General features: G+C 43.6%; 1 protein-coding gene, 1 long non-coding RNA gene and 1 pseudogene across 11 annotated transcripts; 2 read left to right on the top strand and 1 right to left on the bottom strand.

Moving 5' to 3' along the window:
• Window positions 1-80,596: 80,596 nt before the first annotated feature.
• On the bottom strand, window positions 80,597-272,638 carry FOXN3 (forkhead box N3). 8 transcript variants are annotated; one of them, XR_013980174.1, is made up of 8 exons: window positions 227,604-227,836; window positions 222,484-223,040; window positions 182,522-182,658; window positions 152,067-152,131; window positions 111,044-111,109; window positions 101,439-101,547; window positions 82,209-89,789; window positions 80,597-82,177 (listed from the first exon to the last, which is right to left on the bottom strand). XR_013980174.1 is itself a non-coding variant. In XM_080984504.1 (7 exons), exons 2-7 carry the CDS (start codon window positions 223,024-223,026, stop codon window positions 89,222-89,224), a joined length of 1,488 nt encoding a protein of 495 aa, XP_080840630.1. In that variant the 5' UTR covers window positions 223,027-223,040; window positions 272,583-272,638; the 3' UTR covers window positions 80,597-89,221. The 8 variants fall into 8 exon arrangements, 7 of the variants coding, with proteins under 7 accessions (XP_080840630.1, XP_080840628.1, XP_080840629.1 ...); XM_080984504.1 differs by lacking the exon at window positions 227,604-227,836 and adding an exon at window positions 272,583-272,638 and having other exon boundaries at window positions 80,597-89,789; XM_080984502.1 differs by lacking the exon at window positions 227,604-227,836 and adding an exon at window positions 244,719-245,899 and having other exon boundaries at window positions 80,597-89,789.
• On the top strand, window positions 181,736-214,240 carry LOC308469956 (lysosomal enzyme trafficking factor pseudogene; annotated as a pseudogene). 2 transcript variants are annotated; one of them, XR_013991479.1, is made up of 3 exons: window positions 181,736-181,943; window positions 189,232-189,265; window positions 212,754-214,240. The product of XR_013991479.1 is annotated as a lysosomal enzyme trafficking factor pseudogene (transcript). The 2 variants fall into 2 exon arrangements; XR_013991468.1 differs by lacking the exon at window positions 189,232-189,265.
• On the top strand, window positions 241,602-260,233 carry LOC308470405. Its single transcript, XR_013982410.1, has 3 exons — window positions 241,602-243,316; window positions 256,315-256,476; window positions 259,719-260,233. It is a non-coding gene; the product is annotated as an uncharacterized lncRNA (long non-coding RNA).
• Window positions 272,639-286,164: the final 13,526 nt, after the last annotated feature.

Below are 286,164 nucleotides of genomic sequence, written 5' to 3'. Positions count from 1 at the left end.
AGGCCCCATCAGCTAAAGTGGTGCTTCAGGTTAAGAACAGTTTCAGGTTAAGAACGGACCTCCGGAACGAATTAAGTACTTAACCCGAGGTACCACTGTACGTGAAACCTAGTAAGCCAATTATCACTTGTGCCTTGCTCTCCTTCTCACCCTGCAGTCTTGTGTCAACACTGAAATAAGGCTCGTTGAGTTCAATGGGCTTACTCTCCGGTAAATTGAGCTAGAATTGCAGCTGCAGGCCAGTAAACTATTTGCCAACGTATGACTCATGTCGTATGTGTACTATAGGGGTTTGCTTGTTTTGTTTTGCAGACGCTGGGTTTTTTTTTCAAATAAATTTGATTTAACTGCAGAATGCCATCGCTGACTTTCAGTTGTTTTTCCATTGGCTGGGTGGGGGGAGGGGAGCCATCTGTTGGCTGTGAAGCCTTTTCAGGCACAATTTCTGCAAGGAGAAGGAGAACATATGCAAGTGCTAAACTCGGACCAAGAGGAAGCACCAAATGGGGATCAAATATTATTAATAGGTAATCTTAATAAAAATATTTTGTAAATGCCACGCTATATTTTCATAGGCAAACATGCCCCACTGCAGCAAATCGCAGACCACTTGATCTGCGCTTAAACCTATGCTAATTCACTCCTGTGCTGTGCTACAAAATGGTACCTCTTTGATGGAAAGGGGCCTTCCAGCGCAATAGTATTCAAGTTATTTACTCCAGAATGATAAAGCTGACAACCATAGGGCTGAGCTGGTTTTATGTAGATTGAGGATTTATGAGATGTGTTCAGGCTGTGAATGTCAACTGGTAGTTTATTTAGCTTAATGTAAAGCTAGATGTCTGCTTTGGCACTCTAAAGGATACATCATGGACATCAAAAACATCCCACCAGACCTCAGGCCATTTTCCAGATTCCTGTCTGCACAGCAGACAGGAATTCAACAGGTGAAGCACCCCTTAACTACATCCTCATCCTGCACCTGCTAATATTGTCAAGTCAGTGTCTGGTATTTGGGGTGAGGGTGGGGTGTGCAGCCGCTGACAACCCCACAGAACTGTTCTAGAGATAACAGTATCAATAGGGGTCTGAAAAATCAAAGAAAGTGATGAGGTAATAAGATTTAATTGGATAAGCTTCATATATGGAACAAAACACCATGTTATTTGTCATTTCCATGAGTGGATAAATAGGGATTTTCTGCGTATTAAAAGGCAAAGCCACATTCTTTACAAATTTCTGTCAAGAGTACAGCTGCTCTGTAGTTTTTAATTTGGAGTGCACATTTTAAAAGGAACAGAGCCATAACTAGGACATTAACAGCTGCTTCATATGCTGATATTTTATTTAGAAGGTTAGCCATGCTTTCCCTTCCTCCTTTCCCCCCATTTATTCCTCCTTTCCCCCCATTTATTTTGTTCTATTCAACACAGGTTTCTATTCATCACAAACACACCAAGCAAAATTCCTGATAGTTGGGGCAATAAATAAATAAGTAGATATTGGATGTGTTGAATGAAAACCATGTAGCTATGCATACAAAAAGTATAGAAAGGAAGGAAGGAAGGAAGGAAGGAAGGAAGGAAGGAAGGAAGGAAGGAAGGTGAAAGTCATGTTAGGGTTATACATTGAATTAGGCCAATCAAATTGCCACAAAATAATGTTCAAGCTTTCAAGTTCTCCAGAGTTCTTCATCAGGATAGATACGCCTTTGCCAACCCGCTGTTACAGAACCTGCTGCTATTTCAGAACCTACCCAGCTGCGCTTTATTACAATGGAAATGGCTGTTGGGCTGAATCCATCTGCAGTAAAACAAAACTTGTTTTAGGGAGAATCAGCGTGGCATCATTTCAACCGCAGACAGAAAGCAGTCGCTTTTCTGAGGGCATTTCCACCCCTCCCCCCTCCCCAGCTTCTTTCTGTTTCTTCTCTTCCAAAGCTTCTGTTTTTCTGCTTCCTGCTTTGCTTTCCTCCAAAGCAGGGATTAGCTAGCAGCTCAGCCAAGGTTACAGTGCGCTACTGCAGCCTTTCATAATAGATTCCAAGCCGGGAAGACACAGACAAATAAAGAATAGCTCCGAAAGGAATAACAATAAAGGCCAGAGAAGAGAAAAGCAGCTAGAAGACAAATGCAAACAAATTAAAAAGCAGAAGCAATAACTGGTTATATTAGTTCCTAAATTGCATATTGACAGCAATAATGGGCTTTGCTGAATGGCCCTTTCTGGCTAGGGCAACTGTTCATATGGTGCAGGGTTAATTGTTTCTATCAACATGGCCCATGATACAGCACAGGGAGGTCAAAAGTTTACGCCCAGCTGTAGTGGTGCTGCCAGCACAGGCAGCCAGACACAGAGCCTGCTAACACGCATTTGCAAGGGAGCTTAGGCAAAGAATAGAAAAGGGAAGGTAGACAGGACAGGTTGCTGTAAGCAGAACCATGCGCTTGGTGGATATACCCAGCCAAAAATGGAGGTGGGTTGTAGATTTGTTCAGCGAAAGGAACCGGCTGGAGAAACTTGCCTCTTGGAAAAAGGTAATCGAGAAGAGAAAAGAAGATAATTCCAGCTGATAAGCAGACTGATCCAGATGGAGTTGGATCAGATGTTGACTGGGTAGATAAAGTGATGATTGATCACTCAGGCAGCCAGAGAATTAAAAGGCCTGATTTTGTTTCATCGAGACTGGAAAACACCAACAAGATACATACATACATACATACATTGTTTGATTCTTTCTGTAAACTACCCTGGGAATATGATTGAAGTAAAAATTAATGCCTACTGTATAAAAATCAATTTATAAAGTGTGGTCAATTAGAGGGGTGGGGTTTGTAAAAGGTTATGGGTGACACCCAGCTAAGTCAGATTAACTTAAATCAATGGGACTATTATGAGGGTGACTCAGTTCAGTGGTTCCCAAAAATTTTTTTCCTGTGGAACATTTGAAAATTGCTGAAAGTCTTGATGGACCAATTAATGATTTTTCTGCTTGCTGTAGTAATTGTCATGTGCTGGCTAGTTGCTGTGTGGTTTTAATTGTGTTTGGTTGCTTCTTATATTGTGTTTGGTTGTTTCTTATATTGTATTTTATTGCAGTCCATAGAAATCAAAATGCACAGACCCACTGAATGAAGGTTGTGGACCTGTGGTGGTCTAAGGATCACCGTTTGGGAACCCCTAACTTAGTTGGAGATCACCCTGCATGTTTTAGTGATGTAGACTGGTGCACAAGGTTGAGGGAAAGAGCACCTCAATAAAACCAAGCAGAAAAAAGGGGGGAAATTCCGGTGCTCACTGTTGTAAGAAATCTTAAGTGTAGGTTTACATGTCTGGCGGGTATAACAACTCACTGAAGAACTATCTAGTTCTACAAATTCTGAAAGTAAACGATTCTTCAAACTCAACCAACTGCAGAAATAGCTGGACAAACCAAATTCATTTCTCGAGAGCCAGTGTGGTGTAGTGGTTAAGAGCGGTAGACTCCTAATCTGGGGAACTGGGTTCGCGTCTCCGCTCCTCCACATGCAGCTGCTGGGTGACCTTGGGCCAGTCACACTTCTTTGAAGTCTCTCAGCCCCACTCACCTCACAGAGTGTTTGTTGTGGGGGAGGAAGGGAAAGGAGAATGTTAGCCGCTTTGAGATTCCTTAAAGGGAGTGAAAGGCGGGATATCAAATCCAAACTCTTCTTCTTCTTCTTCTCTCTCCGCATCTAAATAAAATAAAAATTAAAGCAGGCAGGTGAGAGGAAAAGCTGAGTAGTCTCTTTCTGAGCTGCTGTGCAAAAGAAATTACTGCCAAATAGAAATTGTTTTAACAGCTCTTTATCCTGGCCAGGGCTTCTAATTATTTTCTCTTAAGCTTTAATGTCAAGAAGCACTACCCTTGATTAACCTGCAATCAGTTTAAGATGAGATGAACAACTCACCCAATACTTGCCCTTGAAAACAAAAGGACAATTTAATGTGTCATTTGCAAAAAGTGCAGGTGGGGTGAGGATGCATTGTACCCACATCTCAGAAATGTTTCTGTCAGTGCCATACTACTGGAAACTTCTCCTGAACATTCAATCTGCCAGTAATACAAACCGTGCCTACGCATTAACAGCAAACTTTTACCATTCTGAGGCAGGCTGTGGTGTTGACAGAACAGATGGTTATTGTGCCCTGGAGTGAGAATTTGCTATATGGAAGCTGCTGGGGTTACTACTGTGAGGGTGGATGAACAAATTCATACCCGCTTCAATATTTTATTTTATTTTTTTAAAAAAGGAAAACAGGACAGAAATCCAATAAAGGAATAAATAAGTGGCAACAGAAAAGCCCAATCAATTCTGTCCACAAGCACCCTGCATTGTTGGTGGCAGGATTATACTATGTATACTTGTTTTACATAATCCAGCAAACAGGCGCTGGATTATGGAGAAAACTAGAGAGTTCCAGAAAGACATCTATTTCTGCTTCATTGACTATGCAAAAGCCTTTGACTGTGTCGACCACAGCAAACTATGGCAAGTTCTTAAAGAAATGGGAGTGCCTGATCACCTCATCTGTCTCCTGAGAAATCTCTATGTGGGACAAGAAGCTACAGTTAGAACTGGATATGGAACAACTGATTGGTTCAAAATTGGGAAAGGAGTACGGCAAGGCTGTATATTGTCTCCCTGCTTATTTAACTTATATGCAGAATTCATCATGTGAAAGGCTGGGCTGGATGAATCCCAAACCGGAATTAAGATTGCCGGAAGTAATATCAACAACCTCAGATATGCAGATGACACAACCTTGATGGCAGAAAGTGAGGAGGAATTAAAGAACCTTTTAATGAGGGTGAAAGAGGAGAGCGCAAAATATGGTCTGAAGCTCAACATCAAAAAAATGAAGATCATGGTCAATGGGCCCATCACCTCCTGGCAAATAGAAGGGGAAGAAATGGAGGCAGTGAGAGATTTTACTTTCTTGGGCTCCATGATCACTGCAGATGGTGACAGCAGTCACGAAATTAAAAGACGCCTGCTCCTTGGGAGAAAGGTAATGACAAACCTAGACAGCATCTTAAAAAGCAGAAACATCACCTTGCCAACAAAGGTCCGTATAGTTAAAGCCATGGTTTTCGCAGTAGTGAGGTATGGAAGTGAGAGCTGGACCATCAAGAAGGCCGAATAATTGATGCTTTTGAATTATGGTGCTAGAGGAGACTCTTGAGAGTCCCATGGACTGCAAGAAGATCAACCTATCCATTCTGAAGGAAATCAGCCCTGAGTGCTCACTGGAAGGACAGACCGTGAAGCTGAGGCTCCAATACTTTGGCCACCTCATGAGAAGAGAAGACTCCCTGGAAAAGACCCTGATGCTGGGAAAGATGGAGGGCACAAGGAGAAGGGGACGACAGAGGGCGAGATGGTTGGACAGTGTTCTCAAAGCTACAAACATGAGTTTGACCAAACTGCGGGAGGCAGTGGAAGACAGGAGTGCCTGGCGTGCTCTGGTCCATGGGGTCACGAAGAGTTGGACACAACTAAATGACTAAACAACAACAATACTTGTTTTACAACAGGGTACTTATAAGCCGGCCCAGCATTTGGGTCAGCGTGAGCATGCCAGGGACTATGTGAACCGATGCTGGTACCACAGCATCCATCCTCCTCTGTTGTGCTTTTGGCGAAATAAGCATACCTGTTCCATGTGTTGTTTTTATAGTGATTTTACAGTTTTGTTCTTATTATGAATGTCCTATTCATGGCCGTATCAACCTCCAGACTAGCAGGACTATAGCCTAAAGTAGGTGTGAGGAACCTTTTGGCCCTGCAGATGTTGCTGAACTACAGATTCCATCAGCCACAGCAAACATGGCCCATGGCCAGGGGTGATGGGAGTTGTGGTTTAGCAACATGTGGCGGACCAAAGCTTCCCCACATTTGGGTGAATGTAATATTCTTAAGTGGGTCTTTTGTGCATCTGTTCACAGTTGCACACCCTTGTGTTAACCATGCAGCACCGCAGTGACTTCAAGAGAACAACAGAACAGTTGCTTTGTTAAGCAGAGGGTAAAAAAGACTAGGTCTGAGGCCAGCTTACCCAGAAGTGAACTGGAAGAGGGCTGAAATGCCCACACAATATAAAGCTCACCCACTGAGTCATAGGAGGAGCTTTAGCTGCACTTCCTGTTAACCCTTTACACCATATACCACAGCTTTGGCTTCAATTTTTTTATGTCCTCAGTTTCTCTGCTCAGCCTGATAGTTTATCCATGTATATCCTTGAGCCTATTAGAGGAATGGCATCATTTGCGTGTCGAGGTCCCCAAGCCACCCCCCAAATAACTCACAACGCACACTTAATTTTTGTTTAAGGTTTTTGGCATAATTTTGGCCACAACTTTATTTAAATACAAAACCGTGAGTGGTTGTTTAGGCATTGGTTAAGACTATCTGTCCCCCCGCCTGGGGACAGAACTGACTTCCGGGCACCACCGAAAGACAGTGCGGGGGAAAGCAAGTCGGGGAGAAATGGAGCTGAGTCACAGACCCTCAATTCTCATCCGCATGCTCCCCGAAGGCTTGCCGGCCCTAGCCCCATTCCAGGGATTGGACGAAAAGATGGCAAGCCCCAGGATTCCTTTAACGGAATTCCCTTTCCGCAGCAACCATGGAGGGGCAGGCCCAGCCTATCCTAACCCCTCCTCCACCAATTTATAACCAATGCCTAACCGCAACCTTACAAGTTGTGATGATTTGCTACGCAGTAGGCAAAAACCACCCAGCCGGCCAATTTGCCAGGTGGAAAAATTCCTACCAGGCCCCTGCTCAAAGGCAGACGACCCCATGACAGGCATAGCAAGGTCAATGCAACAACCCCTTACTCAAGGGCGGGTGGGCGGGTGATCCGTTGCACGCAGCAAAGAGAAAGCTCCAGGCTGCGTGCAGAGTATTTAAACATTTTACCCCTCCCACCAAAATTGCAACATAACTTTTACCCCAGCAACCCAGTGAACCAATCACTGCCCCAGGCCATCTTTAGAGACCCTGCCTGGTAACAGAGGGGTGGCTCAGCAGACCCCACCGCAACACGTGCTCTCCATGAAGGAGAACACGCTTTATGAACTTTACTCACCACAAGCAGGAAAATGTTTTAAAATGTGTTGGAAGAAATGCACGCAATGAACGATTTATTATTTGATTTGAATACATTTTTAACTGTAGATAATTTGTTTGATGACTTCATGATATCTATATGATATATATGTAGTACACACTTCTTAGTTCTTTTCCTCTTGTTAAGCTCCTCATACCAGCCTGATTTTAGTGCATTTTATCGTGGTATTCTGTATTTTGAATACTGCTTCTGGCCTTTTGCTAATTGATAAAATTATGATTACGTGGTTACCTTTTCCCAGAAAGTGCCAGGGAGGGTTACAGCAATATAAACATGGCTTTAAAAACAGTTTAATCAGCTTTAACCTACCAGTTGTGATAAAATGGAGGAGAATCATTCATCCTTGCTTTGCCAGAGACAGCCTTCAGGAGCCGCCAGTCTTTATTTTTCAGGAGACAGCAAGAGCTTTTAAGACTGATTGACCATAATGAGCAATATTCAAACCAAACAAGAGTACAGATGTACCAGAATCATGTAAATGAATTAGCATTTTCACTGAATTACTAGCACACTTCAGATTGTCTTATGAGACGGCTCAAACTAGACAAGATGGTAAGCGTAGTTCACGGGAACCTGCAGTTGGCTGTACCAGAATTGAGGAAAAGGGATAAATCTGTCAATTCTTTCAGTGTCTGACAGATTGAGACCTCTTCCAGCTCATCAGGATCCTTCTCTTGAGGCAGCTGGTGGTTGAGGTCCTCTGTTGAGAGGAAAGAAAAAGTCCAGCTGGATCAGGCCCCAATGTCGTCTCCTATTGTTTCCATGGGCCCCACATTTCCCTCATGATGTTTAACAAATCTCAACCTAGGTCTATTTGTTTAATCTTGATAATGTATACTTGATAGTTTAGGTTACACAGAGAATCTGTGTTAATTTTTAGATGAACTAGTGATTATAAGGTTGATTGTAGAAAGGGCAATTAACTTCAAATGTGCTAGAGTTTGCACTAAAACCAATTCTGGTGAGCCCTGAAATCATTTTCCAGAGCAATTCTGTGATTGATAACAAAAATTGTGTATCAGATGGGAAGTAGTCCTGCCCTAAAAGGGACAATAGTTGGAAAGAGGTTGGTTGAGCCTCACTTGGATGACACATCACATTTGTCCCAAGTCTAAATACACAACAGATGAGGTAGAACTTGGACTCTTACGTCTTCTGGTTGCAGGAATAACATGGGTGAATGCTGCTCCTATATAAATCGCTGCCAAAAGAAAACCAGATGCCAGGACTCTAGTCTAAATTCCTCACTGATATGCTAGTATTTCCCCAAATTAGGGAATAATTTAATGGACAACCATATTCAACAAAATACCATATTCAACTGTGGTTTCGGGTGCTTTTGCTTGTTTCAGTCCAGAAACAGCTTTGTCATGTGTGTAAACTGGAATGCATGGTGTAAATTACAGGTGTAGCTTAAGGGATTTCTAAAACAAAAACACAGAACAGTACAAAGATTCAATAAATACCTGAAGCGATGCAAGTTGGCAACCCATCTATCTAGTTAATAAAGTGTTTGCCGTCTCAGTCTTGGCATTAATGCAAACCTGATAAATATTGATTAGTGGACTTCACTGCAGAAGCAAATTAATGAGGCAATGAAAGGCTCCCTTGTTATAAAACTTTGCAGAAATAAATGAAGTTGAACCCACTCACATCAATGGGAATTCTCTCCTCCACGTCTATGCTTTCCCCCAAGATACTGATACTATATATGCGGCACAGACTCCTCCTGTCAGTGACAGATAGACTTAGAAATCAAAGTGGATTTTATTCAGCTAACTAACTCTCACTTACTGTGCAGAAATGTGAGCCAAGAAATAAGTTAATTAATGCATCAAAGCTGTGGTTTGCTGAGATATGGGATCCCCACAAGAAAGAGAAGTGTGAGTTACCCAAAATCACGCCTGCATTGTCAGCTCGTGTCAGAACTAACCCCAATATATTTTGGCATCTGAGGTGTAAAACCCATAGATTCCCACCAACAATAAAATAAAGAAATAAAAATACTGCTGAAAATATGAGGGCTCATACAACACCTTCCATGTGTGAAGGGCGGGGGGGGGTCATGGAGTCATGTGAATAAGCTCCGCCCTTCACTGCCACAAGCAACTGCCATGCTCCCTTGCTCCCACATGTTCACAGTACATCAGAAAGTTCTACAAATGTAGCAATGTACATGCATAGAGTTGGCTGAGGGGAGATTTGAACCCTAGTCTCCCAGGTCCAAGTCAAAGACTCTAACCACAACACCACTCTCACAATTTTAATCCCTCATGGAATTATTCTAATTTTAGTCTCGAGAGTGCCCCAAACAGTGCAGATGGGATCATTCCATCTGGCAAGTTGAAATAAATGCCTGCGCTGACAGAACTATTGCCACAGCACTATTTTGAATTCCTCCCATTTTAAAAAAAGTACATAAAGACATGTATTGCATGTCATTCATGATTTTGCTGCACCAACTATAAGCCAATGACATATATAACTTTAGGAAATTTTGCCTGGTTATTTTAGATCACTTCGCACCTGCAGCTTACACTGACTATTCCTAAGGGGGGAAATCAGTTTTATGCATTGTTGTAAAAGCTGGATATATATTATTATGGTATGCAGACCTGTCCAAATCTTCCAGTGTATTTTATCTGTGATGAAATACAACATTCATAATGAAACGACAAATCTCTAAATTAAAAGAACAAAGTATTCCAACCAATGAATAGACAAAAAGCGATTGTTTCCTTTGAGCTGGGGCATGTCAGAGCACATTTACAATGCATGGCTCCGTCCTGAAAGTAATAATCTCTGCTCATGTGCAGAGTTCATCACACCAGGGTAATCATAATCAACCTTTATTAAGTCTGAGATTTGGGATTCTATCTTCCAGGTTTGGGGAAGGATGTGCAATAACAGTGAGACAACCATAGAGCCCAAATTTTTCATTTGAGAAATTCAATGAAAAGGTCACATATGGCTGCTGAGAATTCCATTCCTCCTGTGCTGCAGATGTGTGGGGTTGTTACATGTCCCATGTCTGTTTACATCCCAGCACTGATTATTGGAGTCTTGTGAGTGGAAAGGGAGATACACTGTTTCCGCTCTGTATAGCTATTGTTTTTGCAGTTCTCTCTCCGAGAAAGAAAGACACAGAGAGAAGCCATGTTCTTCTTTGCTCTTTGTTCTGTTACGTTTGATTTAATTTGCAATAAATTAGGCTTAGGTGTTACTTCTCAAGGCTGAGCGTCCGTTTGGACTCTGCTTTTTTTTTAAAAAAAATAATATTTATTAAGATTTGAAAGGTTACAAAAAGGAAAAAGGAAAAATAGAAAACAGCATATTAAGCAAAAACAGAACATCACATCACAATACAGAAAAGAAGAAAAAAAAGTAAGAAAAAAACAACAAAAAAATAACAACAACAAAAAAATTAAAAAATGCAATTAATCTTCCCATAACTTATCTTTCATTTACTTATTTCCTTGACCTCCTCACACCTCCCTTTTTTGTATTCTAGTTCAGTTAGCTATTTCAGCAAATCCTTTCCATCTTTTCCAGTTTTTGTCCTATATTTTATCTTAATATAATGTAACTTTCCCTCCTTTCACCATTTAAGAATCTGTTTTTTCTTAATCCTCTATAGCATTTCTGCTAAAACCACATTACTTCATTCCAACAGCCATCTAACATTCCTTAATTTTACAATGTTTCTGTAAATAAACTTTAAATTTCTTCCAATCTTCTCCCACCGACTCTTCTCCCTGGTCTCGGATTCTGCCAGTCATTTCCACCAGTTCCATGTAGCGTTTGGACTCTGCTAGTTGTGTGTTCATGTCCTTGGATGTGGGTCACATCAGTTTGATGGGAGACCAGAGGGATGAATCCCGGACAATGCTGCATTGGGGGGTGGGAGTGGCACCGGCCTTGGCGTTATCACCCAACAGTTACCCAATAATGATCATATTTTCTACCCTTCCTGTGTATATGAGATATATCCCTTATTAGGAGAGCACCTTGTTGGAAGCAGATCCACACACCTTTTCTGGAGAATATCTTGCATGTGGCCCAAATCTACCTTCCCTGGCCTGTGGAAACAGGAAGCTGAACAGGAAGATGGGCCTTTGGTCTGATCCAGCTGGGCTTTTAATGGGAAAGAAACTAACTAATACAAAATCAAACCATTGGACTCTCTCACTCAGTGTTGTTTTCAATGACTGGAAGTGGCTCTCCAGGGCTCACACAGATTCCTTTTCCTGAGGATTGAATTCTGCATGCAACGCTACTTAACCGACTTACAATACTTTCAGACTATAAGAGGAAGATTCTGCCACCTACCCGAGGAGCTCAAACCTGTAGCTTCGATGTTATCGGCATGATGCTCTGATCGACTGAATTAGCTGGCCAGCTTGGATATTTGCTAGCAGCAGCACCCCAAGGTCTCGGGACTGAGATCTTGCTCGTCCCTGTTACCCAAAACTCTTCAGTTGAAGATGCTAAAGATTAAATCTGCTCTGCCACTTTTCTACAGCTCCTTTGAGGTTCTTCCTTGGTGATTCGGAATAAATGAATTTGCTTTCCATACTCCTGTTCCTGCTGTGCCTCACCAAGCTTAAAGAAACCATTCCTGCCTCCAAATGGTACCATGAGCTTTGAGGTCTATTTTGGTAAAAATAACTAACTGCTTACCAAACAAATGAAGGAATGAATTAATGACCATCCATGATAGATATCACAATAGTTTTTTTTAATGAATTGGTCCAACCTTAATCTTAAAAAACACCTAATTTACAGCTTAAAGCTAATAAACAAAAATACAGATCTTTCACCTAGGAATGTGTGAGAAATACTTCTTTGCAACGCATCCTTCTGTTTATATGGCACTCAGGGTGCCTTATAATTATCGTACAGTCTGGCGTATTATTCACCTCATTTCACTGATCGTAAAAGGTAATTAGGGACTAAACTGTTTGTGCCTTCCTGTTTGTGCCTGCAGATGTTCAAAAGAATGATGCTTTTTTATTATTCCTAAAGAAGTGCCACTTATCATTAGGGCCATCTTTACCCGCGGGTGGAAGGGGTGTGGGGCACCCGGGCACAGAATTCTTGGGGGCACCAGGCGCCCACTGCTGAAGCTGCCTAGGCTGTTAACTATCTACCTGTTATGAAATAATAAATAATTTTGATCAAGCTAGAAAAACAAAATACATATATACCTAGGTATTACCGAAATGTATACCTACTGTTTTACTAAAGGACGTTCGACATTGTGCGCTCATTTACCAGCGGCAGCACGGCGCTTGTCCTTCACAATGGCGGCACTTGTCAGACTCAACAATGGCGCTTGTCATTCACAATAGTGCCGTGCACACGAAATTAACTCTAACATTAAAATATTATGTTACGTTTTGTATTGAGCTGCTATGCGGCAGCAGGGTCAGAGGCACCTTTGACACAACTGAAGTTTCTCTTAAGTAGGTGCCTAAACAATACTTATAAGTTTAAGTGTGGTGGTGTTGTATTCTTAAGTATAAGTGTATTGTAAATAAATGAGCAAATAAAAAAGTTTGTTTCTTTTACATAAAGAGATAAGGCGTAAGTGTGGTGTCTGACATAAGCATAATAAAAGTTTATTTGGGCGCTAAACTAAGTTTGGGGACACTGGGCGGATCTTTGCACCCCGGCGGCGCATATGCTAAAGACAGCGCTGCTTATAATCTAGATTGGTTATGCAACTTAATGGAAAAGAAAGAAGTCCTATGATTAAAGGTCTTAAGAGAATAGAACAGCGTATCAGAGGGCTATTGGCTGGCCTTAGTTCAATACTGTCTACATCTACAGATAGTTATTCTTCTGGGGTCTTTCCCAGTCCAGCTTGGAAGATTCTGGGATTTTATGCATGCCTTTCCCCATATATGTTAAATTCTGTCATGATGAGTAAACTGTCTTGCTGTATAAAGGAGAAACAAAGGAGAGTAAAAACAAAATAAAAAATTCCTTCCAGTAGCACCTTAGAGACCAACTAAGTTTATTATTGGTATGAGCTTTCGTGTGCATGCACGCTTCTTCAGATACAAGTCCACTGAATACACTGTTTCAGATACACTGAAACAGAAGTCCACTGAAACTTCTGTTTCAGAGTATCTGAAGAAGTGTGCATGCACACGAAAGCTCATACCAATAACAAACTTAGTTGGTCTCTAAGGTGCTACTATGGGACGCGGGTGGCGCTGTGGGTAAAACCTCAGTGCCTAGGACTTGCCGATTGTATGGTCGGCGGTTCGAATCCCCGCGGCGGGGTGAGCTCCCGTCGTTCGGTCCCAGCTCCTGCCCACCTAGCAGTTCGAAAGCACTCTTAAGTGCAAGTAGATAAATAGGGACCGCTTTATAATGGGAAGGTAAATGGCGTTTCCGTGTGCTGCGCTGGTGCTGGCTTTCCAGCTGCAGCTTCGTCACGCTGGCCACATGACCCGGAAGTGTCTTCGGACGGCGCTGGCTCACGGCCTCTAGAGCGAGATGAGCACGCAACCCTAGAGTCGGACACGACTGGCCCGTACGGGCAGGGGTACCTTTACCTTTACCTTTAAGGTGCTACTGGAAGGAATTTTTTTAAATTTTGTTTCGACTATGGCAGACCAACACAGCTACCTACCTGAAAGGAGAGTTAGTGCAATTTTTATCTTTTTTCTAAAATTTAGTGCGAATGAATCTTGTGTGACAATTGAGAACTTTTGAATATTTTTCAACATTAAACAGAGCTCTTCTGAGGTCATCCTTTCCTCTGCTAAAACTGAAGCTTCTTGAAAGAGTCTCATGGCACCTTAAAGACTGGGAAGACTGTTGTTTCTGCTGAAACAGACAAATATAGCTACAAATCTGGAAATTATATTTCTTATTATTCATTTAATGATATGTGTGTGCGCATGTGTTTTTAAGAACTAGAGGTCATGTTGAAGACCTCATGAGACCTTTGTCGCGGCTTCCAGTTTCTACCAGAAGTCGCTTCCGAGGCTTCGCAGAGCCTCAGACTCTGGTGCAACTTTTTTTGGTAGAAACCAGTAGTTGTGTCAGAGACCCATGGTGCAGCTGCTGAGCACCCACAAAAAATAAACAAATTGTGGGTGCCCTGGCACCCAGGGCCCCCTAGAGTTAGCAGCACTGTCAGAGGAAAAGCAAAAATTGCTGCTTCCCTTCCATGAACAGGAGGTTCTTTTAATTGAACTCTGCTGTGATTCGGCTGGTACACACCTGTAGGCTCATTTTTACTGGCTTTTAATTATTTTATTGTTGTACTGTACTGTAGTTGTCCATTAACTTGGGAGGGGTTGCCTCCCCTTAAGAATAGTATTAACATATTTTAAATACATAAAATAAATCAAGTTGCTGGCATGTGTTTTTTGTGTCCTATTTCATTCGTCTTTGTAAGCTACTTTGTTTCCACAGAAAAGCAGAATATCAAACCACACAATAGAGCCAATTGCGGCTAAGTGGTATATTGCTAATTTAATAAATAAGAAACAGAGTATTTGTTGAGCAAGGAGACCAGTTCTCTCTCTCTCTCTTTCCTTTGATTAGAGTTAGGTGTAACATTTGGTGTAACACATGAAAAATTATAGTGACCTCTCTAGGGATAAGCCATGAAACGCAAACTCTTCTTTTGACAATTTATCTCTTTACTCTAAAACAAATATATACTGGTAAATGGGAGTGGGAAAGAACGATTTTTCGCTTTCTTCTGACTGTGCAGGGCGGAATCCTGCCATCCGGTGACATCAATGGGAGTAATTATTGACTTCAGATGGAGGGGATTACGACTTTTAGTGCAGCCTTGTTTTTATTTATCTGTCCCATCCGCCGCGCACCTAGCACTTTCTTTCAATGTTGTTACACCGAGGGAGTTCTGCAGTAATTTGACCTTCGCAACAACCACTAATCAGCACAGCTCCAGTTTAAGCAGCAAACAGACTTAAATATGACTCTGTGCTGGATGACAACTCTCTAATTCAACGGGAAGGACTTGGCAAGCTGCAACTAGACTAGAGCCTGCTTTGTTGCGCTTTCGCATTCACCACTGCATTTTTCCAGCCTTATTGCTTACTTATTAATTGAATGATCTAATTGAATTATTTGCCTTCTTCAAGTGGATCAGCTTAGTTTGTATTTTAGCCACACAGCCAAAGACGTTTTTCAGTGGAAAGCCAGCAAAAGGCTCCCCAAAACAAGAGAGTTTATTCTGGGGCAGGTTTGAAGCGGAGCAGAATTCCTCCTAAATACGAGCATTTTCATATGGAGGCTGGAGGAACTAGGCAAACCTCAGGTAATGGGATATTTTAGTTACTGCAGCAGTTCCTAACATGCTAATAATATACATCTCCCCAGTGTATCGAAGTGACATTGTGTCAGATTCAGTTAGGTTGCCTCCCATCATGTCATGCAATGCCTACTGATGTGTCCTAGTACGGTCACATGGCAGACCTGTGCCAAGCCACCAAATGAAAGGGAATAGGCCTTTTTTGCTTAAAAGGGGAAGGGTTTTCTTTAATGTTTTAAAATTTTAGTGACAGCCATTATTATATTGCACGCACAGTTTCAGAAGGACTTCCGCAGGCCTCTTTTAAGTTCTCCTTTCCACCACTGTGTACACCAAGGCCAAAAAGGACAGCAGATTGTGAGCCCAAAGAAACAGGGACTGGAAGCATGTTTCTGGCATGCTTGGTTTTGAGTTGGATTTTAAAACTTGCTGCATGTTTTGTGCAGGGAGCAATTTAGTGGCAGAATGGTGGGGGGGGATGGGATAGTAGTAAGGAATATGAAAATGCCCAGAAATAAAAACAGACAAATGAGGGGAAGGGCAAAACTCCCCCCTCCCCATTTTTCCTGGTTTGCTCCCGGACCTTTTTATCTCTAAAAGTATGGAAGCAATACGTAAAGGCCAAGGGAGTGAAACAGATTTTATTCGTATCCTACCTTTTCTTTGCAGTCCTCTAGGTGACGCACATCAGGGGACGTGGGTGGCGCTGTGTATTAAACCACAGAGCCTAGGACTTGCCGATCAGAAGGTCGGCGGTTTGAATCCCCACGAACGGAGTGAGCTCCCATTGTTCGGTCCCTGCTCCTGCCAACCTAGCAATTCGAAAGCACGTCAAAGTGCAAGTAGATAAATAGGTACCACTCCGGCAGGAAGGTAAACGGCGTTTCCGTGCGCTGCTCTGGTTTCGCCAGAAGTGGCTTAGTCATGCTGGCCACATGACCCTGAAGCTGTACACCGGCTCCCTCGGCCAATAAAGCAAGATGAGCGCCGCAACCCCAGAGTCGGTCACGACTGGACCTAATGGTCAGGGGTCCCTTTACCTTTTTAGGTGACACACATAATCTCACATCCAAGCACTTCCCAAAGCCAGACCTACTTAGCTTCAGCAAGGTTGCTGCATTATAGAATCATAGGACTGTAGAATTGGAAGGGACCACGAGGGTCATCTAGTCCAACCCCCTGCAATGCAGGAATCCTTTGCCCATCATGGGGCTCAAACTCATGACCCTGAATTAAGCATCTAATACTCTACCAACTGAACTATGTGCCTTCACAGCATGCCCTTGGCCTGTAGTGCACAGCACAGCATCTTTCCCAAGACTCTTCCTACAACCTGTGTTTCTCAGCAATCACCACTACCCATTTGTATTACTTTTATCTACATTCTGTGTTCTTAAAATCAGCCTAGACTTTACATGTCAATTAAAAAGACATATAAATCCAGATTGAAAAGCAATGGACTTGAGTAAATATTTGTTTTAAGAGAAATCAAATCAACTGCATTTGCATGGGGAGAGATGGCAGGTCGTTATCCCCTTGAGAGCGCTGTGAAGTCATTATGTAATTGCAAAAGGAGGCAAATCTCCCTGCCAGAAAAAAGAAAAGAAAAACAGAAGTCAGCTACATCTTCTAGCCTAAAGCTCCAGCTGCCTGTAAGCTTCTGTGTGACTCAAGAACCATAGCATCTACAATTACACTTTGCTGTTAACACAACAGTTAGCAGTATAAGTTACAATTGCTGGAAGGGAATCCGGAGGGTACGGGAAGAACAGGATCCGCAGCTATCTGTAACTGAGACTTCGATGCAGCTAGCAAAGCTGATGTCAACAATATGACCTGTGTTTCCCTGTAAAGGGCAGGATGGGCAAAAGTGAAGAATGCTCACACAGAGAGCTGGCAGACATCCTCTGCTCCCTTTAAGCTTCATGGGAGAATCATTGCAATTATATAACAAGGGCAGCTTTGTGCTCAAAGATGCCTAATAGTCCAGTCCTATGAGCCACTGTTTTGAAAACTAAGCATTTTTAGGTACAGCGCTGCACGGATGCTACGCTGGGAGATGGTCGTGTTTGTGCAGCTTCACTGGGCTGACTCTGGGTTTCTATGGCGCCCAAGTGAGAAGACTGGTGTGGCCCTTTCCAGGCAAGAATCATAGAATTGTAGAGGTGGAAGGGACCGCGAGGGTTATCTAGTCCAACCTTCTGCAACACAGGATTCTTTTGCCCTCCGTGGGGCTCAAACCCACAACCCTGAGATTAAGAGTCTCATGCCCTACTTACTGAGCTATCAAAGAGACTGACTGAAATATACTCGGAGTCGAGTGTGGATTTCATGCTCTTTATTCAGCTCATAGTATCGAGGAATGAAGGTTCCCCCACAATATCTGCTTTATATACATTATTTACACAATGGGCCACACGTGATTGGCTAATTCCGGGATTCTCCTGTAGGCCAATCAGGTTGCGGATTCACTTCCACCTGGAGCTGGATTGGGTGGTTCCTGCAGACCAATCATGCTGCTGCATTGTTCTAGGACCAATCAGGCTGCTGCATTCTGAATCCTATTGTTCTAGGACCAATCAGACTGCTGCATTTTGGATCCTATTCAACTCAGTACATAACACTGACAAATGATCCCACCTCACCCTCATATTCATTGCACATCTGGATGGGGGCCGCCTAAGCCAGAGGTCGGCAAGGTTTACCTCGCCTGGGCCAGTTCACTCCAGCAGAGATCCCTCAGTGGGCCAGATCATGCGCCCGCCTGTGATTTCTGGCATCTGTGCCTGCGCAGACGTGATTTCTGGCGCCACAGAAGCGAGTTCCCGCACCGCGCTGTGCCAGTTTAGCGCAGTGCGTGGGGATACGCCGAGCGGGCGGCTTGGTTTGGGGGCGGCTTGTGGGCCGGTTAAACAACCCCTATGGGCTGCTTGTGGCCCATGGGCCTTAGGTTGCCGACCCCTGGCCTAAGCGCTGAAAGAGTGGTTGACTGGTTTGCTTTTCTTCCTTTCCCAGGAATGTTTGGACTGAACAGCTGCTACAAATGCATCAAATCAGGTGAAAAGGGAAGGTGGCCACTTTGTCCTCTCTCTGTTTTGGCTTGAAGAAGCAGCTACTTGAGGAAATGATTTCACAGGGGATCTGCTGACTCAGTGAGCTGTTAAGCATATCTAGGCAGCTGTGGCCAATTCCTTTAGTTATTCTGCTGGGAGCTGTTGCTTTTATCACTCTGATTATGGCCTCCATTTGTTCAGATAGTACACAGAAAACATACTTGTTTTTTTTCAAACAGTCCCCACTTCCTTTCTTATGATTAGAGATCTGTGAAAAAACATTTCATTGTTCATTCTGAATATTTCAGCTAGAGTGGTATCTCTAGTTACGAACTTAATTCGTTCCGGAGGTCTGTTCTTAACCTGAAACTGTTCTTAACTAGAGGTGTGCTTTCACTAATGGGGCCTCTTGCTACTGCTGCACTGCCAGCACACGATTTCCCTTCTCATCCTGGGGCAAAGTTCTCAACTCAAGGTAACTATTCCAGGTTAGCAGAGTTTGTAACCTGAAGCATTTGTAACCTGAGACGTTTGTAACTCGAGGTACCACTGTATATCCCTTTGTGCTTTCTTTCACTTTCCCTAAGCCCTGTGTGAGGATTTCCCCATTTGCCCCTCCTGGATCACAGGACCCCATATTTTGTAATTTCTCATAGTGCATTATGTGTTCTTTGGATAAGATTTTCTGTAAATTGGCTGCTGTTATCAAGAGGATGTTGTTACCTGTCTTTTTGTTGGCAAAAGAAACTTTTTTTTTGGTCATATACATCTTGGTGCAAAGCACTGTTAACATCCCAAGTTCCAACTGAGAAATGTATCTTTCAAGTCTATAAAGAACCCATTACGAATACCAGAAATTATAAAAACAAATGACTCCTCGTCTTTTTACTCCCAGTAAATCTTGACTGGAGAGTGGTACATTGTACGTAAGTATGACAAGATGTTCAATAATGCACTTAATACTTTCAAATAGTATTTGGCAAGAACGCAAGGCTTGATTGGTGAAGTCTGTTCAATCTTACACATTTCATTTTTAAAATTTATGGTATGTGATCATTCCTGCCTGCCTTGGAAAGTTGTGCTTCTGCCAGAGGCCCTGGTTTAAGTTTGTTGTATTATTCATCCATAATGTCAGTTGACACTAAGCTCCAGACAGGGGAATGGAACATGAGATACCACTGGAAAATGAGGACAAAATGTTGTTGGGGTTTTTTTATGGCAGAGGGGAAGAGAATATTTCAATGCAGAATGACAGGAGGCAGAATGAGATCAGGAGTCCTAGAGCAGAAAGGTTCTAAGACTTGGAGCAAGGCAGTGACAGAATGGTGTGTACGACTCAGTATCTAACCCCGTTTATATCTATTCAAATTCCAGTACCGCAGAAAGCAGCCCTATTGCAGGAGGAAGGAAAATGGCTCTTATGCCTAACCTGGAAGTGGCAGGGGCTCCTGAGGGATCATCAAAGTATAAACTCATACAAGGATTCCCTTTACAAATAACTACATATAAAATGGATTTAAAGGGGCCTGGGTGAAGTAAAAAGGTGCCAACAAGACATTAGAGTACAAAGTTTTATTTGCAAATAAAAATTGCACTTAAATCATAGCTGCTGCAACAACAATGCACCAGACAAGCCTCCCTGAAGGATGATTCCCATACATTGGGCATCACCAAAAAGATGCCATCTTTTTCTTGGGGCACCAGAAGAAGAGCCTCGAATTAAGATCTCAGTGTGAGCAGACTCCACTTGGAGAAGATGGTGCTACAGAGACCAAGCAAGGAGCTGCATAATTCATATCTTGCCTATCTTGTGTGAAATCTGAAGTAGCCTATAAAGGCTTCCGGTGGGGGGGGGATGTCTTCCATCCAGAGGTAAAGGTAAAGGGACTCCTGACCATTAGGTCCAGTCGTGACCGACTCTGGGGTTGCGGCGCTCATCTCGCTTTATTGGCCGAGGGAGCTGGCGTACAGCTTCCGGGTCATGTGGCCAGCATGACTAAGCCGCTTCTGGCGAAACCAGAGCAGCGCACGGAAACGCCGTTTTATCTTCCCGCCAGAGCAGTACCTATTTATCTACTTGCACTTTGACAAGCTTTCGAACTGCTAGGTTGGCAGGAGCAGGGACCGAGCAACGGGAGCTCACCCCGTCGCGGGGATTCGAACCGCCGATCTTCTGATCGGCAAGTCCTAGGCTCTGTGGTTTAATCCACAGCGCCACCTGCGTCCCTTTCCATCCAGAGAGATCAATCTAAATCAGCAAAGTTGCTGTGTCCTGTGCATTGCCACCATATAATGAGGCTGCATTTTAATGTTTTAATGTTGTATTTTAATCTTGTTTTTTTAAATTGTATTTCGATCAACTTGTTTTTATTATTGGTTGTTAGCCGCCCTGAGCCTGGCCTTGGCTGGGGAGGGCGGGGTATAAATAAAATTTATTATTATTATTATTATTATTATTATTATTATTATTTAATAAAGCACCACAAAAGATTTGTTTTAACAGAGTGATCAAGCAAGAATAAAAATGCCAGTCAGCCCCAAAGCCTGCCTAAGATAGATAGATAGATAGATAAAACTTTATTCGCATTAGCCAATGGCCATAGCAACAATAAAACGTTACCGTATACGCAGAAAGGGAAATTTGATATAAGAGCACAATTTAAAGTCCTGAATCAACAGTCAGTTAGTGGCCCTTATTCTGATTGCCCCTGCTATGAACCTAGCAACCTTTGCTAGGTTCTGCTCATTTTGATCTGATAGAAGAAAGGACATTGTGGCAGTGGTTGAGCACCCTGGGATGGTTAGTACGAGTGGGGTGATTATCTTGTTCCTCAGGTCTTTGTAGAGAGTGCAAGACAGGAGGACGTGTGCCACTGTTTCGATGCTACCGTCTCCAAAGAGGCAAAGACATTTCTCAGGCGGGATCTTTTGGAATTGACCCTCAAGTACCTCGGATGGCAAAACATCCAGTCTTGCAAGTGTAAAAGCACATCTGTATTTTGGGATAATAAGTTTGTGCAGATATGGGGCCAGAGAATCAAAATGGAAAGGTGGAAAATGAACATACCAAGGGCAGAAGACTTTATCTGCCTAAGACTTTATCTGCTTGCTAAGAAGGGCAAAAACTGGTTTAGGCATGTATTGGTTGGAAGAAAAGTCCAGAATAAGTGCTACCATGGAGAAAGCATGCGATAAGCATCTTTTAAATGGGATGTCAAGCATCCTTGTTGAGTAGCAGTATAGAGTGTAGTCCTCAGACCTAGCTACCACTGATAATGTTTAGAGCTTTCATAATGTGTGAACCCAGAATCTATCAAACCAGACAAATTTGCTTGAAGATAAACTGGGTCCTTGAAAACTGCCAGCTTAACAGATCAGGCGGACTAGTCCTTGTTTCATAAGTGATCTTGCATGGGGTGGGATTTAAGGGAATATCAGGGTTATGGCTGAGATTTGGAATTGAGCCATATTCCCAGCAATGCTCCATGACTTGTTAGTAGATCATAAGTGGTAGACCATTTTGTAGAAGCAGGAGATTTTGGAAGTGCTGATCTCCAAAGAAACGGGAATGAAATAGTCTCCCTCTGAGATTATCACTTGTTATTTTGCAATGGGAAAGTGTCATAATGTATATTTTAAAGATTGTCAGGAAAGAGCCATCAATCAAAAATACATGTCATGGCACGCTGCCAAAATCAATGCACTAAATTTCTTCACTAGAGAAAAGAAAGCATTCTATTATTCAAGCTGCCCTGAAGAGTTGTGGCTTCCCACAATCAAATGGTAGTATTCTGGTAACTGGGTCTAAACTGCAGAAAAATATATGCAGCTAAAGATTAACTGCAGATTTTGGCACATATTGAAGAGGCCAAGTAACTAAATACATACACTTCAGGTTACATACGCTTTGGGTTACATACACTTCAGGTTACATATGCTTCAGGTTCCAGACTCCGCTAACCCAGAAATAGTACCTCGGGTTAAGAACTTTGCTTCAGGATGAGAACAGAAATCGTGCTCTGGTGGCGCGGCGGCAGCAGAAGGCCCCATTAGCTAAAGTGGTGCTTCAGGTTAAGAACAGTTTCAGGTTAAGTACGGACCTCCTGAACGAATTAAGTACTTAACTCGAGGTACCACTGTACTTGGTTCTCATGGCCGGCATTAGGGTTGAGGAGCAAATGTGTAGACCTTGTGAGCCCCAGACCAGCAGCAGACAGAGGTGCTGACAATGCAAATTTCCCACAACTCTCCAATATAGTGTTGCTTGGGGGCATTATCAAAAAAGTTAAATGGTGGGTAGGTTGCAGCTGCTTGCCACAAGGGAAAATTGGGTTGGGGAAGATGGGCAAGCAGGGAAGCAGAAAGAAAGGCAGTAATGGACCCTGAAAACGTCTCAAGGATGCTGGGTGTTGATGCTCACCCTGTTGTTTCTGCCTAGGACAGGGGTGCCCAAACTTTTTTCAAAGAGGGCCAGATTTGATGAAGTGAACATGCGTGAGGGCCGACCAATACTACCACAGGGGCCAGATTAAATCGGCGGGCCGAATTAGGCCCTCGAATTGGACTTTGGACATGTCTAGCCTAGGAGATACACACATTTAGACTGTCAAAAATTCAGAGGGCAATAGAAAAATTGCTAAGTGTGCAGTGTGCATTTCCTGGTCTACTGCGAAGCACCTGTTCTAAACCAAGTCTCAGCAACCTGACAAGTGTTCCTTTGCTTTGCACTCTTGTAACCAACATGTTTCCATTCCGAGCGTAGATCTCATATGACAAATTTCAGCCAATCGCACGTTTTCACGCCTGAGTTGGAAAACCTCGAGAAGTGCTGACACAATCTTTCCTAAGCAGGAGGGTGGATGCTGCCAATAGCAATCCGTTTACGAAGAAGACAGACCTTCCTCATGCGTTCTCCTATTACCTGGCAACTTGAAACGAAGGAAGGAACCCGCTTAACAAGCTTCTGCAGTGTCTGCGTGCCTTTCATACTTTACACGTAGCAGGGAAGATTTTTAGTATGAAAAGAAACAGTTCTGAGAAGTTGGGTCAGAATGTTTTGAAAAAGGCTGGGCTGGCGCAGCTACACAGACAGACCCAACAGTTTCTGTGTGCATGTGTTCGTGCAGGATACTATTTTGAGGTGAATCCATATGATATTCAAGAATACAGTCCTTTTCCATTAGGGATGTGGGAGGAATTCAGTTCAGTCCACATTTAAAGGCATAACTATGCAAAGTGAAACAGAGCCATCCTTTGAAATTAACATTCCTCTGAATTTTGCAATGCAGTTCGCCAGCCAAGTGGTGTCTGTATAAATGAATATAGTAAAATGAAAGGTACATTAATGAAAACAGCATGCAAGCATGCATTATATTGGGGGAAACTGCTTTGCAAAATTGAGCATATTGGGCCGATTGCATACAAAAATGTGTATTATTAGGAGAAATCCACACTCAAGTGCTAATGAATTGCATAAGGACTTTAAAAAATAAATAACTCCCAAGCCGCTTAAGAAATGTGGAGAACTGGACTTAACCATTTTCAGTGGAACCCAAGCAATACCTTTTACAGATCATTGTGTTATTATGTTGCAACAAAAGCAAGAAAGTGTCTTGTAAGCACCTTAAAGACTATATTTTATTGTGGCATGAGCTTTCATAGGCAAGTATCTGCTTCATTGGGTGTATGATGAATGTGCCCTGCACTATAGCTTTAAAAGATGTTTAATTTCAATTGTAGTTAAAATTAATACGACAGGATCTTTTGCCAGTTTTTTTTAAAAAACACCAGTACAGCTTTATAAGTGATAGAAGAGACTGGAATCTATTGATTCAAGAGGCACACAGAAAAGAATTGATCCCCATCGTTAAAAGCTAGGGTTTAAAATTATGCTTAAAAGCAGTGATTCAGCAATTCAAACATGCATTTCCTTAAATCTAATCAAAGCTTAAGTAAAAGGATTGTGCCTGCAGGAAAGGGCTTGATTTTTATTTATTTATTTGAATGACAAGCCAAAATTAGTCACTTCACAGCATCTGGCATCCATTATACGGACCCTTTTTATATTAAATTAATGTTACAGTTTATTCAGGAAGTCTACACTTTGAGTGTACAGTGATCAAAAGGCAAATTTTAATTTTTCTTGGGTTTCTAAGGCTTTCAAGTACTAAAATGGCTGCTCTAGTGTACTTCATGCGATGTATGAAACATAATATAGCTAATTATCAAAAGCTGCACATCTTGTCAGAGAAATAAAGAGAAATGTCATTGAAACCAAAAACCACAACAGACAGAGAGCAAACTGGCTCGATTCTACCTGATAAGATATCCTTTAATTAATGTGTTGGTGGATAACAAGCAGTGCCCGCTGAATAACTCAATGGGAACCCTATAAATACATTACTGAAAACATAAAGCGTCATAATGACTTGCTAAATGTGCAAAGGTTAAAAAAGGTGCTTACTACTACTACCACTACTACTACTACTAATTTATTTATACCCCGCCCATCTGACTGGGTTTCCCCAGCCACTCTGGGCAGCTCCCAACAGAATATTATTATTAATAATAATAGCGATAAAAGATCAAACATTAAAAACTTCCCTAAACAGGGCTGCCTTCGGATGTCTTCTAAAGGTCAGATAGTTGCTTATTTCCTTGACATCTGATGGGAGGACATTCCACACGGTGGGCACCACTGTAACCTCACTTCTTGCAGTGAGGGAACCGCCAGAAGGCACGAAAACGCCATTTACCTAACTGCCAGAGCAGTACCTATTTATCTACTTGTACTTTGACGTGCTTTCGAACTACTAGGTTGGCAGGAGCAGGGACCGAGCAACGGGAGCTCACCCCGTCACAGGGATTCGAACCGCCAACCTTCTGATCAGCAAGTCCTAGGCTCTGTGGTTTAACCCACAGCGCCACCCATGTCCCCAAAAACCAAGAATACTCTACTACTAAAGGACATGGAGACAACATCAAGAGGGTTGCAATCCTATGCGTGTTTACTTTTGATGCACTTCCCCCTGATCAAAGTGGGACTGACAGTATGCACAAGGTCTGTCTGTCTTTCATTCATTTTGCACATTTTTTCCATTAAATGTTTGAGGTGATGAACAAAATAAGGCCGATAATATCACAATAAACATACAACAATCAATTAAAACAAGACATTAATAAGACTAAAACACAGTGGGGATAGTTTCATATATATCCACAGCAGAGAGAAAGCCAAAGGACAGAACAAAATTGAGACAACCCTGTCCTCTGCAAACTTGCCCAACTCCCATCATTATGGTGGGGGCTGATGGGAGCTGGAGTCCAAGAACAGTTTGGAGGGCCACAGGTTCCCTGCTCCTGGAACCTATTTTTCCTGGTTATACTACAGACTTGCGCTCAGTTCTATTTTTAAAAGAGGATAGATGCATCAGAGGATCAGTATTTGAAAGCAGAAGGGAAAAGGGAGAGAATGTCCAACGTGGTTCTTAATAAATTAACTATTATGAGCACTGCGGAGTTTACTAAGCTGCAAACAGAGGCGTCTGCTGTTTTATTTTCCTCTGTATAAATGGCCTCTAATCAGAGTCCTCATTTCCAGTCCTGCTGTGCTGCAGTTCCATCTGGCTTTCTGGAACAAACATAGGTCACTCAGATTAGTGCTAAAGGATGTGTTGTTTCTGGTTACCATGGACATCCCTGCGTCATGGTAACTAAGGATAAATGACTTCTTGCTTTTGCTTTGTGGTGCATTTAATCGATAATGGAGCTGGCTTGGTGGGATTCTGCACCACTGATTCCCATTCCTACTATCATGGTCTAATAGAAGAGACTGTGGCAGTTTCTTGCTTAAGCAACCTTTAAAAAATATCCTCAATTCCAGAGAAGAAATCATGGTCTCTCAAGCATACCTTCAGAAGTATAGTAATCTCTAGTGGTCTGTCTATGACTCAGGTTTTGGGCCGGCCCTATCATTAGGCAACATGAGGCAGCTGCCTCCGGCACCAGATGGGGCAGGAAGCAGACAGAGCCATGGGTTTCATGTGACCTTCCTTGTGCCCTGGATGCAGTCAGGTGCAGTAGAGGACAGTGACCCATTACCAGTGCTGAAGTAACATTCAGCTGTGGTCTTCTTGAGTTTTGTACATGTGGTGTGGGGAGACGACATTTTGTCGTTTGCCTCAGGCGCTAAAATGCATTGAGCTGGTCCTCTTCAGGCTCACTGGTTCCCAGAGTGTTAGAAAAGAGCCCAAATGGGAATGTATGATGAGCTATGTGCTTTGATGGGATAGCAAGGTCCCGTGGTACAACAGTTTATTGAAACCGCCCCCTAATCATTGACCTGTTCTTGAAATCCCATCACTTGCTCCACATTAATCACTGGCCAAACTGCTTTGACTTCATTGTGGTCAAAGGCTTAGTTCTACACTCTGACAGAAACTTTATCCAGGCATCTTGATGTGACTTACGTTACAGGCACTATAACTACACAAGGCTATCACACCATCCCATTTTGTAATCTTTTTGTGGGATGGATGGGCATTTCTTTCTGCAAAGCAATGAGAGGATGGTTCCCAATTACCTGTTTGGCACCACTTTGCAACCACCCAACTCGGTTCGAGTTATTGTTTTATTAATTCATGGTAATGAGATAACGGAGGATCACATAAAAGGAAGCTACTTTTAGCACCTCACATACTTGCATCTCTCCTGGAGGTAACTGAGACAGACATGGCAGTCCCTTTAAATACAGTAACATTTGTTCAGGTTACAAGTGTATCCTGAAAACTGTGTCCCGGTGAGACCTACTGGCCCCTTAGTTTGTTGCTTGTTGTACAAATATGAAAACATTTATTTATAGGTTACAGAAGTCTGATACTATTTCCACACTGCCACCTCTACCTGGCAAGGGACGACAGAACTAATCTTTCTTTATTTCTCACCAAATACTTTTAAAAGCGCCTATAATGTATTAAGCACTGTACATTCATACAGACGTTATTGATTCCCAGAAAACACAGTATAAAATGGATTATGATGGATTATTATAAAATAATAATTACTACAACCAGCTTCCTGCCCACAGGCTAATTTACTTCTCTCTCTCTGTGTTATATAACCCTCCCCTACCTCTCATTCTCAGTTAAAGTGGTAATAAAAAACCCTATTTTTTCTGACCCACAAGGGGGGAAGCTACTGAGGATCACACAAAAGTATTAATCAGTTGGATTAATTAAGTAAAAAAAAATTATTATGAGCAATTAGGGTGGGGTGTTTCTCTTCTTTGACATCTTTGGTCCTGAACTGCAGTGAATGGTTTCTGGAAATATCCAAAAGGCAGACAAAATTATAAGGTGGGGGGGGGACACTGCATCTGCTCCCCCCCCCCATGCCACAGGTTCCCCACATCTGCTTTAAGGTTTAACCTTGAGGGTTAAACCTTCTACATAGAATATATTGCTCTGGTGGATCCCCCTTTTTCCTCTGCCTTTAGATATTCTGAGGAGTCAAAGCTGCCTCAGGCCTTGTTTCCCAACTGAATATTGTTAGTGATCAATGTCATTGCCCTTTCTTCTCATTTACTAAGATTGATGTTATGGTGCTTTATATTCAAAATATATTGTTTCTATTTAAATTCATGATCAAAAGTGTGAATATATTAGGAGAAACGTGCTGAAAAAAATTCATTCGGACTTCTTTCCCCCCCCCACAAACCGATGCAGAAATGTTGCAAAGTGAATTTAAGATGGCGAGCGGGGTGAGAAACTAAAATTGACAGGCTTGTCCATCTTTGATGAGGATTGAGTCTGTGGCCACAGACTCCTGAGTGTCTGCTGGGAGGGAGGAATGGAAAACTGGGGATAAGGTGAAAACAGTATGGCTTATCGTGGAGCATGTCATGGCTGACTGGAACACTGAATAACATTCAGTTGCAGGTCCTACCGGTATCACAACTACTTACTCCGCCTCTCGGTCTGTGCCAGTATACATCTATGCATGCTTATGTAGACATGGTATTAATTTAGTTAGTTATATCTGGCTTTTCACTACAAAGTCATTCAAAACATCTTGCAAAGTAAAATCAAGTCATACAGTAGAACTTACAAGATTATGATTCTAGCTGGAATGGCAGTTATTGCTTTGGGATGGAAAGAAAAGGCCAAATGGAATATGGAAAAATGGAATGATTATGTTTTTGAATACGTAGAATCAGAAATATTCGCACAGATAGTGGTAGAGGATAGATGGGAAAATAAATTTCAAAGAATCACAAATAAATGGGCATTTTACAGGAACTGGATAGAAAGAGGGGAAGCCAACCCTAACATACAAGCTCAAATGAACAGACTGTGTACATGGATAAAGATATGAAGAAGGAAGGCCTGACTGGGGGCGGGGAGGGCTGGAGTGGGGAGGGAAGGGGGGAGGGAAGTAAACTGGATGGTATTTTGAATTGATTTTGTTATGTAAGCCTTTTTTCCAGAAACCATATATATTAATGTTATGTTGTTAGGCGTTGTAGTATGAATGAATTTTGTTCTGTATTCTTTGTTTTATAGAATATATATAATAATGTTACGTTAGACCAATTGACAGATGAGAAGGATGAATTGTATGTATACTCCTTGTTAAGAGATAAATATGAATTACCTTAAAAAAAAAAGTCATACAGTAGAACTGCTGTTTCAGAATAAACCACCAAATGACTTGACGCTGCTTACGTGATTGTTGCGCATACCACAACACATAGATAGGTGCATTTAAGGCATGTAATGGCTACTGGAGAGGTAGCCTTCCAAAGTTCCATACTGTCTTGGCACAGCTTAAGAGGACTCCTGGTGAGAGATTTTCTGAAGCGAGCCCATCCAGCTGAGAACCCATCTGCTTAAAGCAGAAAATGGTGCCTTATAAAACCACTGGAACATAAACAGAGGAGTGACTTCCCAAGCAGCTTAAAATTGAAGTTTTATTCCTCTGTGCAAAAATACAAAACAAAAAACAAAAAAACACCCCAAAAACATCTCCCTGAGATTCATTAATTAAAAAGGAAGAGCAGCAAATTGTTTTGAAGAAAAAGCAGATAATTCAGGGCTTTTTGTTGTTGCTGCTGTTAAGCTAAATCCAATCCAAATGAATTTTGCCCCCTGTGGAAAGCTGAAACTGGGGTGTTTTCTGTCGTCGAACTGGTTTAAAAATTGAATTAAAGTTTGGGCAACTCTCATTTTCCATCACCATATTTCATCCAAGGCTTAATCACACAGAATAGATTACATTTTTTAATACATGACCTTGAACAAATAGTGAAATTGCTTTCCATTGAGGGTAATACATTTACAGCATTCTCTCTCCCTCTCTGTCTTCACATCTATATTTATATATCTATATATATCTATCTATCCGGAGGGAAGGGGAGAAGGAGAGATTGAATCTATACAGCTGGATGTTTATATATACACACAGGGTCTTACATCAATTATCTGCCTGATGATCCATTCTGTTTCTTGGCATGCTCTTCTTAAATATCTCAGCATCAAAAGAAGAATCCTATTGGATCAGATCAAGTGTCAATCTTCTAGTGAAGCAACTCGTTTCCCATAGCGACCAAGCGGATAACTCAGGGTAACCCACAATATACAGTCATGAAGGCAACAGTTATTTCACAGCATGGGGTATTCATAGGTATATTACTTTTGAACATCATCCATTCCTTACAGTTTTCTTATTGATAGATACCCATGTTATTGTAATTATCTGACACAGTCTGGTGCAGTAGTGTTTATGTGGATTTAATTTTTTTTAATCCTCTGATTTAAAAATTAACTGAGTTTTGGATGATGATATATATCCTATTAGCTTGATTCCTTTGGGGGGGGTGGAATGCCTGCAACAGCTGCATCTGCTATTTCATTTTGCCTTAATACCCTTGTGTCCTAGAATCCAGAATAAAGCAAATGTCAGTGTCTTGTTCAGTGCACATTATAGCATTATGCTATAGGTACCATACAGCCATGCATAATTCTCCCGATAAGACACTGTTAGCAAATTTCAAAGGAAAGCCATTAGAAGAGTAGTCTGCGTCTCCATAATCCACCCTAGAAATAATGAAAACTCTGCATTGACTACTGACAAATGATCTAAGAAGATCTTCTAAGCCTTCTTAATGCTGAACTGCATAATATTAAAGCCCTGCAGAAGCTATGACAGCTGATGTATGGAACCATTACGGGAAAACTGTATGAAAATCCCACAAGCAATTACTCTAAATCAATGGTGGCATGCATAAAATGCAGGTCTATATGTGTGTGCACTCATGAGGACAAAAACTGGAAGGGAGCACTTACATACTTAATTATCTGTATTAATTGAAAGCCAGTTTACAAGTTGCACAGAACAAGGTGGAGTGCCAACGTGACAGAATTTTGGACATCTCAAGGAAAAAGGCCTCCTGCGTGTAATACCGCTGCAGATCAGGGAGAGAGCTACATTAAACCTTTCCCCCCGGTGCGCTCGTTTTCTTTTTATTAAGATATTCATGGGTTTTTCAAAATGGGAACAATACTACAAACTACGGGTTGGACTCGATGGCCCTTGTGGTCTCTTCCAACTCTATGGTTCTATGATTCTATGATTCTATGATACTGTAAATACAAAAACATGCTCCCCCTAAAGAGCAAAAAAGAAACACACACACCTGACACGTTGCAACTATTGCATGTATCGCAGCTAAAAGAGCCATAGGAGAAAACCTGGTTTGAATTAAAAGTACAAGTGAGACCGTGTATGCTCCAGCTACAGCTCCTAAAGGACAAATACAATGTGAAATAAGATGATGTAATGCAAAAACTGTAAGTTTCAAACAGCAGCACAATGAGAAATTATTATTATTAATTAAATTTGTATACTGCCTTATACATACAGGGCTCAGGGCAGTTCACAACATAAAATGCATCCAAAAGAAAGGAAATCATTTTCTCCATCTTTTCAGGTCTCACTTGACCCCTTTCCAAGCTGAACCACAGTTAGCTTTTTTTGGGGGGGGGGAGAAGCGTCACCCAGAGATTCCCAGTTAGCTACAAAAAGTTTATTCAGATTTTTATACATACATACATACATACATACATACATAATTTTATTTGTATGCCACCTTTCTGCAGTTGAAACCATGGTCAAATTGGCTTGCAACCTAAGTAGTCATAAACAATAAATAAAACATTTAAGAAATACACAGCCAAACTGAACAATTTCCACATAAATCACAAGATCTAAAATAAAGATACAGAAAACCAACATCAACAGCAGCAACAAAACTCCTCAACAAAAAAACCCCCAAACAACACTCCTAGATATCTCAGTTGCTTAGGGAATACAGTATCCTTAACTCGCTGGATCATCACCTTGTCGTGGTGAGTGGGTTTGCACGTTGCTATGACCCTTGTGAGCAAAGCCATCGGAAGTCTCGTACTCCCAGTAGGGTCACCCAAGGAGGTAAGGTCAAAGGGGAGGAGATAGACAAAGAATGATCCAAGAAGTCCTCAACGGCAGAACAGGTGGACGATAACAAGCAGTATGTTACAATGGCTGTGAAGGCGGATGAAAGCTACAGCAAGTAAGAATCTACTAGTCATTGTGATACTCATGCCATCAGAATAGAGCGTTACTGCGAAGACTGTGTGTTAGTCAATCTTACAGACATAAAACAAATTCACACATAGGTGTCTTCCAAAATCCCATCCCAAACACAAACCTAAAAAAGTCCCATGGCGATCGGCAAATGGTAACGGGGGCAGGACCGTGAAATCTGGAAGCCCCTAGTCATGAACCGGCACATGGGCGGTGGATACAGATTCATTTGTTCTGGCTCAAGGAATGAGGCAGTTGAGTAGCTCAACAGCTGTATCCATGAGTTAGCAGTCCTATTTAGGATCCACTCTGCTCACCCTGAAGAGGGGGAGGGGCTAGAAAAGGTGCCCTAAACATAGCATGCCTCCCTTTTTCCCTGACTGGATTACTGGGCCCAGTGAGGTCAACACCCAGCAGTCCTAATAGACCATTGAACTTTGGAACACGGAATATACAGACTTTGTTGGATAACACAGATAACGAGCGTCCCAAACGCAGGACTGCCATCATTGCAAGAGAGTTGCAAAGTTTTAACATCGATATTGCAGCGCTTCAAGAAACTTGAAGAGCAGGAGAGGGACAACTGAAGGAAGAAAAAAGGAGGTTACACATTCTTCTGGAAAGGTCTATCTGAACAAAAACATTGAATACATGGAGTAGGCTTTGCTATCAAAAACGATCTCGTGAAGCTTTTGTCAGAAGTCCCTACTGGCATAAATGAGCGACTTTCAATCCTTTGACTAAAACTCACCAAAAACTATTCTAAGCGCTTAAGCACCAACACTGGATGCCAATGAAGGCATTAAAAAATTACTCTCAGCTAGATGCCATCATATCAGAGCCGCCTAAGGAGGATAAAATTATCTTCCTGGGTGATTTTAATATGAGAGTTGGGCATGATTTCAATCTGTGGCCTGGAACTATTGGGAAAGAAGGAACTGGCAACAGCAACCAGAATGGAATCTTCATTTTTACTATACATGCAGCACACAACCTTGTTATTACCAACACATTCTTTCAACAACAACAACAACAAAATTTAAAAATATCATGGAGGCACGCTCGGTTGAACCACTGGCACCTCTCAGACTATGTAATTGTCCAAGCTGAAGATTTCTGTGATGTGCTCCTTACCAGAGCCACGACGAGTGCTGACGACTGCAGATCACAGATTAATATGTTCCTCTATGGCTATCAAGATTATACCTCAACGCAGGCTTCAAGGAAGGAAACCAAGGTGCAAAATGAACACTCAAGCCCTGCAAAATCCTATTAAGCGGGATTGCTTCCAAATGACTCTTAAGGACTATCTGCTTTCAGAGTTCCCTGACAACACGAAGGAACACCGGGCCAAGCTAAAAACATCCATTATTGCAGCCTGTGAACAAACTATTGGATACTAAACCAAGAAACACCAGGACTGGTTTGATGTGCTGGCAGAGGAACGGGGGTGTGGAGGGAGCGGACCACCCCTGGCACCACTATTCTGGTAGGGTGCCATCGTGGCGTCCGCCCTGGACACTCACCACGCATCCCCGCATGCTCCGGGCGCCACACCCCCACAGGTGGCGCGTCACGCCCCCAGAACGCACATCACGCCCCCGCGGGCAGTGTGCCACGCCCCTGTGGGTGGTGTGCCACGCCCCTGGGATGCGCGCCATGCCATCCGGTGTCACCAGCCACGCTCCTGCCTGCTCTCCGCCCCCGGTAGCGGAGCATGCAGCTTCGTCACTGGTTTGATGAGAATGACAGTGAGACTGAACACATCATTGACAAGAAAAGGAAGGCCTTTCAGATCTGGCCAAGAGATAGAAACTGCACCACTAAGAAAAAAAGCGATAATGATAATAATAATAATAATAATAATAATAATAATAATAATACCCCACCCATCTGGCAGGGTTTTCCAAGCCACTCTGGGTGGCTCCCAACAGAATATTAAAAACAGAAGAAAACATCAAACATTAAAAGCTTCCCTAACTAACGCTAAGGCTGAGGTTCAAAGACAAATTAGAGAACTAAAGAACACCTGGTGGGTAAAAAAAGCTCAAGAAATCCATCACTTAGCTGACACTAATGATGCACAGAGTTTCTTTAAAGCCACAAAGAGCATCTATTGGCCAATAAATCATGGCATATGCCCCCTACGCTCAGCAGACGGTATCACACTTCTAAAAGATAAAGAAGCTATTGCACTGTGCTGGAAAGAACATTACCAACATCTCCTTAACCGCAACTCCCCTGTAGCTGCTGAGGTCCTCTCACAAATTCCACAAAAACAAATTAGAGATGTATCTCCAAATCTGAGAGAGTTGTGTACAGCTATTAACCAAATGAAAAACAACAAAGCCAGTATACCTGATGGGATACCTGACGAAGTCTTCAAAGTGGGTGGAATTGAACTTACAAACTACTTCACATGCTCATCGGAAAAATCTGGGAAAGAGAAGAGATCCCAGCAGAGTTTAGGGATGCTAAAATTATCAATCTCCTTTAAAAAGACGATAGAACGGATTACAGAAGCTATTGAGGTATCTCTTTATTAAGCTGCGGCTGGCAAAATTCTTGCAAGGATCTTAGCAAACCGTCTCTTAAAAATATCTGAGGTGACCCTTCCTAGCATTCTGGTACATAAGGGAAGCTGCGGTAAATGACTTTCTGAATCTTGTTAAAGGAACCAGGAATTTCTGCAACAAAAAATGTGGCAAACCTGATAATGAACTGTGCATTGTTCCTGTCAACTCTTTTAAGAATCTACCAGTTTCTAATAGCCTAATCCTTCTTTCATACCTGAAGCAAAAAAAAGAAAAGAACAACAGTATTTTGCCCTTGTGGGTTTGTTAGATCTCTGACAGAGATTGAATCAGGGTGAGTTCAATTGCTGCAGCCCTCTCCCCGCCCCCCGCTATTAAAAATAATAATACTGAAAGCCCCTATCACTTCTTTGCATTAATTGCACTCTGTGAACACTTGAATTCTGGTTTGCTGCAAAGCATTAATGCCTTTATTTAACATGTTTCAGTTTAACATTTCTTATCCACATGCTCTAGAGCCATGTATCGTATCAAAAGCAGCAGGGCTCTTATTTAACCTAAAAAAGTCTTAACGGTAATACTGTGTTTGTTATACATATTCAATCTCTTTGCCACTTCTCTCCTGCAGCCTTTTGCGTACAGCTGTAATTATTATATTCACTTCTTTCTGCTGCGCTTTCAGAGTTACCGAAAACAGCCAATTTAAATGCACAAGCCACCTGCTGGCAGAACAATTTGGTTTTGTGTTCTGCCCTTGCAAGATTAAAGTACTTTTCATGCTTGATCCTCAAAGCCAGCACTTGAGCAACTCACATGGACTTCAGTGAGGTTCAAAATAATGAGGCACAAATTAATATACTAAACTGAACTAAATTTAATATACTAAAAAGAACTAAAATAAAAGGTACTCTTTAAGAGGCTGTAATCCACACCTATGCAAGTTTACTCAGAAGTAAATTCCACTAGGTTTGGTAGGGCTTACTCCCAGGTAAGTGTGTACCAGGATTACCCTTGATTACAAACTGTCCAGCCATGCTGCCAGACCCTCCAAGTGCCCCTGTTTTCCAGGGATGGTCCCGGATTTAAAGAAGCAGTCCCATTTTCTGGTTTGATCCTAGAATGTCCTGATTTTCCTTAGGATGTCCCTATTTTCATTGGAGAAATGCTGGAGGGTATGGAGTTATCCAGCCCCCAAGCCATCTGAAGATAACCCTGTCTAGGGAAGGTTTTTATTTAATGTTTAATGTTTTATTATATTTTTAAATATGTTGGAAGCTGCCCAGAGTGGCTGGGACAACCCAGTCAGATGGGTGGGGTATAAATAGTTAAATTATTGTTATGGAATGGGACATCCCTATTTTCATTGGAGAAATGTTGGAGGGTATGTGCTGCTGTGCACATAATAACCTCATTTCTCAAAGGGGAGGCCGCCCTGCCCACCCTTGGTGCCTTTACCCACATCCCAAAATGTCTGGGATTTTTATTTGGCACATTCTCAGATACACCCTCTCGTTTAATTAAATGCACTTTTCATTTTAAATCTATCTGAATTTCATTTTACAGGTGCTCTTTTTCTTCTCTGCTGACTAATGTGGTTTATTTTATTTTATTATTTTATGTTGCTGGCTTTGAAGACCGGTAGTGATAGCTAAATTGATATTGTTATGCTTGCAGTTTGAAATTAAGTTCTTCGTTGTGAAGTTCACATTTGGTTATAATCCTGTCAATAGTATTATGGAGATGAATTGTTATTGATTTGTTTTTCACTTGCTATATTATGCTCTGACTGAATTGGCAACAGGAACCTGCAATTAAAATGTTACGGTCACTGGAGTTCCAGCCACTCTATTCCACTGGAGTACAAAGGGGGGGGGGAGCGTGGGAGTGTGCCGCACCAGGTACCATTCGGGGAAAGGGTGCCATCGCGGCCACACCCCCCCCTCCAGGATGCGCAACCCCGGGACACGTGCCAGCCACGCCCGCGCCTGTTCTCCGCTCTGAGGGCTGCAGCTTGTTGCTCCGCCACCCCCAAAATCCTAGTGTTATGTGCTAAGCTTGGATCCTAGAAGAATAGGCAAGTAGGATCCTAGAATGCAACAACTGATTGGCTTGCAGGAAAAGACCAATCAGGCTCCAGGAGGAAGCTAATCAGCCTAGAGGCTGGTAGGATCGTCGAATGCAACAACTGATTGGCCTGCAGGAAAGGACCAATCAGTTTCCAGAAGGGAAGCAGACTCAGCCAATCAGATGGGACGCATTGTGTAAATAATGTATATAAAAACCTGAGGTTTTTTTTGGGGGGGGGGCAATTCAATCACTGTTTTACAAGCTGCAATAAAGAGCATGAAATCACTACAGGACTCCGAGTATATTTCACCTAGGAACCACAACTTATGCTTCACAGTGCTAGTTTCCAGCACCTTTAACAAACTACAGTTCCTAGGATTTTTTGGGGGAGGGGGAAGCCATGTGCTTTTGCTTTAAATGCATGAGCCTGGGCCTCCCCTATTGGGTTTTCCTTTCCCCACAACAGTCAGTCAGCAGTCCATGGCCACTGAGCATGCTCAGTCCTCAGTGGTAGTAGGGTCCCCCCCTCCCATTTTAACTGTTTCCCCTAAAGCCTTTTTGTACTTGGGTCTCCTTGTGTGCATGGCTGGTAATGTTTTGGCTGCTATTATTACTATTATTATTATTATTATTATTATTATTAATTTATGAAATTTGTAAAGGTAAAAGGTAAAGGACCCCTGGACGGTTAAGTCCAGACAAAGGCTACTATGGGGTTGTGGCGCTCATCTCACTTTAAGGCCGAGGGAGCCAGCGTTTGTCCACAGACAGCTTTCCGGGTCATGTGGCCAGCATGACTAAACCGCTTCTGGCACAAAGGGGCACCGTGACAGAAACCAGAGCGCACAGAAACGCCGTTTACCTTCCCGCTGCAGCGGTACCTGTTTATCTACTTGCACTGGTGTGCTTTCAAGCTGCTAGGTTGGCAGGAGCTGGGACAGAACAACGGGAGCTCACCCCATTGTGGGGATTCGAACTGCCAACCTTCTGATCGGCAAGCTCAAGAGGCTCACCGGTTTAGACACAGCGCCACCCACATCCCTTAATTAAATTTGTATACCCCCTATACCCACAGTTCTCAGGGCAGTTCACAAGATGGCTATGTATACAATGGCTCTCGGAGCCTTTGGGACATTGGGAAGAGACAGTAGAAAGTGAAATTGCAGAGGAAGTATTCTTCACCCCTTCACTGGCCACATTTAGAAGGATGTAGAAAACGGAGTTCTTTCAGTGAGCACCCTTGAACTAAGGGTTTCTCAATATGCCTTACCTTGCAGCGGCTTATGCTATTGCTTTAAACGGCGTGTCTGAACACTGGCTTTTCTTTTTCTTTCGATCAGTTGTTTTCTCTCGATCTGTTCCTTATATAAAACACGTAAGCCATTTTAAGTACATATAAATGTAGAAAAGCAGGGCAGGGTGTAGACGATATAAAACAAAGAAATAAATTGTAATTATGCTTTCATATGCAGTGCTTTTTGGGTGAGCTTCTTGGGCACTCCAGTGTGGAAAAATAGCACCCAGGTGAAGGTTATCCATTGTTGTTGTTTTATGCCATTTTCTGCCAACCTTCGATACAAGCTCCAGGTGGCAACCAGTGAGTTCTGGTTCAAACTGAAGCTTTTCCTTTTCTCTTTCCGTGCCCCTTTCCCTTGCTACAGAAGGGTCGGTGCAGGCCCATGCAGAAGTTGTCTGACACCAGGGGCAGGAGTCATGTTAGAATAAAGTTATAAACTCAAACAAAAAAGCAGCCGGTTGCTGATGGGGTCGCCCAGCCAGCTTAGCCCCTCCAAGGCTCAGGGCTGCCCCCCACCGCATGGGCCTGGACTGATGTCAGACCCATGGTCCACCTAGCTTGGGCCTCAAATTTAGACACATGGGTTTTTTGTGGGGGCGGTTACAGTTAATAAGTTCCGCAACTTGTTTTTATGTGCAGCAAATCATGACACACTTCCTCACCTTAGAAGAAGTTTGGAAGTTCCTTGCAAATGTCCTGGGTGTACTTGATGGAGATGACTTCATATATGAAGAATCGGTCAAAGGAGGAGGAGGAGGAGGAGTTTGGATTTGATATCCCGCCTTTCACTCCCCTTAAGGAGTCTCAAAGCGACTCATAATCTCCTTTCCTTTCCTCCCTCACAACAAACACTCTGTGAGGTGAGTGGGGCTGAGAGACTTCAGAGAAGTGTGATTCGCCCAAGGTCACCCAGCAGCTGCATGTGGAGGAGCGGAGACGCGAACCCGGTTCACCAGATTACGAGTCCACTGCTCTTAACCACTACACCACTCTGGCTGTAAATTTAAGCAAACAAGAGGATGTGATATTGTAAAAGACATAATCGTTACTGATATAGGTTTTGCCAAAAGCTTAATAAAGTTCTGCTGGTGAAATTGGAAAGGACTTATCCAATATAGGAGCAGGAATAATAATAATAATAATAATAATAATAATAATAATCTGAAGCTGCAGTTTGAACTCAGTTGAAGTGGTCTGCTCAAAGATTACAGAATAGTTGAGAATGTCTGAATTTGGTCCTGCACTTGATTTTCACACACCTCAGCAATGGAGAGCTGAACCAAGGGCCTGTGATTTTCAGCACTGGAGAAGCCTATTAGGCAATTTTTCTTTTTAACATTGCCCATTAAACGAGACCTTCTAAACCTCTAAACAAACATAAACAGGACCTTCTAAACAGCTTGGACTAAGGCCTGTGATTTTCATAATAAATCACTGGTTTGGATTGTGATGGTGGCACTGAAGAAAATAACATTTATCTAGTGATCTATGGCTACACCCCAGAATTTTAAAGTTGTCTGTGAAACGGTGGTGTCTGAGAACCACTGTTATGTCGTGAAGAGCAATGCACTCCAAGACAACTAAAAGAGAGAGCAAGCAAGAGAGAGATAAAAGCAATAATTTTCTACAACAGGGCCAAGCAAATTAACTTATTACCTCTTCATTCATATTAGGTTGTTTAAAGTGGCCCTTGCCAAGGCATGAATTTAGATAAAAGGATTTGAATTAGTAATTTTTTGCGGTGGTGGTGGGGGGAACCTGTCTAACTGTAACTGAGAAGTGTTTTTTAAACTTGTGAGCCAAAAGTAATAACAAAATCCCACTAATATAAATGGAACTGCTTGCCTGACTAAAGATGAAATCACATTGCACACTTTATTTGGAAGGTCTGTGGAATTTTCCTCTGAACAAACAAACAGGATTTGTTGACTTGCAGTTCTTGGCACCTTTGCTTCATTGTAAGTAGAGCAAGTCCTGTCAGTTCTCCTCCCCCCCCTTCCCCCCCCTTTGACAGTTAAATCCAGTTCTCCATATTTGTTCAGCATTTCAGTGAAAATTTCTCCTAATGAACACATTTTTGCAGCGGTGGAAATTTGGGCTCTCAAATCTCAGAAGTGCTATGTGTGACCCTAAAATCTGCCTCTCGCTACAATGTTCTACAGCATTTTTTTGGCGACCCTGCAGTGCAGCGCCCAATGCGTCCAGTTGCTCCACCCTAAAATTGCCTCTGATTTTGTATGCAGTTTTAACAAATAGATACATTTTGCTAGTGATTTCCCCTAATATAATGTATATTTGTAAGTTATTTTCATAACATCTGCATTTATACACAAACTTTGTTTTAATACATGCATTTTTGCACAGATGGCTTGGCTGGGGAAGTGTATTGCAAAATTCAGAAACAATCAAATTTCAAAGGGTGGCTTTGTTTTTGTTCATATATGGTTTTAGAAACTGCAAATTTGTTCAGATCACCCTTAAGTGTGCAGTGAATTGAATTTGTCCCCATCTCTCGTTATAAGCCCCACTGATGTTAGTGGGATTTCCTTCTGAGTAAACATGCAAACATCTGGTCTACATACCTGTGAAATAAGCCCTTTCTGGGAATTTGATTTTTGTTGTGTTTTTTTAAAAAAAAACAACAAGGAAAGGAGAGCAGAGATGCCCTCTCAAACTCCACTCCTTCTGATGTTTTGCCTTTGACCAGCCTTCCACAAGTTCGAGGGCAAAGTGGGAGACTTCCTCTAATCATGTGATTTAGAGCCGTGAGTCTGCAACGTTCTAAAACTGTTTCAGGTCTTTGCGCTCAAACTCTTGTAGGGCTGAAAACTGGGTGAAGGTAATGTGTGCTTATTTACCCGCAATTAAATTGAATGTTCAAATACTTATATCCCACCTTTTTGCTTCAATGCAACACTGGTGTTAGAAGTGGTGTTCTATTGGTGGTGAAGTTTCAGAGATGCAGGTGCTACCATAGGTTTGGTTTCCTTTGAAGGAAGTCACTGGAGACTGATGATGTTTTGCAATACTTGCATTTATATAAGAACATACAGGTTGAGCATACATAGAGGTTCACAGCAGTAACACCCCAACAGACCTTGCTCTGCCAACAGATTTGTAGCAGGGACACCTAGCATCTTCAGATCTCCAAAGGAATCCCCAACCCTGATCTTTCCTCATACTGACTTCAGCTGCAACAATGTCATTTTCAAATTCACACACAGCCCGCCTAGGTCATGGAAACAATCTCTGGCAGTTCTACTAATTCAACCACTTTAGTAACCCCACCCTTACCATCAAGAACCATGGGGCTGGAAGGGTTCCAAGAGGACATCTGGCCCAACTCCTTAACAATAAAATCTATTTTCTGTAAAGTCCAGTACTCAATCGCATAATTTCATTCCTCTAAAAAAATACTAAATTGTCCACACAGCAGAGGATGTGCTTCTAATATATTATTTGCTAATGAAATATGTATCTAACCTGACCTTTCTCTTCTTATTTGCCACAGGAAATAGATTATCTGTTTTGCACAGGCAGCCTTGTCACTGTGCCTCAGGGTTAGGGCTTTGTGCAGGAATCTTTGCAGAATAATTATGGGAAGTTAGTAGGGTAGAAGGAAATGTTCTCAACCATTTCTCTTGCTTCAGAGGATGCAGAGAAAATGGAAATGAGCTTCGACATTGCTGCAAGCTAGGCAGTTAAAGTATTCCAGATTTTCACAAGTTTAGTAGTCCACTTCACAGTATCCAATAGGACTATAGGGCTTTAAGATACAAGAAGGTAATCAAATCAGCTTGGTCCAGGAGAAATCTCTCTCTCCCCTCTCATTCTGTCTGTCTGTCTGTCTGTCTGTGAGTCAGTCACAAATATACACAAACAATTCACTTGCACAGTCCAAACCACTATGTGTTACTAAAATGCAGGTGGATTTTCATGATTACTTTTTAAAAATTGCATATTGCTGCCAAAATGTGGAGAACTATATTTGAGCCGAAGAATTAATGCTTTTGATTTATGGTGCTGGAGGAGACTCTTGAGAGTCCCATGGACTGCAAGAAGATCAAACCTATCCATTCTTAAGGAAATCAGCCCTGAGTGCTCACTGGAAGGACAGATCGTGAAGCTGAGGCTCCAATACTTTGGCCACCTCATGAGAAGAGAAGACTCCCTGGAAAAGACCCTGATGTTGGGAAAGATGGAGGGCACAAGGAGAAGGGGATGACAGAGGACGAGATTGGTGGGACAGTGTTCTCGAAGCGACCAGCATGAGTTTGACCAAACTGCGGGAGGCAGTGGAAGACAGGAGTGCCTGGCATGCTCTGGTCCATGGGGTCTTGAAGAGTCGGACACGACTAAACGACTAAACAACAACAACAACATATTTGAGTTTGGGGAAATTAGAAACAGATAGAATCTGAAATTGACAGATCCAGTCATTCCTAACCACAAGTCCCATTATTCCTGCCAAGCTGATGAACGGCACCATGTTGGCTACCCTGACTCATGCTACATTAGTAAAGAAACAGCATTTTGAACGCGTCATAAACTTGCAACACCAGATGGTGCTGCAGAGTAAAAAGAAATTCTACGCGATTTTCCATAGCATTTCCCCCCTTTTGTTATAACAATTTAATTTCTGACTTATTTTTAGTGTTTTCCCCTGTGTGTGCATCCATCCCAGGATTCATCCTAAGTATTAGAGAAATGACTTTGCTTTCTCTCTGCCATCCTAGGCAAGGCACAGCTTATTATTCTATTTCTGGTACACACACTGGGAAAGCTTATACTTAAAAAGAAGAATACTTACAAATTAAAACATCTTTAAAATTGTAGTACAGTTCTCTGCCAAAGTTATTTCAAAGGATACACCAGCTGTTATAAGGAAGTAAGTACTGTAATACCCCTTCTGGCTTGGAGAATAACACAGCTGGATATTCTCAGCTGCTTGGAGCTGCAAGCTAAGAGTCACAGCTGGCTTGAACTCATGAACTAAAACACAGCAGGTCAGGAACCGTAATATATGCCAGCCTGACCCAGGCTGCAGATGGAAAGCATGAGGCAATACTTGGTGTCCAAAATTATAAAACACACCTCCTGAAAATGAAAATGCTGTGCCCAACAGGTGACCTAAAGCAACGGAAGAATTCAAAATGATCACTATTCATTTTAAAGGAATCACACATTAGAAATTTATTCTGGATAAATTTAATCAATATATCAAACAAGCACCTCAAAAGATCCTAATAATTCCATTAAAAATTTCTTTATTTGTGTTGCAGCCTTGCAATATTATCACACACTAGTGAATTCCAGAACTCCTCTAGGCACACTTGTGGGTGGGTGGGTGTGGGTGTATTCTTAGATGTAAATCCCAGTTTATTCCGTAGGACAGAGGTTTTCAGCCTTTTTGAGTCCACGGCTCCCTTGACCAACTACATTCTTTCTGCAGCACCCCTGTGGGGCTCAGGAACCCAGTTGTGTCACCCCTTGCCTGCAGAGCTGGCAGCCTCTCACCCTTTGAGAAACACCCTTCTGTGTGGAGTGTTTCCTCAGCCTCTTCTCCCCTCTCCTTGGGAGTCCTCCAGGCAGCTGCTACCACCACCCCTGGTCTCTCAGCTGCCCCCAAAGAGAGCTGCCTCCTCACACTGCCCCACAGAGTCCTGGGACTTGTCTGTCCATTCCCAACAGCAAGGGCTGGCGGACTGGCTGGCTGGGCTCCCTCACCTGCTTACCTGCTTAGTCCGAGGCCGCCTCAGCTCCTGACAACCAGCACCCCCATATTCTGAAGTCGTATTTATAGAAGGTTTTGGAAAATGCGCACACTCATTATTTGTGCAAAGCCAGATGCTAGCAGCTTACCAGCCAAATATTCTTATCTCCCCCCACCCCAAATCTAGCATCTTTGGTGATTTTCAATCTATTCTCCTATACAAATCTTCAAAGTTGAATTCTGGCTTTAGTGGCAAAACAAATTCACCTTGTGGATTTGGGACACAACCACTCTTATTTAAGACCCATAAAATTTTAACAGATTTGCTTAGTAACCATCCCTAATGGATTGCACTATTATCTGGGTAATTAATCTGAAAATTGTGAGATGTTTCTCATTTTGGCAATATTGCAGCGGCAGCGGCAATGTCTTATTGCTGTTTTCATTTTAATACAATAATGTCTTTTATTTGCTCTTTCAGGGTTCAGTCCTAATGTTTTTACCATCCTTCTCACAACTGCCCAGGGAGCCACTCATTTAATTCCCATTCTATAGACTGGGAAACTGAGACTGATATGATACCTAATGACTTTCTCAAGGCCATCCAAATAAAAAACCTGCCCACCCCACCCAGCTACAGTCCTCTCCATCACCTCATTCTGCTGCATATGGAAACCAAGCAATGTGCTAAGGACATTGTCAGGCATCTCCCAGCAACTGGCTGCTGTCCCCCTTTCCAGGTTACAGCTCGGGACAAATGTCACAGTGGCCCCCTGGGCAGCTTGGCCTCTTGCTGTAGTGGGACAAAAGATGAAAAGTCAAAGGGGAATGTTATTTAATTGTGATACGTACAGAAGCCCGAAGCAGGAGATGTACTTGGACACAGAAGCAAAGGTGGGAAGGGCAGTGTTGGGAGGAAAAAGCAACTGGCTTGCAGTGTTCCTCAGCAATCAAGCGTTGGAAAGGCCTGTGTGACAGCTTCCATGGTGATCTAAAGCTACAGAGAGTTTAACGGGTTGTTGTTATGGTGCTAAGGTAAAAGGTAAAAGACCCCTGGGTGGTTAAATCCAGTCAAAGGTGACTATGGGGTGTGGCGCTTATCTTGCTTCAGGCCAAGGGAGCTTTCCGGGTCATGTGGCCAGCATGACTAAACTGCTTCTGGTGCAACAGAACACCATGACGGAAGGCAGAGCACACGAAACACCATTTACCTTCCCACCACAGTGGTCCCTATTTATCTACTTGCGCTGGTATGCTTTCGAACTGCTAGGTTGGCAGGAGCTGGGACAGAGCAATGGGGGCTCACCCTGTCACGGGGATTCGAATTGCCAACCTTCTGATCAGCAAGCCCAAGAGGCTCAGTGGGTAATAATAATAATAATAATAATAATAATAATGTTTATATTTCTTCTCTCCATTTTATCCACATCCTTTGAGGTAAGATAGGCTGCGAGTTGTTGACCAGCTTAAGGTCACCCAGTTTGCTTCATGGCTGAGGGGGAAATTGAACCCTTGCCTCATACCCTGATGAAAATAGCGAAACCCTATTTAATAATAATAATAATAATAATAATAATAATACCCCACCCATCTGACTGGATTTACCCAGCCATTCTGGGCGGCTTCCAACATATATAAAAACATAATAAAACTTTAAACATTTTTTTAAAAAAACAACTTCCCTATTCAGGGCTGCCTTCAGAAGTCTTCTAAAGGTTGTATAGTTACTTATCTCAGGGGTTGCATAACTCTGAACCCTCCAGCATTTCTCTGATGAAAACAGAGACATCCTAAGGAAAAGCAGGACATTCAGGGATCAAATCAGAAATTGGGGCGGCTTCTGTAAATCTGGGACTGTTCCTGGAAGATAGGGAGACTTGGAGGGTCTGTGGTCTTCTCCCAGGCCCTGGTCCAACGCTTGCATCCTGTTTGCACAGCATCCTGAGCATGGAAGGCCTGTGTGTGCTCTGATGTCACTGGATCAAAGCACTTTTATGATACAAGATGATAATATAAGAGACAGACCTGGGAGGGACACTTATGAAAAGCAGAGATGAATATCAATAAGCCCGGCGAGATGGAGCCATCCAAAGAAATCTTCCGCAGCAGCCTGTCATATATTTAAATCAGAGGGAACATTGTGTTTGGGCACCCAAGCAGGGAGCCATGTAGCAGCCAGCCAGCCAGAGAGCGAAACACAGTCTCATTGTTACATATTATCGGTTTATCCTTTCAAATCTCTTGACCTGCATTTTTATGAGCAAAGTGCCTTTTTAAAAATAAAAACCTAACTCTGCTGTGCCACCTAGAGCCGCAAGATAACATTGCTATATATTGGCATTTCTGGAGATATGAAAAACACTGGGGCCATTCAGTGTAATATCAACCCATCATTTGGCTGTTACAAGAACGAGCGCACAGGAATCTCTGGCTTGCATGCTCTCCTCACAGACCACATTCAGTATTATCTTATCCTGGTTTCCCAATTTATCCAATTGCCTACAAGCAAGGACTGGCAAGTGCTGGGCATTCCTGGATTATAGAGCACTATAGACCCCCTTGTGCATTAGTCACATGATTACTGTGAGTAGCAATGGGTGAATAAGTCCATTTCCATTTCCCTCAGTTTCCTATTTTGCCAAACTTAAGTTCAGTTCTTCACATTTTTATAACAGTTTTGTGCCAATTTCTCCCACTAAACACATCTTTGTATGCAATCTTCCCTAATATAATGCATTTTTGTATGCAATTTCCCCTAATATAATGCATTTTTGTATGTTATTTTCACAAATATATGCATACTTCACACTAGCCTATGTTTTTTGATACCCTGAATTCCTGTTCTATTTCTTTTTATATGATTTTATCTTTTACTGAATTTAGGCTTGTTGCTGGTGGCATCCATCTGTCTCAGGACACAATGCAGGATAGCGCCTTTGGGGGGTGAAGTCAAATGGTTGGAAGGTTGCAGTCCCTGCTGTTGCGGCAGAATATTTCTGTTTTAATGCATATTGCAGATAATGTACACTGCTTAAATACTTTTTTTAAAAAAATATGCAGTTTAGAAATGCCTTTCATTGAATACCTAATTAAAGAAACACAACCCATCCTTGAAACACGGTTCTATACATATTAGTCTTTGCATCAAAGTGGTTACGTACATTCCCTCATGTATGTCCATCTTTCTATTTTCCTGTGCGTTGCTGTGTGCATATTCAACCGCAAAAGCGCACTCTTCCATCACCTCTCAAGACAGACAGATGCCATCCAGTTTGGTCCTTGTTTCTTTATATCCACTTTTCTCACAGTTTGCCACAAATTTATGGATGCAAATGCCATGGTCTGTGAGATAGCTGCGGCAGGAAAATGACTGGTGTTGGAGAAGAGCCCTAGCTCAGCGGTCGAGCACCTGCTCTGCATGCAGAAGGAGCCCAGGATTGCCAGGCAGGGCTGGGAGAGACCTCAGTCTGAAACCCTGGAGAGTCAGTGTAGATAGATAGGCCAATACTCTGACTCAGTAGCAGTCCTATGTCCCTTTGTTCTATTACTCTGTTACCCTGGGACTCTGGAGATGAAGGGAAATGTTATTTGTCCCTGGCCAGGAGAATGGGAGACTGTACTCCCTGCCTCTCAGTTGAGTATCCTGCCAAGTTGCAGACCAAGCTGGCTCCATCCATCAGCCCATAAAAGTGCAGCTGCTTCAATGGTTGTTTCCTCTTCCCTCCCTGTTCCTTATTCCTTTTGTATCATGTCTATTAGATTGTGAGCCTACTAGTAGGATCTGTCTTCTTAGCTTCTGATATCTTAGAAAAGGTTAAGTGCTTTATAAGTATTATGTATCATTATATATTGTTTCATAGATTATAGTTTTATAGATGACAAATTGTTAATCATATAATATGACTTGCGGTATTTAGTTGCTGCTTTGTTAATAATGTTTTATAGATTTTAACTGTTTTATTGGTGATTTGTTCATTACTTTACATGAGTTATGTTACATTTGTGAGGTTCTATTATGTTATTATTATTTATTGTTTGTTAGCCGCTCTGGGATTCCTTTGTATGAAAAGCAGCATAGAAATGAATAATCAACCAACCTTTATTTAAATATAATGATTATAAATTTGAGGGCAATTAGATACATGCATAGAATTATAATCCTCTATCATCTCCAATCTTACTTAACTTTTTCTGCATTTCCTGCATTTCCCCCTCTTTTGAGCCAGCCTTAGGAGTAAGAATACAGAAGGAAACCTTCCTCCCCTACAACGTGGCTCCTTAAACAGACGACAAAAAAAGAAGGGGGGAAATCTTCCCATATTATTCTGTTGTCCAATTTAGGTTTCTGCGAGGATCGAACTCTCGATTCCTAAGCACTCCAAGCGCTGCTTGTGCTGCAGCCTCTCTAAAATGTGCAAGGTTGTCGTGCAACGCGAGAAACCAGGCACAGAGCAGCTCCACGTCCCGAGGCGCCTTGCAAAAGGGCTTTTTGCCCGCTGCAACAAAAGAGCTTAAAAGCAGCAGCGGCATCCTGGGTTAGCGTCGCTCGAGGGGCGGACGCTGAGGCCAGAAAGGAGCGCAAACTGCAGGCGCAACTGCCGGAGCTGCTTCCAGGTTCCGCGCCGGGATCCGAAGCCAATCCACCCTGCCCGGGAATGCAATGCCATCCGCGCAGCAGCAGCCTGTATTCCTAAGAATTTCCCCTTCCTCTGCCCGATGTGGCTGCGGCACAATGACTATGCCAAGGAAGCCTCGAGAGCCCGCAGGAAGGATGCAGCGGTGCAACTCCACCCGCCGACCCCGTTTGCTGTTTGCTCTGCTTTAGAAGACTACCGCGGAGGAGACGATCAAAAGGACGCAGTTAAGGTCGTTTTCAAAAACAGCACAAAACCAACCTCGGGTTCCTCCTGTTGCACTAGCGGCTTTTGGACGCTGGAGGGCGCAGCGGCACCACATCAAAGCAGAGGAAAGGCAGTCAAGAGCGGGCGGCCGCTTTCCTGCCTTTCCTAAAGGGCTGGTGGACTGATGTGACCGACGTAATTCTGCAAGACAGTGGCTCATCCGGAAGAGGAATAGACTTCTCATTGGGGCTTTATACTAACAACACTCGCTGTGTAGTGTGGCTGAAGGCCAAGGCACCTTTTGCAGCAGAAGGCATCAGGGCACGGGCACCCCCCATCCCCAGTGCAGTGCAGCTCCCCCCATTTCGAAGTAAATGATGTGAAACACACACGCCAGGTGTTGGCAGAACAGGGAGAAGCTCCTCTCTCTGATCTGCGCATCTATGCAGGTTCATACAAGAGGAGGCAGTCCTTCAGTTAGGTCACAAGTTGTTTGGGGTTTTATAAGTCATAACCATAATTGTGCCTAGAAAGAGACCAGAAGACAGTGTAACTGCTGTAGCCTAGGAGCCATGTTATCCCTATACAGTGGTACCTTGGGTTACAGATGCTTCAGGTTACATACACGTCAGGTTACAGACTCCCAGAAATAGTACCTCGGGTTAAGAACTTTGCTTCAGGATGAAAACAGAAATCGCACGACGGCTGCATGGCAGCAGCAGGAGGCTCCATTAGCTAAAGCAGTACCTCAGGTTAAGAACAGTTTCAGGTTAAGAATGGACCTCCAGAACGAATTAAGTTCTTAACCCGAGGTACCACTGTAAATGGCTTCAGTCAACCTTCTAGCTGCAACGTTCTCGAGCTGCTGAAGTTTCCAAACAGTCTTCAAAGGCAGCCCCATGTAGAGCACGTTGTAGAAATCAATTTTAAGTGCAACTCAGGTTTGCAGAAGTATCTATCTTTTTTAAAGTCCCTATTTTGCAGGGAACAGGACAAAACAGCTCACTGGTGGCTAAGCAGACTCTGGGAGCGCTGAATGCTTAGTGATTGTTTTTATAGACGTTATATAAGCAATGAAGTGATTTTATATAGTTATCAAAACATAAATGAACAGAGAATATAAACGTAATAAGGATAAAAAACAAAATATCAGTTATCAGCAAAAATAAGAACATTACATCAAGCGGGTTCAAAGGCTTATCACAAGAGTAAGGTCTCAACTTGGTTCCTGAAGGAACAGTGTGTTGACACCTGTCAGGCTTTCTTCCGAAGGCATCCCTTAGAAGTTGACTTGGGCTGCAACAAAACTGAAGCAATTGTACAACTTTGCCTGTGGTTTATTACTTTTTTAATTACAAGCAACATTCCCCTCCCGCTCTGAAAGGTGACCAGCCTGCAGGTCAAGTTCAAGTTATAAAATCTAGTTTGTGTCATCACTAATGCTGCACCTCAGACATTGAGCTCAGACATATTCTTGGTTTCCTCAGTACATTAGTATTGACAAGGCAAGTCTCTCAAATGTATTTTTAATGACCTTTTCATATGGTGTAATATCTCTGAGAATCCACTGCATTTATTTTTGTCAGTTTGTAATGGTTGTTGGCCTTACGTGCAAGAACTTAAAAGATGGCTTTCCTTCCTCCTATTAGAGTATTTCTTTTATTTTTTATTTTTTAAAAGGGGGCCTCAAAAACATTAACACTGGGAATATTAATAACCCAGCCTGCTGGAAGAGTAATCTGGCTCTGCACATATTGGACAAAGATTGCAGCATGGCTAATAGAAAAGTAGCTTTACAGATCAGGACCCAAGCCAAAACTGCAGGCATCTCGCTCCACAACTGATGATTTATCAGCTGGTGTTGACCTTTCATGTCACTGCATTAGTACAGAGATTGTGCAGGCTGCTTAAATATTTAGCCCAAAGTTATCAAACCATTTGCCTTAGGAACATAGGAAGCTGCTCTGTACTGAGTTAGAACATTGGTCTATTAGTTGACTGGCAATAGCTCTCCAGCTTCAGACAGGGGGATCTTCCAGCCCTACTCTAGAGACACCGAGGACTGAACCTGGGACCTTTCTCATGCACCAATGAGCCTTCTCCAAGCCAGTATTGGCCTGCTCATCCACTCTCACCACCAGATTCTCTGCTTGCCCATCCTCACAACCCAGGAAAACACAACCAACTAAAGAACTTTGGGGTGAGCTCTGCACTCCAGGCTCTTCATCTGATGATCCTATATGGATGTAAGAAGGCATTGATGCCAATCCTGACCCATTTTCATCACAGGCAGTGCTGCTTCCATTCAGCTGCAGTTTGGCTTCTAAAAAACGACATGTCTCGCTGTCTGCTGTGATGGAATTGTACATATAGAAAAAGCCACCCATTACATATTGTTTGTGGACTGAAAACATAAACAGCAGCAAATACTGATCGTAGTCACTGGACTGATTACCATTCTGGTCATGGGATGAATAAACAAACACTGGCAATTTCCACTCCAGTTTCTCCGTATATTCCAAACTATCCCCTTTCCCCCAGGGACAGGCTGAATTTCTATTCTTCTTTCCTGGTGAATACAGCCTTCCTGTTTGCCTTTGGGCACGCTTGCTTATAGTGAATTGCTTAGGTTATGAAGGATGCTATATGTCTGCAAATCGGCAGCTCTCACATGCAACCTCTTCCTTTTTGGGATCTTTTGACCCTGAATCTAGGCTGACTCACCGAGGGAGGGATTTTATAGAGGTGGTCTTGCCTATGGGCTCTTCAGAACCTGAAGACGACACAGGGGTGGCTGAATGCCAGAAAGCTTAGCTTGTCCAAAGCCACCTGATGAGTTCCTCTAATTCGGAGTCCAGAATTTTATGTTGGTAACATATTTCTTACCATTTCCCCTCATTAAAGACTTCAAAAGATGCCTCTCCCCCGCATCCCTGGCCATTTCTGAACTATTCCAGTTCCAATGCTTGTTAGCTGTGTCCCTAGGGTTGCAAACTAAAATGCACTTACCAGAGAGTATGTTTCATTTAATTCAGTGGGACTGACTTTTGGGTAGATATTGCATAGGCTTGTGTTGTAACCCATCCTGCATTATCTTCCTAGAGGGATCGAGACAAGAAGTACATCAATTCATCCCATGTCCATGGAAGGAAAAGGAAAAACCAGCAATACATTGCACTATCCCCACTGGCAATTGACTGTGTTTTAATTAACACCCAGTATCAGCAAAATACTAGGCTAAAGGCAGAGTCCTATGCATGTCTATTCAGAAGGAAGTCCCAGCAGAGCTCATTCCACGTATGTAGGTATAGGATTGTATCGTAAATCAGCCATTTACCATCTGGACTATTCAGAATGTTGTTTCTTCAAGATCAAATGAAACCTCCATTTTGATCCTTTGAAACAGTAACAGCTTCTAACACCAGCAAATGCCTTTCATGGGCTGGGATTCATTTCCTCTCAAGTCCAATATATCTGACCATCCAAAGGGACACGTTTTACTTCTCTTGCAGTTTATAAGACCATGCAGCCGGCACCACCTGTGTCTTGATTGTGGCAGATTTTCCCCTGACGGTTTTGCCTCCTTCCAGGGGGCATTGGTCAATCTCACTGCTTTCGTTTATAGAGCAATAAAACCACCTCATCACATTTCTAACTCTCCGCACCCCCCCCCCAGACTTTCTGTGTTTCCTTTCGTATTGTCTTTCATTGGAGGCCCATGTTTTCATTAGGGAGTTGGGGGGGGGGCAGGAACAAGGCTCAGCAGGTATTCACTTGGTGCCTATGAAATAATATCCTCTCAAATGAAAATGCCAAAACCAGTTGTTCTTTATAGGCCTGCTGATAAGGAGTGAGTCCCTTACGGGACAAGGGGTGTTTCAAATGAGATTTTCCACGCCATTTCTTAGCTATCCTGTTAAGAACAGGAACCGCGCTTTATCTTAGCGGTCAACAGGTAATTTTCTTTGACACAGACAGTCTGCTGTTCTCTCCATTAAAGTATGTCAAAGGTAATGCACTGAATATTAACTTGGTCTTGCCAAACACTGCCTTTGCCATAATGCCTGTCTTTCCAGGAGGGGGGGGGGAAGTCTGGTGGATCAAAAGTCAACCGAGATGTTGCAATCAATAGTAGCATCTTCTCTAAAGGCTTTTTTAACAGTGGTAAAAGTTATTGTTTTCATTTATATTAATTTATTGCTTTATTTTTTAAAAAAAATTAAAAAAGATTTTCTTGGTTTACCAAAGTACATGCCTTATCTCTGTTTTCAAGTTGTACAGTATTTTCTACAGTTTGAAGATTGGGGTGGCATGCGACAACATAAAGAAGGGAAATTTGAATTAAGCACTATGAGGTGTTGAGCAATTTGGGGACCACACCAGTTTCAAAATGCTAACATCACTGGGGACATACTGCAAGAGACATTAAACACCTCAATGCGTTTAACAGTGGTTTGTTTGTTCCGAAAAAGATGCAGATAGCATCAGGATGCGAGAGGCAGATGATTATTGAGATTACAGCAGGCATGGAGAGGGAATCCTGCTACCATCCTCAGGAAAATCACTCAGAAGCTGGGTATTTGCATTGGCCCAACTGACACCAATTCCCTCTCCACACCTCATGTGATTATGACACTGATTATAGTTAAAGCTTCAACTGTAGCACTATAGAAGAGCACATGGAACTAAATACACACACCTCAGCCAACAGGCTACATGACAATTATTTATTTTGGTGGTGGTTTTCAGAGCAGAAAAGTTGAAAAGACCCACGAAATCTATTCAGGGTAAGTCATTTTGTCGCGCATCGAAAACAGCAGCTGTAAGGCAGAAGAAAACAGTGACATTTTTGGAGTGGTAGAGGTACGCTTGGTCGTTGGTATCCATCTGTGGAGACAATGGAGAAGTGCACCTTTGAGGGTAAAGTCAAATAGTTGGAGACTTACAGCACCTGCTGTGGCTGTAGAGACTGATACGGGAGAGACATGTTTTGTTGCAGCTTCGACAGATGAAGGCATCCAGTTTCACTGTTACAGATGCTCCATGGCACTTCTCTCTGTGCTCCTCCCAGCGGTCAATCCTCCTCTGGTCACTACTGTAGCTATATGACCTGACCGATGGTCTCCAGGCACTGTGATCGTCTGTGAGGGATTCCCATACTGTGGGGTTTATTTTATTTATTAAATTTGTATATCACCCTCCCCCTGTAGACCTCAGGGTGGTTCACAACATAAAAATATGAAGCGAGAACACAAACTACACAATAAAAACAAGAACAGACCAATAACCCCCTCCCCCAAACTACAACACATTTAAAAGCATTTATTTATTATTTTAAAAAATTGATGTTGCTGTGGCCAGCTTTCATGTCTTGTTTGCAGACCTATTTGGGAGCCACCAGTTACCTCCTCCCAACTCTACAGGAAGTCATTAATTGTTCCTGTCTGGGGACATGGTTCACAGCAAGCTGAATCTCTCCCATTATTTCCACAGCAATGCTAATATCTGTGCAGGCACATCATCTCATTCATTTTACAGACCTCCCTTTTCCCAGCAGGGCAAAAAAATTCACCAGAGGCAGAACTGCATGTACCACCAAACTTGAGGCAACTCACCTCTTTGGGGGGAGGGCAGCAAACACTGGATACCTGAGGTTGGGGCTCAAAGTTCCAGAGAAAGATAGAATCCTGGGGCAGGTGGGAACCTCCTCCTCCTCCATCCTCCTCCTCCTCCTCCTCCTCCTGATCCACCTCCAAGCCAAGTTCCAGGCTGGAGTGGATTTCTGATGGTGCCTGCATCCTCAGCTCCCCTGTTGTCCTATTTTTATTTGTGAAGGAGGAGCTTCAGAAAGAGCAGCTGCTCCTTTGTTCCACTCACTGTTCCCAGATGATCTACCCAGGGTCTAACCAGAAGCAATCCAGTTTAGTTTCAGCAAGCTTACTCTACCAGGTGCCTTCAGATCTCTGTCTATCCTAATATATCCTAATTATCTTCCAATGCCACTGTTGGGTAAGTATGCAAAATTCGTAGATTATCATGTGCAGAAGTAGGAGGCTGCACACCTATTAAGCAGAATATAGCTGTTGATTTGGAGGGGGCGTTCCAGGTACAAAGCGTACAGAAGAAGGATCCAATCTCAACAATGTTGAGATTCACTGTTTTGCAAAGGAGACATGGGTCATGGTATGTTCCCTCTCCTCCAGAGCATCAAGAATCACTTACAAAATCTAATACTAACAACATATTGGGAACAGGCTACCTGCAAGATCACCTTCTCCTGTATAGACTTGTAAGATTGCTTAGACATCTGGGGAAGATTACTTGTAGCACCAGAATATCAGAGGATGGTGACCCAAACATGGGCTTCCATCATTGCTCCTGTATACATAAAACAACATCCATCTGTTGCTTCGGATGTCTTGTGAATACAGACCTTTTTGCCCAGACTTTTCCTTTTCCGTAAGAATGGGCCCTATTATTACTGAATTCCTTTTTATGCTACTGTTTTAATGTTGCATATCAATTATTATGATGCTGCCTTAATTGTTTTTATGTTGCATTTATTTTATTTAAAAAAAATATTTTAAATAAAGCAAATAATCACGTTATGCATTTTCCCATTGCCACTCTGACTACCCCTTGTGAGGACAGGGAAGAATTATATTATAAAGGAGGGGAAACTCAACGATTTTGATTACAGCTCCACATCTCCATCGCATACGATTCTGTCCTAATAATGAGGGACCTTAGGAGAAGAATCTAACCTTCCTTTCAAGGCAGAGAACACATTTTATCATTCAGCCTCTCTTAGGAAGGTGAGCGTGAAAAGGTAAAGATCTTTAGCAAATAATTATGACTTTCTAGACACGTGGTCGGTGAGCTTGGCCTTGCAAATCTCGCTCCATCAATCATATCATGCTCCCCTTTGCTATCAGGTCATCATATTTCCATAACCATTAATCATGTTGCCCAATAAATTCTTGTGCAATTATTTAAACTGCTCTCTTATCAGCAGCCCACTCTGCATACTGCCACCTTGACAGCACATTTCCCTGGGATCCTTTGATTCGGGAGGCTGTTCAATCAGATCAACGGAACGTATGCGAATCAGGGAGGGTGGGCCGGGGGAGAGGGTGCAATGGGCTTCAAACGCAAACAAGGCATTACTTTCATGTGAAATCTCTTGTTCGGAATAGCCTTTCAACTCTGAAGCTAAAAGTTTTATTTCTTTCTCTGTAAAGAAAGGGGGGGGAGGGAGCAGCTGCTGATAAAGGGCTCTACCAAACGTCAAATAGGCGACGTCGTATGTATGTGGTGTGTTTGGAAACGAGAGAAAAGCAGCGAACGGGATATGAAAAATAGCAGCTGGGGGAAAGAGATGTAGCCAGCTTAGCTTAATTTGTAGCTGCCAAGTTGCAGTTGCCTGTGAGGGGTGTTTTATTTAAATTATATAATTAGCTAATCTGCATGTTTGAAAATTATTTGCATATACATAGGACTAAAAAAAACCCACCCGACTTGAGTTTTTCGTGTTGGGTAACATCAGCACAGAGGATAATATGAATGAATGAATGAAAACCACGGGAGGGGAGCATACTTTTCCCTTTATAACATCCCCTTGTTTCCAAGACCCCGGAACAATTTTACGTCTCTGAGCCGTTTTTGGCACCAAACTTTAATTACATATTTACTAACTGAATTTGTGAGTAGACACACCGTGAAACTTCCACATCTGCTTGATTCACTATTCAGGAACATAGTCAGACAACATTGGTCCATCTGGTTCATTATTGTCTGCACTGACTGGTAGCAGCTTTTTGGGGTTTCAGACAGGTAGTCTCTGCCAGTCAGTGCTACCCACAAAGGGCTGCCATGTTTTGCTGTTTGTGCACTCAGTGTTCACACTGTAGCAGCCATGAATGCCTGGACCTTCCAAGCACAGAGTTAGACCCCTGCCTTCAGCTGAAGCTAGATAGATCCTAGAAGCCAGCAAAATTCTGGCATAATGTGTTTCTGAATAGACTTACCCATCAGAGGAAGGCTTCCACATTGCGCAGCTTTTGAAGTGCCTGAGCAGTTAAGAAAGACATTATAGTGGGCTTACTTTGGAGTAGCCATGGTTAGAATGGCAGCCTTAGTGCATACAGGCTGTGTCTAGCAACGAACAACTTACACAAAGTCAACAAACACCATTTCAGAAAAAAGAAACACAATGTGGCAGTGGCAATTATACATTAATTAATATGTAAATAATGTACACTGCAAAGCAATTCACATATCTATTTACATAGGTGTGCCTGATTTTTTTTTTTTTTAATTGTTGGCAAAATAAAGTAAAAATCATTTGTAACAAGAGTCCATGCTGTGGTGGGCGGTGAACAGGTGCGCAGGAGCCCACTCCCAGGGACTGAGGTCCCTTAGCCCCCCACAAAATATTAGAAGGGGACAGCCCCCCCCCAAGTTGATGGGCATTGCCATGAAAATGGTGTGTGTGTGTGCGTGCGTGCGGTGTCATGTGATCAGTTATGTGGGCTGGAGCCTACCTGTGCCCTCCCAATATTTTATTCAAGTTGGCACCCCTGAAAAGGTGGACAGAAGGAAATGTACCAGATTTGCAACAGAATCCTTCAACTTCCCTATGTGTGTGTGAGACAGTGGTGGGCCTACATGTTGGGGGGCCCTGAAGCTTGAACTGTTATGGGGGCCCTTGCAACCAGCAACAAGGTCTGGGTAACCACTGTTAACTTCTTCAAGGGGGTTGTTCCATGGCAGATCACCACAGTTGTTGTTGTTTAAATTACTACTACATCTCAGATTTTGAATAAAATTGCTGTACAGTGGTACCTCGGGTTACAGACGCTTCAGGTTATAGACTCTGCTAACCCAGAAATAGTACCTCTGGTTAAGAACTTTGCTTCAGGATGAGAATAGAAATTGCACGGCGGCAGTGGGAGGCCCCATTAGCTAAAGTGGTGCTTCAGGTTAAGAACAGTTTCGGGTTAAGAACAGACCTCTGGAACGAATTATGTTCTTAACCTGAGGTACCACTGTACTGGTTTAACTCACATGTCAAAGTCACTGGTGTGAACAACAATTTCCTATGTCTTATAGTTTTATTTCCTATGCCTTACAGTTTTCAAGTTTTCAAGGGAAAATTAGGAAAATGCATCACAGAAAGATTTGAGTCTTGCAACTCAAATTGGGTCTACTAGGCCCCCAAAATTTAAGCAATGTGGACTGAAGTCGCTTCTGGGGTCCCTCTGGGATTAAGGGCCCTGAAACTTAAACTGCATTAATTTCATGGTAGATCCAACCCTGGTGTGTGACCTTCTGTAGATGTTTCTTCTGAAATGTATGGATCATCTGTGCAGCAAGTTAAGAAAAACAAAATGTATCAATTTTTGAATTTTCAAGGACCAACATAGAATCTAGGCCAGAATGGGGACTCACGAAAAGGAGGAAAGCTAAATTTCACCAGTGCTGCAACCTCAGTCTTCCTCCAATTCACAAAGGCCTAGATGAGCAGCTTGCAACAGAGGAACATATATGCAGTCGTGCCAGTAAGGAATGTACATCCACAGCCAGAAAATTGCAAATTTCGACTGGCAATAACTATTCCATTGTCCAGAATCCAATTTCCAAGTTTATTACTGAATGCTAAACTGCAGATTAACTTCCGGTAGTTGGGTGCATGTCAAATGAGTTGCCTTATATTCGCCATGATCTTCCTGTAAGGGAACCTGGCCATATGTGTATCAGGGTGGAAATTATTTTTAATAGACTAGACAGGTTTTAGGTTTTAGGCTAATAGGTGTTCATTTCACACCTAATGTGGTGTTGCATGGGGCCTTTTTAGCTTTTTATGCCAACTCCTCACAAAGCACTGATAAAATAGCAAGCTATCTGACTAGTAAAGCGCCAATATTTCAAACCACACGACATGCTATCTATATTCCACATTGTAAATAACTGTGGCTGTAATTTTCTTTCAAATCCCCTGCTCTATAGCCTCCAGCCTCTCTGGTAGTGTAATGCAAGTCATTAATTTTTCCATTCACTGCTCAGCCAATTCTTCTTTTATTCTGTCCCTGAAAAATATCTAAATTTAAAATACATCTCACATAATTGGATCCCAACCAGACATCACTAAGCAATCATATTTTTCATTGATACTGCAGATTTGCTGCAAACATTAGTAAGAAGCTTCTTCTGTCCGTATTCTGATAGAATTTAATGCCATCAAGTACAAGTTATTAAACATCTGATTTTTCACTCTGTGACTACTTTACATATCTTTGCAGAAGCTTACGAAGAGCTTGGCCTATCGCTCAACATCCAAAAAACCCAAAGTGTTGCACCAAAAAGCACAAAACAACCCCTCTGCTGTGCCACAAATCCAACTCAATGGTGTAATATTGGAAAATGTCAATCACTTTTCCTTTTTTTATTTTTTTATAAATAATTTTTATTAATTTACAACAAAAACAAAAACACACAATAATTTCACATCCAATTTTTCACAAAGTTTTTTCTTTTCTGGACTTCCTTCAGCTTTTCTGTGAATCATCCATAGTCATTATTTAAGTTACGCATTCCTTAAGTTTGTATTGTCATTATTTAAACCTTTTCTTTTCTATTCCCTTTTAACAATACTTCTCAAATTTCACAGTGCTTCTTTAAATCCCTCTAGCGTTATCTGTCCCTCACTTATACTTTTCAGATATTCCACAAATTTTCCCCAGTCCTCGATGAACTTTTGGTCTCTTAAGTATCTAATCTTCCTGTAATGGATTTAGGGGTTGCTCATGCGTAAGTTGCCGCCACTGCTGGCGAGGTTACCTGGTGAAACCCTTTCTGACTGAACAGCCTCCAGCATCGTGACTGTCTCAGTTGCTGGCAGAATCCGTCAGTGGGCGTTTCTTAAACCTTTTCCAGCATAAAAGTTGTTTGACGCCAAGTCTCCTACTACTCTCCCTGCACGGAAGTCTTCTGCGCAGGGAGGGTGTGGGCAGCGGAGTACCCGTACTCTCTCCGCTGGTCTCCGGCGAAGAGTCTTGGAGCCTCCTCTCCGATTCCCCCATCTGCCCCCCTTCTCCACTGGTGTTACACTGATTTCCTTCCCCAGCAGATGGGCTGCCTCTCTCCCTACTGGGACCCTCTCCTGCATCCCTTTGGAGCCTTCCCTCCGCCTCTAGCTCTGATGGCAGTTCCCTGACATCCACCTCCCCCCCAGGACCCCCTCCGCCCCCGGCCCGACCTTCAGATCCAACCTCGTCCCTTTCCTCGGCCGACGATGCGGGGAAGCCCCTGAAGGAGCTGTCGCTATCCTCTGAGGATTCAAAACCTGCTTCCCACCCGCTCCGATATCTTGCTGCGGGGTGGCCCTCCCAGTCTGATTCTTCTCCCTCTGACATCTCCCCTCCTTCCTCTTCGGAGGCAGGAAAACCCACAAATTCCTCCTCGTCGTCTGTGGTTCCAAATTCTTCCTCCCAGAATCTCGCTAGTCGTTTTGGTTTGTTTGGGAACAGGCTGTGGAATTCTTCCACTAGATACCCATCATTGACCGCCTCAGTGGGGACCCAAGTGTTTTCTGACTCAGGTTCTCCTTTCCAAGCCACTAAGTACTCCACCTGGCGCCCTCGCCACCTTGAATCGAGTATTTCCGTGGCTTGGTGGTGGAGTTCCCTCTCCTCTACCCGCGGGTGGGCGGTGACTCCTCCCTCCCGCCCCGGAAATTCCCGCCCCTCCCTGTACGGTGAGAGTAGGGACCTATGGAGCACCAGATGTATCTTCATGCTGTCAGGCAACTTGAGCTTGAATGCCACAGGGTTCACCTGCTGTGTTACCTCAAAGGGTCCCAGCCACCTTGGCTGCAACTTCTTGCACCCTCCCTTTAGGGGCAACCCTTGGGTTGACAACCACACTCGGTCTCCCACCCGTATGGCATCCCCCTCCCGATGGTGCTTGTCTGCCTGCCTCTTATAAACTTCCTTGGTCCGCTCCAAGTTCATCTTGAGTTGCTGGTGCAATGCCTCCATTTCTTCCACAAACTGCTCGGCCGCAGGTACACTCCCCCCTTCCTCCCCCCTCCCCGGGAAGGCCCTGGGGTGACACCCATAATTGGCCATGAACGGGCTCATGCCCGTGGACACATGTTCAGCGTTATTGTACGCAAACTCAGCCAGCGCTAGTTTCTCTACCCAATCGTTCTGTCTCTCGCTGACGTAGCAGCGTAGGTATTGCTGGAGTATACTGTTCGCTCTTTCTGCTTGCCCATTGGTTTCCGGGTGTCGCGCCGTCGAGAAGCCCACCTCTACCTGCAACAAGCTCATGAGCTTCCTCCAGAATCGTGAAGTAAATTGTTTTCCGTGATCTGAGACGACCCTCGACGGAGTCCCATGCAACCTGAAGATGTGATCCACAAACAACTTGGCTGTCTCCTCTGCCGTCACCGCATGTGAGCAAGCTATGAAATGGCACATTTTCATCAGTAGATCGACTACTACCATGACTGCTGTCTTCCCCCTGGACTTGGGCAAATCTGTCATAAAATCAATGGACACCACCTCCCAGGGTCTTCCCGGCATGGGTAAGGGTTCCAGTAATCCTGCGGGGGCAGCCCTCTCCCCATTTGCCCTTTGGCAGCGGTCGCACCCCCGTACATATTCCCGTACATCCTCCCTCACCCTTGGCCACCAGAACTGCCTGGTGACGAGCAGCATGGTTTTGTGCTGTCCAAAGTGCCCAGCTGTGGGGTTGTCGTGGAGTTGTTTGAGTACCTTCCCCCTCAGGGTCTCCCCCGGTACATACAGCGCCCCCTTATAGTACAGCACCCCTTCCTTTTCCTCAACCCCCCCATGGTTTTCTCTTCCGCCTTGGAGTTCCCTGATTTTTGTTTGGGCGAACATGTCGTTTCTAGTAAGCCCGGCCAGTTCTCGTTTCCCAACCAAGGCTCCCCCACACACCCATCGGTCCTCAGGGATCACGTGTCGTATCTCCGGCGGTCCCTCTCTTTCCATGTACTCCGGCTTCCGGGAGAGAGCATCTGCTCTTACGTTTTCCTCTCCCGGCACGTATCGGATCTCGAAGGAAAACTTGGAGAACTCCTGTGCCCATCGAATCTGTCTCTGGTTGAGTACTCGCGCGGTCCTCCAGTATTCCAAATTCTTGTGATCAGTACAAACCTGGATCTTGTGCTGCGCCCCTATTAACATGTCTCCATCGGCGAAACACCGCATAGATTGCAAGCAGTTCGCGGTCATACACCGTATAGTTTTGCTCCGACTTGCTCAGCTTCCTCGAGAAAAAGGCACACGGTCTCCATTCCTGCTTGCTCCTCCCTGGCTGCAAAAGTACCGCCCCAATGGCTCTGTCGGACGCGTCGGTCTCTAGCCTCATGGGTTTCTCCAGATCAACGTGCAGGAGCTGCTCTTCCGAAGCGAACGCCTTCTTCAGTCTTTCAAAGGATTGCTGGGCACTTTCTGTCCAGGCGAACTTCCTTTTGCTACTGAGACAATCTGTGATGGGCGCCGTTAAGTGGGCGAAGTTCTTGATGAACTTCCTGTAGAAGTTGCTGAACCCTAGGAACCTCTGCACATCCTTCCGGGTTTTGGGGGCTTTCCATTCCAGCACTGCCTGCACCTTGCTTGGGTCCATAGCCAGTCCCTTGTCTGACAACTTGTACCCCAGAAACTCGACCTCTCTGGTGTGAAATTGGCATTTTTCCAGCTTGACCCACAACTGGTGCTTCTGCAGCCTCTTTAGCACTTCCCTGACGTCTCTGACATGTTGCTTCTCATTGTCTGAATAGATTAAGACGTCGTCCAAGAAAGCTACGCAGTTCTTGTACAGCAGGGGCCCCAACACGTGGTGCATGAATGCTTGAAAGCAGGCGGAGTCCGATTGTAATCCAAATGGCATGACTAAGTACTCAAAAGCCCCCAGGGGGGTGCACATGGTGGTCTTCCATTCGTCCCCCTTCCTCACCCGGATCAAATTGTACGCTCCCCTGAGGTCCAGCTTGGTGAAAATTTTTCCCTGCCTCACCCATGTTAAAATGTCGTCAATCCTGGGCATTGGGAAGGTCACGGGTTCCGATACCAGGTTTAGGGCCCGGTAGTCCACGACCAGTCTGGGCTGATTAGTTCCTTTTTTGTCCACAAAGAACACCGGACTGCCCCCCACCGCCTTTGATTCCCTTATGAACCCCCTCTTCAGGTTCTTGTCAATAAACTGCTGTAACTCCTGCATCTCCCGGTCCGACATGGCATACAGCTTACCCACAGGCAGCTGAGCCCCTGGGATTAAGTTGATATGGCAGTCAAAGGGCCTATGGGGGGGTAGTCTGCCCGCCTCCTTCTCGCTGAAGACTTCCTTTAGGTCAGCGTATGGTGGTGGCACCTCGCCCTTTGTTTCCACCGCCAGCCCAGCCACCCTGGCCACTGTCATTCTTGGGGTTCCCCCCCCCCCAGACAGTGTTCCAAACAGTAAGATGACCCAAAGGTGACTGACCGCTGATGCCATGACATTACTGGATCATGCAGTGCCAGCCAGCTCATTCCCAGTATTATTGGGGGCCCTGCCAGTGTGGCCACGTGAAAGGCAATGGTCTCCGTGTGCCTGGAAACCCTCATTCGCATTGGCGGGGTCTGGTGTGTCACTTCCCCTCCCAGAAGTTCCCTGCCATCGATGGTGGTCACTTGCAAGGGAAAATCCAGGGGTAGCAAGTGTATTTGGTGCTCCAAAGCGAAGTCCCTGCTAAAGAAATTGCAGGAGCTGCCCGAATCCAGCATCCCCTCAACCTTGACTGGGTGCCCATTCGGGAGTTCTAGCACCACTGCTATGGATATCGCTGCCCTGGGGGGGTCAGGCTGGGGCACTTCTATTGGTTGCTGGCCTGGCTGCTGGCCCCTTTGGTTGGCAGCCAGGCGCTGTCGTTTCCCTGCACCTGCCCTTCGTCCCCCTTCTCCTCACAGCCAGCAGCCCCCACCATCCCTTGCCAGGCCTTTCTTTGAGGGCAGACCATTGCAAAATGTCCCGGCCGTTGGCAGAGGAAACACTTCTTGGTGGTTTTCCAATCCTTCCCCTCCCTCTTGCGACCTTCACTGGAGTTTGAAACCTCTCTCTCTCGCGCGCGCACCATCTATTTCCATTGGCTCAGCCGCCTGGGAAACTGTCTTGGTATTTCAGGAATGCGGTAGTCATGGCAACGTTCCCCTCTCCCTTCGCGTTTCTCCTGAGCCTGTGCTTCCTGCCTCACTCCAATCGCAAGCACAGCCTTGGTCAGCTGATCCATCGACTGCGGGCGGGGCGCACGGGACAGCTCGTCCTTCACCGTTGGGGACAACCCCTCCTCAAACAACATTTGAATAGGTTCAGAGTCCAAATCCCACCCGAGACGGTGGATCAACATTGCAAAGCGTGACCAGTAGTCTCTAACTGACTGGCTCCCCTGCTTGCACCCCATCAGTTCCCGCCGAGTCACACTTTGCTGGACTTCACTGGAATACATCGCATCCATCGCCTGAAAGAATTTCTTAAGGTCCTTCAAGGCATGATTTTGCGTCGCCATAAGGGGCCTGATCCATTCTCTTGCCCCATGCTCCAGATGCCCCACAATGTAGGCTACCCGTTGCTCATCGTTAACAAAGTCATCATGCTGCAGTTCCAAAGCGTACTCTATTTCCGTTCGGAATGCATTGTAGTCCTGGGGTTCCCCCCCAAACTTGTGTACCAGCCCCGGCACCTTCCTTGCAATGGGGGTGGGTCTGACCTGAGCATCCTGAGCTCGTCTTTCGTCCAGCCGTGCCATCAGGAGAGCTACATGCTGTTCCAAATCTCGGTTTCTCTCTACCAGCCCTTGCACTGCAGCTGCTTGCTCCGTCTCTCCGGCTCCTCTGGTCTGGCTCATGGTGCTGCCTCCCTGGAGCTGCGCACAAGCAACGTCAGTGACTGACGGATTGCTGTAATGGATTTAGGGGTTGCTCGTGCGTAAGTTGCCGCCACTGCTGGTGAGGTTACCTGGTGAAACCCTTTCTGACTGAACAGCCTCCAGCATCGTGACTGTCTCAGTCGCTGGCAGAATCCGTCAGTGGGCGTTTCTTAAACCTTTTCCAGCATAAAAGTTGTTTGACGCCAAGTCTCCTCTTACTCTCCCTGCGCAGAAGTCTTCTGCGCAGGGAGGGTGTGGGCAGCGGAGTACCCATACTCTCTCCGCTGGTCTCCGGCGAAGAGTCTTGGAGCCTCCTCTCCGATTCCCCCATCTGCCCCCCTTCTCCACTGGTGTTCCGCTGATTTCCTTCCCCAGCAGATGGGCTGCCTCTCTCCCTACTGAGACCCTCTCTTGCATCCCTTTGGAGCCTTCCCTCACCCTCTAGCTCCGATGGCAGTTCCCTGACACTTCCCAGTCAATTTATCCAACTCAGCATAGTCTAACAGCTTCATTCTCCATTCTTCCATCGTCGGTATTTCCTGTTGTTTCCATTTCTGAGCCAGTAACACTCTTGCAGCTGTCACTGCATATTGAAAAAATTTACTGTCCTTTCTCTTTATCTCATTTCCTAAAATTCCTAATAGAAAGGCCTCTGGTTTCTTTATAAATGTGTATTTTAGTATCTTCTTCAATTCATTATATATCATTTCCCAGAAGCCTTTCACTTTCTTACATTCCCACCACATATGGTAAAAAGAGCCTTCTTTATCTTTACATTTCCAACACTTATTACATGTCTTATACATTGAAAATGTCAATCACTTTTCCAACCTGGGCAGTTATCTTTCCACAAGGGCCAACATTGATGCCAAAATCCAGCATCACCCGAGCTCTGCAAGCACAGCTTTCTCCTGTTTGAAGCGCTGAGAGTTTGAGGACTGGGACATTTGAAGGGAAACCAAAATGCTTGCTTACAAAGCTATTGTACTACCAACCTTACTGTATGCTTGTGAAACATGGACCACTTATAAACTCCACTTTCCAACTCCTCGAAAGATTCCATCAACGGTGTCTCAATTTTTTTTTTTTTTTTTACATATCACTTGGGAAGACAGGTGAACTAATACCAGTGTACTGGAAGAAGCAAAGATCACCAGTGTTGAAGCAATGATTCTTCAACATCAACTTCGTTGGACTGGTCATGTTGTGTGGATGCCTGATTATCATCTTCCAAAACAACTACTCTATTCCAAACTTAAAAATGGAAAATGCTGGTGGTCAGCAAAATAGGTTTAAAGACTCTCTCAAGGCAAATCTTAAAAAAAAAATAGTAGTATAAACACCAACAATTGGGAAACACTGTCCTGCAAGTGCTCCAATTGGAGTACAGCCTTTACCAAAGTTGTCATGGACTTTGAAGACACTCGAACTCAGGACGCAAGGGAGAAATGTGCTAGGAGGAAGGCACGCTTGGCAAACCCTCACCATGATCAACTCCCACCCAGAAACCTATGTCTCCACTGTGGAAGGATGTGTGGATCCAGAATTGGCCTCCGCAGTCACTTACGGACTCATTGTTAAGCCCATGTTCATGGAAGACAATCTTACTCGGCTATGAGTGATCGCCAAATAAGAAGAAGAAGACCGTATATATGAACTGCTGTTGGACTTTATTATCTTATATTTTATATTATACTGCTATTGCATAATACTATAAGACTTTGTGTTCACAGCAAGGCTTTTCAACAGCACTACCCCACAAACACACACACATTCAAAACTACTTTTGAAGAAGAAGTGTTTGGATTTGATATTCCGCTTTATCACTACCTGAAGGAGTCTCAAAGCGGCTAACATTCTCCTTTCCCTTCCTCCCCCACAACAAACACTCTGTGAGGTGAGTGGGGCTGAGAGACTTCAAAGAAGTGTGACTGGCCCAAGGTCACCCAGCAGCTGCATGTGGAGGAGCGGAGACGTGAACCCGGTTCACCAGATTATGAGTCTACCGCTCTTAACCACCACATCACGCTGGCTCTCAGTATGGAGAGTTTCAAAAGTTGCTTATGGTGTGGTACAGAGGTATGTTGCTCAAACAAAACCATATATCAAATTATCTGAGAAAATTCTGCTGAAAATTCTCTATGAGTGAGGGATATAGAAAGTTACTAAACTAACAAACAACCAAGAACAAAACACCAATGAGGGAAAAGAGAACCCTGATACCCTGATATACCAATTTTATATGCGTGGGTGATGTATTTGATGGAAGAGCATTTAATCATGTGAGACCCCATTTGGTACCTGAACTAGTACAGTCCAGACACAAGTTTACCACCTCAATGAGAACTTTTAAACAACTTTCCCAAGGCTCAAGTCCTCTAATCACATATGCAAAGATGTATGTGTGCCCCACTATCATACCAGAAAAACCAGGACATCTTGTTTTTTTCTTGCGGCCATTTTGGTGATCCCTCACAATTTTGCACCATGATTCCCCCCAAGTGCATTTTGGTGGCCTTGATCTCACATAGCACCCCAAAACACACATTTTTGGGTTTCATGGCCCCCAAAAGTGTTTTTTTCAGGGGGAATCACAGCATGAAATCACACAAGATCACAGCACCCAAAATGGCTGCCATGCTCTCATGAGAAAAAGCAGGAAGATGGCATCCCAAAAGATGGTGCCCAGCTTTCTTCTTTCAACATTTTGAAGGATATGCAGTATGCTTCGAACCATACTCCTTTAAACTGCAATCTTGCATCCAGTTACATTTACTCGTTATTTGTTTGTTTGTTTGTCTGCTTGTTTAGAGCACTTACATTTTGCATAACATTCCCAAAGTAGAAACTCCCAAAGTGGAATTTATAAAACTGGATGAGAAGAAACCTCCAGAAGCAGATATAAATGTTTTTGAGGATGGATGGTACTTTTAAGAAACACATACCTCAGAGTAAGATCACAGCTGGAATGTCTAGTAAGAATGGTTTTTTTAAGCTGGTTGAAACACCACAGGCAGTTGGAGCAGATTCTGAAGTAGTTTCATATTTGCTTTTCATACTGCTAGGAGATTTCAAAGGGGAGATTTTAACTCAAGAGAAAGGTGAACAAAAGTAAAAGATTGGACAGGCAAATAAATCTGAGGACTTCTGAAAAATCAGCCTGAGTCATGAACGGCAGTGTACATTTTAATAAGCACCAGCAAATCTGTTTTCCTGGCACCCAACTCCTTTCTTTGTAGAAGAATTTAAACACCACTTTCATTTCTCAGAGAAAAGCATGTCAGGAAAAGCATAATTTTCACATTCCATCTGATGTGTTAAGCACCCCACCGTGTTATGACTTTTCGGATTTCATCCAGTCACATTAATTTACATTTGCCCAGGCTCTCTCAGTGGAATGTGCACTCTGGGTCAATTTCCTATCGTAGCTCGATCACTTTGGCATAGTTGTATTGCAGGGTATTTGGGCCCTGTAAACTGATCTCCACATACCCCATACTTGCAATTCATTAGCAATCATTTCTCTTCCCCGCATGAAAGAATATGAAAAGGAAAGACACAGCAAGAAAGAAGCAAACAAAATTAGCTCACAGTCTGGAATATGGCCTTTTTACCACTCGGCTCGGTTATGTTAGAAAATGTGCACTTAAGTAAGTGAATTGATTTAAAATGGATGTACTGATCCAGCAATAATGTCACTCCCAGCCTATGTAGACATTCCAGTTTACTCTGCATCCAGTGTACTCCCACAGCTGGTTTAACCACAACCCATATCTGCCCTGTATCTATACAGTGGTACCTCAGGTTAAGTACTTAATTCATTCCGGAGGTCCGTTCTTAACCTGAAACTGTTCTTAACCTGAAGCACCACTTTAGCTAATGGGGCCTCCCGCTGCCGCCACACCGTCGGAGCACAATTTCTGTTCTCATCCTGAAGCAAAGTTCTTAACCCAAGGTACTATTTCTGGGTTAGTGGAGTCTGTAACCTGAAGTGTATGTAACCCAAGGTACCACTGTATTGTTGTTTCTTGGGAAATACTGTATTTTGATGTGGTTTTCCTGAAGCCAGCTTCAGCCAAAACTGATAAAAAGAGCAACCTAGCTGCATTTTAAGCTGGTAGTATGTACACCACCCCAGTCCCTCCATTTTTGATTCAGCTTACATTAGGGGACTCAACAAGTGACAAAAATCCTTACTGGAAGCATCCGAACTCCCCATTCCTGCCTGCCATGCCTTTCAAATGGCACTTGACAAGGGGAAAGCCCTCCAGAGTTCATATCTGCCTTGATTGGTGGAAACCATTAATGTGTGTCTGTGTGGAGCCTGCAGGAGTGGCCCATCCTGTTTTGCCACCTGAGGCAAAATGGAAATGCCGCCATTTCCCCTGCTGGAATGCGCCGGCTGTCACTGAACTAAGTGGGAACTGCGGTGTTCCACAAAGTGTTGCCACTAGGCTTCTCTGCCAGTGAAGCGGGGGCATTCTTCTGGTGGCGGAAGTGTTGGGGAGTACGGAAAGTTGCCTCTTGTACTTCCATTGCCTCAGACGGGTGCTTCATGGGCTCTTGTGGCCTGTCTTGCCTAGTATATAATAGAATTCCCACATTCCCATTTCCCCTCCTTAGTTAACTGGGAACTAGTTGGAACCTTAGTCTTGCCCATGGGTAGGCAAACTAAGGCCTGGGGGCTGGATGCAGCCCAATCGCCTTCTAAATCCGGCCTGCGGACGGTCCAGGAATCAGCGTGTTTTTACATGAGTAGAATGTGTCTTTTTATTTTAAATGCACCTCTGGGTTATTTGCGGGGCATAGGAATTCGTTCATCACCCCCCCCCCCCACCAAAATATAGTCTGGCCCCCCACAAGGTCTGAGGGACAGTGGACCAGCCCCCTGCTGAAAAAGTTTGCTGACCCCTGGTCTTGCCTGTGCAGCAAGTCCTATCTGATATACAGAGCTGCTGTTTTGTTGTTCACGAATAAACACAACTATTGAAGCTCTCCTGCTTCTTGGTATTAGGGCAGGTCTGTTGCAAGGTTTTCCCACACCCTGCGTACCCTTTCCAAACCCATGGGATACTACAGGACTGGTTCTGAAGATATACCAGCCGCATAATGTGCAGGGCAGAGATGGGACACTTACAGCGCTGCAGAATTTATTGGACTCCAACCCATCAGTCCTAGCCATCATGGCCAATGGTCAGGGAGAAGGAGAGGAGCAATCCAACAGCAGCAAGGAGGACAAAGGTTCTGTTAAGTTGTGGGTGAACATATCAGATGACACAGTGATTCTTCAAACAGCTCTTGTTTATTTACAGGCCCAGAACAGAACTGGGCTGAAGGGTTCAGCCAACCTGCTTATATAGAGCTCAACTACAAAGCAACAGTAACAACTTTCTGTAACTAGCCAATCACTGAACGTCACTTTCAATTCCTTATTTGCATATGTGGACCTGAGTGAAAACTATCTACAGTATCTCCCTGCTGGCCCAGGGTGAGAACTTCAGTACGTAACAGGTTCCCCATTCCTACCTCAAAAAATCAAAATCAATCAAAAGCAGCACTCTGAATTGATCACAGAAACAAAGTGGTAACCACCAGTTCAGTAACTGGTGCAAGCTCCAATCATGTCCTTTCTGAACCCAGTTTGTCACAACTGCAGAAGACAGCTCATTACATGAGTTGCATGGAGAGACAGACCGACTGGTGGTAGATACAACTTGTTTTAATTTGCCGATACGAAAAGGAAAGAGCAGTTACAGAGGAGGGAAGAAGGAGACACTCAGAAAATGAAATGCTTGATGCCTGAATAAAACCATTATTGAACAAGGGACTAAATTAGCTCCTAATAAGATCCCGTACCAAAGGGAGTGATGCAAGTGATGGAGTGAATGAATCAGTCTTGCTCAATAAAAATCAAAGCCCTTTGTTTTCTTCCAAGCAGTTCTCACTCTCTGCCTTTACATGATAATCAATAGAGGCTGAATTTAGGGAATAGTGTCAGAGCCACGACTGCAGCCTCTAACATTAAAATCCATAGGGTTGCTGAGAGCATTAAAGCATCCAGAATGAAGTAAGTAAGAGCTTTTGAAGCTCGCAGAATCACCAGGCTTTTGAAGCTTAAGCCCTGTTTAGATTACTTTAGATTAAAGTGGGTCCAAAAGCTTCACCAATCAATACTATTTTTTTCTTCTTCTTAAAAGCACAGTTGATACAGAAGCAGATTTAATTAGATCTGCAAGACCCTGCCTGGAAGAGAGTCCTTTAGCATATAATGAGACAACTTGAAGCCAGAGGAGAGAATTTGGGAGAAGGCCTGGGGAAGCAGGGAGGCCAGCTTGTCAGGTTAGCTTTTTAAGAGTGTGCTTGCAGGAACTGCATAAAAATAATCCATTCATTTGGGAAGGTGGTGGGGAAAAACTAAAGAGCAAGGCAGAGAGAGCTGGTGCAGAAGGCAGTGGCTAGGTTGCTGAGCAGAGCATCCCTTCACCATCGCGTAACACCTCTGCCCAAATATCTGCACTGACTGCCAATATGCCAGTGGTTCAAGTTGAAGGCTTTATTATTAGTATTTAAAGCCCTAAACAAAGGGACGCGGGTGGTGCTGTGGGTTAAACCACAGAGCCTAGGACCTGCCGATCAGAAGGTCGGCAGTTCGAATCCCCGCAACGGGGTGAGCTCCCATTGCTCGGTCCCTGCTCCTGCCAACCTAGCAGTTTGAAAGCACGTCAAAGTGCAAGTAGATAAATAGGTACCGCTCCGGCGGGAAGGTAAATGGCGTTTCTGTGTGCTGCTCTGGTTTACCAGAAGCGGCTTAGTCATGCTGGCAACACGACACAGAAGCTGTACGCCGGCTCCCTCGGCCAATAAAGCGAGATGAGCGCTGCAACCCCAGAGTCGTTCATGACTGGACCTAATGGTCAGGGTCCCTTTACCTTTTAAAGCCCTAAACAACTTGGAAGTAGGTTACCTGAGACTGCCTTCTCCCTTATAGGCCTGCCCTGTCACCAAAATCATATGAAGAGGCCCCTGTGGCTAGCTGGGTAAGCAGAACCTTTAGCCTGGTGGCACCTGGCACCTGGAACACTTGCCCCTTGGAAATAAGGCATGCATTAACTCTGTTTTCAATGTATGCTGAAATCTGTTTCGCTCACCTAAGGATTTTCAGGTTAGTGATATTGGTTAGGACCACAGGAAGCTGCTTTGTTCTCCTTTAGACCATTGGTCCATCTAGCTCAGTAATGCTTGTTCTGACTGGCTGCAACTGTCACCGTGCTGTTAGGCAAGAAATGTCCTGAGTGAGGAATTGACTATTGTCTAAAGTACACACACAAGTTAGGAAAAGGCATGTCTATCAGTCCATGACCTCTCAGCTGCTCCTAGGTGTGTACCTGATGAGGCAGTTGCTGAAACAGAGAGGCCATGCCCCCGACCACGACTTATGTATCTCCCCTATCTGAGCTGCATGCAATAATAATAAATAAAAATAAATTTTTATTTATATCCCGCCCTCCCCGGCCAATGCCGGGCTCAGAGCAGCTAACAACAGTAAAAATAGCACAATTTACATAAATTCACGGTCAGTTAATTAAAATACATTCTAAAATCAATTCAGAATCAAATTAATGTCAACCATCGGGCTAGAGTTCTATGAGGATTACAGAAGGAGAGAAGGGACCAGACTGTGCCTTGGCCAAAGGCCTGGTGGAACAGCTCCGTCTTGCAGGCCCTGCGGAAAGATGTCAGGGCCCTAGTCTCTTGTGACAGAGCGTTCCACCAGATCGGGGCCATGGCCGAAAAAGCCCTGGCTCTGGTTGAGGCCTGGGATCTCCAAGATGTTTTTGTTTGTAGACCGTAAGTTCCTCTGTGGGACATACCAGGAGAGACGGTCCCATAGGTACGAGGGTCCTAGGCCATATAGGGCTTTAAAGGTTAAAACCAGCACCTTAAACCTGATCCTGTACTGCACCGGGAGCCAGTTCAGCTGGTATAGAAAGTTTTTCTTGATGTTTAGTTGGAATCTCCTTTCTTGTAACTTGAAGCCATTGGTTCGAGTTCAACTCCCCAGAGCAGAAGAAAACAAGCTTGCTCCATCCTCCATGTGATGGATGCCCTTTAGATATTTGAAGATGGCTATCATATCTCCTCTCACTCTCCTATTTTCCAGGCTAGATATACCCAGCTCCTTCAACCGTTCCTCATAAGGCTTGATTTCCAGACCTTTTGTCATCTTGGTCGCATATATAACAACGGCATGCATGAAAACTGTTAAAACAATTACAGATTAAAAAACCAGATTCAAATCCAGGACAGATACTGACTTTGCTTTTTTAAAACCAACCAACCAACCAACCTCCACTTACAAGGTATGTTGAAAGAGAAAATTCTACAACATATGCTGCAAAAACCAGAGAGTACCCCATCTTATGGGTACCGGGAGGGAGTTGCATAGGGTAGATGCTGCCACACTAATACAGAATCACATCCTTTTTATTCTTTTGTGCAGTGCTTTGGGAGTTTTAATATTAAAGCACTTTATAAGTATTTAAAATAAAATAAAAGTAATTCATAATCTACTGCCATACATTTTCAAAAATTCACTGTTTGTCTGTTCTTTATGGCACCTGAAGATATCATAACCAGATATTGCATGATGGTTCCTGAGATCTTGCATTCCAATACCGCACAGAGGAGGGATGGGTAATTAATTCTCAAAGCACTTTTGCACACATTAGTTCTAAAACATTTGTTAAAAATACTCAAAGACCTGATTGCTGATGCCAGGTTATCAATTTGTCCTTTTGTCACAGCACTTATTTTTTTTCATTTAACAGGATTTATATCCCACTTAATCATCAAAACCTCTAAATGGTTTACTTAGGGACTTTCAATGCTGGCAGCCCGGCATGCTGCCTTTTTAATGTGAACCCATATTTTGTGTGGTTGGTTGTATACTTGCAAAGAGACTGTGGGTGGAATTCAGCAATTTACTCGATGCGTTGTTGTCACAGCACATGAATTTCACTGCAGCCGGATTTGAAGGGAGGAGCACGACAGTGCAAATTCTGCCTGCCCAGGAGAGTTAAATGTCTGAGCGATTAGCTGCTTCATTCACGGGAACATCATCAAAAGCCTAACCTTTCCCCATTTGTTTACTTTTCTGGTTGAACAAAGACACAGAACAGGACTTTAAGAGGGTCTGGCATTTCAAGGGGTTAGACTCCAACTTCTTGAGGTTATGTAAGGCAATTCGCCTCTCAGATAAGCATATGGTGGGAATATATCCACAATTCAGAGCAGGCAGTAGGAACCGAGAGCAGCTGTGAATGCATGTGAAATGCACGAGAGAGCAGTGCGCTTATAATGCCAAAGCAATGGTGGGTGTGGACATGTTGTTGTTGTTTAGTCGTTTAGTCGTGTCCGACTCTTCGTGACCCCATGGACCAGAGCACACCAGGCATTCCTGTCTTCCACTGCCTCCCGCAGTTTGGTCAAACTCATGTTTGTAGCCTCGAGAACACTGTCCAACCATCTCACCCTCTGTCGTCCCCTTCTCCTTGTGCCCTCCATCTTTCCCAACATCAGGGTCTTTTCCAGGGAGTCTTCTCTTCTCATGAGGTGGCCAAAGTATTGGAGTCTCAGCTTCAGGATCTGTCCTTCCAGTGAGCACTCAGGGCTGATTTCCTTCAGGATGGATAGGTTTGATCTTCTTGAAGTCCATGGGACTCTCAAGAGTCTCCTCCAGCACCATAATTCAAAAGCATCCATTCTTCGGTGATCAGCCTTCTTTATGGTCCAGCTCTCACTTCCATACATCACTACTGGGAAAACCATAGCTTTAACTATATGGACCTTTGTTGGCAAGGTGATGTCTCTGCTTTTTAAGATGCTGGGGTGTGGACATAGGAACTCCACAAGTCAGGATCTGGATACCTCTTTAGCCTTTTGTTCAGCTGTTTTATTTATTGCATTTTTATCCCCCTCCCTTTTCTCCAAGGTGGTCACATGGTTCTCCGTCTCCTCATTTACAACGACCGTGTGAGGTAGGTTGAGTCAGTGACCAGCCCAAGTTCACCCAGTGAGCTTCATGGCTGAGTGGGGATTTGAACTCAGATCTCCCAGGTCCTAGTCTGGCACATGTAACAACTACACCACGCTGGCTCTCATGCAATAAATACCCATATATGTTTGCTCAAACAACACGGAAGGCCACTAGTACTGATTTCAGTGGCTTTTGATGGCCGGAGGCTATTGATCACACCTTTTAAACAGTGAAGGAGCTAATACAAGTTCGCTGCCTACGTTCATGCAGCTGTAGAGGAACAACCTCAAGTTGAAATGAAGCCAGTAGAGAAAGAAAAAAGAAAGAAAGCTATTGCAGCTGATTCAAGCCTCTAAGAATATGCAGTTTACTTTGGGGTGGGGGTGGGGCTAGTACTAGCATGCTCTGTCCATGCATGCCGCTTGATGCTCTTTATTTGTTTATGCAAATAAAGAGATACTACTTAATCTTCATGCGCAAGCTTTAAAAAATCGATGAATTTAGTGTGTTGGATATCCAGGTTCAAAATGTTGCTCAGCCATGAGACTCACTAGCTGACCTTGGACCAGTTCCCCTCTTTCACATGGTCACTGGGTGGATGAGCTTGGCTATAGTGGCACACTCAAGACAATTTGCTGCCTAAGGTAAGAGACAAAATGGCACCTCCTCCCAATCCACAAACAATAGATTGGTAGTTGAATCTTACTCCATCACTGGCAAATAGACAATGTCCTGCACTACACTTGAGGGCAGTAGAGTAGCTAAGGAAGTATAGAGCAGGCAAACAAAGTTCTCTTCACTCCCTGGCCCTCAGAATCTGCCACCTGAGGCAGGTGCCTCATTCTGCCCAATGGTAGGGCCAGCTTTGTTGAATGCTAGAGTCAAGTGCCCAGGCCATCTTCCTTTTCCCCCAGCTGTGCCCCAAATACCTGCTGTAAGTGGCAACAGTGCTGCCGGTTGGCCTAGATCACCAGTGACCTAGATTAAAATAAGAGCCCTTATTGACACACAGAAGGCAAGGCCAGCAGTCTAATTTTACATCATCGTATCATGCTGATCTCTGTGACTGGTGTGATTCAAACCAAGGCCTATGCTCCGTGTTTTTTAAGAGTGCATCTGCGCAAAGTAGGAGAGGGTGAACGATTCAAGGATGCCCTGTGTGTTTTTGTTAATGTACCATTCGCTGTTTGCCAGCCCTGCTATGTAAACAGAAGTAATGCAGTTCCTGCAGAAACCTAACATTTTCACAATGGAAATCACACAGAAAGCAGGGTCAAAGCAGGTGGGGAAACCACTTTGTCATCTATTTTAAAAAGCCCACTCAGCATGGGATTGCAATAAATGATTAGTTACTTGCTTTTGCTGGTTATTAATACACTGGCTCTTCTAGGGAGAACATTTTGTGCTTTGATGAGCAATGAGACTGACATACTCTCCAAATCAACCCTAGGAGGGCTGGGGTCTCATCCTGTGTGTGTATTGTCTAATCAACTAAAAAAACAGGGAGCTAAGGTGGTGTTATGGCTCAGCAAAAAGAAAAAGAAAAAAAGCAATTCAAGGCCCCCATCAGCCACATGCATGGGAACGCTGCCCCCCACCCCCACGTCAGATACTAAAAATAAAAATCCCAAAGAGTTTTAGAATTTTCGCTTTCTCCATATTGGCCAAGCTGAGTGCTCCTTACTGAGGGCTAACTTCAGCCAGGGCTGGCCCTACCATTAGACAGAGTGAGTCAAGCAGCCAGGACTGTCCCATGACACTGAGCTGCCCAATCTGTAGGATAAGACAGCATTTTCATGTACAAGGGACAACTGGCCTGGCAGACAGACCTAATTTCAACACCAGTGGTGGGACAAGGGAAAAAGGGGTGGCATGCAGTCCCATCTTGTAACACAAAAGTGGGGGACATCAGGGCTGGTGGATAAAGGTGGCCCCCAAGCCTTTCTATCTGGCCTCTAGGGACTTCCCTGGGCCACTCCTCCCTTCCACCATCTCTCCCCACACCTGTCACCACCTGTATTTCACAGGGGCTGGCATGCTGCTTTGGCCTGGCTGGCATGCACTCTTAAATTCTGATGACTCTTGCTTGCCTGGAGGGAGGAAAGTCTGCAGATATGGTGGCGAGGAGCCTTCCAGAGATAGCTAGACGCCATCTCCCATCAACCCCAACCAACATGTCAGGGATGATGGGAGTTGGCCAACAGCACCTGCAGTTCACAGTTTGGTCACCGCTGCCAGTACAGGAGTCCATGAGTCTCTTCTTCCGAGCTGGCATCTTGAGCATCACACCATTTTTTTTGGGGGGGGGGAGCGGGATTAGGAGAGCTGACTGGATTGGTAACTCCTAAAGCAGGCATAGGCAAACTCAGCCTTCCAGATGTTTTGGGACTACAACTCCCATCATCCCTAGCTAACAGGACCAGTGGTTAGGGATGATGGGAGTTGCAGTCCCAAAACATCTGGAGGGCCGAGTTTGCCTATGCCTGTCCTAAAGCCTGACTTAGCAAATAAGCTTAATAATAAAATTAAGTACTTTGGACTTGTCTGAGCCAATCTGATGTCAACTTCCTAGTGCTTTGTCAGTGCAGGTCTTCTTGCTTCTGACTCAGCCAGATGGGTGGGGTACAAATAGTAGTAGTAGTAGTAGTAGTAATAATAATAATAATAGTAGTAGTAGTAGTAGTAGTAGTAGTAATAATAATAGTAATAGAAACAGTGGGATATGGACAATGCCCTCTTTGTGTTGGTATAGAGGCCTTTTGCACGGCCCTTGTTATTTATATATAGCTTTTTGACCCAAAGGCCCCCCAAGTGGTGAACAGCATATTAATACAAAATAATTTATCTGGACATGTTAATTATGAATGTATGACTGCAAGTGTATTAATCTTCTGAATCGGTGCCCAACTCTTAATGGTTAATCTGATACCAAACACTCTTAACTAAAGAAACTGGATACACTATAGCAGCAGAGCAATGAGAAAAGCCAACTATGTAATGTCTTCAATTAATTCGTCAGCCCTCTGGCAATATAATAATAATGAGGAAAGTGTATGGACGATGTCTAGGATGGTGAAAACAGAAGACTCACACTTGTGTGAGACAGCAACAACCCACTTCCGGGTTGGTGCCTCTGGCAATGGCGGATTTCCTCCGATCGGGAGGAACCCGCTCCGTGAAAAACAGGGTCTGAACCGTCACGGCGAGGTGGAGACCCATTAAAAACCACAGGCGGGAGAAGCCTGTGGACGTGGGATTCGGCTGGCACCTTTGCGCCTCCCCCACTCGCGGGGAAACCCTGTTTTGGGGATCCGGAGCGACGTGGGGTGAGTGGCGCAGTGCTTTGAATCGACTGCTTCTTTCACGGAGTGAAGCCGCATTGCTGTTGCCGGAGAGCGCTGACTTTTTCCTGTGGACAATTGGATTTTAAACAACTACTCGTGAGTAAAACGGAAAATTGGATTCTTAAATACTTCAATTTGGCACTGAAACGGGAAGGTTATAAACAGGAAGTCCGCCTCCCGTTTTTGTAAATAGACTGAAGCAAAGACGTTACAAGTTAAAGCCTTTGAAAGCTTTTGGCAAAGGATCAAATTTCCACCGGTTTAAAAATACAAAACCCCCCATGGAAGCAAGAGAAGAGGGGGAAATTTTGGATCTAGTGAGCCTGCAGGAGAGAGTGAAAAAATCAAATTACCACTGCTCTGAACCTGGGAACGGGCTGCCAGATGACGTTTGGAGAGAGCGCTTTTGACAGAACGTATTTGACAGCTAGCTAAACAAGAGTAAGATACTGTTTCCATTGTCCCTTTCTGTGTTTAAAAAAAAGAGGAAAAGTAACTGAAATTTTATCTTTAATGTTTGAAGTTGTGCTTGAAAGAACTGATACAAGTGGAGACTGTTTCCCTCTAGAGGGAGCTTTTGAAACTGTAACAGGACTGTAACTGGGGGATTTCCAGCTGCAGATAAGGAGTTTGAGAACCAGAGAGCGACCTTGGACTATTTAAAAATGTTGACAGGAGAGGCCATTATGACTGTTTTATGTAAGATAAGCTGTTTGCTGGGACAGCTTCACAAGAAGATGGATGATATGACTCTCAAAGTTGATAATTTGGAACAGAAAGTGACCAACTTGAGTCAAAAAGCGAACACTAACACAGAAATAATTCAGGACTTGGTATAGGAACCCATTTTGGCAGGACAAATGGTGGAGGAGAAGGAGGAGAAGGAGAATGCAGCTGTTGTTGAACATAAAATAATACAAGTGAGATTTGTGGATTTACAGAAGCAAATTGGAGACTATAAGTTGAGGCCTTCTATGATTGAATCTAGGAAAAGCCAGACTCCGAGGAATGGATCCCGGTTTGGATTAAAGAAGGAAAGTTGGAAAGAGCCCTCTATGCAGGGATTAACTGACTTTTGGGACATGGACTTTTTGGGCCTGGAGGAGATTGAAGTTTTGGGGGCCTTTGTAATTGGAGGAATTTTGAAATATACCCGGAAATACTTTATGGACTGTAGCTTTAATTATGGAAATTTAGCTGATCTGTTCAGAAGGAAGAAAAGGATTGACAGGTTGGAGTTTCCCAGAGATTGGCTCTTTAGCATTAAAGAAAATGAAGAAGACCTGCAGAAGGGACTTGGAAAAGAGTTAAGAACCTCGGACATAAGATCACCAGGTTGATGGACTTTATGGAATTGACGGAAAGGACTGGCAGAATCCGAAACCTGGGAGAGGAGATGGTGGAAGAAGATTGGAAAATTTAAAGTTTAAATATAGACTTATGGTAAAACTAATGAGTGATAGAAAAATGGTGGAATGATTTTTTATTTTTTATGGGCTTAACAGAAATGTTATAAGGAGTTAAGCACATATAAGTATTTTAGTTTTAATGGAAAATAAGGTTAAAATAATATGTTATTCACAATATTACAGAAAATGGAGAAAGATGTAAAGGATTTGCTGAAACAATTAATAGAAGTGGAACACAAAAAGGGAGGTGTGAGGAGGTCGAGGAAACAAGGGAACGAAATATAGAGTATGGAAAAGAGATGATGTATGTTTTTATATTGTTTTTGTTTTGGGAGTGGGGTTTGTTTAGTTTAGCTTAATGTGTTTAGTTTTAAGTTTAGGTTGTGTTTTGTATTGTTTATATATTGTATTGTATTGTGTGTGTTTTTTCTCTCTTTGTTTTTCTTCGTTTTTTCTTCTGTTTATTCTCTTTTGCTTTTTTTCTCTTTTTGTAATCTATAAAAGTAATAAATATTATTTTTTTAAAAAAAAAAAAAGAGACAGCAACAACCCATTTGAGATGAACAACACACAAAAGTGAATTCATGTGATTAGCTAACTCATAGTCCAATACTTCAAAACCTCTTTTTCTCCAAAGGATTTATGATCAGGCAGGAGTTGCTTCCAAGCAATGCCATGTGAGTGCCAAGTCTAAGAAAGCTGGTAGTGATTGCCCTACAAATATGAACTACCTTTTCCTGCAGACTTGCTCAAAGCCAGTGGAGTTTAGTCACACACCTCCCAATCCAACCAATCTCAGGATTGCTGAGAAGGTAGAACAGCATGACCCTATGTTCATCTTCCAAAACTCATTTCTTGGCAAGAGAATAAATGTGATAAATGAAGAAAAACCATAGGAAGAGCCTGCTGTATCAAGTCAATGGCCCATCTCATCCAGTTCTCACAGTGACCAACCAGATGTCTATGGCAAGCACATGGGCAGGACCTGATCCAAACAGTGCTCCCACTTGCGACTCCCAGCAACTGATATTCAGAGGCAAAACATATCAACTGCAGCCAGCAGCCACCGATAGCCGTATCCTACATGAAAAGTCTAAGGTAGAACAATTTCTTCAAATCCTCTTTGTTTAGGCTGCTTGAGAAAAGAAAAAAGCAGGTCCTGGGGTAATCCAAATTAAATAAGGACGTTTTAAATTGGGTAGCTTTTTCAGCAGCATTGCCTGCCTCAAACAAGGGCCGAGCAAAAAATATATATAAATGAATGAATGAAACAATAAAAGCCAACACCCGTAAGTGCAATTATTCAATTGATGCAACTCAGTAATTTTTATTGCAACTGGAAGACAATACATCACAGAAACTTTATGGTAGGTTTTGGGAAAGTGTTATTTACAATAATAACTGATGAAAGAGTTTGTCTTTGGCAATATGATTACACATCAAGAAACATAAAATGCAAGTATGCCTCTAGATCAACGTTTTTTTCCTTGTATTTCTGGCTGATTGCACTTGCCTTTCGACTGCTCATTTAGGTAAACACAAATACAACTTAACATCACTGTTTATGCCCCCCATCACAGTTCTCATTTTATGTCAATGAAACTGGCAGTTCCATTTACCTAGTACAGCATTAAAAACAAAAACAAAAAAGGAATTAAAAAACAGAAACAAAAAAGAGAGGAAAAAATGGCTTATTGCTGTACTAAATTAATCTATTGGCCAATGAAGGTCTCATGACCCTAAAGCATTGATATTGTACTTATTGGTCTTTTGATTGCTTCATCACTTTTTTTCCTGCAGAACAAAAGAAATATTTCAAAAATATTACAGAAGAGTATAAAAATGTACAAGTTCATAATGCTTTTCATAGACTCAGAAATCATTCCCTATCCCCATCCCTTCCAACATTTGACACCAAGGCAAACTGAAGTAGTGAGTGTGTATAATGCAGACGCGAAACCGGTAAAGCAAAAACAATTGTTTTCCCCAAAATACTGGGTGCATTAGGGAAGGGCTGGAGAGGAAAAACTTATCAATAAACTTTTTCCAAAAAGCACTAAGTTCTCAATCTGAACTGGAACCAGAGAAAGGAAATTATCAGCTTTCAAGCCACCACAGTCAGCAAAGTCACATCATACAAAACATACCAGTCACATCAGAAGTCTGAATTCAGTAAAAGGGCAGAGAATTCTCACAGTCATTTCAATAACACCCCAATCCAACTTCTGCATGCAGATCCTGAGAGCTACATGAAATCATGTGTGCAAATACATCATTCCCCTTCCCAATTCAATAGCCTGGGCAGCACTTGTGTGTCACGCCCTTTTTTAAAAAAGCTGAAATCCTTTCAGTTGGCTGTTTGTGGGGAGCTTCCTTCCTTCCAGCAAAAATGTTGATTGATGCGATTCCAACTTTCTTAAAATGCCTACATGTCCAAAGCCCTGGTTCTCTTGCACCCACTCTGTTGAAGCCAAGGTCTTAAGTGGAGTTCCTAGAACTACTAATTCTAATTTCTCAAGTCTCTCCCCTGTACCCACTAGAAATAAAATGCAGTGCAACTTGATAGCATGTGCATCTACAAGGAAGTCTGTATTAAACTACTTTTGTGGTTTTAAACGTAGACCAATGAAGCACAGCATCATAGACAGATGCCTGGTTCACATATGTAAAAATCTATGGTTTGGTGCGAGGTGGACAAACTTCTACAAACCCCTCCTGAATTTCTTCCAAATTTAAATTAGCTTTTCAAGAAGCTTGATTTAGCATTATGTTCAAAAATGGTGGATTGTGCTGTACAACAAACAACGGTTAGTTAAATAAGCCAGCTTCATAACTCACAGTTTAAAGTTGATTTGTTTGGCCATTAATCAATGTTCTAAACCATGATCCTCCATTTATCTATTAACAAGGAAGAGAGGGGAGTGTGTAAGGCTGTCGCTTCTCTCAGGCTCATGGAAGCATTAAACCATGGTTTATCGTTGCATGTGCTAATGTTTACTCACTTTTGGTTTTGGTTTCTAGTCAGCAAGGCAAGTGGCTACTTGCTGAGTTATAGGATTGCGTGGACGTAGTTAACATTGTAAAATCAACCCACTGATTCTGAACTTTCATTCCAGAAAAAAAAGAACATCAAAAAGGTTGAGCGTATCCCTACCAAAATGCTTCCCCTCTTGGTTTGCAGCTGATTACAATCAAAGGGACGGGGTATGAACAGATGCAATGAGAAAAGTTCATACGAACCACATAGACTATTGCGTAAATGTTTTTTCTACATCCAGTTAATACAAGGCCTACACCAAAAACGCTAAATGGATTTATGCGTTCTCCAAAGGAAAAGTAAACTGGGTGTTGTTAACAGCATCTTTTTATTCCCCACAATAGAAAGCAAAGAGACACTGGATGTTGGCAGAAGATTATCAATGTAGCAAAATGTTAAAAGTATATTACATATTTAGTATAATAAGGTTATTTAAATTAGATCACAGTGCTGCATTTATGTGCATAACAGTGTTTTACATATTATAGGGAGAGCTGGCAAGAACACTCACAGACTTGACTATGAATGAGCCTGGTCTCAGGTGGAAGAATACTTTTTTAAAATGGTAAAAAACAAACACGGGAAACAAAACTATTAGCTGGGCAGCTTACTGAAGTCAGTTGCCTGATATTAATGTCAAAACCTAATGTCTTTTTGCAGGTTTTCCAGAGCCAAATAATCTCCTGGTATAAACTGGTAGTGCACCCTTTGTTTTTAACAGTAGTTACCTGGGCTCTCTAATCACCCTCCTATCCTCCAGTTTGAAGGCAGATGGTCAGAATGAGTGGGAAAACCAACTGGTATATAACTGAGAATTGAATAGCCAATGGCACTGATCACCATTTGGCCTGTAGCATTTTACAGAAGTGACTGCCATCTTGCCAAGCCACCCAAGACCACATGCAAATGTAACACAGCAAGGGCAATGCATGTCACAAGCTCAGAGTGAATATTTGTGACCAGCAAGCCTCAACAGCCACCCCATGGTTCACAAGCTCTGCCCCACTACATTGAGATTATATACTGCATTATGCCTGCCATGTACTGGGGTTATGTTTAGTTTGGACAAAGGATGTGCCTGCATCAGCCCCAATCCAGACCGTTTCACCATGCACATGAACTTGTCTGCAAGCTGAGGCTAAGTTCATTCGCTTCTGTGTTGGGGACAGCTCAAAGTGTGCAAAACACACACACCTTTGACCACTAAAGAAGTGAATGAGAGAGCCCTTGATTCACTGATGTAGCAGCAGTTCTATCACCGATTTGCTCTTTGAGGAGGATCTGAAAACATGTTGAGAGGCACAAGCTTGTTGAAAGCAGCCAGCGTCAGGTTGGCTGTCGGAAACGTTTGCAGAGAACTGCTTGTGCATCTGTTAATGTGGATGATAAACAGACTGTAAGGTAAGAATTTAATAAACGTAAGTGAACCAGGAAAGACAGGTGGCTAACATTAAACATTTTCTTATTTTAAAGGCTTTACCCAAGTGCCCAAGTACTTTGGAAGCTACGTAAGAGAAACTGGATGCACCTGCCCCAATCCTTTATTCAGCCACAGTGAATGGGCAGAGCATCCTCATCACTGCTCAAAGAATGGCCAGCTCAGCAAGGACCTCTGTACCCCATCCATGCATCCTGAAGACCTTCTGAGATGTTATCCCATTTCAAACTAACTGAAGGTCTAGATAGAGGAAGAATGCAGCTGAGCAGGGCCTGCATCTTCTGAGGCATGTGTTAAGTGCTCCAAGACAGAGCAAATACTTCTCAGCCTCCCATGGGAGTCAAGGACTTACTGGACTGTTGTTCTGTACAGTACAAGAGGCCAGGTTGCTCACCTGCCTAGTGCTAGCTCAGGTCCTGCAATGCAAGGTCCATGAGTCTTCTGCATGTTACCTCTTCCAGCTTCCTCTCAGCCTGCTCGGCCTGCTAAGTCCATGGCCCTCAGGAGGTGCTTATATGAAGTCCTTATATCAGAAAAGGCTCTGGGCTTGTGCAGTGTCTGGATCATGCCCACAAGTCTACAACACCGAAGCTATGATCACATTTTACATCCAACTTTATGAAAAACCCTCGATTACAGGTACTTTCCACAGTAAAATGGTCATACACAAAACAGGAAGAATTTGTGTATAAAATACATAAGTTGTCATGAATTCTGTGACTTAAGATTTTTCTTGTTAAAAAAAAATCCCCATCTAAATTCTAACAAATAATCAAGTATTTCCAAAATATTATTTCCAAAACAAACACTCCCTCTGTGCACTGTTTTCAAAATGGCTGTGGCACACAGGTAAGAAGCTCAAGAAGTGTGGAGGAAACAATCCACCATGTGGTGAATGGAAGTAAGCACATCCCTGCTGCAGAAGTCTATATAATTGGACCCAACTGCTTTAATCCACTTTTGGCATCAAAGTGAGAAGTTGGCACTGTAGGACCTAACACTGGAGTTTGTATAAAAGATGACAGTTTATTGGAGGTGGCTGTGCAAGAGACAAGCCAAGCTTTCATCGGATCTTTTCCATTTCAAAACCATTACTAATAGGAATTAGGTACTTAATTGGGATACTTAAATGAGACATCCTTTGCCTCCAAGAAAAGGTAACATGACATCTTTTGCAAAAAGATCATCTGCAATTGCTTTCTGTACAGTGATGATTAAAGGAAGCACCCAGCACAGACAATTTTTTTTACTCAAGCTATGACCCATGGGTGGTCAATAGATGGGGCATGACTCACCTAAAAGTAAGGAGTGCCTAGGTCTCTGTGGCTTTTAGTAGGAAAGTGGAGCATGGACTTTAATTTCAGTGGGAAAGCTATGGGACCAATTGATGAACTTTGGCTTAATTGTGCCTCATCTGTTGAACAGCGCTCCTTCATTTCTGCAAGCAATGAGTCATATCAGAACTGCTCTTTCCTGTTTACGAAACACTCTATCTGAAGATTATTGCTGTAGTAGATTAGCTACTGATGTAAACACTGTGTTTCCCACCTTCTCTATATATTGCCCTGAACACTGTAGGCAGGCCACAGCTGAGGTCTGGTACTACTCACAGGATGATTAGCATAGCAATGAATCCCAAAACTAGATAGAAGGTAAAGTATGTTGTGGACACAAAAACAGGGATTTGAATATTTGGCTCTACATCACCTGCAAAAGCTTCCAAGCCCAACGTCTTTGGGTGCCTGATTTATGTACAGATATCCTTATGGAATCTGAATCCCCATGGTGGAATTGAAGTTTGGGTTGTTGTTGTTTTTATTTTTAAGTACTGTCCAATTAGATTATTTAATTGTTTTGTGGACCATTCTTACCAGAAAGAAGGTAAATGGGTAAAACAGTCAATCAAAATGCAAGGGAAATAGCATTTTTGTACACAAAACATTTGTGGTGGCAATGGTGGAGTATCTATTGCAAAGGAACCACTGGAGAAAAGGAAGTTGTTCTGGGTTTACACTGGTGTTGCTAAGCAAAATGTATGATTAGCACGCCTCCGTGCCAAAGAAGTGTAAGGCAGACTACAGCAGTCTTTGCCAACCTTGTGCCCCCCAGGTGCTTTGGACTAAAGACTCCCATCAGCCCCAAAGGGCACCAGAGGGTGAAGAGGGACACATGTGTGATTTAAAATGTGTTTAAGGCATGATGTTTCTTCTAAACAAGCCTCATTAAGCCTCATTCAAACCTCACGGAAAGGAAGGCAGTTGTGCAAGACTTGCACAGCCACCATTTTTTTAAACTTGTGAAGAGGATGGGCCTGAGGGCTTTTCCCTATTTAGAGGACAAGCAGGTGCAATGACACTTGAATTTGTAATTCAGCTTGCAGTGCACCTTTTGGATGTCCATGGTTTACAGATGTATTTACTGGGACGGGGTGTGTGTGTGCGTATGTGTGTGTGCGTGCAGGCAGCCCAGATGTAGCAATGTGACATAAATCTACAGCTGCAATCTTCATCCCCCCCCCCCCATGGCTTAGGCAAAGACTCTCTGCATTGAGGACTGACCCAGTACAAAGCCAGAATTCCTGTCAATTCCAAGATTTAGTTTCTAGACAATGAGCAATAAAGAATTTCTTCAGCATGCTACACTCCACTGGTTGTCTATATAGGCTACAGTGCTGATTCGGGCATGGAAATATTGGCATAATCAATACTAATCAGAATTAAGAACCATCCCCATTTTTGTCATGGTGGAATATCTTTTTCATTCCACTAAACAGGCTACCGCATCTTTTTACTATTAAAATTTTGCTCATGCTTGGTAGAACTCCATGGCAACTGAAAGAAACAGGCATATGGCACTCTAGTTCAGAGAGAAAACCCTTAAATTGATTGACATGGTTTCTTTTCTCTTTAGGCAAGTGTTACCTCCCCCCTTCTTTTGGCAGACATGGATGTATTGAGAGAACTGGTAACACATAGGCTGAACTTGCTGATGGACCTGCGTCATTCCAAGCCTGATTCGAGACTCCCAATATTTCACAGGTCTGTTGGCATGAGCATCTAACTCATACTGTATGCATTTTCACGAATATCCAAGCCTGCAAAGCGGAATTCCCTAAGATGCTTTCTGCATTTCCTGCCAAAGCCCAACACAAGGCAAAAACCCTGAGCGCCAAAACAGCAAACAACACGACTTCTGTTCAGTGTAAAGCTGTATTTAGTCTACCTACAGGTCTGGAACCCAAAGAGTCTCTTACACATGCCAAATCCGCTCCAGAGAGGGGCTGCCAATTTCTCTTTCTGGCTGCAACTTGTTGTGCTGTTCTAGGAGAACCTCATTTTTCCTATGGTGACCCACAGCTAGGATGGTGGTCCACTGGAGACCTGGTCCATATGGATCACAGCCTATAGGACTGGAAGTCCCAGGATTATGGCCTTTGATACCAATGCAACTGAAAAAGAAAAGATCAGTTGGAAGAGGTTGCCTTATTGCAAAGCCTTCAATCTGCTAATGGACCCATCACCGCAAACCAAGTATGGCTGTAAACAGAACACGTCTTCAGCATGCATCTCTTAAACCGCCCCAATGAACTCAAACCAAAGCCCTTTCGTTACTTGTTTCCTCACTGGCAGATGAGCAGATTTGCGTGGTCATCGTCTTCCCCCAAATCAAATGGCCAAGTTTTCCCCACCGTTCACAATTCAGTGTCTTCCACCGTCTTCCTTAAATCATACACACTCACTACTTGCCTTGCCCTCGAAATTATTGCGTAATGTTTTAATACATGTAAAGACAAAGAAAGGACAAACGTGTTCAAAAAACAGAGAAGTAGGGGGAGGGGGCTGAATGTGCAGACAAGGCAATATAATTCAACCATCCAAGCCCTACCCGAGCATGAAGTTTTATTTTTAATATTGCAGAGTAAGTTCCCCAACAGTCAGTATTTATCCCTGAAAAAGGTTAAACCTTAAAAAACACCTGCTTCCAAAAAAAAGGAAAAAGGGAAAAAAGAGAGGAAAAAACAAAAAACAAAAACCCAAAAAACAAACTAAGCCTAAGGGCTTAAAAATTAGAGGCATAGCCTTTTTTCTATTTTTCTATATTTATATGAAAATAATTCATGCTTCATGCTAAATACATTATTTACCTTACAAGAACTTTTGTTATTTTTGAATTAATAAAAAGGGTTTGTTTTTATTATTATTTTGTACTCCGAGTCCCTCCCAGAAAGGAATCCATGCAATGTGGATCAGAAATTTCAGCTGGTTGCAGTGGTTAAAATTGGAAATATATTGTCATTTTTTGCACAGATGAATCCTGACTGACCTTAACTGGGTACCTCATTTTGAGGAGCACAATTTCTTTATATTTTTGCCTAGCCAACATGGATTTTATTTTTTGGAAAGAATAAAAAAGCAATATAATACTAATGGCAGGTTTTGTAGCATTTTCCCCCTAGTGAGATCAAATCTTTGTGACTTATAGAAAAGGTTTTCTCATTTTGATCCTCCTTAAATATCTACTCATAATTTTCTTCAGATTTGATTGCTTTTCACTCAGGCAGTTAAGAACTCATAGCTTGTTTTCCCATAATATTTTTGCAGGCAGTGCCAATCTTCAGGCTTATGGCTTTTTATAAAACATTCTTTTAATTTAAATATAGAAGACAATTAATTGATTAAAGAATATCACTAGTCCCCCTCCCCCTCCACCCCTTCCTCTTTATTTCACTGAAACTCATTGCATACACAGTTCAGTATTCCATAATTTATAAATTAAGTCTTCACATTTTGAGCCATATACAGTACATGAAGCACTAATAGATCATTACTGTATGAGCAGCTGTCATTAGTGGCTATTCCAAGATTTCTATGGCACAACCGCAAGCAAATGCCACTATATATGATCCTTGTTTCTGAGGATATTGTGTGTGCCTCTTGACTTCCCCCAAATCTCTAGACACATCACACACAAACCCAATCATAAGGCCTTTTTTTCCACTTTCAATTCTTACAGCCTGGCCTGAACGATTTCCAAATTATCCAATTTCTTCTAGGTTATAAGAGATTTCCAAATGCCGAATTTTTATTCCTCTCACATTAACTGGTGACGTCACAGCATATTCAGCCATGCATTTCTGACAAAGCTGGAGAAAGCAATGGCAATTTTGGCTTTTACTTTCTTTCTTTTTTTGTCTTCATGTAATGAAAAGCTTTTGTAAAATTAGTTGAGTATCAGTATGAGTTCTATGGCTTCCATCTCCTTTAAAAAATTTAAAAACAAAAAAATCTCAAGGGTTCGAAAAAAAGAAAACACACACACACAAAAAAGAAGAAGAGGAGGAGGGGGTGAAAGAAAAGAAAAACGAAACAAAGAAAATATTTGTTGATATTGCCACAAATCATTAGAATTCACCTGACGTGCTGAAACGAAATTGTTTTATAAGTTCAATCAATGGATTTGTTCTCGTTTTTCGTGGTGTCCTTTTGCTCTTTCTGCCCCTTTGCCGTCCGATTGGTGATGTTGTTCAAACAAGACCGTATTCCCGCCAAGTGCAGGAGCGATCCGGCCGCTTCTTTCATCTCCTCGTCGTCGCTCTCGGGGGGTTTCTCCGTACGCCTCTTTTTAAGAGGCAGCGTGTCACTCGGTACTTTTTTTGCCTTCAGCAAATGCTGACGTTTCTTGTGCTGAGAGGCGTAGCCGCTATCAGCTAAAGAATCCTTGGTCTCTTTCCGGCTTTGCCTTTTGTCCTCCTCTTCCGCTTCACTATGGCTCTCGTGGCTGTGGAAGCTGCCCTCGCTGCCCTCGCTACTGTCCCGGCTGCCTTTAGTGACAAACTCGTAATGGTCGTCGGCGGAGGAAGAGGAAATGGAGTCACTCGTGGGCGACGTGCTCCGGTGGTTGGAAGATTTGGCACTGCTATAGTTGTGGTCCTCCTTTGGGTCGCCGCTCACCACCGGGGAGCCGCAGGACTGCTCGCTGTCTGTCCGCATTCGGCAGTTTGAGATTCCATTCCTGGAGAAGGGAGGAGAAGGAAACACACAATCATATCAAATTCCCCTATAAAACTGTATTTTTCAAGAGAAAACTGGTTTCCCTGAATACAAACGAGTACAGTCATACCTCGGGATGAAGACGCTTCAAGCTTAAATATTTTCGGGTTGCGCTCCGCATCGACCCGGAAGCAATGGAGCACGTTACTTCCGGGTTTTTCCGCTCATGCATGCGCAGACGCTCAAAATGACGTCACGCGCATGCACGGAAGCGGCGAAACGCAACCCGCGCATGGGCGTCTTAGGTTCGCTTCAGGATGCGAACGGGGCTCCGGAACGGATCCCGTTCGCATCCAGAGGTACCACTGTATAGCCAAACATAACATTTTAAAGGCCAAGGCTGATGGCTATGCACCATAAAAAGTGGCTGTAAAATGGACCCCCCCCCCCCAGCACTCACTTCCAATTGGGTAAAATGTCTAATCTGGGCCTCACTGTAGATCGTAGGGAAAGTACAGTCATGGCCTATGGCAGCAGCAGTGGGCAACACAATCTTGCTGGCCAGTGGGGCCATGAGATGTTAGAGCATATTTAAAATTATGGAAAATGAATAATTTAACTGGCTTTACAAATCTATCAACCAGCAAATTTATTGAAACTTTGGTTGATTTATCTATGGGTGGAAGTATCAATTGATGGAGGCAAGTTTTGATTGGTTGGGCTGAGACTGAGGGGCACACCTTCCTTTTCTGAAGTCATTTTTTATTATTTTGATGCATAGTTATAGTACGGAAAATATTAATATGGACCTTATCTTCTAACAATGAGTGGTAGATGTTTGCATACCTGTCAAGTGCCCCAGAAAAAAGGGTCATCCCATGTTTTCACACGAGATTGTGGTGGCCATTTTGGGTGCCAAAAGCACTCCCCCCCCCAAGCACTTTTTCAGAGCTGTGATCTTGCGCGGTGCCCCAAAATGTGCATTTTTGGGTGCGGGGCGAGAGTGAGATGTGTGTCACGTGACTCACCCGGGAGTGTGTCCCGGAAGACGCACACCCCGGTTTTGGGTCTGAAGGATGGGATGCATTTGTTATTAAATTGCCAATTCTCACACTTACCTCAAAAGCCTTGAAAAATTAACTACTTTGGAGCTATCATAGTATGCAAATTTATTTAAATCAACCAACTGCTTGATTATAATGTAATTCAATTAACTGAAATAAAAACACATTTAATCAGCTGGCTGAATTGAAAGTTCAGTGCCTAGCCTTTTCATGTTACTGAGTCTTTTGCACCGTTTCAAGATCATTTGGACCATTTAAGAATGCCAGAATTTGCAAACAAATTAAGCCCGCATGCTTAGTAGCAGAAGTACTGTGTTACCCTACCCTTCCTCCAAGGAGCTCACAGCAGTACACAGTATACAAGAAACTTGCCCCATATTCTTTGTTTGCTGTAATCCTGGCTCAATATTACTCTGTGAGTTCTATGGCCAGGTGGGCATTTGAACCTCACCTGAACATCTTTGCTTCTAGTCTGGTACTTAAACCTCCGCACCACACTGATTTGGTTTAGAGATGATTCAGTCCCAGTGAAATTTACTGAATGTGTGTTAAAATCAGCCTAAGTTATAATAACTGCTATTTAACTGGGTTGTGGATCAAGGCTCTGGAGATATTTTGAAACGCAACTGCCACTCAGATGTTAAAACTTTTTGCCCCCACAAAAAAAGTACCTACTTCAGCAGGGCAGATCAGATCAGATTGCTACACAAAACATGTCAACACAATAGCACTAAAGTTACAGGGTAACTACTGCATTCTAATAAACCATCTGTTGGCCCCAATACCAGACTGCATATGTACGAACACACAAATATTCCTCTTTTTTTTTTTTCACTTATTGCACCATTTTAGGCCACCTTTCAGGGTAGATACCCTCCCATGATGGCTCACGATAAATAAAATTCAAAACAAGAAAAACAGATAAAATCAAATCAATGCAGTATAGTGTCATGTGCTTTGTCTGTTTGGGGAGGAGGGGGCTTGAAGATTCAGCCACATTTCTATCCAAACACATCACATGCAGGACTGTGAGGGGAAAATGTTATATACTGTCACAGGGGATTTTCCATAGCATATGGAGAACAGTCTATTATTTACACAAGAACAGGGAAGTCTGAACAGAAAAAAAGTAACAATAAGGGAATTTTAAAAAATAAAACTGACAAATGTGCTTTGTATTGTATTTTTGCAATACAACACACTAAGATATAAAGAAGTACAGTGGTGCCTCGCAAGACGAAATTAATCCGTTCCGCGAGTGTCTTCATCTAGCGGTTTTTTCGTCTTGCGAAGCAACCCTATTAGAAGCTTAACGGATAAGCGCTATTAGCGGTTTAGCGGCTATTAAAGGCTTATCAGCTTAGCGGATTAGCTGCTAAAAGGCTATTAAAGGCTTAGTGGCTTAGATAAAGGGGGGGGGAAAGCGAAAAAAAAATCTCAAGACTCGCAAGACATTTTCGTCTTGCGAAGCAAGCCCATAGGGAAATTCGTCCTGCGAAGCAACTCAAAAACGGAAAACCCTTTCGTCTAGCGGGTTTTCCGTCTTGCGAGGCATTCGTCTTGCAGGGCACCACTGTATTCTGCAGTCATTTTGTCATTTAGCCATATTCTGGGGAAAATATGGATTCTAGCTTACAGTGAGGGGGGAAAGTATTTGATCCCCTGCTAAATTTGCCCCTTTGCCCTCTGACGAAGAAATGACCAGTCCATAGTTTTAATGGTAGGTTTAATGTAGCTGTGAGAGACAGAATAACAACAGGAAAAACCCCAGAAACCCAGAAGACAAAAGTCAGAGATTGATGTGCATTATAATGAGTGAAATAAGTATTTGATCTCTCACAGCTACAATAAACCTACCATTTAAATTATGGACTGGTCATTTCTTTGTCAGAGGGCAAACAGGCAAATTTAGCAGGGGATCAAATACTCACCCCCCTCACTGTATTACAAGGGTTGTTGCAACTGCAAATTTGTTAGTATGAGGCATCCTGCAAATACTACTTTTACAGTTGAGCTATTTATTAAGGCAAGACCATTTTCTTTTTACAGGTAGAGATGACTATTCCATTTTGGGTCTGGGTACCTTTGCATGATTTTACCCATCATTCTGTCTAATTTCGCTTCTGCATCAATCTGTAATTTGTGAAACAATTCTTCTCAATATTAATCCAAGATTAATAGTGGTAGACCTTGGGGGTCTCAAATTTGCGAAGCCAAAATCTGGCACCCCCCGCCTTCCATTCTACATCACTGTTGCAGCGCCCTCTGTGGTGCCCCTCAAGGCTCTGCGCCCAGTGCAAATGAACCAGCCGCACTCCCCCAAATCCGCCTCTGTACATATCTAAATAAATATTTGATTTTTCCAAATTTCTGAGAACTACAAAAGAGAAGTGCTAAATCCAGTGGTCAGCTAAAGTGTGATGTGCATATTATCATAAGAGGCATAAAATGAATAAAATTTCATATAGGAACATGCAAAAACAGATTCCCTCAAACTTCCAGAGCTACAGGTATTAACTGTAGGGCTCCTTGACACAACTGGGTTTCCACTGTTGCATAAAACACTAATACAAAATAATCATTAAGGACCTGTTGATAACTTCATTTTAACTCAAAAGGATTGTCCTGAAGTACACTGGAGAATATACGTTCCCTCTTATGTCAGTTTAATAAAGTGAGGTCCTGTGATTTACAAGTGCCCTTAATTCTGCCCTACTTGATTCTCAGACTGTATGACTAATCAGAGAAGAACTGAAAATGCAAAGCGTTTCGATGACACTTGAGAGAAGCCACTCCAGGTCTTAATATCATCTTCCGCGGAAGTGATGTTTAAGACCATCAGAAGTGGTCATTAGGTCAGATTTCAGGCTGGATCTACCAATCTTGTATCTGGCTTCAGCCATTATGATAGACCATAGGGCAGCCTCCCTCAGCCTGGTCCCTCTAGATGTTTTGCACTTCAACTTCCATCAGCCCCAGCCAGGACCACGCTGGGGAAGGCTATCATGGAGCAACAGCATAAGAAGCCAGGAGAAAAGGTGAGAAGAATCCATTCCAAGGGTGGGTTATCCTTTGGCCCTCCAGTTGTGGCTAAACTACAACTCCCATCATCCCTGGTCACTGACCATGCCTGCTGAGGCTGATGGGAGCTGTAGCTCAGCAACATCTAGAGGGCCAAAAGTTCCCCAACACCTGATCCATTCCTTGCAAAATACTTATAGGGACTGAGACAACAACAAACATTTCCTCGAATCAGCTTAATAAACAGACAGTGCTGAACCTGTTCTTAGTGGTGAAACACAAAAATATTTTCAAGGAGAAATAAGTGAAGAAAGCATTTTGCACGATCTGGAAATATGGTGCTTTGTAGTTTGTTGTGGGAGGGGGGAGGAAAAGAGGGACAAGGAACTTGGCAGAGGGGGTATCACCCTTGCTTTTTTGTACCCTACTAGCAGGGGCACTTTGGGGGTAGACTCCACGGGTCCCCAAGCCCTGTGTTTTACACTGAGCCTCACATTTAAAAAAAAAACTTTGCTTAGGGCTAGGTAAGTTGCAATACGTAACTCTAGCAAGACCAGACAAGAATCATATTACTCAGTGCAGAAGCCAGGCTTTATATTGGGGGGGCAGGCTTTATGTTATGGGGCAGAACCTCAGTTAGTTAAGTACTTTTTATTTATTTACTTCATGGGGGGGGGCAGCTGCCCCCTTGGCTACGCCTATGCCTGTGCTTTAAGTCTTGTTTTAAGTATGTAGCAAAAGTACTGCCTTATTCTACACGAGCTTGATCTAGATCTTTTTGAAACCAGTGATATTTTTAGCCATCCAATGGTAGTGAACTGCCCAAGTTGAATATATGCACGCACAACTTTAAAAATGAAACTAAACTCTAATTGGCTTACAATGAGCTAAAACAATAAAGATTTGTATGAGAAAACACCTGATTTCTTTGCTTTGAATCTGTATTAATTATAGCTGTGTCTCAGCACACCAAACTATGGCTTGTATTCAACAAAGTTGTCCTATTTAGCACAGGATTTCTACCTGTGCAACAGGACTTCCCCGCACAACAGCACAACAGCAAACTATGGTTTGCCACAAACTGCAAAATTATGCGCTTCTGATCATGGTGAGCTAGGAAAGGATGCAGTATATGAGTCTGAGGCTCACAGCTGCTCATACACTTTACATTTAACCATGGTGTCACCATTTGCCACAAAGAAACTTCTATTAGTTATCATGTTAAGCTTTTGAAATGATAAAACCAAAAATAAACACGTATGAGAAGCTGGCAAGACTGCAGAGACCTTTCTTTTCCTGAGAGAGACAAATGTTAAAAAAACAAACCACAAGTTGCCACCTCCCCTTCCAAATTTCCATCCTTTCTTGCTCAATAACATTTTTTTTCCTTGGACATTAGGAGGTAGTTTATGATCCATAAATTATATGCAGAACCCAGCAGGGGGGAAAAAGACAAAGACAAAGCTCTTTCAATTATTAATAGCTAAACGCAATGTCATTCATGATTGTGCAGCACGCCAGATGCATTCACTCTGAGACGGTGTCACCACTGCAGGGGTTGTCATTAAACGATGCCAAATGCTTTAGAGAAGAAGTCATCCATATTCAAAACAATGGTACGGTGCATTTAAAACCAGCTCCTTAAAACCATTCATTAAGGAAGAAGCACGTGACGCCCTTTGAAGTGGCAGATTTCTTGGTTTTTAAGCCAAAATGGTACGTTTTGAAGATGATGCTCCAGATCAGCACAATTTAGGGGAAAGACTTAAGTGACTTGGGTCATCATTATTATTTTTTTGCCTTTACTAGTTCTGGCAATTGCTGAATTAATGCGACGCAGTCAAGAGGATGTGCCACTGAGGCTTTGCACGACACTTGGCAAGAACACTCTTGCTCCGAGGGAGTCGAGGGAGTGAAGAGATTGAGCACAATAGGTGAGAAGTTGCACAGCATGGCAGACTCTGTGTAAGAGAGAACATATCCAGCTTTACAAGCCAATCGGTGCACTACCATATTTTAATTTTACCGAACTTGTTTAGATGGTAAGGGGGGGGGGTGTATGTGTTTATAGAAGCAAACCAGGTTGCCTCCTCATATCCAAAACTGCAGATGGATAACTGAGGTGAAACATATACTAGTCTACTGATTTGTGAACAAACCATTAACAGTCAATGGGCAACCCACCCTGATCTAAGTTGCTAAGAGAGCCCTGGGAAGCTGCTTCCCTTCTGCCAACCCTATGGAGGTCCACTCCCCTCTCAACTCTCTCCCACTGGGCTAGGCAGATGAGGAGCACAGATAGCAAGGGCCACCTGCTTAGCCCCGCCGGGAGAAGAACATGGGCTGCCTCCACTAACGGCATTAGCAATCTGCCCCACGGCATGTAGCCAGTATTGCTGGCAATTGCAGCTTGCAGGGACCTTGGAAGCTGCCTTATATAGTAGGCCCATCTAGAACAATATTGTCTGCTCTGAGAGGCAGTGGCTGTTCCAGGACCCCAGGCACAGATCCTTCCTGCCACCTGGTACCCAATCCTCTGAATTAGAGATGCTGGGGCTTGAGTCTGGGGCTGTCTGCATGGAAAGTGTACTCTTTATGACACCTGACTGAAATGAAAAATAATACATGTTGCCACATGTACCCCCCCCCCCATTTCACACCCACCCACATAAAAATCTTTGTGAAAAAGTTATATCAGACCCCGAAGTCCACATGGAGTCTCCATTCTGATATAACATTTTTCTCTCCACTGGCATCCCATGGAAGAAGACCATCTGACCACCTAAAGATTGCTGCTTTTTTGAACAGTAGGGGCTTGGTTGCACAGAGAAGAGCAGTGGGGTTGCCCACGGTGATGTGGCTTTTCCTGAAAACACCAACTTGCAAATGCAAATTAGGGTATGTTTTCTGATGCTCTAGGCTTATAGAGTGTTCTATCGTAGCATGACTATTTAATTGTATTTATTAAACAAAACTAAACATTTCAGAATCAGGCTTGCCTGATATTTATTTGCAATTGGCACCCATTCATTGTTAGTCCCTGAACCCAAAGGCAACTTTTCTGGGGTTCCTTTTAGCATTCATATAACTTCTGTTTTAAAACAGCTGCACTGGTTACAGTTCTTTTGGGGGTCTAAATGAAGGTGCTCACCTTAGTGTTCAAAGCCCTAGAGGACTTCGTGTTTCAGATATTTGGGGCCTACATCCTTTCCCTACAGAGCCTCTTGGGTATTAAAATCAGTGGAGGGACCCCTCTTGGTAGTTTCACCATCTTCAGAAGTCTGGGGCTGGTGGTTGTCTGGGCATTCTCTGTGACAGCCCCTAGGTTGTGAAATTCCTTCTCCACAGAAGTGCGCCGGGGACCTTCATTGTATAGTTTCCACCATATGCTCAAGATGGACCTCTTTACCCTGGCTTTTGGCATATGGGATATGTGTTTTCAGGGCCCATCCAACTCCTGTGACTGCTAATTTGTTTTTAATCGGCACGAATATTGAATTTAAAATGGTTGTGACCTGTCCTGGGATAGTGAAGGGTGGGTAATAAATTAAATAAGTAGCAACTTCTTCCTACTCTTGAAAAAGCCTTTTTGTCAAGAGCTGCAAAGGTGTAAACCAGGAACCATCATTTGTGCGTGCAGCCTACCGCTTGTGGTGAGCAACCGAAGCTTCAGCATTGCTTATCTTCATAGCAGTGAATTGTCCTTGGGCTTTGGACAAGAAGGGCTATAAACAGGCTGGGAATTTTCCTGAGCAGCAAGGTTTTCCTTGGTATATTTCTAGATGGATCTTGGTTCTGAATTCTTGGTTTCAGCTCCTGGTTCTTGGTTTGAAGCTATCCTCTGACAGCTGCCTAAAACTTAGTTCTGACACCTCTCTCTGCGGGTGCACAGTGGCCCCTCTCTATTGATTCTGGTTAAGAGCAAAGTATATTGTTGTATGGCCAAATGTAACTGTTCTGGAGAATAATCTTTGTGAAGACTGCAGCTTTTAGTCGCTGGTGAATCTGGGAAGTTAGTAGCTTTCGCTACTCCATATTTTCCCACACTTCTGTGCAGCGACGTGGAAGAGTTTCCATTTCAAAGCGGGAGAAATGTTTTCTCAGGCACTTCTGGTTCTAAGGGAGTAAATTAGCACTAAGCAGTATTCCCTGGCATAATCAGGTCCCATCCCAGTGGGTCAAAGAGTACAAATCAATGCAGCTAAGTCTGTTGTATTATTGGCAGGAAAACTTACAGGAGGGATTTCACATCATAATTATATATGCAAAGCTCCACTGCAAACACAGCCTGTGTAATGATCTGCTAATAAAACGGGGCTTTGACTATTATCAGAACAGATGTAGCATTAATGCAAAGGTGTGCACTGTCAATGCGGAGGGAAGTTCACCCCTGAGAGCACTGGTATCAACACGGCATATGTTTCCAGAATCCTGTATTCCCAAAAGCAACCTCTGCTCTGCGACATATAAAGTGTTTTTCAGACTGAACAAGGGGAACCCTTTAAATCGTCCAGATTTATTTATTTGCAAAAACACTTGCTGGCTTCTCATTTGGGAAGATGTGGTCAGGTCTGCGTATGCCTGGTACCTACACTACATGCTACAATGGTTAACTTTGCTTTGGTGCTACTCAAAGTGTCAAAATGGCCAGTTAAAAAGGAATGGGAGGGGGGAAGCATGTAAAAAATGGCAAATAAATATATTTTGTTTATTTATGAAGAAAGATCAAATTTGTACAAAATAGGTATGGGTATAAAATAATGACAGAAGGCAGGCCTCAAAGCAGAAGCTGGAAATGAAGTCCCAGAGCCAAATGGATCTCTTTTTACCAAACCAAGAGCAGAACTGAGGTAAAAATAATCCAGTTGGCCCTTTGCTTTATTACCCACCCACCCTTCTCCAACTGGTTCTCATGAAAAACTAATTGCTGACCGCAGTTCAACAGTGCAGAATAAAACAGGTGCCATAATCTGCATGTTTTTCTCAGCACGAGGGTGCGGAAAATGTTATTTCCCCAGACATTGCTGAAGTGTACACTCTCATTTTTCCTTGTATGCAAGGTAGTGTAAGTGAACACGTCTAAATACTGAGCAGGAATGCCAAACATTTGTAGTGGGGAGGGAGACAGGAGGAGGTAACCATTCTTCCCCCTCAGGAATTCCCTCAAAGGCCTCATGTGAGACATGAGAGGAGCCAAGGCCAAAAGTGGGTGGTGCCAGAGCTGGTACCTTGGCACCAATTTTCCTTCTGCCATCCGCCCCCCGCCCCTGCTAAAATCCCTTCCAATGAAGCAGCTAGGCTTAGAAAAAAATCTGGGCTGGCAACTGCCTCTTCCAATCCACCCCCCTGCCACCAAAAAGGAAAAGAAGAAGAAAAGCGGCAACTAGGGTTGTAAAGATGCCCCATTCAGGGGCGTATGAAGGGGGGACGCCCCGGGTACCACTCTGGGGGGGGGGGGTGTGACAAGATGGCCCGCTGCCTCCCCCCAGCTGTAGAGTGGCCGAGGGCGCGCATGCAGTCAGTATGGACACTGCTCACGTGCCGTCTGTATGGGCTGCCACTCACATGGCAAACGTACAGGCTGCTGCTCGTGCGCCCACGGGCGGTTCGCCCCGCTCCTTGGCATCCTGCCCTGGGTGCCGGAGAGGGTTCCTCCACCACTGGTCCCATTCACACCTCCATCTTGGCCTTTATACATTATAATGCACAGGGTGGAACAGAGAGAACAGCTTGTTTATGGCAGAAATGAAATCTGAACCAGGGACTTCTGGATTCCTGGTTCAGGCTCTTGGTCATTAAGCTTCTAGCTTCCATTCACAATGAAAAGTCCTTGCAATCATTCGCTTTTATCACGTTCCCATTAACTTTTTTCATCATTGCTCCACCTCAAAAAAGTAGCAATGGAGGCAATGACAAAAATATGGTCCCATTTAGTAGGAGATCCCATTACATGAAAGTTCCCCAATACAATCTATGGCAGCCTTCCTTAATGTGGTGCCCTCCATAGTCTTTGGACTACAACTCCCATCAGCCCTAGTGAGCATAGTCATGGACTAATGAGAGCTGTAATCTAAAACACCTTGAGGGCTCCAAGTTGGGGAAGGAAGATCCATGGGCACTCTTCTCTGGGAAGGCATCATGTGTAAGTTCCAAATGTAATGAATGGGAATAACCCTTGCTGTTGCCAAATGTTTTCTTTGTGATTATGGCTTAATTTCACCAGACAGGAGCACATTTTAAAAGGAGTAATTACAAGAAAATTTCAGAGACCACTCTTGTCAACCTGACATTTCACCTGTAAAAAATTGACCACGGACTACCAATTCATACTAGTCAAGAATTGCTCTTCAGAACAATATAATGATGTTTTATAATTTGTATGGGCTTGCTAAAAACAACAACACAGAATAGTAAAAACAGGAAGCAAAAATAACAGCAACAAGCCACAGAAAAGCAGTGTGGATATAGTGAAATAAGAGCTGCTGTCAAAAAAACCATGTTCTGTTGGGGCAGCTTTAGTGCTAAATAATGATGATTCAACACACTAAAAATAGTCAATTTCCATTTACAGATTAGACTGAAACAAAAGATCTATTTATGTGGTTTAAGCCAAAAGGACAACAGCAGCATAATGACATAATCTCCCATGGCTAATCTTTACGTATGTCAAGTGGCGAATTCGCCCTGGGTTTTAGTATTTTCGAACAATGCACATTATCCAAACAATTCACAACACCTTGGGTTGGACACTCAAAGGTGAAATGATTGCAAAAGATCACTAACTAATTGGCTCAAGGGCCAGCAGCCAAGTGAGCTTGCACAGAAACTGGGAAACAATGAAATTCATTCATTCAATTACTGTTTGAAAAGGGAACAGTCTACAAATGGCTTAAACAGGCTACAACTGTGAGATGTAATGAACAAAACACACACAGAGAGAAAAAAAGTGTACTTAAGCATGTTGGCTAAATACTTAGCTGAAATACTGCATTTTTCTTATGTTGTGAGCACACAAGTAGTCATTTGTACATAATCTTGTGATCAAGTAGACTATGGGCACTTGACCAGTTGCAATTTTTTTGGGGGGGGGGGGGGAGACAAGGACAAAGCATTCCCTGATGGTACTGAAATAGTGAGAATAGACCAGAAAAGAAAGAAAAGAAAGACCCAAATCTAAGACATGTCTTAATATTCAGTGAAATATGTAAAAATGTAATAAAATAAAAAATATGCATTTAATATTTTGCCTGACATGGCAATTGCTTCTGGGAGAATTGTATGCTAGAGCCACCCCTTGACAAATAAGAACAGAGTAAAAAGCTGGATAAATTTGTTTTTCTAGTAAATGTTTCTGTACGAATCTGAAAAGCTGCATTACTTGTGTGCAAAGTGTGGCCACAGCCACAGAGAAAGGACACCTCTAGATTTTGCTTCAAAAGGAAGTAAATTGTGGTGTAGAAGCTGCACTGAAAATCTGTCAATGATCTTGCAAATAAACCTGTTGCAAGTTCAGCAGCGCTCTCTCAAAGAGTTCTCCTTTCAAGGTTCTTTGCCATCTCCCGCTGCACCACTGATTCTGTACTTACCTTACTGCAGCAGCCATGCTTCCGATTGGGTTTATTGGCAGTGGCCTGACTCCTGGGAAGATTCCTCTACTCAGAATGCGAGCTCCATTTTGGATAACTCCGGAAGGAACTGGAGGCAAATTGCAAGAAAAAGAGGAGGACAAATTAGCTCAGTTGTGAAACTGACATGTTTATTAAAATATCAAGCTTCATTGGAACAGGGGGAAAGAAGAATCGCTGCTTCATAAATTTATATATATATAAAAACAACTTAGGAAAGAGTTGCATGTGATATTTCATGAGTCAAGTGTAGCCACAGAAAGTTGTGATAGATCAGTCAGTGCAACATACTGACAAAGCATGAGAGCTCCTCTGATCAAATCTCACTCCAGCAACTGACCTCTTGGGAGAAGTCAACATGTGCAGGTGGAATAAGAGTGGAAAGACTTAATGCTTGCCAGATCAACTCTGTTTTCTTACTAGAACCTGAAGATTGACCAGCTAGAGCCACACACAAATGATACACAGAATTACTCTCCAAGAATATTCTGAACCCAGATTTTTTCTTCTTTTGTACCAGAACTGAACTGAGCTCACAGTCCCTTCACACATAAAGGTCATTCCTACTTAGCTTTCGTCATTTCAGCAGTCTTATTTAGGTGTGGGGGGAATGTTTTGTTAAACAAGTGGGAAACAAAAACTCTTGCCGATGTATGCCAAATCACTCAAGAGATTTACCAGTTGACCCTGGTGCATCTTCTGCCCTGTGTCAGAGAATAGGACGTATCTTTGTAAGGTGTCGAAGTTCAATCCATGGCCTCTCAAGATAACAGGATCTCACTTATTTTACTTGTGAGGAAACACATATACAACGTCAAAGGAAACTCCTTCCAAAGGTGAGCAATCTTAAGGGTGACATCAAAATCCTCACCATGATTACTCAGAAACAGAGAGGCACTTTCTCGAATAAACTGATTGTTTTTTCCTTTTTCTTCTTAGCTTCTAAAAATACATTAACAAACTACCCCAACATAACCCCACCCCTCAAGAAACAGACATAATTTGACTAAAGATCTGAAAGAGGCAACCTTAAACGTTAGTTGAGTGAAAATGAAGTGAACTGTGCTTAGAAAGAAAGAATCAGCAAAACTGAGGCAATTCATTTATATGCTCCCACTTCTCCCCCATTTCCCTTGTAAAACTATGTGCTTGTGTTTCAGACACCTGTTTAGCTCAGAGCAACTCCCTACTCACATTAAAATGAAGGCAAGGTTTCGCATAATGTTTATTTATTTTTACCTTGTCTTTCGGCTCCCAAAAGGGTGCTCAAGGATGCTTACAAGATAAGCACACACACACACACACACACACACATCCCAAATTCATATTCTACAACTGTTACAAGGAAAATAGCCAAAGCGGATAAAACAGCAGAAAAATTCACCACGAAACAGTCAGCCCACCAACATATTCATTAGAAATCCTATTTAAAGTAATGTCCACCTTAAAAAACAAATGCAAATTGCTAAGAGATTCTATGAAAGAAAAAGTAATCACGCATCTCTGTGGAACACAGTTTCTTGATTGTGGTCCAATCTCTCCCCCCCCCCCCATTTTTAACCACAATACAAGCAGGTAGAACAACAATATATAGTGTCTTCTAATAAATTTCGGTCATGGGATCTAGCCAGATGTTATGGGGGCACATGACTGCTGCCAACCTCCTCTTCCCTAGTGATGTAGCTCTCCAGATGTTGCTGTACTCCAGCTTCCATCATCCCTTACTACTGGCCATGCTGGCTGGGGCTGGTGGCAGCTGAAGTCCAACACAATCTAGTGGGCCAAAAGTTCCCCATCCGTGCCCTGTAACATCTAATTGCACCATCAGAATCCACCTTCTAGTTTCTATTGCCAGCATTTAATATTGGATGAAGAGAACAGAATAAATAAGGCACCCATTAATTGCACGAGCCGTTAGCATACACTGTAAGCAAAGGATTGCCAGGAATGACAGATTTAATTTACAAGCCTTAACTCTTGTTGCACCCATCAGATGACAGAAAATTGTACATTTTCCTGCAAAATAATCTTTTTTTCTCTTCCTTTTTTGTCCTAAGGAAATGTCACTTTGAGCCCATTAAAACAATTAGGCTTTTGCTGATATTTCCAGCAGATGTTCCACAGTGTAAGGGTGCCCATCACACAACAAGGGAGATCATTTGGAGGAAACTGAAGTTAGCTCAAAAGAGGCCCTATACATCTATTCAAGAGTGTTCAATAGAAACGTCTTTGTTCCATGGGAAAACGTTGCCTCCCAATGCTCAGGCTTCATGGCACTCAAATTGAAATGGACATCAAATGCCCAAGGCGGCTGCTGAACTGTGTGCCACTTTTGCACCAATGACATTCGCTTTATGCAGGCGCAGATGTAATGTTCCTAATCAGGCTGTGGGATTGCAAACTTCCTTCGCCCACCACCTCCTCCGTTCAGAAGCACAAGTCTAACCACATCAGCACACAACGGTTAAAGCTAAATAGATTTCCCACTTAGCCCAGAATCTGAAATCAACTTTAAGCCACTATTTCGGATCTTGCATTAAGCAAGTCAACATCAGCACAGCTGGAACCTGGGACACAGAAGCCAGACCTTTGGTCTACCCAGCCCACTACAAATCTACTCCAACTAGCAGCAACTCCCGGCCTCCTGCACAGAGGTAGTAGGCACAGGAGTCTTCCCTTAGTCCTGCTACTGAATATTATTTTAATTGCAGGTCTGGAGATTGAAACTGCGACTTTTTTGTGGTACTTCTCATATCTGTGATGGCAACCAGTAGTAGGGGATGTAGTGGGGTAGAGCAGAGCCACCCTCCTGACACCAACATTGTTGCTGCAAACCTGGACTGGGATGGGGCGAGATAAGGGCCATGTGATGGACGTGTCAGGTGACCACAACCTGATAAGCAGCACTGATGGAGTCAGGAGGGCAGCTCTGCCCTACCTGCACATACCGCTACTAATTGAACAGGGGTGGCATTGTGGTATAAACCACTGAGTCTCTTGGGTTTGCCGATCGGAAGGTTGGCGGTTCAAATCCCCACGACGGAGTGAGCTCCCGTTGCTCTGTCCCAGCTCCTGCCAACCTAGTAGTTCGAAAGCCCGTCAAAGTGCAAGTAGATAAATAGGTACCGCTGCGGCGGGAAGGTAAACGGCGTTTCCGTGCGCTCTGGTTTCCGTCAACGGTGTTCCATTGTGCCCGAAGTGGCTTAATCATGCTGGCCACATGACTTGGAAAGCTGTCTGTGGACAAATGCCGGCTCCCTCGGCCTGAAAGTGAGATGAGCGCCGCAACCCCATAGTTGCCTTTGACTGGACTTAACTGTCCAGGGGTCCTTTACCTTTTTTACCTTTTACTAATTGGAATTTGTGCTGCAGGAGATCCTTTTGCCTGCTACTGGTTGCTCAGCACACTATAGCTAACTGGGGTAAAGCCATAAGGAGCTGTACATCTGCTGCAGCCCAGGAAAGGATTTTTTTCAACCCACCTTAAGCATGGCAAGGATAATGTGGGATGCCAATTTAGGAAAATGAATGAAAGAAACTATCAAATGACTCAGCTTCCTGCCCCAGCCTGTGTTGTCTCAACCTGGGAAATGCCCTTCAAGTTCCTAATGGTCCCTGTTGCCCCATTTGGGCACATCGGCCACAACAGGCTGGCCCCCATGCTCACTATTACTGCTTCCACTCCAAACTCTATTTACTTTTATCTGGTCTCTTGCTTCAGCTTCCTTTTGCACACTCACCTCATTAAATCCCTCCTCAAACCTAATCCTTGGAGAATCATTTTTTATTTTTTATTAGCAACATTGTCAGCAGCCGCTTAAGAACCTCTGTGTCAGCAACATGTCTGCAAATCTGTATCATATGTCTACATTTTATATTTGTTTATGTCTTCCCTTTTCCGTTCTACTCATCTTTGTGGTACACTATGGGCTCAGGCCAGGATTTTTTTTTATTTAAATGCCTGAAGTTCTTTGAAGCTCTCAGCAATTTGTGCAGGGTACGTTGCAAATCAAAATGAAAATTTGTGTTAAAAATGTTTTTACCTTTTAGTAGTGCTTTCCATTGCCATTTAAGATTTGGCAGATCTCAATGCACGAGCTAGCAGCTCCACACAGTGGATAAAGAACAAGTGGCATGGACAACCTATGCCTATGCAGTTAGCAGTGTCGCTGATTATTAGAACCATCATCCAGAGAAAGACAGGAAGAGATAAGTGTACACCAGCTAAGGATGGATTCATCAATTTGTCAGTACATGTCAATTCCACATGTGTACATTCGTACAGTTCCATCCCCATTTTCACATTATTCTGCATGAAAATGATCTTCAAATATTACTCTCTCTCAACGTACGCAATTCTAAATGCATGTTCTAAAACACATGTTTCGTTTGAGTGCATTTTCAAAGCTGGGAATTACGCTATTGCAAAATTCAGGGAAGTGAAAACCTGAAAAAGAATAAATTTCTCATTTCCCGTTCCACACATTTGTCTGGGAGGTGCATATCAAATGATTTCCCATCGGAATTCACAGAAAGCAAACTCCTCAAACATCTCTAGCAGGTCTTTTTACACCTCTGAACAGTGGGGTCCTCCATTCACCCTTTTAAGTTTTTCTGCTCTTAAAAAGTGGTTTGCCATGTACTGTATATGGGAGTTGCTTGGAAGATAAGCCCCACTGCACATGCGTAGTAAGGTTGTGTATGCGTGGTAGAGATTAGGTGGTTCCCTTTAACTTAAACATTTTTAAAAATATAAATAATGGCATTCAACTGAGCCAATAGGATTATAATAATTCTAAAGTGAGTAATTCTAAAATATAATTAACTAGATATATTTTATCTACAGAATCAAGAGATCTAAAGAATTATTATCTAGTGACAATAATCTGTCTAGAGGACTCCAGTCATGTACTGTACTTTGGTCATTATCCCTCCAGCCCAGCCCAGCCCAATGGAACCACTGACTTCCCTCATCTACGATGGAAGTTTCATGTGGCTATCACAATGAAACAAAAGAGATGGGTAAGAACACTGAACTTGCCAGAGAAAGTTCAGCCATTTCACCCACTGTTTTACACCTGGAATGTATAAACAGCTCTGAAGATAAAAAGAGGTCTGGGGGCTGTTATTCTAGTGCAAATGTTCATGTCGATATTCTGCATGAAACAAGAGTAGCTCTGCTTGCCTCAGTAGGGAAGTCCACCAAGACAGGGGCACTGATGTAAGAGGGGTCCATTAAAAGATGTCCGTGGTCTTCCACACCTGTCCTTACTTCCCTGCATAGCCCTGTTTGTGACCCCCGCACCTCCAACCACTTAACTATTGTCAGCCTGCCTCTATAAAGGCCCGAACCAAGTCCTAGCCATTTTCTGAAAAATGACTCCTTTCTCTCAGAGAAAGATGAAATAGTCAGCGCAAAAGACCCTAGTGTCCTGGGACCAGTAAGATAAAAAAATGTCTTTTAACATGAATAAATTGCTCCAGTAACAGAAATCAAGGGTATGAAACACACAGAGGTGGTACCAAGGTCATCCCTTAAAGATACAATGAGAATTAAATGAATACCTTGAGGGGTGCTCCCTCCCTATGCTTAGTGATACCCATTAACCACGTTAGCATACAGTTCCATAGAAGCTCTCACCTAGCAAACTTGGTGCCCTCCAGATGTTGTTGGACTTCAACCCCCATCATCCCCAACAACTGACCATGCTGATTGGGGGTGATGTAGTCTATAACACCTGGATGGCACTGCATTAGGGAAGGCTGGTCTAGTACTACAAAATCTCTCTCTTGCTGATTACATAACTATGTCATGCCGCTTCCATCCTTGGCAGTCAAAGTCCCCTATGATCATCCATTCTCTTCTGCTGTTCTCCTCTGTGCTGGAACCACAACTCTACGAGTGGGCAGTTAGGCCAAATCCAGATGTCAAGAAGAATGCCACCTCCCCCCCCATACCTAGTTTCCCACCAAGAAGCAGATGAGGAAGGAGTGCCAGTCGTGACAATAAGATGACCCTACATAGTGCTTGTGGGGTGGGGGTACAGGCTATCACAACATTTCCATTTCAAAACAGCCCTGCAGAAAATAACTTGCTGACCAGGGATCAATGCATGTTTTTCTCCAAAACCCTGACTTCACTTCACAGGCCAGGTTTGTTTTGAGTTCATGGCCTCTCTCTAATCTTATTCTGTCATCCAAACCACCAAATAATCAGCAGCAATCTCTGAAGCAAGCAAGTGCACAGTCGTGATGTGTTCAGCCTGACACTTTATGCTCAGTCAGCCAGGTAAGGAGACAGGAGGGGGAGCAGGAACCTTATACCACTCTGCAAAGCACCACATGCATTGATGGTACAGTACTAAAGATAACAATGAACAACAAGACTTGTTCATTGTAACTATCCCCACTACAAAGCCTTAGGAATCACACAGTGATTTGCAACTATGGTTTGTTTTGCACAATTACAGAAAGCATGCCACATTTTGGGTGTTGCTTGGAGTTTCCAGAAGTGACTCCTCGGTAACAAAACAGGGTGCAAATTCTGAACCACGTCAGATAGTTTAAATGAGAAAAGGCATAGGCTTGCTTTGGAGAGTTAACTACCATTCTGTATCTCCAACTGAGCTTAGAAATCCCATTACAAATATAGCTATGAGGATGGAAAGACAGTCATCTTTTTATCTTAGCACTTTATATCCACTGTGTGCAAAAGATGATGGTCAAATGTGCTGTGGTGTAATCTGTATAGTAATAAAATCAAATCAAATATCAGGTCAGCTCACTCAGTTCTTGCACACTTTTTTATCTGGAAACTATCATACATGGTTGGAAGCACGCGCGCACACACACGCACACATGCACACACACACACCCTGGAAACACTGATAGAAGAAAAATATAAAAGTGTGCACACTTTTAGTGGGGAGGAAGGAACAGTGCCGGGAGGGAAAAAGAGCAACATATCCTTTCCCCTTTAACAATACACTTCTTGTGCTCCTATGTTTGCACAGTCTTGAAACAGCTTCTCCGGCTTCCTGACTGTTTCCAAGGACCATTCAAAGTGCAATGGTTGGGACCTAAGACTGTTCATCCCCGTATGAACCTGCCCAGACATTAAGATCTGCCCCAGAAGCTTTTCTTTTACTGCCCTGCATTCAGATGCGAGGAATTTAGCGACCAGAGAAAGGTGGCACAGTCTGTATATGGAATGTGCTCCCCAGAGAGCCCCAGCTGTCTTCTCTGTGCTGCATTAGGTATCTGATTAAGAATGTTTTCTTTTCCCGAGCTTCAAAAGGTCAAACTAAACACTGTGTTAACTCTGGAAAACTTTTGCGAAGACTGTTTTATTTACGTTTTTATCTGACGCTTATTACTTTTATTGTTGATGATGATGTTGTTGTCAGATGATGTTGCTGTGCTTGATTTCACTCCACGGTATATCCTAAACTTAGTTTGTGCTTTATGGATACTTACTGTTTGCCGCTTTGGAAATTTGCTTAGAATCTAAAATCAGGATGAACTAGGCAAAATAGATTTGGGTCCCAACTACTGCAAGGGGCATTCGGCTTGTGGAATTTGGAGGGAGGGGTCTAGTCTCTCTGTCCACACTAGAACTTCTCATTTCCCCCAAATGCTGATCCTGAGGGCGAGGAACCCTGAGAAATGGCCTGGATTTGGTTCACAGGACTGTAGCTGGAACAGTGGTGGAGAGGGAGCGAAATCGGCAGAAATCAAGGGTTCCCCTTTCCCTCTCCCTCTAGTGCACCATTGGATCCCAGCCATTCCCCCCCCCCGGCTTAGTCAACTGGTAAATGAAGCTCCGTATGTAGTACTAAGCTTCAGAAACAGAACAATTGATTCCAAGGTATTATTAACGCTTTCTAGCAAATAAAATAGAAATAAAAAGGTTCAGGGTCAGGTTTGAGGAATCCCTCTCAGGAGGCTTCCCTAATGTGCCAACATCCCTGCCCCATGCTAGCTGATGACCCCTGGTCCTCCTGTTTATTCTATTTATCTCTGCAGAACAGGTGGGTGGGTAGCTTACTAAAGAGGAGCAGAGACAGTAGTAGTGGCACTCCTCTGGTGTGGGTGGCCATTATTGCAATTGCCGCAATGTCACAGAGTCTAGCTCTGGGGCCACTGCGGACAACTACAAGCAATGGTGGCTGCCCAGCAATGACTGGAGCACCATCAGCAGCAATGACCCCTCAGCAGATGCCATATTGTGATGCCGTCTCTGGTTAGGGGACAGATTTAGGAATTATTGACATAGTACATATTAATTTTACAGGCCACCTTTACAGTGGTACCTCGGGTTACAGACGCTTCAGGTTACAGACTCCGCTAACCCAGAAATAGTACCACGGGTTAAGAACTTTGCTTCAGAATGAGAACAGAAATCGCGCGGCAGCAGTGGGAGGCCCCATTAGCTAAAGTGGTACTTCAGGTTAAGAACGGACCAGGATAAGTTCTTATCCCGAGGTACCACTGTAGATATTGGAAAAGCAGTTCCAGTAAAAACAACAGCAACAACAGGATTGTTGCCCAAGACTCATCAAGGACTGATTCCACGTGATAACAAGGAACTGCCCTCAGTTTATTCTGTTTAGAGAAGGAATATTTATATGCTTTTTTGCACAGTCCATTTTCTCCTACAAGCAACAATCCTGGCACTCCCTGAGCACATGCTCATGTGAACCAATGCAATGTGTGAACCTGGTAACCAGGCACATGGCAGGCAGAGAATCCCATAAGAGACATTTATTCTAGCCACCACCATCACAGGAATTTCCACTGGCTCTGTTTTGTAATGATCTGGTTCCCATTTCATTTGTCCGCATGTACCTGGAGCTATTAGGCTTTGGGACTGTTTGCATGTAAAACAAAATATATTGTCTGAACTGGTATCTATTCTTAAAATTCTGATGTAGTAAGTTTTATAATCTGGATAAGAGCTCTCTAGTGCAGAAATAGGTTTTTCAAAAGAAGAGTGAATACCTGGACTAGGAAAACGCTGAAGCGGGGAAATCCTGTTCAGGTGCTCCTTTGACAAAGCCACCTTTCTGATCTTTTTTATAAACAGATATGATTCAGCTATGCAAGTTTAACATTCAAATTAAAGAGTGAATATAATTTTAATTCTTCCTTTCTTCAAGTTTCTCAAAGGCACCCCAAAAGTGGAAACAGAAAGCAGAACATAATTTTCTAGTGGTGGCCCTAGGTGTGACTGTCTTACCTGTGCTGTAGAAGGAAAATACTTATCAGGCTACTACTGCTTCATTATGACTGACAATTGTATACATCTAATACATGCCACTAGTCATGTGAATAGGAGGTACACAATTGTTGTCGCTCATTAGACATAGAATTTTACGCACAGGAACCACCCCACAAAATTATACTAAGTAGAGAATTTGCAAGGGTCTAACTGAGAAATCCTGTTTCTCAATCAGAAACATTTTTTTTAATGATTATTTTTAAGCCTGCTAGTCTGTGTGCTTTGTGAAAGAGAAGGTTAGGCTTACATATCTATGGTGCTATAGGCTATAGAAATATCTACTCACAACCTGCTTGTATCTCAGGGGGAGTATTCAAAAGCATCATGGCAGTGGCAGCATCAATGTCAGGATCTGGAAAAATCAACCAATAAATACATTAATTTACAAGTGGACCAATTTCCACTCCCACTAATTTAAAGAATGAACGGAATCTCCACAGTGACGAGTGTTACCAAAAAGTGAGATTAAATTTGCCAATATATATATAACTGGGAAAAGAAAGATCCTCGCATTTATAAAAAGTTTGTGTATTATTTATTATTATATGTGGTCCCAATGCTACAGAATTGGCCACCATTCTGCATTTTCCTGCTGGGATAGCCATGCCGTTCTCAGATAACACTAAACCAAAAACCTTGGTTTATTGAACTAGGGTATGCACAAAGGGGATGTACCGTATTTTTTGCTCCATAAGACACACTTTTTTCCTCCTAAAAAGTAAGGGGAAATGTCTGTGGGTCTTACGGATCAAATGTGTGGTTCCTGGAGACGAATCGCCCAAGTGCAGGGGTGAAAAGCCGATCGTGTGGCACGGAGGAGGGAAGGCTACAGAGAGGAGGCTGCTAGCGTTCAGGGGCGCAGGGGAAGAGCCCTCCCATCGGAGCGCTGCTGCGCCACCACCGCCTCCTCGGAGCCAGGCCAGGCTGGGCTGTGCAGTAGAAATGGCGGCGAAGGCGGTGGCAGCAGCATCACCTCGGTCAATCAGGTGGACTTCACGCACGTACGCACGCACTTCCCAGCCAGCCACCTGCAGGTGTCTCGGCTGCCTTCGCAGCAGAGAGCAGCTGCTTGGAGAGGAGATGGAGCGCCAGGTTGAGGGTTCCCCGCTGCAAGCAAGAAGGGGGCGTCGGCTACCCTCCAATGTGGCCGGAGCCCCCTGCAGGGCACTTCTGGCAGCCTCTAAGATGCATCTCTTTAACGCTCCAAAGCAGAGCGGAGCAGCACACGAACACACGTCCTCCTATTTACTCCAGAGGAATCCAGTCACTACGTAGGTGCGTCTTACGGTCACGTGCAAAAAATACGGTACTCTCAACACAGCTCCTTTCCTGCTGCTTTGCTCCTCTCTGCATTTGAGTGGCAGGAAAAAAACAGGATTCAGCACAAAACCATTGTTTCCAATTATATGTGCACCCAGAAACTACAGTTAGTGGATTCCAAGCAAGCCAGGATATTAAGTCAACTAAACCATGGCTTGATACCCCGGCTTGTTTTGAAGTAGCTAATCATAGTCTCAAGTGTGTTGTGAAACAGGAGGTTATGGTCAAGTGCTGAATCCTGGTTTGTGAAGAGAGGAGCAAAGCGGCAGGAAAGGTCCAATCTGAGGGTTCACACAATTCATGCATATATTAGCTTATTAAGGGGCTTCCAACAGCCTTGTGTCATCACTGGAGTCCAAATCATATCCTTTCCAGATAACATGGCCAACAATTGAGGTGATGGCATATATGGTCCAAACATCTTTTTTGCATTACATGCAAAAGATTAATATGTACCACAAGATTCTTTCTCTATGTGTATGAATTCCTTTCAGAGTTGTGATGGAGATTTCTGTGAAACTCAGGGTACGCTCCAGTCCCCCAAAGTCACAGTGTTTGAATGCAGAGGTATTATTATAGGGTTCATCTGACCCCCATTTCCTTATTTCACAGCTCTGAGTCACACAGTCCGTTCAGGAACTGAGAAGTCTCTGTGTGCTTCCCACACCTCTACTCAACCCTCCCTTTTGCCTGGAATACTAGTTACAAGAGTTTCATTGAACTCTATGGCAATTACTCAGTGTGAAAGCAGCGTTAGAAACTGAGATATGAAAGCTACGCGCTAAATGGCACCTTAAACCTAGGTTATGGGCGCAACAACGGAATAGCTAGGTGCGTTTTTTTAATAACAAGAATACAAAGCTGAAAATGAATGAACTGCAGCTAAGTTATTGTGTTCATTTTTCACATGGTCTAGTCCTCCCCCTGCCCGTCCCCCTAATATTCTTAAGAGGGTCTCTTCTCCAGTCTTCAGAGTAGATGGAAGTGGGGAGGCAGAAAAATGTCCTCCTTTCCTTCCAGTGTGGAGAGCCAGTGTGGTGTAGTGGTTAAGAGCGCTAGACTCGTAATCTGGGGAACCGGGTTTGGGTCTCCGCTCCTCCACTCACCTCACAGAGTGTTTGTTGTGGGGAAGGAAGGGAAAGGAGATTGTTAGCCGCTTTGAGACTCCTTTGGGTAGTGATAAAGCGGGATATCAAATCCAAACTCCTCCTCTTCTTCTTCTTCCACTCTGCAGTTTTAATCTGAAATCTTAGGCGCAGTACTGTGTGCCCAGAGCTCAGAAACTGCTTGCGCTAATGAAATTCCCTGTCACAAAATGCGCCTAGAACAATGGGAGTTTCGAACACTGTGTGTGAGTGCTATTCCTGAGGGGAAATCCCTACCAATATGTATCAGATCATAAAGCTGTAGCAAGTGTGTGAGCTAAAAGAGCAGACTGGACAGTCTAAGTCTTAGTACGTAGGGTATACACAAACACAATAGCAGGACATCATACATGCCCCACTCCTGTGCCCTAGCAAGTAAGAATTAAAATTCTGTGCCTATATAGGGAGCTTGAGAACCATATGGGGGGGGGGGCACAAACCTCACAAAGGCACCACAAAGCCATTTGCATCAGGACCACTGTTACTTTTAATAGAAGGATCATCACTTGTCTGCCGTTATCCCTAATCGGTTTCTGAATCCATCATGCGCAGTTGGTTGACAGATGGCAAGTAAGGGACACAGAGCAAAATATGATCCTTTTATAACTATATTCACTTGCCTCCAAGAGGAGGCCGCACGGCTGCTGTGGAAATAGGGGTAGCCATGACAACGGTAAACAACCAAGAACGGCCAGTGAATAAGCTGAAAAGAACATCTGCCCCAGCAAAGCGTCCCAGCTGCCCTAGGGCGAAACTTGCTAATCGCCTAGTGATGCTGCGTGACAGGGAAAGCCGCCTATGCCATGTTCAAATAAATGAAGTGTGCAATTGAAGCAGACATAAAAATGCACACCCTTGCCGACTGCTGCCTCTGTGCTTCTAAACTGAATGACTAATGGGATCATTTTTAAGGTGGGGGTGGGGGTGCAGGGGAGAAGAGGGAGGTGAAACACTTGTCACTATTTATGCTAAATTACATACCGCAAAAATTCAATTTGCTGCTAATAGCTTCTTGGCATTTTATTTTGGGTATTATGTTGGAAAATTACATTTTAGTGTTAAAAATACATATTTCATATTTGTTATAAATGCAGTTCAATTTCAAGGGTAATAACGTAATGGAGTAGAAAGCCCTGCAATCTGTTAATAAATACAGACTGCACACAACCTAAGAGGTTGTAATGGCCACTCTTCTCTCTCTCTCTCTCTCTCTCTCTCTCTCTCTCTTTCTCCCACACCCGCCCATCCTCTCACACACAATTTCTTTCACCTTTTATGGACTTATTTATCTGATGTCTATGCCATCCTCCTTTACAGATGAAGGCTTCACTCCCTCTAATAGCAAACTCAGTGACCCCCCCCCCGCCACCCGGTACTGTGCTAACATCAACAGAGTTGAAATACGGTTACTCAGAAACAAGAGGGAAGTAACAGTGTGCGTGGGGAAGCATCAAAGTTTGAGGAACTACCAAAAATCTTTTGCGTTGTTGTTTTTTAAAAGCCACATACAAAGTGGGTGTGGGAACCCCACCCCCCAACAGAGATGGAAAAACCAAAGAGGAAGAAAACCAACACGGGCTTGGCTGTGGGACGACTTGCAACCACGCGGTTTCCCCTCTGCTCTGACTGGCGCTGCTTCCTGTTCTGGAAGGAAAGGCAATCTTCTATCACTTCATGCCCAGATGAAAAGGTTTTTCAGCATGCAGACTTCTGTGCCGATTTTCTTCAGCTGTTCTCTCTAGCAACAACAGAGGAGGCCACACAAAAATGTGTCCAGGGCTGTGTAGAGAAGAAAACTTGACGGAACGTATACTGGTCCGGGTAGCTGCAGGATCATTCATAAGCTGCTGTGCACGTAGATGAACAGTCTATTGCACCCAACTCATTCACAGGCATGGGGACCCATATGAGGTAATGCATGCAATGGCATGTATTGCTGCACATCTGGCCGTGACCTGTAAACAGCCCTGCCCTGTGAGCATGCTTCTGCAGAACAAGCAGCTCCATAGCCACCCATCAGTGATATGGGGTGGAGTGCTTTATTGGTCTGAAGAAAACAATCCATTTCGTAAGCTCATCAGTAGCTAGGAACGGATGCCAACCGCAAAGACAGTATTAGGCAAACTTTGGCAGCGACAAAAGTTTTCTTGCATTGTTTACTAACTACAAGGAAAACAAATGTGCTAAATTATGCCAACTGCATGTCAGTGCAGAACACGGTTTACTTTGGAGTACAGGATGATAAAGCAAAAAGCAGGTTAAAAAAAAAGGCATTAGACTGTGTGCACATACAGGCAGCGTTCGAAAATCCCCAGGCGCATTTTGCTACTGGTGTGGGTCCAACAGCAACGACATGGGAGATTTATGCGGTGGGTGGAGATTAAAACCAAACGCATCTTAGAATATAAAATGTCACGTCTCGAGTTATGCAAGCATATTCTGATATGCGGGAATTCTACCTAAATTTTTAAAAAATGCTGAAATGAATGAATCGTGTGGCTCCTGTCCCAATCAAATGTGTCATTTCATGTTGATTTTAAATTTAACCCAATGCCATATTTGTTTGAAAAACAACCCCTCTATCACATTTCTCCTTTCAAAAGTTAATGCATACATCCTGAAACAGTGGGGACAGTGGGGTGGGATGGTATGGCAGTTCTTACTTGACCTCCCGAAAGCAGAGTCACTTCTGTTTACTGAGAGGGAGAGGGGCAAAGCAACGGGGAGGGCAGTGCGGAGAAATCATAGTGGCAGGAGCTCCAGATTTAACTCTGCTGGTGCATCTGCACCACACTGCCCTTCCTGCTGCCTTGCCACTCTCCCTGAAGGTAAGCAGCATCAACTCTGCTGTCAGGAGGTCAGGTAAGAACCGTTGCTCCATCACGCCATCCACTACTGTCCTGAAAAAGGAAAGAAAATAAAGAAATGCCTCCATTTCTCTCATGACTATGACATCAATGCGAATTATGACTGCTGTGTTAGAAGAAAACTCAGGCTATTGGATGAGAAGTTTGTATGAGAAAGAGGACGTCTTTATAATCTTAATCACGTGGAGCCTTACGCATGATGTGGGCCATATTCATCGCAAAGTCACAGATAATTGCCAAAGAACTACTTTAGACACACACACACACTGCAAAGGCTCGCATATTCCGCAACAGCAATCTGTGCTTTCATTTCTTAGAAACCAAACCTTAACTCCCCATCAGTTGCAATGGTTTGTCATGGCACATTGGATGGGTCTGCTATTCAAGTACCACAACTCCAGAGCCCCTAAATCAGGGGTGAGGAACCTCTTTCAGCCTGTCAGCTGCATTCCCTCACGAGGAACCTTCTAGGGACCATGTGGCAGTGGTAGGTGGAGCCAGGGGCAAAGTGGGTGGAGCAACATACATGACTTTCACTTTCACACAGCAGACTACATTCCTGCCATGCAAAAACCAGAGGCTTACATCTCTTTCCTCCTTCCAGGCAATCCATTTTACATGCATTCCTCCAAATGCCCCCTAGAGGCATTATCTCATTCTTTAGACCAGGGGTAGGCAACCTAAGGCCCAGGGGCCAGATGCAGCCCAATCGCCTTCTCAATCCAGCCTGTGGATGGTCCAGGAATCAGCGTGTTTTTCATGAGTAGAATGTGTCCTTTTATTTAAAAGCTATTTGTGGGGCATAGGAATTCATTCTTTTTATTTCTTTTCAAAATATAGTCTGGCCCACCACATGGTCTGAGGGACAGTGGACCGGCACATGCCTGCAAAAGGTTGCTGACCCCTGCTCTAGACAGGCAAAAGCACTCAAGGAACACATGGAGCAGAAATGAGGATGTTTGATAAATATAAGCCATATAAATGAATTTAGTTGTGCAACACATTTCAATGTGTGTGTGTGTGTGTGTGTGTGTGTGTGTAAACTGAGATGATCTTGAGTTTTGACACACCTTGCCTTTCACAAAGTGACCTAAATCAAAGACAGAATATTACAGACTTAATTAAAAATGCAATTACATTAAATGCAGCATTGCTAATTGATATGAGTGTTATTCCAAATGCAAACCTTTAGTTAAAAAAAAGCAACGGATAAATATACAAAGGCTCTCTAGGAGCAATATATAAGCACAATCGCTTTCAATTGCCAAGAGGAGATGAAATGTTTTTCTGTGGTCTACACCATGATACCAACTGGCCAGAAATTATGGCAGCTTTTATATGCTTCTCATAATGTTCCAGTACACGACACTGTGCTGGGAGATACCAAGCTTGTAGACCATTAATCTTTTCTAGGACAGCAATTCCCAGGTTCAAGTGAGCCATTGTTGGTGTTCTCAGAACAGCTTTCATAAAGTTCGTCGCTGAACAATATGTAACACTGATAACAGAAATCTTTCTCTCAGTTTTTTTTTCTTCATTGTGTACAAGAATTGCTGCTGAATTATATTTAGTATGCAACGGTGGCATTTTATTACTGAATTAAAAATATGAAGTCACAAAAGCTACTGCTAATGGAAGAGATTAGCTTTCTTCCTTCAACCTCTCTGCTTTTGCCCCAGTCTAAATCCACATCAACTGACCCCTCAATTATCTGGAATGCCAACTGAGTGAAAATGTTTAATCAGAACATGATCACAGAAGAGCAGATCATCGGTGCTTTAGCAGGCCAATGGTAGATGCAGCAGCAATTGAGGGATAAAACCTTCATAAAGAGGCAGATTGTCTCTTTATGGCAGATGTACACCGAACAAAGTGTATAATAAAATGAATATAATCTCTGCTATTCCTGCCCATTTAGCATATAATATGGTTATATCAAGCCTCTTACCCCAACCATGACCAAACAGTGCACCACTTAGTATGTGGGTCAGCAGGCTAGTAACGCTTCACTGTTCCAAGACCCACAAAACTCATCTGCATGTGGAATGAGATCTGCTCCTGCCCCTGTAACATGCTAGAGGAGACTGGAGTAGAACACAGAATTGTAGAACTGCAGAGGTGGAATGGACCTGAAGGGTCATCTAGGATCTTACTTTTCACATACAGAAGCCGAGACATTCTGAAGATCTTGGTCTGGTGCCACGCTTAACCACGACTATGACAGCTAACATTGGTTTGCTGCCTTAACTCTACTTAAGATCCCAGATTCATACAGAAACTACGTCGATTGCCAAGCTAAGCCCTGCCTGTAGAAAATGTGAAACCTTCATATCATGCATCATATCAGTTGGTAGCTGGGGAAACTGCCTTGACCACGTTCAGAGATTGGATGGTTACTCAAAGTGCAGGTGCTCAGAAATCCTCCCCCCCAAAAAAAATCCCACTTGCCTTATTGTGTCCCCAATTCAAGGTAGCTACAACTTGAGATGGAGCTCATTCAGGTCACTGCACCACAACATTGATTTTTTTGTCTGCCAATAGTCATGCATGGCCCAAGAGTCCCCCTGAAAGGGAGCTGGTGCCATAATCTGTGGCTGCAATTGGGCACCTGTCCTCCAATGGGCATTTTCCATGGCTAAGCGGTGGAGGAACCTGCAGAGCAGGGGGTGGAGGTGGCAAAGAATCTGGGCTGCTTGGGTATTGAGTCGAAAACCTGAAAAAAGTTGAGGTTGGGACAGAAACCTTGAGGAACTTTCCCGTGCACTTGGACGGAGTGCAATTTTGCTGCATACTGCCCATTCATTTTGACAGGGCTTGCAAAGGAGAACTACACAGAGGAATGATTGTTATATTTGCTTGATACACAGAGTGAGCTGGAAATAGCAGACATATAAAACCACAGGACACAGTTAAAATCATGATAAAACACAGCATAATCCGAAAACACCATACCACTCCAAATGTCTTCCAATATGGGAGAATCTTTCAGCAAGTAACCAAGGACTGTGTCAAATGAATCTCCTGAATATGGGCGTTCCACAGCTGTGGTGCAACAACAGAAAAAGCACCAAATTATCCTCCTTAGTGGGTAGGGAAGGTGGAGAAAATATTCCTCACAGTATCTAGAGCAGCCTTTGCCAAACTGCGGTCTTCTTGCCACTTCGGACAACAATTCTCATCAGCCCCTGATTGCATCTGATAGTTGTTCTCCAAAGCTGCTCTAGTAGTAAAAGTCTCCCAGCAGTGACCAGACAGAAAGAGGAACATGTATTTTAAAGTCAAGAATAAAAATATATATAATGGCTGGGGAACTAGGCTAAAAATCAGTTCAAATCTCACCTCTGCAATAAATTCACTAGGTGGTCCTAGGTGAAGACACTCTCTTTTCAGTCTCCTCTGCATTATGGAGGTAATACCTCCTTCTGGCAACTCCTGCAGCCAAGCTGGTGCCAAATGCTTTGCTCTGCTTTCCTTTGGACCACATCCGCAAGGCTGAGAGGGAGGCCTTGTCATCTGGGCAGCCTAGGACCTCTATACATATTGCTCAGGTCACTTCAAAGTTACAAGTGACCGGTTTCTGCAGGCAGAGCAGGTGATGTGATTCTCCAGTGGTTTGGCTTCACCCCTGGAGGAGCACGCCATTGTCTGTCGAGACTGATGCCAGCATTGATTGTTGCGAGGATTGTAACATGAGAAAGCAGGTAAAGTTATTCTACGGAAGTGTTATGGGTATTATATTATTTCAGTGAAATGTAAGAATCCCCTGCACTGTGATTTATGCAGAACCGCTTGCCCAGTATTTGAATATATGGCAACTTCAACAAATGCGTATTGAAAACTCATTTTCTCTATCATTTCCCACAGTTTCAAAAAGGCTTGATGTGCTTTAGGTGTGTATGGGCAATGTGTAAAGTCTTTTTCCCATACGTAATTATGAGCATCAAATCAGCCAAGGCAACGGAAACTCGTCTGCTGCTTTTTTAAAAATTACTTCTTCCTAAAGGTTTAGCTTCAAAGCAACTAAGTGCCAAAGAATTCATTAACATAAGACTCATTTTGGAATATTCTTTTTTTTAAAAAAAAGAAGTAGCGCCTACTAGCATTAAGTACAATAAGAAAGGGTAATATATCTATAGAAGATAATCCCATTGGAGGCTTCACTCATTAATTCTGTGAAAGGGCAAACTGACTCCCCCATCCCCACCCCAAAAATATCAATGTGAAGAAACATCAGAAGTTCTTAGAACAAGTACTAATGGAGATTAAAGCCCATTTCCCACTGGAACACTTCACAATCCTTGTTTTGCATTGCTGCTGAATCCTGGAGACAGAAGCTAAGTGTATTATAAGGACACATATAATATACACATTTCTTTGGAGGATGGAATGTTGAGTGTTCTCTACAGGGAGAGCAATGTTGAATGGAGAAGATGCTTTTTAATTATTTCTTTGGAGCAGATAAGGGTGGGGGGTGGCAGTAATCTTGCATCAACAGTTTGGAATTGCTGTTTCCCCAAAATTTCATCTAGTTGCGTATACTCCATCTCCCAAAATTACCTTATCCAGAAAAAGCGTTTGATGTTCCTCTAAACAAATGCATTATTAATTTAATAAACAAACGGACAAATATCATTATATCAAGTTACAAGAAAGGTGATTCAGCTTAACATCAAGAAGAATTTTCTGACAGTAAGAGCTGTTCTAAGCACTGTTTGACAGTGGAATGGACTCCCTTGGAAGGTGGTGGACTCTCCTTCCTTGGAGGTTTTTAAGCAGCGGTTGGATGGCCGTCGGTCATGGATGCTTTTGTTGAGATTTCTGCATTGCAGGGGGCTGGCCCTTGGGGTCCCTTCCAACTCTATGATTCTAAGAAGGGATTTTGACCAATTTACGCATGGAAATCCTTCCAGACTTCAGCAATTCAACACATCCTACAGGTTCTATTGGCATATACTGCTTTCCAACTTGCAGGGATTGTATTGGTTTCCAGTTCACTAGGACTGGTAAATTTTTCATAAGGGTTTTTATAAAACCAGATTAGAAAGGCTGCAACAAAAAAGCACTTTTAATTTCAGTGTGGCTTTCCTCTTTTCTTCAGCTGTTCTCTAGAGCGGGTCTTAATTTCCCACTAGGACATCTACAGAATTTAACAGCGCTGGGTAGAAATATCAGTTAATTCCACAGTGAACTGAAGCTGTGAAAGAAATCCCCTCCCCCCAAGATATATATAAGAGTAGGGAAAACCTAGTAGTTTTGGGGTTGCTTTTTTTAATCACATATCGGGGAAGTTCCATTTGCAGATAGTTGAGGGAAAGACAGCTGGTTTAAATTGCAGTTTGAACCATGTATGGCTGAGAAAAAATGTTACTGTTGGTTATTAAACTGTTTTTGTTTATTAAATTTGGATACTGCCCTTCAACCAAAGACCACAGGGTGGTTCACAATATAAAAATACAAAATGAGAAGACAAAATATATAATGAAACAAAAACAAAACAAACCAGAATCACTTCATGGATGAGGGAGGTCTTACTCAGCACAGACCTGGCATTTAGGAACAACAACTGCAGACCCAAGGGCTGGCTCCAAGGGCAATTGAAATTCCCCCGGTTGGAGGTGGAGGGGCTGGCATATGGGCACAGTCACTAATTGCCTGTGTTGTGTGCCCCTTACCTGGCCTACCCCATTACTCCACTATCCCTCCTCTTGCCCAGAACCACTGTGATTGTGGTTACCCCCACTCTCTCCTCCAGGCGCATCCTGCGCCCCCCAATTCAAAAATCAAAACCCTCAAATTTAAAAACACGCAAGTTAAAAAGCCGTTAAAAGCCACTCAAAACATTTTAAACAATTGGGGAAATAACAACAGATGCAGAACCCAGCGCACCCCAACAAAACCCCCCAAACAATACCCAAACCCAAGAGTCTGTTTAGCCGCCTCAGCTTTTGTAGCTGGAGTCAGTCCGGGCCCCACCCTCTCAGGCCAGGTGAAAAAAGCCAGGAAGGCAGGGAGCAGGTCTTCCAGGCCTAACAGCCAGGACGATTATGTTATTTTATTGAAAATAAAAGCATGTTTGTCTATTAAATCCAATCCAAATATTGCTCAACTATCATTTTGATAAAAAAAAGTTTCTTAGCGTAAAATGAAGAGAACTGACAATGCATTAACCTTAACACTCTTAAGTCTACCCTTTCTGAATGCTAATCTTCAGCATTCAGGCTCATGAGAAAATGAAATGCACTCTGAAAGGACCTCAGCACAACAGAGGACCTACTAATCTAGTGACCCTTTCAAGGCGAAGCAGTATGGTAACTTTCAAATTACTTAAATTATCTAATGAAAGACGGCGGTTGCCATTCCTGGAAACATTGACTGGCCTGTTTCTTTGTATGTCCAGTAGGGGGTAGGAAAATCTCAGTGTACAATGAAGAGCTCTAAAATATTTACAATCAAGCAACTTTGCTTTGATTGTGCTAATTCAGCCTTTTCTGCTATACAAAAGCTAACCTAACCTGCTATCCGATACTTTGGAACAGCAAAGCTCTCACCAGATCGTTGGAGACATGACTCACCGTCTCCTGTGTCCTTTTCAATCCTTCAGAAGCATTTCCTCTAGCCTGGCAAATGTGTTAGAAGTGAGTTTTGCATTGTCTGGGTAAAATATATCACCTGTCACCAAGAGCATCACTCTAGTCTTCCTTAATTAGTAAAACATCCTTGCCGCAATCTGTGCAAAAATGAAATGTTTTACTAAAAAAATAATACTGCAAATCGAGAAAGGCTGTTGGGGGCACTGGAAAGATTTTTGGAGATAAACAGGCTATCTGCTGTTTGCCCTCATTCTGCAACCAGCGGTGTGGCTGCTGCTTCAAAATGCAACTGGGTGAAGACCATTTTGCCCTCGTGGCACCTGCTCCCCAGGCAATTCTGGGTGAATTTAACATGACTGAAAAATGCAGGAAACCATTGGGTTGGCACCATGAGGAAAGGGCTTCTCATGAGCAGCTGGCCATGGTGAATAATCTCAACATAGTTGTTGGCTCAAATAACCACCATGCTACAGCCACCCTGTGTGATAAAGCTACGGGTGTTACTGAATGCTATGCAGAGTACCGTATTTTTTGCTCTATAAGACGCACCAGACCACAAGACGCACCTAATTTTTGGAGGAGGAAAACAAGAAAAAAATATATTCTGAATCTCAGAAGCCAGAACAGCAAGAGAGATCGCTGCGCAGTGAAAGCAGCAATCCTTCTTGCTGTTCTGGCTTCTGGGATAGCTGCACAGCCTGCATTCGCTCCGTAAGATGCACACACATTTCCCCTTACTTTTTAGGAGAGAAAAAGTGAGTCTTATAGAGCAAAAAATACGGTACATCCATTGAAGTTAATGGGCATAACTAAGTGAGGCTGATTAATTCCAACGGGTCTACTCTAAGCAGGACTTAGTTGATTACAACCCTAAATTACAAACCTGGATTCAAATAACTGGTCATGATAGCCCCATGCAAGGACTTATTGCAGAACAAGGCTCCCCGCCCCCCGCCCCCCTGCATCTTCCAAATCAACTTGGGGGGAGTCAGGAGAATCCCTCAGAACAATGTGTGGGGGGAGGAGAGGGGAAGTTGTTCCACTGGGCAAGAAGACATTCTTGCGCTAACAGAATATTTCTAACACAATATTGCTGAACTCCTTCCTACATTTCTGGATTGTTTCTGATAATTTATTGCTCTCCTCACATTGTTTAGCTGCACATTTTCCCCACATATGCTTTGTCTCAGGTGGTGACCAGTTATATACCCTGAGATCTGATCAGTAGAAGCTTGCCTATCAATTAAAGGAATCTGTAGGTGCAGAGGCACAAACCACCTCCACCCTTCCAAGTCTTTTTATTTTGTACGTTTTGGGTTACAGGATTAAATCTGAAAGCAATGACTGCAATTTAGGAAAATCTGGCAGAAAGAGTAGGTCACCAAACAGGGCAAAAACCCTTTACAGATTTCTCTTCCTAGTGTCTACAGAATGAAGCCAGGTATAATCTGTTCCTGGGGACTGCGGCTTGGTGTCACCAGGTGAAATTTTGTGTTTTATAAGGCAAGCCCTGGGGAAATAAAGCACTGTTGCTATGTGATTCAAATAAAATCCGTAGCAACACAGTTGGGCATGGGAGATAATAGGGACTGAGGGCTCTCATTTCACCAACAGGTTTAACAGGATTCAGAATGTTAAAGCCACTAGGTACATAAAATACTGTACTTGCCTTGGATGTGGACTTGCCTTGTTTAATCTAAACACCCTGCTGCTTGAAACCAACAGTTAAAAGAGTTCATCTTCTCAGTGCTTGCTTTACTGAAGAGGCACCCTCCCTCTCCTAAATAGGGAGCTGCCTAACCCTGAGTAGGCCGGTTGGTCCTTCTATCTCAGGGAAATTCCAACTTTTCGTACCAAGTGGGTCACAAGAGTACTTAGACACAGAACCCACGGGGTGCATGAGGAGCAAAGTGCCTGAAATCTCCTCTCCGTGAACCCACACATTCACGCTAAACTTAGTGTTATGTGAGAACTAGGTCATAATCTCCACACCCACACCTAAAATCAGATTTTTATTGTTGTGAAATCAGTATTGTTGGAGGCAAGTTTTAAGGTAAGATTCCCCCACTACCATATGTTGTGGTTTGCTGCTTTCTACCTATTGCAAATGAGAACCATTGGAGGGCCTATAGATTAGTGGTACAGCACATATTTTTATAGAGATCCCAAATTCAGTCTGTGGCATCTCCACATAACAGGGATGGGCCCTCCAGATGTTGCCAGACTCCCAGCTCCCATCAGTCCAAGCAAGCACCAGCTAATAGTCTGGGATGATGAGCGTTGGAGTCCAACAACATCTGTGAGGGCATAGGTTCTCCACCTCTTACTTGAGAAGGCCTTAAGTAGCAAAGCTTAGAAAGCTTTTGCAAGTCAGAGTAAACTGCACTCAGAAAAGATGTGCAGTTGTGTTCTCTCTCTCTCTCTCTCACATACACACACACACACACCACGTCCCTCCTTCTCACAGAAAATTCCATTTAGGAAGTCGAGAAGAATGCCCTAGGAAAGTGACCATTTTCAACACACTGCAACATTATTTAAACATAACAGGATTTGCACAGCTGTGCACTAGTTTCAGCTCATGAACTTCAAATTAACAAGCACCGGGCAATTTAGGTTTGTTGTTTTACGAGGTTGGGAGTTTATTTTGATTAGAATATTCAGAGCTTCAGTGAAAACTTTCAGCAATATGGAAACATGGATAAATATTAAATCCCTTACGAGTCGCCGAAAATTACAGCTTAGGTTTATAAATAATGACTCAAAAACACATTTCAGCGCTAACCAAGGAAGGTTCTATTTTGGATGCTGTATCAATATTTTTTTTTAATTGCCACAGAAGTCTGTTGCATACCTAAATATAGATGAAAAGGAGAAGATGCTTCCTTCAGACCAGTTTATTTCCATCCAAGTGTGAAAATCACCGCAATATGCCTGTGCTTTCCTATGCGTAATCCAAGACGTGATAACGAACAGTGCTTAGCGCACAGGCAGGATGACTGACACTACTTCCATTATTTGGCCCCTAAATCCCTTAACTTTCAAATTGTAAGCAAATTCCCTGAGCAAAACAATTGGCCATCTGAAATGTTATGAATAAAACCTTGGCAAACAACGGTTGACTGTTCCAAGAGATTTGGAGGTGCTCCAATGTTACTGGTATGTTGCCAGCTTTTAGCACAGGGCAATTCCTTGCAATAGTGGAAGTATGGTATCCCAAGCTGGGATATGTGGGTGGGTGGCTCAATGAATGGTAAGACTCGGTAAATGATTCCCCCTTCAAGTCGCCGCTTTCAAAAGGGAGCACAACCTCTTCCCGTTCGTTTGTAAGTCGGGGCTGGGAGAGGGGTTTGCCTGGTCCCTCGTAGGGAGGAAGAAATAGAAGAAGTAGAAGTGTTTGGATTTGATATCCCGCTTTATCACTACCGTAAGGAGTCTCAAAGAGGCTAACAATCTCCTTTCCCTTCCTCCCCCACAACAAACACTCTGTGAGGTGAGTGGGGCTGAGAGACTTCAGAGAAGTGTGACTAGCCCAAGGTCACCCAGCAGCTGCATGTGGAGGAGCAGGGAATCAAACCCGGTTCACCAGATTACAAGTCTACCGCTCTTAACCACTACGCTATACTTCCAGGGAGACTGGAACAAATGCAGAGGACATACATTGGGGGTTGTGCAGGTGCATAGCTTATTGGAGAGAAAAGATCTGAGCATGGAAAGGAGTGTCTGGCGTAGTGGTGTGGTGCTAACCTCCTGAAAGGAGCAATGCTGCCCCATACTAGGGTGGGGGAGGGCAAGGTGACAGTGAAGTTGGGCACATCAGTGGAGGCCAGCAGGCATTCCCATCATTGTGCCCACACAGCCCTGACTTTACTGCTGCCCTGTCCCACCTCTACACAGTGCCAGGAAGACTTGGGGTTGCCATGTGTCCTCTGTTTCATGGGTGTGCAAAATGAGAGTTGTCATAATGATCCATAGTTAAAAGCAAAAAGGTAAAGGTACCCCTGACCATTAGGTCCAGTCGCGGACGACGCTGGGGTTGCGGCGCTCATAGGCTGAGGGAGCCGGCGTTTGTCCGCAAACAGCTTCCAGGTTATGTGGCCAGCATGACTAAGCCGCTCCTGGCGAACCAGAGCAGCGCACAGAAATGCCGTTCACCTTCCCACTGGAGTGGTACCTATTTATCTACTTGCACTTGAAGTGCTTTCGAACTGCTAGGTGGTCAGGAGCTGGGACCGAGCAACGGGATCTCACCCCGTCACAGGGTTTCGAAGCGCCAATCTTCTGATCAGCAAGCCCTAGGCTCTGTGGTTTATACCACAGCGCCACCCGCGTCCCACAGTTAAAAGTAGAAGTCAGCAAATGCATCCTCTTTTTTGCTCTTCAAAATACGGCAACTCTACAGTAAGTGGCAGCAATGCCATTGGCACAAAGGAAGCAGTATGGTTTCCCTCAACTGTACCGGCTCCTCTGGCACACTTGAGATTCATTGTGGCTAGCTGAGTGCTGGCTGTGGAGTTTGTTGTTTTCTGAGACGGAAACTCATCTGAAGCCACTACTGCTGTGGTTTTCAACCAATGTACCGTGGCATCCTGGGATGCCTTGAATGATGGTCAGGGGTGCCACAGGCAACACTGGTCTCTGTCTCTCTTTCCTGCCTTCCCTCCCTCCCTCCTCTGATGCCCTCTCACATCTCTGCCTCCCAAAGGAGAGGAGAGGAGGCCTCAACTAGGGAGGGTGTTTTTCAAAGGGTGAGAGGCTGCCAGCTCTGCAGGCAAGAGGTGACACAACTGGGTTCCTGAGCCCCACAGAGTTGCCGCAGAAAGAATGTAGTTGGTTAAGGGAGCCGTGGACTCAAAAAGGTTGAAAACCTCTGCCTGCTGGTTGGGCAGAGTTGCAGTCTGCAAGTCTATGACAGGAAGCTTTGGCAAATACCAATGCAAGTGCCTGGGTATCCCAAGTAACCATTGACTTCTTTGCTTTCCAAGGGGAAATATTCTTCGTTCTGCTTTGCTCAGGAATTTTGGTCAGCTGCCTGGAAGGTTTGGGGTTAGAAGCTGTGGCAGACTGAGTAAAGTAATAGGTTGATGAGCTATAGGCTACCATGCAGGAAGAGTACGGGTGTTTGTTTGTTTACCTTCATTTATGAACTGCTCTTAATTCAAAACTAACAAAGCACTTGACATGTCAACACTGGGAAATGCATTAACAGAGGAAAATAAAATTAGAAAGTCATCTTTAGCCTTAAAAACAGCAGCAAGTAAATGATCCCACACTGTTCACAAACCAAATTTTCCTGAGCCTAACTAGCAACTATCTCAATAAATCTTGAAGGTTGGAGTCAAACGAAAATGGAGTAAATATGGTTTCTGATGGACTTCAAGAGCAGAGAGCAGCACAGCTGAGAAGGCTTCACCTGGCAGAAGCATCCTAGAAAGGATGATCACAAGGGCCGGGCTGGCACATGCTGTCGGGTATTGGGGCCCTGAGCCATTAAATTTTTTATTAAGTCAATTGCAATACCTTAAACTGGGCACAGAAACAAATAGGCAGTCACAGCAGATCACTAAGAATAGGTGTAATGTGACTCAAACGGTGTGCCGTTCAATAACCAGACAGCAGCATTCTGCACCAGCTGCAGCTTCTGAATTGAAGGGCACCCTCAAATAGTGTGCATTGCAGTAGCCCAGGTGTGGGGTTACCACGGCATGGATTGTTGTGACAAGGATATCCTTTCACAAGTGTTCCTCCAGAAGCTTCAGCATACTTTAGGAGAGACTTTCCCCACCAAGCGTGCTCCAGATGTTTTGGACTGTCGTTCCCATCATTCCCAACAAATGGCCATGCTGGCTGAGGGTAATGGGAGGTGTAGAGCGCGAGACTCTTACGGCTGTGGGTTTGAGCCCCATATTGGGTGAAATATTCCTGCGTTGCAGGGGGATGGACTAGGCGACCCTCATACTTCCAACTCTACGAGTCTGTGATTCTGTATGAGGTTGAGGAAGACTTATCCAATACAATGATCTGTTAAGGCAACTGTGTACACATTGGTTTCCTTTTCACATTTTCATGACAGTGAAAATCCGAGACCTTTGGAGAACAAACCTTAGGTCACACCATCCAGCCATGCAAGAGCCCATTCAGATGCTTGTTCCCATCTGTATACTGAATGTGTGAAAAGTGGGATTGTGTCCTTGCTTGCTAGCCCTGCTGCGCTGTCCTCAACACCTGTATGTTTAGCATAACACCTGAAGGAACTTTCATATGTAGACTTCTTTTTCCAGACATCACACTGAACACAAGGTCATGGTCCTACATCCTTTCTACTCATTTATCATATATATATATATATATAGAGAGAGAAACACATAAAATAGGCCTCTCCTGTGTTGCCCACCCATCCCTATGTCATCTGACTACCAACGGAAATGACCTAGCAATTCTTTCCCACCTCCTTCTATTCTCTCTAATCTATAAGCACAACAGAAAAAGAAAAGAAAAGAAAACCCCAGCATATTTTGCTAGGCAGCACTAAGTGCTCTTTGGAAATGATGTCTCTCACTGAACTGCCAGAGGCCTTTTTCTTCCTTACTTTATGCAAGAGCTTAAACGGGTAAAAGCCTACCAACGTCTTCATTCTACTGTCATCTCTTTGCTTTGGCTGGTCTCAGTTCATCCATGACATTATTTAGCTCAAATATAGAAGTATTACAGATATTAAGACGCTATAGTGATTCACTCAGATCTAGCAGCTGGGTTGCAGTGGCCAGGTTTATAATCAGGGCTTTTTTGTGTACACACTGCTGAGGAGTACCATCACCCCTCTTTTCTTTTCTTGCTGTCCATCACAGTCATTTTGTGCTGGCATGCACAGCACTTAATGAGTACATATAAGTACTGGTACCTCATTATTATTTTTTACAACTACTACTACTACTACAACAAAGCCCAGCCCAACAGCATTTGAAATTATTTCTCAAATATTAGCAAAGCGCTCTCGCGCGCACTCTCTCTCTCTCCCATTTATCAAGGTTCAAAGCAAGAACAATTTAAAGGTTTCAGAAACATGACTGACAATTACCTGGATCCAGCAAGTATTTGACCAAGCTTCTGGCAATAAGTGTATAAGCTCTGTACTGAACCACATGATTTTCATGACACAAAGAAGTGGCTGGAGATGACATTCACATCTCCCTCGTGACATTAAGGACAGCTTGCAGGGATATTTCCCCATCCCTGCTCTATATAACTGGGTGCTGGTGGGGAGGAAATTGACTGTTTGCCACGGTTCCTTGATATTACAGTGGAAATTTAGGGGAGAATTTGATGGGGATGCCATTTTCAAAAATGAAGCCAACTTCAAACCATGCACGGGTTCTTGCTGAACTTACCAGAATTTGTGACAAAGCACAACCCCCATTTCCACTCAACAAATTGAAATTTGTTGGAAAACTGAAAGTGAATGCTTTTCTTGAGTTTGTGCCAGCTCATGTCCGTAACACTAAACAATGGTTTAGTGTTACATACAAATATGGCCTATGCATGCTGCCTTGAGTTACATGATTTAAGAAAGGTGGGACATAAATATAATAAAATAAACATCACAGGCAGATGTCCCTTGGAAATATTTATACAGTCTTCTTTCTTTTAGTGCATTTTTTCAAAATAATCATGGGCCCTAAAGACATCCAACACAACACAGCCACAGCTGCCTCCTACTGTAACCATTTTGTGGTTTTCAGAGGAAAAAATTGTAATTTATCCCGTTAAAGCACCTTTATTCCTTTTATTGTAATTTAGGCTGAAAGTTTGTTCACGGCTTAAACAGCAATGAAAGGCTCATTATTTCTAAAAAACTATGCAGAAAGACCGGTCACCCAGAAGCTTTTATTCCAAAGGCCATTATTCTGCAACCTCAAGCACTATTTCTGAGCAGCATGAACAAGGCAGGGCTTGGGTCTTTTGTTTGGCTAAATTTTTTACATCCACTGGTCCTGCTGCCACAACAACTAAACAGAAAATAAGTGACTTGAGTTCATTTAACAGACTCCAAATTGGGACTCTGCCTGTGTGTCACTTGCAGCAAGGCAAAAGAGGGAGCAAACAGCTCCTTTGACTAAGAGGTTTCTGGTGTGTACATTCCAAATCATGGCTGTGAAAAGAAAGATGCTCTTCAAGTGTTTGTGTTGATCTAGCTGGTCAAAATTTTCAGCACCGGTCTAAGGGCTGGCTCACAAACATATGACCATCCATCAACAGCAGCAACAAAAAACACCTTCAATGCACAAATGACACACCACGGATCACCAGAAACATAACTTTCATATTTTGTTGTTGTTTAGTCGTTTAGTCGTGTCCGACTCTTCGTGACCCCATGGACCAGAGCACGCCAGGCCCTCCTGTCTTCCACTGCCTCCCGCAGTTTGGTCAGACTCATGTTTGTAGCTTCGAGGACACCGTCCAACCATCTCGTCCTCTGTCGTCCCCTTCTTCTTGTGCCCTCCATCTTTCCCAACATCAGGGTCTTTTCCAGGGAGTCTTCTCTTCTCATGAGGTGGCCAAAGTACTGGAGTCTCAGCTTCAGGATCTGTCCTCCCAGTGAGCACTCAGGGCTGATTTCCTGAAGAATGGATATGTTTGATCTTCTTGCAGTCCATGGGACTCTCAAGAGTCTCCTCCAGCACCATAATTCAAAAGCATCAATTCTTCGGCGATCAGCCTTCTTTATGGTCCAGCTCTCACTTCCATACATCACTACTGGGAAAACCATGGCTTTAACTATACAGACCTTTGTTGGCAACTTTCATATTACACAGTGTCAACTCAAACACAATACTTTTTCAACAACAGCAGTTCATTGAACAGGTAGCCCATCAAGTGTGAATCAAACCCTGTGTGTGCTCTAAGCCCTTCAATAGCTACTATGTATTTTGGGACAGGGGGGCCAGAGAGGTAATGTTTTCAGCTTCACAAGGTAATCTCTAGGGTAGGAAGGAGAGTCCCCCAGAAAAAAATGGGGAATTGCTTTGAATATGTTAGATATTATGGCACGAATTTTCAGCAAAACCCATAAAAATGTTTAAAATCATGTGAGACGAAAAGTGTCCCTTGATGTTTCAGTGTGCATGTTGCTCTACAAAGTTAAAAGAGGACAGGTCCCTGATCCAAGAAATTTATTATATAAAATTTGAACAGGGGAGTCAACAGAGGAAGGGGAGGTAAGGAAAAATGTGGGGGCAGAACAGTGTATGGGGTTTGTTTTTTTTACACAGTATTATATAGCTGCTGCACTAATGGGACACATATGCAGAATTAATTCTATGATAACCAAGATATAGGGTAACTAAGCCTAACTGTACACAATTGAGATGTAAGTGCATATTTTGTGGTACTAAAACAAGCCTACAAATCTACGTGGGATCTTGATCAGAATTATTGTGTTTAAACAGTGGATTTACACAAAATACGGCATAAATGGCCACCCTGTTTTGAGACGTCAAATTATCCCTTCACATATGTGCACTTAGCAGTTTGAAGACTTCATCACAATTTTTAAGCATCTCCCTGGTCTCCCCAATCTATACTTTAAGCTCTTTAAACCCAGAGGGCAGTGGCCAACTAAACAGTTCTGCAAACACATTTTGCTGTGCCATAGAAATTCCTTGCCCTCACCATTCTTTGTGGCCCCCATAAATCTGCTTTGGAGGGTTACCTCCCCCCACCCAAGAACAGATTATGGGGCATGGGTGGGCAAAAGGAAAGGAGAGTTCCATGGCACAGATGAAAGTCTTTGTGCTAATGGAAGTATTTAGTTGGGTACCATCCAGTATTCTATTAACAAATAGAATTTTTAGGGGAAAACATGCATCTAGACATATCCAATATACAATTTTGGCAGGAAGTTAATATAAAATCAAAGCAAGGAAGTACCCTTAAAAATAACTCTCTAGACAAGCAACATCTTTGGGATGTGGCACACAATTTGTTCCAACTGCATTTTAAAGCCCACCAGGCTTACGATACTACTGCCTGGTAAACTTTCACTTACCAGTACAGACATGTTTGGTGCTCTATTAGATGATCATATTTTCCATCTTCTACCAGTCACTTCCTGAAGGTGTTTATGTGAAGCAGTTGGGCAAAATGAACATAACATCTGTATTCTATTTGCTAATGAGCAATCATCATTTTGACATTTCTCCAACCAGGGATTTTGCTGCTTGGAATACTAATGCCATTAAAATAATAATAATAAGACAACCCTTGTTGGCCTCATAGCTGACGAAACATTGTGCATAGTTGACTGAATACTAAAGCAGTACAACCATATTTCTATATGTGCTATTTTCAAATATTTTAAGAAAATGGGTGCTGGCAAAACGAAAAACAAGCACATGCCACAAACCAAATCCAACACAGAGACAACATGTATATAATAAACCACACAGTAAGGATAGCATTGTAGCACTTTCTTAAACTTAATATTTTAGCTTCACTGTTTTCACAGTATAATCCATAGCACGCAGTGGCTGCATCTGGACACAGGCAATGCCAATCTTTTTTGGCCACTGCCCCATCTGCATGCTGGAGGAACTCTTATGGGCACCACTCACACAAATCAACCCAGAATACAGTGTAATCTATTGTATTAGCTACAGATGAATATTTCCTTCAAGTCTAATTTTTTTAGGGCTGGGGGGGGCCCTATGACTGCCAGGGAAGGTCTCTGCCAGTGCTCCCATGGACACTGCATGGATGGTCCTGATTAAGCCATGGTTTGTTTTAACCATGGTTTTTTCAACAAACTAAAAGTCATCTCACCGATAAGCAAACCAACCAACCAACAAACCACAGGTAGTTTCTCCAAGGTTTGGATTATTTTCTATCTGCTTGTGCCTTTGTTAGCTTGGTGAGCACCTGGGCATGGCAGCCTAATAAACTATGGTTAAGCAGGGCTGTTGGGTTCTCCCTGCTTGTGCCCCCGCAGCAACTGGCATGCAGAGGCAAAGCACCTCCTAAATGTGGAAGAGAATTTTCCCTGCATACCTAGAAGTATCTTGAACTCTCTGAAATCAAGCCAGGGACAACTTACCTAGCCCATTAAGGATGCTTCAATAGAATACTGATTTTAACCTTGAGAGTGACCTACTGCAAATTAGTTATTGGGAATAAGAAACCAAATCTAAGTATTATATGTATACTGCAAAGACATGACAACTCTCTCTTATATGTGAATAATAGGAAATAATACATAATAGGAAAATGCCAGGAATGTCGCCTATTGACAATTCAGCTTTGTTTTTCAAGTCAAAGCAGAGAAGTGTAGCATGGAAGCCTTGCAGTCCTTTAAAATACTAAAAAACGAACATTTAATGTACCACTTGCCAGATTCAGACATTAGAATGGACACCCTAGATGTGTTGGGGAGAGTCTCCAAAGTGTGTAATACAGGCCAATAATATGATACCTTTGCTACAGTTTCAGCCGTTTCCCAGTTCAAGACATCTTGACGGTAGCATTTCCTTCCTCAGTGCAGGCCAGCTATCTGTTGCTATGGTAACCCGTAACATTTCGCATACCACAAGCACTATATCATGTAAAACAGAGGCTGAACAGGAAATGCCACACGGCACGTTTAGAAAGCCACCTAATTTGAAGGAGACCCACACATAGGCTCAGAGTAAAATGCTGCTATTTGTGTGCAATTGGTGGCGGCTTTATTTACGATCAACATTTTATCTGTGGACCCCAAAATGTCCTTTAATCACTTCAAGGCGAGTGCTTTGCAAAAACAAAAACAAAAAATGTAATTTTTGCCTTCCTTTCCAAACAGCAGCTGCCCCATAAGGCTTTGCTCATAAAACATTCACTTAGCTTTCCTAGCTGTAAACAGCCGTTCAACAACTGGGGGGGTGGGGGTGGATCCATTTTTGTCTACTGAAAAATTGCCTAGGGGTAATCAGAATTCCTCGCCTAAGCTCAGAGCAAAACACTGCATTTCAACTGCTATCTCCTTATTTCTAAATCTCTCTACTGGAGAGATGTGTTTCAACTAAGCTTGTGATAACCTGAGCACCTTCCCACAACCTACGAATAACTATTCTGTAGTTCTCTTTCATGATCTAATTACCAGAATTTAAGTGTCAGCTGTTGTGACACAAGCTTTTGCTTTTACGCCATCTGTTTTCTGAGAAGATCTGTAGTAGGTATCTCCAATGTGTTGCCCGCCAGATGTTGTTGGACTTCAACAACCATCAGCCCAAGCCAGCACAGCCAATAATAAGGGATGATGGGAGCTGTAGTTCAGGAATATTCGGAGAGGGGGGATGGATGTTCATTGGCTACCCTGATCAACATAATCCAAGAGGTTCCCCCTCACACAAATTTTAAAAATTGCTTTGTCCATCCAATCAGGAGCAAAATTGGATTCTCCCCACCCCTCTCCAATATGAACACCACAGCTCTCTTCATGTTCCATTAGACAATTATATCTATAAGAACCATATTGCTGTCAGAACACATATATTGTTCTGTGTAGTAACAAAAGACCCTGCACAGTATCTTGGATCTAGCAGCTGAAAGGGTGGAGAAACCCACTGATCAGAATCTATCCATCAAATCACGCACACATCAGCCATTTATCCCGATTCTTTTGACTGTAATGGAAAATGAACTATGTACAGGTCTAGATTTGAGGCTGTGAATCAGTTTTAGGCAGACATGAGGCGTTACAAGGGTCCAGTAACAATTTTCGCTCTCCCCCCTTTTGAATTGCACACCCACACAATGCTACATAAAAATCGTGTTTTTTTACAACGTATTCTCAATCTGTGCAGAAGAGTATCATCTGGAAGCCCCAAGAGACTGCCGTAGATTATACAGGAAGTCCACCACTTTCAGAGTTCGTGTTATAAATTACCTTGTTAGCTTCTTGGCACACAAGCTACCTAGGTGAAGGGGTACCTATAGTCTCTCAGTGGCATCAGGTCAGTTCTGCCAAGCGCAGTGAGAAGGGCCAGGACTCCTTAGCCAAGGTTGGTCCAGTGGGATGCCAAAGCAGGTTATCCAAGGACATCAAGCCCATATCAATTAGAAAAACAACAACAAAGGGAGGAGGGGATAAAGAACCCTTAGGAAGGATGTGTGACCTACACTTATGGTCCACTGTACTGACAGTTCTCCTCAAGGACCACCTCTCCCCATATAAACCAACCTGAGATCATCTTTTGAGGCCCTTCTTCATGCCACAAGAGGTCTGGAGTATGGCAACCCTAGAACAGGCCTTTTCTGCAGTGGCCCCCTGTCCGTGGAACGCTCTTTCCAGGGAGGTTTGTCTGCTGCCTTCATGATACAGTGGTGCCTCGCAAGACGAAATTAATCCGTTCCGCGAGTATCTTCGTCTAGCGGTTTTTTCATCTTGCGAAGCAACCCTATTAGCGGCTTAACGGATTAGCGCTATTAGCGGTTTAGCGGCTATTAAAGGCTTAAAGGCTTAGCGGATTAGCTGCTAAAAGGCTATTAAAGGCTTAGCAGCTTAGATAAAGGGGGGGGGGGAGTGAAAAAAAATCTCAAGACTCGCAGGACATTTTCGTCTTGCGAAGCAAGCCCATAGGGGAATTCGTCCTGCGAAGCAACTCCAAAACGGAAAACCCTTTCGTCTAGCGGTTTTTCCGTCTTGCGAGGCATTCGTCTTGCGGGGCACCACTGTACATCTTTAGGCACCATTTGAAAAATGCTCCTCTTCAACCAGGCCAGTGGCTGATTAATATTCTGTGGCCTTTTAAATGTGGGAGGTGTTTTTGTTTTATTGTCTTTTGTTTTTAACTATTTATTTTGTGTTTTTATCTTGTGAACCATCCTGAAGGGTGGTATATAAATGTAAACAACAACAACACTCAAACCTTCAACCAAACATATAGAGATGTGCTTGTATTAATAGATGGCATTCTCAAATTGAATTTAAAACCATGACAGCAAAAACAAAAATTTGAGGGCATTATGTAATGGACACAGTAGTTTTATAATAAAAATGGCGATGCAATGTTAACAGCAGCATGGCAGCTACAGTTTTGTAATTAAGAGAGTTTTCTTTAGGTTATAACACATCTTGCATGATAAAATATGTTCTTTCCTGAGGCATGATATCAAATGTTTGCTTTACTAAAAGCCAATCCATTGGTGTGGGAGAAATATTTTAATGTATGGTAATTTGTAGCCATAGCGCCCAATAGTGCTAAGACATTTTTTAAAAAATCATGTCACAAAGAAAACAACTGTAAACTAATAAAAAAACAAAGAAAAGCACAAGCCCTATAGTGATCGGCGTTTTTGCTCATTGAGTCTGGTACTATAATTTCATAAAGCTGCAGTATCAACTACAGCCCATATCAAAACAGCAGAATGCTTATGACTTGTGACAGGAGGCATTTGTAACTAAGCTTTTTTAAAAAATAAAAAGCAGAACAATATTTCTTTGTGCAAAGGAGCTGAGAAGTAATAAAAAAGCCCTTCTCTTCTTCTCTGTGTGCTGCCAAGCAAAATGATCCCAAGAACATGCTCTCTATTCTCTTACTGAAGGAAATTACATTAAGAGAAAAATCCAGCACAAAAGATGCTTGGCTGTTTTTATATTATGTTGCACAAAACACCTCGAGACATATATTGACTGGTCGACAAATTTGCTTCTTTGTATAGCAGATGTTTCCTGCTATAATCAAAACCTAACTCTGGACTCTGGGCATTACTTTAAGTCAGGGGTAGGCAACCTAAGGTCCATAGGCCGGATGTGGCCCAATCGCCTTCTCAATCCAGCCCGCAGATGGTCTGGGAATCAGCATGTTTTTACATGAGTAGAATGTGTGCTTTTATTTAAAATGCATCTCTGGGTTATTTGTGGGGCATAGGAATTCGTTCATTTTTTATTTATTTTTTCAAAATATCGTCCGGCCCACCACATGGTCTGAGGGATGGCTGAAAAAGGTTGCTGACCCCTGCTTTAAGTATTTCATTGGGCACCTCTGTGTATACTCATACATACAGATACAAAGCACTAGTTAGTGCAAGCTTCCATATGCAACAGACTGCTTTGGTTGGATGCATGAAGTAGACCAAGAATGGGAAGGAGAGCCAGTGTGGTGTAGTGGTTAAGAGCGGTAGATTCGTAATCTGGTGAACCGGGCTCGCGTCTCCGCTCCTCCACATGCAGCTGCTGGGTGACCTTGGGCCAGTCACACTTCTCTGAAGTCTCTCAGCCCCACTCACCTCACAGAGTGTTTGTTGTGGGGGAGGAAGGGAAAGGAGAATGTTAGTCGCTTTGAGACTCCTTAAAGGGAGTGAAAGGCGGGATATCAAATCCAAATCCAAGGAGGTATCAGGATATACTGGCAGGTCTCTGGGTGATCTGCAGTAGATCAGAAAGGATTTTCAACTCCAAACTGCTTAAAAATAGAAATGACTCTCCCTCCCCTAAATTAATTAGATAGATGAAATGAAAAAAGCTTCAGTAACTAGGTTTGCATGTGGAAGGACAGTAAACTAATCTTAGTTATGGTACACAGAACATATCCCTGTACAAAACTATTCTAAGTTTTGTACCTGGTTCTAGCTGGAGGAGCTTGGGGTTCTAGTAAAACACAAAGTAGAAGTCTGCCCTCCCCTGGATCACATGCAGCCTCTCATATTAAAATGTCATTAGGTCTGGGCAATAGTCCTGGCATCAAAGTGGTGTGATGAAATGTGAGCTACAAATTGGGAGAAATAAGTATATTCTCAGTTTCCATTCTGCACCACAAAGTAGGACACAAATAAGCTCATTAGCCACGAAGAGTCACACCAAACGTGCATCATTTTATTGCTGCAGACCAGCATTTGAGCTCTGGAATTGAGTTTAAAGAAATCATAACTCACTACACCTGGTGTTAATTCTGTGCATGCACAGAGTTCACAAGGTAGCCTGAAATTTCTGAATGTGTGTGGATTTCATTGTATCCAGATATAATCTTATAAATAAGAGAAAGCCTCTCTTTTGCAGTTGCATTAATTTAAAAGAAATATATATTATGTGGCATGCTCAGAATAAAGCAGCTGCAATAATCATGTAAAGAAGTGATCCATTAAATACTGTTTGGTAGAAACATTAAGATAGTTAAGTACATCCCATCAGTGGTTTTGTTCTTTGCTGGCAAACCAAGATTTTCACAATTTCAATAAAACTGTCAGAACTTTAAACAAATGTGCAATTTCCACTGATGTCAATAATAATTTGGGAATGTCTCTCTGTTTGCAAACAGAGAAATCAGCATCAGCCAAGCACCAGCAACAGAACAGAACAATGCTTTAATAAATCCATACTTTGTTCACAAAGACTACACTTCGACTTTAAATTTAGTCTTTATTGGTTCATCAATGTGCTGTTGCAGGAAGCAAAACCCCACAAGGGAAAAGTGAACTGTAACCTCCCTTGCACATACACCAAAAAAGTTATTAGCTCTTGGAATATAGAAAACACTGGGCATCATACCCACTGAACCATTTGGACGGTTAAGTTGCAGCATGTGATTCAGCACAGTAAAAACTGGTACACGCCGTGGGGAGTTGGACAAAGAGGAGTTCACACACTGTGGATGTTAGACTTTAGAAGGCCAAGAATATGCAAATAGTCTTGCAGAGCCTTGAATCTAGATCCTGTTCCCTTAGCCAGCATTTGAGGACTAGACACATCTGGGCCAAACAGCCACAGACTGCACTGTTCCTACCATGAAGCTCTTTCTCACACACCTTTCCTGGGTTTCAGACAGAGATCTTCCTCACCTGAAGATGCCAAGGACTGAACCCGGGACCTTCTGCATGTAAAGTGCGTTGTCTACCACTGAGCCAAGGCTTTCCATTGGAGAAAAGGTTTCTCAGCAGCTGCATTCTCTAGGGGAGACCAGTCTCCACCTTCTCCAAAGGCCTTCCCAAAATAGGTAAGTTGAGGTACACTTTTGGCCGGCTGGAGTAACAATGGTTAAGTTGTTGGTTTTAGTTTAATTGGCTAATGCTTTTCTTTGTTCTGGCTATATTTATGTTATGTCTGCCTTTATTATATTCTAAATTTAGATTTTGTTGTTGGCCTCCTTCTGCACCTAGTACAGAATACTGGGATAGAAAAGTTAAGTAATAAATACGGTCCCTATATTTATTTATTTATTTACACCACACTCCACTCCCCCAAAGGCAACCAGTCTTTTTGTGGTTTATAAAACTCTGTGCTTTTAGATACAGGTGCTACAATTCGGACAATGTAATTCCAGGCTGCATTTTAGGTGCAGGGAAGTAACACAAAGTAAATTCTGTATCAATCTTTTATTTGTCACTGGGCATTTTTCTTTGCTTAGCTTAAGCTGGCAATAGTTTCTGGTGCCATTCACAAATATCAACCTTGGTCTGATTATGACGGAAATATAACTTTGCATTCTTTTCAAAAGGGTGACCGAAGTCCCCAAAACCTTAGTGTACACCTATTTTATCTCCTGCTGCTGTTCAAAAGCCAGGTCACTCTGACATAGGCAGCTTCAACCTTCCAGCCAGGTCATCAGCAATCTATTTACAGTGACAACGTGGAAGGCCAAGGTGTGTGTGTGTGTGTGTGTGTGTGTGTGTGTGTAGGATAAAGAAAGGGAGAAAAGTTTAAAACAAAAAAACAGTAGCAAAGTTCATTTATTAGTAAGTGATGCTGTGGAGCGGGGAGGGGGAGAGGGGGGAATTGCCAATGATCCTAATGTTAATATATGCAAATGAATCACATATTATTAAGAACAGAGCTGACTGTTCTTGTGACAGATGCTGCAATTAAATTAAAAAGGTTTCAAAGCTACTCTTAGTGTCCAGCTCAAAAGTTAATTGTTGGACTGTATTTAATGATCAGTTTATTAGATAAGGATCAGGCAGTTGACGTCATACCCATCCTAAACCCCCCTCATCATTACATAACATGCAAGGCAGAATTCCCAAAGCTTGTTCCCATTTGTTAGATAAATAAAAACGGCAGCAAATCCAGTAGATGTTAACGCTCCTGCTTGCCTTGCAAAGGGAAACCCTGGGCTGAATTTATGCAGCTGCATGTAAGAGGGTTTAATGTTCCAGTCTGGCAAGATCCCAGATTCTACTGTGAACTGATTTTATTGACTATATTCCTAAAATATTTTGGCCCCCTGACAGAAATTATCAATCTCGGAGGAGAAGACGGGGAGGAGAAGAGTGTAAGCCCAAGGTCTGCCTAGGCTTCCATAGTTTATTATGATGTCCTCATGGAGTCATTCTTGGAAGGGAAGGTGGAATGAAGGGCCAGTTGCAGCTCTTTCTCCCACTGCCAGCACATACTTTGAGGCCCATTTCACCCAAGTCGCTCACTTGTCTTTCTCCCCCACCCCACTCATACAGCAACTGTTCAACACCATAAGCACAATGAGGTGGGAATGGGGAACCAGCAGTTCTCCATATGCTGTGGGAATGCAGCTGCCACCAACCGCAGCCAGCAAGGCCACTGGCCAGGGATGTTGGAGTGATACTCAAACATCATCTAGACTACAGATTCTGCATCCCTAATATAAGGTGGGAGTCATGTTTCTAATATAGTAGATAGATCTTGGTGAAAGATGTGGTTGGAAAAAGGGTTCTATTGCACACCAAAGAGATAATTGTGGTGTCTTGTAACTTCTAATTTTGGTGTACAAAACCTCTCCCACTGTTGTGCTATTATTAAAAAGGTGTATACATCAAGAGAGTATTATTTGCAAATAAGGACAATCTATTTATGCAACCATTTTCTGCAGTGAACTGAATTTCTGCATCAGTTGTCACAAACTTAACTCTAATCATATGTAACATGCCTAGAATAGTGTAGGATTCAATACATCCATATTTTCCAAATTTTAGATGCACACGATGCACATCCACTTTAAAAACAAAAACAAAAACCACAACCGTATCATATGCCTTTCAATATATATACAAGTTGTAAAAAGAAAAAAGGACTGCACTCTTAACAGAAGACTGCACTCTTAAGATTGCATACATTGGTCTGGATCACATGTCCTGGTAAGACAAACTATGGCTTACTGAGACTACACAAATGTGCTGGCTCCCAAGGAGGAGCTCACACTTGTTTTGCTCATCCTTGGTCCTTATAATTCAGCACTACGTGGAAGCTAAGCCAAGAACAAACTTTAGTTACAAATCTTACTTACTTAGGGAGAAGAGAGCTTAACCACGACCCCTAGGTTCAGATGACAGATTAAGTCACACAGCTGTGATCTCCTCCCTGGAAGACAGCACGTTCCTGCTAAACCAGGCATCCCCAACCTGCAGCCCTCCAGATGTTTTGGCCTACAACTCCCATGATCCCTTGCTAACAGGACCAGTGGCCAGGGATGATGGGAACTGTAGTCCAAAACATCTGGAGAGCCGAAGGTTGGGGATGCCTGTGCTAACTTCTGTTAGTTCACTTCTCTCTGCCAGCCAATATTTGTTCTAAATTTACTGATTGTGGCTTTTTAAGGAACAAAACAAATCAAGATCCCTGGTTCAGACATAACGCTAATGAGGGATGAGACAAAGAGCCCTCTCGGGCATGCTCATGGTAAAAATATGGTTTACTGGAATGCGCCAGAAGTATCAGTTTCAGCTTGGAACCCAAAAGGTGTTCTAAAATCCAGCCATCACAAAATGTCAAAGCAGCACCCTACAGGGTAGAAATAAAGTAAGCAGCAGGCTTTCATTTGAGAGCAAATTTGACACTCAACTTTATACATTGTCCAGGCTGATCAATGCAATATATTAATATCTTAACGGTAACAAACACAACAGCAATCCCTGTTTGGATGTTGTCTTTGCTGAGAAAAGAAAGAGAGATAATCACCAAGAGCAACTGGGTGTTGTCAGTGTAAAATAAATTCCTCGCTACAGCAGCAAAGTTTCTAAAATACTGTCTTAGAACTCTATAATTACATACTGTAACAGTTACAGGTAAAATGGCAAGTTCTTTGGAGGAGGAGTGCGGTGATGCCAAGTCTCATGGAAACTAGTGTAACAAACACAACAATCACCATAAAGGATCTGAACTGAACCTTGCTGGAATTATTTTGGTCCCATGACTTGAGTGGCATCTTCCCTCTGGCACAAGTCTGCTATTTAACTTCAGGTGAACATTTTTTTTACTTTTCTTCTTACATTTATGTCCCATCTTCCTTCCACCATGGAACCCATCCAACGCACCAACCAGACCCAGACCTGCTTAGCTTCAGCCAAGTGATGGCTCCATATGCTTTCAGATCATACTAATAGTATAATGATACGAACAACAACAAGGGGTTGCACTAAATTCCCTTGGGCATCCTTTCCAATTTTGATTCTGTTCATTAAATGCATATTGCAAAGACTGTTCAAAGAGGTTCACCAGCTTTATCAGGTTGCAATTGCTGCGGCAACACTGCAAGGCAAGGCAGTATTATTACCTCCCATAACTGAGAGAGCATGACCAGCCTAAGGCTACCTACTGAATTTGTGGCAGAGGTGAGACTCAAACCAGAGACTTCGAGATTTATGGCTCCGGTTTTCAGCCACTACGCTACCGCAGCTGCCACAGATCTTATCTTCTACTGATGTCTACCATGAACAAATTGTGGTGCAGGAAAGTAGCGTTGGCTTAAGATGCAGATATTAAAGAGGGCATTTGTTAAACTAACCTCCTCACCTTTATTACTTGGTGCAAGAGATAAGACCTCTGAAAATCTTTCACTGGTGTTGGTTGTTGTTGTGGTGGTGGTGGTTTGATAGGAATAAATCACTTACAGCACTTCAGCTACATGAACTAAAACCAAGTAATGGTTAGTGAATCTATCTGTAATTACCGTATTTTTCGCACCATAGGGCGCACCTGACCATAGGGCGCACCTAGTTTTTAGAGGAGGAAAACACACACAAAAATATTCTGAATCAAATGTTGCACTACTAAACTATTTAATGCAGCAAAGCGGGCGGCTCCTGTCCGCTTTGCTGCTTTAAATCGAGCCTCAGAGGAGGGTAGGAAGGGGAACCATGGCTTATCTAAGTCCAGTTAATAATGCTGAGCCTGACTTATGGCCATTGAGATTAGCCTGGCCGTCTCAGTGGAAATCTGGGGAGGCTGAGGTGGACTTTCCAGTGGTCAAAGTGTGGTTGTGTCTTCCTGCCCGGCATCTATTTCCTGCCCTCTTTCCCCCCTGCACCCCTGCACCCTGCTTCAAGGGAAGGAAGTGGAGCCATGGATCCTCTGCTCGCAACTGCAGTGGATTCCCTCCACTTTGAAACAGGAAAGTGGGAGAGAAGCTGCTTAGTGGAGTGTAAGCTGCTCCTCCCCCACTTTGCTGCTTCAAAGGATGCAGCCAGTCAGTCCCTTCTCCCTCCTGGGGAAAAGCCCGCAAGAGCGCACGAAGCTTGTGTGCGGCTCTTGGGGGCTTTTCCCGCCTGCCTCCCCCCTGCATTCGCTCCATAGGACGCACACACATTTTCCCTTGCTTTTTAGGAGGGAAAAAGTGCGTCCTATGGTGCGAAAAATACGGTAAGGCCTCCCTTTACATCTGGTGGACACACTCAAGTATAATCTACATGCGTAACCCACCAGGAGTGAAGGGCATGCACAAGAACTATGGTGTATGGAAAGACAGTTTTCTGATCCCTTCTCCACCCCCCCAGCCACCTGCACCCATGAAAATCTCTCTTCAGTGTACTGGGAAGTGGTGGCTCCTGTGCAATGGGACCATGGGAGAGCTACTGTGGAAGGTGGAAATTGCCCTAAAACCAGGAGTAGCAACATCCAATTTGGGGCAACTTCCCCCTCTGACAGCATCCTCTCCTAGTCATTTCACATTGGTCAAGAGTGGCCCCATGACAGCTGCAGGGGTAGGAAGAGGTGGAAAATTTATTAGGGTCCAAGCCACATTTAGGTGTCCTTCAAAGAAGAAGAAAAGAGGGTGGCGACTCAGAAGCTACGGTGTGCCATTTCCTGGCTGCTGTTTCAAAGTAATTTAAAAGCCACACACTTTTCTCTACAAACATGTGTTCTTTACACCTGGGGTGCTTCCAGACTGGTGCTATTTTTGGGTGGGATGCAATCATATACCGGCAAACTCAGGTTGCACAATTATCGCTGGCTGGGAGCTCTTTCTCAAGAAATCTACTTCTCCAAAATATTGGATTTTTTGCAGTAAGGATAAGTGACAGGAAAATGCACTGGAAAGTGTTGGGTAACACTTCCTTTGATGCAATGTCTTATTTCCTTCCTGCAAACAAATCAAAATGAATGCTTAATAAGCAGGTTGTCTAGACACACTATTGATGGGATACACTACTTTTTTTGCATTTCTGCCCGAGGTTGAGCACGCAAGTACAACTTTTCTGTACGTCCATTAAAACACACACACACAATAGTGTTGTGCTGCTTGCTTGAGAGAAGTTTCATAAAGACACTAAACACCCCAAATGCTGCAACTTGCACTGGATCAGGCCTACAGACTACAGCACTAGTAAATCGCTGCAAATCGTGATATGTTTTGATCATCACTATGCCAGCATAAATGTTTAGGAATAGAGGTGACAGCGCAGTATGCCTCTGTAGACGGATGCTTGTATCACAGGTGGGGAGAGTGCGGTTTCAATCAGGTCTTGTTTAAGGGTTTCCTATAGGCAACTATCATAATGCCAGCACACCTTAGAGATCTTCACATGTTAACGTGCATGAAAAGGCAAAACAATATTACCACGGGCTCGTGGGTCATGCCTTTAAGCAATGCAGCCAATGGGACCACACAGCTCCTCTCAGTCCCGCCCCATCCAAGGCGTGCGCGCGCTAGCAGTGGCATCTGATGTGGAGAAGGCTTTGAATGTAGAGGCCTTCCAGGATCCTGCATCTGCAAAAAGCCTCCAGACACACAAGGTTGGTGTGCTGAAGCCTGTGCTAACTTGGTCACTATGGGGAAATCCAAGGACCATCTGAGAACAAAGGGGAGGGTGGAATGGTTACAGACAACAGCCCTCCTAAGGCAAGCAGGTTCCAGGTTAACTTACCATATGGGAGAGTCTGGCAATGATCCTCAGATGGTGATATATTAAAGTGATTCCATTACCTCCATCCCCTGTAGTCAATCCAGTTCCCACCCACCCCAAGCTGGTTTGTGTGTGTAAACTGGTGAACTGCTCTACTGCTGGAGGCTCCCCACACATTTTCCAGGTTTTAAAATGCACAGGTATTTTTTTTACAAGTATAGAAGGGCTCTTCCATTTCAAACAGTCACCATCCACCTCATGGAACGATGGGGAGAGGATAAGAGTGAAATGTGACACCAATCTTAGCTATCCTATACCTTTGACCAAAGAACAGTACGCTCCTTTTATCTGGGATGGTTGTCCTCTTCCACCGAGTATCCAGCTTCGGGAGGGATGTACATGGAGTGGTAAGGGAGGAAGGTGACACCTGCCTAGCCAGCCAATTAGCCAAATCGACCCTGGTGATCAACGGGGTGACAAATGTCACAGGTAGATCACCCTCACATCCCAATCTTAGCCATGGAAAAATAAATAAAGCCCCAGTTATCAAGAGTTTACAACGCACAGACTTTAGCCTATACAAAGCACAAAGACCTTGGGAGAAAAATATTCTGAGTTCATCTGAAACGAGGAAAAAGAAACTGCAAACACATGGCTTGCATGTGCTTGAACGCTGTCGCCATTTTTTTCCAGGTCACAGCTAAGGATGGAAAATCGAAAGACAAGGCAGCCCAACTACCTGTTTAACTGCATCAATTATCTGCCACCAAAAATAATGAAGGAGCATGCCTTGGATGCAGTTATAAATCATACACTGATTTAAACACATGGATAACACCAGTGAACCTGCTTGGAAAAGGAGTTAACAAACATATTGCTTCTTTTAGACCAGATGTGGCCACAGTGAACAAACCATTTAATTACCCTATTTCAGATTTCTATAGATGTTGCTCTACCTTATGCTTTCCCATGATCTAAGCATATAATTTTTATTTGCTTTCCCACAGCCCTTTTTAGATTACAACATCAGAGAGGCTGGGCAAGGGCTTGCAAAGAACAATGTTGTCATCAGCAAAACTATTTTTCATCATGCATTTCAGCAAAGATAGTGTTTTTCTTTCCCTTTTCCTGCTCAACACTTCATCCAGGAGCCCTGGCTTCAAGATAACTACACCCCTACCTAACGTTTGTGGTGTACCCTGACCTGACCTGAAGTAGCAACCACTCCCCTCGGTTGTCAAGGTAATGTAAACAAAGGCAGCAAACTTTGCCCAGAGGCATTCACAAGTGGCTACGGTAGTCAGCTGACACACAAATCAAACTCAGACAGAGTTTTGAAATTAGTGAAGAATGTTTTTGCCTTGTAGCCAGCTTAGCTATATTATGATCTCTGAAGATGCAGCTAGTTCTAAACTGTCTAAAATCCCAGTAAATGCCAGAAGCATCACTGGCTGCCTCAATAAACGGTATTAAGATGGTGTGCTGACTGTAGAGCTATCACATTTACACACCTATAAACATTTGTGGCATTCTGATATTCTGTCCTGTCACCTTTTTTCTTTCCAATGAATTCACCCTGCCTCTGCTAAGACAAATCATCCCCATCTCACATTGTCATGGCCACACCTGTGTCCTCTGGATTTAACTGTGTGGGGAATTTCCCATCATTCCACTTCAGCTCTTTGCTGCAGAATAGGAAGCCTTGAATAATTCCGCTGAAAAGATGGCGTGGAACACAAAAGTTCCATGGAGCACAGTTCAGGCAGGGGAGAGTCTACTGCCTACCCTCCACCAGATAGCGAAGTGAACACAACCACAAATAACTTGCTGGAGGCATGAAACTCACTTGGGCAAACCATTCTATCTAAGCTTACGACATCTCACAAGAGAAATTGTGAAGACAAAATGGAATAGCCCTATGTACATTACTGCACACTTCCTCAAGGAAGGGCAGAAAAACAGATAGGATATTTTAAATACTTGCTGGCCCAGCATCCCCATTATGCTTGCTACTGCTGAAAACTGTCAGTCCCACCCTAGCTACCCCTTCAATTTTGCCCCATCTTACTAATGACCATAGTTAAAACACAACACAACATTTCTATTTCAAAAGCTTTCCGCAGGATTTGTGCAGCCTGCTCAAGTTATCCCTCCAATTGCAACCACTCTGCCTAAAGCCACAGTGAAATAAAGACAAGTAGCCAGTCATTAGTTCTAACCAACATTCACTGTAACATAGACTTGGTGAAAGTCTGCTACTCCACAGGAATCTGGTGGTTTTCTTACCTGAATAGATGTTGTTAGAGCCACTGGATGAATCTAGTAGTAAGACTTTAGCATTCGAATATGGGTAAGCAAAATATTTTTAAGTAAGAGACCATTGTACCAAGGCCAGTCCCCTTGATATTTAAACCTACAACTGTGCTAACAAGAATACCTCTACCTTCACTGCTGAACTTAAAATACTGACCTATTAAAAATGCTCTGCCCTATTAACATTTATTTTAGATGTATTACAGATCAGATCCACTTCTACGTTCCTTGACATTTTCTTCAATGTTCACCTCTGTACCTTTTCATCCTGTTCCAAATGTGCAGAAGAATACGGGTGTTAGAAAGTCTCAAGACGCAGATTTTTATCACAGGAACGAACTGTCCTAATCACGAGAAAATCATAGTTCGAGCCGAGTCTTGTTCCATCCATGGTTCTTGCTGTGTTGCACCACTCTTCCCTTCTCCTGAAACTATGTTCTGCCTACCTTGACCATAATCATATCGGACAAGGAACACGTCTCTTCAACACCCTGCACAGCTCTCATCCATTCAACTGCAAGCTGTACAAAAGTCCATGTACTTATGCATACACGCATGGAAAACGCAATCCTATCCATGTTTACTCAGAGCTTTACTCACATCCCACTGTGCTCAGTGTAGTTAATTTCCAGGCAAGTGTGAAAAGAAGTGCAGTCTTAGTAAAGCTTTCTGAGATGTTTAGGTTCATTGCAAGGACATGGATAACAAAAACCTTGACCTCTCTTCCAATGGTAACCCAAAACAGAACTAATCCACCAAATATTTAATCATGAAGCTGACACTGGAAATTTCTCTTTTAAAATCACTCCATCAGTATATTAAGTGCACTTGGGCTTTGAACAGCAACTTTACAAGGAAGATGGTGTCACTGGTTGGTTATTTAATGCTCAGCCAATAATTATTTTATATCAGTAACTGAAAATGCAGAACTCTAAGTCTGAAATATTGCCAAAAGACTGCAAAAGCGTGGTAGCATCAGTAATGCAACAGGAGAGAATACATGCAATGTTAATGTGTTTTACTGACCATATGAACATTCCAAGGGAATCTATTTGTAGGACTTCAAAATCTTTCACATTGTTCCTTGGTTTTTTTTTGTGTGTTTGTGTGTACCATGTGTTTATGATTCTGGATAATTCCTAGGAAAAACGGATGTATCATATTCAATGGGAAGTACCCTGAGGCTGCTGACTATATAAGACTGATTGTATTGCTTTGATTTGCCGATCTGTATTTTCAACACACACACACACGTGCTGGAATGAGCAAGGCCGCTTGTTATAACCAGCCACTACTATGAACCTCCCTCAAATTACTGTGAGGCAGCACTGAGCTCAAATAAGATTGTATGTATATAAATAAATAAATAAATAAATAAATGCAAGAACATGTAATTCAGTAACATAAAATAATAAAGAAATAAAAAAATAAAGACAATAAAAATGAATAAAAATTAAAATTAAATATATACACACACATACATATATACAAATTTGGGTTGTTTCATCCACAATCCCTAGAAAAAATAATTATTGGTGTGGGAGAAGCTGTACACTTTTTAAAGAATGATTTGTTTTATTTATAAGTATTGCCCTCGAGGTCTTGTGACTCGAGGCCTTATTGTTACTTGAATTTCACAGAGTAGCATTTTTCACAGGAGGCATTTGAACACTGCCATCATCATTAATATATAAAATAGTTTTTGGGCACATAGCTGAAAATAAGATTGTCAAGATGTCTGCCAAGACAATGGTTTTATGCCTTCATTTATAAAACAAGGTTTTATGCCCTTATTGTTGTCCCAAGGTGAGAATTTTGGGTTAGGCAGCTGTTCCTGCACGTGCCACATGATAGATGGTGGAAGGTATAGCTGCTAAAATTCAGCCTTCTTTAGATACTGCACTCTAGCCTAGTCCAAATGAACTAGAATTCTAAACTAACAAAAGCCCAGATGTGCTTATTCCTCTAAATGATGAAAACTTGCCTGGTTCTTAATTTAACACATTCATATTCCCAGGATTCTACAGTGGTTTTTGAATTTCGACCTAGCTAGCTGCTCAAACCTACCCATTTCATTGAGCATCGAAACTCTGCTTCACCTTCCATTTCCTCCTAATCCACAATATTAAGTTCTTACAATTTGGTGTGGAGGGGTGAGCTGGGGTGGGGGTGGGGGAACAAGAGGAGAGAGCCATTTGTAAACCAGTCTGTAATACGGCACACGCAAGAAATCTGAATGTGTTTTCAGGGCAGTCCATTCTATGGACCAGAAGAGGGAAAATATCAAAACAAAACTTTCCCAGCCACAGATTGTAACATGGGATTCAAAAGCAGTCAGCTTGGCCGTATGCTGGCCAGCTATTGCTAGACAACTGTGCTATTTTTGGTATGTGCTGCTGCTGCTTCATTGTTCGGCTGTTTGGGTTTTATTTTGCATGGTTTTGCATTATTTTAGTGGTGTTTTCGTTAGGTGCTTTTTAAAATTTGTGAAGCACTGTGGTATTTTTGGATGAACTGCAATATATAAATAGCTTAAAGGGGGAAATACAGTGGATAATGAGTCCCCCAGACTTTGCGTTCACACATTCCAAGGCTATACAGTGGTACCTCGGCTTAAGTACTTAATTCGTTCTGGAGGTCTGTTCTTAACCTGAAACTGTTCTTAACCTGAAGCACCACTTTAGCTAATGGGGCCTCCTGCTGCCGCCACATGATTTCTGTTCTCATCCTGAGGTAAAGTTCTTAACCCGAGGTAATATTTCTGGGTTAGCGGAGTCTGTAACCTGAAGCGTATGTAACCTGAAGCGTATGTAACCCGAGGTACCACTATAAAGCCAAAATGGTAATCTTACTTTGGATATGGAACCGTGATCACTGCGCCTTATGTACAGATAATAATTGCTTCCTTAAAACATGGCCGTTTCCCTGTTTTGAGTGCTGCTTTTGCATCAGGTAGGGAGGCTGGCCTTCAAATTTTCATTTGGCATCAAATTCATTTAAGCAGCATCATCTCCATAAAGTACTATGTAATCTTTCACTACAACCTGATATTTACAGACATTTTCAGCAAATGCAATCCATGGAAAAACACAAAAGACAAGTACCTCCATTAATCTAGAAAATTAGCCTCCTTGTCTTTTCTAAATGCAAATGAAGCAGTAGCCATAGCTGGCTGCCAGATTTTGGTTACGTGTTCTGATTACTGCCTCCCAAGAGTTATGGAAAGATAGGCAGATCTCCTATTGATATGTGCAATCGAATTTCACAGAATAGCAGCCTGGAAGTACAGCTGATAAAACTATACCCAAAAGATAACCCGAGTCTAGATCGGATTACAATTATGATTCAGAATGTGGCGCACACACACAAGCATGAAAGTGATGCTCCAAGTTGCATCAGATCCAATTTCCAAGTTACAAATGCATAATGTACTAGTTAAGATTATTCTAATGGGAAAAAAGAAGCCTCACAGATATACACATCTCTCCAGTACTGAATAGGGGAAACGGTCGGAATATAACAAAATTTCAAAAACGGAAGACTTTGTGCCTTTATATCAATCACCTTCTGCTGCTGTAGAGCTGGCAGACAATTGCTGCAAGTTATTTTTGCACAGGCGCAATAAGGAGCAAAGTTATTATCTTTATCAACACAATTGAAAGTTACCGGAACATGTCCTGCATAAACTCTGTTGACTTTGCTAGAAATGGGAGATAACAAAATCAATGATGTACATGGAGGGGGGGAGAGAGGGAAGGAAGGAAGAAGAGAGCCACCTTCACAACACACTGTAACCTTTTCCAATAAATGTTTTGCATGTTATAAAGGTAGGCACAGAGAAATATATATATTTATATATCTGTGGTGTACACACACACACACACACACACACACACGAGTCCACCACAGCTTCTTTCCAGAAAGCTTGTGAAAATCATGATAATGCTCAAAAGAATTAATGACGGGGAGGGAGAAGGGAAGATGTCAAGGGAAGAAAAATGGAATATATGACCTACCTTGCAGAAGGGCTCCATTTCGCTTGAAAAAGGTGCTTCCTGGCCAAATAGGTGGACCTGATGTGCTGAAGGCAATAAAAAAAGAAGTGTAAAGAAAATCTTTATGTGATTTCGCAGTTGGCATAATTATACCTTCTTCTTCCTTTTTTTTAAAGCGTGGCATCTGTTTCACTGTGGTAAGAACAGAGCATTTTGTTTTTAAAGCGTAGGGCTTAGCTCTTCATTAAAAAAAATAATTATTTAACTATCACATTCTATTCACAAGAAGAAACTCAGCCCAATGTCGGCCCACACACTTTTAAGAAGGGAGGGAAGAGAAATCTAGAAACAAAAATATTTCTCCCACACACAATTTAAAAAAACATAATAAATTCATAGCCCGGCAAAACATACATTAAGCTTACTTCTGAAATGCAAAAATGCTTGACACACTCACACTCCATAAGCCAGATCTCACTTCCCATTTTAAAAAGTATAAACCAAAGGCGGCATCTGTTGCTTGCATAAACCAACCCTGAACCAGATGCTGTTTTATTGCAACCTAGAGGACAACTTCTTATGGCGGCAAAGGTGGGTCTTTCCGGGTGCAATCTTCTGGAAGTTAGGCTTCACAGGTGGCGGTGTGAATTTTGAAGTTTGCACGTGTATATATCAACAAGTTTGTGCACAGGCATTCTGCCTATGAAATCTGTCAACAACTATGTGTGTGTGTTGATGGATCATGTCTATACATGTGTATGTCCACAGGTCAAATCGCATGATGTTCTACAAAGGTTAACAATTTTCTCCAATTCAAAGGCTTCGGGGTATCAGAATTGGAGAAAGACATTATCTCCTCTTCAGCTTAGAAAAAGGGTTTTTTTAAAGCTATATTAGATGCTCTTGGTTAAACCCTGAAGCTATTTCATCACACAATGCTTAAAGGCAAAACACACCCACACACCCACAACGCTGTGAGATTTGGGGCCAACTTGAGAGCGGCCTATCTAATCACCAATGGCATCACTGTAGCTAGGAAACAACTCTTGATATGCAGAGACTTGCAGCTTAATTTCAGGTTTGCGGCACACTATCAGCACTAAATCAACTAACCAAAGACATTTGATCCAATAGATAAATGGAACTATGTCCAGTTATTTTCTTAACTTCATTGACACGAGGACGTCTGAAAGTTGAATCAGGCAAGGTTTACGATCTGCCACATCCCTGCTCTGCTCTGTCTTAATAGATAGAATAAATTGCAGCTAAGGAAATAGATGGAGGCACAAACAGTCATCATCTTCTTATGGAACGATCATCACATTACCGCCAATTTGCACAACCTTTAGATTGATGATTCAGCCCAACCTTCACACGTCTTCATACCCACTGCTGGGCAGGTTTTAATTATAGTCATAGCAGGTGTATTAGAGTGGATTAGCTGCTTCTACAAGCAACAGCTGAGACACCCCCCCACACACAATAGCCAACATAACTGCCTTGCACATGTCAAACACTGCATTCTGCATGCAAATATGCCCTGCATCTATATTCAGATGCCAAATCCTTTCTATCACACCGTTTCAGCCAAAGTACATATTGCCTAGTTTATTAAAAGCAACAACAAATAATGTGTGCTATTTTATTTATTGTTGTATGTCGCTTTGGGTTGCATTCTGTCCTCACTGTTGTCACACAGATTCCTGTGGGAAGCCAACAAGCAGATCCTAAGCTCAACAGCACTCTCTCCAACTGCATTTCCCACTGACTGGTTTCAGAGGCACCGCCTCCAACAGAACAGTCGTTGCGGCTAGCAACCATTGAAACCTTATTCTTCATGAATGAGTTCTGTCCCGACTTCCCTTCAGTCTACTACAGGCTTATAAACCTGGAAATGGTAAGCTTAAGGGGGAAAGGAAAGAGAAGAAAGCATCCATTAGAATCAAGATCTTTCAAAACAGACTGAAAAATATTCCCTTAAATGGGGGATGCATCTTCTACCTAAATATAGAAGGGTGGGTATTTCCCTCCCAGGAAAATGAATTCAATTTAGAAAAAAGAAGAGAAGGAAAAGGCTATTAGTGCCTGACCGCAACTAGTTACACAAGGAAGATTTTACACACATGCACACACGCGGTCACTGCAGTTGGGTGCCTTGCAACATTCAAGTGACATACTAAGCTAATAATGTGAGAACAGAAGCCTCTTGTTTGTAAGCCTCCATTTATCCAAGTCATCACTATTTCTCCTTAAAATTAGGTTTTAATTTCAGCTGTTATTTGCATTTACTCAAGGAGAAGCAAAAACTTTCAAGTACAGCACAAACTGTTTTCTGTGTTGAAAAAAGGGGCCTGATGATGTCATCATTTTCATGTTCCTCTTAAACCTCACACAAGATACACAGGCCCACCGCAGAGTTGAAAAGTTAAATTTTCTATCCATTACAAGTGATGGCATATTATTGACATATTAAAGCCAATGCATGTTAAAACCAATAATGGTTTTAGTGACCATATGGTCATTTTCAGCTTTCACCTCTTAAATAGATTATAAAATCATAAAACTCAACAAGCACTTCATATACTTCCTGATTTTTTCACTCTTAAAGCAGCAATACGAATATCTACCTTGGCCAAAACATCAACAAATCTATTTGTGATTTGAGGAGGTGGGGCAGTGAACTGAGGGCATTCAAGGGAAATGACAAAAGTAAATACTATATTGGCAGCACTCATGCAAAACAGGTTTTTATCAGAGTCACGAGGGGGAGAAATTGAGCCACCAGGAACAATCAACCCCTTTCCAAGAAACCTAAACCCCACCCCTGCTAACCCAGAGTTCTCTGAATTCCCTGCACATTGGCAAAGCACCCAACGCTTCATAGTTGTTCGTACAGGAGTCACAAGGTCTAGCACAAGATGGCACTGGGCAAGGCTAGCAAAGCAACCATTTTGGGGCAGATCCTGGTGTCACGCCCCAAAGAATTTCCATCCATGGGAGACAGAATGACTAACAACAGGGCTAACTACTGCTTGAGGAGGAGGAGCGGTTCAGAGTGGAATCAAACTTTAGGTATTTCACCAAAAGGGAGGAAAAAACCCCAGTACATACATAGTCCAAGGCATTCTGATTACTCAAAGTCTTGTAGTTTATCTTGTATGTTTTTTTGTATATTGGCAGGGGGTTTAAGGGGCCAAAGTTCAATGATAAGAGCACATTATTTGCACGCAAAGGGTCCAAGGTTCAATCCTTGTCTCTCCCACCTCCCCACCCCTCAGATACGGCTGAGAAAGACCCTTGCCTGAAACCCGGAGAGCCACCAACAGTCAATGCAGATGATACTATGCCAGGGTCATGGACTGGCTGTATGCAGAAGAGCGGTGAGAGGCACCAGCTATGGAACCCCCCAGGGAAGAAGGCTCAGAACCAGAGGATTGGTGGTGGGAAGGTGATGAGTGGTCAGAAGGAGAAGGAGCAGGCTAGGAGGAGGCGTCGGTGTTGGAAGCAGAAGTAGTGACAGTGTTTAGTGAACAGGAAGATGTTGCAGCAGGGAACAGTTCAGACACCGAGGCAGAAGCGGGGCTGGGGAGGAGTAGGGCCAGGAGGCAGGGAGGCCGGCTGTGGAAGAAGCCAGGGAGTCTCCCCCTCCTGCTGCGACCAGCTCTCCTCCACCCTGGTCTCCTAGCACACACAAGAGTAATGAAACAGCCAGATCAAGAGGAGGTTGTGTGCAGATGCAGGCTGAGACTGCACGAGAAAGACCTTGGAGATGAGGAGATCTAGTGGGCAGGGACCTTCAGTCCTCGCAAATGCTTCCGTCGGGGCAAGACCTCCAGTTGTGGTTTGCTTCCTTGAATAAAGAGTTAACTTCAGTGGCCTATGGTGATTTATTGTTTGGTTGCTGACCTACCCAACTCCAGCCCTGAAAGCAATCTGACTTGGGTAAGGAAGCCACTTGTGTTTGGCACCAGGGGTCTTATAGCCCTTCCCTTTGCAGTCTCTTGAAAAGGTACTGCAGCCAGAATATGGGGAAATTGCCACACTCTTACATACCCAAGTCACTTCACTAATCCAATAAGCTTAGTATATAGTTCCCACTGGTAGCTGCTTTCCAGGGTTTCAGGCAGGGAACCCTTGTAGCCCCACCTGGAGATACCAGGGGTAGAATCTGGGGCCTTAGGCATGCAAAGCCAAAGCTCTACCTCTGAGTTACAGCCTGTCAGCATCTTGATTGCAGAACTGCTTTCTGAGTGTGCATGGGGCTCTTTGCATCTTGCCCAACAGCAGCTACTGTTCCAACATAAACCAAGTCCAATACAGTGGTGCCTCGCAAGACGAAATTAATTCGTTCCGCGAGTCTCTTCGTCTTGCGAAGCACGGCTATTAGCGGCTTAGCGGCTTAAAGAAAAAGGAAACAAACTCGCAAGAACTCGCAAGACGTTTCGTCTTGCGAAGCAAGCCCATAGGGAAATTCGTCTTGCGGAACGACTCAAAAAACGGAAAACTCTTTCGTCTTGCGCGTTTTTCGTCTTGCGAGGCACCACTGTACTTTATGACTGGCAGGAATTGAAAGGAGCTTAGTCCTCACAGCTAGTCATCAAAGCGGGAGAGAAGGATTTGCAATCAGGAATCCATCTACACTTGTGAACGCCAACAGGTCTTACTAATGTTCATATCTATGTTTATAAATAATCACTTGGCAATCTGAAAACAGCCTTCAACAACGTACAATACAATGATCTGCTAACGTTTAGGGCAGGAACGAGGTAGAAGTAGGATTAGAGACTGTTTCTTTAGCCAGAAGTTCTACAAAGAATTGCTAATATATAAAACCTAGTCACAGCCTAGTCTACATTGCAGCATTATAAAATTTTGAAATTAAAAAATGAATATTTATGTCTTGCCATCGCTTTAGTAAATTTTGTTAACAAGATAAAAGAATTTACCGCTCCTTCTGACAGCTGCTGGCAGTTAATATCACAATTAGGTGTTACCTAGCAACAGCTAGCAGTATTCTTCGCAAGTCAAGGAAGAGAAGAAACAGAAAAGTAACTGGACTAATTAAAATATATTTCAATATTTTAATGTGTTTATGCCAAGACATTTAGGGCACCATCCATCTAATGTTCAAACACGTTTAAAGTCTCCTGTTTTGAGTATTTAAAAGTGCTTGAACTCAGGATGGATAGGGCTCATAATATTTTTACTACGTTGTAAAATAAACTAATGTTGGGGTTAACAATTTCTCATTATCCCCAGAAACTTCTTCCAGAAATATAAACTAATTAGAAATAAACAAGTTAAAATCTTCTCACCTCCATCCCTCTTCAATGACAGACTGCCTTCCATTGTTAGCATGCAATTCTCCTATTTTCATATTTGTACAGCAATCTTACTGGGTGACACACTAAGATCTAAGCTACTGGAATCGTGCCTATATAAATTTGGGAGGAGCCCATGCCTCTTTTCCCATGAACAGCAAACAGGAGTACTAACCAGTTTTGAGTTTGTGTCCCATCAGCGGGAAGCTGCTGAAGTCAGAGAAACGACTTACTTCAAGAACAAATTTATATATACTGCTTGGCATAGTGGCAAAGAGCAGAACTCTCTGGTTCTGCAGCAGAGTTCTAGCCGTTGCCATTTTCTTAAAATAGTTTTCAGAAGACGTGAGCAAAGGATCGAAAACACCTGAGTCCCTCTTGGGTTGCTTACAACATATCCAGTATAACTTTGGAGAAATATATTTTCAAATCAAGCTATCTAGTTCAAACACTTAAGCATTTTGACTAAAGCTTCCCCCTCCTTTTTTTGCTTGTTTCTGAGAGTGCTGTTAAGATTTCTTTGAAAGCATTTCCTCCTCCTTCTCCACCACCACATTTTACTTCGGTGGCATTTGTAGGGAAGTTGCCAAGGGAAAATTAGGATGCCAGACATGTTCAATAAAGCTGTGGGTTAATGAAACAATGTTTAAAAATGTTTCCTTCTACAGACAATTTTTTTTAAAAAGAAAACAACAGCCCGTAATTTGTGCACAAATGTGCTCACAAGTAATAGGCTTGACTTGGTAGAGGCTCTGCAAGACTTCAGAAATGGGTCTCTCCCAGCCTGGCCCTTTCCCTGCAAAGGGCATACATTTAACATTAGCAAATACATAGGAAAGAGACTGAAATAGTTCAAAAGTGCTGCCAAACACGCAAAGAAAACACCCTTCCCCCATCCATGAAGCTCAGTGTAATTATCAGGAAAGGATGGAGATTTCCCCTGCAAATAAAGTTAGATTGATAAAGTTGTTAGGTTTTTGTTTTGTTTTGTTTTTTATATCTTAGAAAAGCGACTAAGGGCAGCAGCAGCAGCGGGACGAGGGAGCATGATAGATGTTAACAAAATTAAGATCAGTGCAGAGAAAGTGAACACAGATAAATCCCTTCTCCCAAAACACTAGAATCCGAGTTGCACGCATAAATTGACTGTCAGCCGGTTTGAGTCAAACAAAAGAAGCACTTCTTCAACACAGCAGGCAATTAACTTACCTAATTCATTGCCACATGGCCTCTAGCGCAAGTATCTTTTAAGACAACTTAGATAAAGCCATTGTACCAAAATATATATATTTTTAATTATTATTATTTTTAAAATCCTACCAGCCCTCATAGCAGGATGCAAGGGGCTCGTTCCCAAACCCCATCTTATTCTCACAACACTACCGGGAGGTAATTTAGCCTCATACTGGGGTCAGCAAACTATTTCAGCAGGGGGCCGGTCCACTGTCCCTCAGACCTTGTGGGGGGCCAGACTATATTTTGAAGGGGGGGGTGAAAGAATTCCTATGCCCCACAAATAACCCAGAGATGCATTTTAAATAAAAGCATACATTCTACTCATGTGAAAACATGTTGATTTCCGGACCGTCTGCGGGCCGGATTTAGAAGGCGATTGGGCCGGATCTGGTCCTCGGGCCTAGGTTTGCCTACCCATGGCCTAAATACAGTGGTGCCTCGCAAGACGAAATTAATCCGTTCCGCGAGAGTCTTCGTCTAGCGGTTTTTTCGTCTTGCGAAGCAACCCTATTAGCGGCTTAACAGATTAGCGCTATTAGCGGTTTAGCGGCTATTAAAGGCTTATCGGCTTATCGGATTAGCTGCTAAAAGGCTATTAAAGGCTTAGTGGCTTAGATAAAGGGGGGGAAAGCGAAAAAAGAAATCTCAAGACTCACAAGACATTTTCGTCTTGCGAAGCAAGCCCATAGGGAAATTCGTCCTGCGAAGCAACTCAAAAACGGAAAACCGTCTAGCGGGTTTTCCGTCTTGCGAGGCATTCGTCTTGCGGGGCACCACTGTAGATAGCAATTGGACCAAGCACATCCAGTGAACTGGATGAGGATTTGAAGCTGGGTCTCCCATGGCTGCTAGCCATTACAGTGGTGGTACCTTGGGTTAAGATCTTAATTCGTTCTGGAGGTCCCTTCTTAACCTGAAACTGTTCTTAACCTGAAGCACCACTTTAGCAAATGGGGCCTCCCACTGCCGCTGCGCAATTTCTGTTCTCATCCTGAAGCAAAGTTCTTAACCCAAGGTACTATTTCTGGGTTAGCGCAGTCTGTAACCTGAAGCGTCTGTTACCCGAGGTACCACTGTACAACTAATCATCGAACTTCTCTGTTCAGAAGTTGTGTACCTTTGATTATCAGTCGCTGGGAACAGTATCATGGGATGGCTATGTGCGATCGTGCCCTTCTTACGAGTTGTCCTAAGGCACGTGGTTAGCTATCACTGAAGGTGGAAGCTAGGTTCGTGCAACTCCTTGGGGCTGCAGCCAGAGACTTGTGGTTTGCCCTGTCAGTTCCTCCACCAGATAAGAACACAGGCTCCAGTTCTCTCTGCTACTTGCTGATCTGCACCAACTATCACATTTCTGTTACATCCTGAATGGGCAAAAAGATCGTTACACTAATCAGTCTGCCTTCAAAGCAGAATTGGAAACCGCTGTTTGAACTAGAAGACAGAGCGTCCAAGTCCAAGTCAGGCAATACTTTGAACCACAACAGTAACTGGAAGATCCTAAGGCAACTAAGAGACCACTTCCTCCATCTGATGCACTGTAGTCCACAAAACGTCCTACTGAATTTGTTTGTCCTTAATGTGCCAGAAGTCTTAATTGTTTTTGCTTCAACAGGCTACAGCACCTATGCCACTGAATGATCCATGGTAATTCTGACGCAGCGTTTGAAATTAGCAGGGCACCAGGAGCATTTTGTGCCTAAAGATTCTCCATTTGCAAGCACCTCCAGAAGTCTGGGTGCCATTTTTTGTGCCTGGCTGACACTCAAGGATTACTGAAAATGTATGTGCTTTGAAGCCTCAAAGTATAGGTCAAGGATAGACAATATGTTAAGGAGTTTAACAATAAAGAGTAGAGTGTTTTGAAAACTTAAGTATGGTACCTATCTTTATTGTAAAGGCCAAATTAAACGTGTAGTGACCATTTCTGCTAAAAATGTATCATTTATGTGAATTGCATATTAATTCATGCTTACCAAAATAATAAATAAAAAGTGTTGCCACCCTAGACTAGACATCCTGTTTTGGCACCCACAACCCTGGTCCCAGAAGCCATTTGGCTCCTAGCTTTTCTATCTCGGTTTTTGACACTGTTATCAAGTTAGCATTGCTCAAACACCCTGGATTTATTTATTCATTATATATACACTGACTTACACCTCCAACATTTGACATCATGAACAAACCATACCACAAGATCTTCTGCTCACACCCACTCTTAGAAGACACCTGAAGGCTGGGAGGTTTTTAATGCTTGTTGTTTTTATTATGTTTTTAGACATGCTGTAAACCACCCAGTGGCTGGGGAAACCCAGCCAGATGGGCATTGTATGTGTGTGTGTATAATAATACAGTGGTACCCTAGGTTAAGTACTTAATTCGTTCCGGAGGTCTGTTCTTAACCTGAAACTGTTCTTAACCTGAAGCACCACTTTAGCTAACGGGGCTTCCTGCTGCCGCTGCTGTGCCTCCGGAACACGATTTCTGTTCTCATTCGGAAGCAAAGTTCTTAACCCAAGGTACAATTTTGGGGTTTGCGGAGTCTGTAACCTGAAGCGTATGTAACCCAAGGTACCACTGTAATAATAATCTAGACCTAGCCACAGCCCCAATATATTTACAATTAATCTTGAAAATCTGGAGGTATGTTAAGTGCACAGAGCTTTCTTTAATCACGACCTAAGCAACCACTACACTATCAAACCATGCATATTCAAGAAAGAAGCACAGCGCAAAACTCTTTGTCGTGCAGAGTTAAGAAGTGGTTTCTCTTCTCTTCTGCTACTGCATTGCTCAGGTCCTCCAAACTTCCACAGAGCTTACTAGAGGAGCAGCTTGTGTTCTGTTTATATTTCACAGACACATGCTTTGTATCATGTTACAGTGATGGTATGCATAACCATGGTGACAGCTACTTATGATAAGTGCTACCAATCCATTTTTCCCCCCTATTCCAGGAGGCCCTGAGGTGGCAGGGGGCAAAGTACCAGCCTCTGCCCTGCTATCTACAAAAACTATCAGAAGGCCATGCTTAGCAATAAAGTGTAGACATTACCTATTAAATAATAACTAATAAAAACAATTCCGCTGTGTTTTGTTTTTTTTAAGGACAGCCAGAAAAGTTTATCCTATTTTAAAGAGAACACAGGAGTTCATAAGCCTGGCAGGGAAGAGTCATCTGCAGGCCAATGGCTCAAATCCAAAGCATTCCGGGGGTGAGGGAAGATGCTCTTGGCAACATGATAGAAAGCTTATAAAATTATGCGTGGCACACAGAAAGTGGATAGGAAAAGGGTTTTTTTCCTCCCTCCCTCATAACACTTAGACTTAGACTTAGATAATTTATTACGGTCGGAGACCAGCTTATAAAACACACTTGGGGGTACAATCCCAGAAGGAAAATAAACATTTAAAACAATGTGCAACGATAAATTTAAAATTTATAAATGCGATAAGCGTACAGACACTTAAAACTTTAAGATAAGCTACCACAGAGAGATGACCCAGAGTCACCCAGTTTGGGGATTTTCTTAACGAACTAGTTTGGGTCGGGGGATGGTCTGCGCCTACAGATCTGTACACAGAATCTGGCGACCATCCGGGTTGTCTTATGATCTTTGCCTAACAGGAAAAGGTCAATTTTTTGCTTTTCTGGGAGGTCAGCTAGCCTCACCAGCAGGGGATCAATGGTCTCACTATGCGCCTCTTCATAAAAGGGACATCTAAAGAACAAGTGTTCATAACACTAGAACTTGTGCAGATCCAATGAAGCTGAATGTTGGGAAGGTTCAGGACTAATAAAATAAAGCACTTCTTCATGCAGCACATAAACTATGGAACTCTCTGCCACAGGAGGCAGTGATGGCTTTAAAAGAGATTTGGACAAGTTCATGGAGGAGAGGGCTATTGGTGGCTACTAGTCATGAGGCTGGGACGCGGGTGGCTCTGTGGGTTAAACCACAGAGCCTAGGACTTGCTGATCAGAAGGTCGGCGGTTCGAATTCCCGCGACGGGGTGAGCTCCCGTTGCTCGGTCCCAGTTCCTACCAACCCAGCAGTTCGAAAGCACATCAAAGTGCAAGTAGATAAATAGGTACCACTCCAGCGGGAAGGTAAACAGCGTTTTCGTGCACTGCTTTGGTTCGCCAGAAGCGGCTTAGTCATGCTGGCCACATGACCCGGAAGATGTACGCCTGCTCCCTCGGCCAATAAAGCGAGATGAGCGCCACAACCCCAGAGTCGGTCACGACTGGACCTAATGGTCAGGGGTCCCTTTACCTTTACCTAGTCATGAGGCTCTACCTCCGTGGCTGGAGGCAGTATCGCTTCTGTGCACCAGTTGCTGGAAAGTGCAGGAGGGGAGAATGGCCTTGTGTTCAGCTCCTGCTTGAGAACTTCCCACAGGCAACTGTTTGGATGCTGGACTAGATGGGCCATTGGGCTGATCCAGCAGACTCTTCTTATGTTCTGCTATTATTAGGTAGCTCAGACAGTGGCTTCCGTTTGTTCGAGGCATGTGCGTTTCAAGAAGCAAGTGCATTAAAGCAGGTGTTAATGGGTTGAAGTTTCTTGTGAAGCTGGGTTTGGCTTTTTTTTGAAGAGAATTTCGTTTAGATCTGATCGCTGCATTCGTTAAGTAACACAAATGATCTACGCCAGGCTGGATTTCCACCCCTATAATATTTGTGTCAGGGGACTGCCATCGGAACAGGGGAGGGAGGCAGGGGGCCCGCAGGGATACAGGGAGCCTCCGAAACTCCTGAGGAGCAGTTCCTCCTCCAGCGGTGGGAAAAGCCACACCTCCAGTGGAGAAGAAAGGGAAGGGGCCAGACAAGAGAGGAAAGGGCTCGAGGATCCTGCTGAGAGCCCCAGCGCCTCACCTAGCCAGGCTGCGCAGGAGGGATGCATGCCACTTCCGTCGCCCAGCTTGCGCAGAGAGGTGAAACGCAAAGAGGGGAGGCAGAGACTTGGGGTACCGAAGTTCTTATGCTGGGGGAGAAGCCGAAAGGGGCCACTCCCGGATTCTGCAGGTGACTAAGACGGACATGTACTTTGTGGTTCTGCACTGCAAATACAGTGGTACCTCAGGTTACATACGCTTCTGGTTACAGACTCCGCTAAACCAGAAATAGTGCTTCAGGTTAAGAACTTTGCTTCAGGATGAGAACAGAAATCGTGCTCCGGCGGCGTGGTGGCAGCTGGAGGTCCCATTAGCTAAAGTGGTGCTTCAGGTTAAGAGCAGTTTCAGGTTAAGTATGGACCTCCGGAACGAATTAAGTACTTAACCTGAGGTACCGCTGTAGTTTGCAAAATAAAACATGTAAAAGACAGGTCAGAGTCCTGCCTGGTTACTCACGAGCAACCACCACCCGCACCTGACAATTTGAAATGAATGCAGTAAATTTACATGACTGCAGCCTTGGGACTTCAGAGCTGAAGGGCAAGCACTGTCTGGCCTCTGACATCCATCAAGGAATGAAGGACCACCAGGAGGCTGACAAAAACAGGGAGATTGTTGTGGCCCCATCCATCAGCCAGAGGAGCTCCAGCTCCTTCCTTTCCTCCTCTCTGCCTGGAAGTCTCTAACTGCCAGTTGCCCTTGGGAGCGCAGAAGGCAAGGGGAAAGGCCAAAGGGAGAACTGCCACCCACCAACTGCTCTTCAAAGGAGAACAATCAGTCTGGGAAGATCAGCCTGGCCTGAACCAGATAGAAAATGTCTGCAGCTCAACACTTTCTTCTGGCCTTTAAAAGCTTGTTTCCACCTTATCCCTCCTCTCCCCCTTTCCCTCTTCTGTGTCTTATCTTTTGGGTTTGCTAGACTAATGGCAGGACTTGTCTCACTGTTAAAACTAAGGCCGCCCCCTCTTTAGTGTGCAGGTTTCATTCGTATTCACCACAGTTCTCAAACCTGTCGTCAGCCGGCTGAGAATGCTAAAAGTCTATTTCGCTACTAACTTCATAGCACTTTAATACTTTCCCCAAGACAAATTACACTAATCAAGCAGGTAAGGCCGCCATTCATTAAACAGGGGTGACCTTTCCCCAATTTATGCAGAAGGGGTCAACTTCCTCTCAGTTGCCCAAATTTCTTCAGATGACTGATTAGCAAATTACCAAAAGGGGAAAAGGGGATCACGCTGCATAGCACGCAAGCACCTCATCCAATCCACATCTCTCTCTTCCCCTCTCTCTCAAAAGATGTGCCACATGTGTGCAGTGGCCTTGGAAATACCTTCCAGCACCTACTTCCAGCAAACATCATAAGGTAACAGCTAACCTTGTGCAAGGGGATTCCCCAATCATCACCTCGCCCTGCCAGAAGCAAAGCTACAGGGAACCAGGCAGAGGGCCTTCTCGGTGGTGGTGCCTGCCCTGTGGAACACCCTCCCATCAGATGTCAAAGAGATAAACAACTACCTGACATTTAGAAGACAGCTGAAGGCAGCCCTATTCAGGGAAGTTTTTAATGTGTGACATTTTAATGTATTTTTAATCTTTGTTGGAAGCCGCCTAGAGTGGCTGGGGAAACCCAGCCAGATGGGCAGGGAATGAATGAATGAATGAATGAATGAATAAATAAATAAATAAATAAATATTATTCCACCATGCCCCCACCCAATCTTCTTTAGAGTGCAGGGCAGCCCAACTGTGCAGAGAAGGTTTGGGGGGCGGAGGGAGGGAAGGGAAGGAAGGCTCAGTTGCATGAGCAGAAGTCCATTCTGTTCCGCTTCGGAACAGGTACAGTTGGATATCAGTCACAATCTATTAGCAGAACCGACCTTACTGCCCTCTTTTCCTCAGATCTCAGCAGGTTGGTGATGGAATCTCAAAAATCCCCCTACCCACCTACAAGAAAATAAGAATCCACAACTGCAGACTTGACGGAAGTCAAAAAACCTGAATTGCAATCTGAAAACAGGAGGGCTGTTCTTTAGGGTAGCCACTTTACCATCATTATGTCATCCGGCTGAGCTGTAGCACTTAAGACCATGGTAGGCAAACTTAGGCCTGGGGGCTGGATCTGGCCTCATCGCCATGTTTTTACATGAGTAGAATGTGTCCTTTTATTTAAAATGCATCTCTGGGTTATTTGTGGGGCCTGCCTGGTGTTTTTACATGAGTAGAATGTGTGCTTTTATTTAAAATGCATCTCTGGGTTATTTGTGGGGAATAGGAATTCGTTCATTTTTTTCTTTTTCTTTTCAAAATATAGACCGGCCCCCCACAAGGTCTGAGGGACAGTGGACTGGCCCCCTGCTGAAAAAGTTTGCTGACCCCTGCTTAAGACACTCACACAAACTCCTGGCCTGGACTGTAACATGGTCAGGAGTCTCAAGAAATCACTCACATACACAATCATGCACACACCTGCAACATATCCCTAATTAATTATATGGTACCTTTTTGTGCATTTTAATCATAACTCATTTTGGGTTGAGAAACACGTTATAGTAATTAAAAGTTTTCTTTTCTTTCTTTTTTTAAAAAAGAAGTCTTGAAGAGTCCTCGAGTGACCTTAAAACAAGTAGAGAGGTTCAGACCCAGATTATCCAGATAAACACTTTTGATTTCTCATCTGCTGATCCTGTATTTTTGTCTGGCTTTAGGTTTCGGGTTTTTTTTTTTTTTTTTAAGACTCAAGCTTAGCCCTCGGTGCTGAGATAAGGATTACAAACACTACTGCTGAACTAGAAGCCGAAAGCTGTCCATCGTGGATCTTCGGGTGGGACAAAATATTTACACCAAACACAGTTTTAAGGGCTCAAGGACATATTTTTAAAACATTTGGTTGGTGGGGGAAGAGTGAGACCCAAACCGGACACCTGCAAGAAAATGAAGCAACAGTGCAGGCGAGGTTCAGATATCGTTTCCCATCTCCCCTTTCCTCAAATAAAAAAGAACAAAGCCTTTAATTAAGGCACTAGTCATTTAGGATAGCTTGCTTAGCTGCTGGAGGGGGTGGGGAAACTGTTGGGGGTTTTTTTCAAATAAACGAAAAATGGGATCAGCTGCATCTCCAAAGCCACAGGATGCTGATCTCACACTTACAAGTTTTCTAAACTGGATTGTCGCAGCAGCAGCTTGAACAAAACTGTTGAATTATTTCCTTAACAAAAGAAAGGCACTTTTAGGTCCCATAATCTCATTTCAAATCCTTTTACCCCACTCCCTACTCTTTTTTGCCTTGAAATTGCAATCCTCTTTAAGTAATCTCAAGACTAATTGGTGCCAGAATTCCAGCCTCTTGCCATTTCCACCCTCCTTCCCTTCCTCCTTTTCTAATATTATTTAGGTGCTCAGAAGATCAGGGTGCCAAAGCAGAGGGGCCCTCTGCCCTGGGGGTGTAACTTTATTTTAAAAAAGAACCCCAGCAGAACTCTTTTCGCCAAATAATTATTAATTCTCACAGTTTGAGCACCAAGATTTTACAGAGGCAGGCTTCACTGTCAATTAAGGGTTTGGGGTTGGGGGCAAAGAGGAGATTTCAGTTATTTGCCTGCACAGAATGTTAAGGCAGTTTAGTTTTATTAACAGAGGCAGGCATTTTAAAGTTTGCTTTTCCACTTCTTTTGCTTCTCAAGAGATAAAAACAGCAGCTGAATCCAGCAAACCTTTAAGATCTCAATGCAACAAGCTGAGGGAGGAAAAATTGGAACATTTTTAAGGAAATGGAGAAAGGAGACATTACAAATAAGTTAATCTATTTGGGGTTGTATGGTGTTCATTTTTTTAAGAACTCATAGCATGTCCTTCTTTCAGCTATTTATTCATTACATTTAATACCCTGCCTTTCCTCCAAAAAGAGCAAGCCGTGTTCACATTTCTGCCCGCTTACAACAACCCTAAGAGGTAGGCTAGATTTAAGACAACAGTGACTGGTGCTGGGATGGAACATGAGGCTCTTAATCTGAGGGCTGCGGGTTCGATTCCCACGTTGGGCAAGAATATTTCTGCACTGCAGGGGGTTGGACTAGATGGCCCTTGGGGTCCCTTCCAATTCTACAACTCTAGGGTTCTACGGCTTTATGGCTGAGTGGGGAATTTCAACCTGGACCTCTCCAGTCCCAGACTGGCACTAGCTACTAGTGCTCAAAGGGAAACCCAAAACGGACAGCCAGTATTGGCAAAGGTATGATCAAAGTCTCTCGCTTCAGGGAAGGGGATATCCTACCCCCTGTGAAAAACATCTCTGTGCAGTGGTTAGAACAGGGGTGGGAAACCCCGTCCCAAATGTCAGATGCTTTCAGGAGAAAATGGCTCAAGTTACTACATAATAAAAAAGGTAAAGGACCCCTGGACAGTTAGGTTCAGTCAAAGGCACCTATGGCTTCAGGCCAAGGGAGCCAGTGTTTGTCCAGAGGCAGCTTTCCAGGTCATGTGGCCAGCATGACTAAACCGCTTCTGGCGCAATGGAACACTGTGACGGAAACCAGAGCGCACAGAGACGCCATTTACCTTCCCGCTGCAGAGTTACCTATTTATCTACTTGGACTGGTGTGCTTTCAAATGCTAGGTTGGCAGGACCTGGGACAGAGCAACGGGAGCTCACCCTGTTGTGGGGATTTGAACCGCTGACCTTCTGATTGGCAAGCCCAAGAGGCTCTGTGGTTTAGACCGCAGTGCCATCCGCACTACATAATGGCAGCAGGTGAGCCCAAAGAGGGCAAGGCCTCCTCCTAGACTACAACCCGCCCCCCTTTCCCCCCTTCTGGGCTCCACTCTCTCAAGTGAGCACAGACAGGGAATGCAATGATCTGGCCAGGCAGGAAAAGAAGGAAGATTCAATCTTCCTATACGGCCAGCTTACTTCAGAATGAAGGAGGGATCTAGGGAGAGGGCCGGGAGCTGGATTGAGAGGCCACGTTAAACTGTGGACCAAAGGTTTTGACTGCCTGGGTTGGAGCATCTGACTAAAACCAGGGAGAGCCAAATCTGAGATGAGGAGCCAAGCCAACAATATGCCGAAGACCCCCAACCAACGCTTGTAGTATTTTAAGTTTCTGCAGTTTGAAACACAAACACACGTGTTGTTAAGTATTTCATTATTGATCACTGTTGTAAATGGTTTTCTTTCATGCTGAAGGCTGCTCAATAACTTCCTTAGTGCAAAAACGGGCTGCCCATTTGATTACAAGCTCCCAAAACATTTTTGAATACATTATTCCTGAATACTAGCTGAACGATACTGGCCTTGTCTGGCAATGTGCCCAAAAAACTTGGAAAAAACAGCAACGGTTCCACTATAAATGCAGAAAGTCCCTTAATCTCGACTTCTGTGTACCTTTGGTGCTTGAAAAATATTTAATATAGTATAGTATTTAATATTGTTATTTAATATAAAGATTTAATTGACACATATTTTTGTTTAAATGGGTTTTGTTCATACAGCTAGCTGTGGAAAGCTGCTCTGTAAGCCCATTTGTGTGGTATGAAGGGATACAAACAAAAATAAATAAAATAATAATTCATAGTTGTGTTCTTCATGGGACTAGGATTTTTGGAAAAATAACAGAACTGTTTGTTTCTTCGATACACACACCAGTTACTGCAGTGATGATCTTGGGGTTGTTCTAAGAATTTCAGTCCCGCAGCAACACTTCAAACAAGGAAAATGTCACAGTTAAAATCCATTAACTTTATTGAAGCCAGAAAAACAACATATTTTGACCGGTGCCCTCAATTGGAAAAGCAGGATAAATGTTCTAAAAAGAGAGGGTGTAAATTACACCCACTTTCAAAATTATAACCAATAGTGGAGACTAAATTAGCACCTCGCCCCGTAGGCTTTGAAGCATTTTGCTTATATAGAAAATTATTACAACCACAAGCTGCAAAATATATGTGATCCAACTGAATTTCCAGATGGTGGTCCTTCAGACACTTAAACTATTAACTTACTAGTAAACAGCTTTTCATTCCTTGGTGCTATAAAAAGGAAGCATTAGCAAGTACAATACTGCTCTTTCCAATGAGCAAGTGATATTATTCATGTATTCAAAAGCACAGGGTACCTACAGAAGTAAATAAAACCCGTGTTCTTTAGTCAAGAGGTTGGCTTTGTGTGAAATAGGTTCCCCCCCCCCCCAAGCATATCCTTCTTGTATAGGCAGGGCTGTCTTAAGCATATGTGGCACCGGGGGCAAAAATTCGCCTGGCGGGCCCCCCCCCCACCTTCTGGATGGAACTGCTGCAGCTGGAGCTCAGTCGGACACCGGGTGTTGGCGACAGGGAGGGGGTTACAGATCAAATAAAATGGCCGAGCCTATTTCTTTGTCGCCTGCGTTCCCCTCCCTGCTCACATGTTGCCCTCCATCTCCAGCAAGGCGCCTAAAATTTGGGAGGCAGAGAAAGGGAAGGAGGAAAGTGGCAAGCCTCTGTGGGCGGCTCGCGAAAGCACGTCCGGGGACCCGGAGCACCCACTCGCTTTGGTCCTGTGGCACCTTAAGACTTTGACGACGATGACCGCCATCAGAGGCTGGGCAGGAGGGCGGGGGGTTGGGGTGGAGAGCCACCTGCAGCAGAAGAGCCCGCCGCAGCGCTCCGACCAGCGGGTGGGCTCTTCCCCGGACTCAACTCTCGAGCCCCAGACTCTCAGCCTGGCACCCCTAGTGCCTATGGGTAAGACGGCCCTGTGTATAGGAGAGAGGAAGGCAACTTCGGAGGTAGGACCCGAATTAGGCACTTGGAAGCTGACCTGGTCCTTGGGTGTCTCCTGAGGTCATGCCACTCAAAAGTTCTGCTACATGCTCTCCTTTAATGCTTTTGCCAGGAAGAAATGCGCCCTTGAGCTATGACATTGCCTCTTACTTGCCCTGATTTGAGGATGAACAGGTAAGGGTGTGTAAACCTCTGACTTCTGCATGCTTCAAATTATACTACATGGCGCCTGGAAGATTGCGCACGAAGGAATGTGTCCTGTAGGCTGAAAAATGTTCCTAGCCTGCGGTGTGCAAGAAGTATGTACACACACCACACATATATTGTGGTCTTCGGCATTAAAAGTTGTGTCTCCACACATGGCTTTTCAACACAAAACCTGTATCCGTATAGGACAGGCATAGGCAAACTCGGCCCTCCAGATGTTTTGGAACTACAACTCCCATCATCCCTAGCTAACAGGACCAGTGGTCAGGGATGGTGGGAACTGTAGTCTTAAAACATCTGGAGGACTGAGTTTGCCTATGCCTGATACAGGATATAATCTTGAGTGAGCTGGTTTTGAGACTCAGCACAAGAATGCAGCTAGCAGCTTAAGGATCAACTCTGAAGTTTTTAAAAATATTTTATCTTAGAGGCTGATCAATTCACCAAATTCAGAAGTTGGAGTGGGGGAAAGCATCAAAATGAAACAAAGGCTTTTTATTCCAAACTAAGCTGAAAGAAGAAGAGGAAAAGCAGCCCAGTTAGATCAGTCCCGCATCCTGTCTCCTAAAGTAGGACTTGAGAGATTCCCATTAGTAGGTCAGCCTTCCATACATTTCCACCTAAGCCTATCAAAGACTAGCGGCTGTCACAACATCTTGTGGCAAGGAATTCCGTAAGCTCGCTATACATTTTCTGCCCTTAATCTATTGCCAACCAGTTTCAAATGGACAATTCAGAGTTGAAACATTTGGGGGGGTGGGGAGAGGGGGGGGGAGAAACACCCCTCTAACCAGAAATCAATCAATCAAACAAACAAACAAATAACTGCAACATGCCTAATTTTCTAAGCGTCTATGTCAAGTCTGCCACCCTGGCTGCCTTTTGCCTACACACACGAAAACAGCCAAATTGAAGAGAACGTCCTCTAACCCCAAAATCATTTTGGTTGATTTGTGGGGTGGGAAGGGGCTAAAGGAAAACACTGCCAAACTCAGCACAGAAAGCCTTTTACAACTATTATTACTGTCTCCATCAAGCCAACCTTTGAGAGAAAAGATGAATACAGTGCATTTCACCCAAACTATTATGTATTGGCACTTACTTTGATAGCATATATTTTGAATTATGTGGGATGATGCAAAATGCTGTTTCTTTTTCTGAAAGGAAAGCTACTTTGAAAGATTTTCCCATTTCCTTGTTAAGTGCAAGCATGTTTTCTTTTCTTTCTTTTTTTTACAACCGAAAGAATTTGTTCTGAGGAAAGAAAATGAACGTTGGGACATCAGAAAGTTACAAAGAGAAGTCAGCCAGTGAGTCAATAGCTTTGCTTTAGCTCTGCAAACACTTTTTATAGGAAGGATATACATTCTGTGGGGATACATTACAAACACTGCAAATAGGTGTATTTCCCAGAAGTTAACTTAAAAAAGTGTTGACTTCAGCAATGGCATCAGCTGCTAAGGAAAATGCAATCATATAACTTTGCTTTATTTACAGTGTAAGTTCAGAAGGACAATGTGGGTGGATTTTTGTTCTATTGGTTCAAATTCTAACTAATATGCCTGACCCCTTATGAGGCTCAGGAGAAGTAGCAACACTTAAAAACGCCCCCCATCTTCCAGTTCTCACACAATGGATGGCATTCTCTTTCCCCAAGAGATCTGCAGTATTTTCCCCCCTACCAAGTTGGATTTTTTGGTTTCAAGAGCTTTTCCTTGCTGCTGCTGCTGCTGCTGCTGCGTAACTTTGCTTTGGTTACCTTTAAAGGTAAAGGGACCCCTAACCATTAGGTCCAGTCGTGACCGACTCTGGGGTTGCGGCGCTCATCCCGCTTTATTGGCTGAGGGAGCCGGCGTACAGCTTCTGGGTCCATGTGGCCAGAATGACTAAGCCGCTTCTGGCGAACCAGAGGAGCACACGGAAACGCCGTTTACCTTCCCACTGGAGCGGTTCCTATTTATCTACTTGCACTTTGAGGTGCTTTCGAACTGCTAGGTTGGCAGGAGCAGGGACCGAGCAACGGGAGCTCACCCCATCGCGGGGATTCAAACCGCCGACCTTCTGATCAGCAAGTCCTAGGCTCTGTGGTTTAACCCACAGCGCCACCCGCGTCCCACTTGGTTACCTTTAGTATGTCTCCAAATTTTGGATGCTGTGTGCTGTTTGTTATGAGTAGAAACATCTGAATTTGGGTGGCTGGAATATAGCTTACTGTACAAAAATTGCACCCATTGCTCCCGACTCACTTGTTTCCACCACCCATATGCAGGCACACAGAAGGTTGCTCACTAGGGAATGTGCTCCTTTAGGCTGTATGCCTCGTTTAGACCATAGTTTCCCAAATTAGGTTAATGACTACACTTCCAAGCAGCTCAAGGAGCTGCAGAGGTTCTGGATGGGGCTGATGGAAGTTGTAGTCCGAAACATCTGGAGGGCACCAGGTTCGGAATATTCAGTGGTTTGCATCCAATGCTGCGTGATTGAAAATCCACATGAACAATGGGACTTTCATATACTCTTTTCCCACACGCCCTCAAATCTGCTCTGAAGGATCCTGCAGCCCTATGGAACTGATTTTAAGGGTATGTGAGGCACTGGAAGGGACAAAGAGGGAGAGGATACAGAGATGTCTGTTGCATGAGCAGAGCTATAGTGTTCAATAGCATCCAGCATGTGGCAGAGTCCTATGTTCTGATGCTGTCGCTGCTCCAAAATGTTGCAGAGAACTATAATAGAACACAATGCATGGCAGCTAAGTATTCAGCAGAATGAGCTCTGGAACAGTTGGCGACAAACCTCAATATTTGTTTCTCTGCAAGGTTTGAAAGACACAAACAGTGGGTCAATTTGCCTCCACGGGATCCTGCCAGCAGAGCTGTATAAACCTTGTAATTCCTTCCATTAATCCAGCCCCCTAGAGGCATCTTAATATTGGGGGAATTAAAAGTTATTCCGCGTGTAGTTTATTAATTTCAGTCACTGAGCTATGGAGCCAAAGGTGTCGGTCTTTCGGAGCTTTGGGGAGGCGATGGAATGCCGCCACACAACTTTCCTTTGAAGATAGCATCTGCACACCTAAAACCACAATTTCACTTTGCAACTTCTTACAAAACGCTGACTGGCAAATGGGAGCCTGCTCCTCCTTTGGAGACACTAATTGTTTCTGAAAACTAGTTATACAAGTTTCCAGCACAAGACAATTTGGACAAGCTGAATGTTTCTCCTATATACACACAAAGTTATACAGATAAGCACGTCCATTATTGAAGAACTGACAGCCAGCATTTGGTGAAATTATTTCAGCATCAAATTGCGTCTTTTAACAGCTTCCCAGAAGCCCCTTTGTGTGATGGCACTAGCATTAGCAATTTCAGTAAATGAGAAATGAAGTGCTTTACCAATCAGGAGGTAATCCAATATCCCAGAATCTTAACTAGAAATTGCTTTAAATGCCAAGGACTGCTCGAGTTTTCCAAATGAGGGAAGGGAAAGTATGACAATTTTATTTTTAACACCTTTCGTAATTTATTCTTTTTATGCCCAGTTAAGGAAAATTCAGGATAGGAATGTTTCAAAAGAAACGAATTTTGCCTTCTTATAGTAAGACTGCCTGTAGCATCTTAAAAGCTGTTGCATTTTCACTGGCATAAACTTGTGTGAACTAGAGTCTATTTCAGGCATAGGCAAACTCGGCCCTCCAGATGTTTTGGGACTACAACTCTCATCATCCCTAGTTAACAGGACCAGTGGTCAGGGATGGAAATTGTAGTCCCAAAACATCTGGAGGGCCGAGCTTGCCTATGCCTGGTCTATTTTCTAGGATACATGATGCAGCTACTTAAATGAGTAGCAGGGAGCAAGGACCCTGTTTTCAGACACACTCCTTTCTGAGCAACTTGTAAGGGGGCCACATGCGAGTGGTGTGTGGGACCAGAGGCCGGAGCCGGCAGAGCTATGAATGTACATTTTGTCCAGAAGCCAAGTTTCTGCACACACTCACACACCCATTTCCATCCTCCAGCCGGTCAGCAAAAATCATTATCCAAAGTTTAAGGGCACATTCTAGCCAGGCAAAGGCATGCAAGAAAGGTATGAAACATGGCTAGTTTGAGGTGTGGTTGGGGAGGGGTGTGTGGCCTGAGGAGAGTACTGAAGGCCAGTGTTTGGTCTCTGGTTCCCCACCTCTGGCACACAGACAGAAAACAAGGGGAAGGTAGGAACAATATTCAGAGGGACCATAAAACAAACAAACAGCAAGATATAGGTCTAGGTTCCCCACCCGAAATTCTAAGCAGCGCAGAAAAGGAGTACAAGATCTAATCAGAGAAGGGCGGGGCTGACACCCACAGCCCCTGGGTATAATGCTATCTTCCATGCTTTGTTAATTTAACCATCTAAAGTGGGAAAGTTACTTTCAGTGCTGAGAAAGCCACTCCTATAGCTTGTTGATGAGAGAGTATCAGATCCGTTAATCAATTCTAACTCAGACCCTTCCAGACCCCTCTGAGGCGGTTGGATCAGTTACGGAGGGAGGGAGGGAGGAAATACTAATGAAACCCAATTCCAACGGTTTTAAACTCATTGGAAATTTTTAATGTGTGACATTTTAATGTATTTTTAATCTTTGTTGGAAGCCGCCCAGAGTGGCTGCGGAAACCCAGCCAGATGGGCGGGGTACAAATAACAAATTATTATCATCATCATCATCATTATTAAAGAATGGCATGATTCAAATAGGGAACTGGCTTAACACAAAGTCAGGCCACTGGCCAATTTAGCAACAGCAAGCCTGATTGGCAGCGACTCTTCCAGGTTATAGCAGAACCTACAGCTTAATGGTAGAGCAGATGTTTTGCACGGAAACGGTCCTGGGTTAACTCTGTGGCATCTCCAGGTAAGGGTAGGAAAGGCAGCCCAATGGTCAGATTCAGTACAAGGCACTGACAAGCTTCCCATGTTCCTAAGATCCTTTTTAATTGTGGATGTCACGGACTAAACCTAGAAACTTACATGTGCAAAGCATGAGCTCTCGTTTCTACCGTTAACTCCACTCAAGGTCACTCCAGCTGTTGGTTGAAATGATCTAAGATTCCTGGTGGATAAGAGGCCTACTGCGGGCGTGAGGAACCTCTGACCTTCCAGATGTTGCTGCACTACAACCTGTATCAGCTACGCAAGCATGGCCAATGGGAATTGTAGTTTGGCAACATCTGGAGGGCCAAACGTTCCCCACAGCTGCCTTGTTGAGTCTGACATTCCATTTCCCACAACGGCCAACCAGCTGCTGTTGTTCTCCAGTGACCAGTTATTTCGACTCATATCCCATCTTTTTTCTTGAAAACTTCGTGCAAGGACACTATCGGCCAAATCCATGGAGGAGGTGGCACATGGAACAACTAACAAAGCATCATCAGAAGATCACCAGGAGGTTCACATGGGAGTAGATAAGCTCAAAAATCTGCCCAATCTAAGCTTGTTAGGGCTTTGAGAAGGTCAAATGCACTTCCTCAAGTTGTGTCTGGGCATCAGCCACTGAAATTCCTTCAGTGCTGGTCTGAAGTAAGATTTGGATTGCTCTGAGTTGAGGGGGAGGGGGTTGTTCTGCAATAGTTATTTTTATTATAAATTAAATTGTTGATGATTTTAGTAGCATTTTTTAAATTTTCAAATTACGGTGTTCTGGCTTAATAAATTGGAAACTGCTTTGGTCACTGCGTGACGAAAAGTGGAATATAAGCACCTGAAATAAACACATACATAAATAATTAGTGTATTCACTGCAGGCAAAATTTGGCACCTGGTGATGTTTCTGAGCAGCCTTCAAGTACACCCCAAGGACAGTTCGCAGCATTCAAATAAAAAAGCTGAGAAGTTGCCAAGACAGGTATAGCAGACGGCAGTTCCTATAAAGCCTAAAAATGAATTGTCCTTCAGAAACCTCCTCTTCGATCTGATTTCACGTGGAAAATTAAGGGGCCAGGCTGCAACGGCACCCAGAGGTGCTTCTCCCAATGACTGACTTAGTTTAGTTAAAAGCATTTGTAAACTGCTTGGTGTTTGTAAATTTTCTTATGTGGTGTGCATTTAAAAACAAAACTATTAAAACAAAAATTCAACCCAAGACCAATTAAACAACAGCATAAAAGCATATTAAAAACAAATAAAATATGCATTCAGGGGATTCAAACGCATAAAATAGAGTCTGACCTTACAGGTGAGGGAAAGTCTGGGCTAAAAAAGAAGTCTTTACAAGATGTCTGATGCAACTGATGGTTGTTGCTTCACATATGGCAGAGGGAAGGGCATTCCATAACACAGGGACAATAACAGAAAACACCTGGTTTGGGGTCCCCGCTGTATGGCATTCAGTGGGGTGCAATGCCATGAACAGAATTTTCCCCAGATAATCTAAGTGGTCTTACAGGTCTATACAGGGGGCAGATGACCTTTCAGTAACCTGGTCCCAAATTGCCAGAGGCACTTTTGGAAACATTATTCAGACTCCTTCCTCCCTTTGGCCTGGATTTGGCAGCCGAAGTGAAGGTTCTAGCAGTGGTTGATGTTTATGGCACACATTTTGCTTTAAGTTTCTACCTGGGCAATAAATGTTTTAGACTGTAACCCAACCCAAGCATGAGGGATTGCGGTCGCAGGGGTGGGGTGGGGGCGCTGTACATACTTTTATTGCATTTTTATTCCGCCCTTCCTCCAAGGAGCTTAGGGTAACCTCTACAAAGGCGTTCTCCCCCACCCATCATGAAGAAAGAAAAAAAATCCAGAACAGCAAGGGTGTGGAAAGCAGGGTTAGAAATTAGCAGGGCGCCAGATGCTTTTTGCGCCTAAAGATTCTCCATTTGCGAGCACCTAAAAAAGTCTGGGTGCGATTTTTTTGCGCCTGGCTGACACTCAAGGATTACTGGAATGTATGTGCTTTGAAGCCTTGAAGTATATGTTAAGGACAGACAATACGTTAAGGAGTTTAACAATAAAGGGTAGAGTGTTTTGAAAACTGAAGTACAGTACCAATATTTTTTACTGTAAACTCCAAATTAAACATGTATTAACAACTTCTGTTAAAACTGTGATACTGTGTCACTTATGTGAATTGCGTAATATCAAAGTAATAAATAGAAAGTGTTGCCAAACTCCACCCCCCAATGGCAACTAGACACACTGTTTTGTCGCCCACAACCCAGGTCCCAGGAGGCATTTGGCTCCTAGCTTTTCTATCCCAGTTTCTAACACTGGTGGAAAGGGGGGAAATTAGTCAAAACCACCATCTCTTCCATTAATGGAGGGCTCCAAAAGCACCTTCTATCCATGGAAGCAGGCCCGTAAGGGGCCAGGGACTGGCTACTTTTTTGTTTCAGTTTATAACTTTATTCTAACAAAATTCCCACCCCGATCTTAACACAAGCTCTGCAAACGCCTCCATAGAAGGGCACTGTTGAAATCATGTGGTCCAGTTATCTATATAACATTGGCAACCAATGCTATTTTTCTAGAAAAAGAGGTGCTGGAACTCACCATGAACACCTCCCTTGTTCTCTTAGAATGGCAATGGCTCCCACCTGAGAGGTGCCGGAACTGAGTTCTGGCTGAAAAAAAGCCTTGGCAACAACTGAGGTGGTAGAGGCGATGTTAACTGATTACAAATTATTCCACGGCGATTTACAAATAACAAAAGCACATCAATAAAATCACAGGGACAAGATTTTGTTATAACCAGGATCACCAGGAGCCCTTCCCATAAGGGTGCTGGGATCTTCCCATCTCATCGGGTTCTTAATCACTGTAGTCAACTAGTTCTAAACCAGGCATCCCCAACCTTCGGCCCTCCAGATGTTTTGGACTACAGTTCCCATCATCCCTGACCACTGGTCCTGTTAGCTAGGGATCATGGGAGTTGTAGGCCAAAACATCTGGAGGGCCACAGGTTGGGGATGCCTGTTCTAAACAAACAACTACTATGCCAGTAAATGACACCATAGCCAAGCCCTGCAGCAGCTTCATGTGCCGAGTTGGTGTGGATAAAATTCGGACCCATTCATGCACCCTCTTAAATGCCTTTGCCCCTGACAGTTCTCTCCTGCCCTCCCAAACTGTGAGTGCCACTTAGGGTCGAGCTATGCATGGCAGAGATAAGATATTGCTGCTATTGTTCTGCTGCAGCGTAAGGCTTGGCTTGTACTGTTGTGGCTCTATAAGGTCAGGCTACAAAACATTTAGTTACTTTGGGCCAGAGCAGATTGGTGACTAATTCAGGGAGGGATACAGGAAAAAACCACAAACATCAAAGAGACTATTGTGGAATTTATTGGGCACGTTTGAGAGGATAAAGCAGATATTAACAACACAATCTTATATATGCCAGGGTAAACAAACCCATATACAGTGGTATCTCAGGTTAAGTACTTAATTCGTTCCGGAGGTCCATTCTTAACCTGAAACTGTTCTTAACCTGAAGGGCCACTTTAGCTAATGGGGCCTCCTGCTGTCACCGCACCACCAGAGCACGATTTGTGTTCTCATCCTGAAGCAAAGTTCTTAACCCGAGGTAATATTTCTGGGTTAGCGGAGTCTGTAACCTGAAGCGTATGTAACCTGAAGCGTCTGTAACCCGAGGTACCACTGTACATCTCCATCAGGCCGCAAGACAGAGTAGAGATGGGAACCAGCGCTATTCCATTGCCTCTGCTGATACCAGTTGCCTTTGGGTCCCCCCCTCCAACTACAGTGGTACCTCGGGTTACATACGCTTCAGGTTACAGAACTTTGCTTCAGGATGAGAACAGAAATTGTGCTCCGGCGGCACGGCAGCAGCAGGAGGCCCCATTAGCTAAAGTGGTGCTTCAGGTTAAGAACAGATGCAGGTTAAGAACGGACCTCCGGAACGAATTAAGTCCGTAACCTGAGGTACCACTGTATCACCTAGCTGCAGCCATTCCACCCTCAGGCTCCCTAAACCAGAGGTTTTCAACCCGTGTGCCATGGCACCCTGGGTCCCTTGAAGGATGGTCAGGGTGTGCTGTGGGCAACACCGGCCTGTCTCTCTTTCCTTCCCTCCCTCCTCTGACACCCTCTTGCGTCTCTGCCTCCCAAAGGCTTGCATAGCTGTTTGTTGCAGCAGCCCTGGCTACAAGCTCCCCAGGCGAATGGTGCCTCTGGGGCTGGCCAGGGTGTGCTTCCCAGGCCCCTGTGGGGCAGTGTGAGGAGGCAGCTCTCTTTGGGGTAGAGGGGGCAGCTCAGAGACCAGGAGCGGTAGCTCTGAGTGCCCAGAGGACTCCCAAAGAGAGGGGGCTCCCAAAGAGAGGAGAGGAGGCTGAGGGAACACTCCACAAGGGAAGGTGTTTGGAAAAGGGCAAGGGGGGATATAACTGGGCTCCTGAGCCTCACAGGGTTGCCGCAGAAATAATGTAGTTGGTCTAGGGAGCCATGGATTCAAAAAGGTTGAAAACCCCTGCCCTAAACTGTTTCCTTCCCAGGTGGTCGTCATAAGAACTAGTGCCCTAACTTGCCTTTTTCCTCCTCCCTCTCCATCCCTTTCCCCTTGTATGTCATGTATTTTAGAATGTAAGCCTGAGCGCAAACCTGCCTATAGAACTCTGGAAACATTTTACTAAAGAGCAGGGCAAAAATGCTTGATCTCACTATTGCTGCTGCTACTAATAACGTCTAGGTAAAGGGACCCCTGACCATTAGGTCCAGTCGAGACCGACTCTGGGGTTGTGGCGCTCATCTCACTTTATTGGGCGAGGGAGCTGGCGTACAGCTTCCCGGTCATGTGGCCAGCATGACTAAGCCGCTTCTGGCGAACCACAGCAGCGCACGGAAACGCCGTTTACCTTCCTGCCAGAGTGGTAACTATTTATCTACTTGCACTTTGTGGTGCTTTTGAACTGCTAGGTGGGCAGGAGCAGGGACCGAGCAACGGGAGCTCACCCCGTCGCGGGGATTCGAACCGCCAACCTTCTGATCGGCAAGTCCTAGGCCCTGTGGTTTAACCCATAGCGCCACCCGCGTCCCAACTAATAATTTCTACCAAGGCATAAACCTCATTAAGTTCAATGGTGGCAAACATGAGATGGCAGCCTTAACCTCCAATATTCAACTTGCTACAGCTAGTATCAATTCCTTAGGCGCAGCTCTTCACCTCCTTCTGTCATCAGTGCTCAATCTCACATTCAGTACACCTTTTAGCAACAGACACCCTGGCAGTGAGAGCTCCCAGTGCTGCTGATCATAGATTAAAACAACAACAACAACAACAACCTGGTAGAATGTCTCTTATTATTATTATTTTCTTTAATCAGGAGGGTAAAAATGCTGCAAGTCCACTGTAGTTGCTATGTAGGGTTATCCGTTACCAAGGCAACAGCGTATATCTTAGTACTAATGGCCTGTCCTTTTGCCAGGCAACAGCCTTGTGATGCAACTGCACCTGTCTCAGCTATGCGTTGCTATGGAGACGTTCTAGTCGCTATGGTTACCATCACGCTAATCGCCTAGCAAGGGCAGACATACAGCCGTCTCCTGCAAAAGCCCAGCTGTTCCTCCCAATCTCTGCCTGAAGATTGATTGTCTGGGTCATGTGACGGAACGCGCGGATCAACACAGATGCACGAGAACCTCATTAACGTTACCAGAACGAAATTACTTTGCATGTTGCTGGCTTCTTAAAAGCAGGGAACTTGAGTGGAGGGGGGCAGAAAAGTATTGCACCACCCCCAAAATCCCCATCTAAATACACATTTAAAATTCCTTATCGGCTTTTAACATATATATCTGCAGCCAGGCAGGTGGGTGTAGCTTAGATCTAATTTGTGCAACAGGTAACACAAGTTTCTAAATCATTATTATTTATAAATTTGCCTATTGTTGTCCTACGTGCAGATGTGATTTGATCCTCCGTTTGTAGAAACAAATAATTCATTTCCCGAATGGTTGTTATGAAAAGCGGGCGGTTTGATACCCCGTAATTATCTCATACTTTCCCCTGAGTAGGACAAACAAGAAACAAACAATCACTGTTCAAGTACTGTACTTCCATTTTCCCCCTCCAATGACATTTCAAAGTCACCAGTCCTGGTTCACCTTTTTTACAAGATGAACAGGAGTGAGCTATGGCAACTAGGCATAACCATGCACAGACACACTCGCCTCACAGAGCAGGTAACCACAACAGCAAGGGAAGCTTCCTGTTACCTAGAAGCAAAAGTTTATATAGCTGCGTTGACAAAGCGATCTACCAAGTAGGGAGCTAGGAGGACAAAAAGCACCACCGACCTGCTTCCAAAGAGGTACACATCTATTCATGCAAGCAAAGAGGAAAACCCAGCCGGTTTCCTTTCCCTTTTAAAACTCCAGCTATGGCCCTGAGCACAAGCAGCTAGAATGTTTTTCAGAAACATCCAAAGGAGCACTGGAAACTTACAATGACAAACTGCAAATGAACAGGTCGGCTCCTCCAAAACCGGTAAGACATACTGCGGCTCTAACTGACGATTTAAGTACCAATAAGTTTAGGGAACTACCATGCTTTCTGCAGTTGCTGTAGTCCTTTATGGCAGGGAGTGGGGCAGAAGACAGACTGTGGTCTAATTTGTCTCCACTAGGCCACCAATGAGTTTCCAGCAGGCCACTGAGAACTAACGGGTTGCTGTGTTTCTTGCAAAAAAACAGTGAATTAGGTGGGTTTTGGTTTAAACCAGCAAAGGTGCATCCTGTGCTGTTAAGCGAGATTACATACCTGGGATCGCTTATCACAATTAGTTGTGCCTTAAAAGATCCCAAATATGCACAAGTCGATTGACCTGAGCTAAATTTACATACCAAGAGTGCATACTTTGGATCTTTCAACAGTTAAAGTACAACTAATTTGCGATAAGCGCAGTAATCGCCTTTGCTAGCCCATCAAGCAGAGGCATTCTAGTAAAAGCTAGACTACATAATGTTGTTAGGAGCCCTCCCCGATTTCTAGACCTTGCCTGATCCAGTATTTGAGATAAGACAAAAGCAGCTGCCCATGTTAAAATTATATTCAAGTTTTCTTACCTTTGATATGCCTGAGGAGACGCTGGAGGGGTGCTGAACACATGCGAATATGGGTGATAGGGGGTCTTTTTCAAAGCCTGGATAAGATTTTGTCTATATTCTGGGTCTATACACCATAAAGACCCTTTCCCAATACTCTGCAAAGGAGGATAAAAAAAAATATCATTTTAAATGACGTAAGTGTATCTCTAAGTTTTTCAGAAAACCGAGAATATTCCTTCCTGCTTATGAAGAACAACAGATCTCATTTTTTTGCTACAAATGCTAGTTTAGGTGCAGCTGTATTTCAGTTTTGATGTTTAGAAGGAATTGGGGCAGTCTGATATTGTATGTAAACTGTGAAAATAGCTACTACTGTGCTCTGTTCAGCAGTTTTCTAGAAATTCTCTCTCAGCACACATACCACATATTGAAATATCGTAATTATTCTTCACGGCCAAGTTGGAAGATAAATAAGCTTCGCAGACAAGAAACTAAAACTGTTATTCTCTTCTGGGTGCTGTAAAAGAAACTTGGAGGAAGGTGGGCTTAAGCTCCCTAAGCAACTTTTTTTAAAAAACTAAGTGTTCCTAATACCAAAAAGCATGAGTGCCACCTTACCACAAAAACTTAATCCCTCAACTCAACCTGCTATGTCTGGTTTACACCCAGCATAATAATTAAAATAAATCTGAATATATGAAGCCTAGGTTTCTGTTTGGGAGATCTAGAATTTCAGTTTTAGCCTGAGAGAATCGTAATCAGTTTAGCTTGTCTGCAACAGGTAAGGCTTAAACAAAATTTACTAGTTATTTTCAAGTTCAGAGGATTCCACTTCTATTCCCTTGCAACTGGTAATTATGGGTGGCATTCAACCAACTCGTCCTTGTCAGTGAAAACAGAACTTGGGAGCAGAATTACATGTGGAAGAGGGCAGGGAAGGGAAATTCTGTTGTGCAAGTGGAAGTCCTTGCACTAACAGAAAAAAATGCACTCTTGAGTGGCAGAAACAACATTGATTCAGGAACCAAGCACTGTGGGTTGTATCCCATGAAGTCCACCTCCTGTTAGTGCAAGGACTTCTGCTTGCACAACGGGGTCTGTGCTCGTTGCCCTAATCTTCTCTGAGGGGCACAATCAAAAAAATACCAGGATGGACAACACATCCTATCCCCATTTATTACACTACTGGGAATGTGCCCCCGTTATTAGAAGGAATTACAACTTTTCAGGGACTCCCAGATCAGGTCAGTCAGGAAGGTTTGCACAGGGAATGTTTCCCTTCCATCCCCAAATCCAATTACAATTCATACAGATGACTCTATCTTACTTTGGCAAGGCAACCATCCAAGCATTCCACTACAGGTAATGGCTCAGAGCATTGCTATTAAACCTATGTTTGAAATCAGTACTTAAAGAGCACCACTTTACAAGAAAACTAGAGTGAAACTAGAATAACCTGAAATGATGGGCTGTGCACTCAATAGCCATGTGAACTAGCAATGAGCCTATCTTAGCTGTTCTTCTTAAAGTTCACTTCTACTATAGCCATTCGTTTTTGTGATATCATACAAGGAATATAGCTGGTGAAAATTCCAAGACGCATCCAGGGTGGAAGAGACCTATGTGATTTGGTGAGGAGGAACACCTAGAATGCTACAGTAGCCTGGTTTCTTGTACAGCTTCAGCAGCCTATTAAATATTTGGCATGACAGTTAACACAGAAATATAGCAGGCAACTGGGGTAGGGTTTGCTATGTTGGGAGGGCTGATAAAAGGCTCCCAAAGCAGCTTACAAATAACCACAATGCAATGCAGTGCAGTGCAATGCAATACAATACAATAAAGTCAAGTCAGTCTGTGTCCCCTGGCTTACAATAAAAAGACACGGCACAAAAGGAAAATGGATTGAGAAGGAGGAAAGAAGTGAACCTGGGCTCACATCCTTAGTTACAAGTTGTTCTAATGACCAATATGGATGGGAATATTCAGGAGAGGAGACAGTATTAAAGCCTCTCAGAACCACTAATAAAAGCACAGATTTAAAAAGTATTTTAAAGGAATTTAAAATAACACATACATATATACATAAACATAGGTAGGAGGCTTACATGAAGAAGGGAAAGCAAAACAACTTACAGTCATACCTCGGGTCGCGAACGTGATCCATGCAGGGAGCACGTGCGCAACCCGCAGCATTCGCAACCCACAGTGCTGCAACTGCACACGCACACGACGCAATTCAGCGCATGTGCGTGACGTCATTTCGCGCTTCTGAGTGAGTGCCAAAACCCAGAAGTAACCCGTTCCGGTACTTCCGAGTTCGGTGCAGTCCGCAGTCCGCAACCCGAAAACGCACAACCCTCAGCATTCCTAACCTGAGGTATGACTGTATAGCCATTTTTTAAAAAATCATATATATTGAGATTTTATTTAAATGAACAATAAGGTTTTAATGATAAAGGGATCTAAGATTCCAAAAGAAATAAGCTCAGTGAGGAGCACCTTACAATGGTAGGAAAGGCCCTTGTTTAAAAAGGAAGCTAACAAGATGAGAAATTAATTCACAGCCTTTTTGAGTCTCTGTACTTACATGGAGAAAAATCCTAATCACTTTCAACTGAGTAAGTTAGTAGGGCTTCACTAAAAGGATGAGATGGCGGGCTCTGGTCCATGGGGTCATAAAGAGTCGGACACAACTAAACGACTAAACAACAACAAAAGGATGAGAATACAGAGAGTTTCTTAAAGGTGAAATATTGAAGGCACAAAGACAGATAATACTAACAAGAAAGAAAACTCTGAAGCATCTAAAGATGGCTGCATAAGGAGCTTGAGGATGAGCTGAATTTTTTTTTATTTTTTTTTAATGATCTTTATTAAGGTTTCCAATAAAAAGAACACATCAATAAAAAAATTAAAAAGAAAAAAGAAAAATACACAATTCAAAAATACACAATACATAATAAATAATAAAAAAAAAACCAAAAGCAAAAGACAAAAAAGAAAACAGTTAAAAATAATACCACCTTTTCATCACCATTTTTAAATTTACTTATTTTCTGGACCTCCTCATACCTCCCTCTTTTGTATTCCAGTTCAATTTGTTTGTCCAGCAGTTTCTTTCCCTCTTTTTTAATCCCAATCCTTAATCTTAATATAATATAACCTTAAATTTTTACCTCTTAAAAACCAAATTTCCATTTCCTTTAACTTTTTTTTTTAATCCTAATCCTGAAAATCTGAAAATCTGAAAATAATGAAGCCAGTCTCGCACTTTGTTTTTTAGTTTTTCAAAGCTCTGCAATTTCAGTCTATCTCCATCTTGTTCCAAAATTTCCCAATATTTCGGCCATTTGACCTCCATATTGAGCTTTTTCAAGGCTTTCGCTTCCATTGGTGACAGCCACCTTGGAGTTTTATTTTCTAATAAATCCTTATATCTTATCCAAACATTAAACAGCGCTTTCCTGACAATGTGGTTTTTAAATGCTTTATGTGCTTTGACCTTATCATACCACAGATATGCATGCCATCCAAATACATTATTAAAACCTTCTAGGTCCAAAATGTCAGTGTTTTCAAGAAGCAGCCATTCTTTCAACCAGCAAAAAGCTGCTGATTCATAATAAAGTTTAAGGTCTGGCAGGGCAAATCCACCTCTCTCCTTTTTTAAATTTTTTTAAAAAGAGTGTGTATAAGAAATGTGGGGGAAATGGGAAATCATGAAGGAAGAGTATGCACGAATATCCATTAGCTGCAGGGAGAAAGTCAGGTGGGCCAAAGCTCAGAATGAGCTCAGGTTCACAAGAGAGGTTGATAATAATAATAATAATAATAATAATAATAATAATAATAATAATAGGTTTCTTATGCTATGTTTGAAGCAAGAGGAAGGACAAGCAAGTAGTAGGTCCTATGCAGGGGAAAGATGGAGACAGAGAGAAGAGAGAACTGCTCAATACCTACTTTGCCTCTGTCTTCACTCAAAAGGAAAGCAGTGCTCTACCTGGTGATAACAGAATAAATTATGAAAGGAGGGAGCTGCAGCCCGAGACAGAAAAAGAGGTAGTAAGGGAACACCTGGTTACATACACTTCAGGTTACATACACTTCAGGTTACAGACTCTGCTAACCCAGAAATAGTACCTCAGGTTAAGAACGTTGCTTCAGGATGAGAACAGAAATCGCGCGGCGGCGGCGCAACAACAGCAGGAGGCCCCATTATCTAAAGTGGTGCTTCAGGTTAAGAACAGTTTCAGGTTAAGAACGGACCTCCGGAACAAATTAAGTACGTAGCCAGAGGTACACTATACTTTAAATGACTTCAAATCTCCAGGGCCTGATGAGCTGCACCCAAGGGTATTACTAAAGGAGCCTCTTTGAGAATTTTTGGGGAACAGATAAGGTCCTTGTGGACTGGAGGTGAGCAAATGTTGTTCCTATCTTCAAAAAGGGGGGAAAAGAAGACTCAGGTAACTATTAACCAGTCAGCTTGACATCAGTACCAGGAAAGGTCCTAGAACAGGTAATTCAACAGTTGGTCTGTGAGCACTTAGAAAAGGATGCTGTAATTACTAAGACCCAACATGGGTTTCTCTAAAACAGAGCTTTCCAAACATTTCATGTTGGTGACACACTTTTTAGACTTGTATCATTTCGTGACACAGTAATTTAGTTTTAGTAGCAAACTGAAGGTTAAACCAACCCCTTTCCTGCCCTGGGAGGAGCATGGGCAATGTTCATGTAACACACTTACACACTGCAGCTGACACACTAACGTGTCGCGACACACAGTTTGGAAAGCTCTGCTCTAAAATAAGCCGTGGCAGATGAAACTCATTTCTTTTCGATAGAGTTACAAGCTTGGTGGATCAAGGGAATGCTCGGATGCAGTGCATCTTGATTTCAGTAAGACTTTTGACAAAGTCTCCCATGGTATTCTTGCGGAGAAGCTGGCAAACTATGAGCTGCATTGCAGGGAGTTGGACTAGATGAGCCTCAGGGTCATAGAATCATAGAGTTGGAAGAGACCACAAGGGCCATCGAGTCCAACCCCCTGCCAAGCAGGAAACACCATCAGAGCACTCCTGACATATGGTTGTCAAGCCTCTGCTTAAAGACCTCCAAAGAAGGAGACTCCACCACACTCCTTGGCAGCAAATTCCACTGTCGAACAGCTCTTACTGTCAGTTGGGTCCCTTCCAACTCTACAATTCTATGACTCCATGAAAACGTGAAGCAGCCAAAAAAGGCTGATCACATACCAGAACTTCCAATAAAGAGAAAGTTTGCTCGATGTTACAGCCTTTTTCAGTTGAGAGCTGTCAGCGAGCTAAGAACAAAGTTCCAGGCTGAAATATCCTTATCCCAGTAGCAGAATGATTGATTACATGTGAGTTGTGAAATGCTAAAGGTTTTTTTTAAAGCAGACATTGACAATATTTTATTTGATATTGAAAAGGTGTGAAGAACACCCTGTGTGGTCCTTCAGGAAGAATAAAAACAACCCTTCACTTTTCCAAATCAATGGAGTTTAGACCAATCACTCAGTGATTGAATTTCCATCTTTCCAACATTTTGCATGATACTCCACCACACTTCGAAAACCGTAAGTCAACAGCATCTATGATAAAAAGTGAGGAAAGGGGTGGGAAGGAAGAGCCCTTTGATTACATTTGTCTCCAAGGCAACAAGTAGTGCCTATGGAGTGGATCAAGAACTCCACTTTTGCAACACAACGTTTCAAACTCCTTAAGCACATCACTGCAAGCCTTGCTACAGTCATTCATCCATTTGCTTTACTTGTCCTTCAAAGAAAACTGGTGCTGGTTGTTTTCTCGGTCACAGCTCCAAACTCACAAATAGCCACAGAAACATTTACTGGTCCACGTGTTTGAACTTTCTTAGTTGCCTGCATCCCTTTTTTTATTCATCTGAAGCAGGTAGTTACTTAAAAGAAGTTACAGGCAAACAGGTCTGTATAGCTTAGCATTGGCCACATCTGCACTCTACAATAAAAGCATCCTTAAGAATCCTGGGAGTGGTAGTTTGTTCAGGGTGCAGTGTGTTGTTAGGAAAGACACAGCCACCATTCTCAGAGTGGTTTAAAAATCAATCCCTCTTTGAAGGGAACTCTGGGTATTGTGGCTCTGTGAGGGAGATAGGGGGTCTCTTAACAAATTACAACTCCAACCGTTCTTTGGGGGAAGCCGGGCCTCTTAAAGTGGTATCATAGGTATCATAGTCCCCAAGGTATCAGGCTGACAGAAGGCCTGATGAAGCTCTGCTACCTGAGATGATTTGCCAAGCAGAAATGTCAGGGACTGAACCTGGGCCTTCCACATTCACGTATTTCTTTTACCGCTGAGCTACAAATTCCTTGGTACTACGCCTTTGCTTGGTCCCAGAAATGGCTGAACAATTTTGGGGAGCTTGCAACTCCACCAAAGTCAACTGAAACTTGAAATTCAATTTCACATTGAAATTCAATGTGGTATGATGGTTAAGACTGTAGGATAAGGTAAAATCCCAATCATTCATGAAACCCTCTTGGGTCAGTCCCTATGTCTTGGCCTAACCCACCTCACAGGGTTGTTACAACCATGTATTTGTCTGGGGCATACCTTGTACACCACCTTAAGCTCCTTAGAACAATGGTGGGTTATAGTGGTAAATAAATATATCTATTATGGTTAAGCTCCAATATTTTTATGTGATTTTTTTTTTAGCAAGTCTCCGGATCGAAGCACAAGTCACAGAATAGTAAGTGACTTTTTAATTTGATTTTTTTTTTAACAGCAAGTTACCTGAAAGGTATATCCTCTCAGATACAAGAGGGGAAGATTAAATTGCTGAGGTTCAAATTTTGTGCACAGTACACACACACAATCCATATGGAGCTGAACACAGACAGGTTATTGAATTAAGGACTAAGTTACTGTATTTGTTTCTGCACTGCAGGGGGTTGGACTAGATGACTCTTCATGGTCCCTACAATCCTATGATTCTATTGGGACCTTAACAGACAGTCTTACACCATATTTTCGTGCTATAAGACGCACCAGACAATAAGACGCACCTAGTTTTTGGAAGCGGAAACAAGAAAATAAATATTCTGAATCCCAGAAGCCAGGACAGCCAGCGGGATCGCAGCGCAGCGATCCCGCTGGCTGCCCTGGCTTATGGGATAGCCATGCGCAGCCTCTCCTGGGCAGGGGAAGCTGCACGTGGCTAAGCAAGAAGCCAGGGCAGCCAGCCGGATCGCAGCGCAGCGATCCCGCTGGCTGTCCTGGCTTATGGGAAAAGCCCCGAAGAGCCGCACACAGGCTCCACGTGGCTCTTTAGAGGGAGCGCTTAGCAGAGCCTCCCGTCTGCATTCGCTCCATAAGATGCACACACATTTCCCCTTACTTTTTAGCAGGGGAAAAGTGTGTCTTATAGAGCGAAAAATACGGTAGGTAACAAAGATCAATTTGAAAGTACCAGCTCTGTGTCAGAGTTGAGCATCTGTTGGGAACAAGAGGAAGGAGAGGCTACTTGATTCAGTCCTCCTCCACAAACAGGCATTGGAACTGCATTAGCAGCCCACAAACAGCCACAGGTTTCTGTGCACAATGCGCTCTGCGCAAGGTCCCTCCCCCTTTTAGCCCTGCACAGCATTCTTTAAGACGAGCAGAGTATACCCAGCAGGGTGACCCAAGCGTGCAAACTGGGCTGATTAACCTAAGACTGGCAGGAGTTAGCTGAATAATCCTAAGTAGCAAAATCATGCATGAAAAAAGAAATATGCAAGAAAATGTAAATTTATGGTCAGTTGGCATAATGTATACAAATTATATGAAGAACTGGGTCAGAATTTATATCACTTGGGATCAGAACTGTAATTTCTTTTTAACACATGGGCAAGAACACACAGCCCTGGTACAGAATGTTTAGGACCATGATGCTAACTTCAGATCTGCCTCAAGTTTACCCTTACACAATGAATCACCCTCAGCTGTCCCAGAAGATTATTATTACTAATTGCACTTATGACCTACCCAACTCAAGATGGTATGACCTTACAACAATCCTGCAAGGAAGTTTAGGACAAGAGATAGTGACTGGCCCAAACTTCATGGGTGAGTGGGGGATTTGAATCAGTGTCTTGCCAGTCATAGCCCAACCTGTTGACAACTATAGTATCTCATTCTCAGATTGGACAGGAACTGGCCATGCCTTAAGTAGAACAGGGCTTCAGACTTATATACTGTTTCCAGCATGGTTTGGGACCCATGGTACATATCTGCTTTAGCATGTAGGAATATTATGCGAGTCCTGGAGAAGTTCAGGAGACAGAAGAGCAACAATAGTTTGGTTTTATTCACTGAGAATCAAACAAAAGCACCAAATTGCAGAAAGACAGGTTAAAGCTATGATGCTAAGCACACTGCTTAAAATACCGTATTTTTCGCTCTATAACACGCACCAGACCATAACACGCACATAGTTTTTAGAGGAGGAAAACAAGAAAAAAAATATTCTAAACGAAATAGTGCATATATGATTTTTGTGGTTCATGCTGTGGCCACAGACATGTGATCTGACAGTGAGTTTGGAGTAGCCCAATGCAAAAATCCTGAGGAACCATGTAGATCCATGCTTTGTAACCACGGAGGAGGGAAGGAAGGGGAACCATGGATCCTCAGCAGATCCCCCCGTCACCCGCAGGCATTCACTCTATAACACGCACAGACATTTCCCCTTACTTTCTAGGAGGAAAAAAGTGAGTGTTATGGTGCAAAAAAATACGGTACGTTCCACTGACATTAAAGGAATTTACCCCCAAGTAAAACTTATTTAGCATCAGGCAGTATCTTTTAGATGTGCATCCTAACAATGGGTTCCACTTCAGATGGCAATAGCAAAATAATTTTGATGGGATCCTCAGTGCCACACACCCCTGCCCCCCAAAAGATGCCGAAACAGACAAAAGTGATCAGCCCCATGGAATATGATGTTTAAGCACAAAGTCACATATCGTTTCCTCTGTGGCTCTGCCAAATCCTCTTGGTATTACAGCTCCACATTATGCCTTTGCTACTTGAAATTTAGAGCTGGCAACCTCAAGAAGCTTGGCACCTTAACTACGTTTCTCTTGCCAGTTTGCATATGCTCAGAGAAATAATATTACAAATGTGAAATGCCCAGATGGTGAATTTAAGAAAGGGGGGGGGGATATTTTGCTACAATGATATATCACCCCCTCATCACCCCCCTTGCCCTGGTCTCTCAAACCTTTAAAAAGTTTTAGCTGAATCCCAAGGCCCTAAAAGGTGCTTCACATACCATATATATATATATATATATATATATATGGGTATAAGTTACAAACCTGTATTGTGTATGCTGCAGAATAACATCAGGAAGCTTTACAGCTCATTGTGGCTCCCAGCAGTATGTTTCAACAATGTAGGGAAGGTGCGCTTGAAAATATGTGAGCTTCAAAACATCACAGTTTTATCAAGCACATAATGCCAGTTGCCCACAGCTCCCCCCCCTTTTTTTTGAGAGTGGGGTCCACCTTTAACCCCAACCTCCTACAATCATGGAATTTACTGTCTATTTTTTTAACCGTTTAAAATATTTTTATCTCGCTACCTCATTACAATCATTGTTCAAAGTGGACCAAATGATGTAAAAAACATTTGGGGGGTTGGGTTGGGGGTTGGGCAGGGGAAGGCAGTTTTTAGAAAGAAATCAAGAGCAGCAAAGCCCCATCTGCAGAAAAGAAGGCTGTACGACAGCATCCTCCATCAGACCCTACGGACTGGGTCGTATGACACAGAAAGACAAACTACTGGTCCCTTTTAATCCTGAGCCATGCTGAGCTAAATCAAGGTTTGGGCTTAGCATGTTATTCAAACCAAGGCTTGTGGCTAAGCTCTCCTCCCTATCTACAAGGGGGTCACAGTTACTCATAGTTTAGCTTGCCATGTCATGCAAACCAGCCCACTGTAGAACAATGATATCCTTCTACTTCTCTCAACACTACCATTTTTCTGCATTACCTCCCCCACCTTACCTTTGTCCCCCCCCAAAAAGGGGGGGAACAAGAGAAAATGGATTCCAGGTGCAATTTAATGTAGGTTGGTCCATGTCCCAGTCTGGCACACCCAACACAGCAGCTGAAGAACTGAAAGCAAACCTAAAGTCCAACAGTCACAAACTCATTCAGCGCTCCTTCTCCGAAACCTATACAATTGGGTTGAAGCAATAAAGGCATGTCATATTGGTGTGGACAACCGCACACAGGGATTAATTTGTGCCAGATTTTCACCTACTCCAGAATCTGGTTTTTACTACTACATCCAGTAGTAATAGCTGATAAGTCAATTTCCTCTGCCAAACTTTACCTGCTTCCAAAATATTTTTGATCAAATGCTTACCTCCCTTCTCTGTCTCTGTCTCTGTCTCTCTCTCTCTCTCTCACACACACACACACAGTATTTTAACATCAAGCAATAGTAAGTATGCACATCTCTTTCAATCAAATTTAAAGAGTGTGTGCACATTAGGGTCAATGGTATAACTTCCCTATACAAATTTAACTATATTTGAAAGGCCACAAACAAATGTTGTATCAGCCTTCCTCCATTCTGTGTGCTCCAGATGTTTTGGCCTATAACTCCTATCATCTATGGCCACTGGCTTTGCTGGCTAGAACCAATGAAAGTTGTAGACCAGCTGGAGGGCTCCCGGTCTACCTGCTCCATCCTAAGCAAACTCTATGCTGATATAAAGCTCAACCCTACTTACAGAACTGTGTTTTATATTGGCTCCTAAGGCATTAACCCCCCCCCCCAAAAAAACTAGCTGATATTCTAACTTCTTAATTCAATGCATGCTCCACCCGCCATCTCCAGCACTCCGTGTCATAATGCCCTACAAGGAGGCATGAACTTCTGATTATCTGCGTGTTGTAGATATTGTCTCACAAGCCATTCAGCTAAGTGAAGCCATACTGTGCCTTCTGACTGACATTTTGGAAACCGGGCATCCAAAATTTTCATGGGTGTCTGCAGAACCGAAACACACATTTAATCATTAAAACAGAGCAGCCAGATGGATTATTCAGAGACGCTAACCACTTTGGTCCCCCATTGACTTCAGGCATTCAGCTGTGAAAATTTTGGCCATGCATCTGGTGATGGGAGCACATTAGAGGGTTGCTATGAGAACATGAATCCACTGGCAGAGCTTATTCACCATTCCAAGATTTTAAGGGAAGAGCCCCCTAATCGTATTGACTGCACCACAGCTGCCATAAAAGCTAACCTTACTGGCAAACCAAATCCAAAAAGGAGAGGGTGGGGAGTACAACTGAGAGCCATTAATAGGCCAAAAGTCAGCAGAGGATTACACCACTCTGCATTATTGCAGTCTTCCTTCATCTCAATTATGGAAAGACTTTCCCACTGAAGAAGAGTTTTCCCAATTTGCGAAGGCTTTTCCAATAACAATTTCACAAGAAATGCAACAACAGGGCTGTTCAGCCGCTCCTTTTAAAATAATAATAACAATATCCATTTTGTATCGAATTAAGACTTTCTGGGCAATGCGGCATGTAGGAAATTGTGGCTCTTGAATGCTTAAAGAAATGATGCCTTGAGCTTTTCAGCGCACCTGAGGCATGCAATAATCTCTCAGAAATGCACTTTGGGGAAGAAATGCTGGCTTAAATAATGCATCTGCTTTTCACTAAAGGAAAGGATGCGAAAACAGTTTTTTAAAAATAAAAAATAAGAATTACCAGAGTGGATTTGGGCTTCCTTCACTAGCATGTGCTGCAACTCATAGAAACACCAGCACTGGGGGGGGGGGGGGCAGCATTTCCGTCGGGCGGTAATTCAACAAATCAAGCCCACTGTGACCATTTATGTCTGGTTGTATCAGCAAAACCATGGCCCAAGGTTGCCAAGGGCAGAGAAGCTTTGCCACGTACAAAAGGGAACTTGTGCAGTGATGAACGCTCCTCTTAAAAGCCAGTGCTGTCCTACTGATTCTTAAAGAGGTGGGGGGGGGGAGCAAAACATGCTTTCCTTCCAGCAATCTCTTCCGCACTTGAGTTCCATCAGTCGAGCAAGAAAGAGATCTTTCATTCTGCGATGCCTTAAAAGCATGGGTGGGTGGGAGTAATGGGGGACCAGCATATCACAAACTGAATGGTACAATAATTTGGTACTGGACACTATAGAATGTAGGGTATATTTATTTATAAATTCACAACCTGATTTCCCACCATTTGTGAACCAATATCCAGTTTTTGCCAGTCAGCATGAAAGAGTTGCAGTTATCCTTTCTTTAGCGATATTTTGAATTTCGAATAGTCAAGTCGCCATCGTTTAGAATTTCTAAAATGTGAAGTTTCAAGCAACTTCTGCTTCTATAAACAGTAAACTGGGAAATCTACATTGGCAGCCTGTTAAGACAACAGAGTTTGGTACTGTTATGCTGAAGGCAACTGATCTGCAGTCTACAAACTACAGTCATACCTTGGTTTTCAAACAGTTTAGTTCTCAAACGTTTTGGCTCCCGAACACCGCAAACCTGGAAGTGACTGTTCCCATTTGCGAACTATTTTTGGAAGCCGAACGTGTGATGGGGCTTCCGATTTGCTGCAGGAGCTTCCTGCAGCCAATCAGAAGTCGAGTTTTGGTTTCCAAACATTTTGGAAGTCGAATGGACTTCCGGAATGGATTCCGTTCAACTTCCAAGGTACGACTGTATAGTACTTGCTTCCAAAGTACAGTGGTACCTCGGGATGCAAACAGGATCCGTTCCGGAGCCCCGTTTGCATCCCGAATGGAATGCAAGACGCGACGGTGCGTCTGCGTGTGTCACGTTCCGCTGCTTCCGTGCATGCCGTCATTCTGAGCATCTCCGCATGCGCGAACGGCGAAACCCGGAAGTAACGCGCTCCGTTACTTCCGGGTTGCCGCAGAGCGCAACTCGAACGCACTCAACCCGAAGCACATTCAACTCAAGGTATGACTGTAGTTATTCTTCCTATGTTTGGATAACACTGCTCAAAGACTGCAGCCTGCATTCTCTCTCAAGCTACAATCTGGAGGGTGTATTAGAAGTAAGGCACACAAAAATAAACTGGACCTATTTCTCAAGCAATTGTTGAGGCCCGCATATCATATAAATGCTGAGGCTGCCCAAAGCAACTAAGGTATTTATATCTTCTAAAAATAGATATTAATTTGAATTCAGCAAAATACGTATGTGATTTTTCTAATACAGAACAAATAAAATTGCAGAAGAATTCCTAAAGAAAAACAAATGAATTGCCAACCATTACCGCCAGTTACATGCCATTTCAATCTCCTGTAATGGCACATACAAATTACAAAGTGCTCACGCAGTCAATAGATTTTCTACACTCCTTTCAAGCATTCTTAATAGGAGTGGGACTGTCTGTAAGCTCCGTCACACAGTTATTAACACAACATTTTAGACAATGTAAAATAACTTTCCAATAAGTGTTTTTATTAAGAAGAAAAAACCAGGTGCCTTTTTATCTAAATCAGCAGTAGTAACGCACTGTAACTTGCGCAGAGGAACAAAGTGTGCTTCTTAAATAAGGAGACTGTGAAAAAATGGAAAACACCACACACACGCACAACAAAACAATGCTTGCCTTCTGCTCCGAATGCCACCTCCACAAACCATTTCATAAATGCCAGTTGCAAGAGCCAATTGGTGGGAAGGTGCTTCTGAATAGTTATGCAAAATTACATCACAGTCACACTTTCCTTGATTCTTTGGAAGTTCAGGGAAGTTCAGTGGAGTAAGAATGCTGGCAGGAGAACCTACAAATTAAGAAAATGGTATCTTGTGCAAGAGGATCCCTGACCCCTTCGCCCTTCACCCTTCAAGAGAGGGGGCTCTTCCACACTTCCGCTCGCCTAATACCTAGAAAGCACGGGTCCGAGAGGTTTTCCACTTGTCCCATGCCTCCAGGCACGGGTCTGAGTGGTTTTCTGTTTGCTCCATTGCTTTCCCTGGGGAAATCTGCTTGTTACCGCTGAATCGGAGCAAACGTCAATCTGCAGAAAACCCAATTGACATTTGCTCCAATTCAGCAAATGAATTCAGTTACGAGCGGGTTTTCCCGGGGGAAAGCAGCAGGAAAAGCAGAAGTGTGGACAAGTTCTTAGAGAATATTTAGGAGACAATATTGAGCTAGATGATCCAATGGCCTGACTCTGCAATGTCCCATGTCCCTATAAGCTTATCTCTCTTTTTTGGAGAGCTGTTCAACCATTGATGCTGCTGCTGCTGCTTCTGCTTAACCAAATGTGTTTCTGACCCTGCCAGTAAATTTGTTAAATGAGGATCCAAGTCTTTGGGGGGAATCATGTCCTTTAAATGCAGGTGTGTATAGATTTGCAACCTAAAATACACTGCACTTCCACCTTACAAACCCAGCTGACTATTTCAAGGCTCTCTGAGGATAACAAATACTGATATCAGGAGAACAAATGAGATCCTCATTTTAATTTTGCCACTTCCTATATCACTACCTATATTACAAATGTTTAAAGGGATTTAAACAAAAACAAAAACCAGCCATGCCTTGAGTACATAAAGAAAGTCTACTCAGATGGGCCACCAAATCACCTTGCGCATTTTCTAAGGTATACCTGGGACAAGTTCCCATCGGCAGCACTCAGCAAGTTTTCACAACATGCAGAGGGAAAACATTAGGCAGAAGTGAAGTGTCAGGTGTCCAGCAAACAGGAGACCAAGCCTTTGTCAACAGAGAATTTCTCACTCTACTGAATGCCAAGACATAGAGTCCAGCCTACCCTCAACCTAGGACTCTTCAGATGTCTTGGATTGCAACGCCCATCAACCCTAGTCAGGATGGCTAATGGTTGGGGAAGGAAGTCCAGAAAGGGGGGTGGGGTGGGAATTAGAGTCCAAAACATCTGGAGGGCACCAGGTTGGAAAAGGCTGATAGAGTCCATGTGCTTGCGATGGAGTTTTCCCCCAAGCAAATTTGATCAAGCTTCTTCATCCCTTTATGGCCTGTGGTGCCTTAGTAAATAGCCTCTTCCTTGATGTTCTTCCTGCATATAAATTCTCTTCCGACACACCCCTACATTTAATATTGTCCCGTACTAAACATATATCTTGCAAAATCAGGAGGGGAAGGGAGACTGAACCAAGCCAAGCCTTTTAGGCTTACTTCCCTTGATGCAGTCTATATAGGTTTTGCAGAATTAAAGTTTTTAAAAGTGGACACTAGTACCAGACAAGTACAAACATTGGAAATGAGCAATATCTAATATGAATATGACCTAGTTCACACGCTATTTCAGGCCTAGACTGGGAACACAATCCTGGACGAACTTGGATACTTCTATTCCCCACAGACTTTGACGCATCATAAAAGCTTGTAGCTTATTTCAAAACTGAAGCCAAGTTTCATATTGTCTTACAGGCTTGGCTATCGTTTGGGAAGCCAGGGTGGGGTGGTGGTAGTGGTCAGAATGTCTGAGGCGTGGGAAGCCCCGAGTTGAAATCTCCACTCAACCAAGGACCATGGACCAGCCACTATGTCTCATTCCCAAGCTACCTTGCAGGGTTGCTGCGAAGATAAACAACCATTGGCCTATCTAGTCCAGTGTCCTGATCTCACAGTGGCCAACCATATGCCTGTGGGAAACCCTCAAAGCAGGACATAAGCAGAAAAGCACTGTCCCCTCTTGTGGTTTCCAGCAGCTAGCATTCAGAAGCATTACTGGCGGAGGCAGAGCATAGCCATCACAGCTAGTAGGCTTTTGACAGCCTTATCCTCCATGAATTTGTCCAACCCTCTTTTCAAGCTATCCAGGTTGGTGACCATCACTGGCTCCCGTGAGAACACAGCTGTCAACCGTCCCTTATCCCAGCGCCGTATCCTGTTGCTGTCCCTTATTGATGATGTCCCTTAAATTTCCCGGGTTTCAAAGGAAGCAGCTCCTCTCCCTCCCTCCCTGCCAGCCAGGGAGGAGGGAGGCTCCAACTGTGTTGCTTGGCTGCGTTGCTCACCCAATAAGGAGTCTAAGAACGACTGGGGGGGGGGGTGGAGCTTGCATGCCTTGTGCCGATCAAATCGGCTGCGTTGCCTGGGGACTCGCCTTTGTTCAGCGCTTCCCAGCGGGTGGCTTTCCTTGCTGCATCCCCTTTGCCGGGTTGCTGTGCTGTGGGAACCACCGCTTGAGGCTTCGTTTGGCTGCTGGTTGACTAAAATCCCTTATTTTGGCTGCTGATTCCTTATTTTCGAGGCTGCTGGTCCCTTATTTTCAAATCTGTAAGTTGACAGCTATGCGTGAGAGCAAGTTCTGTAGTTTAACGATACGCTCCGTGAAGCAGTGCTTTCTTTTATCTGTCCTGAATCCCTTGATCATTTTGAACCCTGAACCCTGCCCTAATCTCCTTGGAGGGAAAGGCATCAGGTGTAATAAATACATTCATGCCTTTAAACCACTTCAGTGTTTCTGCTACCGGTGGCTCTCCCTATGACGAAGCCTAAGAAATTAAGAACTCAGCGATAGCTTGAGGGAAGAGAGACACTGCTTCAGTTCCAATAGCTAGAGGCAAAATTTCTGTGGCAGCCAGAAGCAAGGTTTGCAAGCACGCAGGCATTAGCAGGACTACTTTTGTGGGGAAATGGTACTTTTCAGCTCATCGCTTTAGACCTTTGATTGAAAACTAACTCCTGGGTCTTTGGTCCTGGGTGAACAAACTGAGCATTAGTGAGCAGCGATACCATGGCCTCTGCACTACTCTAGCATAAGGGGAGGGGGGCAGCAAGTGTGCTGCTGAGAGCCAAAACCAAGACTCTCAATGGATGCCAGCTTTCCCCATCCGAGAGGAACATCCCAGAGCAACAGGCTCCCCTCCTCCCAAGTTGCTCTCTAAAAAACGAATTGCCAATCAGACCCTCTGCCCGAAACCCTGGAGAGCCACTGCCAGTCAGAGGCTAAGGTAAAAGGTAAAGGACCCCTGGATGGTTAAGTTCAGTCAAAGGAGACTATGGGGTGTGGCGCTCATCTTGCTTCAGGGCGAGGGAGCCGGCATTTGTCCACAGACAGCTTTCCAGGTCGTGTGGCCAGCAGGACTTAACAGCTTCTGGTGCAACGGAACACCATGATGAGTGCCAGAGGGCACAAAAACGCCGTTTACCTTCCTGCCACAGCGATACCTACTTATCTACTTGCACTGGCATGCTTTCAAGCTGCTAGGTTGGCAGGAGCTGGGACCGAGCAACAGGAGCTCACCCCGTTATGGGGATTCGAACCTCCGACCTTCTGATCGGCAAGCCCAAGAGGCTCAGTGCTTTAGACCACAGCGCTACCTGCGTCCTGTCTGCCAGTCAGAGTAGGCAATGTTGGGCTCATAGAACAGGATAACTCATAGAATCATAGAGCTGAAAGGGACCCTGGGGATCATCTAGTATCCAACTCCATGCAATACAGGAATATACAGCTGACCCTTATGGGGAATCCAACCTGAAACCTTGGTGCTGTCTGTTCCACACTCTAATCAACTGTGCTATCAAAGCTAGATGTGTGCCCTGGCATAAGGAAGTTTCCTAAGTTCCTACGAAAAGGGCAGCACTGCTACAAGCACACAGTATACCAACACAACTATGGCCCATTTATTTATTTATTTATACATACATACATACATACACCACCTTTATCTTCCAAGGAGCTCAAGGAAGTGTACATAGTTCACCTCCTCTCCCTTTCATCCTCACAACAACCCTGTGAGGTGGGTTAGGCCAGGACATGGTGACTGGCCCAAGGTCACCCAGTGGGGTGAGTGAGGCTGAGTGGGGGATGCGAACTCTGCTCCCCCAGGTCATAGTCCAACACTCCAACCATTACACCACACTGGCTCTCCTTCCTCACCCTCCTCTGGATACCATAACATGCCCTCCGCACATTTGGACATTTTACTGTATTCAGTAAAAGGGAAGAGCGCCAGCCATCAGCAATCGAAAGTGATGCTTGGCCAACATCTAAACCTACCCCTCCACCACCTGAAGCCACATGCTTTTTTATATCCAACAGCACCAAGCAGGTAAGGCAATAATGGTAGAAACAGTATGTTACAGAATAGTGGTTTAGCCTGTATGTGTTTTAAATCTCTACAGTTTGCAGCACAGGCAGAGGCAAATGGCGCACATACTTACGGAAATAACTGAATTCCTCTGGAACTGCAATCGCAGAAAGGCTTGTCATTTTTGTGTAACATTTATCTAACAAGAACCAGCTAGGATCAAGTCTATTATGCGCAAGGTAGGAACAGGATCAGGTCTTCAGACACCCAGTACCAACCAGAGAAGGGCAACAGTTGCAGGACGCTTTCCCAAACTAAACATTACAGTAAGCCCACAACTTATGCACATTTAACTTATGAACTTTCAGCTTTACAAACTTTTTTTTTGTCGGTGAGTGTGTGTTAAACGGTTTTTTAAAGGGCAGAAAGGGGGTGGATGTCCAGGAAAAAAGACTTTGGTAATCCCACCTGTCATTGCACCCAATGTGTTTCGACTTTATGCAACTTTTATGCGATTTTGACTTTAGTTGTGATCCCCAGAACGTAACCCCCATGTAGGTAAAGGTAAAGGTAAAGGGACCACTGATCATTAGGCCCAGTCGTGGCCGACTCTGGGGGTGTGGCACTCATCTCGCTTTATTGGTCAAGGGAGCCGGCATATAGCTTCCGGGTCATGTGGCCAGCATGACTAAGCCGCTTTTGGCGAACCAGAGCAGTGCACAGAAACGCCGTTTACCTTCCCGCCAGAGCGGTACCTATTTATCTACTTGCCCTTTGATGTGCTTTCAAACTGCTAGGATGGCAGGAGCAGGGACCGAGCAACGGGAGCTCACCCCGTGGCAGGGATTCGAACCGCCGACCTTCTGATTGGCAAGTCCTAGGCTCTGTGGTTTAACCCACAGCGCCACTGCACTCTAATTGCTTGGGTAGCAATCAGACCTGGGGTGTATACATGTTTTAAAATTTAATACTAGGCAAAAAGAAACAGCTTTACATCAAAATCCCAGCACAAGGGGAGTAGAAGTTTTGTGTTCCCCAGTTGCAAACCTACCTACTCCCACTGCCGCACTGCAATTAACCTGGTGGGGCGGGGAGGTTCCAGTCGACCCCAAGGGAGCATTTTCCCTAAGGCTAAGCAGCCCACCTGGGGCACAATTTTCATCGGGATTTCAGCTGGGGAGAGAGAGACCATGAGCTGTGGTCCCAATGAAAATTGGGAGGACTCGTTTCTGTAACACAGATGGATTTGCCAACCACAAGATCAGAATTACATTTGTTCTGTCTTGGAAAGGGTATAGAATGAACCGTATTCCTCCTAAACGTTTCTTTTTAAAATGGGAACGGACAAGTCCTTTGCGAAAGACACGCAGGAAAGAGCACTGACTGCTTCCCCCTCAGCCAATTTCGGGGGAGACATGACAGGGAGGACAGGACCCTGTTGCACAAGCAGAAGTCCTTCTTCTGACCGGGTTCGTTGGGCGAATGCCACCCATAAACTTCTAAACAGGAAACTGGACACATGCCACATTAGACCACCACATCATGCAAGTCAGCACTGTCAACACTGACTGTCAATGGTTCTCCAAAGTCTCAGACAGGAGCCTTCCCCCCTCCCCTGAATGAGCATGACCTGGAGACCTCAGGAATTGAACCCAGCACCTTCTGCACGGGAATAATGGCTTACCCACCAAGGGGCAAAATGAGGACTATGGATACTGCTCTACTGTTTATGTGAAATGGCTCTGGAAATCTTCTCTGCACCACAAGCAAACTTTCTTCCTTGCATTTTTTTGAATGGCGGCGGATCAAAACTGAGAGAACCACGTGAGGAGCAGAAGAAAGCTCCACTTCTGTGGTGTTTAAGGAAACACCACGACAGCTGTCTACAAGCACAAACTAGCCTTGGCATATGTACACATATATACACCAACTGATGCCCTTAAACTATGAACCTAGGTGTATATTCCTCTACCCTGACCCGGGTCCAATTTCTCCCTCACTAAACTTAGCTGCTGACGAGAACCATAGACAAACTGAAGTGAGATAAAGGATCTGGATGAAGTAAAGTTAGGGAAAGTACCTTAGAAGAGGAAGAAGCTCATGCAATGTCATAGTCATAATGGAAAAGTTAAAAGAGCAGTGTGTTTCGTTAAGGAAAAGAATATATTGCAATTCCTTTAAAAGCTGCAGAAAATAACTGGCCATAACTTTAAAAATTGCTGGCGTCCATTTAGTGCCATCCTTCTTGGGAGAGAGAAAAAACCCTCCAGCAACAGCAACGAAATTCCAGGAATACTGAATCAATGGGCTGCCCAGAAACCATGTAGGTTGTGCAGAAATATATTCAAAATACTTGTTTTTCATTCTCCAAGGATGCCAAATCAAAATTATCAACACCCTAGTTCTGTTTTACTAGCTGACAATTTTATTCACATAAGTAACTTTTTAAAGAAACCTAACAGGTAAAAAGTAAACAAGGAATCACGTGTATTTATTTTTTTAAAGCACACAATTAGATTTACTACTTGTGTTTTGCTTTGAAAGGCAAAATTATCCAGAGACACATCAAAAAGCTTTTAAGACAAAAAATGGGAAGAAGAGTAATGCTAAGGATACTGAAATAAGAATATCATCTACCATGCTATACCACAATAAAGGTGCCACTTAAAAGAGAAATATCCATTTTCTATTTTACAGCCTGTACATATACCAAGCAGATATACTGCTTGAACTGAAGGCTAAATTAGATGTTCTTTCAGGAAATTTTTTTTAAGCCAATCCTCTTTTTAAAAAGAAAAAAATGGGGTGCATATTTTGTACTCCTGGACAGGGACTGTTTCAAGAAAGTCGGGTCTTAATTGCCACAGAAGGAAAAAGCATCTCACTCAGGTTTTCGTTTTTTTAATTTGGGCAATATATTTTAAGAAGTCACACCTCAATGCTTTTCGGGTTGTTGTTCTTTTAAAGTCTATTTTTAGTCCACAAGAAGCAGAGAAAGCATGTGAAACCAGCAAAAATTAGTATCGATATGTAAAAATATCTGTCAGTGTGGAAAGCCAAGATTAGTCATATCAACAACACTGCTGCGTCCCCATCTCTCATTTTAATACAAACTGCAAGCATCATCCTAAATTTAAGGTTTGAGAAACGGAATTATTTCCAGATAATGTTTCACTTCACGAAATATCTCTTTTTAACTGACATCTCAGTTAAAATATGCGTTCTCCTACCTCAGTTTTGGCAAGTTACAGACTGTAAGAAGGGATAAGTCTACAGTCCTGTAAATATCAATTCATTTCTGTACCTTAAATGATGCTTTAGCAGATTAAGACTACAATCTCCACACAGTTTCTAGGAGCATATCACCCAGAGAATGACTTTTCCTGAGCGAATTCCTAGGATATTGTGCCCCTCAAAGAAATATATACCTCCCTCACCCAATCCCTTCTCAAAGACACTCTGACGCTACTCAACCAGAAAAAAAGACCTTCATTGCCAGGTCACCTTGTACAACAATTAAAGATCTTCTCTGCTATGTTTCCTACCAAAACCTACTGAGCCACCCTCTCCCGTGGGCAGAAGGGGCTGGGGAGAGGAGGAGGACGATCATTGGAACTTGAGCCAAACTGCATGTGGATGCCTATGGCTTAAGACAGTGGTTCCCAATTAGCTAATTACCGAGGACCCCCTATGCGATGATAATAATAAATTTATTATTTATACCCTGCCCATCTGGCTGGGTTTTCCAGCCACTCTGGGCAGCTTACAGCGTATATAAAACATAGTAATACACCAAACATTAAAAACTACCCAATACAAAGCTGCCTTCAGATGTCTTCTAAAAGTCATGTAGTTCTTTATCTCCTTGACATCTGAAGGGAGGATGTTCCACAGAGAAGGGCAGCACTACTGAGAAGGCCCTCTGCCTGGTTCCCTGTAACTTCGCTTCTTGCAGTGAGGGAACCACTAGAAGGCCCTCAGAGCTGGACCTCAGTGTTCGGGCTGAACGAAGGGAGTGGAGACACTCCTTCAGGTATATTGGGCCAAGGCTGTTTAGGACTTTAAAGGTCAGCACCTACACTTTGAATTGTGCTCAGAAACATATGGAGAGCCAGTGAAGATCCATTAGGACTGGCGTTATATGGTCCTGGCAGCCTCTCCTAGTCACCAGTCTTGCTGCTGCATTCTAGATTAGTTGTAGTTTCTGAGTCACCTTCAAAGGTAGCCCCACGTAGAGCGCATTGCACTAATCTAAGCGGGAGATAACCAGAGCATGCACCACTTTGGTGAGACACTCTGCAGGCAGAGAAGGTCTCAGCCTGCATACCAGATGGAGCTGGAGGACAGCTGCTCTGGTCACAGAATTGACCTGCACCCCCATGGATGGTTAGGAGTCCGAAATGACTCCTAGGCTGTGCCCCTGGTCCTTCAGGAGCACAGTTACCCCGTTCAGGACCAGGGAGCCCCCCCCAAAAAAACCAGCACTTCTGTCTTGTCAGGATTCAACCTCAATCCGTTAGCCGCCATCCATCCTCCAACCGCCTCCAGACATTCATACAGGACCTTCACTGGTTCCGATTTGAAAGAGAGGTAGAGTTGGGTATCATCTGCATATTGGTGAACACTCAGCCCAAACCCCCTGATGATCTCTCCCAGCGGCTTCATATAGATGTTGAAAGGCATGAGGGAGAGGACGGAACCCTGAGGCACCCCACAAGTGAGGGCCCAGGGGTCTGAACACTCATCCCTCACCACCACTTTCTGAACACGGCCCAGGAGGAAGGAGCGAAACCACTGTATAACAGTGCCCTCAGCTCCCAGCCCCTCTAGACGGTCCAGAAGGATACAATGGTCAATTGTATCAAAAACTGCTGAGAGATTCAGCAGAAATAGGAAACAGCTTTCACCCTTGTCCCTAGCCTGCTGGAGATCATTGACCAGCGGGACCAAGGCTGTTTCAGTCCCATGATGAGGCTCGAATCCCGATTGGAAGGGATGTGTGCACACGTGTATATCTGAGGAGTTTTGATGAGGTATATTTTATTACAACATTTAGGCTACCATGAGAATAATTTGACTGAAAGATATGATATAAAATGCATACTTAGGTGGGTTGCACAGAGCAGCGGTATAATACAACGCAAACCTTTCACAGAGCAAAGTAAGACAAGGGAAGGAACTTGTTATAATTTTAATCATTTTATTAAAAAAAATAACCATCCCAGCCTGCTCTTGCAAACAAGATTTCAGCGCAACACTTTCCCACTTGATTGCCCAAAACAAGGTTATGCAACTGTCTTCCCATGTTGTGGTGACGGAACAAACAGCTTGTTCTTACATGACTACCTAATCTCTTTTTTCGATGAAAATGTATTCAAGTTTCCCACCCCCTCCCATTATCAAGCAAGCCAACACACACAGAGACGCATCTGAGAAACCTGATTTAGCTCTTAGTCCATTGTACACTAGCTTGGCTGTAAACCCTCCATAACTCTTTGGTACATATTTCAAACCAAACATACCTAGGGTTGAGATATTGATATATATATGAAATTATTGTTGTCATTCTTGTTGTCCTTCTCGACGGATAACCCAACTGAAGTTTGAATATATATATAAAATAAAATTATTATTATTATTATTATTATTATTATTATTACGCACAGCTATCAAAGCAGTAAGCAACAGAACACCGCAAAAATACTTAACCGTTAGGTAGATATGGCCAAACTGCCTTCTGTTGACTGGCAGAATATTATTAACTAAGGGATGAAGGACACAGGAATAAGCACCTTTACACCATGCAAAATGGTGCCACTTGGGTAACAATGAACAATAAAATTATGTCAGGGATTTAAACATAGCTTTTTCCACTAGGTCTGCTGCAAGGAACAGATCTCCCTAAGAACCAAACAAGGTTACAGCAATGAGTCTTGGTTTTCAATTCCTCAGAGCAGAGGATCTAATTTAGAAAGAATCCTTCCCAAAATAGTGCAGCAGAGTTCTAGTGACTGCTCACCAAGGTACCCTATGCCCCTTCCCCTCAATGCACTAATATCCCTTGATGGGTCCAAAGGCTAGGACTAAGGAGAAGCATATCTCTTCCTTTTTTTCCAACTGAGATGGTGATGTAGGAGAGCTCAAGAGGACTGCTGGAATTTACACCAGGGAAACAACAAGCCACTCACTTCCTTTTGATGACGTATGAACTAGGAAATTAAATAGAGGATCCAGGTTTTACTGTAACACTTTTCACATGTTCAGCTGAACAAATTTGGAAGAAGAGAGCAGGATTGTTCCACTTTTTCACCTTACAGTAGTGCCTCGCAAGACGAAATTAATTCGTTCTGCGAGTTTTTTCGTCTTGCGAATTTTTCGTCTTGCGAAGCACGGTTTCCCATAGGAATGCATTGAAAATCCAAAAGGAAACAAACTTGCAAGATATTTTCATCTTGCGAATCAAGCCCATAGGGAAATTCGTCTTGCGAAGCAACTCAAAAAACGAAAAACTCTTTCGTCTTGCGAGTTTTTCGTCTTGCGAGGCATTCGTCTTGCGAGGTACCACTGTATATGCATATTAATATGAAGGTGCAAAAAACTGACTGTGCACATCCACGTGAGTAGCTAGAGTCCACACTGCGGATAAAGCCTGCGAACACAGGATTTCATGCCGTCACCTAGATGCATCCATAGGGGTAGCAGGGAAAGGGGCTGTGAGCGGGCACAAAACTGCCCACCTCCTGTACATGTGAAAGGGACTTCTACAAATAGGGTTTTGGGGGGGGGGAGTATTTTGCTTATGGTGGTACAATCCACCTGTCCCTGTACCATGTATGAAATAATTATGCTTTATAGAGGCAGAAGCAACTGGTACAGCAGATTTGAATGAATATTACCAGAAACTCTCTCTTCTTTTGCAAAAAGCAAAACACCTGCCCATATCACAAAACTTCACAGCTCAGCAATCACCAGGACCAGATTTCTTTTTCCTTCTTAGGAATGTGAGCTCAGATTGTTAGGACTCTATACGGACTGCCGAACTCCTTGATCCTAGTGAATGCAGATTCCTAAACACACTTCCTGAAAACTGCCTCCACTACAGATTCAAAACAGTAATAGTAAAGGAGAAGGAATCTAGAGTTTTAGCCTTAAAGCAACCACACCCACCCTCCCCACAAATCTTGAGATAGTGGTGCATGTCACCATTTGCATGCAGGTACACACAAAGGGATGCCAATCTTTGGGTTTTCAAAACTGCATTCAAATGAAGCGTCTCTGCAAGCACCAATTCTTGTACAGAAAGGGTGATCCCAGCATTTGCCTGTATAATGGGATACAGCTAGACTTCCCTGGGGGTGGGAAGTCGAATAGCAAATGCTCAGCAGGCTTTGGAATGTTCTCCTCCCCTTACTGAACCAAAATTCTCCATCATTTAGCAGGAGGCACTTCCCAGAAGCTTAGATACTGGATGAGATACCATGGAAGAGGAGAGGAGAGAAATAAGCCAGGGCAAGGAGAATGTCCTCTTCTGCAGGGAGGTTCACAGAAGCCAAGAGGAGAAGTCATAGGAAGGACAGTTGGTAGGAAGGAGGAGGAGAGAGACAAGAAAAGGCACCAGAAAATTTATGGCTGGCAGCCTCTGCCTCATAGGCTCAGAAGGGAACTCCCATCAGTAAGGCAAAGGATGGGAACAAATGTCCTCACGGTGAACTTCGTTCCCGTTTCCTATAAACACACACAAAGCCACATGGTCTGCAGCCAACACCTTGCTACCCAAAGGCCCCCAAAGGGCAAATACTTTAGCCAGCTCCATGCCTCCCAAAAAAAACAAAGGCTGCAACAAAAGACGTTCACGGTCCCCTTAATCGGCAACAGCACTAGTGGGCACTTCCATAATTACAGCAGACCTGCATAATGCATTTGAAGCGTCACAGGCCTTTACCCTGAAAGCCGAGGATCTGCCACATCAGTAACTCTGTTGCTAGGGCAACTGCTTACTTTCCATATCAACTGCAAACTCGTTGCTACGGAGACGCATATACAAGAAAAATTCCTCTCCATAGCCAAGGACCAGATGGTAAGGGAAGCCAGGAAGAGTCATGGGCTAAAGGGATTGTACTAAATGGGACACATACTAGGGCATTCACATCTATGCACTAGGAAACAGGGTGAAATCTGAGCAATTGAATATGTAGGTCTAGCAATAAGGAGAGATATAAAAGGGGGAAAGGAGAAAAAAAGCTCCCATGTTATGCTCATGGTGGTACCATTAAGATTTAGTGCTTGTATATAACTAGCTGACATGTGTTAACAAGAAGGTTTGTAATGGTACTAATGCTCCCCTCTCCCCCAGCCTTCATTCTGCACACACTCACACAACATTTACTTTATTAAAAATAGGTTCATTTTGTTGTCGTTAAATCACTTCATCACTTTCCATGTCTGATTTTTTTTATATAAATCTAAATAAAAGTTTAGCATGTATCTTGTTGGAGAAGAATATTGGAATAGAAGACTCTCTGCAACCATCATAGTGAAGTCTGGAAGGTTGGAAATAAGCATGCAACGTATAAATGGATTACACGGAAAACAGATCAACACACATACACAATTACTCCACAGAAGAAAGTGTACTGTTCAAACCAGGAGTGGGGGAAGAGATGAACTACAGCACTAAAGAAAGGTTCTGGTATTTAAGAAGTCATATTGAGTGCCCGATGTTTGCTAACTATCACCCTGTTTCACAACCAGTTGAAAGACTGTTTATATGCAATGCTGTTCTTAATACCACACATTTAGTTCCTTGAAAGCTCCTTTGAAAACAATGGGATTTATAAATACAGTGGTACCTCAGGTTAAGTACTTAATTTGTTCCAGGGGTCCATTCTTAACCTGAAACTGTTCTTAACCTGAAGCACCACTTTAGCTAATGGGGCCTCCTGCTGCTGTCGCGCTGCTGGAGCCCGATTTCTGTTCTTATCCTGAAGCAAAGTTCTTAACCTGAAGCACTATTTCTGGGTTAGCGGAGTGTGTGACCTGAAACGTATGTAACCTGAAGCATATGTAACCTGAGGTAGCACTGTATATGTAAGACAATACACATCAGAAGACTTTGCTCTTTCAGATGTCTAGACAAAAACATGGCTGTTACCCAAGGTTTTTAATTAATTGTTCTCTTGGCTTTATTATTTTATCTGAGGTTACCTCCATGACTTATTTTCTTTCATTGCAATATTTGGATGCTATTTTTGAAATTTTCATATGCCTGAAGATATTGCACATATTTGGGCTGTTGCCTTTTAGGAGATACACCCAAACCACAGAGTGCACTGACACAGGGCAAAAATATCATAGCCACCTCAAATGGGGCCATATTGTTTTGCTCTGTTTTCCACAGTTTCAGAAAGCAGTGCCGCCACTGAGAAGGCCCTGTTCTATCAATCTAACCTCCCTTACGGATGCAACTCTGAACAGAATCTTGCATTCTGATGGACTCATACAGAGAAGAGTGTACTCTCTTTGGTACACAAGTCACAATTCCAGAACAGAGTCATCAGTTTCATGTAGTAGAGAGACAAATGCCCCAACTGTGAATTGGTAATTAACTACAGCACAAAACTTGCATTTGGAACAAGTTCATCTTCTGAGGTTACAGTCCTGCCCTCTTTCCCACCAACCCAGCAGGATCTGGGAGTTCAGCGACCGACCTTAATGTTCTTGACCGAGCACAAACAAAAAGCTGCCTCCCATATTTCCAGCAATTGTCATCTCTGCCACCCATCAGGTCGGTGTTAGCATTTCAGCGCTCTTCCCCCAGCATCAAGCTAAGAGAGATCTGAAGCTATACAACAAGTAATTCAAAAACCATGCACATTTTTTTTGAAAAAAAAGCACCCATGCTTCATCCAAGTTTACTTTAAACTTTAAAAAAAAAATGGAGGGGAGGAGAAAAAATGGGAGTTAAAAGAAAGAAGATGGGTGTGAATGCAGAAATAATACTGAACATGCAGATAACAAGTGGGACTGAAAACACACCAACAGTTTGCAGTGTTCAGGGTTCCAGCCAGTGAGTCATGACCTTTCGTGGGATTCTCCATTCCATTTCTGCCTCATTCCCCCAGTTCCCCCATGATAGTCAGCCAAAGGTCACAGTGTATGCTTAGTCCTTATTGGACAGATGTGGTTCCCTCTTAAAGTTGTTTTGTACACCTACAACCTTTGGGTTTCCCTCAAGCTTGCTGACACCTCCTTTTTGTGCATGGATGGTGCTATAAATTAGTTCACGGTTAGTACATGGGATGCTGAATTGTCAGTAGGCAAAGCCTGACAGCATTTCTCATCTGTTCTTGGGTATATTAGAAGAGATTGTCTAGCTGCAAATCTCATTCAGCAGGCAAGTCATTAAATGGTAATCTGTGTCAATGAATTATACCAATGTAGCTACACTTACAAAATAGAGGCAGCATAAATTCAAGCTGAATACTGCAGAAAGATGAACAAGTCGTCTCAACCGCAAAATATAGGGGTGGAAAGGGAGACACTATTTTCTTTTGGTCTACTGGTGTCTTCGAAGTGTACAAGTGGTCTGGATTTCTTGAATCACCATGTTTTACTTATGTGGTTATAAGCTGTTAACCAGGAATACAACATTACACTACTTTAACAGCCATGGTTTACAGTAATTGTGAAATTATCAGTGAAAAACAGCTGAAAACAATGAGAAACATTTTAAAATAATTAATAATATACTCTTTTGCTCCATATTTGTTGCACACAACAAAAGAGCATGCAGCCTTCGAACAACTAGATGCGTGAACAACTGACAGAATGCCGCTGGGTGCTTTGCACGCCTTATCTCTCTCACGAGTGCCTGTGAAAACACATCCAACACATGTCTACATCCACACTGTAATTATATCATTGAGGTGTGCCACCTGATGTAATACATTACGCAAAATACAGTGGTGCCCCGCAAGACGAATGCCTCGCAAGACGGAAAACCTGCTAGACGAAAGGGTTTTCCGTTTTTGAGTTGCTTCGCAGGACGAATTTCCCTATGGGCTTGCTTCGCAAGACGAAAATGTCTTGCGAGTCTTGAGATTTTTTTTTTGCTTTTCCCCCCTTTATCTAAGCCGCTAAGCCTTTAATAGCCTTTTAGCAGCTAATCCGATAAGCCGATAAGCCTTTAATAGCCGCTAAACCGCTAATAGCGCTAATCCGTTAAGCCGCTAATAGGGTTGCTTCGCAAGACGAAAAAACCGCTAGATGAAGACTCTCGCGGAACGGATTAATTTCGTCTTGCGAGGCACCACTGTACAGTACTTTGCTTGGAAAATGTTAACGCCACCCTCCAGGAATGGGGCTGAGCTAAGAGGAGGGCTCCTTCCTCTGCCTGACTGCTCATTCACCTGCATACAGTTCTTGCTCACCCATGACTTCCAGGCTAGTGTTTTAAGGTGGCTTTAAATGTATAAAAATATTTTTTTGGGGGGGGAGGGGTTGAGCAGAGATGCCTGCAGCCCTTCCTGCCTTCCAGATCCTGTAGTGCAGCCTTTCTCAACCTGTGGGTCCCCAGATGTTGTTGAACTACAACTCCCACCAGCCCTAGCTAGCAAGGCCAGAGCTCAGGGAAGATGGGAGTTGTAGTCCAACAACATCTGGGGACCCACAGGTTGAGAACCGCTGCTGTACTGCATGGTTAGGCAAACTAAGGCCTGGGGGCTGGATCTGGCCCAATCGCCTTCTAAATCCGGCCCCCGGATGGTTTGGGAATCAGCATGTTTTTACATGAGTAGAATGTGTCCTTTTATTTAAAATGCATCTCTGGGTTTTTCGTAGGGCATAGGAATTTGTTCATTTTTTTCTCCAAAATATAGTCCAGCCCCCCACAAGGTCTGAGGGACAGTGGACTAGCCCCCTGCTGAAAAGGTTTGCTGGCCCCTGCTGTACTGAACTTCACAAATAAACCATTTATTTTAGGCCGGGAAGGGGCTGCGAGAAGCAAACACAATTAACCAGTGCCCATAACTCTCAGAGCTGACAAGAACTGTAAAAGGCTATTTTGCATCCACTGCAGCCTCTCAAAAGATTTCAGAAATATGTCATCTCCTAAGCTCTTTTCTTATACGTTCCCCTTTTATTTATTTAGCAAGTATTGAAGATTACAGACGTCAAGCTCATCAGCTTGTGGACAATAGTGAAGGTGACACTGCCTGTTAAGGGGAAACAGTCTGAAGTGAAGCACAGAAAGTCTTGGTTTTGGATCCTCCTCACGTGACGGCAGCCATGTCACACGGCACCAGAAGCAGAGCTCGAAAGGGGCAGGCCCCAGGTGGGCAGTGGAAGGGATGGACTCAAAGAGCGGCTCGGCAGGAGAGGCGGCGGGGTGACAGGGGTTGGGCCACCCGCGCTCCCTCCACCTGGCTGTTCGTTCCCGTGTTTTCTGGAGGAGGAAGGTTCAAAGCATGGAGAATGATGAACTTCCGTCAGAGGATGGGATGGATTGGTGTGGGATTATACTTAACAGCAAGTGCGGCAGCATTTTACTATGTCTTTGAAATCAATGAGACTTACAACAGACTGGCACTGGAGCACATCCAGCAACCTCCTGAAAAACTGAGAGAAGAATCCACCTGGATGCACTCCTTAAAAACACGGCTGATGTCCGTACCCTTTTGGCTGTGGACTATTATCTTCTTGATCCCTTATTTGCAAATGTTTCTGTTCCTTTATTCCTGTACAAGAGCTGATCCCCAAATGGTGGGCTACTGTATCGTTCCTATTTGCCTGGCTGTCGTTTGCCAACGTCACCAAACATTTGCGAAGGCCTCCAACCAAATTAGCAGACTGCAACTGACTGACACTTAAACCCATCTGCGTTTCCCGATGAACGCTTTTAGATAACCTGAAGGATCTTGGCTGCATCAGTTGAATATACAAACGGAATGTGAAATTCTTTTTCTTCATGTTAACTACTGAATTATCAACTTTCTATTTTTCGAATAAGTTGACTTTGAGTATGGTTGCATTCCATTTGGTGGAATAACTGAGCTTTCTTTGAGACTAGGGGATGACATTCTTCATATTTGCCTTATAATGCAGAATTTCTACACTCCTGAAGTTTTTGTGGAGAAAACCTACTTGAAACCTTATTTCACTGTGCACGCCCCCCTTTTATCTTCAAGCTTCCCTCAGGAGGAGGATCAGTGGATGATTTACAGCCCCAAGTGCAAATGATCAATCCTAAACAAGCATTTGCTTTCCATTTAAAGTTAGTTGTGTACTCACTTTGCTTCTATTGTGGAAAAGAAGACGAGTTTGCGTGCGTAATAAAGACCTGAAGAATCGCAACCACACAGTGGAGCAATCACAAAAAATGCAAAGTTTCAACTGAATTAGATTATTTTTGGAACTGCTGAAACTATAGAGAAGTCGAAGCAAAGGGGATGGGGAAGCAGACGCAAGATCGTCCAGAAGACTAGAAAGATCATGAGCAATATGCCTAAGACAATTGTGGCTACTTTTTTGTCTTCTGGACATGTTGGGTAAGAGAGCAGGCTCTTAACTAGCAGAGTGGGGAGAATCAGAAATTTTAGAGCTGATTAATAAATGTGTCTTAAGGAACACTTGCAATAAGTTAGGAAATGAGATAATCACAAGAATAGAGAGAGCCATATATATATATATATATATACTCTGTGTTTGTGTGTGTCTGTGTGTGTGTGTGTACATACACATACACACACACACACACACACACACACACACCCCAAAACAAAAACGACAGCAGCTTTGATGTTAAGATACCTGGAGTAAAATGCCCACTTTCCATTTAATGGATATTTTTCCGTGCTAAAAGCAGATATATAGCAACAATGGAAAAACTCTACTGTTGTGTGTGCCTGTGTTTAATAAAAAGAAAAACACTAGTGCAAAAAAACCAGCACCCTCTACCAACTGAAACTGGACAAGATGCAATATACATGCAACTTCTATTTAGACACAGTGCTGTGTAGCATCTTCTGTTTCTCTGCAATGTACACTTCAGTATTAAGTAAGGGGTATCAAGAGCATACAGTGAAAACCAATCTCACCCAACAAACAACTCTGCCTGCTATTTATAGCAACTCTGGGCCACTTAAGATATAGGAAATGCAAATAAGGTCAGCATGTCATCTTTTACTGGGCCAGTTTAGTAGGATATGCAGACTTTTAAACATAAATGTTCGTCATGCATATAATTGTATCTTTCCATTCCTGTCCCATCAAGTCACCATCTATACACGAGCAGTTAACAAATAAAAGTCCTCATCAGAGAATTAAAAAATTTCACACGATTAGAACATATACACAAAGAGATCACTGCAACCCATTTATTGGGGATGGGGGGGACACCTTATACAGTCATATCTCATGTTGTGAACGCTGAGGGTTATGACTTTTCAGGTTGCGTCCCGCGGCGACCCAGAGGTACTGGAAAGGGTTACTTCCGGGTTTCGCCGCTCACGCATGTGTAGACGTGCAAAATGACATCACATGCATCCGCAGAAGTGGCGAATCGTGACCCACGTGTGCGCAGATGTGGGTTGCATTCCGTTCAAGTTGCAAACGGGGCTCCAGAATGAATCCCGTTTGCAACCAGAGGTACCACTGTATTCCACTTCTTTTCTCCAAGTGAACTCAAGGCAACTTACAAAACACAACCTCACAATAAAATAGAAGCCATATTTCAAACCACACAGCATAGAATCACAACCAGGAAAGGGAACAGCATTCAAGTAATGACTAGAGAAACATTCAGTCAAGCATCTTCATAAACAGCCACGTTAAATTTAACCAGCAATCTAAAACCATCCTGGTGTCACGAGCAACACAAGCACTGTATTGCTCTCAGACTAAAGAGGATTTAATTCCTTTAAAAAAAAAAGCTACAGTATTCTTTTTTTTACATATTTCTTTAAACTGAATATGTCAACCAGTCTCAAATACATTATGTGAGGACTGTAAGAATGAACTTAGAATATCTGCCATTATATATAAAATATAATGAGCCATACTTTAAAAATAAATTAATTAATGGGCTTGATAATAGTGATAAGGAACTGGCAAATCTTCCAGTGCCTCACTTTGATCCTGTACCCAACTAAGCCTATGGGGGTAATCTTATGCTGACTAACTAGCTGAGCTCTGCAATTTGCTCTGTTTTCAAATTATGAATATGCATTACTAGCACATATTACCTGTACCTACCAGCAGTTGCTTCCTGGAAAAATTCTAGATCATGGGTCTACAAGTAAACGCCTTTCTCATTATTAATTTGAGTGTGCCAAGACAGAAATGCAATCAGAAAAGGTTTTTTTAAAAAACGTGACTAATGGCAACTGTCCTCCTGCGCTCCTCATGTGGAAGATCCCAATACAGCAGTCTTTGGCAACCTGGCACATTCCAGGTGTTGGGTCTACAATTCCCATCAGCCCCAAGCATACTGTTTGGTGATCCAAAACATCTTGAGGGCATCAGGTTGGCAAAGGCTGAGCTGGCAAATAACAGAGCCTCTTTTCCCCTCCCCCTGAGGTATGTACACAAAGGTGAGTGTGCTGGCACAGAGTCAGCCTATTTCTTTAAGCATCTTCTAACCTCCCCCCTCTGCTCAGTCAAAATGTCTTCTTTGCCCCATAAGCCAGGGGTAGTCAATATAGTGTCATCCAGATGTTGCTGAACTCCCATCAGCGCCAGCCAGCATGACCACGGTCATATGAAGTAAGTTAGGTAAAGGGACCCCTGACCATTAGGTCCAGTCGTGGCCAACTCTGGGGTTGCGGCGCTCATCTCGCTTTATTGGCCGAGGGAGCCGGTGTACAGTTTCCGGGTTATGTGGCCAGCATGACTAAGCCGCTTCTGGTGAACCAGAGCAGCACATGGAAACGCCGTTTACCTTCCCACCGGAGCAGTACCTATTTATTTACTTGCCCTTTGAGGTGTTTTCGAACTGCTAGGTTGGCAGGAGCAGGGACCGAGCAATGGGAATTCGAACCGTCGACCTTCTGATCAACGGTCCTAGGCTCTGTGGTTTAACCCACAGCGCCACCCGTGTCCCAATATGAAGTGAGTTACGATCCCATTAATATCTGGATTACACCAGGCTGGCTACCCCTGCCCTGGGAGGTAGGATCCTGCCCTCTGCCAGTGTTAGAAACACAGATATACAAGCTAGGGGGCGAATGGCACCTGGGTTACATTTGGCACAACAGATGTCTATTTAACAGGGGGTTGGACCACATGACTCTTGGGGTCCCTTCCAATGCTACAATTCTACGATCTCAACTACATTGCTTGACTGTAGTTTGCTCTGACAACAATTCACTTGTCCCAATACGGGAGGAGAAACACACACAGTGGAAACGGAAATGGAATTATCTATGGAATGAGAGGCTTTTAAACTGCGGTCGCCCACCAGGTGCCCAGAAATCTCCATGTAGTCATACCTGGACCCATGCCAGTAGCAAAATGCACCTAGCGCCTGGCTAATTTCTAAAACTGCCCTCTGAATGTGTGTGTATAATTTCAAACTAATATCCTTCTGCAGCTAGGCATAAAATTAAATTAACAATCATCCGATAACCTTTCAACTGTTTGAGAAAATGTTTTTGGTTTTTTAAAGAAACAGCGTGTTGTTGTTGTTGTTTAGTCGTGTCCGACTCTTCGTGACCCCATGGACCAGAGCACGCCAAGCACTCCTGTCTTCATGATCGCCCTTGCCGTGGCGAAGGGGTTTGAATAACTCAGAGAAGCTATGAGCTATGCCATGCAGGGCCACCCAAGATGGACAGGTCATAGTGGAGAGTTTTGACCAAACGTGATCCACCTGGAGCAGGAACCGGCAAGCCACTCCAATATCCCTGCCAAGAAAACTCCATGGACAAAGACAACAGAGAGAGTACACTTCTTTTAAAGGCTCTGTCCAGTTAGAAATCAATAATCAAAAATGGTTTCAGCCAACCACTGCTATCTATGCCCAGATCTATCTATGCAGATCCTGGCTTAAAGCTAATCTTTTTTCTTGATGTTGTAAACCACGATTGAATCACCTTAATTTTTTTTTTAAAAAAAACAATCAGAACCCACCCTCCTCTTATCTGCATCCTGATGCAACTCCTAAAAGACCTTTATCAGCTCTTTTCACCAAGCACCTACCAAGAGCTGGGGGGATGTTAATGTTAAATAAAAGAAGGTTGTAGCATCTGGGACTTTTAGTTTAGGGGAAAGGCAAGTAAGAGGTGACACGATAAAAGCTGGTGGCATGGAAAAAGTGGGTAGAGAGAAGTTTGTCTCCCTCTCTCCTAACCCTAGAACTAGTGGACATCCAATGAAGATGAATGCTGGAAGATTTGGAACAAATAAAAGAAAGGACTTCTTCACACAGTTAAATTATAGAACTCGCTCCCAGGGGAAGCAGTGATGGCCACCAATCTAGAATACTTTAAAAGAGGATTCGACAAATTCATGGAGGAGATGGCTACTGATGGCTGCTGCTAGCCAGAAGGACTATGCTCTGTCTCTACAGCTGGAGGCAGTGATGCTTCTAAGTACTAGATGCTGGGAAGCCCAGGACGGGAGACTACTTCTGTGCTGGAAGCTTGTTGCAGGTTTCCCACAGGCATCTGGTCGGCCGCTTTGAGAACAGGATACTGAACTAGATGGGCCATTGGCCTGATCCAGCAGGCTCTTCTCATGTTCTGATGAGCAAGTGAATGATGTGTGGATGCTTGGCGCCAAGGAAGGTGTAGAAGAGAAAAGACCACTGCAGAATAAAACTACTGTATGCAGAGTTCAACTTCAACAACACATACCATTTATGATCCAGGTTTTCTGGGACTATCCTCTTAACTGAAGGTTAAAAGAACACATATCCGTTGCATGCTTTTATATTCAAGCGAAAATCAGGACTAGCCGATGTGGTACCTGCCAGATTTTGCAGGCTACAACTCTCCTTCGTTCTCCGCCATCTTGGCTAATAGCTAGGGATGATGAGAGTTGTAATCCAAAATATCTGGAGGGCAATACATCAATGACCCCTGCCAAAAAACCAGGATTTGTACTTGCACCACTCAGTTTTCCTGGCACACATACATAGGCCAGTTGACTGGAATGCTGAACAGTAGCACCTTCACCAACATCAAATAATAGAAACTGAAGTAATACAGTGGTACCACTGGTTACGTACTTAATTCGTTCCGGAGGTCCGTCCTTAACCTGAAACTGTTCTTAACCTGAAGCACCACTTTAGCTAATTGGGGCCTCCCGCGGCTGCCGCACCACTGTCGCGCAATTTCTGTTCTCATCCTGAAGCAAAGTTCTTAACCCGAGGTAATATTTCTGGGTTAGCAGAGTCTGTAACCTGAAGCATATGTAACCTGAAGCGTATGTAACCTAAGGTACCACTGTACAACAATCACTTCAGGCCTGCAGAGATAGCTGGTACCATTTCTCTCTTTTGGCAATTGAGAGAGGGTGAGGAAGCATACCCAATGTCCACTATGCCATTTCTACTTTCTAGCATTTTGAAGAAACAGGATGGGGAAGTTTACGCCTGGCCAAATAATTAAAGAAAATGTTGTTGTTTTTTATTCTTTTGAGTGTTCTTGACCATTTTAGTCACCAGGAGAGTCTGAATAACTATACTCTTACCTGCCACTTACTTTGCTTACGGAACAAATAAAGTTCCTAAATTTCATCAGCTTTGATTTAAATGAAGCCTCCTTACTGCACACAGGCAAATCTTGCCTCGGCAGCTGTTTGCAAGAGGCATCCTCCCACTGAAATGAGGACATGCTTCTAACACGGCTACATAAGCAACTAGCATTCTGCAAGCAAGCTACCTCAACCCCTTCACCTTTCAAATTATACAAAGGAAAGATCCACGCAACAGAAATGTGCTCATAGGATTTTGTTGTTGGGACCTGTCTGTCTAGAGAGACAATGGAAAGCACTTCTGGGGGTGAAGTCAAACTGCTGCGTCAGCAGCACTGAAGTGCTCTCCCCAGGGTGAAAGCCTGGGCAGTGTGCATGGAAGTCCTGGGTTGCCCAGATTACAAGATCCCCTTCTTGGCCTCACTGATGTGGTCCAAAGGAAAGCAGAGCAACCCATTTGGCACCAGCTTGGCTGCAGGAGTTGCCAAAAGAAGGCATACAAGGCATCATCCAACCTGATTAGAGACAACATTCCGGAATTCTTGGGATAGTGATTTATTATTATTTTTTACTTAAATATAAGAGTCTCAGAAGAAGCCACAAGACGTTACCAGGTCATTACAATGGTCCAAAGAAAGGTCTTTAGTCATACGATTTAGCTCAGCTACTAAAACTATGGGGAAGGACCAGGGCCCTATGGCAGAGAGCATGCTGTTCATGCAGAAAGTCCAACATCCAGTTCCTGGCATCTCCAGTTAAAAGGCTCAGGTAGTTAGTTATGAAAGAAGACCTCTTCCTGAGATTCTGGAGAGGTGCTGCCTTCATCCTTGGCCATGCTACCTGAGGCTGATGGACAAATCGTCTGACCTAGCACAAGGCAGATTCCTAAGTAAAGCAAAGGGATATTTGATCCCAAGCAAGCACACAGCTCAAGCTCCCTGCAATATCACTAGCAAAGAAGTTGAGTATGTGAAATACTCCTTGAAGATACCAGAACTTCACCTCATCCCACCTCATGTCTCAACTCAAGCACAGAAGAAGAAGAAGAAGAGTTTGGATTTGATATCCTGCCTTTCACTCCCTTTAAGGAGTCTCAAAGCGGCTAACATTCTCCTTTCCCTTCCTCCCCCACAACAAACACTCTGTGAGGTGAGTGGGGCTGAGAGACTTCAAAGAAGTGTGACTGGCCCAAGGTCACCCAGCAGCTGCATGTGGAGGAGCGGAGACGTGAACCCGGTTCCCCAGATTACGAGACTACCGCTCTTAACCACTACACCACACTGGCTCTCAGAAAAGAACAGGCCAAGCCTTTATTCTGCAATCGAAATTTCCCCCCAGACACACTGGTCTGTGTGGATGTACGTACAAGAGTATTTGTGGCTTCATCTCTCCTGAGCCTAAGCACCACTGAAAGCCCCAAGTAACAGAAGGCAACATGCATAGTAAACCAACAGTTCATAACTAGAACAAAAGTGGATGCAAGGTCACCCAGGAACCTTTACATTTGATTCTAGGAATAAGGAAGGAACTGCAAATATTTTCAAGGTTTACTCCAATTATCAGAGATGCAACCTGTCTAGGAAAGATTCGTCCCCTCAAAAAAAAGTTTATAGAAGTAACTAAGTGAAGAACAATGTTCAGCCCAACCTCTGCGGTTTACATGCATCGAGTACTCCTAGCGGTGAAGCAATAAAACTGCTGGCACATTTGCATAGCTAAGCAGTGTCTGGTCAAGTATGGTTTCAAATTGGATGGGAACCACATTCCTGCACTGAAGGAGGTTAAACTAAATGAGCCTTGGGGTCCCTTCCAATTCTACAATTCTAGGATTCTAGTATAGCAGGAAACCACCACCCCAGGACAATATTTCATGTTATTCATGGAGATACAAGATGGAAGGTTTTTTCTTAAAGCCATGTACAACACGCATTTATACAAACAGCACTTTCTTACAGCTGTCTAGACAAAGATTTGAATGCTGTTAAAAATGAACCATTCAAGAGCAAATACTGGCTCTTGGAATGCAATGAACTAAAAATGGGAGGATGGGAAGAATAGACAGAGGACTGTTTGTTGCATTTTAAACATGGATGGGAGGAGGCTTTTGCTTTCTGCTTGACAGCAGTTTGCTGTGTTGTCTGATGCGAGAAGATGTGGTGAACACAAAGTCTTGTGCAAACCATGGTTTCTGAAACTGTCTTGTTGCAATTCCAGGTCCAGACAACTAGGCAGACAGACTGTGGTTTACTGGAGCTGAGGGTGAAACTGTCTGGTATCAACCTCCTGGCCACATGAGAAAGAGAGAACAGTGTGCAGTCCCAGGACTGACTTTGGCTCGTGCACATTGCACTGAACCATGTGCAAATGATGTGCAAACACAGGCAGTGAGTGAGCTAGGAAGTTTATGAATTGTCAAGGTGTCATTCCCATCTTAAAGGCTCTTTAAGTCATTCAGCTGTCAGATCCTCAAAAAAAAATCACAAACTTGAATTCTACACTTAGGCAGCAGTCCTATACCAACTCACCTAGAATAAAGTCCCACTGAACTCAATAAGGTTTACTTCTGAGTAGATGGAAGTCAAGCTCTCAACTCAGATTGAGACAACTTGTTCTAGACCAGTCTTTTCCCAAACTGACACCCTCCAGATATTTTGGACTACAACTCCCATCAGCCCCAGGCAGCACATCGTCTCCAAATCTGAAGGCATGTTCTATATGGTTTTCGTCATTTCAGGAGGGTCAGGGGTTCACTCTCTCCAAGGGCCATCAACTCCTGTTCCAGCTGGAATCTCTGCCTCCCCCCCTCAAAGCAACTTACACCAGCTGCCCTGGGGGTATAACCCCAATGACTTTTAAAAATGCATTTTACTGCTGGCTTGCAAAGCATCCTGGAAGGAGTTGCATCCCAAAAGCCTGCCCTGTATTCTGTTAACTATAAGTTTTAAGAAGTTTGTCCTGAGCAGGACCCAGTAGTTGAAGAGTGAGATGGGAAGAGTGAGAGCAACTAGGCAGGGGCAGGAAATACACTGAGAATATGACTAGATTTATGAACAAAGATCCTCTTAAGAATCACTGGAAGCTATTTCTCACGGATAAAAGAGAAGGAACAAAAGGCAGAATATAAACAATAGGAAATCACCATCAGCAGATCAAATGGGTTACACGGAGTAGTACCACTCCAGCCTCACCTGACTTCTGTCTTTGTCCACCTTCTTAAAACACTTATTCAACGACAGATTATGCCTCACAGAGTTTTTCCATCCAGTGGGGGCATTTGCAAAATAAGGAAAGTGTTCCAAAATCCAGTTGTATATATCCTTTACAGGCAGCCGTTTGGTTGGAGAATCCTCAATGGCCATAAATATGAGGCAGCTAAAGGAGTAGGGCGGTTTGCAGTTGGGGTTTTGCTTGGCATCGTAGGGCATGTCGGCGTGAGCAGGAGACGGAGGGGTGTCGTCATCAAGGTCTTGTACTGGGCTAACACTTCTTAAGACCGAGTCCCCGAAACTTTTCAGCAAGTTCTTGCTCTCGTGTAACCAGTTCAAGTTGGTGAGCTCTTCATCCTCCATGGGACCTTTTTCCAACCGGAGGGCAGGTAAAGGAAAGTCTAAGTCCTCATCGTCGTGAAGCGTCTTTGATAAGTCTCTATCCCGGTAACACTGGCTCAATCCACTGGAAACACTAATTCCCGAGCTTTCTGGCTTCTTACTGGGAGGCATAACTGGACCCATTTAGACGGAGACTCCTAGTAATAAATCCAAATTTTTAAAAAGAGTGTTAGCTGGTAAAGGTATAGACAACATCATAACATTCTGGTAGCTTTCCCCAGTCTATAATTTGGCCTTTTATGAATCCTACTTTTTTAAAAAAAGAAGACGACAGACTCACATAACATAAACACACATCCAGACTTGTTAAGCAGGAAGATTCAGAGGCTAGAGCAGAAATGAGATTTCAATCACTGGCATACAAATGAAGATGCTTCATTTTTGCCTTCTTGCAAAGCTCTAAAGTGGAGAGAAAGGTACTCATATATTCTAGGTGTCCTTCCTAAGGCTGCAATCCTACATTACACTTACCTGAGGAGTAAGCGCTATTGGAATCAGTGGGACTTACTTCTGAGCAAGCATGCCTAGGCTTGGAGGACTGCAAATATCGCTGGTCATGTCACTCCTACTGCTTGTAATAAGCACAAAAAATTGAGAGCTTAAGACCAGTTGCTTCAGATTAAGTTCAGCTGTTTCACTTCCAGTACGAACACTGCCACATTATAATTATAGCCTCTCTGGCTCAGTGCGCAAGCAGGCAAAACTCCATGTTTACACACACACACACACACACACACACACTTACAGCCAAGTATTCATTCTCTGCAGCTACCAACTTTTTGCCTCCAAAACAGCAGGGCAGAAGGATTCTGCAGCATGGGTTAAGAATCAAGCTCCAGGGATCAAAAGGAGGGGGAGAAGGAGACACAAAAGGAGATTCCACCCCAGTGAAACAAATTTAAATGAAACGAGAGTGAGCGATGGATATGATAAGCATGACTTAGAAGAAAGCATGAAGAATGACATCATACACCAATCAGTAGAGTTGCTATACTGAGCCCAGAGAATAATAATAAGCAAAAATAGACAAGGCTTTAGTGCATTTTAATTATCTCAAACCAGGGTATTAAACAAAACAAGCTGCAACACATATACAAAGAAGCTTGAATTAATGTAACACAAAAACATCCATACTCAATCTTCATAGTTCTTTCTTTCCCAAAAGCCAACTTCCAAGTACACCTATAAGCATCAAGTCTGACTTCTGCGCTCAAGATTAAGCATCCACCTTACAATCCAAAGCATATCAACCCAGAAGTAAGTCCTAATGAACTCAAGGGGGCTTACTCCCAGGTAAGTGGGGTTAGGACTGTAGATCTCTAGGCCATCTTTCTACCATCAGCACCAATATGATCCACAACAGGCTACACTTCGACCAAAGGCCTAAGGCCAACCATGTGATTATTTAAGAAAGGAGTTGGTACCTGTTCTATTCTTTATTCGTTTCAGAGCACAAAAACTTTCGCATGGTTGCAAAAGTTGTATGATGAAGGACATTGAAAGTTTGCCTTACTCTAGCACCAACTGCAATTGTTCTCATGAAATACATCATGCTACGTACACTGCATAAAGTTTTTAACAGGAAGTGTGGTATACAATTTTATACAGGTCAGCAAACATATACTCTAAGAGGAAGGCTTTCTGCTTTAAAAGAAAAAGCATCTGAGAAGTGAAACTTGGCTCTTTAAAAAAAGAGTCAAACAAGTGTTTAGCAGAACCTCTAATTTAAAAACACTGCATTACATTTTTCAGAGAATAGTCCACCCAAGACAATACTTTTCGATTGTGTTTTGATGCTGTCAAAGAGATGCTTTAAAACAAGGGAATGTTATAATTACATAAGAGGTAATTAGAGATGGGGAGGGCACAGAAAGATTACCATGCAATAAAGAATGGATAAAATTGGACAATGACATAGGTGAAAATTAAAAATCTTAGGGGGACAAGTTATTTAATATCAAACCCTGTAAAGCCAAGCTCAGCAAATGAAAACAAAAATGTAACTTATTAGGTTTTTTAAAAGTAGTTTAAAAATGCAAAAAGTTGGAAATTACATACCCCAGTTCCCCTCCCAATGTGGTGGGAAAAAATTTTATGCCCCGGAAATCACTTCCATATTCCTGTTGCTCTAGTAATATTTAAACTTTTCATTTGTACTTACCATTTAATGGGAAGTTATTTCAGAAAATGTTTCCCTTTAAATGAATCGAAGCACTCAAGTATCAAGGGGGTGGGAGAGGGATGCATAGAAAAATAAGCCCTAAATGATACCACACTTTGTGTGGGTCCCTAAAACATCATTTATACCCTCCTCCCCATTCACCACTTCCAGTTGGGAGTAGTGTAGCCAAATGAGTTCAGTACAAACAGAACGCATGTCCCATGAGCAAGCTTTTAAATAGGAAAATTATATCATGGCTGACAACATAATTTAATTGCACTGTTGCTATGACGACATGCTGCTCTCTTTCAGTTTAATTTGCTTACTTGCCTGCGTTCTCCCAAAGGGCCATATCATACCACCAATTTTCACACAAAAACTAGTGACATATATTTAAGAGACGGGTACAGGGGCTCCAAATCCTGCAGCTCTCAAGCATCAAGCTTAATTGCACAGTGGCGTGCAAGACTGACCAAAGTTAGTTAAAGCTGCAGTCCTCAAATCACTTATCTTTAGTATAGCAGACACAGCGGAGGAAACTTCACTATATCTGCCACTTTAAAGCATGTGATATTGGGGCAGCAACCCAAAGCAATGCATTACTAGGAGTGAATGCAACTGAACTCAATTTAGGATCACATTGTAAACGCCTTGGAGGTTCCACTAATAATAGTTTGTTAAAACAATGAATATGCTACTGGGAAACGTCACATTTGAACAAAACAAACCTGAAGCTGCAGTAGGCCATACACATTTCAGCAGCAACAACCTTGCTTTAGTCAGCTGGTTCTACATGTTTTAACTCCACTGTAAACATTCGAAACATGTCACCATTTTGCAAACGCTGCAAAGGACGTGCAGGGTTTTGTTTTTAATATAAAGGAGGACAACCATTTCCAGGAGGGATTCAAAACTACTTCTTTTTCCCCTTCACCTTGAAATCCAGGAGCCTCGCGTCACAATTCCATACGGAGGACATGGAAAAGTTCCCAGTACCGTGCGAGGACAGACAATCACGTAGCCTCTAAGTTACGTTAGAGGGCAGAAATCCTAGCCCTGGATTTAAGTGTGTGTGGAGGGGGACTCAGAAACACATTAAAAAAAAGATGTTTCCCAACCCCAGCCAATCTTTCCAGCGTCAGACTCCAGCTCTCAGCCTCTTCTCTCCTGCACTTCATACTTCACACGAATCAGAGGAGGTGCTGCAGTTAAGCAAACATTTTTTAATCTGCTGCCAGTTAAGTAGCTCCATCAGATATGTCCACAGCTGCAGTGCTTAGGGGCAAGTCTAAAAGCAAACTTCATTGTTGTAGAAGAAAGGCACAATATCTCTCGCATTCTCGGTTGTAAAACTGACATGGCAGAATCAGACAAGAAGGGGGGAGTGCGGGAATCAAGCCAGATCACTATTAATGCTTCTCGGGACTGGTATATACATTACAGGCCAGGCTCAAACAGATGTGTATCTTTTAAAAACATACAACGGGGCGTCATTTTGAAGGGACTAAAAGGACAACCAGCCAGGGAGTTTTTCTCGCTGCACTTTGCTACACTCCCTACTGTACTTGTCAAAAACATTTGAAGGGGAGAAGGAGCTCGCGGATTGGCCGGGATTTGAATCAATCAATGGCGTTGCTAGGAGACTGCAAAACTGCTCCTATAAAGTGCCATTTGCAGCAAACATACCTTCAATGCTGTTCAGATGTCATAAACCTTGCACTGCCCCCCATTACACCATAATAAATGCAAAAAAAAAATTCCTCAAAACAAACTTACGAACTAACTTCAGGAACTAAATGGACTTTTTAAAATATATATATATGAAAGATTAAAAGAAAAATATGAAGACTGGCTTCCTCCACTGGAGAATAACGAGAGGATTTTAAAACAAGATAAATAAAGAACAGCACTCCCCACCCCCGCCTTAAAAAACAGTTTGGTAATAAATGCACTACAGAGGGATAAACCACTCTCAAGCCAATGGGCAAAAATAGCACACAAATGCTTTTAAAGGTTGGAGCATTCCTCGACTGGGCACAATTTCCCCCCTCCCTTCCTAACTTTCCATACAATGCCAACTCTATTCGCCAACAGTCTTCGGAAATCAGGCAGCTCCAGCAGCAACATTACATATTCGTGGCTGCAACTCTCAGCTCGATCCGCTTCCTGCTTTCCTTCGCCCAACACACACGGGAGTTTCGGGGTGGAGGGGGAGTCGAAATTAGGACGACCAGCACGTTGCTTTTTCAGACATCCCGAACTAAGTGGCTGCCTTCTTGTAGGGCTGACCCACCTTATCATGCGTGCGTGTCTCTCCCTTCTCTCCCCCCCCCCCAACCCACTCCGGCTTCTTCTTCTTGCCGATTTCATTGCAGAGAATCTTACGCAATCTTCCCAACAAGGGAACCATGAATTTTAAAAAAACAAAAATCCACACACAGAGCAAGACACAAAAAACAAGCAGCAGCAGCAGCAGCAAGCACGCACAGATATTCTTTTTATAAAATAATAAAAAATATAGATAAATCCCCAAACTTACCTGGGGCTTGGAAGAGCTCTAGATTTTTACTGCTGCCTTTTCCATGGTCATTATGCAAACTTTTCATCCGACTGAACGAGGCATCGCTTCCTCCCCCAGCCTGGAGCCAACAATGTGGCCGAAGGGAGCGAGTGGGGGAGAGAGAGAGAGAAGGGGAGCCAGGAGCCGTGGGGAGGGGGGAGCATGGGACCCTGCTGCAATTCCCCCCCTCTTCGCTTCGCCCTCCTACCTACCTACCTACCCACCCACCCCGACCTACCTCTCCCCCCTCCCTGCCTGCCTTTCTGTCTGCCCGCCTGTCTACACTACTCCCGGTTGGAGTAGCGGTTTGGGTCAGAGCGAGCCGAAGAACGCCAAATTGTTTCCACTGCAAACAACAAAAAAAGGCAACACATGACCACGGGTGGGAGGGAGCGGGGGGAGAGAGAGAGAGAGAGAGAGAGACAGAGAGAGAAACGTGGGCAGGGCCAGCCGAGACTAGCCGCCACAGCGGGAAGGAGGAGAGGGCTGGGCTAGGACCGGGGGAAGAGGAAGAGAGAGGAAGGTCCCTCGCCTTTAGTGCGCCGCGAGCGCAATTGCGCGGCAGGAGAAACGCGAGGAAAGGAAGCGCCGCGGCGCGCCGAGCTCGGGGGCGCACGCAGCCCTCGGCGGAGGTCGCCAAAGCAAAGGGCGCTCCATGCCCTGCTGCTGCTGCTGCTCCTCCTCCTCCTCGCCTGCCCCGACTGAGGCCTGTGATCCCCTCACAGGAAATTCTCAGGCTGCTTCTGCCTGCCGCCGCCGCCGCCGCCGCCTCTTTTGGCCTGCTTCCCCCGGCTCTCCTCTCCACCACTTGGAGAGTCCGAAACGTTGCACGAACCCACCTCCTTCGCTTCTTCCGACTGGCTTTTCCGTCTCCCCTCCACCCTGCTTCCCACCAGCCTACGTGGTATGTGGATGAGCTTGAAAGTCACTTCAGGGAAAGGAGAGAGAGCGAGCGCGCGCCTGGGTGTGTGGTTTGTGTGTATGCGCGCGCGCGCGCGCGCGAGCTTCACCCCTCTCGAACAGCAAACCGGTCAATAGTTTTGTATTTCGAAACCCTTCAGCAAAAAGACAGCAGGCAGCAAGTTTCAAAGTCGGCTTCAACTTGGTGAAATGACCACAGAGAAGAGAGTGTGTTTGTGTCTCTCTTGGGTCACATTAAGAGGAGCAGCCCAAAGGCCTATCTGTTTTAGTCCCACAGCAGCCAGCCAGAGGATGCCCTTTGGGAAACCTGCAAGCAGGACAACCTTACAACAGCTCTCTCCGACTCACAAGTGTAGAGGCGTCTTGACTGGTAGCCAACAAAACCTTCACAAGTTTGAGGCTGCAATCCTATGCATGCTGATCTGAGAGTAAGCCCACTGAAAACTGGGAGATTGGCTTCTGAGTAAACCTGTGGAGATTGCACTGTCATTGTGCAGAAGCCTTCATGGGATAGAATCTTCATCAGATGTATGAAGGGTTCTCAGTTGGCAGATTTTATGTACAGTGGTACCTTGGGTTAAGTACTTAATTCGTTCCGGAGGTCTGTTCTTAATCTGAAACTGTTCTTAACCTGAAGCACCACTTTAGCTAACGGGGCCTCCTGCTGCCGCCACGCCACCGGAGCAGGATTTCTGTTCTCATCCTGAAGCAAAGTTCTTAACCCGAGGTGCTGTTTCTGTGTTAGCAGAGTCTGTAATCAGAAGCTTATGTAACCTGAAGCGTATGTAACCCGAGGTATCACTGTATTTATAAGCAAGTGAGAGAGCTGTAAACAGAGATGCTGTCTGTAAGCTTTCTGTTGCCAACTCACTGTAAACAGTTAATCTTTAAGTGTTTCAGGCCGCGATCCTATAACCACTTTCCTGGGAGTAAGCTCCATTGGATGTACTTCCAAGTAGACGTGGATAGGCTTGCAGTGTCTTTTATTTATATATTGTCTCCTCAAACTCTCACTTTAAAAGACCAGCTGAAGAATGCAGCAGAAACAGTTGTGATTCCTGAAGGCTATTTCCCTCCTCAACCCAAGGATTAATTTCCATCCTCAAAAAAAATGTATTTTATGGACTATAAAAGTACCTGTTTGCCACAATGTAAATGAATCAGGAAAGCCGAAACTCCCCAAAATGACCATACACCATGGAGGAGAACAAAGGACACACCACACACACCAGTGCTGAAATTTTAGCAAAATACTCCATCTTGGGCATGTTTACGCCCAGTGAAGGTCTCACTGAGTTCAGTGAGCCTTGCTCCCAAGTAAGCACATACAGGAACCAGATAACATGTTACGTTTGCTTCATGATACATTTTTCAGGTTGCGTCCCGCGGCGACCCGAAAGTACCGGAAAGGTTTACTTCCGGGTTTCGCCGCTCACGCATGCGCAGACGCGCAAAATGACGTCACACGCATGCGCAGAAGCGGCGAATCATGACCCATGTGTGTGCAGACGCAGGTTGTGTTCTTTTCATGTTGCGAACAGGCCTCCGGAATGGATCCCGTTCGCAATCAGAGGTACCACTGTACTGTATATCTATGTATGTATTGAAGGATAGAACATCTGATGCGGCAAGCACAACTAATTAAGCAGAGATGGCCCAAGATATATCAGCATCTGAAGCAGAAAATTTAAGCAATGCCCACCATGCTAGGAAAAGCAACAGACAAAACAAGTATGACCTTGCATCGAAATGTTCCAGTGTGGGATGCTTCTATTAAGGATTCTAACCACTCCATTCCACCCCAAGCCTGCTCTGCCTGGTCCCTTCCTCCCCGCCCAACACTCAGCTTTCTGTACCTACAGAGCATGTTGTCCTCATGACACCATTTGGAGGTTTCTCCCTTTTCAGTTTTGGAAGGTGGGGTGGACAGCTGTGATCATTCCCAGTTACATTAACATGGATTTCTCCACTGATGATAAGCTGTCTTCTGTCCCTGGGTACGTACAATGAAATAGCTCTTTCCCCCCTTTTTAAGGACAGAGACATAACTCTTACTTTGTTCTGGCCACTCCATTCTACTCTCCCTTCCCACTCAATTATCAGGTTCTCACTCCCCATGCCCTTCTCTCTGTCTTTTGTGCCACAGAGTTACTGTCAGGCTGTTTACTGGGGTCCCCCCCCCCAGACTTTTTCCCCTTAACTTGTGCATACTTGGGGTTACTTACCCCCAAGTTCTGCCACTAGTCTCTCGTGCATTGCTGCTGTGGGTTTAGTTACATAAGCACAGGAAGCCTCAAATTGGTATTAGTGTACAGATTGACAATTTGCTGCCCTTTAATAAGTATCCTGAAATTGGTCACGGGTCACCTGGCAAGGTGCCTTACTGTGGAGTGAGCCAAGCCCCTGCCTGAGGACGTGGTCTGTTTACCAAGTTTGTGACATGCTCCATGGGGCTACAGCTATTTGTCAGTTTCAGCCCTGGCCTTGTTGACATGGATAGAAAGGATTACAAGTTGTGTAGGCACTTCTTATCCCTTTTCCCCTCCCACAGTATTCCGTGCCTGCTCAATTATGACTTGTGCAATATCTTAAAGTGTTGCAATTCTACAACAATTGGGTTCCGCAACAAGCTGCAGGGTCAGTCTATGAGCATAAAAACACCCCTGCTCAGCAGACACTTAGGCTCTGGGTTCTTTATGGAAGTATTTTTCTCAACAGCCTTTCCATGGCTGTTCAGAATCATCATCCAAACCATCTAAGGTGAGGTTGAGATCTTCCTCCATCTTACCTCCCATGCGCATTTTAATCAAGCAAGCCTTTTCCCATCTCTCCCAGACTCTCCCCTCCTTGAGTCAACTGCTGATCCAGAAAAGGATCTAACAGCCTAATCTGCACATTAACATTTCTTTCCATTCAGAGGCTAAAGCAATCAGGATGAATTCATCATGCATTTCACTAGCCCAGATTTCCCTCAACTTGCGCTACAAAACTAATGTTTCAATTATGAGTCCTAAATTTGAAGGCCTCTTTCAGTGCTGCAGGACTTACCTTGCCTTTTTGTTTAACTGCATTTTTAGTCTTTCATTTGAATTGCTGCGTTTTTAGGATTTAGTTGTAATTTTTAACTGGTTTAAATGTAAATTGCTTTGAGCTTCCCTTGTAAGAAAAGTGATGCGATGATGATGCCGTGCCCTTGGCATTCAGTCCTGAATTTGGGTGGGATCTACCAAGTGTCTCTCGTCTAAGGCCATGAGAAACCAAGGTCCAGGCCTTTTATTCACACATAGGCATCTTAGGGTATTTTAGAGCACAGTTTTGTTTTTTTCAGGGTGCATTTCACAATTGTTCACTTCAGCACTGCTTCATTAGTATCAGATTCATTTCTGCTTGTGTACACACCAGGGCAAGTTGACCAAACAGGGGCATCTTTACCTTATGCAAAGGTGTTCCACACTTTGGATAGAGACAAATTAGGAATAGCTTAAGGATTGTGGTCCATCAGAAGCTGGTTTGAGAATCAACACATTGAAAAAGTAGCATTGCATAGCAAAGTACAGGATATATGTGCATTTCGGATAACCTTGTGTAAACATGGATTAAACCCGCGCTGTTAATGCAATGAGTGCACAGCAAATGGGAGTGTGAGCACAGCCCTCGTTTAATTTTATGGAAAGAGTTTGTTCAGTATGGGCAAGATCTAGCCAATGATAAAGCACTTTTGACTGTAATGTAATTTAATTCCATACATAATTTACTTGGAGTAAATTCAAATAGAACATAGTGGGACTAGCTTTGAGCAAAATGCCTAAAATCAGGCTGCAATCCTCACTAAGCCTGTTTACCTGGGAGTAAGCCCCATTTAATTCAGTGGGACTTACTTCTGAGTACTCATGGTTGAGATTGTAAGTTTCTATTTATTTTAATGAGAGGTATGCGACGGGGTGAGCTCCCGTTGCTCGGTCCTGGCTCCTGCCAACTTAGCAGTTCGAAAGCACGCCAAAAAGTGCAAGTAGATAAGTAGGTACTGCTCCAGCGGGAAGGTAAACGGCGTTTTCATGTGCTGCTCTGGTTTCGGTGTTCCGTAGTGCCAGAAGCGGCTTAGTCATGCTGGCCACATGACCCAGAAAAACAAACGCCAGCTCCCTCGGCCTGTAAAGCAAGATGAGCACCGCAACCCCAGAGTTGTCTGTTTCTGGACTTAACTGTCAGGGGTCCCTTTACCTTTTTATGTTTAAGTTTTGCAATGTGCCCATATATTTAATGCCAGAAAAAGCAAACACCACTAATGAAAACTATTGCATGTCCTCACACACTACGTGGTTCTTCAGACCATATGCTACTCAGTACATGCTTTTGCTCAGAGGGTATAAATCTCCATGGACATACAACAGTACAAACCAAAGTAAAATAGAGCACGTATCTTCCTTGCATTCCTACCTACATTCAGTTCCTACATGCAGAACTGAAATTTCACGTTGAAGGATGTTTTATCAGAAAACGGTATTCTAGCACCACCACCCCACCCCGCAGTTGCTAAAAACAATTCTAAAACCTCATTAACCACTCACATGTTCATAATAAATCTCAATAACTGAAACAAAACCCTTTCCCCTTTTGAATATCTTCTAATTAAAGATCTGGACAACAGATCCTGATTTTAGTAGGCCACAGAGAAAAATAAAATACCCTTTGCTAATGGAGTAATAGCACCATTCCGATAGGCAGGAGCCTATGAACGACGTAGCTTTATTATTGTATCCCTGTATCTTATAACTCCAGAACAGTGGCTGAAACTTTGTCCTGGATAATGTACAGCAGATTCCCACACTGCCCAAGGCAGCCCCCTGCGATTCTGCCAATCTTACTTCCTACTAGCAACAGGAATTAATAAATAAAACAATGGCCCTCAAAAAGCAAAATACCATTGTTCTTTTATCCTTGCTTGCCCTACAAGCATGCCTGTTTATCTAAAGCTAAGGCTGGACCTTGAATTATTAAGTCAAATACCCCTTATCTCATGGCCATGTTGTTGTTTTTAAGACTGCAACCCAAGTTACCAAACGCTAACCCCACCCACAGAAATGTATACACTCAAAAGAGCTCCAGAGCCCTTTCAGAGAGAGATAAGTAGGTAAATCAACAAAAGAGGAGACGTTGTCCCTCTATTTGCCACTGATGTCAAAAGTCAAGTGTCTCAAAAAACATGTAGGTCAGTTTAATGACCACTGTTTTCAGTGGCAATAAACAGCGGTTCTTCTGGGGCATGATGGGCGGAGGAGGGGCGGGCAGGGAGTACACACACACACACTTTTAAATACATAGCTAGGAGAGGGGAAACTGGAATGGTCTTATTTATCCAAGAACCAGTTCTGTGCCATTTGATCTTAAAGGGAAAAACAGCCATTTGATTCTAAGGAGATCCACGGAGAGTTCTCTATAACCTAAATTAGAACACAAGAGGAAGAGTTATGAAGGATGACGCTTAAAATCAGTCTGACCAACTTTGTAGTTGTTATAGTGCAATGCTATGCATGTTTATTTAGTAGGCTAGCCTGCCCAGGTCATTGTGTATAGGACTACAATCTTAATTGTTGCAAGTGGTGATTAAATTACTACTTAGAATCACACCCAGATTTGATTGGATGAGGCAATTACATTCCAGGTTTCCTGCCCCCATTGCCAGCCCTTTCCCTACTTCTCAAATATCAGTTACAGATAGGTAGCCGTGTTGGTCTGCCATAGTCAAAATAAAAAAATCCTTCCAGTAGCACCTTTAAGACCAACTAAGTTAGTTCTTGGTATGAGCTTTCGTGTGCAAGCACACTTCTTCAGATACACTGAAACAGAAGTTGCCAGATCCTTCTATATAGTGAGAAGGTGGGGAGGGGTATTACTCAGAAGGGTGGTGGGAATGGGAGATTGGCAGATAGCTGAGATGAGCCTGCTGACGACTCTTAACGACTGTAATAGGTCTAACAGGAAAAGGCAAGGGGTGAGAAGGTGAGAAATGGCTTAGTCATGTATAATGGGATAAGAATCCAATGTCTTTGTTCAAACCAGGTCTCTCCATGGTTTTAAGTTTGGTAATGAGTTGCAATTCAGCAGCTTCTCTTTCCAGTCTATTTCTGAAATTCCTTTGTAGTAAAACAGCTACTTTGAGATCTTGTATAGAATGTCCTGGGAGATTGAAGTGTTCTCCTACTGGTTTCTCTGTTTTGTGATTACAGTCGTTAAGAGTCGTCAGCAGGCTCATCTCAGCTATCTGCCAATCTCCCATTCCCACCACCCTTCTGAGTAATACCCCTCCCCACCTTCTCACTATATAGAAGGATCTGGCAACTTCTGTTTCAGTGTATCTGAAGAAGTGTGCTTGCACACGAAAGCTCATACCAAGAACTAACTTAGTTGGTCTTAAAGGTGCTACTGGAAGGATTTTTTTATCTCAAATATCAGGCAGTCTACATGCACACACATATATATACAGTACAAACGCTTTGTAAAAGACACGTGCTCTTCACTCAGGAACATGTCTACCCTAAGGGTGCTTTCACACAACGATACTCGTGTCAGTTGTTGTAACGATACTCGTGTCAGTCCTTGGACATAATACCAAGGATAATTTGATCGTAAAGCCTGCATTGGCTAATATACACAGTGTGGTGTAGTGGTTAAGAGCGGTGGACTCGTAATCTGGTGAACCGGGTTCGCTTCCCTGCTCCTCCACATGCAGCTGCTTGGGCTAGTCACACTTATATTATAATAATCATAATCATAATAATAATTTATTTATACCCCACCCATCTGGCTGGGTTTCCCCAGCCACTCTTCTTTGAAGTATCAGCCTCACATACCTCACAGAGTGTTTGTTGTGGGGGAGGAAGGGAAAGGAGATTGTGAGCCGCTTTTGAGACTCCTTAGGGTAGTGATAAAGCGGGATATCAAATCCAAAATCCAATCCAAACCAAACAATTGCATTACAGAAAGTACATCAGTACTCACCCACCCTTCCTTTCTCCCAGTTTCCCGAAATGGGTCAGTGGGTGGAAAGCAGGAATCAGAAAATAAAGCAAGAGCAGCCTAGGCTTTTCCAGGCAGTCCCTGATTCCATACCCTCCAAATATCCCTATTTTCCAGGGAAAGTCCCGAAACTATGAAATCCAGCACTTGTCCTGAGTGGCGGCGGCGGCGGCAGCAAGGATGACTCTGAGGGGGCATCCCGTTGCCTCTCCGTGGTCTCCTCCCTTGGGCAACTCGTAGCAACTGCTGGAGAGTGGGAAGGATGGAGAGAGGCTGCCTCTACCAAGGCCCAGCTCTGGGTGATCCAGAGAGCTCTGAGGTGCAGGCAGAGGGCAGGGCTGCCCTGGGCAGGAAGAAAGGGGGAGCAGAGCAGAGTGTAAGGAGTTTTATCTGTTTGTTTGTTTGTTTGTTTGTTTGTTTGTTTGTTTGTTTGTTTGTTTGTTTTTTAAACGCTTTGTGCGTCTGTGTCTAATCTTGCTACTTTCTCAAAAAAATTATTGGCGTGTGTTTTACTTTTTGTAAATCTACCAAAAAAATAAGATAAAATTGGGATTAGGGGGCTTTCTCAGGACGGTGGAGGGTGTGTGTGCTTTGTCCTATTGACGCAGTGATGGCACTTGTCCTTCTGATAGGAAATGCTCTGTGAGGGGTGTCAAAAATTGGGGGTGGGGAGATTGATAAATGTCCCTGTTTTCATCTGAGGAATGTTGGAGGGTAGATGCATTTATAGCTGCTGCTTCTTCTTTGGTTCTTGCTGTGAGTTACCTAGCTATGTTCTCATACTGCTGCAGTGCAGGTTTTACAGATACCACATTTCCCTTGCACAAAATATAATAATACTTTTGCAAGGAAAATGCAATTATTCGCTTGCATAGCACAATCAGCATGACTGCCACAAGCACCTACTGGTTTTGAAGTGCATGTGCACTTGCAGCACTATGAAGTAAAGAAAGTGACAAATGGCTTCTCCAGACATTATCCAGGTTACCTTGGCAGCAGGTTGACAAGCGAAATGAAATTGACAAGGCTGGTGTTTTGTCTCCACCTCAGCAAAGAATCTCGGCTATGATGAAGCCTGCAGAACCCCCATAAGACTTTACCTGGATTCATCGCACAGTTGGAGAGCAAATTCACACTATAAACTTAAATGGGTTTAACACATGTTGCTTTTCCCCAGGAGACTAAAATTTTTTTTTTCCACTCCCCATCCCTAGGATTCTTTCAGTGAAATCGTTACAATTAAACTATAACTTCATAATGTAGAGTTGCATGCCTAGAGACAGAGCCTAAGAGCATCTAGAGGGTCAGAGCTTCCTACTCCTCCTTTAGGGACGGAAATTAAGGCTGTGTACACATTACCATTTACTCTGGGCTCCAGTGCGGTCCTACTGCTGTTTTTTCCCCAATTCTTATACACACAACATTACCCAGGATGCAGAGCTACCCTGCGGTTTCTTGTGAAATACTGTGGTTTGATGCACTTCCCCCCTAAACCGGCTTCAATCCGAGTTGAGATCAGTAGCAGAAAACGAACCAGACAAGTGGTACTGGGAAGGCATCCTTTGTCCACCCCCCACCCCCGTCCACCCATTGGTGTGGACCAACAGTGGCCAGTGTGGAAGCACATCATGCATACAGCAAGGTGTGACCTGAAATGCAGAGGGGACTGAGGGAGACCTCGCTGTGTTTTAAACTGGTATGTGTACATAACAACAAACGGGTCGCTTTGTCACTGCTTCCCTTGCCTTATGGAAAGCAAGTGGTACATTTCTTCTTCTTCAACGCGTTAGACACCAGCCATTCGCTTCCTTGCTGCTGTGCCAAAAGACAAGAAGAAAATGGTTCATCGTCCACTAGCTGTGGTCTAAACCACAGAGCCTCTTGGGCTTGCCGATCAGAAAGTCGGCGGTTCGAATCCCCACAACGGGGTGAGCTCCCGTTGTTCGGTCCCTGCTCCTGCCCACCTAGCAGTTTGAAAGCAGGTCAAGTGCAAGTAGATAAATAGGTACCGCTCTGGCGGGAAGGTAAACGGCGTTTCCATGCGCTGCTCTGGTTCGCCAGAAGCGGCTTAGTCATGCTGGCCACATGACCCGGAAGCTGTCTGCGGACAAACGCCAGCTCCCTCAGCCTATAGAGCGAAATGAGAACCGCAACCCCAGAGTCGTCTGCGATTGGACCTAACGGTCAGGGGTCCCTTTACCTTTACCACTCCGCAATTGAAACCCGCCCCTCATCACCCACAGCCCTCTCGCACACCCTGAAAATCTGCTCCAGGAAGGCAGAGGACCCTCTGGAGCAGATTTTAAGAGTGCAGAGGAAGAGAAGAGGAAGAAGTCCTGTTCCTCATGTGTGTCTTGGATACAACCCAATGTGTTACGATTTTTTACCAGCCCTTCGCTGTAACATCACAGGGTGGGCTACCACACTGTGAAACTTCAGTTATAAAACCATTTGTTATCTGAAGAATAGGACGGTTAAAGCAATTGCAAAGCTAATCCCATACACTGTTAAAGGGAGATAATCCCACAGGCAGGAAGAATATATTTTCATACTCCATAGACATCAGCAGAGGAGAAGAATGTTACTCCCCCTCTGGAGCTCACTGTGTCCTAACGGAATAATCAGCAAGAGACAGAAAATACTGCTTACCTGTATAAAGCACATGGATGTTCCCCAATGTCTTTTCCTGCAGCATGCCTGGTAGTGTGAAAACTGATAATAAATATCTGTAAATTGACCTGAAGAATCCATTTCCAGTCATTCAGGAAACTTATACAAACCAGACGCAGACTAATTCATTGACAGAAAGCTTGTTTCTGAATAACTTTCTGGACAGATTAGTATTTAATCAAGGTTATACAGTCACCCTACTGCTTTCCGTTAAGGACCATTCAAGTTATCACTTACACTTAAGCTATGATACAGGAAAATCTACAGAGATCTGAATTTACTGAGAAAATGAGCATCACAGCAAATCTTTTAACAAGTATACATGAGGTCAACAACAATCAGAGGGAGTAAATTATACGTCTGCGGCTTGTGTGCATTTTTTTAAAAGAAAAATGATTTTCACGTAACAAAATGCGCTGTAAAGTGTTTTTGTATAAAACAGTCTCCTTATAATAACTCGCTCTGATGGATGTTGCTGTTCTAGTTACACACACTTCCCAACTTATAATGAAAGCTGTATACTTTGCCCTAAAATTATATACTTCTAGTTCACTGTCAGTAAACATTACAGACCTAATCAAGAATATATTGATTCGTGAATGGTGGAGAAAAAAACAAAACAAGTGGCTGCAGGATGGAAAGGGCAAGGGAAAAAAAGGAAGGGATAAAAAGATAAAAAGAAACCCAACCCCAAAAAACCCAACGCCACAGCAAAATGATTTAAGTTTATTGTCAAAACACAAAAGTTTGCCTACATACAGATTTAGCCAAGAACCTGATAAAGAACAGGGGTGTTTTGTTTTGGTTTTAATTTTTGTTTTAATAACCTGGGACAACGTTCTGGAGGGACATTATTTAAGAACATAGGAAGCTGCCTTATATTGAGTCAGTCCATTGGTCCATGTTGCTTAATAGTGTCTACACTGACTGGCAGTGGCGCTCCAGGATTTCAGACAAGGATCTCTCCCAGCCCTACCTGGAGATGAAGTGGAGACCTTCTGCTTTCAAAGCAGATGCTCTACCAGTGAGCTGCAGAGATTTCCCCAAATTTGATTCAGGTAAACTGATAAACAAGATGAAGCTTTTGACAAAATATTCAGCATCAAGTACAGTGGTACCTCGGGATGCAAACGGGATCCGTTCCGGAGCCCCATTCGCATCCAGAAGCAAGCATAACTAGCGACGGCATGTCTGCGCACGCACATGTCACTTTTCGCTGCTTCTGCGCATGCGCATGACGTCATTTTGAGTGCGCATGCGCAAGTGGCGAAACCCGGAAGTAACGCATTCCGTTACTTCTGGGTTGCCGCAGAGTGCAACTCGAACGTGCTCAACATGAAGCATATTCAACCCGAGGTATGACTACTGTACAAGTCACTCGAAAGTCGCGTACATTTAACTTGTGAGCATTTGATAGTCCATGGGGTCACGAAGAGTTGGACACCACTAAACAACAAGAAGTGTGCCTCTGGCCAATCAATTGTTTCTGATGAACTGCTGGCAAATCAAAAGAGGTGCTACTGGACAATTTTATATATATATATATATATATATATACACACACACACACACACACACACACACACATATATATATATATATATATATATATATATTTCAAAGTGCCGCTAAAATGGATTAAAACTCTACAGACAAGGTGGGTTTTTTCCTTAGACTAGGAATATCTCTGCAGTATTCAGGTTATAAAATAAATTGGTGGTGGTAGGTTGTGTTTTTTTTTTAATGAAGTTTGAGAACTTTAGTCCAGATCACAAAGTTCATACCAGGCTCTTTCCATGGTTAACTTGTGTTTAATTTATAATCTTAATACTAATGGGAGAATTAGCCCAGTTATAGTTCCCATATAGATAAATCCTTAAGCTATAAAGGTCACAAAATACCACTTCCTTATACTTTCTACAGTTTTAATTCTTAAGTGGTCACTCCGTAATTGGTACAGATAGCTTCAGCAGTCTGTTGAATTCAACAACCACCCCATCCATCATTACATAAAGAATCTCTGCAGCTAGCCTTTTATGCTTTATTGGTTAGTTATACCCAATACCGCTTGTTATCAGAGTGACATTCAAATGCAGAATAAAACACAATATAGTCATACCTCGGGTTGAAATAGCTTCGGGTTGAGCATTTTCGGGTTGTGCTCCGCAGCGACCCGGAAGTAACGGAACATGTTACTTCCGGGTTTTGCAGCTTGCGCATGCACAGACGCTCAAAATGACACGCGCAGAAGCGGGTTGCGTTTGCTTCAGGATGCGAACAGGGCTCCGGAACAGATCCCGTTCGCATCCAGCGGTACCACTGTAAATAATTTTAAAACAACCAGTAGCTATTCAGAAACTTGATTTATACTATAAAAACCAAGTAACAAAATTAGAGGCCAATATTAAAGGGCTGTTGGTAAAAACTGCAATTGTCATGGTCTAGCTGGATGCACTATTGAGAGCCAGTGTAGTGTAGTGGTTAGAGGATTGGACTAGTACCATGAGAGGTCCGGAGGGTGACAACACGAGAACGGGCCTTTTCTGTGATGGCTCCCTTTTTGTGAGATGCTCTCCCCAGGGAGGTCTGGCAGGCGCCTCCATTATACACCTTTAGGCGCCAGGCGAAAATAATTCCTCTTCAACTAAGCCTTTGGCTGATTGACATCTGATGCCCTTTTCAATGTGTCATTAGATGAGGGAGATTATTGGTTTGTTATTGTTGTTCTTATTTTTACCATGTATTTTGTGGGTTTTATGTTGTCATTTTATGTTGTGAACCACCTTGGGATCTGTAGATGAAGGCTGGTATACAAATTTAATGAATAATAATAATAGTAGTAGTAGTAGTAATACCTAGGATAAAGGTAAAGGTAAAGGGACCCCTGACCATTAGGTCCAGTCATGGCCGACTCTGGGGTTGCGGCGCTCATCTCGCTTTATCGGCCAAGGGAGCCAGCATACAGCTTCTGGGTCATGTGGCCAGCATGACTAAGCCGCTTCTGGCGAACCAGAGCAGCACACGCAAACGCCGTTTACCTTCCTGCCGGAGCGGTACCTATTTATCTACTTGCACTTTGACGTGCTTTCAAACTGCTGGGTTGGCAGGAGAAGGGACTGAGCAACGGGAGCTCACCCCGTCGCGGGGATTTGAACCACCGACCTTCTGATCGGCAAGTCCTAGGCTCTGTGGTTTAACCCACAGCGCCACCTGCGTCCCCAAGTACCTAGGATAGATAAAGGTAAAGGGACCCCTGACCATTAGGTCCAGTTGTGACCAACTATGGGGTTGCGGCGCTCATCTCGCTTTATTGGCCGAGGGAGCAGGCATACAGCTTCCGGGTCATGTGGCCAGCATGACTAAGCCACTTCTGGCGAACCAGAGCAGCGCACGGAAACGCTGTTTACCTTCCTGCCGGAGCGGTACCTATTTATCTACTTGCAATTTGACGTGCTTTCAAACTGCTAGGTTGGCAGGAGCAGGGACCGAGCAACGGGAGCTCACCCCGTCGCAGGGATTCAAACCGTCGACCTTCTAATCGGCAAGTCCTAGGCTCTGTGGTTTAACCCACAGCACCACCCGCGTCCCCTAGTACCTAGGATACTAGGCTTCAAATCCCTACTCAGCCATTAAGCCTCACAGAGTGATCTTGAGCCAGCCACTGCCTCTCTGCCTAACCTACCTCGTAGGGTTGTTGTTGAGGACAACCACATACGCCACCTTGCACTCTTTGGAGAAACGCAATCAATCCATTTATCCTACTGCTGGGTCTGGCAGTGATGCTTCTGAATATCAGTTGCTGGAAACTGCAGCTCAGGTTTCCCACAGGCACCTGATAGACTAGATGGGCCCCTGGCCTCATCCAGCAGGCTCTGTTTATGTTGTTATATTAATCTAGTTATTTGCATGCTTCCTGGTGTACAAAATAATTCTTGGATCAAGTGATGATCGGAGATGAAACTTCTAAACAGATATGCTCATTAAGCTTGCCCCTCTTCACACTCTTCCACATGCAAACAATCTAACAGCAAACTTCGAAGCAAATTATTTTTCACTCCTAGACTAAAACAGCTGTCTGAGGTTTGAGGTTGAAAGCTTGCTAAAAGATACAGAAACAGAAGTATTAACAATAACACACGTAGGTTAACTGGGGAAGTTTGGAATAAGTTGTAGAAGTATGTTTAATTACTGTTGAAAATGATATGTTAAAAAAAAACTAATAAAATATCATATTTAAAAGGGGGGGGGGAGTTTTTCACATCACTTCCTCTCCACGCCAGGAAAAGCTTCCCTTGCTAAACTTTTGCATGCAGCAGGGAAGAGTTAGCAAAAAGAAAAATGGCAACCTCACTCCGGTTACTACTTCTTCGCTACCATATTTGCGTCACAGAGAGTAAAGTGATCTCTCTTGATAAGCAAGGCCTACAACGAAATGTTGCAGTTCTGGAGGGTTCTCGTTCAGGCTTCCAAGCACCTAGCCAGGCCCTTTTTCAGGAGACTTCATCCCACTCCTTGGAATAGCTCATTCGGTAGAGCATAAAACTCTTATTTTGAGGCTTACGGGTTCTAGCCCACATTTGTGTGAAGATTTCTGCATTGCAGCGGGTTGGACTAGATGACCCTGGGGTCATTCCAACTCTACAATTCCATGATACTCCTCCTTTGTTTTCGGTTTCTCCCCACATCCAAACAGTATTGCGTGGCCTCTGAGCATCCTCAGTCCTAGAAGGGCTGCTTTGGAGTCTCCTCATAAAAACACCAGGATTCTCCAGAACTGCTGGTTGCATGAAAATGACGGATAACTCAGAAGGAGGACACCAGAGTCTACAGTAAGAGGACCCAGGAGCGATATAATGCAAGCACCAGCTCTCCGCTGAAGAAACGCCCGAAGCCTGAGAGTTACCGGACCAGCGCTGGGCAACAGAATGGGGGGTTTGAATAGGACACAAAAGAAAACCCCACGCTGAAAAGAGGCGGCCTAGCCTGCTACAAGCAAGCCAACTGCCAAACTGTCATTTTGCCATGCGGCTGAACAGAAGGGCCCATGTAATGACAACCACCAAACTCATTTAAACTCTGAAAAGGTGACTAATGAGCTCATTCATGCTGCCTATAAATTATTCACCACAACACTGACCCCACTCCAGACAAACAGCAAAGTAAACTTTAAACACAGAAATCTAGCGCTCTCCCGATGAGCCAGAGTTAACGCCTGCAAAGAGTCTTACAATAACAACAGATAGCCCGGCTCGCTCCTGCTCTTTTGTCCGGAGTCATTCTTATGTTTACACTTAAAAAAAAAAAACTTTAATCAAGTTAAGGCAGACACAGCTGTTGCACATTTATTTCTCGGCTGCAGAAAGCAGGCCTTTCTCACACACGCACCCTGCTCGTCCCCCTTCTCCCTATTAGTTATTACAGGCAATCGCAAAGCACTATAAATAGCTTTAAATTATATTCTCCAGAAATTGAAGGCTGACCTTAAAACGAAACCCAGCTCTACGGATGCAAGAAGACCGATACACACGTGATGAATGAGAAGCACTGCGACCAAAAGGAATAGACTTACAGCGACAGTCACTTTCAATTATTTCAGCTCTTGATTACTCTTTTTTTACATTTGCTTCTGCTCTGAGGAAACAGAGTTATACTAAAATGCCACCCAGGCTGGCACGGTTTGCGTGATAACTTGCACAATCCAGGGCATAGCAATAAAAAATTAAATCATATTTTAATTTATTTTGAAAAACAAATCCTGCATTCTTCCCCCCCCCCGGCCCAGATAATAAATGTAGCAACAGCCTTTCCTGTCCCTTCCCCCTCCGAGGCCTTTACATTAATAAGAGCAAATTTTCATCCACTTGTTTAACTCAAAGGCAGTGTTTGTGCAGTTAGCATCCTGAAACGTAGTAGTCGATGTTAGAGTACTTGCTGTAGACGTAAGCCATTTGCTTAAATGGGACTTTGCCCAACTTCGCACGTTGGTTTCCAAGCCCCTTTTGCTAGTTCAGGCAAGCTGCTCGCGCAGCTTTAGAAACTGCAGTTAAACCTTGGGCGAGTCAGCCTTGGACAAAGTGTGCAAAAGTTAAAAATGAAACTAACTGAAGGCCAAATTCCACCCTCCAATAAGTCAGCGCCTCTCCCCTCCGTGAAGCCAATGGGACTTGCATACAGACTGAATGTCAGATGATACTCGGAGAATAAGAAATAACTAGGCAAAAGCACAAGAGGCAGTCTCTGGAGCAGGTTTTAGAAGTACTGCAGGAATATCCAGCTTGCAAGAGGTTTTACGCAACACACATAAACTAACGTGTAAGCATGCAAAGGGAAGCAGAGAAGTTTAACATTTGCACTTCATAAAGGTCCACACACACAACTAACACTCTGATTCAGCCAGTATGGGGGGGGGGGAATAGTTGCACTGCTTGTTCCTCTTAGGCACATTGCTGCATTATTCTTTAAATTTTAAAAGGCACAATCACCTACCAGGAACTGCCACACTGAGCTTGTAATATGGCTCTTTCCATCCACTTCTTGGACTGGAGCATAAAATAACACTTCGGAATTCCCATTGTCCCCATTTGCAGAAAGGGAGAAAAGCAGCTGAGTTTGAAAGAGTGTGAATGAGAGAGAATCAAGACAACAGTAACAAAGTATTTTGCAATCTTTGTGTACCAGCACAAGTCTTAACTCCTCTGAAGCCCTATGCCTGACAAGATTCTTGTATCTCCCATCTAGCTGAAGGGTGTTGGCAAAATCCTGCTTTGAAACTGTGTCACATGCCCTCATTCAACAACCTGTCTGACCAGCAGAGTTCAGCTCCTAGTTCATTTGGTGGCAAATGGAGAAGCTTTAAGTTCTAAGTCTTTCCACAGCAGCCGTGTGATTTAAAAACAAGCGCATGCGCACACACACGCACACACACAAAGCCAGGACAACAGAGTTTTAAAAAGCAACCTCTGTGGAACTTGAGTTGTGAAAGGAAATACGCTTCATAATGAGCAGAAAGGCTGATAAAATTGTGATATACAATAGGGTCCTAACAGCTATAAAAACGAAAGAACAAATTCAAGTTAAATAGACGCCGCAATCCTGTATATGCCCATTTGGAAATAAGTGCCATTTTACAAAGTGGAAATTGCTTCTCATAGTCAGTAGGCATATCTAGGGTTGCACTGCATACCTTAAAAAAAGATCATTCACTACAGAAAAACACTACTTTTCCAGTCTCTCCTTCTGATGATCGGGCTGTCAACTTTTAATTGCTCTCGGTCCTGTGCCTTCAACACTATTGAATTAAAGGCAAATATTTTCCCATTACTTTGGTTGGAAAGAGGTGTTTCTGTCCCGCTTTTACCAAGTTGAAGGTGGTTTGATCACTCTTTGGGATGCATAAATTCTTCCCACTTCTGGTATGCAGGCTTTGAATGACTTCAAAAACCCACAGAACCTGTTTGACCAAAGCCGACAGTGGGAGAAAAGAAATGTATCCCCACAAAGGACCTCCGAATTGACTTTCAGCTCTCTTAAACATCACCACCTGCCTCCAGACTTCAGTTCTACTCCGGGGAAAGTTTCAGCTTCTTAATTTCTGCATGTCAGGCTACTAAATCTCAAATGTTCCTGCAAATATTTATACTAAGGCATAAACCTCAACTTTTCAAGATAGCAACATTAATTATCTCAGTGTCAAGTCTCTGGAATTGCCATCCACAAAACATTTTGCATCGCCACAAGTTGAATCTGGGAAGGGTGCCATTCGTCAAACCAATCTCCATCACAACAACACAGCAGGAATCCAAAACTGACGTTTAATATGTTCCCTAGCTAGGGTTGCCAGCCTTTTTGTCTGGCGCGATTCCTGCAAGAGCCCTACTGAACCAGACTAAAGGCCTGTTACCTCTAGCATCCTCTTCTCACAGTGGCATCGTACTTTAAAGACATGCTTAACAGCTCCAAATTAAGTAGATGAGCATGTAGTTTTGGGGGAAGTGTCTCTGGCCAAGCTTTTGCTTGCTGTGGGGTTATTAAAGGTGCAAGGGTTATACCACAAAAGCAGCTGGGAACCCGGTTCAGGACAGAAATGCAGTACCAAGTAGATAACTCAGGTTAAATGTAAATGTATAATATCAGCACTTACTACCCTGCTACAAGCAGGCTAATCCATATACAGTGGTACCTCAGGTTAAGTACTTGATTCGTTCCGGAGGTCCGTTCTTAACCTGAAACTGTTCTTAACCTGAAGCACCACTTTCGCTAATGGGGCCTCCTGCTGCTGCTGTGCTGCCGGAGCCCGATTTCTGTTCTTATCCTGAAGCAAAGTTCTTAACCTGAAGCACTATTTCTGGATTAGCGGAGTGTGTAACCTGAAGCGTATGTAACCTGAAGCGAATGTAACCCGAGGTACCACTGTACCTTGTGGGTCTGATTAAAGATGTAGGGCCCAGACCCAGCATTCAACTTTACAAGTGATATTTTATATGCATAAGTGGACATTTAGTTCAGAAGGAATGCTTCCCTGTAAAGGTAAACGTAAATAAAGTTTCCAAGGGGAGGGGCAGAGGTAGGAGATCTGGGGCCCAGTCCAAAATAGCCAGGGCTTAGGCCTCTCAAACTGTTAAGGACCCAACTGACCCAATTCCATTAGTTACCAATCAGTTTCCAGGCTCATGTAACCACCACATGTCCACAAGCTATTACAGTAGCACCTCAGCTTACGTTACCCTCGGGTAAAGTAAACTTCAGGTTGCGAAAGCGGCAACCCCAGAAGTGTTTCACTGCACGCGCATGCGCAGAAGCGTTCTACCATGCCGCGTGCATGCGCAGAAGCGGTCCCTCCGCTTGCGGAAACCTCAGGATCCGACTGGAGCTCTACTGGTTGAGAGCGATGATAGACAGGCAACAATCTTCCTCAGCCTGGTGCCCTCCATTTATTGTTGGACTACAGTTCCCACCTGCCCAGCCAGCATCATGAAAAGGAAAGCTGATGAGTAATTAAATGTGCATTTGTGTGGCTTCTGGTGGTTCTCTGATGGTTCTTTCTCGACATACCACAGTTACACTTTTGGTTTCTCTCTTTGCAGATATGAAGGCACGCAGAGCAACTGTTTTTAAATAATGACCTGACTATGGAACAATTTGCATATCAGAAGAGATGACAAACATTGTATTCTTTAGTATGGGCATGAAAGCACAAAAGGCAATAAAACAGATGTATAAAATCATGATTACTCTAGGGAAAATCAATAGGGATCTTGATTATGCCTTTTGTCGTTAATCATTAATGGCGGTCCTTTGATGCAATTGAGAGACAACAAGTTTAAAGCAAACAGAAGGATTTTAGTTTATTAAGGATATATTTCTTCCGCAAAAGGATGAACATCCAGTGAACAGTTGAAGCATGAAAGGATCAGGGGAATTTCAATATTTTGCAGTGGAAACAAGAAATGACCACCCCCAATTTGCTTATATCAATCCATTTAATTGTATGCACCCTAAAAGTAGCTTCTTGCCTTGCACTGAGGACAAATTGAGAAATCATAGAAGCAAACAAACAGCCAACCAGGGGGCAACACCATTGCTCTAGGGTGCCATGGAGACTAATTGCGCAAGTAGATTGCAAGGGAAGACTCCAACAAATCTGAATAACTCATTCATGAAACTGACTAGCCTGTTCAGTTGCTATTCACTGTTCTAAACCACAGGGAGAGCCTATGCACAAAGTAGGCTTCCCCAATACAACATCTCAATCAATCATTGAAATGGCCAGGTGGGGAAAGTCCAGCAAGGCAGGAAGCATGTATGCTAGGACTCACAGCCAAGATGGTTCCCAGTGCAAAGTGGGTGGGGCCAGGAGGGGACGCAAAGGTAGGGACAGAGCCGTTGGGAAAATAGCAACTGAGTGGAGTGTTTCCGTCTTTCTCCATTCTCGGCATCTGCTTCACACTTACAAACCTATCCCTGCAGATTACCCATTACTGCAATTACAGTAACAGAATTTACAGGCTGCAATTGACCCATTAGCTGTTGTTGATGTTGTTTTTCTGCAGGAATAAAAATTAAAGGATATACACACACACAAGCATTCCCAGCTTAGCTCTCATACACAGCCATCCCCATAGGCTCACAGGCATCGCCACTCTCACACAAATCCCCAAAGAAGCAGAGATACTCTTCAACCCACACAAATGCGTTCATACAGTATATAAAGAGGAGCTCGTCCACCTTCCCTGGCGGGGACATGCTGCTGTGTTAATGCCTCCAAGACAAGACAGGAAGATTGGAGTACTTGCTATTAAAAGAGAATATAGACATGAGAACGTAAGAAAAGCCTGTTGGATCAGGCCAAAGACCCACCTAGACCAACAACCTGTTTTCACAGTGGCCTGCCAGATGTCCATGTTGTTGTTGTTGTTTAGTCGTTTAGTCGTGCCTGACTCTTCGTGGCCCCATGGACCAGAGCACGCCAGACGCTCTTGTCTTCCACTGCCTCCCGCAGTTTGGTCAAACTCATGCTGGTAGCTTCGAGAACACTCTCCAACCATCTCGCCCTCTGTCATCCTCTTCTCCTTGTGCCCTCCATCTTTCCCAACATCAGGTTCTTTTCCAGGGAGTCTTCTCTTCTCATGAGGTGGCCAAAGTATTGGAGTCTCAGCTTCAGGATCTGTCCTTCCAGTGAGCACTCAGGGCTGATTTCCTTCAGAATGGATAGGTTTGATCTTCTTGCAGTCCATGGGACTCTCAAGAGTCTCCTCCAGCACCATAATTCAAAAGCATCAATTCTTCGACGATCAGCCTTCTTTATGGTCCAGCTTTCACTTCCATACATCACTACTGGGAAAACCATGGCTTTAACTATACGGACCTTTGTTGGCAAGGTGATGTCTCTGCTTTTTTAAGATGTCCATAGGAAGCCTAAAAGCAGGACCTGAGTGCCACAAGTGATGCCAACACAGTGAGCACTATCAGAAGAATTGAGGAACAATGAAAATCCCGTGAGTTATGGCATCTTTGGTTATGAAATGTATTCAAGAGGACAGGGAAAGGCAGGTGGGTATTCATGCGGCTTCAGGATTGAACCCTAGTGAGTAAAGCTGAACCAGTAAATGTAAAGAGAGCTCTGCTGGATCAGGCCAGAGGCCCACCTAGTCCAGCAACATCCTGTTTTGATAGTGGCCAACCAGATGCCCATGGGAAGCTTGCCAGCAGGACCTGAGTGCAACAGCTGCCTCCTTAACTAGCAACTGGTATTCAGAGGCTGAAAGCCAAGGAATATTCTCACTACAATGGAAAGGAGAACGTGTAGTAAGGAGACCTCTCTTTATAATGATCAGAGATGGGACCAGACCCTGCTCAAAATCTTTCGGGGGGGGGGAAGTGTAGCCAAAAGCAATTTGCTTTTGTTTTCCATTGCCATGCAAGTCCTAGACACATTTCACATAAGCATCTTTTCCAAACCAGTAAGAATGTTACGGTTTCACAGCCTGCTGTGCTGCCTGAAATGGCCTTCTCAGCCTCTTATCACATACGATGTTATTCCCATCCTTATCATCAACCCAGGTGCCAAAGACTCAGGCTCAGTGTCACTTTGCTTCAGCAGAAACTACAAGTGGCTTGCACAGAGCCAGACGTTTCCATTGCTGTTGCCCATTTTAGTGGCTGCTCTGCTGTTTGGCGAACCCAAGGGCTGTGTTTCCCAAACTTGGGTCTCTAGTTGTTTTGGGGCTACAGTTCCCATCATCCCTGACCACTGGGAGTTGTAATAAAAAAACAGTTGGAGGGCCAAGTTTGGGAAACAGCCCTACAGGGTCGGCACATGAGTATTACAGTGGTACCTCGGGTTACATACGCTTCAGGTTACAGACTCCGCTAACCCAGAAATAGTGCTTCAGGTTAATAACTTTGCTTCAGGATGAGAACAGAAATTGTGCTCCAGCGGCGCAGCAGCAGTGGGAGGCCCGATTAGCTAAAGTGGTGCTTCAGGTTAAGAACAGTTTCAGGATAAGTACAAACCTCCAGAACGAATTAAGTACTTAACCTGAGGTACCACTGTACTGACTTCAGGTCTTGGCTGTTGCCTTTCCAAGGCAGTTCGTTGAGAAACCAAGCATGCTAAGACTGCAATTCAACCCCCTTTTGAGCCAGCTAGGGTGGAGGCATTGGACTGAATAGGGCTGTCCTTCCACCCAGTCCACCCTGTGAGGAAATGCCAGTGTCACCCCCCCAGGCATGGAGCTCCGCCTTCCACCTGACAAACATGTCATGCTGCCAACAGAATCCTTGCCAGCCCCCAGGACACCTGAGTATTCCACTTGGGCAGGGTGGACTGCAGTGTGAACTAGATGAATTTCAGGTTAGACATTGGAGAGCTCTTCTTACATTATTCTTAAACTCCTGTTTGTTGTGAGAATAAGGGAGATACATATATAAATATTCAACAGCAGGCAATAGGATACCCTCCAAGATGCATCCATCAACCCATTCCTGAGTGTTTGGAGAGACGAGTTGAGTTTGAGAGATGAGTTTCTCTTTCAGGCTTTGTAAGTTCTCTTCAAGAAACACTAGTTGAAGAGCATAAGGGGAGCTCCATTGGGTCAGACCAAAGGCCTAATCTAGACCACTGCTCTCATAGCGGTCAACTAGATGGCTAAGGGAAGCCCACAAGTAGGATATGAGCACAACAGTATTCACCCACTCAGGACCCCCAGAAACTGGTAGATATTGTCTCAGTTACTGAACATAGTACACAGTCGCCATTAACAGCTACCATTTTAAATACCACAAGCACACCTGCTGCCATCAAAGGTTTGATTGTAGCTTTATTTGGAGTGAGGTTCAGGGCCGTTTTAAGCATATCCAGCGCTGTGGTGCAAAGCTTCCTCCGGCGCCCCCCCATGTTTCCCAGAGTTTTTTAGGGAGGACGGTGCTGCTGGTGGGGCTAGAGGAGGCAGGCAGCGGTTGGAGGGCGGCTCCTCCAGCAGGGAAGAGGTGGAGACTGGACGTGGCGCCTCCCGGCTCAGCTGGCCGCTTTGTGCTGCGGTGGCCACAGCAGATGGAGGCTCTGGGCGCGGCGCTGCTTCGGCGGGGCATGGCAGAGGCGGGTGAGGGAGGCGAGCTGATGCCGGGAGGCACAACGTCCAGCTACCGCCTCTTCCCTGCGCCCTCCAGTGGCCGTCCCGCGCCACTAGCCTCTATGGGTAAGACACTCCTGGTGAGGTTCCATCTTTTGACTGCTGTCCATATTTCACAACAACTTATAGGTCCCAATTTTGTCACGCGAAGAAGGAAAACAATTCTACACATGGAATTTTTCAGATGGAAACTCCAAACGAGGTAGAACCTAGAATTCCTCTCAAGTACATTAGCTAAGTGGCAAGTCTAATCTTCATCCTTTGAAAAGGCAAGAGTTCAGGGAGGAAGATTACATTTTATAGGTCTCTTGTAAAAGGCACACAGTTTTGGTTCCATTATTATTATTACATCTCTTCCCCACCACCACCCCCGTGCACCCCCTGCCGCCGCTTTTGCCCCCCGGCTTTCTTGCTCTGCTTCTGAAGAGAAATGCTCACTTCCTATTAAAATGCTGCTTAATATTATTCAAGCTTAAATGGGTCGTATTTAAGGAGAATAAAGCTGCAGAGGAACTTGGTTCAGACCAAGGAACCAGCAACTGCCAGGGGTGCCTAGTCACACACCTTGCCTAATGTGGCTTTTATGTATTATGCAGGTACCAAGTAAGGGTGTGTGTGTGTGTGTGTGTGTGTGTGTGTGTGTGTGTGTTGAGGAATTGCCCCAATCCAGCAAGGGAGCTCCATGCATGTGTAATGACTGAAGCAGCGTAATGTAATACTTGGTTGAAATAACAGAGTATTAGAGACCTGCAATCTAAACCAGCAACATAAGTCTCTAGAATAAATCTGGTCCTTACAACACAGTCACAAGCCAAGCCAATGGAACTTTAGCTGACCTCAACGAACATAAGAAAAATCCTTCCAGTAGCACCTTTAAGACCATGTGTAATGACTGAAGCAGCGTAATGTGATACTTGGTCTTAAAGGTGATAGTTTGTGATAGTTGGTCTTAAAGGTGCTACTGGAAGGATTTTTCTTATTTTGACTATGGCAGACCAACACGGCTACCTATCTGTAACTCAACGAACTTGGAATAGCACCACCTAGTGGTTGGAGGTGTTGCTTATGTAATCATTACAATATCTACTGTACATTGTGAACTTTATGAGTGTGCCCACTGATATGGGTGGGGGTTTGGACCCTCATCTGGGACCAACTGTCCCTTGCATTACCTTTAACCAGAGCTTTATTTGGACCATTTAGATCTTTCTGGCTTGGTATCCTCATACTGGCCACAATTTCCCCCAGAGAGTATATTTTGCTGCACAATCTGACCTCTTCATGTCAGTCATGCATGATAATAAGTCCTAATGTCACCTTTGACTAGACATACTGACCGAATGCATGGACAGGGCAGAAGATCAGGCAGCTGGCTTGCCTACAATCTCCACAGAACCGGCTGAAGGCGAAAAGGGCTATACACACGCACACTAGAGTTCCTAATCAAATGTGCAACCCCAGTAACAGGGTCAGTCCAATAATGCACCACGGCACTCAGGCTAAGGATTGCACCTCCATTTTCTGTCCATGGGCATCATGGCTGACCAGCGGTTGCTCACCAGCTCTTAACTGTGACAGTGGCTCCACCTGCCACTACCATGGACTGTGTCCCACCCATCACCCATCCAGCTGTGGACATATACAGTCGTACCTTGGATTCTGACCACCTTGCGAGTCAAACATTTTGACTCCCGAACACCGCAAACCTGGAAGTGAGTGTTCCGGTTTGCAAACTTTCTTTGGAACCCAAATGTCCAACGCGGCTTCTGCAGCTTCTGATTGGCTGCAGGAGCTGCTTCCTGCAGCCAATCAGAAGCTGCACCTTAGTTTCCGAACGAAATCGAAGGGACTTCTGGAACGGATTCCATTCAACTTCTGAGGTATGACTGTATCACAAATCAGTCCTGATCTCAAATCTATAAAATATCTCCCTAGCACATGACCCCCTTATAAGTATTTAAAGATATATTGTAGCATAGATGCAAATCCCTATGAAAAAAGACAAACATTATTTTGGTCATTTAAAAAAAAGTGATTTATTGATTTTTCACGAAAGCATGTTCACAACAGAAAAGGAACATTATGGCAATAACAACAACATTTCCTCCCACCAAAGACTTACAAGTGTGAGACAGTTTTAATATACTCCACCACACATTATTATAATAAACGTCTTCATTTTCTAAAGTGATTTTGTACTTCTCGGTACTTAGACCTCTCTTATTTTATCAGCTTTGTAACTTGGAAAGGGAGCAAAGTTTTTTTTATTCTTCTTCTTAGGTTTTCATGTAACATTTGCCCGCTTTCACATGGCTGTCGCGCCCCAACTTCTGCATGACTATCATATGGAAACTGTAAGGGCCATGAGCAATTTCCCTGTCCAGGGTTGTATGTAACCACTGTCTCTATAATTTTCAGCATCCTGAAAAGGGTAGACTACCACCTTAAAGAAAATAAATCAGAACAATATGAAAAGCTAAACTTTTATTCAAAATTTCCCTCCCATTTTTTTCTGGTGACTATTAATGCATCTTATAACGATGATTCCCTTGAGAGGAAAAACAAACAAGGCTGCAGTCTCGCTACTGGAAGACGGGAGTTAATTTGACACAGTTGCCATGGCTAAATAAAGCCGGACTACTGGATGATGTCAAAAGAATCTACAATGTGTTGCCGCAGCAGATTCAAAATGGGCTCCCATAAGAATATTGTTTGCGCCCATTAAAGGCCACTTTTCACACACAAACACACTTTAGTAAATAGCACAGGCCTTGAGTTTCTAAGAGCTGAGCATTTTCAATGGTAACTAAGGGCTTGGGGCACTGTGTACTTTGCAGAATGAGGCCTAAGCACACGGCTTCAATTAAGGCATGGATAATGTATCTCCTGATGCATTTTGTTAACAAGTGCAGATTAACTTCAATTATTCATGGTAATGCTTCACACAGAACTAGTTAATGTGGTTTAGGATATTCTGCAACGGTGATAAAAGTCTTACATCTAAAAAAACAACGAGTAGATAAATCATGAATGCTGCCTCCCATTTGGGTGGGGTGGCCCCAGCTGACCCTATTTACTAAAGACGGTCTCTGCTTCTGATCGGTGTTTTGGGCCGCTCACTCCTCAGGAGGGGGGCAAGGGACGATCCATCTTGTCTGCAATGTACATATGTGAGAATGCCTGCGCATGAACAGTGAAGCACCACCAGACAATGCGCAGCCTGTTATTTCACAGGCTGCAGCTGCAGAGGTGTTAAGCAGGAAGCCCTCTGTCCTCCTTTACGTAGAAATGCCCTGTATTTGTTGGACTCTCCAAGGAGAGGTCTCCATTTTAAGGCAGGCTGTCTGGTCCAAGTCCAATTTCTGAAGGAAGACCAGGGACCCTGAAGTGACCCACCAACAGCACTCACAAAACAGGGTGAGCAGGTACACAGGTTGGCTCATTATGGTGAGTTGTTTTGCCCTTCTATTTAAATTACAGCACTTCTTTCTGAGTGTGCATCTTTCTTCTTCTTCTTCTTCTTCTTCTTCTTCTTCTTCTTCTTCGGCAATAGCTCGTAGCCGAGTAAGATTGTCTTCCATAAACACGGTTTGAACAATGAGTCCGTAAGTGACTGTGGAGGCCAATTCTGGATCCTCACATCCTTCCACAGAATCCATCCTAAATATCTTCACAGAAGCTTACGAAAAGCTTGGCCTATCACTCAACATCCAAAAAACCGAAGTGCTGTACCGACAAGTACAAAATAACCCCTCTGCAGCGCCACAAATCCAACTCAGTGGTGAAACGTTGAGAAATGTTGAGCACTTCTCATGCCTGGGCAGTTACCTTTCTACAAGGGCTGACACTGATGCTGAAATCCAGCGCCGCCTGTGCATATATATCCGTAACTCAGCATATGTAAATTTTATGCAATTTTATAGCTTCTTCCTTTATTTAGCATTGCCACCCTATGGCTAATATATTGTAGGACGATTGTCTTTTTTTAGTATATCTTTAACTACATCTTTTCTAGATGTTTTTGATTCCTTCTTTTTATTACCGGGAATTGGGGAGGGGGCATTTGGAAGGTGTGGGGAGTGTATTTGGACAAGCGACAGCAGCAGAGCTTTTCCTTTTCTTTTTGAAAACATAGTCTGACTGCTGTCACAAGCAATCTTATGGCCCTTCTTAATAGCCCAGCCAATCCAATGTTCTCACGTAGTGCCTCGTACAATTCTATGATTCCAACCATTGATCCATCTAGTGTGGGAAATGTTTTGGCTTTCATATTAGCTTGTGGTTTTTTTTGTGTGTGGTTGTGCGGAACCTACAGCCAACAATCCGCACAGTCTTCTCATAGTCAAAATGAGGTGCAACACCCCACCCTCCCCGATTCCTTTATCCCACCATCAGTGAATGAAAAAGATTGTAATCATGATCAATGTAGGGCAGGGGGGGAGAAATCATAGCAATTCCACAATTATGTCCCTTCTTGTTCCTGCATGGTAATCTCGTTGCGTAAAGCGAGAGCTTTCGTGAAATCCCCGAGCCTTGACTAACACTTGATATTGTCAAACAAGCATATTTTGTTCCTCCTTAGTGCACTTTAGGACGGCCGTGTATTTTTTGTTGAATCATGCAACCAGTTTGCACAGATTTTTGATGAATGAGTGAGTAGCACATCCGTAGGCGCTGACATCTCACTCAAAACTGTCATGAGCTATAAACATACAGAAAAGATACTTTAACCTCACTGGACAGTTGCGCATAAACACAGCGATGTTCTGGTGCTGTGCCAAATCTATAACTGTAACTTGTTCGGGGAACGTGAAACGAAGTTTTAGCATTTATCTGGAACCAATTCTAGTGTTCTCAGATCTATATTATAAAAAAACTCAATCACCAACCCTTTCCCTTAATGAAAACAAAGAATAACATTCACTCCAGCTTTGCCTTTTCCATTTTTCAAGCTTGGATATCACTGAGCATGTTTAATCGTATCTGTCCTGTACAGCAACAATCTGAAAAGGTCAAAACAAAATGGGAAGAGCCAACACTATCCTTGGTCCAAATCGCTCATCGTAAGTCCTGTTGCACCAAAGACAGATCTGGCCTGAAAGCTTTCCATTAAGGTAAGTGGAAAAAGAAGTGTACTTGTTGTCTTAACTTTACTTTTCAATTGATCGGTTCTGCTCTGCGTGCTTGACTGCAATCGATGGGAATTTATCTATTAGCACAAGTTAGAGCAGGAAAGAGCTAAACAACATAACCAGAAAGTTCAGATATTACATATCTTCTGAAGTAAGAAAAATAAAAGCTTATATTCATATCTGTTTCAAGTAGCTATCAAATATAGCCAGTGTGGTGACCTACATATACGTTGCTGGATTACAACTCCCATAATCTCTGACAACTGGCTATCTGGCTAGAGCTGATGGGAGCTGTAGTCTAACAGCATCTAGAGAGCTGGCTATCCCCATTTTGAAGGACTTGGAATAAGGAGCAGCAAGACTCGGGCTCCTTCCTCCTCTTCTCATAGTTGAAAAGGTCTACTTTCAGATGGTATGGGAAGAAAGGCAGTTTTGTACAAATTACCAACCCTAGATTAAGACTCAGCAATTTGATCTTCCTGCCATCAAAGTGTTTGATTTCACAACTCATTAAGCAATGTCTGTTCACCAAAGGAAGAAAAGTATGCTCTGAAAACGGAAACAGTTCTCCCTTGCAACTTTCCCCAACAGTACATTGGGCAAAATATTGCAGATTCATTTACTGCTCACTAAAACTTCAGGCCCAGAACATCAGAGCCACACTCAGGGCTTTATGTATCTCATTAGCAAGGCTTTTGTGGCGGCATCTTAGAACACTTTTGCAAGAGGTGTTTGAATGGCTCCCGGACACTAACACACAGAACAGGCGTACAATATAGTCCTCAGCTGGTAAAAAGAACAAGAACAAAGGTTTGCAGGTTGCTCCAGGTTGTCTGAATGGGCATTCAAATGCAATTCAATGTATGGAAGTTTAAAGGGATGTGCATTGGATCAAAAAAGTCCTGACTTCACATATGTACTTACTGATGGTCACTAACCAAGGGAAAAACCTTGGGGTTGTGGTGGATAGTTTGTTGAAGATGTGTAGCTGTGAAAAGGGCGAATTGCATATTAGGTAACTATTAGAAAAGGAACTGAAAACAAAATGGCAACTGCTCATGATTTGGAGCTTAGGATCTCCATTCAGTCAGGACTCGCACACAGATATTTGAGGCACAGGAGCTCCACACAGGTTCTTTTCCTATGTTTATACAACAGCAAAGGCAAGGGTCGCAGGAGCCGAGTTTCCCCCAAGATTGGGGGCGGGGGCGGGCAATGGCATGTGTGGCACACATGTCACACGTGTGCTACATGCCACAAATCTTCCAACGCGGTGCAGGCCAAACCAGTGTGGTCTAGCGGAAGGCTGCGCCAGCCTGCGCAATATTGGGAGATGCCGCTTAGGCCGGTTCAACCTTGCACCACAGCCTAGCTGTGCCACACTAAGCTAAGTGGTTCGACCTCCTCCACCCCCTCAATATTTGGGGGGCTGAGTCTCCTGCTAAGGAATATTGAGGGGGCTGATGACACCTCTGTCTGCTACAGTTGGTGTGCCTGCAAGGGTACAGTCTCAGGGGCATGGCCAGGAGTGCAGCCAAGTTCCTGCCATGGGACATTAATGCCATACACACAAGTAATGCATGGACAGGGCTATTTTCATTCTAGCCCCAAACTGGGATAGATGGTGTAAAGGTCTGATTCAGTGTTAGCCAGTTTCTCGATTTATATAGCCGGGTGAACGTTAGCTCTGGAATGGGCCCAGAAGCTCAGAAACGGAAGGAAACAGCACCATACCACGTTGCTGCTGTTGGCTGATGTGGAAAATAAACAAGTCAGTCTAATCTCAGACATGGATTCCGATTCCCAGTCCTGCTGGGAATTGGGTAGGTCAGGGTTTGAACATGGGAAGGACCGCAGCTCAGCAGCATGCAGAAAGCCCAAGGTTCAATCCCTGGCAGCATGCTTGGGAAAGATTCCCTGCCTGAAACCTGGAGAGCTGCTGCCAAACAGAGCAGACCATGCTGAGCTAGATGGACCAATGAACTGGCTCAATGTAAGGCAGCTTCCTGAGCATCCAAAGCCGGGCTCTGCCACTAAGCTACAGCTCAGCCCTGGTAGTCTTATTGTTCTGTCCTTGGCTAATGGAATTCAAGTCACGTTTGCGGGCCTCCTTCTGGGAGAGAAGATGAGTCAGGCTAATCTCCTTCCCTCTCACTTTACAAGGGCCCTCAGCCGGGTGGCCCTAACATCGTCCGTTAGCGAAATTTACTTTTGGATTTTCAAAAGTCCTTCACGACCACAAGGCTATCTGGGAGGCAGAGAGCAAGCCTAATGGATCAAGCTAATCTCGAGGAAGGTCTATTAAACTCGAATTTGTCAGGTTTCATTACTTTCAATACTTATCCTCAATGACAGTAATTTCCAAGATCATTTTATTATTCGCCATATAATGAGGCCGCGCTGCCTTCAGCCCTGTTTCCCCAACAACAAAGATCGCGTTTTGCTGAAGTTGTAAGTTGGCCTGGAATCCAAACAGCTGTCCCTCCGGCCCCCAACCCCTGCCCACTTCCAAGCTGCATATCTACCATGAAGTGATGGCAATGGGCAAACATGATGCTGGGGTCTCACTTAGCCAGGTTTCTGTCATCCTCTTTGCCCCACTTGCTCCAGTGCCATGACTGGGGAGGGTGGGGCATGTATCTAGGGCTGCAATGGAGGGTTCCTGGGTTTCAGAGTGATTCTGTGCCCCTAAAGAACCAGGTGCATAGCCTTGGGGTCATTTTGGACTCACGGCTGTCCATGGAGACACAGGTTACTTCTAAATTCAAGGCAGCTGTCTACCAGCTCCATCAGTCCCTACCTGCCTGTGCTCTATCTCACCAGAGTGGTACAAGCTCTGGTTATCTCCCACTTGGACTACTGCAATGCGCTCTACGTGGGGCTACCTTTGAAGATGACTCGGAAACTACAACTGGGGGCAGCTGCCAGGACCATATAACACCGGCCTTATATAACCATAAATGGCCTTGGCCCTGTATACCTGAAGGAGCATTTCTACCTGTATCATTCAGCCCAGACACTGAGGTCCAGCTGGTGAGACTGGTGGTCCAACAACATCTGCAGGGCCACAAACACTTTGATTTTACCATGATAACCGCCAAGTGAGAGCAATTTGTTTCTCAGGAACTGATATTTGCACAGCCATTTCTTAGCTGATCCACAGCATAAAGGTGAAACACTGATTAGGGGTTGGGCAATAAACTTTAAGTCATCCTTTCCTACAGGTCCATGACAGAATTTTTATAGCTACTCATCAGTGATGCAAAATGCAAGAGTGAGAAGGTCCAAGCAAAGGAAGAACTCCAGCAAAAGAGTAAGAACATCAGCAACCCTGTAGACGTATATGTTGTTATTACCGCACGTTTTGATAAACTTTATTAAACACCCCGAGTGATGGGTACTTTGATACTATACTTTAATTATTCTCAATGTAATGCAAAATCTACTTTATTTCACTGGACTTGAAGAACTGGAACTTGTGCAAGTTTCTGCACTACAATCACCTCCTTCTTGCGCTGTGTTGACCACTTTTTCAAATATCCACAATGGCCATTACTTATCCACAGCAGCTGTTCAAAATCTTGCATCAGAAAGTGATGGGCACTCCTTTGGTGGAAGTTTTCAAGCAGAGGTTGGATAGCCACCTATCAGGTGTGCTGTAGTGGTGGCTAGGAGTTGGACTGGATGAAATTTGAGATACCTTCCAACTTCAGTATCTTTCCTGCTATGCTGACTAGCAAGTTGCAGAGTTTGGCCCTTTAATACAGAATCACCAAAGTCAACAGGAGCACTTGACCCTTATTGCTATAAGGGTCAAGTGCTCCTGTTGACTTTGGTGATTCTATATTAAAGGGCCAAACTCTTTCAACCTACGTGGTTGAAAACGCCTATCACACTTTTGAGTACTCCTTTTTTCAGTTAATATTTTATCATGTGATTGTTTGCCTTTGGCATTCACTCATGGGTCCTTTATTTGTACAAAAGAACTGTGACCTCACATTCGGAATATGAGTGACTTTTGCCTCCCTCCCACAGAGTCTGTATGCAGATGCGACCTGCTCTTTCTTTTGTTATTTGATCCTGCTGTAGTGCTGTTTTCTGCACAAACAGTACAATAGTGACACCTACTGACAGAAAAGAAGCATTAGCACTAGAGTTTCAATATACCAAACCATGGGATAGGGAGAGGCACTCACATTTTCCATTCTCAAGAAGATGAGCTGTATAAATAGGATTTGGAAAAACAAAAGGAGTCCTATGTGTTCATCTTGTTATAATTTCCATAAGAAATTTGCTTTGTATCCCTGCAACTAAGGTTAATTATTTATCGTGAATCACCTTGAACCATTTCTGTATAGAGATGGAAGCTGTACCATTTATATTGTTGAATGTAGCTCTAGACAGATTGCACAAGTATCCACAGTAAATTAGTTTAAGAAACCAAACCAAAATAAAACATGCTACAAATATTTTGAAAAGAACCAAAAAATTGAGTCTCATTTGTTATCAGACACTGAACAATCTGTTAAATTGGCTTTCACACTTACTAAACATGGCATCAAATTTCAGTTTTGAATGTAGAAATTACATGAGCTTGATTTAGCCTCTCCTATCGTCCCTACAGAAAGGGACTCAAAAGAAGAAAACTCATAAATGCAATTTGCATATTCCAAGCCATTTGCTAAAGAAAACTGCAGCAGGGCCATAACTTTGTACATATAAATGCACATAAATTATTAGAATGTTTTCTCTTGGCTAGTTTATTTTGCTTCCAGAGCACAACTTAAATGCGCACTAAAATGCTGATACTGAGGGAGTTATTATTGAATGGCTTTTATTAGCTGTGACCAGAAACTTCCATTCACAATGTGATTCCTTTGATTTGTTCTCTTTGTGCATTTGGAAACACACACGTACACACTGTTTATAACTTGCATGGCCAAGCAAGCCAAACAGCAAAGGACTGTTCATTCAACGGCATTGTCATGCCTTTGGCTCACTTGGCAGGACTAAGGCTTCACTCCTATAACCACTTACCCAGAGCTCCATCAAATTAAATGAGACTTACTCCTGAGCAGACATGCATAGGGCTCAAGTGTAAAAGACCCACACTTGTTGCTTGACTTGATTTATTTGTATGAAAAACTAACTTCCAAGCAAAATCACAGACCAACAGCAACAAGATATGTAGAACAGGGCTACCCAACTTTTTATACCAAGTAGGCCACAAGAGAACTTCAACATGAAACCCGTGGGCTGCATGTGTGGGGTGGGGAGCAAGCCCAAAATTTGACACACCCACCCAGCCCTTGTGCTGCCTTCCCAAAGCCGGGTAAGTGAGGTGTTGGGGGTTTGGGAAGGACGTACAAGGCTCTGGCAGGGTCCTAGAGCCCACCCACCTCTTTCCCAAAGCTGGGGAAGCACTAACTTGGTTTTTGACGAGGTCCTCTAGGTGGGTAGCATCATCTATAAAGCACAACAGATACACCAAGAGCCGCGTGGTTGCAAAACAAAACCAACAGCCCCACAAACGCAGGAGCCAGCTTCAGATGTTCCATCCAACAGAGCAGAGGATATCATTTGGCCCTGTGTCAGGGAGAGGTAAGTCAGGCCACAGCAGGCCTTGATGTAGTCTTTGTCTCCCTCCTTTTTCCTTCCTACAGGGCAGACAGTATCCATTTGGGGGGGAAGGGATATCACTCAGCAGTAGACCATCAGCTTTGCATGCAAAAAGTCCCAGGTTCATGCCCTGGCATCTCCAAGTGGGTGTCAGGGACTGGACTGAGGAGGAATGGTGGGGACCGCCCCCCAAACCTTCCCGAGAAGAAGAGGACAGTACAGATTTAAAACTGGTTTGCAGAAGGTCATAGTTCAGAGGCTGCAGTGGGGGGGAGAAGCTGGGAAATATTGGGAGAGCAGCAGCAGCCGTGGGAAGAAGAAGAAGAAGAAGAAGAAGAAGAAGAAGAAGAAGAAGAAGAAGATGCACTAAGGGAGAGACAGCTGACAGACTCAGTGTCTTTTGAAAGCATGCCAGACCACCCCCTCCCAGGACCCGGCGTGCATTGAGAGTAGTAGAACAGAAAGCTCAGAGGCAGAAAGCACAGATCAGCTGGCGCAGGGATGACGTAGAATAGGAGAGACGGAGGGGGTGGGACTTTATTTGGAGTAATGCCATTACTGGAATGGAGGGGCACTTTTCAAAACCTCTCTCTGTGAATACTGAATAAAGGGCTTGGTAAGAACTCTTTTTGTTATTTGCTTCTTGGCTGCCCACCGTAGGAGGGATAGGATTTCCTGAAGCCTGACACTAGGGCTGGGAGTGTCCCGCATCTGAAACTCTGGCAAGCTGTTGTCAGTCAGTGTCGGCATACCCTCCAACATTTCTCCAATGAAAATAGGGACGTCCTATTCAATAACAATAGTAACAACAACAACAACACCCCGCCCATCTGACTGGGTTGCCCCAGCCACCCTGGGCAGCTTCCAACATATATAAAAACAGGGCTTTTTTCAGCCAGAACTCACTGGAAATGAGTCCTGGCACCTCTCAAGTGGGCGCCATTGCCATTATAAGAGAACAAGGGAGGCGTTCATGGTGAGTTCCGGCACCTCTTTTTCTAGAAAAACAGGACTGTATAAAAGCACAATTAAACATGTAAAAACTTCCCTGTACAGATGTCTTCTAAAGGTTGTATAGTTACTTATCTCCCTGGCTCAAGGGTCACATAACTCCACACCCTCCCAAATTTCTCCAATGAAAATAGGAAAGCCCTAAGGAAAAGCAGGACATTCTGGGATCCAGTCAGAAACCGGATCGGCTTCTGTAAAATCGGGACCGTCCCTGGAAAACAGGCACACTTGGAGTGTCTGAATACTAAGGCAGATGGGCCAATGGTTTGCCTGGGTATAGAGCAGCTTCCTATGTTCCTATTGGACACGTGAATACAAGGGTACAGTCCAAATTGCCTTGTGGTTGCCCCTACTTGAATGCTTGCAATATCCCTCCATCGAGCATGAGCAACCCCTGGGAGGCTTGCATGAGGCCACACAGGGGGCTTGGCTTTCTCCTTGATGCCACCTCTTCAGTATAGCTTGTGGGCAATTTCTCCAGGCTGATACCTTTACAGCCACTGAATGGCTTCCCGTTTCACTGCAGAGATGTATGCCAGAGAAGATGATCGCATGCCATCATTTCCCTCCCACACTTACACGAGAATCCTTGGGTCGAAAACTCCAATCACGGTCTGAGTTTAATGGCAGCAGGCAAGTCTACCCCCCAAATGACATCAAACACTGCAAGGTTAATGCTAAAATTCTAGGTTTAAGATTCTTCTGTAGAGGAAGAAAGTTTGAAGGGCTGTTTAGAAATATTTGCTTCTGTGCACGCACATGCGCACACATCGTAAGCCTATCGTAAGTCTAATAAAAATGGGCCTCAGAGCCTTTAAGAATTGCTTACACCACCGAAAATGCTGCCTTAATTCCAGAACCATGGTGATTTTATGTGATCAGCCTTTCAGTGAGAACTAGAGAACTCACTGATGCCTCAGTAATACAGCCATGGAAGATGGCAATAATTTATCATCTCTGCAGTAGTTCAATCCCAGATGTACCATTTGCTAATTTATTTCCATATGCACCTGGCAGACAGATTAATCAGGCATCCATCCCTCTCTGAAACCTGGGTTGCACTTTACCCTTTTATCGGGGAAGAGGAAAAGAAGTGTACACAGCAAAACAAGAATTCCAGTTAAAAGGTGCTCTATCAAGTTTACTGCTGGCTAAAAAAATAAATGATAGATTTTTTTTTTTAAGGCACAGCAAAACCACTTTGCACATCAGCATGTATTACTGCTATCATTTGTGGAGGTGCTTTGAGCTAAAATCTCAGAAAAGAAATGGGATTAAGCCGGCGAGAATGAGGTCTACATGATGGTTCTTGGGTTAGGTACACCAACATGGTTCTGGCTTGTATCTGTTTGTTTCTCAGGCACCGGGGGGGAAATGAACCTCCTCATTAAAGGGATTGATGAAATGAGCCACTGCTACCAAATTATCATTGGAGATATCACTGTGAATACATCTTTAGCATTCCTGCTGGTGGTTTTCAGGGAATTGTTTCTATGGCTGCCATTGATATTAATTAGATACCACTGCTACTGCTATCAAATGTTGTTAGATGTATTTATTCTGGATGTTCTGAAGTGAACATTTTGTGCAAAATCTCTGATTCCTCTGCAAAAAAAAGAGAGAGATAATTTCAAACAAAACAGCAGCTAATCAGCATTGAAAAGAGGTCACTGTCTGGAAGACCCCTCTTGGAATGCCAAGTACCAGGGAATGCTGTGGCGACGTACCTGCATGCCTGTCAGAGGGCATCCTCATCCTCTCTCTGAATGCTTTCTCCTCCTTCATGTCCCCCTGAAATATTGTCGAAATGGGGATGTGTATTTAAACGTGGGAAGGAGAAAGAAAAAGGCCACATTCTCACCATATATTTAAAGTGCTATACCAGCACTTTAAATAGATGCAGCTGGACCATAAAGAAGGCTGATCGCTGAAGAATTGATGCTTTTGAATTATGGTGCTGGAGGAGACTCTTGAGAGTCCCGTGGACTGCAAGAAGATCAAACCTATCCATTCTTAAGGAAATCAGCCCTGAGTGCTCACTGGAAGGACAGATCCTGAAGCTGAGACTCCAATACTTTGGCCACCTCATGAGAAGAGAAGACTCCCTGGAAAAGACCCTGATGTTGGGAAAGATGGAGGGCACAAGGAGAAGGGGACAACAGAGGACAAGATGGTTGGACAGTATTCTCGAAGCTACCAGCATGAGTTTGACCAAACCACGGGAGGAGGTGGAAGACAGAAGTGCCTGGCGTGCTCTGGTCCATGGGGTCACAAAGAGTCAGACACGACTAAACGACTAAACAACAACAACAACAACAACAACAACAACAACAACAACCAGCACTTTAAAGCACAATGGTACCACTTTAAACAGTCATGGCTTCCCCCAGAGAATTCTGGGAGCTGTAGTTTGTTAACGGTGCTAAGAGTTGCTAGGAGGCCCTTATTCCCTCCACAGAGCTCCAATTGGCACAATTCCCTGGGAAGAATGATTGATTGTTAAACTACTCTCGGAACTGCAGCTCTGTGAGGAGAATAGGAGTTTCCTAATAACTCTTAGAACCCTTAACAAACAACAGCTCCCATAATTTTTTTTTTTTGAGGGGGGGGGAGCCACGACTGTTTAAAGTGGTACCATTGTGCTTTAAATGTACAGTGTGAATGCAGTCCCCTTTTCCAGCTCAGCTCTAAATTAAGGCTGCAATCTAAGCCTGAGATCTGCTGGGCTGCAGGGGGTTTGGATAGGGCAGAGGCCTTCTTCCATCCAGCCTTCCATTGAAAGACCAGTTTGAGCTCAAAGGGCCTTTGAACACAGTGCTGACAATCCCCCAACATTCTCCAAACCAGGACAGAGCCTAGTCCTGCTTGGCGTGATCGTGGCTGTGGCTGCCACATTCTTTGCTGTTGTTTCGGTAGTGGCGTTGGTACCACTCATTGCCCTACAGATATACTTCAGTAGTGGATGGGCAGCCAGATGGGCAGTAGTGAATGGAAGCCAAACTGGTCCCTTACCTTTCCCGCCCCGACCTGGCCACAGTGATCCATGCGACGGTCACCTCCAGGCTTGACTACTGTAATTCGCTCTACGCGGGGCTGCCCTTGAAGCTGTCCCAGAAACTCCAGCGGGTACAGAATGCTGCAGCGAGGCTCCTCACGGGGTCTCTGCCATGGGAGCATATTCACCCAGTGCTTTTCAAGCTGCACTGGCTCCCGGTGGAGTACAGGGTCAGATTTAAGGTGCTGCTTTTGACCTTCAAAGCCCTTCATGGCCTAGGACCCTCGTACCTACAGGATAGCCTCTCCCGGTATGCCCCACGCAGAGCCTCAAGGTCCGTAAATAGCAACACCCTAGTGGTCCCGGGCCCTAAGGAAGTTAGATTGGCTTCAACCAGAGCCAGGGCCTTTTCAACTCTGGCTCCGGTCTGGTGGAACGCTCTGCCTCATGAGACCAGGGCCCTGCAGGATCTGATTTCTTTCCACAGTGCCTGTAAGACACCTGGCCTTTGGCTTGGAGCCAGTTTGATTCCCTCCCTCCCTCTCTTTCTTTTTTCTTTTCCTTCTCCTCCTGCGACGAGGCTACATTTTAATATTTTACTGTTGTTGTATTTTAATTTTGTTTTTAAGTTGTAATCATTCAACTTGTTTTTATTATTGCTTGTAAGCCGCTCTGAGCCCGGCCTTGGCTGGGGAGGGCGGGGTATAAATAAAAATTATTATTATTATTATTATTATTATTATTATTATTATTAAACTCATCTGTCATCTATGGAGACTGCGCACCATTTTAGGTTATCTTCCTAGAATATACGTCTGTGAAGCCAGTACATTTCATAAATCTATGAAACGTTGCATTTTGGGTAACTTAAAAGAGTAGGCATCCCCCATGAATAGCAGTTGTCTGACCCAGTATGTCTCTCTTGACCAGAAACAGCCCTCCAAGATCTTTGGCAGAGATAATTCTCCACAGCTATTTAGGGTTGCCATATTTTGAAGAGCAAAAAAGAGGACGCTTTGATGACTCTCATTTTAAATACCCCTACTATATGTAGGGTATAGAAGCTGCAATATATTGCTGAGGGTGGCAGGGGAAAAAAGGAAGCAAGTCTTCAACCACCAGTTATGTCTATGTCCCATCCAGAAAGTATAGCCAGAGACATTTTGTCAAATGTAAAAAATTCACCTGGACAGAAATTTTACCCCTCAAAAAGAGGACCTGTCCTGGAAAAGGAGCACACATGGCAACCCTAAACCTGATCCTTTAAACTGGAAATGCTGGCTACTGAAACAGGTGAATTCTACATTAACCAATGAACTCTGGCCCATTCTTTGAACAAAGATAAAATGGAGTGAGCTTAAATAGCTGAGATGCGATACAATAACACAATTTTATGTCTGCCCTGCTGAGGTCAAACAACCGGGACTCCACCAGCTTTGGGCCAATAGCAGCATAATGTTCTGTATCTGCATCCTGCATATGAACAGTTATTGCCGGAATTGGTCATCCATGTAGCTTCCTCATAGATCATCCAGTGCACAGCAGCTATCTAGAAACTGAGCCTCGGCTCACGGGATCACTGATAAGTGCTGCATGAACAGCCCATTCCCATTAAACTCTTTCACATGTTTGCACATTTCAAAATGCAGGATTATCCACGACAAGAACCATTCTACAGTTTGAAATTCTGAATATTCGTTTTAAAACCGTAACATGGGATCCTGATCATCTAAATCGCACCCTTGCATTGGTGCATCATTCTCTTTGCTCACCACCCCACTTACCATGGTGCAACACTGCAGAAGTTACAACCGAGGCGCTGCATCAAAGGACAAGGACTGAAACATCCCCAAGTGGCTGATATAAGCAAACTTTACAAGCGACTGTGGAGCAAACTGTTACTGATCCGTTCGACTTAAGGATGTGGTTTTCAAACACCGTGTTCCATAGTGGGTTGGGAAGGGGTGGTTCTCAATGGAAAGATCACTAACGGAAGACAAGCTTAAATGAAAGACAGGCATATCTTCTACCGACAGTGTATGCTCCACTGGAGAGTGATGTGCCTCTCTTAGAGCCTACAAGCTAGGGGACCTGTGGCCTTCCAAACATTTTGGACTAAAAGTCCCATTATCCCTGACTCTTGGCCATGCTGGCTGGAAGTTCTATTTTGTAAGTAGGTTATAATAAGCAGAAGATGAAGAATGGCTCTGTTCACTGTGGTTTAGATAACAAAAGGGGGCAATTTTCCACCAAAAATTTAGACGGGGTGTTCAGATGGGATTGTGCTAATCAGTTCTTGTTTCAGCACTTCTGATCCATGCACTCTAGGTTTTCACTCCATATAGGTTCCCAGCAAGTCCCTGTAGTGGACAGATGCCAGTGTGAGAGGAATGGATGTGACGTTCCCTGGCCTCAACTGGCCTCAAGCTTAGAAACAGCCATGGATGGCAGGAGGCGCCTCTTCAGGAACCACTGTCTTCCTCCACTGCCAGATCTTCCATGCTGGAATAAGGTGCTTTGCTGGACTCGTCAGACTCCTGGTGCAGCCCCTATTGTTTCCACACCACAGGAGCCAATGGGTGAAGCCACAGCCCTTTAAGGAAATAAGGCAGCTCCTCAGAGGGTGCTAAGCCAACAGCAGGACTGTACTGGCCTGCATTCAGAAGGCCTCAGCACATTGCTGAGACAACAGTTCTACCTTGCCTAGGTATGGAGGCTCCAGCCAACCCTTCACAGTGCCTGCCTGCCTTGTGTTTTTAAGGCCTTTGGAAAGTTATGTGAAATAGGCTTACCATAAAGGTAAAGGTACCCCTGACCGTTAGGTCCAGTCATGGACGACTCTGGGGTTGCACGCTCATCTCACTCTATTGGCCGAGGGAGCTGGCGTTTGTCCGCAGACAGCTTCCAGGTCATGTGGCCAGCATGACTAAGCCGCTTCTGGCGAAACCAGAGCAGCGCACGGAAACGCCGTTTACCTTCCCGCCAGATACCTATTTATCTACTTGCACTTTGATGTGCTTTCGAACTACTAGGAGCAGGGACCAAACAACGGGAGCTCACCCCGTCGTGGGAATTCGAACCACCGACCTTCTGATCGGCAAGCCCTAGGCTCAGAATATACTTTTTCTTAAAAAATAATAAATGTTACAACCCCAGTAGTATTTTTCTGATTCTAGACAGAGCATATACAGTAAATATTTGGATCTGTGGTGATTTGCACTAGAATAGTCAACTTGGTAAATAATTTGATTCAGGTGTTGGCATGTTTTTCTCTTGCTCGTTTCCTTATAAAAAGGCTGCATCTTCCCCAGAATTCCTATTTAACTAATGGACTACAGTCTAATGTAAGGCAAACTATTAGGCTAGTCACTAAAAGGCAAGCTACGGCTGCGTCAATTACTCAGATAAACCAAGGGGCTGAACTGTTTTTCCTTTGCGCCTTTCCTGGCTGAGATTGAACAGATGCAAAAGTGAAAAGCTGGATCTGAATTTCCAAGGGCAAAAAGACAACCATGGAGCTTGCAGTCAATGCAATGTAACCCCGCGTAATAGTTCTATGTTTAGCACAAGCCTGAAGTCCGGAAGTGCATGCAAAGTTTCAGGGCCTTAGGCCATGTACAAGGCTTAGAGGAGCAGGAAGGTTGCCCAGTGCAAACTGTATGTGCTATACCTACATGTTCCCTTTCGAGGAATTAAGAAATCAAACTTTCCCCCCATAGTCTGTGTCCCAACAGTAAAATTACTAGGGGCTACTTCAACTACAAAACTGGCATCAGATGCGGAATGGAGCCATGTGACTCCACTGCCTGTCATGGTTCTGGAACCAGAAATGGGAAAGTCATCATTGGACTCTTCCTGAACCACTGTTCCTTCTTTAACTTTGAACTTGTGAACTATGCTTCCAATGGTGTCTCTAGGAACATTCAGTGCCGTCACGATTTTTGTATCCTGCTCCTTGTTTGTGAAGGGTGATGATCTCTTCTTTTACCTTCTTGGACCATTCTCTTGGACCATTCTCTCTATTTCTAACATGCAGCCAAATTTGACACTCAGCAAATCCCTAGCCAGTTCTGGTATTTCATGTGTTCCAGCTCAGGCACACCTGGTGCAAGCAATGATGCCCCTGATTAGTTGCATCAGGTGTGCATGAGACAACAACTGTTGTATTTGTGCTGTTGTGAGGGATTCTGTTCAGGGGTTTAAATAACAGTGAGACTGGAGAAGCCAGTAGAAGTTGCAATTTCGGCTGAATTTGGGGGAACCACTTGAAGCATCCGTTGTGTTGAACTATTTTGATTGCTTTTGTTTGATTTGCTCATTGCAAACAGCTGAAAGTCTGTAAATTTTGATAATAAACCCAATTTGCATTGGGGGCTGAATAATTTCGATTGCAACTGTATATCCTCATCTATCGATAAGTAGCCACAACGGCTGACAAAACAGAAGGGGGGTTAGAAAAAACATTTTAAAGAAGTTTAGAAGAGCTCCGAAACGACCTCTCCACACCGAGTGAATGAGAGGGAAAATGGCAAATGCAATTTCATGTACACGGGCATAAAGGGCTGCACATTGGGGCAATAATAATAATAATAATAATAATAATAATAATACTGCCAGTATCATAATGCTGTTATAGGAATCTATGGTGCAGCTGCATTTGGAAAACTGTGTATAGTTCTGGTTGCCTCACCTCAAAAAGGATATTATAGAGTTGGATGGTTCACCCTCTCTGTTTATATACCAGTAGAACAGCATGGATGCAAAATCTGGAACTCTACTGGAGCTAGGAGCTAGCTTGGAAGGCTCTTCAAACACCACTTGGACTTGATTTTTTGCAGGTGCTGGTGCCAACCATAAATGGTGGAAGCCATACACTGACGTTGGCTTACAAATAAAATGGCACTAACTGTACAACAGACAACCTATACCAGAATGGGATAGAGATTAGAGGGACACTGAAACCTGCAACTTGCTAGACGCAAAGCAGGAGTTCAATAGGAATTGATGCGCCCTATTAAAAGTTTGAAGCATCCTCCCAATGCAGCAGGAGGACCTGGGAGAGATTGTGCCTCTGACTGGAATGATCTGGTTTAACACAGCACAGATAATCATTAACAGGGGTGCTGAGGACTCCTATTTACGTTGCAGTGAATCTCAGCGTTCCTATATGCCAGTTCCTGCAATTCCAGATTCATTCAGGGAACCCCCATAAATAATCACACGTCAGTCACTATTGCATTCGGCATATACCTGAGGTTTTGGACATTCACTATATTTGCTTGGGATTGCCAGCTTTCATAGGCTAACAAGGGGCACCATGTAGATTATGCTCTGTGTGTGTAGGGGAAGGGAGAACAGAAGTGGATTAGCAGTGGTGCTTAGAGCAAAGGAAGGGCTGTGGCTGAATAGCAGAGCATATGCTGTGTATACAGAAGGTCCCAGGTTCCATTGGAAAGACTCTTGCCTCAGACGCTAGTGATCAACTAACAATCAGTGCAGACCGTGTTGAGCTAGTTGGACCAAATAGTGACTAATGACTCTGTGCAAGACAGTTCCCTTACATTCCATGCGAAGGGGAGGAAAGGAACCGTCAAGAGAGAGACCAGCCTGTTCCTTCTCCAACCACTTATTTATGGCTACTTCTTGGAAAATCAAAACAGTAAGTTAGCTGCATGGGTTTTGTACGGCACATCCTGACATTCAAAGAATCCATGCACATGGAACAGCAACACAACTCAATTTCACAGACTCTGCATTACAGTTAAAATCCACAGAGCTAAAACTTACTCTATCATTCATATAAATTTGAGAATTTCCTTGCCTGAAATCACACACAGCAGTTAACAGTTTTCCCCGGGGGGGGAGGGGGGAGGGAGTAGCAGCAAAATAATTTTAAAAATCAGGATTGCCTAATGCCTAGACTCACAAATTACAAAAGCATTCAAGGATGACGAGGCTCCAAATCTCCCCAAATTAAGCCAGCGATCAGGCAGACAGCTATCGTTCTAACCTGCAGACAGCTTTGCGATGGAAACATCCACAATATCAACCGCGAAGTCTGAAGTCTCTCAACATTCTGCAGCCAACCCCTATTGTGCTACAACAAATTTGCAATCTCTGTCTACACAGTTAAAAGGGGAGCGAGAGGCGGAAAGGAACACCCTCTGCAACCTTGCCGTGACCACATGCTTCTTAAACATCTCATTCCACAGCTATCGCCCTCGTCTGCATTCAGCCACATTCACTCCAATTTGATCGTTTTTGCCCGAATCAATGCAGACTTCTCAACAGCCTCCTGCAACTTTCAACTCTGACCGTGCCGTTCGCAGGGCCCAAGCGGAATTGCAAGGGTCCGGGGGCTGTTTCCCTGAGACGAGCTTGCACAAAATTAACCTTAAGACATTTGAATCTAGAGCTTAAGATTGGTATATAGGAGAGAGAGAAAAAATTCTTTCACACTTACTTAAGATAGTGTATGTGCTTCTTTGCCCACTGATGCGATATCAGAAACCTGCAAGCTACTATTTCTGCAACTGTGTCACTGTAGATAGTCTGAAACATGTACGTAGCTGTTGCCATGGAAACAAACACAGCTAGGGTAGAGAGCGAAGCTGTGTTAATTCCTTCAGCCATGAACCCCAGGGGAACACTAACATTCATCTTCATTCTCCTTTTGTCTCTGACTGCTTTCATTCTTCCCACCCCACCCCCCTTCATCTTATCAAATGCACTATATAGATATATGGATATGGCAACACCTGCAGGTACACATTGACTGAACAATGCAAGCCTCGGGCATTAAGCCAAGAGACAGAAGGGCTGTCCTCTTACACCTTGCCAAAACTTCACTTTGGAGGATGCTGGAAACAACTTCACTTTCTGCAGGGGACCGAAGACTTAATGCGCACCAATTTTATTTTATGGGTTGCAAAGAATTACGCCCGACCTAACTGGGGCACCTGAATGGGGACAGGCATGAATGGGGACAGGTAAAGTGGGAAAGCACCAGGTTCCGTCCTTGAGCACATATTTAAAATTTGCGTTTATATGCTGCCCTTCCCTTCAAGGAAATCAAATCGGGGTCCACGGATCTCCCCATCTTCAATTTTATGCTCAGGAAAACTCTGCAAGGTATGTTAGGCTGAGAGGCGGTGACTGCTCCCAGGTCACCTAGGGAGCTTCAAGGCTGAGTTGAGCTTGGGTCTCTCTAGCTCTGATCCAGCACCAACACTGGGGTTGCAAATTCTAGGTCCTCCAGATGTGGCTGGGCACCAACTCCCATCAGCCCCAGACAGCAGTAGACTGAAGGAATGAACAAATCAATCAGATTGTTTAACAGTTTCCAGGTAGCTCTGTAGCATGCACAAAAATATATTAGAAAGGTCACTCAAATTTCTCATATTTTGGTTTGGTGCTATAGAATCAAACTAGAATCACTTGGTCCATCCACCCTGTTTGCTTCTGAGAAGTCCACAAAAGAAACCTGAAGTCAATAACCTCTTCTTGTAGCTCTCAGCAGCTGATATTATTCAGTGACATAACTATCTGTGAACCTGGAAGCTGAACATGGCAATCATGGGAGCAACCATCCACTGCAAGACATTCTGCATGGGCAACTGTTTAAGCTTGAAAAGGAAGCATTCTACAGCTGCTGTTACCCATACTATGCATGCAGAGAAGGCAAAAGCATATATCCCCTTGTAACTTTTGGGTTCCTATTTCTGTGCACTTAGATAGCTAGTATAACAAAGGATAACACCCAGAATGATGGGTATTTTGCACTTTGATACCATACCTCGGGGTGGCTGATGTGGTGCCCTCCAGATGTGCCCTCTCAAAGGAGTCAATTCTCCCATCCCAATGAAATTGAGAGGTATCTTAGCAATATGAATTCAGGTTTAACAAAATAGGTCCTGACTGTCAAAAGCTTAAGCCATGATCTATTTACTCTTTAGGGACGCGGGTGGCACTGTGGGTTAAACCACAGAGTCTAGGACTTGCCAATCAGAAGGTTGGCGGTTTGAATCCCCGCGACGGGGTGAGCTCCTGTTGCTTGGTCCCTGCTCCTGCCAACCTAGCAGTTCGAAAGCACATCAAAGTGCAAGTAGATAAATAGGTACCCCTCCAGCGGGAAGGTAAACGGCGTTTCTGTGTGCTGCTCTGGTTCGCCAGAAGTGGCTTAGTCATGCTGGCCACATGACCTGGAAGCTGTACGCCGGCTCCCTCAGCCAATAAAGTGAGATGAGCGCCGCAGCCCCAGAGTCGGCCACGACTGGACCTAATGGTCAGGGGTCCCTTTACCTTTACCTTATTTACTCTTTGGGGCATCTGGATGAAAATAGCTCGACTGAGGGATGCATGGTGGATCCCTGCTCTTCATTCTGGCTTTCCCAACCCAGCGGCTTCCCAGTGTTTTGGACTCCTAACCCCCACCAGTCTTGACCAGCATGGCCAATGACCAGGGATGATGGGAGATGTAGTCCCAAATACCTGAAGAGCACCAGGCTGGAAAAGACAGGCCTAACACTATACTGTGTTAACCTCCACATTCTCAACCCTCCCCTCAATAAATGCTGCCATTTATCAGATGAGGTGAAACCAGACCAATTCATCATAGGATAAATACAATCTTTTATCACTTCAATGTCATAAAATAAGCGGGACTGCTCTAAACCACAGACAAAAATAAAGATTTAAGATTCAGCAACCGAAGCTAAAGACTACTCAAAAATACTCACGTTGAAAGACACTCTGTTGGGCTACAAGCATTAACAATGTGACTGTGAACAGGCTTCATCTCCAGAATCCTTGTCATGTTTTGCCAACAGAGATCTCTTACCTGCTTCCAAATGAATAGGCATCAAGGACTCTGTGCCACAGACACACATGCAATTTTAATGAGAGCACTCAAGAACTAAGAGGAGCAACACATTGAAGGTGCCTGACTTTGCTCCCCAAAATTATATGTTTTATTGAACCTGCCCTCAGTCCCCGCTAGTTTCTGCAAAGTGTTCTTCATGGTCCTAAAGGACCAACATGGAAACAGCATAGAACTCTGGGCAAATTTCAGGACAAAGCTATAGAAGAGGAGTTCCCAATCTATGGCTCATGGGCCACTGTTTCATTCAGGTGGTCTGCGGTGTGTTTGAGGATTTGTGGCATATTCATGTTGATTTTTAATTGTATTCTTATTGTTTCTCTTGTGTTTCTTATGTTTTATTATAATTTGAATTCCATAGAACGTATAAGATTTCTTAATTTATAAGTAAGAAAAGAAGCAATAGGAATACAATTAAAAACCATGCAGCATATTACTGTGAGAGAGTGAAAATTAAGCGGCCTGTCAAAACCCTCGGCAATTTTCAGGTGGTCCATGGGGGGAACAAGTTCAGAAACTACTGGAAGCCAGGAGTAAAACAGGGGCTAGAAACTGCAGGTATGGGAAGAAGCCCGGAGATTGCAAAAACAAAACAAATCAAGGTGTTGCTAAGGTTTGACATGTATGTGACAGAGCCACATGGGAGATGACTGTTCATTAACTGATCCTAAGTGACTTCAGCAACAACTGGATGGTGGGATGAAATGAGCACGGACAAAGATGTGGTTTCTTCCCACGTTAAATTTGCCCGGTCCCAGTATGGGCAGGTATCAGGTCATTCACCAGTCACATAGTTCCTCTAGCCCAGAAGAGTGGGGAGGGACATTTGCCTCTCCACATGGACTCCAACTCCCATTTACCCCAGCCAACATAGCCAACAATCAAAGATGTATAACTTGCTGTTGAAATGGAATACTCAGGATGAAATGGTGAAATCTGCTATGATTAAATGGGCACAAGATGTTGGACATAACATAATGATGGCTGACTGGGAACAGTTATGGACCACAGGTATGAAGTTTACGGCATGTAATGCCTTAAGAGAGAATATTATGAAAATGATTTACAGGTGGTACATGACACCAGTCAAGCTTGCAAAAATCTATCATTTGCCCGATAATAAATGTTGGAAATGTAAAGAAACTGATTCTTTCACCTTTGGTGGACGTGCCCTAGGATTAAGGCTTTCTGGGAGATGATTTATAATGAAATGAAAAGGGTATTTAAATATACCTTTCTGAAGAAACCAGAGGCCTTTCTCCTGGGCATGGTTGGCCAATTGGTGTTAAAGAAGGATAGAACTTTCTTTATGTATGCTACAACAGCAGCAAGAATACTTATTGCAAAGTATTGGAAGACACAAGATTTACCCACTCTGGAAGAATGGCAGATGAAGGTGATGGACTATATGGAACTGGCGGAAATGACTGGCAGAATCCGAGACCAGGGAGAAGAGTCGGTGGAAGAAGATTGGAAGAAATTTAAAGACTATCTACAGAAATACTGCAAAATTAATGAATGTTAGAATGATGTTGGATTGAAGTTAAGTGGTTTTTAGCAGCAATGTTATAAAGGAATATGTAAAAATGGATTGTTAACAGGTGATAATCTAAAGTTATAATATATTAAGATAAAAGATTAAGATAAAATCAAAGAGGGAAAGGATTTGCTGAATTAACTAATTTGAACTGGAATACAAAAAAGGGAGGTGTGAGGAGGTCAGGGAAACAAGCAAATGAAAGATAAGCTATGGAAAGACTGATCTGTTTTTTAACTCTTTTTATCTTGTATTTTCATTTTCTATTTTTTTTTTCCCGCTTATTTTTGTAATATGTTGAAACTTTAATAAATATCTTTTAAAAAAAAAACATAGCCAACAATCTGGGATCAAGAGACTTGTATTCCAAAAAAACATCTGGAGAGGCAGAGGTTCCCCACCCTTACACTAGTGAGATGTTCCCGAACTATTAATGGACTGAATTACTGGAAAGTAACTCCCACCTCGCTGCAGGCAATATATGACTTAATCATTCTTACAAAAAGGCTGGATCAGGCAGGTGTGGTAGCAAGAAGCACATCTTGAAGGTGGTGGGGAGGGGGAGGACACTGAGATGCTCTTGGCGTTATTTGATCTGTTAGTTTGTTTATTTAATTATTTAATAAATTCTTTATAGCCTGCCTTTTGGCCCCTCAAGGAGCCCTCAAGGCAACTTATAATATCATTTAAAAAGGGGGGAGGAGACATAGCTCAGAGGTGCAACATGAAGAAGGTCCTAGGTTCATTCCCCAGCATCTTCCAGGTAGGGGCTGGGAAAAGGCTCTTGGCTGAAGCCTTAGGAAGCTGCTGCCAGTCAGTGTAGACAATACTGAGATAGATGGACCAAAGGTCTGACTCGGTGTAAGGCAACTTTCAGTGTTCCAAGGACGCCTCTCAAATCACAAATTAGCCACAGGCCCTGACACCACTGCTTCCAAATGTATGTGCCTACCTCAATCCACAAACTATGGGCCACGGACTGCAGCATTCTGGGCTATGCCACTGTCACATCTGATCACTGTCTTATTTGCATTTCCTTCTAAAATACTCATTTCTAAAAGCACTCTCTCTCTCTCTCTCTTTAATTTTTATTGATACACAAGAAAAAACAAAAAACACAAATGCCAAGTTACACACAGTAACTTTTAGAAGAATTCACCCCTGTGAAAGCCCATCCTCCAGAAATCCCTCTCTCTTGCCAATCAAATAATCTGGACAGCAAGAACGATTTATTTGCCACTTTCCATCCACCCCAGCTTTCTTACAATAACAATGGCAGATCATTTGATTCCAATTAAACTTCCAGATAATGATTCATATCAGACTGAACTGTGTTTAATTTTGGTTCATTATCATCACACATTTGACATGTGCTTTCGAGGGATTTTTATAATCCGCTTTCCATCTGCAGACTTCGCAGCCCGCCTCCTACGACACTTGCTGCTCTAAGCAATACACAGAGAGAAATCTCTCTCAGCATTTTTTATTTTATTTTTTAGTGCCTGAGAAAAATATACCAGGAACTTTCAAAATATTTACATCAGCAACAAGAAGGTAGAGGAAATTCTGCTTCTATTCGGCAGGCCAACTGGCAAGATGAAGAATTGATACAGACAATGAAAAAGCATACAGTCTTAGAAAAGGCTTTGGTAACGCCAAATGCAAAGCACTTCTTAACTATTTCCACCTTTGACTATTCATGGAGCTGAGTATATACAGTGGTACCTCGGGTTACATACACTTCAGGTTACATACGCTTCAGGTTACAGACTCCGCTAACCCAGAAATAGTACCTCGGGTTAAGAACTTTGCTTCAGGATGAGAACAGAAATCGTGCTCCAGCGGTGCGGCAGCAGCAGGAGGCCCCATTAACTAAAGTGGTGCTTCAGGTTAAGAACAGTTTCAGGTTAAGAACGGACCTCCGGAGCGAATTAAGTACTTAACCTGAGGTACCACTGTACATGCCTACCACCATTTCCCACATGAAACCTCTGACATAATTACGAACACCCCCCGATATTCTCCAAGGATAAGAACATAAGAAGAGTCATGCTGGACCAGGCCAAAGGCTCATCTAGTCCACCATCCTCCTCTTGGAGTGACCAACCAGATACCTGTGGGAAGACCACAAGCAGGGCTTGTTCTCCCCAGCAGATGGTTTTCAGTACCATATCATTTCTGATACAGTCATACCTCGGGTTGAAGTAGCTTCGGGATAAGTATTTTCGGGTTGTGCGCTGTGGCGACCCGAAAATAACGGAGCACGTTACTTTCGGGTTTCGCTGCGCAGACGGTCAAAATGACATCATGAGCACGCACAGAAGCGGCGAATCGTGACCCACGCAGATGCACAGATGCAGGTTGTGTTTGCTTCTGGATGCGAACGGGGCTCCGGAATGGATCCCGTTCGCATCCAGAGATACCACTGTACTGTAGGCACATACCCTCCAACATTTCTCCAATGAAAATAAGGATACTCTGTTCAATAATAATAACATCATCATCACCATCATTTTATTATTTATACCCCTCCCACCTGACTTGGTGGCCCCAGTCAATCTGGGTGGCTTCCGACATATGTAAAAACATAAAAAAATTAAACATTTTAAAAAATAAAACTTCCCCATACAGGGCTGCCTCCAGATGTCTTCTACAGATTGTATAGTGACTTATCTCCTTGGTTTGGGGGGTCTCATAACTCCATACCCTCCAACATTTCTCCGATGAAAATAAGGACATCCTAAGGAAAAACGGGACATTCCAAGACCAAATCAGAAACTGGGACGGCTTCTATAAATCCAGGACTGCCCCTGGAAAGCAGGGACACTTGGAGGGTCTGTGTGTGCAGCCCTGATGACTAATACCTATTGATGGTCTTATCTCCATGAATTTGTCTAGTCCCCTTTAAAGCTGTTCAAGTTGGTGGCCATCACTGCATCTTACGGCATCCAATAATTCATTCTGTGAGAAACTACTTCCTTTTGCCTGGCCTAAATCTCCTGCTATTCAGCTTCATGAGAAGACCCACAGGTTCTAGGATTATGAGAGAAAACCTTTCTTCATATCATGCATCATTTTATATGTCTCCATCATGTCCTCCTCATTTGCACTCCCCCCCCAACTGAAAAGCCGCACCCATCACCAAATGGGTGAAGGTTGCTCTCTTCCTGCTATGTGTTGTATTTATTCACTTTGCGATGGCTTGTCCCAAACTGGCTTCTGGATATGTGTTACATGGATTTGGTCAGGACATCGACACATCAGGTCAAATATTCTCTACTCTGGTTGGCAGGGCTTCCCGGGGCCTCCAGAAGATGCCTAAACCTACCCCACCATTTAACTTGAAATTCCAGCTTGGCATGCCAAATGTTCTCACGTTCAATTCCTAGCATCTCCAGGTAAGCCAGGGAGAGACAAAATCCCCGAGAGCCACTGCCAGTCAAAGTAGATGATCTTGAATTGGATGGACCAATTGCTTGACTGTATAAGGCAGCTTTCTGTGTTCCTATGTCCAAAGCACATGCTGTACCCCTTGGTTATGACTCTTGGCCTAGTTTTAGTTAGGGTCAATAAGCACACCATAATTGTTTTTGTATTTCAAAACTTAAGCATTTTAACATGCTGTTGGATCTCACAGCAGACCTGGTTGCAAATATTACAAAATAGGTGCAAGTCAAACCCATTGAGCTATCTGGATGGGAAATTATGGGAGAGAAAGGAAGCCCATGTACCTCCATGCACGCTGCAAACATTATTATTTTTTAAAGGCATACCTGAAATCTCTCCCAGAAGCAAAACAGATGCAGTGATTTTCCAGGGATAATTTGCCAAGAGCTCTTCTGTTGTTGTTTAGTCATTTAGTCGTGTCCGACTCTTTGTGACCCCATGGACCAGAGCACGCCAGGCACTCCTGTCTTCCACTGCCTCCCGCAGTTTGGTCAAACTCATGCTGGTAGCTTCGAGAACACTGTCCAACCATCTCATTCTCTGTCATCCCCTTCTCCCAGCATCAGGGTCTTTTCCAGGGAGTCTTCTCTTCTCATGAGGTGGCCAAAGTATTGGAGCCTCAGCTTCACAATCTGTCCTTCCAGTGAGCACTCAGGGCTGCTTTTCTTAAGAATGGATAGGTTTGATCTTCTTGCAGTCCATGGGACTCTCAAGAGTCTCCTCCAGCACCATAATTCAAAAGCATCAATTCTTCGGCGATCAGCCTTCTTTATGGTCCAGCTCTCACTTCCATACATCACTACTGGGAAAACCATAGCTTTTACTATACGGACCTTTGTTAGCAAGGTGATGTCTCTACTTTTTAAGATGCTGTCTAGGTTTGTACTCTGGGCTTAATTTCAGTGACAGAGAGGGAGACGGATACAGAGATGCTGGGACTCAAGACTGATTTAAACACATACCCTTTGAACATTCACCTGAAACACTGAAGCAGGTGTCAGAAATCAGAAATGTGACAAGCTGATAGGGGTGATGTTGATATGATGTTGAGAAAACGCCTGAGCTCATTGGCAGAACTTGTGCCCTGCAAGCAGGAAGTTCTGGGTTCAACCCCCTGCATCTCCGGATAGGCTGGGAACGTCCCTTGTCTGAATTCATTGGAGCTGCTGCCAGTCATCTACTGAGATACTGACTCCATATAAGATAATGTTGCATGGTCCACAGATTTAGCTCAAGAAGGATAACAGGGGGCAAGCACATAAGTATACATTCAGAAACAAATGCGAGAAGGCATGTATTTAGGCAACAACAACAAATTTATTAAATTTGTGAGGTCCATGCCTTTACACAAAATACCATAAAACATTATTAAAAGATAAACAAAAAGATTATAAAAGTAAGCTAAAATTCATGCCATGCTGTCCCAGCAAGGAAACTACCCAATAAACCCCACCATTCAGGGAAGAAGATACAACAACAGGTTAGGAGAGCAATGGGAGGGACCTCACCGTTTCATCCAGGAACCATACCCTAGTTTTCATAGCCTTCACCACAAAGACCGCTACCACGTGAGAAATCCGTGGATCAGTGTCCACCAGTAAAAACTTTACTTGGTCCTCAGAGTTGACTATTGATTTGGGAATAGTTTGTAACATCGCATCCCTGAAGGCCGAATAGATGGGACAATACAACATGTAATGTATGAGATCCTCTTTGGTTCTCATATAACAAGGACATATCCGCTGCTCTACTGGGATTTTTGCATATCTGCCTGACAGATAGGCCGTAGGAATGGTTTGAAAACGGGCCATAGTAAAGGCTCTCCGAAGAGTGGGATTGGTGATATTCGCCAAGTAATTGGCGCAGATTTTGACTGCTTTCAGTCGGGGAAACCAGTGGGAGGACCCTGGGATCTGTATTTTTGTGGTATCTAACAGAGCGTCTCTCTCCAGGATCCATTTCCGGAGTTTGTCCGGGCTCCACCGTTTGAGGATATTAAACTCCGGTAGGGTGTATCTGACCAGGATCTCAGTTAAGTTTTGGCGCCAAGTGGTGTTCTTTTGAAAAGATACAAAGGCTTGTTTGGCCAATAAGGTGTTTGAAGTGTTTGCAAGGTTGATGTAAAATCGTAGGAATCTTAAGTGGGCCCTGGCAGATACAGAGGGTAAACCAACCTCCACCCTCAAGAAAGCTGCTGGGGTTCCTTGCGGAAGGCCTAGAATCCTCTTGAGATAGTAGTTTTGCAAAATTTCAAGCCGTTCCAACAGCCTCTGGTTCCACCCCCAGAGTTCTATCCCATATAACATCTGGGGAATAGCTTTCCCAACAAAAGCTCTTAATGCCGGGATCACCAATTGTCCTCCCCTGGTATGGAAGAAACTAAGCAAAACACCAATTGTTCTTCGTGTTAGGATGGTTACAGCCTTAAAGTGGGCTAGCCAGCTAGATGTAGCCTGGAATGTAACACCCAGATATTTAAAAAAAGGGCACTGTTCAATCACATGTTCATCTAAAGACCATCTAAAGGTGTGGCGAGCTCTAGTGAACACCACAATTTTTGTTTTGTCATGGTTTATCTTTAGTGAATTATGGGAACAGTAGGCTGCGATCCCCTCCAGCATGCTGCGTAAGCCTCTTCGGGTGAGTGCCATTAAAACCATGTCATCGGCATATAGCAAAATATTCAGGCGTTTACCTTCAAGGGCTGGAGCCGATGACTTGTACTTTGCCATGTACTGAACAATGTCGTTTATATAAAAGTTAAAAAGAAATGGGGCTAGCAGGCATCCCTGTTTGACCCCTTTCCCCAATGGCAGTGGGTCCGTAAGAGTTCCCGATGACCCAGTTCTGATTTTGACTGTAATGTCTGTATGTAACTCTCTGAGAATTTTTAAAAGTCGTCTGTCAATGTCCGTTTCATATAATTTTTTCCATAGTCTATCTCTACAGATTGAGTCGAAGGCAGATGTCAAGTCAACGAAGGCCACAAAGAGTCTGCTCTTATACGCTTTTGCATATTTAGCTACCAGGGTCTGTAGTACCATGCAGTGACCTATCGTATTGTGGCCCTTTCTAAATCCTGCCTGTTCCTGGTTGAACAGGTTAGAATGGTCCGCCCAATCTACCAGCTTGTTTAATAAGTACCGGGTATAAAGTTTGTATGCGATGTCCAGAAGGCTTATAGGGCGGTAGTTTGCTGGATCTTGAATGTCTCCCTTCTTATAGATGGGGACTACCACACTTAGTTTCCAGTTTGCTGGGATTTTACATGTGTTGTTTATTGCCGTAAAAAGTTTGGCCAAAAAGATGGCCCACCATTGGGCATTTGATTTAAAAACCTCAGGGGGGATCATGTCCTCACCAGGAGCTTTGCCATTTTTTAAAGTTTTAATTAGCTGTAGGCACTCTGATTCCGTAACAGGATCCCAACTAGCTAGATGCTCATTCTTCAATGGGAGGAACGGACTCAAATTAGCAGTATTTGAGAGTGTGTATAGCTTGAGAAAGTGTTGATACCACACATCGGATGGAATACTGCTGTTTACAATTTTTCCTTTGGATGAGACTCCCTGTGCTTTAAATATGCTTTCAATGTAAAAGATGGCGCCGGCAGTAAGTCTTCTGTGAGCCTCAACAGAGTGAGTAGGAGCTTTTTACAGAATAATTATAATAATACAGAAAGACATTCAGAAAAATTCAAAGTTTTAGCCTGATAAAGAATCCGGGAGTTACCAGGAGGTATTTTTTAAACCTCCCCTTTCTCCTCTCCTCTCCTGAGCTTTTTTTTTTTTTTTTTTTATCTGCCCTCTGTAATCCTATGGAAGCCATTTAAATTTTCCAAGGCCATTCAGTGCTATTTTGAGGCTATCCGAGGCTAATTGCAACCTTTGAGCTCCTGTTGAATAAGGCCCTAGCACACGGCTAGAGAAGATAACTTAAATGGTTCTTACAAGACAGAATTATAAAGAACTGGGGATCCATGTATTTAGGCAAAATGGCTGGGAATATATAAATGCATATTTGGATCACATCTGCTCTCTAGATCTGACTCCGCCAATCCTATTGTCTGGCTCTGTTTCTGAAAAGGTATCAAGCCAATTCTCAAGTCCCCATGACTCAGGTTTGCTATTGTGGTTTCCAGCAACGGTGCTTTTTTGTGCACCTTTTGTGGTCTTATTGTTGGACGCCGATGAATCACCCTGATCTTTTATACTCTTGGGTGAAATAGGTATTGAAAACTAAAAATACATTTACTATGCAATATGAAACAAATATCTGCTGACAGCTTACTATGGTGATCTAAAAACACGAAGAAAAATGAACAACTGGAGGGAGAGTGATGGAGGCAAAGATCAGATTTTGATGGAATGCAGTTTTATATTACTTGAAATTCCTGTGATTGCTGGGAGGAAAAACCCCACAGTGGTTCATAAACATGAAACAAGAGGATCCATAATAGGCTCAATGCCAAGCAGATCTTGAAGGACAAGTGGGCAACTGAAGTAAATATACTGGATGACTCAGTTCCAACAAAGCCACATGCTTCAGGCATCCCCAGGTAATCCAGTCTGGAGGAAATTTATTTGCCTGCCTTTCAGAGACATCTAGCAAATCTCCCCCTCCCCTGGAGTATGTAAGATGTTTGGCATGTTAAAAATGAGTAAAAAATTGCAGGGTGAGACCCTCACAATTCATATGCATGGTCTCAAGTTGTGAGAAAGCAAAATATGAATCCTTATCCGACACGCTCAAAGGCTCAAAATCTTAATGAGTGGCAAAACGATATAATTAAACCTGAGATTCCTGGCTCGGAGACAACACAGAACTATTACAGAGATGCCAGATTGTGTGGTAATGGATTCCTAGGGCTCCTGGTATCTTAAGTGCATTTAAAAGATTGCAACTGTTAAAGCCCAATTGCCAGTGGGACGCAAAAGCAGGTGTGCTCCTCCGCTAAAGAGGAGCCTGGGAAGAGGCAGCTCAAGCTGAATAGGCAAAGGGGCTCTCTCAATTTGACTGGGGCTTACGGTTCCCAATTAAAGATCTCCCACAATGACAAATAAAAAGCAGTCTGTTCTAGGCCGAGGAAAGGCCAATTCATTGGGAGGCAGCCTAGACATGGCCGGTGGCAACTGTGTGTTAAACCCAGCTTTTATCTGAACAGCAAAAGGAGTGCATGGCCACTGCTTACATGCCCACAGTTCTTCGTATTTCCCACTTTGCAGCGGGATTTAGGAGCTAGGAATGGGGGGGGGGGGATTTGGTTTGGTTCACATGTGCTAATCTGTACTTCCCATAACACTACCCAAGCCAAAACAAAAAACAAAAAACTGCTAACCTTTGAAATTTGCACTTCTCCGAAATTTGTAATGCAGGTCTCCAGCAACAACAACAACAAAATATATTCTACACACACACACACAGCCTTTTTGCCTGCCAAGGACTCAAGGTGGCTGAATGGTGGCATCTGTCTGTCTTGGGAGACAATGAAAGAATGTGCTCTTGGAGAGTTACAGCGCCTACTGTGGCCGCAGAGACCAATATGGCAGACATAGGTTTTATTGCAGGTGGGGCAGATGAAGGCACCTGGTTTTGTTGCTGCAGATGCACCATGGTGTTTCTTCTCTCTGCGCTCCTCCCAGCAGTCGTTCCTCCTCTGCTGTGAATACTCAACCTTACTGTCTGTTTGTCCCTGGGCACTGCAGTCATTTGCAAGGGATTCCCACACAGCGGGGTTAAAGTTGCCAGCCTTGATGTCATGTTTGCAGACATCCTTGTAAGGCAGACATGGTCTGCCAACAGGCCTGATGTCTGAAGCCAGCTCCTTGGAAAGCACATCCTTGGGGATCCTGCCATTTTTCATTCTGTGTACATGACCAAGCCAGATAAAATAAGAACAGCTAAAAACATAGGGGTGTGTGGAAACTAATCATTAAAAAAACAATTAAACAGTAATAGAATTATAACTACACACACAAAACCAATTAAAAACATACAATCACAACAAAAACAGCAGAGCACCAGTCTCCCCATTAAAATGAGTCAGTTCCCAAAAGCCTGTTGGAACAAAAAGGTTTTCGCTTGCTAGCAGAAGGACAGCAAGGAGGGAGCCAGTCTAACTTCTCTAGGGAGGGGCTTTCAAAGTCTGGGAGCAGCCACCGAAAAGGCCATGGGGGCAGCATA

Source organism: Podarcis pityusensis, assembly GCF_964106645.2.
Source record: "Podarcis pityusensis genome assembly, chromosome: 1".
Taxonomy (NCBI): Eukaryota; Metazoa; Chordata; class Lepidosauria; order Squamata; family Lacertidae; genus Podarcis; species Podarcis pityusensis.
This window is presented reverse-complemented; position numbering and strand designations above follow the sequence as displayed.

What these genes read in the sequence shown, in the direction of transcription:
- FOXN3 (XM_080984504.1), bottom strand. Translation starts at nt 223,026, where the DNA reads ATGGGTCCAGTTATGCCTCCCAGTAAGAAGCCAGAAAGCTCGGGAATT. An exon ending in TCTCCTCAGGCATATCAAAG is followed by an intron (nt 152,132 to 182,521) that starts GTAAGAAAACTT and finishes TATTGCCTTCAG; the next exon opens with CACATCAGGTCCACCTATTT. An exon ending in AGCATGGCTGCTGCAGTAAG is followed by an intron (nt 89,790 to 101,438) that starts GTAAGTACAGAA and finishes TCCCTTCTCCAG; the next exon opens with GAATGGAATCTCAAACTGCC.